General features: G+C 44.9%; 2 protein-coding genes and 1 pseudogene across 2 annotated transcripts; 2 read left to right on the top strand and 1 right to left on the bottom strand.

The window, feature by feature from the left end:
* The first annotated feature begins 48411 nt into the window (after positions 1 to 48411).
* On the top strand, positions 48412 to 141827 carry VAT1L (vesicle amine transport 1 like). The gene is made up of 9 exons (XM_038771241.1): positions 48412 to 48749; positions 68472 to 68601; positions 76490 to 76705; positions 87854 to 87996; positions 91989 to 92092; positions 93419 to 93474; positions 97466 to 97660; positions 135463 to 135546; positions 139458 to 141827. The coding sequence occupies exons 1-9, from the start codon at positions 48496 to 48498 to the stop codon at positions 139554 to 139556; spliced, it is 1281 nt and encodes a 426-aa protein (XP_038627169.1). The 5' UTR covers positions 48412 to 48495; the 3' UTR covers positions 139557 to 141827.
* A 25571-nt stretch (positions 141828 to 167398) lies between these two features.
* On the top strand, positions 167399 to 188949 carry CLEC3A (C-type lectin domain family 3 member A). The gene is made up of 3 exons (XM_038771370.1): positions 167399 to 167513; positions 185256 to 185339; positions 187848 to 188949. The coding sequence occupies exons 1-3, from the start codon at positions 167399 to 167401 to the stop codon at positions 188237 to 188239; spliced, it is 591 nt and encodes a 196-aa protein (XP_038627298.1). The 3' UTR covers positions 188240 to 188949.
* Positions 188950 to 188970: 21 nt separating this feature from the next.
* LOC119949173 lies at positions 188971 to 189554 on the bottom strand (annotated as a pseudogene).
* Positions 189555 to 288358: the final 98804 nt, after the last annotated feature.

The raw sequence follows: 288358 nt of genomic DNA, 5'->3' as shown, positions 1-288358 counted from the left end.
CATCTTGGAGCTATGCAGCTTGGTGGTGGAGGGCAGGGGGCATCCCCAAAATACCAAGGCATTGGGGAAACTTGGGGCACTAGGGTCAATCCCAAGCTGTGATAGAGCAGAGAAGCAGCATGGCACAGTGGATAGAGCATGGGCCTGGGAAGGTCGTGGGTTCTAATCCTGGCTCTGCCACTTGTCTGCTGTGTGGCCTTGGGTAAGTCACTTCACTTCTCTGGGCATCAGTTACCTCGTCTGTAAAATGGAGATTGAGACTGTGAGCCCCACGTGGGCCTGGGACTGTGTCCAACCTGATTTGCTTATATCCACCCCAGCGCTTAATACAGTACCTCACACATAGGAAGCACTTAGCAAATACCATAATTATTATAGGCGGGGCTTGGAGGTGTCCTGCAGTGGCTTCAGGAGACACTGTGAGCTGCACCCTGGGGCTGGGGCATGTGCCACGACACCTTTGGTGTTGTGGGGTGTGTGTGGGGAAGGGGCAGCAGTCTTGGGCTGCTGGAGCCCGTCAGACAGTAGAGCTGGACCCCAGAACTGGTAGCGGGTGGGTGGCATTGAGTACGGGCACAGAGACACCTACCGAACCCCACAGAGGCACTCCAAAGCAGTGTTGGCTTGGGCCCTTGGCAGGTGCCACGGGTAAAAAGGGACAGAGGAGGGGAGGGGTGGCACCAGCAGGTCAGAGCCCCCTCTGTGTACTGCGGGGCCAACTTGGGCCACAGGGGCAACAACACGGCTTGAATCTCCCTCTCCATACCTTAGAGCTCAACCCGATGGCAGTGTGGAGCCAGGAAGGGGAAGGAGCACGAGGGAAATGCTGCCATGGCAACTCAGGGATGCCCCGTGGCAGCAGAGGCTCTAGGCCTGGGGCTCTATAGTAGAAGCAGCCCGAGGCTGAGGAGGGCAAGGGGAACGATATGTACTTTTGGCTTTTCCAAATTTCTAGTCCTTGATTTAATTTTCTTTCCCTTCTCATCCTCCTATTTCCACGGTCCCCAGAGACCCTTTGGCTTGGCTGTGTGTTGCTCCCTTCACCAAGATCACACACAGCTGTGTCAAGCTCATATTATAAAAGTGAACTGCAAAGCTAGCCAGGAGAGCCTCTCCCATACTCTACTCTAGCCCTTGCTCCCTCTATTGAGTCCCTTCCTGCCAGTGCCAGCACCTCTAGTGTCCATCTGATTATAGAGTTTTTTAGAACCTCCTTTACCCGGGGTCCATTTCGGGACAAATCCTTACCTTGTTTGGGGGCCAATGAAGTTCTTTGACCCTGACTGTTACCTGGTATGGGCTGCTATGCAAATCCGAAGGTTGGGTTTGTGAGTCAAATTTAATGTGAAATCCCAGTGAGGACCCAGTATAGTCACTGGGGGACAGTCAGAATCACCGTGTGATCCAGTTTAGTCTCTTCGGGGCAGCAAAATGCACTTTGTTCTCACACTTGTTATCAATTAATCAGTGGTATTTATTGAGTGCTTACTGTGTGCAGAGCACTGGACTAACCACTTTGCTAGAGTTCAAAACAATGGAGTTGGAAGACACGCTCCCTGTCCCCAAGATGCTACAGAAGTCAGGGGAAAATGGGTTACTTTGACTCTGGCTCTTCTTTCACACATGGACCGACACCAACAACACGTCACAGAACTTCAAGGCGCCTCCATCATCACCGTGCCCAAGAAGGAAGGGGAGAGAGCCGGCTGTGGAAACCATTGTGGGGCCTCGCTGCTGTACATCAGCTACAGGAGACAAGCAGAGAACATCATGATCTTTCTACAATGTACTCATGAATCAAACAAAAACATCTGGCAGTTATTAGATAGGGTAGGTAGTTTAGGACAAGCTTTAGAAGAGCCGCTAGCAGTTGGCCGAGATCACCATGGTATCAGACTTCAGATCAGTCTTTGGGGCTCCTGTGCGGTGTTCCTAATCCATCTGGCATATGGCTGGGAGATTTGCGTCCAGCTTTATTTGTTAGCAGCTTCATCAGGACTTTCTACTTGTCATATTGGATAATTGATGGGGAGATTAAGTCCCTGCCAGTGCCACAGCATCCAACTGGTTTTGTTTTTCATTTTGCATATTTGTCTGTTGTGTTTTAATGTGGCTAGAGGATTTCCCAAAAGAAAATGTCTTTTTGTTTTGAAATTTGTGCAGGGTGAGGTCTATTGCTAGCATTTAGCGGCTCCGGAGACCTGCTGACAAAACCTGGCATTTTGGGAGCTGCATACCATGAGCCCGCCAACTGAGCCAGCCCAGTAAAGTTGGAGGTGTCCCCCCAGACACCCCCACTGACAGAGAGTGTCTCAACATCAGCCCATCACCAGCAGCTGTTGTTTGAGGGTGGTCACAGGCCAGGCAACAGGCTGATACCAAGAAACAGTCCAAGTCTGGCGGAGGGAACGCTAGACTGGGAACCAGAAGATCTGCGTTCTAATCCCAGCTCCACTACCTGTGTGCTACGTGACATTGGGCAGTTCATTTAACTTCTCTGGGCCTCAGTTTTCTCATCCGTAAAGTGGGGAGAAGATTGTTGGCTTCCAGAGGGACCGGGACTGTGTCCAATCTGATAATCTTGTATCTACCTCAGCACTTAGCACAGAGCTTGGCATGTAGTAACACTTACTAAATGTCATCATCCTTATTATTCCTTGTCAATCTGCCTTATCTAGTCAAGCCCAAACTAAGGCTCTCCAACCCTGCAGGGCCACATTTAAATAAAAGGTTGAAGCTCTCTTTCAGTGATTATGTATCACATCCCAAATCAGGAGAGATCTGCCCAGTGTCTTGTCAACACATTCCCCTGGGGCAGAGCGCGTATTGGGCCAATACCCTCTAGACCGTAAGCTCCTTGTATATTGTGCTCTTCCAAGCGCTTAGTACATTCTCTGCACACAGTAAGCGCTCAATAAATAAAGCACCCATCCACCTCTGTACCAAACAGAAACTCCTTACCATAGGTTTAAAAGCACTAAATCACCTTGCCCCACTTCTATCTTACCACCCTGATTTCCTACTACAGCCTAACCCACGCACTTTGCTCCTCTGCCCACCTATTCACTGTACATACCTTGATCTCATCTAGTTGGTCACCGGCCTCCCATCCATGTCCCGCTTCTGGCCTGAAACTTCCTTCCCCTTCATATCTGATAGACAATCACTTTCCCCACCTTCAAAGCCTTATTAAAATCACATCTCCTTCAAGAAGTCTTTCCCAACTAAGCCCTCATTTCCCCTTCTCCCTCTCCCTTCTGTGCCACCCTTGCATTTGAATTTGTATCCTTTATTCATCCCTCCCTCAGCCCCACAACACTTATGTACAGATCTGTACTTTATGTACCTATCCGTCTCCCCCTGTAGACTATAAACTCTTTGTGGGCAGGGAACATGCCTACCAACTCTGTTGAACTGTACTCTCCCAAGCACTTAGTACAGTGCTCCTACACACAGTAAGTACTCAAGAAATGTAATTGATTTATTTTACCATTACTATTATTAGCAATAATAATAATAATAATAATAATAATAATAATAATAATAATGAGGTATTTGTTAAGCACTTACTATTTGTCAAACACTGTTCTAAGTGTTGGGAAAGATACAAGATAATCAGGTCATTCCCTGGGCCACAGAGGACTCACAGTCTAAGTGGGAGGAAGAACAGGTATTGAATCCCCATTTACAGATGAGGTAACTGAGGCACAGAGAAGTTAGGTGACTTGCCCAAGGTCACACAGCAGGCACATTGCAGAGCTGGAATTATTACCCAAATCCTCTGATTCCCAGGCCCATGCTCTTTCCACTAGGGCACATTGCTCCATTATTTTAATGTTTCATCATTCTTGATGTGTCTTTCTCTAGTCCTGTCTCTCCACTTATACTCTTAGATTGTGAGCCCAGCGAGGAGCAGGGAATGAGTCTAATTGCCACCTGGGTATTCTCTCTCAGAGCTTAGTCCAGTGCTCTGCATACTGTAAGCACTTAATAAATACTATTACTACTGCAATGCTTCCCTGTGACACAGACTGGCCATCTGAATGGGAGCCATGTCAACTGCAGCCTAGATCTGCTCAACTGCCCGGAACAGAGGGGGATGGATGGAGAGGAAGACCTGAACACTGGGGTAAAGTGAGACAACCTCAGGCAGGGAAGGAGAAAAACTATTCTCAAGACTGACTAAAAAATCATTTGAAGCAGCAGTCTGGATGTCATTTACGGACCAGAAACAGCAGCAGACATCTTTATCAGATGAGCCATTGGGCAGACTGAGAGGTGAAGGGGCAAAGCCTCAAATAGGCCTTGCAAAGTTGAGATTATCCCTGGGCCCACAGGACCTGATCACCTTGTAACCTCTCGGGTGCTTATAACAGTGCTCGGCACATAGTAACCGCTTAATACATGCCATTCTTATTCTTATTATTATAAATACCACTCATTAATTGATTGATTTGGGGCAACTACTGCTCCGAAAAAAGGAAAGTCCCCATGCTTAGATACCTAGCATATACATATCCAGAAAACTGGGTTACCAAATTTTTGGTTGTGATGAATATTTAGAGGGGTGTGCTATTTATATTCAAGTCACTATGTATATATGTTTGTACATATTTATTACTCTATTTATTTATTTTACTTGTACATATTTATTCTATTTATTTTATTTTGTTAATATGTTTTGTTTTGTTGTCTGTCTCCCCCTTCTAGACTGTGAGCCCGCTGTTGGGTAGGGACCGTCTCTATATGTTGCCAACTTGTACTTCCCAAGCACTTAGTACAGTGCTCTGCACACAGTAAGCGCTCAATAAATACGATTGAATGAATGAATGAAAAGGGCAGCAGGACGTTCCGGGTCCACGGACAGTAACAGCATCTAAAACATCAGCATCAAATACAAAGCCCAGTGATCGATATTAATAATAATTGTGGTATTTCTTAAGTGCTTACTATGTACCAAGCACTGTATTAAGCACTGAGAGAAACACAAGATAATCAGGTCCCAAATGGGGCCCACAGTACAAGAACAAAGGAGAGCAGGTATTGAAGCCCCATTTTACATTTGAGAAAACAGAGGCACAGAGAAGTGAAGTGACTTGCCCAAGGTCACCCAGCAGACTAGTGGCAGGGTTAGGATTAGAACCCAGGTTCTATGACTCCAGGCCTGAGCTCTTTCCACTAAGCTAAGCTTTTGAATGTGCAATCATGGAAGGTCCGGAAACATGAAAACACATACTCTAATGTAGTGAAAGCCCTTCATAGCAAGTGAGGGCAGAATTTGCTTTCTTTTAGTCATCATAACAATTTCTCCCTAATCTGTCCTTCTCTTACCCTTCTTTTCACTGGTGTTGCTCAGTCTTCCAGGGGATATGCTGACAGCCACCCATCAACACAATTAATTTCATTGCCCTGGGAATGCCAGAATTTATCCACACAGCCTCTTCTCTATGGTGATATGATCGTCTAGCCCCACCTTCTCGAGGTATTCATTCAATCATATTTATTGAGTGCTTACTGTGTGCCAAGCGCCGTACTGAGCACTTGGGAAGGTACTGGGCTTCCTCGGGAATCTCACTGCCTCTACTATCCACCTTGTCACCTACCGCTTCTGCTGCCTCGGTAATTTCCACGGCTGGTGGTGCCACCTTCCAGGGCTGTAAGACTGGGCAGCCAGGGCCAGACCAGGGTGGGAGTGGAGGGGGAGGACCGCAGCTAGAGAAGAGCATGAGGAGGAAGAGAAAGAAGAGGAGGAGGAAGAGGTGTCAGGAGAAGGTCCAGGTACACTGCCTTGGTATTCCCCTCCTATCTCTCTGCCTCAGACATTATCTCCGTCCCCACTCACCTTGTTCCTTTGCTGCCAACCATTTCCCTTCCTCCATCTCACCCTGCAAGTTGGGGCCTTCCAGCTGGAGCTGCAGGGTTGACAGGGGAGGCAATGGCAGGGGCAAGAACAGCAAGAACCCAGTAGCATTGGAGCTGTTATAAAATGAATCAGTTAAAAGACTAGATATAGTCTACACAGGGGGCAAGTGTGTGGAGACCAGGGAGATAGGAGGGCGAGTTTAAGGTGTGGAGAGGGAGGGACAATCAATCAATCAGTTGTATTTATTGAGTGCTTACTGGGTTCAGAGCACTGTACTAAGCACCTGGGAGAGTACAATATAACAGATTTGGTAAACATGTTCCCTGCCCACAAGGAGCTTACAGTTGAGACAAGACAGATAAGGGTCAAGAACTGGAGCAGACCGGGTGAGACCAGGGAAAGATTAGGGTTGCTTCCCTGGCAAATTTGCAAAAATGGAAGTCCAAATAGCAATTACTTGGAGAGGAAAGTGATTTCAGCCAGGCGAACCTGTCTTTCACCTATGCATCATTCTTCCCCTCTACCTTATTTTCTTCTTTTCTACAGTTCCCCCTTTATTTACTCTTCTAGAATTCAAAACCTTTCATCCTCTCTCCTAAAACAGAATATTCTGTTGATCCTAGAGCATAAAGGTGTTCTCCACTGCCCTAGATTCCGCTCTGCAGGTGGGAGTTAGCCACTGTAATGAGAGAAGCCAACCCACCTAGGCCACAGCCCTCCAAGCAGTGGGCGTGACAGTACTGGACTGTTGCATGGGCTTGAAATTTACACTAGATCAGTGACTTCCAGCCAGCTCCTTCTTCCCAGATATGAATGACATGCTACTGAAGTTCTACTGTCCTCAGAATTACCTCAAGTAATGCCTCTCTGGAGAATTTAAAACTAAGGAGACCAGGTGTCCCAATTTAAGTGAAGCAGTTCCTAACTTTAAGGGTCTGTCTCATCACCTGCTTGAAGTTCTTTGGAACATGTTTATGTTCTAAAAAACTAAAGCTTATTGGAGGCTATAACCCTTTAAAACAAAATAGCCAGTTGAGATGCAGTGTGGCTTAGTGGAAAGAGCCCAGGCTGGGGAGTTAGAGGACGTGGGTTCTGATCCTGGCTCCACTACTTGTCTGTGCCTCAGTTCCCTCATCTGTAAAATGGGGATGAAGACTGTGAGCCCCACGTTGGACAACCTGATTACCTTATATTTACTCCAGTGCTTAGAACAGTGCTTGGCACAGTGTAAGCGCTTAACAAATACCATAATTATTTATAATTATTATTATGTGTGATGGGCAGAGGGAGATACATGGGGTGTGTGTGTGTGTATGTGTGTGTGTGTAAGAGAGAGAAAGTTAATGTCAGTGAAAGCGTGTGTAAATGTATAGGTGAGAGGGAGAATGTGTGAGAGAGGAAGAATTAGTGTATATGTGTGAATGTATATGAGAGTGGGATAGATGAGTGTTTGAATGAGTGTATACATAAGAATGGGAGTACGTTAGGGTGAGTGGTGTATTTGTGTGTAAGAGTATGAATTACTGAGTGAGAATGTGCATATGTGAGTTTGAATGACAGCACTCCAGTCTGTGTGTCAGTCTGTCTCAGACATCTTGTCTCTTTCCGTTTGTCTCCGCCTCTTACTAGATGAGTACATGTGCCTTTCTTTCTGTCCCTGTCTCCATTCTGCTTGCAGTCCAGCCTTTTTCTCCATCCTAATCTCAGGCCCCCGTCTCAGGGTCACACCTGGAGAGTTTCCAGTACTCTACCAGTCTCGGCTACGGGAGGGAGAGAGAAGCAGAGCCGTATCCATTCCATCATCATCATCATCATCATCAATCGTATTTATTGAGCGCTTACTGTGTGCAGAGCACTGTACTAAGCACTTGAGAAGGACAAGTTGGCAACATATAGAGACAGTCCCTACCCAACAGTGGGCTCACAGTCTAAAAGGGGGAGACAGAGAACAAAACCAAACATACTAACAAAATAAAATAAATAGAATAGATATGTACAAGTAAAATAAATAAATAAATAAATAGGGTAACAAATATGTACAAACATATATACATCAATCAATCAATCAATCAATCAATCGTATTTATTGAGCGCTTACTATGTGCAGAGCACTGTACTAAGCGCTTGGGAAGTACAAATTGGCATCACATAGAGACAGTCCCTACCCGATAGTGGGCTCACAGTCTAAAAGGGGGAGACAGAGAACAGAACCAAACATACCAACAAAATAAAATAAGTAGGATAGAAATGTACAAGTAAAATAAATAAATAAATAAATAAACAGAGTAATAAATATGTACAACCATATATACATATATACAGGTGCTGTGGGGAGGGGAAGGCGGTAAGGCGGGGGGATGGAGAGGGGGACGAGGGGGAGAGGAAAGAAGGGGCTCAATCTGGGAAGGCCTCCTGGAGGAGGTGAGCTCTCAGCAGGGCCTTGAAGGGAGGAAGAGAGCTAGCTTGGCAGATGGGCAGAGGGAGGGCATTCCAGGCCCGGGGGATGACGTGGGCCGGGGGTCGATGGCGGGACAGGCGAGAGCGAGGTACAGTGAGGAGATTAGTGGTGGAGGAGCGGAGGGTGCGGGCTGGGCAGTAGAAGGAGAGAAGGGAGGTGAGGTAGGAGGGGGCGAGGTGATGGAGAGCCTTGAAGCCCAGGGTGAGGAGTTTCTGCCTGATGCACAGATTGATCGGTAGCCATTGGAGGTTTTTGAGGAGGGGAGTGATATGTCCAGAGCGTTTCTGGACAAAGATAATCCGGGCAGCAGCATGAAGTATGGATTGAAGTGGAGAGAGACACGAGGATGGGAGATCAGAGAGAAGGCTAGTGCAGTAGTCCAGACGGGATAGGATGAGAGCTTGAATTAGCAGGGTAGCGTTTTGGATGGAGAGGAAAGGGCGGATCTTGGCAATGTTGCGGAGCTGAGACCGGCAGGTTTTGGTGACGGCTTGGATGTGAGGGGTGAATGAGAGAGCGGAGTCGAGGATGACACCAAGGTTGCGGGCTTGTGAGACGGGAAGGATGGTAGTGCCGTCAACAGAGATGGGAAAGTCAGGGAGAGGACAAGGTTTGGGAGGGAAGACAAGGAGCTCAGTCTTCGACATGTTGAGCTTTAGGTGGCGGGCGGACATCCAGATGGAGATGTCCTGAAGGCAGGAGGAGATGCGAGCCTGGAGGGAGGGGGAGAGAGCAGGGGCAGAGATGTAGATCTGGGTGTCATCAGCGTAGAGGTGATAGTTGAAGCCGTGGGAGCGAATGAGGTCACCAAGGGAGTGAGTGTAGATTGAGAACAGAAGGGGACCAAGCACTGAACCTTGGGGAACTCCCACAGTAAGAGGATGGGAGGGGGAGGAGGAGCCTGCAAAAGAGACTGAGAAAGAACGACCGGAGAGATAAGAGGAGAACCAGGAGAGGACGGAGTCTGTGAAGCCAAGGTCAGATAACGTGTTGAGGAGAAGGGGGTGGTCCACAGTGTCAAAGGCAGCTGAGAGGTCGAGGAGGATTAGGACAGAGTATGAGCCGTTGGATTTGGCAAGCAGGAGGTCATTGGTGACCTTTGAGAGCGCAGTTTCCGTGGAATGAAGGGGACGGAAGCCAGACTGGAGGGGGTCGAGGAGAGAGTTGTTGTTGAGGAATTCTAGGCAGCGCGTGTAGACAACTCGTTCAAGGAGTTTGGAAAGGAATGGTAGGAGGGATATGGGACGATAACTAGAAGGTGAGGTGGGGTCAAGAGAGGGTTTTTTTAGGATGGGAGAGACATGGGCATGTTTGAAGGCAGAGGGGAAGGAACCAGTGGAGAGTGAGCGGTTGAAGATGGAAGTTAAGGAGGGGAGAAGGGATGGAGCGAGAGATTTCATAAGATGAGAGGGAATGGGGTCAGAAGCACAGGTGGCCGGAGTAGCACTTGAGAGGAGGGAGGAGAGTTCCTCTGAGGATACCACTGGGAAGGATGGGAGAGTAGCAGAGAATGTTGAGAGCCGGGGGGTTGGAGAAAGGGGGGAAGAGACTTTGGGGAGGTCGGACCTGATGGATTTAATTTTGTTAATGAAGTAGGAGGCCAGATCGTTGGGGGTGAGGGAAGGAGGAGGGGGAGGAACCGGGGGCCTGAGAAGGGAGTTGAATGTACGGAAGAGCTGGCGGGGGTGATGGGCATGGATGTCAATAAGGGAGGAGAAATAGTTTTGTCTGGCAGAAGAGAGGGCTGAGTTAAGGCAGGAAAGGATAAACTTGAAGTGAACGAGGTTGGCATGGTGTTTAGACTTTCGCCAGCAGCGTTCGGCAGCTCGAGCATAAGAGCGAAGGAGGCGGACAGTGGCAGTGATCCAGGGCTGTGGGTTAGTGGTGCGAGAGCGGCGAAGGGAAAGGGGAGCGAGCGAGTCTAGCTGAGTAGAAAGGGTAGAGTTGAGAGCAGTAATCTGATCATCAAGACTGGGTAGAGAGGAGAGGGCGGCGAGGTGGGGTGTGAGGCGTTCCGAAAGATGGGTGGGGTCCAGAGAGCGGAGATCTCTGTGAGGGAGTAATACGGATTTACAGGGGAAAGGAGTGTGAGTGAGGAGGCAGGTGAGAAGATTATGATCAGAGAGAGGGATCACAGAGTTGGTGAGGGTGGACACAGTGCAGCGGTAGGAGATGATGAGGTCGAGGGTATGACCAAGTTGGTGAGTGGGTGAGGTGGGGTGGAGGAAGAGGTTGGCAGCGTCAAGGAGAGATAGAAGGCGGGCGGCAGAGGAGTCGTTAGGGATATCCATGTGGATATTGAAGTCTCCAAGGATCAGAGTGGGCATGGAGAAGGAGAGAAGGAATGTGAGGAAGGGGTCAAAGTCGTTAAAGAAGTTGGAAGTGGGGCCCGGAGGGCGGTAGATGACGGCTACAAGAATCTGGAGGGGGTGGTAGAGGCGAATAATGTGGGCTTCAAAGGAGGGGAAGGAAAGGGAAGGGGGAGGAGGGATAGTGCGAAAGCGACATTGGGGGGCGAGAAGGAAACCGACACCTCCTCCTTTTCCAGTGAGTCTGGGGGAGTGGGAGAAGAAGAGGCCTGCACTGCAGAGAGCAGCAGAAGAGACCGTGTCGTCCGACGACAGCCATGTTTCAGTTAGGGCGAGGAGGAGTAGAGAACTGGAAAGGAAAAGGTCCAGGATGAAAGGAATCTTACTTAAAACGGAGCGGGGGTTCCAGAGGCCACACTTGGCATCAGCTGTCGAGGGTGGGGAGGGAGGGGGAAGGGTGCGAGGGGTGGGGAGGGTTTGGATTGGGATGAGTTGGCGGGGGCCTGGGCGGGGAGAGTGGGAAGGGGGGTGGCGATGGGAAAGGAGAACTGGGATGGGGTGGGGGCGGGGAGAAGGGGAGGAGGGGGGTCGGGAGGGAGAAGCAGAGGACCTGCGCTGGTACAGAGGAATCCTTGGTAGGGGTTGAGGGGGAGTGGTCTTGGTGGGTGAGAGGGAGGGAAACAGCTGGGTGGGAGAGGGGAAGGGGAAGGTGAGGAATGGGAATACAGGTGCTGTGGGGAAGGGAAGGAGGTAAGATGGGGGGATGGAGAGGGGGACGAGGGGGAGAGGAAGGAAGGGGCTCAGTCTGGGAAGGCCTCCTGGAGGAGGTGAGGTTTCAGTAGGGCCTTGAATGGAGGAAGAAAGCTAGCTTGGTGGATGGGCAGAGGGAGGGCATTCCAGGCCCAGGGGATGACGTGGGCCAGGGGTCGATGGCGGGACAGGCGAGAACGAGGTACGGTGAGGAGATTAGCAGCAGAGGAGCGGAGGGCTTAGCTTGGCCAGTGGCTACCTAGTGGAAGGTATTCATTCATTGATTCAATCATATTTATTGAGCACTTACTGTGTGCAGAGCACTGTACTAAGCACTTGGGAAGTTGGCAACATATAGAGACGGTCCCTACCCAACAGCGGGCTCACAGTCTAGAATGGGGAGACAGACAACAAAACAAAACATATTAACAAAATAAAATAAATAGAATAGTAAATATGTACAAGTAAAATAGTGTAATGAATCTGTACAAACATATATACAGGTGCTGTGGGGAGGGGAAGGAGGTAGGGCAAGGGGGATGGTGAGGGGGAGGAGGGGGAGACGAAGGAGGGGGCTCAGTCTGGGAAAGCCTTCTGGAGGAGGTGAGCTCTCAGTAGGGCTTTGAAGGGAGGAAGAGAGCTAGCTTGGCGGATGTGCGGAGGGAGGGCATTCCAGGCCAGGGGGATGACGTGGGCCGGGGTTCGACAGTGGGACAGGTGAGAATAAGGCACAGTGAGGAGATTAGCGGCAGAGGAGCGGAGGGTGCAGGCTGGGCTGTAGAAGGAAAGAAGGGAGGTGAGGTAGGAGGGGGCAAGGTGATGGAGAGCCTTGAAGCCGAGAGTGAGGAGTTTTTGCCTGATCCGTAGGTTGATTGGTAGCCACTGGAGATTTTTGAGGAGGGGAGTAACATGCCCAGAGCGTTTCTGCACAAAGATGATCTGGGCAGCAGCGTGAAGTATAGATTGAAGTGGGGAGAGACAGCTACAAGTCAAAATTCACCTGTGCTGGGCAGCAGCAACATGGGAGAGAGTCATTCATTCATTCATTCATTCAATCATATTTATTGAGCGCTTACTGTGTGCAGAGCACTGTACTAAGCTCTTGGGAAGTACAAATGGCAACATAGAGAGATGGTCCCTACCCAACAACGGGCTCACAGTCTAGAAGAGTAGAGGGCATAGACTCAAGTTTACTGCATGCAAGGAGTCGATGGTAAACCAATTCTGTATTTTTACCAAGAAAACCGTATGGGTACGCTACCAGAACGATTGCAGATGGAGGTGGGCTGAGAGAGATGTGTCCTTGACGTTGCTTTGGGTTGGAGACGACTCGACAGCATAAGACAAATCTCAGACCATTGGCCCTAACCCCATGGTAGCTCTGCTCTCTGTTCCACTTTGAGTTTTAGAAAATATGGTCACTTCCAACCAGACCTTTAGCTCTGTATCTACCCCAGCACTTAGCACAATGATTGGCACATAGCATATGCATAATAAGTACCAAAATAATTATTATCATTATTTAGCAGGGCATGGTTGGGGCCACTGAAATGGGCAAGCAGACACAGTTCCCAGTCTTGCCCAGTAGTATCTGACCCAGATGACACCCAGCTCTGAAATTTGAGCTTTGAATGGGCTAGTGATAATACAGCAGTTACCCCATACATAGTTAAATTGAAGATCAATTCCCAGAGACAAAGGACTATAATTCATGGGTGAAATTGATGTTTTAATTATAAATAGTTTACCAGGTGTGAGAAGTCTTTGGCTAGCTTTAAAGAAGATTTGTTGGTAGGACTGTTAAAAAATCACCCAAAAGGGCTTTTAGCAAAACATGGAATTCCAAATGGGAGCCAGACTTCTTCCAATTTTTTTCAGCATTTTTCCTTCTCCAGTGCTAGGAACAGACAGCCTGCAAGACATGTGCAAGTCTCTTTGTGGAGATGTTCCGAATGGTGTCTGCAGCTGCACACAGTACAGTTGCGTAAATTAATGGAGTTGTCATGACAACGGCCTCACCTACACTGACACAGGGATTGTTATTGGTGAAGCCGAGCAAATCTTGGTGTTTTCCATTGCTAGCAACCACCAAATTATAAAAATAGGCCAATGACAGGCTTTAGGGTACATTGCCATTTAAAGACCCAGCATAATCAGGATCCTACCTTGAAGAAAACTGATACCCACAATGAAATTTACAGAATTGAAAAGATGTGAAAATTGCCTACTGCTGAGGAAAACGTAGATACAGCATTTAGCTAAATCACCTTGTGATGAGAGGATTCAACAAGACCAATATAATGAAAACTCCATCATGCCTTGACAACCAAAATGATTTCAGTGGCCAACTGAAGTCTAGGCCCCTACCCTACATTTTGGCCATAGCATACTGAGGAAGAAAACCCAGATACTACATTTAGCTACATCACCTAATAATGAGAAAATGCCACTACAACTGCCACTTTCAGATCCCTGGGGCTACAGATGCTGTTCTGGAAATTCATTCTGCCTTCCCAAGCCCCTAATCAATCAATCATATTTATTGAGTGCTTACTGTGTGCAGAGCACTGTACTAAGCGCTTGGGAAGTACAAGTTGGCAACATATAGAGACAGTCCCTACCCAACAGTGGGCTCACAGTCTAGAAGGGGGAGACAGAGAACAAAACCAAACATATTAACAAAATAAAATAAATAGAATAAATATGTGCAAGTAAAATAAATCAATAAATCAATAGAGTAATAAATATGTACATATACATATATACAGGTGCTGTGGGGAAGGGAAGGGGGTAAGACGGGGGGATAGAGAAGGGGACGAGGGGGAGAGGAAGGAGGGGGCTCAGTCTGGGAAGGCCTCCTGGAGGAGGTGAGCTCTCTGTAGGGCCTTGAAGGGAGGAAGAGAGCTAGCTTGGCGGATGGGCAGAGGGAGGGCATTCCAGGCCAGGGGAATGACGTGGGCCGGGGGTCGATGGCGGGACAGGCGAGAATGAGGCACGGTGAGGAGATTAGCGGCAGAGAAGCGGAGGGTGCGGGCTGGGCTGTAGAAGGAGAGAAGGGAGGCGAGGTAGGAGGGGGCGAGGTGATGGAGAGCTTTGAAGCCAAGGGTGAGGAGTTTCTGCCTGTTGCACAGATTAATTGGTAGCCACTGAAGATTTTTGAGGAGGGGAGTAACATGCCCAGAGCGTTTCTGGACAAAGACAATCCGGGCAGCGGCGTGAAGTATGGATTGAAGTGGCGAGAGACACGAGGATGGGAGATCAGAGAGGAGGCTGATGCAGTAGTCCATATGGGATAGGATGAGAGCTTGAACGAGCAGGGTAGCAGTTTGGATGGAGAGGAAAGGGTGGATCTTGGCAATGTTGCGGAGCTGAGACTGGCTGGTTTTGGTGACGGCTTGGATGTGAGGGGTGAATGAGAGAGCGGAGTCGAGGATGACACCAAGTTTGCAGGCTTGTGAGACAGGAAGGATGGTAGTGCCATCAACAGTGATGGGAAAGTCAGGGAGAGGGCAGGGTTTGGGAGGGAAGACAAGGAGTTCAGTCTTGGACATGTTGAGTTTTAGGTGGCAGGCAGACATCCAGATGGAGATGTCCTGAAGGCAGGAGGAGATGCGAGCCTGGAGGGAGGGGGAGAGAGCAGGGGCAGAGATGTGGATTTGGGTGTCATCAGCGTAGAGATGATAGTTGAAGCCGTGGGAGTGAATGAGGTCACCAAGGCAGAGAGTGTAGATCGAGAACAGAAGGGGACCAAGAACTGAACCTTGGGGAACCCCCACAGTAGGGGGATGGGAGGGGGAGGAGGAGCCCGCAAAAGAGACTGAGAATGAATGACCGGAGAGAAAAGAGGAGAACCAGGAGAGGACGGAGTCTGTGAAGCCAAGGTTGGATAGTGTGTTGAGGAGAAGGGGGTGGTCCACAGTGTTGAAGGCAGCTGAGAGGTCTAGGAGGATGAGGATAGAGTATGAGCCGTTGGATTTGGCAAGCCGGAGGTCATTGGTGACCTTTGAGAGGGCAGTTTCCATGGAATGTAGGGGACAGAAGCCAGACTGGAGGGGGTCGAGGAGAGAGTTGGTGTTGAGGAATTCGAGGCAGCGCGTGTACACAACTCGTTCAAGGAGTTTGGAAAGGAATGGTAGGAGGGATATGGGGCGATAACTAGAAGGTGAGGTGGGGTCAAGAGAGGGTTTTTTTAGGTTGGGAGAGACATGGGCATGTTTGAAGGCAGAGGGGAAGGAACCAGTGGATAGTGAGCAGTTGAAGATGGAAGTTAAGGAGGGGAGAAGGGATGGAGCGAGAGATTTCATCAGAAGCACAGCACACCTGTGTGTAGGCTGTAGCACACCCTACATCACACCTGCCCCACACAGGGACAGAGAGGATGGAAGAGAGCCTCAAGGTGATGCGTGTTGGGTGATGCGTGATGCGTGTTTCTGGCATAAACCTTTCCAAACCAGAAATGGTTCTGTTGCCCAGAAGTGCCTCCACCCCCTCGAAAATGGGTAGGGTGTTCACTATGAGCCTGAGACTGGGGTGCCAACCAAAATGATCTAGTCTGCCACTTTCTGACATATTCATTCATTCATTCGATCATATTTATTGAGCGCTTACTGTGTGCAGAGCACTGTAATAAGCGCTTGGAAAGTACAACAATTCAGCAATAGAGACAATCCCTGCCCATTACGAGTTAACAGTCTAGAGGGGGAGAGACAGACATCAAAACAAGTAAACAGGCATCAATAGCATCACTATAAATACCTAGATTTATAGATATATACACATCAAAACAAGTAAACAAGCATTAATTTGAATAAATAGAATTATAGATATGTACATCTATACACAAGTGCTGTGGGGCAGGAAGCGGGGGTAGAGCAACGGGAGCGACTTGGGGTGACAGGGAGGGGGAGCTGAGAAAAAGGGGTGCTTAGTCTGGGAAGGCCTGTGCCACTTGTTGCCAGTGCCGATCTGTACACTTGAATAAAATTTCCAGATAATGGTATAGCAGTTCCCTCTCATTTTATTCGCACACACATACACATCTTTGATTTCTGAAGGGAATTTGGCATCCCTATCATTAATGTCAGTTAACGCATTATTTCAGGTGATGTTTCCCAAGCTATTTCACTAAAGCAAGCATATCGGCTCAAAATTCAAACTATATTGTTTCATTTTCTCTCATCTTTTCCCCCTTTTCCCCACATTTTCCATCATCTCCTCACAGTTCCTGTTGTTCCAGAAGAGTTAATATTTAGCCTTTTTGCTCAGAAGACACCAAATGAAAATCAAGGTAATAAACCAGTAATAATCATTAAAAGATTGACTTCTGCAGTCACTGAAATATCTAAAATGTCTCTGGGCTTACTGGATTTCAAATACAAAATGGGCTTTCAACTCTCGTAGACGAACAAGGAGTGCAAGTTAAGCGGTTACTGTTGCTTTTCCAAAGGTGTTAGTAATGAGGTGTGCTACCACTCTCAGAGAGGTGTAGCATAAAAGAACAGCAGCTCACTACAAGTCAAGCAACTTTTATTCCCACTCCCTCCTGGGTAGTCTTAGTACATGTCCACAGGCCCAGTGCTAAACACAGGTTGCCCACCAACCTGGTCTTTTAACCCATTTGCATAGTTACATATTCCTGATTCCAAACCTTCCCCCAGTTGACGCAGTCCGTTTCCCTTCCCCTCTCTTGGATGATTCCATTGGTGAGAATCCTTTGTTATTATTATCAAGGTGTTCATTAAGCAGTTATTTTGTGTCAATATGCGCCAATCAGATTGGACACAGTTCCTGATCCAGATGAGGTAACTGAGGCCCAGAGAGGTTAGGTGCCTTGCCCAGGGTTGCACAGCAGACAGGTGGTGGAGCTGGGAACAGAACCCAGGTCCTTCTGACTCCCAGGCTCATGCTCTTTGTGAATTTGATGTATATAAATGGATGACTGTCATATGATTTAAAATACATTTATCTATCTAACTATGGATAGATATCTATAGGTAGATATATAAGACTGTAAGTTCATTGTGGGCAGAGAATGTGGCTGTTCACTGTTATATTGTACGCTCCCTTAGTATAAGTACAAGCACTTAGTACAGTGCTCTGCACGATTGAATGAATGAATGAGTGTGTAAAGCACTGTTCTAAGCCCTGGAGTAGATACAAGTTAATCAGGTTGGACACAGTCCCTGTCCTACATGGGGCTCAAAGTCTAAGTTTTTAATCCCCACTTTACAGATGGGGAAACTGAGGCACAAGGAAGTTAAGTGATTTGCCCAAGGACACACAACAAGTAATTGGCAGAGCCAGAATTAGAACTCAGGTTCTCCACCTCCCAGACCTGTGCCCTTTCCACTAGGCCACACTGCTTCTCATTGGCAGTCATTCCTTTCTGAGCTGTGAGTCTACATAGGCACTTTGTCACTGGGGGTCAGACAGGAAGTCGCTTCCCCCAGTCTCCAGCAATACACATGTCTCACTCTTACTCCTTCCTCAAATGTCCCTGCCAGAGCAAAAAATCCTGCCAATCTTTCTAGTGACCACCAAGCCAGCTTCTTGATCTCCACCTCATGGTCAGATCCGTCATCTTGGAGTCAGTGCCATCTCCCCGGGGTGGCAAAGGGGAGGGAGAGTGGGCTGGAGGTGCACCAGGATGGCAGTGGCTCTATAGTAATAATAATAATAGTGGCATTTTATTAAGCACTTACTATGTGCAAAGCACTGTTCTAAGCGCTGGGGAAGTTACAGGGTGATCAGGTTGTCCCACGGAGGGCTCACGGTCTTAATCCCCATTTTACAGATGAGGTAACTGAGGCACAGAAAAGTTAAGTGACTTGCCCAAAGTCACACAGCTGACAATTGGTGGAGCCGGAATTTGAACCCATGACCTCTGACTCCAAAGCCCGTACTCTTTCCACTGAGCCACGCTGCTCTCTATGTGTTGCTATAGAGCTCAATTCTGGGGCTGGGGGGTCGAGGGCACATTATAGCACCTTCGGAGGGAGGTGGGGTGGGATATGGGCTGCTGGAACTGCTATTTCAGTGGAACCCGACCCTGGGACTGGAGGGAGGTGGTAAGGATGGACATGGAGGCGTATTGCAGCCCCAGAACTGTCCCGCTGTGCTCTCCACAGTGCCCAGCTTGGGGAAAAGGTCGGGGGTTGGCCCCAAGATGGAGGGGCTCCCTTGCTGTGCCGCAGAGCTCAATCCCAAGACTGTGGGAGGGGGGCCCAGAGTCGGGGGGTGGGGGGCAAGGAGAGAGAGTATTCGCTGCAGGTGGCTGGGCAGAGCCTGACTGTGATTACCCCTCTTACCACACAACCTGTCATGAATCATGATATCTTTGGCCTCCATGTGGATCTCCTGCTGAAGCCTTGCCTGTCCTACAAAGCTGAGATTCTCTGTTGAATCCAGATAATTTGAAAAAAAAAAATTGATGCTACTCCTGCAAACTCCTGGGACATCTTTTTGCCATCAGCAACGGCAACAGCAATGGTAGCTGCAACATCATTTCTTGAGTGCCTACTGTTTGCAGAATGTGTTCACACAGTGGCTGTGTGGGTGTGTGTCTCTTTTTATAAATATATGTACATATGCAGAGAACTGCACTAGGCGCTTGTGGGAATGTACAGCAGTAGAAATGGAAGACAAAGGGCTTGGCCTCAAGGAGCTCACCATTTAATGGGGGAGACAAATGTACAATTCCTACCAATTCCTTATTGGGTGGGCACTCCCAGTTCAGCTTTAAGGGGAAAAAGAGGAGGAAATCTTTTTTCCCCTGGACCCGAGGAGAGGAGTGTAAAAATCCCTATTTGACTCTCTAAATATCAACCCTAAGTATGTAGGTGCAATAATCTAAATACGTAGGTCCAAAGGATTTCCCATCTTCCTTAGATTTCCTTAAAATTTCAGGCGAAGGGGGCTAGAAAACTGCTGGAGTGATTTTGCTATCATTTCAATTAAGCAAACTCAAGCAGGAAGGGGTTCAAAATGTGATTGAGAAATGAAACGGTCCAAAGGTGACACCTGTCTAAAAGGATTATGTTACTGTGTGTTATCTTGACACCAAGATGCCCACGATAGGTTTAGCATATGGAGAAGAGACTATAGTTACAGGATTAAGTATGGAAATGAAAAACAGGAACTGGACACTTGCCAAATGTTTTTATTTAAGAGCAGAAAGGGTACTGCAGATAGATTGGGCAGATACAAGTGTGCTCGTTGTAATAGTAATAGTATTTGTTATGGCCCTACTGTGAACAAAGCACTGTCCTAAGCACTGGGAAGAGACACATGGATGAGAATTGAGAAGCAGCATGGCTTAGTAGAACGGGCTTGGGAGACACAGGACCTGGTTTCTAATCCCGGCTCTGCCATTTGTCTGCTGCATGACCTTGGGCAAGTCACTTAACTTCTCTATGCCTTGGGTTCCTCATCTATAAAACGGAGATTCAGACTGTGAGCCCCACACGGGACATGGATTGTGTCCAACCTGATTATCCTGTATCTACCCTAGCACTTAGCATGGTGCCTGGCATATAGTAAGTGCTAAACCAATACCATTAAAAAAATTTAAAAATGGATATGGTCCCTGGCCTTCAAGGAATTTAACAAATTAAGACTAAGAAGGGGGGAGATCGGCACTGGATGCATAAGAAAACAGAAGATAAAGTAAAATGATAGGGTTAAGAATACATATTTTAGGAGCTACAGAACTTTATGACTAAAGGATAAAGGAGCAATTCCTGCTCCTCACCACCAGACAGGGGTGTTATGGGTTCAACAGTAATAGCAACCACAGCCACAACCACCCGAAGTTGGCGTTGGGGTTTCCAAGTTTCCAAGGCCTCAGGCTGCTACTCTGTCTTCATCCTGCCAGAGTGGAGGGAGCAGTCCCAATGCCACAGGAAAATGGAGGCTGTAGAACATGTTCCGGGCAGAGGGTCTTTCACTCTGAACTTGCGGAAGTAACCAGGCCTCGTGCTGCCCCATGTCTTCTCAGCCCGTTGTTGGGTAGGGACCGTCTCTGTATGTTGCCGACTTGTACTTCCCAAGCGCTTAGTACAGTGCTCTGCACACAGTAAGTGCTCAATAAATACAATTGAATGAATGAATGAGAGAGCAGAATGGGGTTTAACGATGCAGGGAAATGGTGGCAGCGAGGTGTCTTCAGGATGACGGGCCTTTCGCTCCAACGTTGGGGGAGCAGCCGGGCCTCAAGCTGCCAAACGTGTCCTCACCCTGCTCTCGCCACACGGCACCCTGAAGTGACAGCTCATGCAGCTTGCCATCTGAAGCTGGCCTTGCACACAAGTTGCTTTAGGGTTTCACAACAAGAATATGTTAGTTAAAGGATCCAATTATTTACAAATGAGCCTGTGTTCAGCCTGTTCTGCTGCTTCTAGCCATGCTCTGCTCGAGTTTTAGAACTTCCTGATTCTCCTAGAAAATCTCATGCCCTGAACAAGGCAACAGCAATGTAGTGGAGAGAGTGAGGGGTGAAGTCAAAGCCACCCCTTCCCTCCCTCCACGTCTACCAACAGCCCTGCTCTGGTTTTACCCTATTAAGCCCTCTTTTCCCCAATTCCCTCTCCCTTCTGTGTCTACGCACTTGGATCTGTAACCTTTGAGCACTTGATATTCATCCTACCCTCAGCCCCACAGCACTTATGGACAGATCTGTAATTAATTTTAATGTCTCTCTTCCCCTCTAAACTGTAAGCTTATAGTGGGCAGGGAACACATCCACTGACTCTGTTGTATTTCGCTCTCCCAAGCAGTTAGTACAGTGCTCTGCACACAGTAAGCGCTCAATAAATATGATTGAATGAATGAATGAACTCTATTTATTTTACTTGTACATATTTATTCTGTTTATTTCATTTTGTTAACATGTTTTGTTCTGTTGTCTGTCTCCCCCTTCTAGACTGTGAGCCCGCTGTTGGGTAGGGATCATCTCTGTATGTTGCCAACTTGTACTTCCCAAGCGCTTAGTACAGTGCCCTGCACACAGTAAGCACTCAATAAATACGATTGAATGAATGAATGTATGTATGTTTGTACATATTTATTACTCTGTTTTACTTGCACATATTTATTCTATTTATTTTATTTTGTTAATATGTTTTGTTCTGTTGTCTGTCTCCCACTTCTAGCCTGTGAGCAGGCTGTTGGGTAGGGACCGTCTCTATATGTAGCCAACTTGTACTTCCCAAGCGCTTAGTACAGTGCTCTGCACACAGTAAGCGCTCAATAAATATGATTGAATGAATGAATGTATATATATATATATATATATATATATATATATGTACATATTTATTACTCTTCTACACTGTGAGCCCACTGTTGGGTAGGGACCGTCTCTATATGTTGCCAACTTGTACTTCCCAAGCGCTTAGTACAGTGCTCTGCACACAGTAAGCGCTCAATAAATACGATTGAATGAATGAATTAACTCCATTTATTTATTTTACTTGTACAAATTTATTCTATTTATTTTATTTTGTTAACATGTTTTGTTTTGTTGTCTGTCTCCCCGTTCTAGCTCGTGAGCCCGCTATAGGGTAGGGACCGTCTCTATCTGTTGCCAACTTGTACTTCCCAAGTGCTTAGTACAGTGCTCAGCACACAGTAAGTGCTCAATCAATACGATTGAATGAATGAACTCTATTTATTTTACTTGTACATATTTATTCCATTTATTTTATTTTGTTAATATGTTTTGTTCTGTTTGTCTCCCCCTTCTAGGCTCTGAGCCCGTTGTTGGATAGGGACCGTCTGTATATGTTGCCAACTAGTACTTCCCAAGCGCTTAGTACAGTGCTCTCCACACAGTAAGCGCTCAATAAATACGATTGAATGAATGAATGTATATATGTTTGTACATATTTATTACTCTGTTTATTTATTTTACTTGTACATATTTATTCTGTTTATTTCATTTTGTTAATATGTTTTGTTTTGTTGTCTGTCTCCCTCTTCTAGCCCGTGAGCCCGCTGTTGGGTAGGGGCCGTCTCTATCTGTTGCCAGCTTGTACTTCCCAAGTGCTTAGTACAGTGCTCTGCACACAGTAAGCGCTCAATAAATACGATTGAATGAATGAATGTATATATGTTTGTACATATTTATTACTCTTCTAGACTGTGAGCCCACTGTTGGGTAGGGACCATCTCTATATGTTGCCAACTTGTACTTCCCAAGCGCTTAGTACAGTGCTCTGCACACAGTAAGCGCTCAATAAATACGATTGAATGAATGAATGAATGCTCTGCACCCAGTAAGCACTCAATAAATGCCATTGATTGTTTGATTGACTGACTTAAGGGGCATTGAGTTACCGTTGCTGCAGATGACTGCTCTCTTGGATTTCCAAGGTCACCCCTCCCTGACCCCTGCCCGACTACTGCTGCTGCCACCGAAAAGGTGATTTCTGCGGTTTCTGATGCACGGCAACGTCATACATGACCTTGGATGCGATTCTTACCTTCCTCCTGCTGCCAGCTGGTTATCCCAAGAGTAATATCATTTAGGGGTAGGCAGCATGGCTTAATGAAAAGGGCATGGGCCTGGGGGGCAAAGGGGGTGGTCAGACAACTGGGATTTTAGACTCAGCTCTGCCACTTGCCTGCTGTGTGACCTTGGGTAACTCACTTAACTTCTCTGTGCTTGTCACCTCATCTGTAAAATGGGGATTCAATACCTGTTCTCCCTCCTACTTAGACTGTGAGCCCCACGAGGGACAGGGGCTGTGCCTGGCTTGATAAATTTGCATCTCCCCCAGCTTAACAAAGTAAGCGCTTAACAAACATAGGCCACAGTTAGGTGTGTGTGGGGGTATTGCTATATATGTGTATAGGAGTCCTGCTGTTGGTCCAGTGAGAAGAGTGTTGTTCTGGGCATCAACAAACCTCACCAACTCTAAAATCCCACTGAGAAGCAGTGTGGTCCTGTGAAAGGAGCACAGGTCTGGGAATCAGAGGACCTGGGTTCTAATTCCTGTTCTAACTGCCCATGCTGTGACCTTGGGTAAATCATTTAACTTCAGTTCAGAATTGCTTCAGAAACTCACTCTGGTTTCTCTTTTCTCCGAACCTAAGGAGGAAAATATGCCTTAAAACACTTGCAACCTCTCTTATTCCCTCCCTCTCTGCCATCTTTGACTTAGACGGTTCCTTCCCCTTCGCCTTCAGATGGTCTCTGAAGGAAGTGTGTCTTTATGGACAGTGATACTATGGTTTGATGAATCCCTCCAAGATAATCAGACTAGATGCCCCATTGTTTTACTGGCCCAGTGTTTCTCCAAGCTGGTTATGCTCTGGTTCGGCAGGGGTTTCAAATAGGGGGTGGGGTGGGGAAGAGGCAGGGCTTGGCTTCCGCTTACCTGCCATGAGCCGAGAGCCACGAGCTACTCAAGTGTGGTGATGGCAGTGGTGGTGGCCAGGGATTACGGCTTTTGAAGTCAGTGGGGAGGGGATGGTGGGAGCTGGGTACTGTGGTAGCTGTGGAAGGCCTAATGGCTGGAGTGGCCCCAGATTCACTCTCCATACCGGGCCAAGAGGAGGAGATGACTGAGGCAGGGTGGTGGAGATGGGGAAGGATACCGATTTTGACTTTTCAGAAACATTTTCTCTGTCTCTCTCTGTTGGTCTCTGCAGGTCCTGCTATGATCCCATTATTACCTGAAAGTCAACTGGTCTTCAAAACAAAGTCCTGTGCTCTTTTAACTTCTTTTATGTGGATTATAATAAAGCTTCAGCAAATGTAAACTGCAAAGCACTGAGTGAAAATATCTTGCCTTGTCCCCTCCGTGCACTCCGTATACGCCCAGATCATACTCTATCCTAATTCATACTCTATCCTAATCCTCCTCGACCTCTCAGCTGCCTTCGACACTGTGGACCACCCCCTTCTCCTCAACACGCTATCCAACCTTGGCTTCACAGACTCCGTCCTCTCCTGGTTCTCCTCTTATCTCTCCGGTCCTTCATTCTCAGTCTCTTTTGCAGGCTCCTCCTCCCCCTCCCATCCCCTTACTGTGGGGGTTCCCCAAGATTCAGTTCTCGGTCCCCTTCTGTTCTCGATCTACACTCACTCCCTTGGTGACCTCATTCGCTCCCACGGCGTCAACTATTATCCCTACGGTGATGACACCCAAATCTACATCTCTGCCCCTGCTCTCTCCCCCTCCCTCCAGGCTTGCATCTCCTCCTGCCTTCAGGACATCTCCATTTGGATGTCTGCCCACCACCTAAAGCTCAACATGTCCAAGACTGAACTCCTTGTCTTCCCTCCCAAACCCTGCCCTCTCCCTGACTTTCCCATCACTGTTGACAGCACTGCCATCCTTCCTGTCTCACAAGCCCGCAACCTTGGTGTCATCCTCGACTCCGCTCTCACATTCACCCTTCACATCCAAGCCATCACCAACACCAGCCAGTCTCAGCTCTGCAACATTGCCAAGATCGCCCTTTCCTCTCCATCCAAACCACTACCCAGCTCGTTCAAGCTCTCATCCTATCTCGTCTGGACTACTGCATCAGTCTCCTCTCTGATCTCCCATCCTCGTGTCTCTCCCCACTTCAATCCATACTTCACACCGCTGCCCGGATTGTCTTTGTCCAGAAACGCTCTGGGCATGTTACTCCCCTCCTCAAAAATCTCCAGTGGCTACCAATCAATCTGCGCATCAGGCAGAAACTCCTCACCCTCGGCTTCAAGGCTCTCCATCACCTCGCCCCCTCCTACCTCACCTCCCTTCTCTCCTTCTACAGCCCAGCCTGCACTCTCCGCTCCTCTGCCGCTAATCTCCTCACCGTGCCTCGTTCTCGCCTGGCCCGCCATCAACCCCCGGCCCACGTCCTCCCCCGGGCCTGGAATGCCCTCCCTCTGCCCATCCGCCAAGCTAGCTCTCTTCCTCCCTTCAAGGCCCTACTGAGAGCTCACCTCCTCCAGGAGGCCTTCCCAGACTGAGCCCCCTTCTTCCTCTCCTCCTCGTCCCCCTGTCCATTCTCCCCGTCTTACCTCCTTCCCTTCCCCACAGCACCTGTATGTATGTATATATGTTTGTACATATTTATTACTCTATTTATTTATTTATTTATTTTACTTGTACATATCTATTCTATTTATTTTATTTTGTTAATATGTTTGGTTTTGTTCTCTGTCTCCCCCGTCTAGACTGTGAGCCCACTGTTGGGTAGGGACTGTCTCTATATGTTGCCAACTTGTACTTCCCAAGCGCTTAGTACAGTGCTCTGCACACAGTAAGCACTCAATAAATACGATTGATTGATTGATTGATTGATCCACCTGAGATCTGGGGCGGCCAATCTGGCTGTGGCCATCCCACTCCCTCAGGCCTATTTTGGGGTGAGGGGTGCTCATCAAGCTGGTTGGACTGACACTCAGCACTAGCGCCAGGGTTTCAGGCAAGAGAGACCCTAGGTCTCCTTGGGAGGTGGCACATCAGGCACTAGTCCCTTTCTGGTGGTTGGTGTGAAGGAGCTCATAGGGGATCAATCTGAATCTCAAGCTGACCTCATGGAACTCCAGCCCAGCCTCGGCCAGCAGTCCATCAATCAGAACACTGTTCTAAGCACTTGGGAGAGTATGATACAAGAGAATTAAGCAGACACATTCCCTGCCCAGAATGAGTTTACTGTCTAGAGGAGATCTCAGCTCAGAGGGGATTTCAGACTTCCTTGGAGGTCTCCAGCACAGAAGGCTATGCTCGGCCCTCCCGCCATGGTCCCACTGGGCAAACCACTAGCACTAGAATCAATTCCTTTATCCAGGTTCTCCATCCTGGAAGGTCAGAGCCAAGGTTTACTTGTCTTTCTCAAAAGTTTCATATAGTTGACCTTTTGAGGCAGGGAAAAACCAGCTGCCCCCTCATTACATATGACCTCATTATTGCATCCTTTACAACATACAACCCTGCGGCTGCCATTTGATAGAGGCCTCACTGCCTCCATCTTCATGAGAGTTTCATTCATTCATTCATTCATTCATTCAATCATATTTAATAAATAAATTACAGATATTCATTCAGTTGTATTTATCGAGCACTTACTCTGTGCAGAGCACTGTACTAAGTGCATGGGAGAGTACAATACAGCAATAGACAGATACATTCTCTTTCCACAATGACCTTACAGTCAAGATATATACATAAATGCTGTGGACCTGGGAGGGGGATGAATAAAGGGAGCAAGGCAGGATGGTGCAGAAGGGAGTGGGAGAAGAAGAAATGAGGGCTTAGTCAGGGAAGCCCTCTTGGAGGTGATGAGCCTTTAATAAGGCCTTGAAGGGGAGAAGAGTAATTGTCTGTCAGAGTGATTTGGGCACAGCCGCCATCTTTGTAAGGGGCCACATTACTATCTCCACCATGCCATGACCTGAACCAGTTGCTTACCTAGCTTATTGTCTGAAGCTGGCTCTCTCTCTCTCTCTCTCCCTCTCCTCCTCTCTCCTTTGCTCATTCTCTCTCTTTTCTCTCTCCCTGTTCTGCATTTTCTCTCCTTAATCTTGGAACACGAGCAAATTGACTGCAGAGCAAGTGTGATGCTTGAATTATTCATGTATGGCCTGAATGGGAGCCATGACAAACTGTTGCTTGGGTGGCAACAAACTCAGTGGAAAAGGAGTCACAGTTCTCCTTTCCATTTTTTTTAAAGGAGTATTTCTTGTATTGTCTTTTCCCTATTCAGGTCCTTGCCCTGGAGATAGAGCAGTCCTGGTTCAGCCTACAATGTCAGGCCCAGGAGAACATTAAGGGGCAGAAGGAAGAGGTGGTAGGCTGTTCTGGAGTTCAGGGGATTCGTAGTGGGGTAGGCAGGGGAATTCTGGGCTCCAGCCTCAGGGGTACACTGTGTTGGAAGTCCCTAGTCTTGAGTAGGGCCATGTTACCCAGGGTTCAAATGAGGGGGAATTAGTAGTGGGTATGGAGATTTTCAAGCAACACCTGAGGGCTGTATTAGACCACTGTACTAAGTGCTTGGGAGAGTACAATATAACAATAATCAGACACATTCCCCACCCACAGCGAGCTTACAGTCCAGATGTGATGGGCAGGGGACACCTGGAGTCACACTTTCAGGAGGGGTGTCGTGCAAGATCCTCAGAGGTTGGATGACCACCTTGCCTGCCACCGCAACCTTAGGGCTATGGGGATGAATATAAGAGGTTGTCCCCTAGAGTCAGTCCCATGGGTGGAGGAGACCTTTAAGATGAATTCTGGATCTGAGCCCGCCGAGGCTTTGTTCTGACCATAAAAAATCCCCAATCCCCAATGGCTCACACTGCAAGCTAGGAAATGCCTACTATTAACAGCTAGACGCAAATCTGCTCTATAATTTCAGAGCTGAGATGGACCTGAAATGTCAAGTGGTATTACTGCTTTAGGTCTCTGGAGACGGGCAGCAGGTCTGGTGGAAAGGGGAATAAACCTGGCATTCTATTTAGAAAACTCCTGCAATACGGTGTCTCTTGCCATTTTGCCTGAGTTTATTGATGGATTAAATGTGGGTTTTAGAGCCTGATATTTGAGTAAAAAGAAAATCTTGAAAATTGGAAAATTGTCCATTCATTTTCTGGAGGTTGGTCTTTGGTTTTTTTTTTTTTTTTTTAGTAGAAACTCTTTGGGAATATTGATCAACGCGGCTCTGCAACTCAAATTTCAAATACATCCATCACCAGTAAATAATCGATCTTGTAGTCCTAGTTGTGTTTTTAGACCCTAGGATCCTCAAAGAGAAGCCAGGCAGGATGACAACATGATTCAGTTCAGTATTCAAGACTGGAAAACAACTTTATTCAGAATGCTTGCCTGGATAAAAATGTACATTCTTAGAGAGATATGTTCAATGGCAAGAAAATTCAATATGATTCAGCAGAACTTCAATTTTCTGATTTCTAAAATATGTCAATATATTAAATCAAAGTCTCCCTCTCATTCTGTAGAAAAAATGTATAAATAAATGGTCTCTAGAAGAACAAACTGTCTGGGATAAATTATTACAATTCACCAGCTCTCCCCAGGCAGCCTCAAATATATTCAAGATTACAGACAAACAAGATGAACCAGTTCTATGTTAAAGAGCACTTGTTCCAAAAACACACCATAAAGATGGTGGATAACAGTGTTTCATTGGGGAGAATATTCTCAACATTTGTTTTCTTGACATTTATTGTCATATCAGATCAATTCAGGCCCATTTGAGAGAGTACATGCACCTGCCAGCATCTGAAAAATATAGATTAAGCATCAGAGGCAAAGAGAGGTCTAGGATCTCCTTATGCTCTGGTTGTGTCAGAGGATTAGGGAGAGCTGGGCAGGAGCCATGAGGTTTTATCCAGCATTACAGAATATAAATTGTACAAGATGAATGCTGCTTTTAGTCTGCTTTTATGTGATATTGGATAAGTGCTTACAGTGTACCAGGCACTGCAGTAAGTGCGGGGGTAGATACAAGCTGATCAGGGTGGACACAGTCCATGTTCCATGTGGGGCTCACAGTCTTAGTCCCCATTTTACAAATGGGGTCACTGAGGCATAGAGAAGTTTAGTGAATTGCCCAAGGTCACACAGCAGACAAGTGACAGAGCTGGAATTAGAACCCAGGCCCTCTGACGCTCAGGCCCATGCTCTTTCCACTAGGCCACACTGCTTCTTATTGAAATGGGCAACTCCTTAGGGGAAACTTGGTATCTTGACACTGATGTTTGACAAGGGAAATTCCAGCTCTTGGAATTATCAACAAGGAATATTTCTGATTCCTACACTGATATAGGAGCCTGTGCAATGATTTAGCCCCTTTCTTTGAACTATCTGCTTAATAACATAGTTTCAGCAAGCTAGCGAAATGGATTTCAAATATTGACACTAAATGATAGGAATGACTTCTCATCTTGTTCATTCGGTCAATCAACCAATGGTATTTATTGAACATTTACTATGTGCGGAGCACTGTTGCCTTGTCTTGCCTTACCCATCCCCGTTCCAGATTCTTCCTTTTCTGTAAATTCATCTCCTCCCTATTAGATGTTCAGAGTTGCACCTGAGACAAGGTTGACTCTCTTGCTGCCAAGGAGAAGAACTGGTTTCAACAATGTTTTGTTTTGTTTTGTTTTGTTGTCTGTCTCCCCCTTCTAGACTGTGAGCCCATTGTTGAGTAGGGACTGTCTCTATATGTTGCCAACTTGTACTTCCCAAGCGCTTAGTACAGTGCTCTGCACGCAGTAAGCACTCAATAAATGTGATTGAATGAATGAATGAACAGTATTGTATGGGAAAACATGGATTCATCATCATCATCATCATCGTCAATGGTATTTATTAAGCTCCTATTGTTTGCAGAACACTGTATAAGTGCTTGGGAGAGTACAATACAACAGAGTTGGCAGACCTGTTCCCTGCCCTCAATGAGCCTCTAGTTTAGCGGGATTGATGCTGGAAACCACATCTACCAACTGTATTATATCGTACTCTTTCAAGTGCTTAGTACAGTATGCTACGTATTACTAAATATTGAGCAGCACATAGTAATTCCTCATGGCCTAGTGGCAAGACCACGGGCTTGGGAGTCAGAGGGCGTGGGTTCTAATTCCAGCTACACCACTTGTCTGCTGTGTGACCTGGGGCAAGTCGCTTAATTTCTCTATGCCTCAGTTACCTCATCTGTAAAAGGGGGATTAAGACTGTGAGCCCCACCTGGGACAACCTGATCACCTTGTATCTACCCCAGCGCTTAGAACTGTGCTTGGCACTTAGTAAGTGCTTAACAAATGAGGAAGCAGTGTGGCTTAGTGAAAAGAGCACGGGCTTGGGAGTCAGAGGTCATGGGTTCTAATCCCAGCTCCGCCACTTGTCAGCTGTGTGACTTTGGGCCAGTCATGTAACTTCTCTGTGCCTCAGTTACCTTATCTGTAAAATGGGGATTAAGACTGTGAGTCCCACATGGGACAACCTGATCACCTTGTATTTACCCCAGTGCTTAGAACAGTGCTTGGCACATAGTAAGTGCTTAAAAATACCATCATTATTAATATTATCATTATTATTTGTCCCCCATGAGCAGAACAACTTTGACTACAGCCCTTTGCCATGGCTGGCTTGAGCTAGGTGACTTCCCCTGAGTTGGGGAAAAATTTGTCGCACCCTGCTCTCTCAGCCATACAGAAGTCTGTCCAAACCCCAAAATCTGGAGTGTTTTTCCTGGGGGTCTCCTGACCCTCCCCCTCTTGCTCTAGAACCGTTGTATTTCCCTCCCAGGTTCCTGTTCACATAGGTGACAGGCCTGACTTGGGTCCCATTAAGGTAAAATGACTGGAAATCCCAAATATGGTGGAAAAATTCCTGGAAATCTGGTCCCCTGGCCTGCCATCTGAAAAACAGCCATTGGACACCCTAAAGTCTTCTTTCTGTGCAAGATGTCGAAAGCAACCGCATCTGGAGCAGTAAGCTCATTCATTTAATTCATTCAATTGTATTTATGAGTGCTCACTGCATGCAGAGCACTGTACTAAAGCCCTACTGAGAGCTCACTTCCTCCAGGAGGCCTTCCCAGACTGAGCCCTCTTTTTCCTCTCCTCCTCCGCATCCCCCCTGCCCTACCTCCTTCCCCTCCCCACAGCACTTGTATATATTTGTACAGATTTATTAGTCTATTTTACTTGTACATATTTACTATTCTATTTATTTTGTTAATGATGTGCATCTAGCTTTATTTCTATTTGTTCTGACGATTTTGACACCTGTCTACGTGTTTTGTTTTGTTGTCTGTCTCCCACTTCTAGACTGTGAGTCCGTTGTGGGTAGGGACCGTCTCTTTATGTTGCTGACTTGTACTTCCCAAATATTTAGTACAGTGCTCTGCACACAGTAAGCACTCAATAAATATGATTGGATGAATGAAAATGAATAATAATAATAATAATGTTGGTATTTGTTAAGCGCTTACTATGTGCCAAGCACTGTTCTAAGCACTGGGGTAGATACAAGGTAATCAGGTTGTCCCACGTGAGGCTCACAGTCTTAATCCCCATTTTACAGATGAGGGAACTGAGGCCCAGAGCCATTAAGTGACTTGCCCAAAGTCACACAGCTGACAAGTGGCGGAGCCGGGATTTGAACCCCTGACCTCTGACTCCAAAGCCCGTGCTCTTTCCACTGAGCCATGCTGCTTCCCTAAGTATGAATGAATACTAAGCTCTTGGGAGAGTACAATATAACAGTGAACACACATTCCCTGCCCACAACGAGCTTACAGTCTAGAGGGGGAGATGGACAGTAATATAAATAAATAAATAACTGATGTGTACATGAGTGCTGTGGGACTGGGAGGGGTGGGGAATAAAGGGAGCAAGTCAGGGTGATGCAGACGAGAGTGGGAGAAGAGGAAAGGGTGGCTTAGTCAGGGAAGGCTGCTTGGATCAAATGTGCCTTCGATAAGGCTTTGAAGGAGAGAGAGTAATTCTCTGTCAGGTTTGAGGAGGGAGGGTGTTCCAGGCCAGAGGAGGACAAGGGCGAGTGGTCGGTGATGAGCTCGATGAGATCGGGGTACAGCGAGATGGCTAGAATCAGAGGAGCAAAGCGTGCGGGCTGGGTTGTAATAGGGGAGTAGTGAAGTGAGTTAGTAGGGGCCAAGGTGATTGAGTGCTTTGAAGTCAATGGTGATTAGTTTTTGTTTGATGCAGCGGTGGATGGGCAACCACTGGACTTTCTTGAGAAGTGGGAAAACATGTCCTGAGCGTTGTTGTAGAAAAATGATCTGGGCAGCAGAGCAAACTATGGACTGGAGTGGAGCAAGACAGGAGGCTGGGTGATCAGCAAGGAGGCTGACACGGTAATCAAGGTGGGATAGGGTAAGTTATTGTATTAACGTGTATTAAAGCTCATTGTGGGACTATATCTGCCTGCTCTTTTGTATTGTACTCTCCCAAGCGCTTAGTACAGTGTTCTGCACCCAGTAAGTGCTCAATAAACACCTCTGATTGATTGGTTGACGCTCAACGCATGGCGGCAGGCCACAGAAAGAGCAGGTAGAAGGAGGAGGCAGGTAGATAAACGCTTCCCACCCTCTCCTGTTGCCACAGCTACCCTATTCATTCATTCACTCATTCATTCAATCATATTTATTGAGTGCTTACTCTGTGCAGAACACTGTACTAAGCGCTTGGGAAGTACAAGTTGGCAACATATAGAGACGGTCCCTACCCAACAGTGGGCTCACAGTCTAGAAGGGGGAGACAGAGAACAAAACAAAACATATTAACAAAATAAAATAAATAGAATAGATATGTACAAATAAAATAAATAAATAAATAAATAGAGTAATAAATACGTACCAACATATATACATATATACAGGTGCTGTGGGGAGGGGAAGGAGGTAAGGCGAGGGTGATGGGGAGGGGGAGGAGGGGGAGAGGAAGGAGGGGGCTCAGTCTGGGAAGGCCTCCTGGAGGAGGTGAGCTCTCAGTAGGGCCTTGAAGGGAGGAAGGGAGCTAGCTTGGCGGATGTGCAGAGGGAGGACATTCCAGGCTAGGCTAGGGGGATGACGTGGGCCGGGGGTCGACGGTGGGACAGGCGAGAATGAGGCACGGTGAGGAGATTAGCAGCAGAGGAGTGAAGGGTGCGGACTGGGCTGTAGAAGGAGAGAAGGGAGGTGAGGTAGGAGAGGGCGAGGTGATGGAGAGCCTCACTTCTGCAGTCCGCTTACCATGTGCAGGTTGGCCAGGGAGCAACTGCAACACCCGAGGTAGCCATGGTTGTCTCAGAAGCAGCAGCAGCAGAAGATGGGGAAACTGCTGCTTCTGTAGCCTGCTGCCCCCAAGATATAGAATATTGGTTGAATGTTAATGTGTTTGCGTATCTATGTTAGCGTGTAAGGATTATTTTGTGTGTGTCTATTGCCCCTGAACCTTTTGTTTTCTCTTAACTACAGTCCCTCTCCCTGTCTCTTCTCTTCTTCTCCTCTGCCTGTCTCTGTCCCTCCCTCTGCCCCTCTGTCTTTCTGTGATTTTCTGCTTCTGTTTCTCTCTCTCTCTCTCTCTCTCTCTTTGCCTCTATTCAGTCTCTTTTCCTCCCTATGATTCACTCTTGGATTTCTGATCCTTTCCCCAGAAATCCCATTCCCTGTTCCCCCATTGATCCTCAGAAGAAAAAAAAACCCAAAACAGGTACTCTACATTTGGGGCTCATCTCTGGATGGGAAGGAGCAGAATTAGGGTGAGCAAAATGCTAGTGATTCTGCCTTAGAGTTCTCGACCAGCCAAGCTCCCTTTCCCTACCTCACAGGGATATTATGAGAACAAAAATAACTTAACTAAGGAGAAAGAACCACTTTTGAAGCTTCCATTCCCATTTCCTGAATTTCAGCACAGAGAAGAGGCCTTTCTCAGCAATTGCTTGTCTGTCTGATCTTCACAGATTGATCGCATTATCTTCAGAGAAGTTTGTACTGCTGAAAACTTTTCTTTTCCCTTTCCAAATTTTCTGAGGTAAATACATGTTTCCCTTGGGTTGTGAGTTGCAATCAAATTAATGGAAGAGGTGCTGATTTCCCCAGTGACATCTGTCGTGTAGGCGTGTTTGCCTGTGCTAAACTGTGTGCCATAAGGGCGCCATTGAAGAGCCATTTAAGTATCTGCTGATTGTCATCTCATTCCCGGAAGGCAGTGAGGAGCAAAGGGAAAGGGTTTATCCCAAACAAAGAACAAGATGACAAGACTGTTGGGCAAAGGCTGAAGTGACAGCAAATGGAGGTGAAATTCCCTGTAATCGCCCTTTTGGCCATGTAATCGGGTGTGCCCGAGTTTTGCTAGGCTCCACGTACAGAGCTAAGGTTCAGGATCCCTGGGGAGCTGGGGACACCTTGCAACCATTCAGGGTTGAGGTTGCAACCTACCAAGCACGATCTCATGGTCTCTAGTGGAGAACACAAGCTGTCCTGTGTTAAGACTGGGTAAGTGTATATATTTAAAGCCTTTACCATTCCCTTGCTGAACACTATTTAGTGCCCTGTCACTGTTCCTTTCCGCAACAGAAACCAGCAACATTCTCCAAGGAAATCAAACACAACCCTGCTAAGGAAAATTAGACCCCTCTGAAAACTCAGGAACAACATCAAAATGTGTCTGGTCTGTCGGAGGCTTACTCTTGTCATGACAGATGAGAGAATTGACAAGACAGATGAGGAAATGATGGGGGAAGTCAGGAGGCTGTTTTTCAGCCAGACCCTAGCTTCTCACTCCCCTGTGCAATCCATCTCCACAGAGCCAATGCTTTCCTTTCTTTTTCACCTTAATTTGAAATCCAGCACATTTCCATTTCTCAAAATGCTCCACATTGAACTACTTTTTTTCTACTTTTTTCCTGCATAAAGCTCTCTGCAGTACTTGTAAACAGAAAATTGCTTCATTGCAGCTATGATTCATACAAGGAGTCATGACTTTTTCACTAGGGAAGAAGACCTAGATGAAATTGAAAAGAGCAGCTAGCAATTATCTTCTAGTGCTAATGATCTTTACGAAACACAAAGTATCTTGATACAAAAATCATGCGCTTTATTATTACAGTTGTGATATTTCAACATAATAATTTCATCCAATTGACGAAACTCTCTTCTAATAATAAGCAGAATTATGAATCTTGTCCCCGGCCCTACCCACTACGAGTGCTGCCGATGCAGAATTTTCCAGCTGATGCATTGTGGTGGGGATATATGAATGCTAGGAGGGAGGAGAACTGAGCTGGGAATAGTTGGCAGGTGTAGCAGTAAGATAGAGGAAAAAAAAGAGTTTTCTTTACTCCTCAAAATTTGCAAACATTTGGCTAGTCAGAGAATGTGGTGGCATGGCTGGATGGTCACAGTAATAATTGTCTGCCTTTTCGCTATAAAATACTAAAGTATTGAAAATATCCAGCAGATCCAGCAAGGTGATGGCCATTATTAATAGTTGCAATGGTAAGCTTTCTATTAAAATATGCTGAATATTAGGATGTGAAGAGGATTGAACTGTAAGATTTCATACTGAAACTTGGACTGATGTCTGTCTCCCCTTCTAGACTCTAAGCTCATTATGGGCAGGGATCATGTCTACCAACTCTGTTGTATTGTAGTCTCTCAAGTGCTTGACACAGTAAGTGCTCAATAAACACAGTTGATTGATTGATTGAATCTCAATGCATGGCAGCAGGCAATAGGAGGAGCAGCTAGGAGGAAGAGACAGGTAGATAAATGTCCCCCATCCTCTTCTGCTGCCACAGGTGACAGAGAACTTATTACTATTTTCAATTTTTTATGGTACCTGTTAAGCACTTACTACTTGCCAGGCATGGTACTAAGCTCTGGATAGAAGTAAGTTTATCGGGTTGGACACAGTCCCTGTCCCAGATGAAGCTCCCAGTCTTAATCCCCATTTTACAAGGTAAGGTAACTGAGGCACAGAGAAGTCACACACCTGATTACGTGGCCAAAAGGGCGATTACGGGGAATTTCACCTCCACTTGCTGTCATTTCAGCCTTTGCCCAACAGTCTTGTCATCTGGCTCTTTGTTTGGGATGAACCCTTTCCCTTTGCTCCTCACTGCCTTCCGGGAATGAGATGGCTCATTGCAACCCTGATTTAGTGGATGGGACATGTGAGAAGATGCTACCAGGATAATAATATCAATACACCCCAGACTCTATCCTTGACCCAGAGCAACTACATTCCTATTGCATTCCATAGATAGTATTTATTGAGCACTCATTCTGTGTAGAGCACAGTACTAAACATTTTGGAAGGTGTAATAGATTTAGTAGATATGATCCCTGCCCTCAAGGAGCTTGCAATATAGCAGGGGAGACAGACATTAAATTAGAAGTAAGGGGAAGCAATAGAGTATAAAGGTAAGCACATAAGCTCTAGGGTATAGGATACTCTAGACTGTAAGTTCCCCTCTAGCTCCTTGGCAGAGAACGTGTCTACCAACTCTGTTGTTCATAGTAAGTACTCAATAAATACTACTGATCGGTTGATAAGTGCAATGTGCGAGTGGCGAGTGCCCAAATGCTAAGCGAAGCAACATGGCCTAGAGCACAGGCGTGGGAGTCCGAAGGACCTGGGTTCTAATCACAATTCCATTTGTCTGCTACATGACCTTGGGCAAGTCACTTAACTCCACTGTGCCTCAGTTTCCTCATCTGTAAAATGAGGATTAAGACTGTGAACCGGATGTGGGACGGGGACTGTGTCCAACCAGATTATCTTGTATTTACCCCAGCGCTTAGTACATTACCTGGCACATGGTAAACATTTAACAAATGCCATTAAAAATGTGGCAATAGAAGGGGAAATAGGGCACAGAGGTGAGAGATTAGTCAGGGAAGACTTCCTGAAAGAGATGTGATTTCAGAAAAGGCTTGAAAATGGTGAGAGTAGTGGTCTGCCAGATTCTAAGAGAGAGGGAGTTCTAGTAAGAACAGAAGCTGTGAGCAAGAGGTCAGCAGTGAGTAGGTTGTCTTGAGAGGAGTGAAATGTGTGTGCTGTGGTGTAGTGGTGTACTTACCCCAGGGTAAGTATTGGGAGAGAGAGCTATTTGGATGCCTTAAAGCCAATGGTCAGGAGTTTCTACTTGATGCAGAGAGGAATGGGCAACCAATACAGTTTTTTGAGGAGTGGGGAGATGTGTATAAAATGATGTTTTAGGAAAATGATCTGGGCAGCAAAGTGAAGTGTGGACTGGAGAGGGAAGAGGCTGGAGGTAGGGGAGTCTGCCAGGAGGCTGATGTAGTAGTTGAGGTGGGATATGACACCACAAATACACACCCTCAACCCCACCTTCTCAACTGAACTCAATTGCATCATTCCCCTGTCCCTTTGTCGATCTTGTACCAACCCACAGCCATGTATCACCTCCACAGTATGGTTCCTCTGTTCTTGCACACGAGCTGCAGAGCACTGCTGAAAGAAATCTAGACACAGGCTGACTTCGTCCATCTCAAATTCATCCATCCATCTACTAAGTCCTCATCCTCCTCAACCTTTCTGCTGTTTTCGACACTGTGAACCACCCCCTTCTCCTGGAAACATGATCTTACTTGGCTTCAGCGACATTGACCTCTCCTGGTTCTCCTCCTATCTTTGACTGATTTCTCAGGTGCTTTAGCAGGCTTCTCCTTGGTCTTCCACCCTCTAACTAAGGGGGATGCTTCAAGGTTTAGTTCTGGGTCCTCGTCCATTCTCCACCTGTACCTACTCTCTTGAAGAACTCCATCGTTCCCACTGCTTCATCTACCATCTCCACAAAGATGATTTCCAAATCAACCTCCCTTCTTCTCTTCAATCTTGCATTTCTTCCTGCCTTCAGGACATCTCTACTTTGCTGTCCCACTGACACCTCAAACTTAACATGCCTGAAGTGGAAATCCTCATTGTCCCACCCAAACCCTGTTCTTCCCGTGACTTTCCTATCACTGTAGACAGCACCACCATCCTCCTTGTCTCACAGACTTGTAACCTTGGTATTATCCTCGACTAATTCAACCCACACATTCAATATGTCACCAAATTTGGTCAGTTCTACCTTCACAACATTTCTAGAATCCACCCTTTCCTCTCTATCCCAAATGCTACCATGATAAGCAGCCTGGTGTAGTGGATAGAGCCCGGGCCTGGGAGCCGGATGGTCATGGGTTCTAATCCCGGCTCTGCCACTTGTCTTCTGAGTGACCTTGGTCAAGTCACTTCGCTTCTCTGTGCTTCAGTTAGCTCATCTGTAAAATGGAGATTGAGACTGTGAGCCCCACGTGGGACAGGGAACCCAATTTGCTTGTGTCTACCCCAGCAAATGTACAGTTCCTTGTACATAGTAAGCGCTTAATGAATACCATAATTATTATTAATTATTATCCAAGCACTCATCATATCTTGCCTTGAATACTGCATCAGCCTCTCTGCTGACCTCTCTCCCTCCTGTCTTTCCTTTCTCCAGTCCATGCGTCACTCTGCTTCCTGATTCATTTTTCTGAAAAACTGTTCAGTACAAATCTTCCCACTCTTCAAAAACCTCCACCGCTTGCCGATCCAGCTCCACATCAAACAGAAACTCCTTACCATCGGTTTTAAGGTGCTCCATCAGCTATCTCCCTCCTACCTTACCTCGTTGACCTCCTACTACAACCCAACTCGCACATTCCACTCCTCTTATGCCATCCTACTCCCTGTACCTTGATCTCATCTATCCCACCTCTGACCCCTTGCCCACATTCTCCCTAAGGCCTGGAACTCCCTCCCCCTTTAAATCCGACAGTCCACCACTCTTCCCACCTTCAAAACCCTCCTAAAGTTACATCTCCTTCAAGAGGCTTTCTCAGACTAAGCTCTTTGTTTCCCTTATTCTTTCTGCCCTCTGCCTCGACTACACACTTGGCTGTCAACCCCTTAAGCACCTTGATACTCACCCCTCCCCCAGCCACATAGCACTTTTGTACATATCCATTCACTCGATACCTGTAATTTATTTTAATATCTGTATCCTCCTCCCAGTAGTCAGTGCCTCAGTTTCTCCCTATGTAAAATGGGGATATAATACTTGATCTCCTTCCCATAGACTGTGAGCCCATTGTGGGGTAGGGCCTGTGTCCAATCTGATCATCTTTTGTTTGTTTTTTGATGGTATTTGTTAAGTGTTTACTATGTGCCAGGCCCTGTACTAAGCACTGGGATAGGTACAAGAGTTGGACACAGTCTCTGTCCCACATTGGGCTCACAGTCTTAATCAGATGAGATAACTGAGGCACAGAGAAGTGAAGTGACTTGCCTAAGATCACACAGCAAACAAGTGGTGAAGTTGGGGTTAGAATCCGGGTCCTTCTGATTTCCAGGCCTGGGCTCTTTCCATCAGGCCACACTACTTCTTGTGTCTACCCCAGTGCTTAGCATAGTATTTGACACATAGTGAAAACTTAACAAATACCATAATTATTATTATCATTACTACTACTAATAATAATAATAAGAAGAATTAAGGATAATGCCAGGGTTAACGACTTGAGAGACAGGAAGGATGGTAGTGATATTAACAGTGGTGGGAAAATTAGTTGGAGTAGAGGATTTGGGAGGGAAGTTGAGTGCTGTTTAGACATGTTGAGCTTGAGGTATCGGTGGGACATCCACATAGAGATCTGCTGGAGGCAGGAGTAAATACAAGATTGCAGGGAAGGAAAGAGGTCAAGGCAACTGAGGTAGATCTGGGAGTCATCCACATAGAGATGCTAGTTCATTCATTCATTCAATCGTATTTATTGAGCGCTTACTGTGTGCAGAGCACTGTATTAAGCACTTGGGAAGTACAAGTTGGCATTCATTCATTCATTCATTCAATTGTATTTATTGAGCGCCTACTGTGTGCAGAGCACTGTACTAAGCTCTTGGGAAGTACAAGTTGGCAACATATAGAGACGGTCCCTACCCAACAATGGGCTCACAGTCTAGAAGGGGGAGACAGACAACAAAACAAAACATATTAACAAAATAAAATAAATAGAATAGTAAATATGTACAAGTAAAATGAATAAATAAATAGAGTAATAAATACATACAAACATATATACATATATACAGGTGCTGTGGGGAGGGGAAGGAGGTAAGGTGAGGCTGATGGGGAGGGGGAGGAGGGGGAGAGAAAGGAGGAGGCTCAGTTTGGGAAGGCCACCTGGAGGAGGTGAGCTCTCAGTAGGGCCTTGAAGGGAGGAAGAGAGCTAGCTTGTCGGATGTGCGGAGGGAGGACATTCCAGGCCAGGGGGATGATGTGGGCCGGAGGTTGACGGCGGGACAGGTGAGAATGAGGCACAGTGAGGAGATTAGCAGCAGAGGAGTGGAGGGTGTGAGCTGGGCTTTAGAAGGAGAGAAGGGAGGTGAGGTAGGAGGGGGCTAGGTGGTGGAGAGCCTTGAAGTCGAGTGTGAGGAGTTTTTGCCTAATGCGTAGGTTGATTGGAGAGTGTATGAGCTCTCCAAAAGAGTGAATGTATAGTAAGAAGAGTAGGGGACCTAGAACAGAGCCTTGAGTGATTCCTTCAGTTAGTCAGGTGGAGATAGAGGAAAAACTGGTGAAAGAGACTGAGAATGAGTGGTCGGAAATGGAAGAGGAGAACTAGGAGAGGGCAGTGTGAGGGAAACCAAGACTGGTTTCAATCAGTAGTACTTATTGAGCACTCACCGTGTGCAGAGCACTGTACTAAGCGTTTGGGAGAGTACAGTACAACAAAGTTGGTTGATGCATTCTCTGCCCACAAGGAGTTTACAGTCTGGAGGGGGAGACAGACATTATCTCTGTCTCCCTAGCAGACTAGGGGTAGGGGAAATAGTTTCCAGGATAAGGGTGGGTAGTTCAGTGTCAAAACCTGTTGAGATTTCAAGGAGGATTAGGACACCATAGTGTCTGTTAGATTTGGCAAGAAGGAGGTCATTGGTGACTTTGGAGAGAGCAGTTTCAGTGGAGTGAGTGGGTTTTTAGCTGGAGTTTAGAGGATCAGTGAGGCAGTTGGAGGATGGTGCAGGGGGACTAAGAGGGTTTTTTTAGGAAAGGAGAAGGTGAGTGTATTTTAAAGTGGAAGGGAAGGAACCATGAGAGTTAGTAGTTGAAGATGGTGGTCATGGAGGAAAGAAGAGTGGGCAGAAACATTTTTAGAAGGTATGAGGGGATGGAATCAGAGGTGCAGGTGAAAGGAGTAGATTTTGAAAGTAGGCAGGAATCCCCTTGAGAGAAAGCTGAGAAGAATGAGAGCATGGATGGGGAGTAAGAAGGAGCTGATTTCCAACTTCAACCCAACCCACAGACTCTGCTCCTCTAACACCAGCCTACTCTCTGTACCTCCATCTTGTCTATCCTGCCAATGACCCCTTGTCCACATTCTCCCTCGGGCCTGGAGCTCCCTCCCACTTCGTGTCCAACACTCCACCACTCTCCCCTTCCTCAAAACCCTCCCAAAATCACATCTCCAGGAGGCCTTCCCAGGGTAAGCCCTTATATTTCCTCTGTCCTCCCCTCTGTGCTGCCTACGAACTTGGATGTGTTAAGCACCTCAGCATTTATGTAATCTACTTTATTGTCGGTCTCCCCGTGTAGACTGTAAGCTTGTTGTGGGCTGGAAATGTCTCTAGCAACTCTGTACTGAAACTTTCCCAAGTGCTTAGTACAATGTTTTGCACATTCATTGATTGATGAAGTCCAAATGGGGCATGATGGACTGGGATAAGTGGAGGGGACCAATAAGTAATCGAAGAGTGTGGTAGAGGTGGATAACATGGTCTACAGAGGAAGAGAAAGAGAAGTGATAGATTGAGGGTACAGGATGGTAGTAAAGCAGTCTTGGGGGGCAAGAAGCAAGCCACCTCCTCCTCTTTCCCAGTGAGGAAGAACAAGTGGGAGAATCCTTGGGAGAGAACAGCAAGGGAGACAGTGTCGTCTGAAGTGATCCAGCTTTCCTTCCCAAGTCCCTGTTCACACTGGTACCATTTGTGACTTCTGATTTGAACTGGGTTCTCTCCACTCCTCACCATGCTTGTTCTGCTTCCACTTCTGCGCCACCACCCCTACTGTGCCCCGGCTCTGCCCCTACGAGGTTGCACTCTAAAGCAGTTGAATTTGGAAGCCAGCCCTGCTATGGGGCCCTTTGTGAGGAATTGGTAGCATTTAGAGAAGCAACATGGCACAGTGGATAGAGCACAGGCCTGGGAGCCAGCAGGTCATTGGTTCTAATCCCGGCTCTGCCACTTGTCTGCTGTGTGATCTTGGGCAGGTCACTTCACTTCTCTGGGCCTCAGTTACCTCATCTGCAAAAATGGGGTTTGAGACTCTGAGCCCCATGTCGGACAGGGACTGTATCCAACCCAATTTGCTTGTACCCATCCCAGTGCTTAGTACAGTGCCTGGCACAGAGTAAGTGCTTAACAAAATACTGTAATTATTATTTCAGAAAACATTAATGTGACGGTACTAATAATTGAGGTATTTGTTAAGCACTTATTATGTGTCGTGCCCTGTACTAAGAGCTGGGATAGATTGTGGATAATCAGGTTGGAAGCAGTCCTCTTCCCATATGTGGCTCACCATCTAAGAGAGAAGGAGAATAGGTTTCGAATCCCCATTTTATAGATGAGAAAGATGAGAAAGTTGAGGCACAAAGATGTTAAGTGACTGACCAAAGGTCACACAGCAGGCAAGTGGTGGAGCCAGGATTAGAACCCAGGCCCTCTGACTCCCAGGCCCATGCTCTTTCCACTAGTCCACAGTGCTTCTCTTATATTTCAGGATCCTATTTCAGGCTAATTGTTTTTAATGGCACTTGTTAAGCATGTATTATGTGCCAAGCACTCTACTAAATGTTGGGGTCGATACCAGATAATCAGGTTGGACAGAGTCCCGTCCCATATGGGGTTCACAGTCTAAGTAGGAGGGAGTAGGATTGAATCCCCATTTCATAGATGAGGAAGCTGAGGCCTCCGAGAAGTGAAGTGACTTGTCCAAGGTCACACAGCAGACAAGTGGTGGAGCTGGGATGAGACCCCAGGTCCTCTGACTCCCAGGACCCATGTTCTTTCTGCTAGGCCACATTATTTCCAGGGCCTCCTTAGTTCCTTATGTCATTGGGGCCAATATGTGTCACTACCACGGGTTCCTCCTCCACCCCCTAAAGCACTATATCTACACATCTGGTGAGGCCTGCATCACTTCTTTGTATCCTTCAGGCAAGTTACCTGTGATACTCGCTAATGGATGTCACTAACCTAATAATGATCAAATCTCCCACTACCACCACCTGCTTCTATCTACCCTGAGGGCTCTCCCCTCAGAACACTGTCTTCAATGCAAGAGGACACTGGGGCATCAAGTACCGACTTAAGGGCTTGTTCCCCCTCTGCTTTAGTGGATATTCTTCTCCCTAGGGGCTTTCTTTGTACTCGGCAACCTGAGGGCTGCCTTGGAGAAGATTCTACTGTGTCCCTGAAAGCCTCATCATTGTATCTCTCTGTCCTCAAACCCCTCCAGTTCAGCCACCCTTTCTTGCAGAGAACATTCTGTAACTGATCTCCAAGGTCCAGGAACTCCTCGCATGAGCAAACACATGTGAAACCTGCCCCAGAGGCAGACATTTGTAAATGTTGCATTTGACTCAATACCCTGGACAGTGCCCTTTCTGCTTCTGTATTTCTAATTGCCTTTTCTCATTTAATAATCTGGTTCAGTAGTCTAGATTAGGAAACCAGGCCACCTAGGAGAGTAAAAGCAAAGTGTCTGCAGGTAAAAAAAATTGGGTTCATCTTTGAGAACCCCATGGAAGGAAGGTGAAGTTCTTGGGCAAAATTACAAGCAAGAATTGGGTTAGCAGCCTAGTTCTGCTGTTTGCCTCAGCCCAGTTTAGACACAATCAGGTCAGGCAGTGTAAAATCCCCAAATGGTGGCATTTGGAGCTTCTCACCCTGACAGAGTTCCTGGACCACCTGGGAAAAGTCACAGTGGTGGCATTGGCAGTGGGCACAGTTGAATTCACAGGAAAGGATGGACAGTGAAGGTTTGGCCTTTTCTTCACCTTTCCTCATCCCCCCAGCTTCAGCTGTAGAGCAGGATGAAGAGGGCAGCCCTGTTCTAATAATAATAATAATTGTGGTATTTGTTAAGTGCTTACTCTGTGCCAGGCACTGTCATAAGTGTTGGAGTAGATACAAGGTAATTGGGTTGGCCATAGTCCCTGTCCCACACAGGGCCCGCAGTCTTAATCTCCATTTTACAGAAGTGGTAACTGAGGCACACAGAAGCAAAGCGACTTGCCCAAGGTCACGCAGCAGACAAGTGACAGAGCTGGGATTAGATTCCAGATCCTTCTGACTCCTAGGCCCATGGATCCAACTGTCACTTGTCTGCTGTGTGACCTTGGGCAACTCTCTTTGCTTCTCTGTGCCTCAGTTACCTCATGTCTGCACATAGGGTGAATCTCCTGCAAGGTGAAAAGTTTTCAAAGAATTCTACCGTTGCTGAGGGTCACCTTCACCGGATAATGAAACCTCAATAAAGCCTCATTCATTGTTCAAACTCCACTGGTCCAGAATTCCCCATCATCTGTTTCGATCTATGAATGCTGCTTATTTATTCGCCCCTTTATTCATCTGTTTCATCTTTCCATGTTCTTGGTATTTCCAGTTGTATCCTTCTTCCTCCTGCTCCCACTAGTTATAAATAATGTATGTCTGCCTGATTCCCCCGTAAGTACAATAATAAGATCCTTGTGGGCAAGACCATGTCTTTTGCTCTCTCAAGTACTTAATACAGTGCTCTGCATGCAGTCTTGTTTTATGCCGTTGAGTCATCTGGGACCCATTAGCGATGCCGTGGACACATTCATTCAGTTGTATTTATTGAGCGCTTACTGTGTGCAGAGCATCTCTCCCAGAATGCCCCATCTCCAACTGCAATTGTTCTGGTAGTGTATCTGTAGAGTTTTCTTGGTAAAAATATCAAAGTGATTTACCATTGCCTCCTTCTGTGCAGTAGACTTGAGTCTCTGCCCTCGAATCTCTCCCATGCCACTGCTGCCCAGTCAGGTGAGTTTTGACTAATAGCAGATTGCCTTCCACTCGCTAGCCACTGCCCAAGCCAAGAATGGAATGGATGTGCCTCTGCTTGACTCTCTTTCCCCTATTAGAGAACTGGAAACTCTCCAGGTGCGATGCTAAGAGGGGCTGCATATGGTAGGTGCTATATAAATGGCATTGATTGATTAGGGGAGGAGGAAGAGAATCACAGCATTTGTTGCCTTTGAACATTTTTTGAACTATAGGCCTACCCCTCTGACACAGCTGTAGGGTGGCTCTCAAAAATGAGGAGGTATCAAATAGTAATGGTTGTATCCCCCAAGTGGTAGGCATCATGGGGCAGCTGTAACTTGGAATAAAGAATCAAACCATATAATGGCAGTATTTCCCCCTCAAGACCGTTAGCTCACTGTGGGCAGGGAATGAGTCTGTTATACTGTACTCTCCCAAGTGCTTAGTACAGTGCTCTGTAAACAGTAAGCACTAAATAAACATGATTGACTGACTGAATGACTGATAGTATCCCTGGGTTGTATGTATCAGGGGTGTCTGTATCCTGAGGTATGCCTTGGTAGAGTATGACACAATAGAGTTGGTTAAACCCTTTTCCTGCCCTCAAGGAGCTTACAATATATCGGGGGAAGACAGACACTGGAGCCCAAAAGACAGATTTGAAGAGGAGGAAAGAGAAAATCTCAAAGCAGTGGAGACATTTAGGAAGGTTAGTACACAAGAGTCCCAAACACATTCACTGATACCTGTCCAAATACATACCCACAATATTGTATTTTTTGGAAACGTTTTTACCATTCATACTTTTTAGTAATTCAAACCCATCATCCCCACACCTTTCGTCTAAATTGGAAAAGTCTTACTGTATCACTCAAATTTCATTTTTGCACAATTCTCATGGAAGGACTGTGATAGGCATTGAGTTGGTGTCGTGCAGGCAGGGAGAGATAGCAGAGCAATCACGTTCTTGTGCATGCCTCTCAGTTGGCCCAGGAACCTCAAATGACAGTTACTGCCAAGGCACACTGGGAATTTCCTCGAGAACAGTCAGGGCTTCAGCAGAATATTGGGTTTCTGTAGTCAGAACAAAGCACAATCTCCACTGACGTTAGGTGTGTGCTTAACAGTGTGTGCACATCCTGTGAAGATTTGTTATAAAAACAGATTTTTCATCTGAAAAACAATCTTCGGAAATCATGCTTCTCCTGGACAGATACAACTGAAGTGTCAGAAGAAAGTGAAATCTTCAGCCAGGCAATGAGGATGCAGCTAAATTCTCTTGAAAACTGCCAAATGTGACTGGGAATGTGTTTCTGAAGTGTCTAGAGAACTGTTAAATGAGATCTACACAAATTTGGAATTGCCTGTATCTTTAGATGGTGTTTTCATTGAGGTTTCTGATCTTCCATTTCATGTCCATGAATTCCTGGAATCACTTCCTCTTGGAATAAATTCTATCTCAATGGTAGCTTCTACACTGAGAATGTTTTGCAACCCCCCCCCCCCCCCCCGAGAATGCAATGTTTTCTACATAAATAGAAGGATGGTTGTCTAGTTTGCCTCGGGTAGAAACAATTGCAAAGCAATTTTCTTACTAGAAAATGTATTTCTCTCAAAAATGTGAAGTGGACCCTGGGCCTCAGCAATGAGCAGCAACTGCACCTGGCAGAAACTGAGAGATTCTTTTGTGTTTAATCTCGTAACTGTGGCCAGAGTCAGTGTAGACAGATCTAGTTCCTGCTGGATTGTTTTTCTACTCATTGTCCCTTCTGGTCCTATGCCCTCCTGTTCAGGTTGAATCTCTTGGCTGATTCCACTCTCTGGTTCCTTCCACTTGTCCTCCTAATTGACATTAAAGAGAAACTCCCCAGTCATCAGGACAGGTTTGGTTATGGCAGGGGACGCTTTCAAAAAGCCAAGAGTGCTGAAATGTTACCCGGGTGCCTGAAGAGGGGCGATCTTGCTGCTAAACCCTAATTTCCCTGTGCCGCCCCTCAAAACACCCATTTCGGGACTCCCTTGGGGAGATTTTCTCCATGCGAATTGATAGAAGGTTTAGTCAAGCCCACACGAGATCTATAGAATGAGATCCAAGATGCAAGCGCTTAGTACAGTGCTCTGCACACAGTAAACACTCAAGATCCAGTGCTGAAATTCTTCTCAGAAGTCAGGATGATGATGAGGATGATGATGATGATGCTCATCGTGGACAGGGAATATGTCTTACCAACCCTGTATTAGCGTACTCTCCCGAGCGCTTAGTACAGTGCTCTGTACACAGTAAGCGCTCAATAAATATGATTGATCGATTGATGATGGGATTTGTTAAGCGCCTACTAGGTGTCAAGCACTGTTCTGAGAGCTGGGATCGACGCAAGATAACCAGCTCTTGGACACAGTGCCTTGTCTTCCAGTCTCAGCGGGAGGGAGAGCAGGTATTGAACTCCCCCCCTCCCACCTCCCCATTCTACAGGTGAGGCATTAGAGGCACAGACAAGTAGAACGACTTGCCCGCAGACACACAGCGGGCAAGTGGCGGAGCCCTGATTAGAACGACCCCTTCTAGACTGCGAGCCCGTTGTTGAGTAGGGATTACCGAATGGTACTTTCCAAGCTCTTAGTGAGGTGCTGTGCACCCAATAAGCGCTCAATAAATACGATCGACTGAATGAATGAGTGAATGAACCTAGATCCCCTGACTCCGAGGACCGTGGTGCCCCTGCTAGGCGACACTCGAGACGAAAGCGCTTAGTAGCAATAATAATAATAATGATAATGGTATTTGTTAAGCGCTCACTGTGTGCAGAGCACTGTTCTAAGCGCTGGGGAGGTTACAAGGTGATCAGGTTGTCCCTCGGGGGGCTCACAGTTCCAATCCCATCTGACAGATGAGGTAACTGAGGCCCAGAGAAGTGAAGTGACTTGCCCAAAGTCACCCAGCTGACAGCGGGGTCGGGATTTGAACCCGTGACCTCGGGCTCCAAAGCCCGTGCTCTTGCCACTGAACCACGCTGCTGCTTCTCCTTCTGCGAATTCTCCCTTAGTACAGTGCTCTGCACACAGCAAGCGCTCAGTAAATACGCCTGAAGGAATGAAAGCCCGTTGTCGGGTAGGGACCGTCTCTATCCGTTGCCGATCCGTACTTCCCAAGCGCTTCGTCCAGTGCTCTGCACATAGTAAGCGCTCGATAAATCCGGCTGACTGAATGAATGACTGACTGACTGAATGAATGAATGAACGGAAGGAAAGCCGAGGGGATGGAGCGGACAGGGGAGCCAACGGTAGAGATTGCGGCGCGGCGGGGATTTTCCTGAGTGTCCGGCCGGTGGGCCGGGGGAGGCGCGGCTACTCTGGGCGTTACGGTAGAGCCGGGCCCCCGCCCCCCGCCCGCCGGCTCAGCCAATCCCTGGCCAGCCGGGCCCCAGCATCCCGGGGAGCCCAGCCCGTCCAGTCCAGTCCGCCGAGCCCGGCTGCGGTGGCCAGCCTCGTCGCCAGCCCGGTGGCCCGCTCCGTGCCTCAACCCGACCCGATGGCGCAGGGCGGAGCGGCGGCGCGGGCCGAAGAGACCACGCTGATGATGGACGAGGGAGCGGTCGGCGGTTTGGGAGCCCGCGAAGCCACCGAAGGCGGCGGCGGCGGCGGCGGCGGGGCCCGCTCGGCGGGCGCCGGCGAGATGCGGGCCGTGCTGCTGGCCGGCTTCGGCGGGCTCAGCAAGCTGCGGGTGGCCCGGAGAGTCATGCCCGAGCCGCAGGACGGGGAACTCAAGATCCGCATCAAAGCCTGGTCCAGTATCGCCCCCCGACCCCTCTCCCCCGCGCTGGCCTTCGCCTGCCGCACCCGGGTGGTGGGCGGGAGTGGGAGGGGAGGGGGGTCCACAGCCCCCGGGCCCTCCCCATCCTTTCCCCCCTCCCAGCCCCATCCAATCCCCCTGCCCGGCCCGTCTCCCTGCCTCGAGCTCCGCCGGCATCTGGGGCGGGGGGGTAGGCTGCTGGTTGGGAGATGCCGGGCATCCTTTTAGACTGTGAGCCCACTGTTGGGTAGGGACTGTCTCTATATGTTGCCAATTTGTACTTCCCAAGCGCTTAGTACAGTGCTCTGCACATAGTAAGCGCTCAATAAATACGATTGATGATGATGATGATCAGGTCGGAACCCCAAGCCCCCCATTCAGATCCGTTTTCAAACCTGGGCCACAACGAGCAGAGGAGAAGGCTCTCCTGCCCAGGGCTGGAGCCATCGGAGGGTGGCTTCTCTGTTCTCTTGGGGAAGGGATGTGAAGGGAGAGAGGGAGGCGTGGGGCCGGGTGGCTGGGTGACGGTTTCAATTCCAGTTCTGGGTTACGGCTACTTAAGTGGAAGGACAACGGGGCCACGATGTGAAATCGCATTTTCCAATATCGTTTCCGCCTTTAGGAATTGTGCTTTTCCTCGGGCTCAGAACTTTTCCTTCGTGAAAAATGCCAAGGAGGAACTCTCCGTAGTAGTACATGATCTTATCCGAAAAAAAAAAAACCCAACCCGATGCAATCCGTTATTTCATTACGATCTCCCATCTCTGACTCACTCCAGAATGGCATACACTCCAACAGACTAGATTTCCCTCAAAGACTTGGATTTGCTGCTCGCCTTCCCATTCTAATCCAACAGAGCTCTGCTGGAATGCCATGGCTTTCTTTCTACTCTGTATTCCTACTAGGGAAGTAAGGGGTGAACCTCTTCTGCGTATCCTTTACAAAACTCGGTTTGTTAGAATTAGGCTTAGGCAAAAGCAAAGTCACTGCCATTGAAAACCCCATCATGCTTCCCCAAATAACATAAACTCCGATGGATTTTCTGACTTCCCCTTTGGAGTGCAGGCAAAAAGCAGTTCAGGTTTATTTTATTTTGCTAATGCCATGTGTGGTGTTTGAAGTGTTTTTTGTTTGTTTTTAAATAAAGGGACTGCTTTTGGGAAGACGACTATTTGGCTGAGATAGACAACAGATAGAGAAGTCTGTGTGTGTGTGTGATGTGTGTGTGTGTGTGTGTGTGTGTGTTTGCATCCCTAGTTAGGAACCCACCTTTCCTCTTTTAAATGGAATTGCATCGATAGTCATATCCATACCCCTAGTGTGGGATAATATGATATGGTTGCTGCTCCCCTGGCAGCTTCTAGAGGACAGGCAGAATGTAGGAATTTGAAATATGACAAACAATAAACGACAAAAGAACACTGTTTTAGCCTAATTATCCTACTTTAGTTATGCTTTAGTTCTGTTTGTAAGGGTTGGGAGTTAGCCACTTAATCCAGGAACCTTAGCTCAGGGAAGGACTGAAATTCAATGGTTGAGCTCTGGTTGGCTGGCAGGATATGCCGGGTGATTGTAGATATCAACCAATTGGAGCCAAGATGACTCATCCTATATTTTTATGAATCAGCTGATTTCATACTGGATGAAAGTTTGATTTCTCATTTTGGTAAGAGACCTTTTAGCAGCAAAAACTGATCAGCTAAATCGTATTCTGGTCGGGGACGAGGCAGATTCCTTTTCCAGTAGGGTTGTGTATGCTGGTCTATGTCGGCTTCTCGGTACAACCTGGTAGGACAAATAGATTTAATGAAGTGCATGTCAAACTGGATTTTCTCAAGATGCTAGCTACTCTGGGATGCTTACTGTAATTTTGAAAGCACCATTAACTTTCAGATTTTAGTCAGGCTTCTGAGTATTAAATATTACCCTGAGCACCTGACAGAGTTCATGTAGAATCTCAAAATGCCCAGTGTACTCCCAATGAGAAGATGTGGCACAGACAAGATCTACATTTTCTAGATCAGGCTCCACCCACAAAAACATTATACTCACAATTATTTGTGTCATGAAAACCAAGTAAAAATTTCACAGTTTGAGTAAACAAAAATACCTATGTACAACATGAGCCATTTATATGCTCAGTGTCCCACCCACCCGATCCCCCCAAAAAGATTTAATTTCTCAGTGCTCTCGGTACCGTGTGGATGACTTAAAGGTAAGGTATGGACTTTGGGTTTTTTTTTTTATTTTGGCAGTAAAATGCTATGAAAAACATAATGCCAAATGATGTAACCACTCTAATCCACAGTTCAATTCAATTTGAGGAATTGTCAAGATCGCTACTGTCAACACACATTTTGGACTGTGATATCTGGAAGATTGGGTCATTTTTAAATGCAATCTAAACAATTTTCTCTGGGTGATTTCCCTTTGCCTCCCCCAGCCTCTCCCTCTGTAAAGAGTCTGGAGTTTCCTTGGGTAACTGGTACAGTATCCAGATTTTCCTTTATCTCTTGGGTGAGTCATTATTCTTCTCACTCCAGTATGCAGCCCTCACCAGAAAACCGAGATTTGGATATTAATAAATTTTGGGGCTAATACTGAAATTCATGGCTATCGATTTAGGATGATTGTTTTAACATTGCCGTGAGGCAACAGTGAGCTGTGATAATGGCTGTTCATTTAGCCATTTTCATCAATTTGCAAATGCCAGAAAGCTGTAATATTGCAGCTGAAACAGTTGCAAACAGATATTACTGTGTGTGAATCATAAAATCAAAGCTAAAATAAACCCAGAAATATAAAAGCTTAAAGCAGTTTTTTTTAGAAAAATGATTATTACCACATATTATTTCTATATATGCTTAAATATATCTTTTGTAATCTGAAAAATCCATCCCCTATTTATTCGGCAAACTTCTTCACTTCAATTCTCATCCATTTTAGCTAACAGGAGCTTGACCTGAACAAAGCATAGATATAAGTGTAAGAATTTCCCGGTTTGGATCCTGAATTGGACTTTAAATAGCTATCGATGACCATTTTTGAATCTCTCTGGCTTTATCTTGCAGATATCATGGAGACACTGATTTAGGAAGTAAAGTAATTTTCTCCAGGTCGCTGTGACATCAGCGATTCCTCTCCTTGGTTAGGGCTGTTCATTTGCCCATCTAGATTTTAAGCTATAGCACCTGTAAAAGTTGATCAAAATAAAGCTGGGCAGCGAAAGACCACTCCGAACAATGATCATTTTAAGGATGAGCTGGAATCAGGATTGGGTGGGAGTCACTGAGCCTTTTGCTTCAGTAAAGTTAAAATGAGACATGAAATTGCTGAGGGTTGAACAGGAGAGGGTGGAAGATGACAGCAACAAAAACACACAGTACGTGTGATTGTACATGCCCATCATTACCGGATATCTGATGTTTATCATTTTCTTACCCAAGGTGTCATCTGCCTCTAAAATATCTGAGGCTCTCGGCTGTGCATGTCCACACTGATAACAAATCATTTAAATCAGTAAGCTTTCTAAAGGGGCATTGCACCTGAAACCAAATGAAAAGGAAGGAGGTCAAAATCAGCACCAAATAATCATCAAAGAAGACTCACCAATGGATAATGAAGACAGATAGTATATTCACTTATTTTGTGGAAAAACGCAAGGGTTTATGTAGCTTAATGACATGGACGTGCTTTGGGGATCTCAAAAGCTTTCACCATTCCCAGTAGGAAGACAGTCCCCATGAGGTGTTGCATTAAGTGTGACGGTCATTTTCTGATGGATGAATGGATGCACCTGGGAGGGGTAGTTTGGGAATGATTCACATTTTAGATTTACTATTGAGAGGGTGGTGGCCAGATTCACAGGATTTGCAGATTCTCTTTAATCAGTACTCACTTTGGGGGCGTGGGGGTGAAGCATCTTGGCCCCTCCAGGTCAAATTATTTCCCCCAATCCCAGGTCTCAAATAACCAGATTTGCCCCTTTTGGAAGAATAAACTGGAAGAGGCAATCAATTGGTAGCATAAGCAAATGCAGCTAGACACAAAGGTCGATGGAATCAAAGTAATTACCTCAGTTAAAACTTTTGCCACCTGTCCCTTAGACCGGAAGTTGTCTACAGTTTGGAAACCCCTAGGAGTACCTCAAAGCACTGCTGGGGGGACAGCCATTGTGGCAGACAGTGGGAACAGGCAATGGGAATCAATCATCAGCTGCCAGAGCAGGTGATAAGAGATTGCCTTGCTTAGTATCCCAGGCTTTCTGCTGCTACTCTCTGCCCCCCCAGGACTGTTGATTCTGGTGAGTATTTTTCACTGGGGGATGGGGAACGGGTTGAGGGTATGTGTGTTTGGGGAGGTGGGGGAGTAGGGGGGGGACTGAGCAGTAGGAAAGGAAAATATGAAAGAGAGGTATATGCTTGAGGGACGGCACACCAAAATAGCACACCTTCACTGGGCAGGACCAGTGAGGAGAATAGAGGATAGCAGGACACCCAAATAGCTGCTACATGGTGGACTGAAAAGTGGTAACCTTGAATGGGTAAGCGGAAGAAATGCTTCAAAGACTTAATGAAGCCAAACATCAAACCATGTGGCATAGAAGTGAACAATTGGGAGACAGCAAACGAAGACAGGTCACTCTGGCAGGGTGCATAACTCCTCAAGTGCAGAGGCTCTGTAAAGATTACAACACGAAGAAGAAGCGGTGAAAGCAACACCAGGCATTGTAGGAAACCAATGCAGTGGTGCAGCAGGAGAACAATCATTACGCACACAAGATGCAGAGAGGATGGCCCATCAAACTTGGGTCTTGCCAGTTACACTTTTCACACACTGACAAAAATCTTATCAAAGCATCATCTTGAACCTGAAGGACAGCTAGATAGGCTTTTGAGTGTGTGTGTGTGTGTGTGTGTGTGTGTGTGTGTGTGTGTGATGCTTCAGGATAGGAGAGTAGAGACAAATTTCTAATCCTGAATATAGGAGGCAAGGTTTACCCCAGGGCTCCAAGCAGCTCCTTGATATTGTATCTCTATTTCTAGGTTGAGGCCATTTTTGGCCTGGTTGAAACCTACAGAGGTTTCCCAGCAGAAATGGCACGTTCTGTGAAGGGAGACTACTGTTTTTAGCATGTTTTCTTTGTTTCTTGTTTTGTTCCCTTCTCTCTTTGCCCTCTCCTGAACTCCTTAATTGCTCAGTTAACCATCTTAACATCCATTTTTAACCTAATTTGCTTCTGATGACTTCCATGGCCACCTAAATAGTCTGGATAGTGACTTCCCCCCTGGTAAGTAGCAAAGACCCCAATTCCTACAGCGGAAGGGAGTGGTACATTCCATGATGCCGTACGAAGTGAACAAGGGCACAGAGGCGTCTGCTACGGAGGAAGACGCACAGAGATCTTCTCTTCCATGGACACAGACCCCAACCAGACATCTCATAATTTGTTGTGTGGTTCACTGGGGGATTCGGCGAGGGAGTGTGGATGGCTCATCGCAACCCATCACCATTTCTGGAAAAACAACTCAAGTTACTTGTTCTGCTAATGGTAGGATACCGCTTTCCAATCCTAAAAAAGAGTCCTATTCATTTAGGTGGTCCAGGATCTTGATTGTTTGATCTGTGATGAGGTAGCAGTGGCATTTGGTGACACCCAAGGTATTGGAGCAGAAGCATCATCTTCAAAAACAAAGAGCAGCTACACAGTGGGGGTTGAAAGTAAAAGATTCATTTGGGCAGAACAGCAAAAGGAAATTAGGGGGTGAGGGAAGCTATGCTGGCCCACCATGCCAACCCTAAGTCTGGAAGCAGGAAATTTCCTCCTCACTCCCTGTCTCCCTTTCCTTTAGTAGTTGTACTACTAAACTCAACTTCAGGAAAGCTCTGGGGGCTGGTCTCTTTGCCTTTCTATCTCTACTCCCAGACCCAGCAATCACTGCCCAGGAACTATGAGGAGTTGCATTATAAAGGGAAAGTTGTTAAACTGGCCTCAAGCCATAGTAGCTGAAGCCCCTCCTCTCCCTTCTCCCTTCCATTTTTTTAATGATATTTGTTAAGTGCTTACTATGTGCCAGGTACTGTACTAAGCTCTGGGGTAGATACAGGATAATCGGATTGGACACAGTCCCTGTCCCACATTCATTCATTCATTCAATCGTATTTATTGAGCGCTTACTGTGTGCAGAGCACTATACTAAGCGCTTGGGAAGTACAAGTTGGCAACATATAGAGACGGTCCCTACCCAACAACAGGCTCACAGTCTAGAAGGGGGAGACAGACAACAAAACAAAACATGTGGACAGGTGTCAAGCTGTCAAAACAAATAGAGAACACATGAGGCTCACAGTCTTAATTCCCATTTTACAGATGAGTTAACTGGGGCACAGAGAAGTTAAGCGATTTGCCCGAGGTCACCCAGCAGACAAGTGGCAGAGCCGGGATTAGAACAGGCCCTTTGATTCCCAGGCCCGTGCTCTTTCCACTAAGCCACGCTGGTTCTCCAGTCTCCCTCTTCCACCCTCTCCCTCTCTCCTAACTGCCCTGTCCTCACCACCTCCCTCCCTCCTTTGCTGTACTCAGCCTTCCTGTTCTCCCAGACTGTGCCCTAAGTACAACAGAACCCCCACCAGGTGAGTGGGCATTACAGGGCTGGTGGAGGGGCCTTAAGAGAAAATTGAAGAGCCAGCTTTCTCCTGTCTCCACCCCGAGTGGCACCCCTTGCTCCACCAGGAGCCATGCAGGCTCGTTGCGGAAGCAGATAGTTCTGCTGGTGGTCAAGTCGCTGCTTGGCACATCTGCGGTTTGGGCCCCATGCTGTAGCCTCGGGTGAGGCTGGCACTGCCTTGGGACTAAATCTGCTCTTTGGAACCCATGCTAATTAGGGACAGCCCAACCCTGGCATCACTATAGAATCTCTGGTCCAGGTGGCTTGACTCAGTGTCCAAAAGAATAGCATGGGCTTTGAAATCATTTGAACCGCTATACTTGTTCTTTTTCCAGAGCTCCATTCTTGCCTCACCCTCGCTAGGGAAAGGACTAGAAAAAACACCCCATAACTTTCTTGTCTCACTAAACAAGTAGCCTGCTCACCAAGAGACCGAGCCTAGTGAATCTTAGCCTTATAGTGAAATAACAAATAGAAGAAAGCTAGGTAAGTAGAAAGAAAATCATCATAGTGTCATGGAACATCAGAATGCTATATAATAATGACAGCAGCTGTCTACAAAGAAGTGGCTGGTTGTGGAGTCAACATTGTGGCACTGAGACAAACTGCTCTGCTTGATAAAGGACAGCTCACAGAGGGAGGGGCTGGATTCACCTTTTTCTGAAGAGCAAAATCAGATTTTCAGAGCAAAATCACACAGGTGTGGATTTGCAATCAGGTAGTCCTTAGACTCTGGCCTCCCAAATCTGTTCAGAGATATAAGAGGACCCTATTCGTGCCTCGAATTGAAGGCCTTTGCTACCAACATCATTGCATATGCCCTAGCAATGACTGATTGCAATGAAGAGAAAGAAACTTTCTTTAAAGATCTAGATAGGTTCATTATAGTGGCTCCACAGTTGGACAAAGATGATCATCACAGGAGGTCTTGATGCACAGATGTGTACACACTTATGCCAAATATGGTGGCAAAATCAGTGGACCGCATGGGACTGGAAACTCCACGGGTATGCCAAATATCAACTCGTAATCACCCCAAACCATCTTCCAGTTCCCAAATGAGAGAAAGACATGGATGCAACCAGGGTCTAAGCAATGACAACTCATAACTTAGGCCATCATTCATTGGAGGAATTTGAATGATATACAGGTCACTATAGCCATATGAGGTCCTGAGTACTAGATGGCTCATCAGCTCACACTGACTCAAACTGAGCTAGCAATACAGTCAGCGCATCAAAAAGCAGCATCCAAACCATCAAAATGACTCACTATCAAGCTTCTGGAGAACGAAGAAAACTGCAAGACATTCTGAGACAACATAGTAGCCCTATTGGAACAAAGAAGCCCAGTTACAAGTACTATGTGAAAAGTGTAGTAAGTGTAGTAGAAAGGTAGCATAGTACTGATATTATTTATTAAGTGCTTACTCTTAACAAGTACCAAGTCCTGGGGGAGAATACACATGTGGGAATTAGACATGGTCCTTGTCCCTTCCAGTGGGACTTCAAGGATATTGTCTACCAGGTAGCCATCAAGACCACCAATAAGGGTCAACGAAAATGACTCAAATTAAAAACCTACTTGCAGCCAAGTGAGAAATACTATTGAATGAATGAAGAAATGCATGAATACCATTTTGCTGCTCCTCATGATTAAAGCAGAAGGGACAACCTATGATGCAACATGCAGAGCCAGTGTGAAGAAATGTGTGAACAATGATGGAATGGCAAGTCTGAAGAAATACAAGCTTATGTTGACTTTTACCCATAGCTCACCTGAAGAGTACGGATGAATTGATTCACCCTCATCAAAAAGAAGGGAGTCTTCCTGAGGTGCTACCGAGCTTCAGAAAATGCCTTCCACTGTTGAGAATGAAGCCCTTTTAATCATAAAAAGGCAGTCAAAGTGTGAAGGTATGGCCTTGATTCCATTTCTGGAGAATTCACTTACTCCAGTCAAATCCATAAAAATGGTAGCACACCTGGGCGTGATGGCATGGTGCAGAAATCTACAAGTAAGGACAGAACAAAATGCTTGGACATCTGCACAGACTATTCCTCAACATCAGAGATATTGAAGAAATGTATCAGGTATTCAAAGACATCACAATAATCACCATCTTCTGGAAGAAAGGTGACAGAATTGACTTTGAAAATTCCGAGAGAATTCACTGCTTTCTACTGCCAGAATGGTTCTAGTCAGAACCCTTTTGAGTAAGATACGGAAGGACATTTATTGGTTGAGACCAGTGGTCTAGCTAACCCAGTATTTTGTCTCCAACAATGGTGACAAGATGCATGGAGGAATCCTGTGATGATTGACCTCCTGGACATCAATCCTAAAGTTGGAGGTGTATCCTATACCATCCCTAACTTTTCCCTCCTCACCCCTGACTTTCCCTGTAAGCAACCCACTATGGACCAATTGTCCATGACTTTATATAAATCTTCTTAAATTAACTGGTATTTTGGGCTGCACAGTTTCCCGTGGGAACAACTTCCCTATACTTACTACCTGTCGGGTGAGGAACTGTTTCCTTTTGTTTATTTGGAACCTGCCCTCTTCAAGCTTGAGAGGTTCTCTTCTGGTGTTGTGGGATTTGGTGAACAACAATTCTGTGTTTGCCCTGCGCACCCTTCATGATTTCATAAAGGTCAATCACGTCCCCTCTTAGTCCTCGTCTTTCCAGACTGAAGAGTCCTAATCTCTTCAGTGTTACTGAAGCTGCTCAATCCCAGTAATGATCTTGGTTGCCTTTGTCTGCACTTCTCCATCTCATCATGTCCTTCGTATGATGTGGTGACCAGAATGCCCACTGAATTCCAAGTGTCGATGCAGCATGGTTTTATAAAGGAGCAAAGTTGTGCCTTTTAGTTTGTGGTCCAACCCTATCCAGATGGTGCCCAGCACTGCAAGGCCTTTTTAGCTGCCACCACACAATGAACCAATGATTTAAAAGAACCTTCAGCCATGATTCCAATATGCCCACCTGGGTCTTTCTTTTTTTAAAAAAAAATGGTATTTGTTAAGTGCTTACTATGTGCCAGGCACTGTACTAAGTGCTGGGGTAGATACAAGTTAATCAGGTTGAACACAATCCCCGTCCCATAAAGGGCTCACAATCTTAATCCCAGTTTTACAGATGAGGTACCTGAGGCACGGAGAAGTTGAGTGACTTGCCCAGGGTCATGTGGCAGACGTGGCCGAGTCAGGATTAGAACCCAGGTCATTCTGACTCCCAGGACCATGCTCTATTCACTAGGCCATGCTGCTTCTCAAGAAAAGTGAATGACTCTTTGGCTTTTAAAGTCTCTGGACTAGTTTCTATCACACTAGCATAAAACCAAAATCACAGAAAGCTGATGCTTATTGAATTTGGAGAATTCTTCTCCAAGTAAGATCTAGCAGGGAAGAGTGGGTGTGAGCCAGCCCTTCTCTAAGCACCCTGGAGGGCACTCAACACATGATTTCTGATCTATTAATTTCTTCATTCTTACAAAATCAAGTTGCTCTATAAACTGCTTCTGTTTACTAATTTGGAAAATAGAGATTTGGCTGTCAAATTCAGGATGGAAAAAATGACCTTTTGAGAAAGAAATGCTTTCTATACTTCCAGGAGAATCTATGAGTTAATTCCAGCCTGAGAATTTCGTGCATATGTGTAATAATCATACACATATATCTAGATATACACTTAAGGTTTGATGCTCCTGCTGGTGAAAGTATGATTTACCCATATCAAAACATAAGCACTTTTTTAAATTTACAGTAATGAAAAGGCTTTCTCTTTGCCACTGATGTACCTCATTTGAATTCTTTTCATTTTTTTAATGGTATTTGTTAAGCGGTTACTCTGTGCCAGGCACTGCACTAAGTACTAGGGTACATACAAGCTAATCAGGTTGGACACAGTCCATGCCCTACACGGGGCTCACAGTCTTAATCCCCATTGAGGTAACTGAAGCACAAAGAAGTTAAATGGCTCACCCACGGTCACACAGTAAAGTGGTGCAGCTGGGATAAGAAACTAGGTCCTTCTGACTCCCAGGCTAGTGCTCTATTCACTAGGCCACACTGCCTCTTTAAATCCTGTATATACATTCTGCTATATAGTGGACCTTCGGGTTTGAAGATGGTGTGATTTTTACCAGTGTGTGAGTGAGTGTGCCTGGTAAGACTGATTTTTCTCAAGGGCAGGAACCAGCTCATTTTGTGAACTCCTGAAGATCAGGGAATGTTTGTCTTGTTTCTGTTATACTCTCCCCAATGCTTAGTCAGTGTTTTGCATTCAGGGGACACTTAATAAATATCCCCAATTGATTGATTCTCCTTTTATTTTCTTCTCCCAAGGGCCTAGTTCAGCGCACGTAGCAGCAGGTGCTCAATATGTACTGATAATGATGATTCATGACTGGCAATCCCTTCTTTGTATTGTGTGCATGCCAAAATCATGCAAATGTTGCATTTGCTGCTTATGATACTTTTCATCATAGAAGCCAAATTCTCATTTTGCGTGTAGGAGCAAGAGAGGGGTATTGATTTTTTGGGGGGATATGGGGACTGGGAGAGGAGGGTTCAAAGAGTTCACAGGCCAGAAACCCACCATTCTGAGTCTTTTCAGCCCTGACTGGAAACTCTAAGTTCTAAGCTCAGAAAACTGTGGGGATAATTGCCCCCAATCACCTCCATGGAGTTGGCACCGTGCTTGACACCATTTTAGTTTTTCCCTTTTTTTGTGTCACAGTCTTACTGAAGACAGTCTCCTGTTTCTAATTGTTCTGTTTCAGGCTGCTCTGCTCTGTTTTGTGTTGCTGTCTCCCAATTGTCTGCAACCATGACTCATAATTTGAGGCTTTGCCTCATTGTGTCCTTAAAGTGTTCCGCTCACCTTGTTACCGTTTCACCATTTCTCCTCACCACAAAGCAGCTATTTAATATCCTGCTATCCTCTATTCTCCTCAACTGTGCTGCTCCATGAAGGGGAGATGCGATGAGCTTTCCTTCGATGCTGCTGAACTGACTGCATTCCAAAACCTCATTTTTTGTGACCTTGACTAGCCATTTGATATTAAGTAAGGCCTGGAGTTGGCATTGATGGAAATGCTCTAGAAGTTGGTTGTGGCACCAGTGGCAAATCCAAGTCTCATAAAGCACGTAGAAGTTTGGACACTACAATTACCCTGTAATAATAATAATAATAATAGCATTTATTAAGTGCTGACTTTGTGCAAAGCACTGTTCTAAGCACTGGGGAAGTTACAAGGAGATCAGATTGTCCCACAGGGGGCTCACAGTCTTAATCCCCATTTTACAGATGAGGTAACTGAGGCACAGAGAAGTTAAGTGACTTGCCCAAAGTCACACAGCTGACAATTGGCAGAGCTGGGATTTGAACCCATGACCTCTGACTCCAAAGCCCGTGCTCTTTCCACTGAGCCACGCTGCTTCAGTTTGTCACGAATCTTGTTGAGTCAGCTTTCTATCCCATTGGCTCTCCTTGCATCACTGACAATGTCATGATTATGGAGTCTCCTGTGAAGAACAAAGGATAAACCTCAGTCTTGAGGCCGTGTGAAGGAATTGATTATAGTGACAGTGATTTGGACAGTGCCGCTCACACTCTCTCTTCCCTGCTAGTCAGGTTCCCTCTGGGACACAGAGTGCAAGGACCAAGTAAGCAGGAAGGCAGGGGTGAAGCACACCGCAAAGTACATGCAAAGAATTTTTTTAAACTATTTGCAGCCAGAGTGACAACACAGGGTGCTGATGCTCTTCCATAGTATCAGGAATTAACAGACAGTTGCCTTGGTGGCCACCGTGGTCTTGGCTGCCCAAGTCAGCCAGCTACTTTTCAGGATTCCTGTTGGGCCTTGCAGTATGTCTTAAGTCATTCGTCAGAAATTTCCACCACTTGATGCCATAGTCCCAGCAGGTATTCCCCTATTTGCAAAGTCACGACTAGAACCCAGGCCTTGGGATTCCCAGAGCTGTGCTCTTCCCAAAATGGGGTCACACTGGCCTAGAGAACAAATATGTGAGAGCATTCACCTCGATGTTGTGGATGGTGACCACTGGCCATATGTAAAATTTGCCAGGTGATATTCTTCAGAATAGCCATAACACTGCTGTTTCTGAAAATAAGTTCTTGTGCGAGTTTTTCTAGAGCACGATAATCAGTAAATAGGAGCTCCAGCACGAGGAATTCAAATGATTTTTAATGTTGCTCTTGAGTTTCCCAGAGGACCAGAATTGTATTATGGTAACACCTGGCTGTGAAGAATAGGTCAAATCAGATTGAACCTAGTACACAGCCCCAATTTACCCTATTGTTGATATAGTAAAGGATCAAGCAAGACCCCCTCAATTTCTGACATGGTTAGCCTTGTCATCATGGAGTAATCCTCTTATCTTGACAAACATTTTGGGGCAGTTAAGCCTTTTTGTAGATGTTGGGGCCTAGGTCCATTGAAAATGTCAAATTGTTTTTTAAGATCTAGGAATACGTGGCCATGTACTCCTCCTTTTCCCTGATGTGCAGCAAAGATCATGTCTGCTGTGCTCCTAATGTGATCTGAAACCACTTTGAGATTCTGGGAAACCATGTTCTCTAGTTGTCAGCTCAGTAGGACTCTGACTGAGATCTCTGGCAATAGAGAGCCATGAGATCCCGATACTTTCCACAGCCAGCTCTTTCCCCTTCCTCCTTGAAGATGGTGATTCTGTTGACATCTTTGAAATCCTGCGGCATTTCCTCAGCGTTCCATATATTTGGGAAGAGATTTCATAAGTGAGCGAGCCGATTATCCCCTTCCTGCTTAGATTTCAGCTGTAGCCCATTAGATCCAAGAATTTTAACATTCATTCTTCATGGCTATGACTGCAATAATGGCTTCATTAATTGTTGGAGCAAAAGCCAAATTTTCACATGTTAGCAGGTTAACTATTCTTGGTTAAAGCACATTCCCAAGTGGTGGACAGTACCGCCATCTCTTTAAGATTCCCATCTTGTCTGTGATGAGGATGGGCCAATCTCTACTCTTCAGTGGTGCAGAGGCCATATACTTGGCTCCATAGACACTCCTCAGGGATGCTGAGATCCCCTCGGTTTGGTTTTGATCTGTCTAGCCTTGATCCTCTTCAGCCTTGGGATTCCCCCATTTATTTTATGTTTCTTAGCTTGTTTGGTATTCCACAAAGCAGGTTTCAATAAACACCCCTCCTGTCATGGTCTTGAGGATCTGCAAAGTGATGATGTTTTGCTTGCTTTGCTGCACACGGTTCTTTGATCTTGGAGCCATTCTCATCGAGCAAGTCCCAGTGTTTTCTGTTGGCAGGGTCCAGCATCTTAATGCCTGCCAGGTAGACAGGATCCTGAGGTCATAGTCCTTCACTGATTATTTTTTCAGAGACAGATGGAGTTGATGACACCCACAGGGTTACTCTGCTATTGTCATGAAGTTCCTTGCAGATGTCTTCATCTTCCAAGAGATTGACATTCAGCTGACTGGGTTGTTCAGATGCCACTTTGTGATACATTGGATTTATTGTTCATGAAAGTTTTTAATAGATCATGCAATGGCTGGTCTAATAAATTGTATTTATTGAGCACTTACTGTGTGCAGAGCACTGTATTAAGTGCTTGGGAGAGTACCATAGAGTTGCTAGGCATGATCCCCGCCCACAAGGAGTTTACAATCTAGTGGGGGAGTCAGGCAATACAATAAAATAAATTACAGCTAGGGGAAGTAATAGAGTATAAGGATATGCTCATAAGTGCTCTGGGGGGTTGGATGAGCATCACAGTCATAGGGGGCGTGAACACAAATGTGTAGACGATGCAGAAGAGAGGGAGAGTAGGGTGGGGAGAGGAGAGGTCAGTAAGGGAAGATTTTCTGGAGGAAAGATGATTTTAGTAGGTTCAGCACCTGGTACCATGGAGAGTGGCAACAAGATGAACATAGTTCAGGTCTCACTGTTGGCTTATGATACAAGAGAAGCAGCGTGGCTCAGTGGAAAGAGCATGGGCTTGGGAGTCAGAGGTCATGGGTTCTAATCCCGGCTCTGCCGCTTGTCAGCTGTGTGACTTTGGGCAAGTCACTTCACTTCTCTGTGCCTCAGTTACCTCATCTGTAAAATAGGGATTAAGACTGTGAGCCACACGTGGGACAACCTGATCACCTTGTAACGTCCCCAGCGCTTAGAACAGTGCTTTGTACATAGTAAGTGCTTAACAAATGCCATTATTATTATTATTATACAATCAATTAGGTGCCACTGCATAGATCTTGAGTGCATACAGGAGGCAGTTTCTTACTCTCCCAAGCACTTAGTGCAGTACTGGGCTCAGAGTAAGTGCTCAATAAATACCATTGATTGGTTGATTGGCTTAGCTTTCCATTCCCTTGTAGCCAAGTGGTTTCAGTATTATATTTTTGTTGAAATCTCCCAAGAGAATCAGCTTATCAGTTATTGGTAATGCTGCGATGAATCTGTTCAGATCCTTGCAAAATCTGTCCTTCTCATTGCTACTGTTTTAATCGAAGCATAGTACTTCTCTTTAGAGACAGGCACTCATAAAAGCCTCTGAATATATTAGTAAAATTTAAGATAAGTGATTAATCAATCAATCATATCAATCAATCAATCAATTGTATTTATTGAGCGCTTACTGTGTGCAGAGCACTGTACTAAGCGCTTGGGAAGTACAAGTTGGCAACATATAGAGACATTCCCTACCCAACAGTGGGCTCACAGTCTAGAATTTACTGAGCACTTACTGTGTGCAGAGCACTGTACTAAGTGCTTGGGAGAGTACAACCCAACAATATAACAGACACATCCCCTGCCTACAGTGTCTGATTCTGAAGCCCACACCTGAGACTTTCCAATGTGGAGAGGGAAGACCTTTCCAGAAAAAAAAAAGATCTGGCACCTCTTTCTATGAGCTATCCTTCGTCAGGAAGTTTTGTTTTTCAGTGATGAGATATTGACTTTTCATCTGGCTAGCCCACATGCAATCAGGTCCATTCTCCTTATTATATGATTACTGTCGTAACAGTCTCTTGGCATCCTGATGTTCCATGATAGAATTGTTACTTTCTTTGAGTTTGGTAGGTTCCTTTTTTTTTTTTTAAACACCGTCAGGGTAAGATCCATTAGCCGTCCTCTGCTGAACCTAGTTTGGGTGAAGCAGGAATTTTTTAGGGTGACTTTTTTCATCTCCCTTCCCATTTGGAGTGAGCAATGTGTTCCTTAATGAGGCTGCTCAGATGCCCTACATGCCTCCTCTGCAACTGAGTAACTTTGAATACCGGCAAGATGACATAGACATGAGACATAAAGGTCACTCATTTTCCCGTCTGCATAACAAAAAGGAATTGGATTCTTTTGACTTTAAAAAGGATCTCTATCTTCACCAAAGGCACTTAATTACAAGGGACCTGTAAACTGGCCTGAGAGGCGAGGAGGAAAGGGGGACAGAGAGGAGTGAAGGAAGTAGGAGGAGGCTAGATATGAGTTAGCCTGCTGGTCATCTGGTTATCCCATGTAGCAGTAACAAAAGGGATGGCACATTCAAAGAGGTGGGTGAAGAAGAAACTATTCTATTGGAGATTGAGGCTCAGGGATACTCAATGGGACATTTCCCAAGCCAGTTTACCAAATCAATCAATCAATCAATCAATCATATTTATTGAGCGCTTACTGTGTGAAGAGCACTGTACTAAGCACTTGGGAAGTACAAGTTGGCAACATATAGAGACAGTCCCTACCCAACAGTGGGCTCACAGTCTAGAAGGGGGAGACAGAGAACAAAACCAAACATACTAACAAAATAAAATAAATAGAATAGATATGTACAAGTAAAATAAATAAATAAATAGAGTAATAAATATGTACAAACATATATACATATATACAGGTGCTGTGGGGAAGGGAAGGAGGTCAGTGGGTCTTGTTCTCTGCACATTGGGAGGCTATTTGAGAAGCACCTTTTCCAGAAGGTGCTGCACTTTTTTTTATGGTATTCATTAACCATTTACTATGTGCCAAGCACTGTACTAAGCATTGGCATAGATACAAGTTAATCAGGTTGGACACGGTCAATGTCCCACATGGGGCTCACAGTCTTAATCCCTATTTTACAGATGAGGTAACTGGGGTCCAGAGAAGTTAAGTGATGTGCCCAAGGTCACACAGCAGATGAGTGGCCAAGTCAGGATTAGAACCCAAGTCCATCTGACTTCCAAGCTGGTACTCTAGCCACTAGACTACTCTCTTATTATATGTCATTTCTGTGGGAGGCCTCCAGCCTTTTAACAGAACTCTGTTCAAGTATTCTGTCTGTAAAACACCAGAGAAGATTTGCACCAATTTAATTACCATTCGAAGTATTCAATTGACAAAGTGTCTGCTTTTTCAATATCCGAGTCTTTTGTCAATTGAAACTCAAAACCCCCAAACCCAAATTTCAATTGAAAAAGCTAGCGGATGCTTTTATGAGTCATATTTCTGACATGCCTGTTTTCAGCACATCTCCTCCGTTCACTTTGTATAAAATAGGACCTAGTAAAAAGTATCAAACCTTAAATTCCATTTTTCCTCAGCTGCCACATTTGTAACCTAAAAGTCTGAAAAGAAGTGAAAATAGGTCTCTAACGGGGATAGAAAAAGATATTCTAAATCCTATAATAACAACTGTCAGTTGTGTAGAGAGTTTGAAATTTGAAAGACAGCTAACTGTTCAGAAATACACATTTGAGGACATGTAGTGAGTGTCCTGACAACTGCTGTGATCAGCAAGCCATTTGGCTTCCTAGTCCCCTGAGACCAATAATATTTCTCAGGGCCTGGAAGCTCAGAACCCCTTTCTGTTTAGGGTTTAGGTGGAATTTTCCCCCATCTCCTCCCATCCCGCCCCCCCCCCCCCCCGCCCCCCATCTCCCGTGGTAGAGAATGGGATTATCTAGTAAACGTGCTGAGCTTGTAAGAGACCCATTCCTCTTTTCCACATTCTCTAGTACCTGCAGTTCCAACAGGGCATGAACATAGTGGAGATGCAGATTGGTGGGGTGGGGCCAGGGCTGAAGAGTTCAAGAATTTGGTTTTCCTTGGAGTACGTAAGCGATCATAATATTTGTTAAGCGCTTACTATGTGCCATGCATCATGCTAAGTGCTTGGGTAAATACAAGAAAATCCTAACAGTTCAATTCTCCTTTCGGATTCTTCAAAGCTGCTCTTCCCCATTCTCCAAAATTTGGTTTTGGTAACAAAGAACTGGCAGAGTCCCATAGAACGAGATCTCTTCCCAGAGGCCTCCCCCATTTAATTTTTCTCTACCTACTCCCAGGTTTTATTGCCCCAATTCCCAGTTTAGTGCTTCTGCATTAACCACAAACTTATGTCCCATTAGCCCCCCATAGAACTTCAGTACTATCAACTTAGAGACCCTACTATTTAAGCACTAATTCCATGCATATCCACTTCTTCTTCCTTTCTATAATTTATTTCAGTGTCCATCTCCCCTTGCTAGGTTATATACTCCTTAGGGGCAGGGATCATGTCTACTTAATGCTATTGTTCAATGTTTTACAAACAGGTGCTCAAAAAATATTGTTGATTGGTAGGTTGAATTTGGCCTCACACCCGCTTATTGTTATTATTATTATTCTGCCTGCATGTAGTGTCTGAATATTTGTCTGTTTCCTCCAACCCATTCAGTATGTACTCTGAACTAATCTGGTTGTAGATCAGATTCCTCTTCGACATTCTATGATATTACCACTCTCTGAGGTAGATAGAAATTTTGAGGAGAATATCATATCAACTACCTCTCAGCTTTTCTCTTCGTGTATGAATCTAAACATGAAGTATACTGAATATAATTTGATGGCAGTCAAGATATCTGAAAATTGCCCCTGATTTGAGATTATGCAGCAAAACTATGATTACCTAAGAGTCCCCAAAAGACTCCATGTCTAAAATCTAAATTTCATTAAGATTATCCAAGAGGGAAGTTTACATATGTGACTGAGCCCAAAAAGGGACAGTGTAGAGAGGGGGACAAGGATGGAGAGAGGAGGTACTAGGCTCAGTTCTGCCAGTGTGAATCCACATCCTCCTGGGATCCCTGGCCTCCTTTCAGGCTCAACCCTCCTGGTGTTTTCTATGCTCTTATTCTGGATCTTTGTTCCCTCCAGTCACTGTTGCCTAATAGCCCTCCCTCACCTACAGAAAGTCCTTGACATTTGAATGTTGAAGTTACTGACAATGCTGGATGTTAAAGGACCCAGTACTTGCTGTTAAGCCAGGACTAATCATTTGAGCAGAAGATAAGGACACCTGCATGAACAGCATATGCTGACAGTCAAAGCAATGGGGAGAAAGATAGAAGTTGGGGAATATTAGTGTCCTTGTACCTTGTTGCCTGTGGACATAGCCATCTTTTCTTTTCTCTCCCTCCTCCCTCCCTCCCTCTCTCTCTCTCTCTCTCTCTCTCTCTCTCTCTCTCTCTCTCTCACTCACTCACTCACACACACACACACACACACACATACACACACACACACAGTTGATGGAAATAACCATTCCTAGAAGGCAACTAGCATTCTCCTGTGTTGAGAAGGAAATCTGCCTTCTTCCGAGAACTCTGAAGTTTGTCCGCAGATCTCTAGGCCTTTCATAGGGTTTGCTCACTCTAAATCCAGTTCATAGAAGTGATGGTGAAGTTCTTTCTGACAATTACTTGAGAAAACTATGCCTTGTACTCTAATTTAACTTAGGTCAGATCTGTTAGTGGCATACATTCAAAGAGCTGAGGTTTCTCTATGCTTTGTAAATTTACATCCGTTCTGTTTTGGGGTTTCTCTGCCTGTCATGAGAAGGAGAAAAGGAAAGGTTGTGTGCTGTAATACATAGGAAACTGAAAGCCAAATAATATTTGGCTTTAGCCAAAACATGAGGCCATCTTCTCTTTATTTTAATCAAATGAGCTAAGAAGAATGCACTCCTTCTTCACTTTGAATTCTTTTGTCTTCCATTTTCAGTGGTTTAAACTTCATTGATCTGATGGTACGACAAGGGAATATTGACAGCCCACCGAAGACACCCCTGGTGCCTGGATTTGAATGCTCTGGGATTGTCGAGGCTCTAGGCATCGGTGTCAAAGGATTTGAGGTAACCTTTCATGTTGTGATGGAAATAGGAGTAATAAACCATGACATGGGGAGGGTAAGGAATGTTAGCAGGGCATCTCGAGTCATTGAGTCCTCGAGTCTTTCAGACTTGTTCAAAATATCCAGGTTAATGACAAGAAATTCATGGTCTCAGCTCCTCCTTTCCTGGTCTAAGATGATAATGCTAAACTCCCCTTTCCAAGTGGTTATCTTGTAGTAAACTCTCATCTTGAACTAACTTCAAACATGATTTTTCAAAAAAATTTATTTCCCCAGAGAATTTTACAGCTGGCAAGGGGCATTTGAGGGGGCACCTGACAATTTGCCTGAATCTGGGTAGAACTGTGGTAATTAAGTAGCCTCAACAAGTTATCACGATACTCTATATTTCACTCATACTTCCTACCCTGTTCATTTTACACATTTTTCTATGGCTAATATTAAATATGTCTTCTTAAAATGAGGAAAAAGTAAAAGTCCCTTATTTTATTTTACCTGCATGTCAGTCCTGCAGAACTGATACAAACTTGGAGCATGGGTGCCTGTAAGTGGGGTTAGGGAAGACTAACCCCATTTTCTCCAAACCAAAAAGACCCTGGAAATGCCAACTCTCAGGATTAAGTTCTAAAGTGGGCTGGGGAGGAGGAATGTTCTGGAGAGGGTTTGCTGGAACTAGGGCTGGAAAAGCTCTGAACAAAGTCTGAAAAGAGCTGTTGAGCCGGTCAATCAGTCAATCAGTCAATTGTATTTATTGAGTGCTTATTGTGTGCAAAGCACTGTATTAAGCACTCGGGGGAGTACAATATAACAATAAACAGACACATTCCCTGCCCTCAATGAGCTTGCAGTCTAGAGTTGAGCAATCCACTGTGTTGAAACAAGAATGCCATCTCATCGTTCCACTGTCTCAGTCTTCATTTTTCAGTAAGGCATTGAATGAAGATCCCATTTTAATAGAGTGCATACCCAAAACAGGAAGTTGCTATTGATCAGATACATCTTTCAAGAGCCTGTTATACTTGATCTCTTCCTCTAAATCCAATTTGCCTTTATGTAATTACCATAGGAAAGCTAATGATCAAAAACATTCTTTCCGCACAATACTCTCTCAGGAGTATAAACAAATAAAATATCTGTCTGCAGTTTTTCACTAGGACTATTACTCTGAAGAGAAACAAATAGGTATGGCCCTGGATTGGATTTTCTATATAAATGTGATCTTTTCCAAAATGGAAGTTCCATTCAGCTGTATGGATGCATCATAGCTGAATGCTATTTTGACTGACTGACTGATCACATTGGAAGTTCTGTAAAAGTTGCAACCAGAAGATGATGTATACATTATTTTAATGCCACCACGATGGATGCATCCTGGAGTATTTTGAGGACTCATTTATAAAGGGGAAGAGATTGCTTTCTCTAGGGCTTTCCCTGCCATGCCATTATATCATGCCCCCAGAGCTTAGAACAGTGCTTGGCACATAGTAAGTGCTTAACAAATACCATTATTATTATTATTATTATTATTATTATTATTATTATTATGTTACCTCCCCTGGGAGTAGTGGTGACTGTTGAAGAGTAGACTCTGCAGCAGTCAGCAGAGAGGTCTCCTCTAATTGCAACCACAGGTCTATAATAATAATGACTAATTATAATGATAATGATAACAATAGATTGATTTTATATAGTGTTTTTCTTCCCCAAGAGTTCTCACATTATTTATTTCACTTTTATCCCTCTAAAGTGGGGAAGTTAACAGGGGAATTATATATAAACTGCCCTGAAACATAACAAAATGCCAAATGCTGCTTCCCCCGCAACAAAAACTTAGAAGGTTGGATTTTGATTATTATTCTATTTCTTCAGTCCTTACTATGTGCTTAATAAGCAGCAGCAAGTAGTCCTTAGAAGCAGCGTGGCTTAGTGGATAGAGCATGGGCCTGAGAGTCAGAAGGACCTGGGTTCTAAACCCAGCTCTGCCACATATCTGCTGTGTGACCTTGAGCAAGTCAATTGACTTCTCTGTGCCTGAGTTACCTCATCTGTAAAGTGGGGATTAGGAGTGTGAGCCCTATGTAGGACAGGGACTATGTCCAAACTGATTACCTTGTATCCACCCCAGTGCTTAGAACCATGCTTGGCACATAGTAAGCACTTAATGAGTACCATAATCATTGTTACTATTATTATTATGTGCTAAGCTCTGGGTTAGATATAAGGAAATCATCGGTAAATCAGGGTTCCTGGCCCACAAGGGGAGCATAATCTAAGTGAAGGAGGACATGAACACTAAACAATGAGAATAAATAACAAACAATAATAAGAACAATTTAGAGAAGTAGTTAATCAGTATTTGAAGGGGGCAGTCTTCAGGCTACTCTCGGCTCCAATCTACAGTTGCCAACTTGTACTTCCCAAGCGCTTAGTACACTGCTCTGCACACAGTAAGCACTCAATAAATATGATTGATTGATTGATTGATTGATTTCCCAAATGTCAAGCCTCCCTAGCTTTCCAAAGGTTGTTACAGATTTCATTCCCTTGGTGTTCTATGGGAGGGGACAGGCAGGTTGATGCAGAAGACAATCCTGTGCACTTCTAGGGAACCAGATGGTAAGAGCCATCCAGCCACATTACTCTGGCCTTCATTTAGAGGAGGAAGAACCTCCTCATCACAGACGGAGGAAGATAGTTAAATATTTAGAAATAGAACCAACATCTCTCAATCTAGTGGTTTGGTTTCCACCTGCCTGAAGTCTCTTTGTTTATGGTATTTATTAAGCACTTACTGTGTGCCAGCCACTTTACTAAGTGCTGGGGTAGATATGAGGTAATTGGATTGGACACAATCCCTGTCCCACATAGGGTTCACCTTCTCCCCATTTTACAGATGAGGTAACTGAGACAAGAGAAGTAAGTGACTTGCCCTTGGTCCCGAAGCAGACAAGTGTTGGAGATGGGATTAGAACCCAGGTCCTCTGGCTCCCAGGCCCGCTCTTTCCACTAAGCCACATAGCTTCTTACAGTACCTTCCTACTGTTCCTATTTGCTTGTTCAGCCCTTAGGAGGAGAAAAGTATTTAGTGATGGGGAGACCAAAAGAAATAAGCAATTCCCTCTTTCCACAGATCACACAGGCCATAGGACCCAACTTTTCCCTTTAAGCATACATGGCATCATGAGCCTAGTTATGTGTTGGTTTGGTGGGTGGGGAGGGATTGGGTGATAAAGCCTTCTGTTGGAATTGACATTTGAGAACATGGTTGGCAGTCAGGGTGCAGAAAACATCACCACTGAAGACACAATTACAGCTGAAAGAACTGGGACTAGAACCCAGGGCTCCTAACTCTCAAGAGAAGTGCTCTTTCCACTGGATCATCAGCAGAGATGGGGTAAGAGCTATGCACACCTGTCAGTTCTATCCAGTATGTTAGTTCCCATCTGGCCTCGCTGAGCAACCAGGAAGCCATTGGTGTCCAACATGTGATTCTCCTGGGAAAGTAGGCATGAATCTGACTCAAGTGGAGAACAGGCAGAGCAGAGGGCAAATCATCACCCATCTGAGGGCACGTAGGAGCCTTCTGTAGAGTGAAATGGGGAGAATCTGGTTCAATGTGCACACCAGTTACTGCCCATAATAAACCCAGGGAATCCCCATGCAGGAATTATATCTGTAATTTAATCTTCTTTGAGTTTGATTTTTTCCTTTTCTCTGGATTCCAAGTGTCCCCGGGCAAGAGGGAAAAGAGCCTAGATTCTTCCTAGTGACAGGGGGAAATTGTGCCCCTGAATCCAGAGAACTATTCTGCCCCAGTAACCTAGCTCCCTGTGAGTTTTCAACAGGTGGAGGGATGCTGGCAGTCAGAGAACAGTGATTCCAGTGCCTCAACTAAGTGATTATCCAGCTTTATTGGAGCTGGGTGTGGGGGAGGGCCAATTTCTAGCCCTTCTCCAGCAACATCCCCTAATGGAGCCATGGGGCTCAGTTGTCACCCCAGCCCAGGAGAAGGGAAAGATTGTCCCCTGTATATACATCCACTAAAAGATTCCCATCAGAAGTCCAGTCCAGCCCAGAGGAGTTGTGGACTTCCCTCTTCCATTGACTTCGTTGTATCATCCACAAATTGTTGCCAGCAGGTTTCTGCCTTTGTTTGAACACACACACAGGAAATTTGCAATGAAAAGATCCAGTCCGATGTAATTAAGTAACCAGGTAAAGTAGTGCCTCAACCCAGGCACTAATCAGACCACTTGTGACCAGATGTTCTCAGAGTGGAGATTTGAGGCAGTCTATTCGCTGCACTCTCCTCTACTTTGTCTATTATTTTATGGACCCTCTCTGGCATCACATCCCTCTCTATGAGACCACAGACTCGTGTTTCATCCAGGAATATCTGGGAGCAAGAAATGGATTAATTTTTTTAAAATGAAAGCTCAATTTCTCTTTTGGCTTGATGGTATATCCTTCGGCTAAGTGCCTTGGAGAGATGAGGCAATTATCTGGCTTGTACACCATCAGGTCCTCGGGCACATTCTGATTAGGAGAGTGGATGGTTCTGGGCCTTCTCCCATCCTCAGGTCAGAGCTGTTGTGGGTTGCCTGGGGCAACCTAAAGATAGGTTTTAAAAGCATGATCAGGGTTGAAGGAACATCACCCAAGCTGACCGAACAGCTTTAAAAATCTCAATAAATCCTCACTTCAGATGGTAATGTTATCTCAGACCAACTCCCTGGACATTTGTGAAAATTAGGTTAGATGGTGCTGTTTATGATACATTTGTTTTTTTTCATGTCACCATTGTATGGTCACAAAAGCTCCACATTAGTCTTGTCAAGCCATCTGAATCTCTAATGCCACTGATATAATGATATTAATAATAGTGGTATTTTTAAGCACCTACTATGTGCCAAGTACGGTATTAAGTGCTGGAGTAGATACAAGATAATCAGATCCCACATGGGGCTCACAGTCTCAGAAGGAGGGAGAACAGGTAGGTATTGAATCCCCATTTTGCAGATGAGGGAACTGAGGCCCAGAGAAGTTAAGCAACTTGCTCAAAGCCACACAGCAGGTAAATGGTGGAGCTGGGATTAGAACCCAGGTCCTTTGACTCCCAGGCCTGTGCTCTTTCCACTATGGCCACACTGCTTCCCTAAAGACTGTCATTAATGACTTAATTAATCACAAAAGCACGAATAACTTAGAAGAAATCAAATGATTTTCTAACATTAAAACAAACTCGTAAGGTCTGTATCACATTGCTATTGTTGGCAGAAAGTTATTTGGTGGCCCAAGACATGTCCATTCTTTAAAAGGTATCTTTAAAGGGTTAGGACTGTATTATGAAGAAGAGAAGAGGAAGAGCGAGTGAGAGAGAGAGAGAGAAAGAGAGAAAGAGGAAGTATTTATTGAACAAGCTCTTGGGAGAGTTCAGGAGTGTTAGAAAACATTATTTTGCCCTCAAGGATCTTACAGTTCTCTGGGGGAGACAGATGCAAAATAATTTACAAATAGAAGAAGAGAGAAGAGAAATGGATATGTAGCTAAGTGCTTAAACAATGGATTATGTAATTTGAGAATACTGTTAAGTCAAATCTTTTCAAGATCAAGAAGGAATCTTAGCAGAAAAGTCTTAGTCACTTGTTAAAAGAAATCTTTTCCCAACATGATACCGCCCCTCCCCCCGACCCCTTTTAAGGGCTTTCTCCAAAAGCAGGGGTAGTGTGGCCTAGCCAGGGGCATCATGATCTAGTGGAAGAAGCACAGGACTGAGAGTCAGGAGATCTGGGTTCTAGTCCCTGTGTTCTGCCACTGACCTACTGTGTGACCCTGGGCTAGCCACCAAACTTTTTGGGCCTCAGTTTCTTTATCTGTAAAATGAGATTAAAATACCTGCTCTTGCTCCCTCTTAGATTGGGAACCCCATGTGGAACAAGGATTGTGTCTGATATGATAATCTTGTATCTACCCCAGCACTTAGCACACTGCTTGGCACATAATAATAATAAATAATAATAATTATGGTATTTGTTAAGCGCTTAACTATGTGCCGAGCACTGTTCTAAGCGCTGCGGTAGATACAAGGTAATCAGGTTGTCCCACTTGGGGCTCACAGTCTTAATCCCCATTTTACAGATGAGGTAACTGAGGCACAGAGAAGTGAAGTGGCTTGCCCAAGGTCACACAACAGACACGTGGTGGAGCCACGATTAGAACCCCTGTCCTCTGACATGGAAGACCCTTAAAACTACCATAAGCAACTAACTCTTCTCTGTCGGTTTAAATTCTCATAACCTCCACAAAACTAACAGCAACGAGGCTCTGATGCCTAGGAGCATAAAAGGGGAGTCTCCCCACATTTACCCCAGTAAGTAGGAGTGGAGTTTGTTGGTAGGCTCAGAGGTCTTATTTACTTGGGCTTTCTTTGATTATTAAGTGGGGCAAAGAGGCAACCATGTATCACTTCACTTCTCTGTGCCTCGGTTACCTCATCTGTAAAATGGGGATGAAGACTGTGAGCCCCCCGTGGGATAACCTGAACACCTTGTAACCTCCCCAGAATTTAGAACAGTGCTTTGCACATAGTAAGTGCTTAATAAATGCCATCATTATTATTATTATAGGGTTGTACTGCAAGGGTACAGTTTCTAAAATAGGTTAAAAACCTCTAAAGTAGCAGTGTGGCCTAATGGGAAGAGCAGGGCTCTGGGACTAAGAGGATATGCTTTCTAATCTCAACTCTGCCACTTTTTTATGGTATTTGTTAAGGGCTTACTATGTGCCAGGCACTGTACTAAGTGCTGGGGTAGATACAAACTAATCAGGTTTGACAGAGTCCCTGATTATGACCTCTGACTCCAAAGCCCAGGCTCTTTCCACTGAGCCACGCTGCTTCTCGGAACTTCCCATCACATACTGCCCCTTTACATAATCCCACATCCAATTTCCTTTCAATACACGGGCATCTTCTAGACTGTAAACCCGGCGTGGACAGGGATTGTCTCTACTGCTGAATTGTACTTTCCAAGCACTTAGTGCAGTGCTCCCCACACAATAAGCACTCAATAAATATGATTGAATGAATGAATCACAGTCTTTATCTTTCAGTCTCTCTGTCTCTATCTCTCACACACACATAAACACGTACAGAAACAGAGAGCTTCAGCTCTCTCAGTCTCTCTCTGTCTCACACACATACACATACATGTATACACATACAGACACAGAAACAGCTGTAACTGTGGTGAGAATCAATCAATGGTATTTATTGAGCACTTACTATATGCAGAACACTGTACTAAGCACTTGGGAGAGTACACTACAACAGAAGTAGACATGTGAAAAATATGACAAAGACTAACAACAAAAGAATACAGATCCTGAAGTATTTGTTAAGCACTTATTATGTGGCAGGTACTGTTCTCAGTGCTGGGGTAGATACAAAGTAATCAGGTTGGACACAGTCTCTGTCCCATACAGGGCTCACAGTCTTAATCCCCATTTTACAGATGAGGTAACTGAGGCAGGTAAGTGGTGGAGGCAGGATTAGAACCCAGGTCCTTCTGACTCCCACAATGCTGATTGTTCCCATTATGTGTCCCCTTTGGAAATTTTCTGAAATGAGGCTAGATTAGATAACCTCCCCAACCCCTGGCCCCTAAAAGCAAGAATAACCATAAAGTATCAGACCCGTGTCTGTCCCAGACAGGAGAACCAAGACCGTTATTGTTTTATTCTCTGAACTTTTGATTATCTGAATTTCACTCTGTCTTGAATAGTTTATGTTACCTCACCTTCTCCTACAGTTCTTATGAAACAGTTCCCTGGACAACATGGCTGAATTGGCTAACCACCTTAACACGATCATTCTTTGTTTGGTGCTACAGATCGGAGACAGAGTCATGGCTTTTGTGAACTACAATGCATGGGCTGAGGTCGTTTGCACACCAGCGGACTTTGTCTACAGGATTCCCGATGACATGAGTTTTTCAGAAGCTGCTGCTTTTCCCATGAATTTTGTAACTGCCTATATGATGCTGTTTGAGGTTGCCAACCTGAGGAGTGGGATGTCCGTGCTGGTTCACTCTGCAGGCGGGGGTGTGGTAAGTCCCTAACATTTATCTCCCTCTTTATGGAGCCCCTTGCAACAGATATCTGGTGACTGAATTGAGGGAAAGCAGACATTCAATTTGACTGTTAGGTGTTTTAGTGGGAAGCTCACCAACACATACAAAGAATGATAAAGGGCATTTGGGAGGTCACTGGGGAGATGAACCTCTAAGCAACTTATGAATGTCCTTTCACCACAATTTTAACAATAATAATGATGGCATTTATTAAGCACTTACTATGTGCAAAGCACTGTTCTAAATACTGGGGCTGTTACAAGGTGATCAGGTTGTCCCACGGGGGGGCTCACAGTCTTCATCCCCATTTTACAGATGAGGTAACTGAGGCACAGAGAAGTGAAGTGACTTGCCCAAAGTCACACAGCTGACAATTGGCAGAGCTGGGATTTGAACCCATGACCTCTGACTCAAAAGCCCGTGCTCTTTCCACTGAGCCACGCTGCTTCTCAATACTTTCTCAACAATAAAATACTCAAGAATACTTTCTCCTACGATAAAAGCTAAATAACTTTAAAACAAAATATTATTAGCCAAAGGTAATTCTGTTCTATGCAGAAGACTAGAATTATAATCCTATTATAGTTGCCAACATAACAAACTATTGTAGCATTGTTACTTTATCAATTTTTCTATAAAGGTTCCAGCAGTAGTACAAGCTTCAGTATTTAAAAGTGTTTAAAACTTAGTTTTGCACAGTGGCCAAAAGCTTCACCTCAGTAACTAGGGCTTTTTAAAGTTTTCAAGTCTCCAGAAACATGCATAAGAATTATAACAATATTGATGATAATAATAATAATTAAGCACTTACTATGTGCCAAGAACTGCACTAAGCACTGGGGTCTTCTCTTTTCTTATGCCGTCGAGTCGTCTCCAACCCATAGAGACACCGTGGATACATTTCTCCCAGAACACCCCACCTCCATCTACAATTGTTCTGGTAGTGTATCCATAGAGTTTTCTTGGTAAAAATACAGAAGTGGTTTACCATTGCCTCCTTCTGCACAGTAAACTTGAGTCTCCCCGCTCGACTCTCTCCCATGCCGCTGCTGCCCAGCCTAGGTGAGATTTGACTTGTAAGGAGATTGCCTTCCACTCGCTAGCCACCGCCCAAGCTAGGAATGGAATGGATATGGCCCTGCTTGACTCTCCCTCCTGTAGTCGAGACCGATAGACTACTGGAAACTCTCCAGGTGTGACCCTGAGAGGAGGAGTGCTGGGGTAGATACAAGATAATTAAGTCCCACATAGGGCTCACAGTCTAGGAGGGAGAACAGGTAAAGAATCCCTATTTTGCAGATGAGGGAATTGAGGCACAGAGAAGTTAAGTGACTTGTCCAAGGTCTGAAAAAATAAGACAAAATAAAGCGGTCCTGAAAAGTTCTTCATTAATAATCCAGAGAAATAGCATTAAAATCACTCTCAGTAGGAAGTTCATATAAATGGGATTCTCATTGAAAAAGATTATGTGACATGTACATCTTCTGATGAAGGGGAAAAAGCCTCTTTCTAAATGTTTATTATTTATTAAGTTGGGTTTTAGGGTCACATCACGAACACATGTGAAGGATAAATATGACCTTTAAGCATCACCTTTGCCGCATTAGATGATTCCACTAATGATGAGATTCTAGGTACAGCTAGAAGGATGGCATGGGAGGAGCTAAGAAAGCCAACTGGGGAATAGATGGTGAATGGAGCAGAAAGGCAAAGGAGGGGTGAAGTGGTGGAGGGCTTTAAATCTGACTGTGAGATTTTTTTTTGTTTTAGAGGCGGAAGGACTAAGGAAGCCAGTGCAGGGTTATTAGAGGAGAGGAGAGATGTAGAAGAGAAGCAGCATGGCTCAGTGGAAAGAGCCTGGGCTTTGGAGTCAGAGGTCATGTGTTCAAATCCTGACTCTGCCAATTGTCAGCTGTGTGACTTTGGGCAAGTCACTTCACTTCTCTGGGCCTCAGTTACCTCATCTCTAAAATGAGGGTTAAGACTGTGAGCCCCCCGTGGGACAACCTGATCACCTTGTAACCTCCCCAGCGCTTAGAACAGTGTTTTGCACATAGTAAGTGCTTATAAATGCCATTATTATTATTATTATTATGTAGGTCCAATAGCACTTCAAGAAGATAATCTGGGCAGCAATGTGTAGTAGAGATTGGAGGAGGGAAAGATTGGAGGCAAAAAGACCAGCAAGAAGCTTGATGCAATAGTCTAACAGATATGACCAGATCTTGTACCAGAGTGGTAGCTGTTTGGGTGAAAAGAAAGGGGTCGGGAAATGTTGGTGTAGGAAGAAACAGCAGGATCTGGCATAAGATGAGTTGAAAGACAGTGGAGAATAGAGGATGACACTGAGGTAGATGTCTTTTGAGACAGTGAGAATGGTGATATTATTATCTGAGAAGAGAAAGTTAGGAGGAGGAGTGGGTTTAGGGAGAAGGGCAAGTACTTTGTGCTTTAGACATTCTGAGTTGTGGGAGGGACTTCCAACTGTGGGAGTCCCTCAAGGCTCAGTTCTGGGTCCCCTTCTATTCTCCAATCGTCACCCAACTCCTTTGGAGAACTCATTCACTCCCATGGCTTCAACTACCATCTCTATGCAGTGATTACCGACTCTACATCTCCAGTTCTGCTCTCTCTCCCTCTCTGCTGTCTTACATTTCCTCTTGCCTTCAAGACATCTCTGAGTAGATTTTCCACTGACACCTCAGTCTTAACGTGTCCAAAATAGAACTCCTTATCTTCCCACCCAAACCCTGCGCTTCTCCTTATTTTCTCATCACTGTAGACAGCACCACCATCCTTCCTGTCTTACAAGCCCTTAATCTTGGTGTTATCCTTGACTCATCTCTCTCACTCAACCCACATATTCAATCAGTCACTAAATCCTGTTGGTTCAACCTTGACAACATCACTAAAATCAGCTCATTCCTCTCCATTAAAACTGCTACCACATTAATGCAAGCATTTATCCTATCCCGCCTTAATTATTATATCGGCCTCCTTGCTGACCTCCCTGCCTCCTGTCTCTCCCCACTCCAGGCCATACTTCACTCTGCTGCACAGATCATTTTTTGAAGATTCTTTCAAATGTCCTGGACTAGGCACAGAGCACATTAGGCTGAGACATAGGTGTCACCACCATAATTGCACCCATTCTACCCTTTTCCATCTTTGCTTCAAAAGATAACAAAGATGGCTTTTTTTTTGCTGCTTTTGGGGGCAAGTGTTCAACCAGCCGGGGAGTGCAGATGGTTTAGCATAACCCATCACTGCTACTAGAAAAACAACTACGTGTCCCACTGATGAAGGAATACTCCCTACAGTACCCTCAATAAACTCCATTGGAGAGGTATCTGGGTTGAATCTGCCATCAGGTTCACAGTCATCTAGTGGGTGTGCCGGTAGACTTGGAAGAGTTCCCTGGGGTTTTGGAAGTTTGTCCAACACCAGCAACTAAATCTCTTCCAGAATATATTGAACAGAAACATATTGACAGTACAACCCTCTTTGACCCCATTGGGGAATGGGAAAATGTCAGATAGAGCATTCTGAGTTCTGCTAATACTGGCCATTCAATCAGTCGGTCAATCAATGATATTTATTAAGCATTGATTAATGCCTTGTACATGTGAATCCCGGTAATAAGCACTTGGAAGACTTCAACAGAATCACTATGCTCATTTTCTGCCTTCCAGGAGTTTTTGATCTAATGGGGAATTCCATCATTTAGTACTAAATTTCATTATCTTGATGAATTTCTCAAGACAGCCAAATTTACTTTAGCAGCCAGAGCCCAGATCAAATGCTTTTGCAAGGTCTGATGAAAACAGTTTAGAGAGCTTGCTCTCTGGATTTTTCCTGTATCTGATTATCTGGGAAGATCATATCCAATATGTCATACTGGGGTCTAAAGCCAAATTGAAGTTCTGGATGTATTTAGTTAATGATGTTTTTGAAGTAAGAATGATACTTTGAGGACTTGATTTAGAATATAATCACTCATTCCACTGAAGTAGTTGATCATTTTGTCTGTGGCTGTCAACATCTATTAAAGGTTCAATAAATTTAGATTAGCTGGGATTCTTTCTTTTGCTTTTTCCAAGGTCGAGAAGCTAGCCTTCTGGGGTAACTAGGTAGAGCTCTGGTTCCAGAAATGAGGAGGAAATTTGGAAAGAAATGTTCACAACTCTAACCCACTCATGTGTACTGAGTTTGCTGACTATGCCAGGGCCATACAACAGTTACTGACATTTTGGCAAAAACTACACAAGCACATATCACACAAATGAGATTTCTATCAAACACGCTTTGGAAAATGTGCAGATGATTGTACTGCTTGTGCATTTTGTAGTTCTTTCCCCTGGGAAACCACTAGCAGCTGCCTGACAAAAGTGCTGTTTCACTGGCGTTTTTGAAAAAAGCATGTTTGAAGGTGTTCTGTCGCTGTGAAGTTTCCCTCGCCCTCCTGAAAAGGACAGCGATTGCCCCTTCAGGCCTGGATCCCGTTTGGTTAAAGATTGATTCTGTCTGACCCTGCTGTCTCAGGGTGGCAGGGGAAATCCAAAGATCACCAAGAAAGCTTAGAACGCTATCTGTCTGGGTGTTCCTCAGCAACATCAGCCTTTGAGCTGCAGAAGTCTTGGCTGGGGAAAGGAGACCTGGTTAAAGTATTTAGGTTCAGAGTGCGAAGACTTGAGTTGGAGGCAGATGCATAATCTGCAGTGCAGTATGTCTGTCAGGCAGACATGCCACTGTCAGTTTCCTGGGTGGGCTTTGAGGAGGGGCTAGTAGTATGTGGCTGCCAAAGCAGTTCTATAGCCATACAGTTTTTGGTTAGGCATTTGTTTTGTCTTTCAAAGATCTAGGTGAAAAATGAATATTTCCAGTAAAAATATCCATTCAAAAACTACTTTTGCCCAGGGCAAAGGTGGTATGGGTATTTGGGTGTAGCCATAGGCTGAGAGTGTGTTTTCATTCAATATACTTAATCATTATGTCGTGGTACCTCTAGATTGCATTCTCTGGTAAGTATTTTAGGTTGTATTCTCTGTAAAATATTCATCATCCTCAGTGGTATTTGTTGAGCCACCTCTACTGTGTGCAGAGCAATCACTGTACCAGGTACATACTGTGTGCAGAGCCCTGTATAGGCACTTAATATGTGCAGAGCACTTTAGGAATTCTATGAGACACTTGAGAACATACACTAGATATATCAGATATGTTTCTAGTCCCCAGGAGCTTGAAATTCAATGGGAAAGACAGAAAGGCATAAATTACTGAACTTGCAATGGATAAACAGTAAAGCATGGATACAATTGATACAAATCAAAGTAAGAAAGTCAATAAATAGCATACAGATGCACAAGGGCTACACGTGTGCATGAGCACTGCATTCGTGCATCACAGCGTGGCTGAGTGGAAAGAGCATGGGCTTGGGAGTCAGAGGTTGTGGGTTCAAATCCCGGCTCTGCCACTTGTCAGCTGTGTGACTTTGGGCAAGTCACTTAACTTCTCTGGGCCTCAATTACCTCATCTGTAAAAGGGGGATTAAGAATGTGAGCCCCACGTGGGACAACCTGATAGCCTTGTATCTATCCCAGCACTTAGAACAGTGCTCGGCACATAGTAAGCGCTTAACAAATACCATTATTATTATTATTATTATTGTCCATTCACTTATATCAAATGAATTCACAGCATATCCTCAGTGAAGTCTGCAAATGTCCAGAGTCTTGAGTTATCTCTGACCTGCTAAATGCTCTTCTCATCCCTTGTGTGCCACAGGGTCATTCACCACTGGTGATAAATGAACATTTAATGGCATTTTACTCTTTTAATCCAGCTCTCTTCTTACACTTCTAATTCAGTAAATCCATGGTCTTGCCCAATTTATTCCACCTTCACATGTCAAAGAATCCTTTTAGCTTAATTGGGCCAAAGTTATCTTTATGCTTTTGACTAAAATTTGTCATAGCTGAATCAGGCAGAATTTTTTTTTGTATTCTTGCTGTCACCAGTTGTGACATCACTCAAACTTTCATATCAAAAATTGAATCTGAATAATCAAAAGCCACAGTAATTACATTGCACTATCCAGAATAACTAGCAGGGTCAACAAATTTCAAATTTCTTACTCTTTACAATTGACCCATTTAGAAGGAAATGAATAAATCTAAATGGGATGGATCAGTATCTAAAACAGTTTGCACAATAATCTGGAAAATGGTCAAATGAAATATGTGCATTTAGAAAAGACTTTTAGAATTTTTCCAATGTATTTAACCATTCTCATAATTAAAGGGCACAGTAGAGTTTCATGGTTTATGTTCTGGGTTTTTTTGGGGTTCAAATCCATACGCCATTGATGCTGTTTTGTCGAGTTAAGAAGATAGGCAAAAAAAAACAATTCGTAAGAGAAAATCCTAAAGCATCTTCATCTTCAGAGGAATGGGCCTATCACATTATCCTCTTGTGCTCTTTTCCCATATTATTCTCTTTGGGTGTCTGAAAGGGATGAAAGCCACATGCACACAATGTAATTCTTCCACTGAGTAAGCCTTGAGTAAGCCATGTTATTATTTCCTTTTCTTTATTCACTCCATCCTCACCCACCAATGCTCTCTAATTCCCACCCACACTAGCCTGCCCTCCTTTAATCCTTTAAACCTCCAGTCCCCAAGCTCCTCTGCGCTTCACCCCCATCCTTTCCCCCTTCATACTGCATCCCAGACTCACCGCCCTCTCCCCTGCCCCAATCTCTGTGTCTCCCTGTACCCTCCCTGCCACCAGGCCAGCCCCAAATCCCCAGGAATTGTGAACTCACCCCACGTGGCTTTGTTTTTTTAACACTTGTCCCCCAGCAGCTGCCTAAGCCCCTTAGCTATAGCCCAGATACTCCATAGACATGGGGCAGCTGGGAGAGGACAGACTGGAGCAGAGGAGATAGGGGGTAATGGAGTAGCAGCCACTTCTCAGGCCTCTCCCCACCCTTCAAATCATCTCCTCACTGTCATGGAGCCTGTGGAAGTCCAGGACAGTATGGGCTGCATGGGCCCCGTGTAGCAGGGAAGTGTCAGGTACCGCTAGAGCAGGATGAAGTTAAAAAAAATACCCCAGGGTGGGTTTGGAATTTGGGGATCCAGTTTAGGGGAGTGCACAAGGAAAACCATAGGGACAGAAGTTTAAAAGATTAAAAGAGGGCCAACGTAAATTTTAATTATGAGAAGCAGCGTGGCTCAGCAGAAAGAGCATGGGCTTGGGAGTCAGAGGTCTTGGGTTCTAATACTGGCTCCAACACTTGTCAGCTGTGTGACTTTGGGCAAGTCACTTTACTTCTCTGTGCCTCAGTTACCTCATCTGTAAAATGGGGATTAAGACTGTGAGCCCCATGTGGGACAACCTGATTACCTTGTATCCCCCCAGTGCTTAGAACAGTGCTTAGCACATAGTAAGTGATTAACAAATGCCATCATTATTATTATTATTATCATTATTATTAATTTAAAATTGGGAAAGAGGAACAATCAACTAAAATGGACTTGTAATAAGCATTGAAAAACAGCTAACCTGGTAAAGAATAAAATTACCTAGAGGAGGCAGTTGTCTATTCTGTCCCTAATGATCTCTAAGGATGGAGACATCACAGCCTCCCTTGGTAGCCTGTTACAATGTGTTATCATCCTGACAAACAAGATATCCTTCCTCCTTTCCGTCCAGTGTCTCTCCTGTGTTAATTCCAGCCCATGAGGTCTTGTTCGATGTTTAGTGGAACTGGAGCACAGCTGGTCACCATCCTCCCCATGAAACCCTTCGCAGACATAAAGGCAGTTAAATCACCCTTCAGCCCTCTCTTCTCCAGGATAAACAACTCCAGTTAACTGAACTTTCTCCCCCATTTTAAAATCATTTTTGTCTCTCTTCTCTGGGTACTCTCCAGTTTCTCCACAGGCTTGTTTGAAAGGTTACTGATGAAAACTGCGTCCAGAAGGTTTAATGAATTCTCAGCTCTTGCACATCATAGTCCTGTTGATGCACCTCAGTACCATCTTGTCTTCTTTATTAATAGAACTACATTGCTCATTCATATTCAGCTTCTGCTCATCTGTGACCCTTAAGGTCTTTTTCTGCTAATCTTTCCCCATCCTGTTTTTACCTTCATCCCTATTCATTTTCATCCCACCTTGGTAGGTCCATTTATCAATTTGTCTCGGTCATATTGAATTTGATTGCTGCTTTCAAGCAATCCTGCCCAATTTAGGATTCTCCGTAAATTGGATGACGTGGCTCTCAATTCCTTCATCCAGGTCACCAGTGAAAGCTTTGAATAGGATCTGTCTTCCTCTTTGACACATTTCAACAAATTAGAAAAATGTTCAGCATTTTCATCCAAACCCAGAAAATCCCAATCCTTGGCTTTACCATCAGCCCCTTCTACTTCCCCTAGAACTTTTCTTTCTAAATTATACTGGCAGCTAAACTTTAGATGGGTCATTTTCTTTTCACTTTTACTCTTTCACTACTTGCAACTAAGGGCATGCATGATGTCAACTTCTTCCTGTCCATTTTGCCAAATCATGTTGTAAAATGACTCTTTTCAGTTATGTCCCACTCCATATTCTGTCAACTAGTACGTATGCAGTACCCACAGATGCAGTAGCAAAGTCTTAGGGTCTTCAGATACACGATTGGTCATGGTCTCTGCCACTGAAAATAGCACGGCCTAGTGGATAGAGCATGGGCCTGGGTATCAGAAGGACCTGAGTTCTAATCCTGACTCTGTCACTTTGCTGTGTGACCTTGGGCAAGTCCCTTCACTTCTCTGTGCCTCAGTTACCTCATCTGTAAAATGGCAATTAAGACTGTGAGCCCCTTGTGGGATATGATTAGCTTGTATCTACCCCAGCACTTAGAACAGTGTTTGACACATAGCAAGCACTTAACAAATATCATTATTATTATTATTGTTATTATTAGAGTATCCAGAATATGCTCATCTCCAGAAGGTTAGCGTACCCAGCACCAAGGTGCAGGTCTACAGAGCTTCATTAATTACTTGGGTAATTTAGCACCAGAAAGTCTCATTTAAACAAATGAGAAATAATGAATGCAGTTTTCACTGAGTAGAAAGAGATCAGCTTGGTGGAAATCTGCAGAAGCTGCAGTAGAACACCTTCAGCTTGGAGCAGTCCTCTGGATTCCCCCCTCCCCCCCCCAAAAAAAAAAAACCTTGGTGGAGGGCGATGCCTGGGGACCAGCGCTGAGAGATGCATACTTAAGAAGAACCCAGAGAGAACTGAGGGCTCCTCGCCAGCCTGGCTTCAAATGGAAGTTCAGGAAGGGGGCTGGGTCGGCCTCCCCGCCCCCTCCTCCTCAGGAAAGCTATCCCCTGGGGGCACTTGAATGAGAGTTGGGCTAAACCAGGAGACATTAGGTCAGCAATTGGATATTTGCCCAAACATGCACCTCCTGGCTTCCTCCTTTGGAGTCAATTCCCTATGTCTTCATGTTCAGTTTATTTCTAAGAACCCAAGGCTCTGAAGCACAGAGCCTTCTTTCCCTGGGGACAGAGGGTACTAGAGCTGAATGTGGTGTCTTCATTGTGAGAAACCTAACTAGTTCAATAAACTGCATTTGCATTCCTTGATTAGATGATCAGAGTCATTTAACTTTTGGCAAACACTGCAAAGGCTTCTTCCTTGATCTGATTTTGAGCTTTCATTATTATTCTGACTGTTAGCTTGAAAATAATACTGTCAATAATCATGTTCTCCATTGGATTTTTCCGCCATCACCCAGGAAAAGACTTGGCTTTTGTTCCCAGGTGATAGTCCTCATGACACTATCCTCACTTGCTCATCTGGGGTCTCGTGACCCATGAATAAACAGAGGGAGATGAATCTGTGGGACCAGACACAGTTTGCCCATAGATCCTGATGTACTTTCTGTCTGGTGTGGAAAGGCGAAGGGTCAAACATTGGCAGGAAGAGGGAAAAAGAAAGCAAAGACTTGTCCATGAGCCTTACACATATCCAGGGTCCAAGTAGCAGGCAGCAGGAGGTCAAAACCTCAGGTAAGGGACTCTGAAATGGGGTGGTGGGGTGGGAGAGAAGTTGGAAGGTTCACAAGACCCACTCAACAAAGCCCCGATTTCTTGGACATGCAAATAACTACCACCATTTTATGATGTCAAGGAGCTTTTCTGCTTGAATAGACTCAAATGGTTTCTATGGGTCTGTCCTCCCTCACTTAGACCATTGAGCTTCTTATGGGACAGGGACTAAGTCAGAACTGTCCATCGCAAATCTATCTACCCCAGGCCTTGGCCCACTGCTTGGCACATAGTAGGTGTTCACTAAATAGAGTAGCATAATAAATACAGTGACATGATCAATCGAATACCATGGTCAGTTAATGAGTGCCCTATCAAGTTTGAGAAAGAGAGACAATCCACAAATTTAAAAATTAAAGTCTGTTGGTAAACAGACAGCTAGCCAAAAGTTTATATCAAAACTTAGGTCTTATTTGATATCTCAATTCCAAAAGATATTGTTAGAAGTGTCTATTTCATGTAGTAATGTAAAAATCCACATACAGTAACTCACCGTGGTAGGTTAAATAGACTTTTCTCCTACCTGCCTTTAATTGCAATAAGGGAAAGTGAAAAGAAAATTACATTTTCTGAAATTAGATTTCCAGCCTAATTTAGCCTAATCATATTAACACACATATAAATACCGCAATTAGCAAAGAGGAGTTTTCTCATATGCCCTTGGGAGCCAAGTGTTCCTCCTCAACTGTGATAAAACCAAACTAGCAGGAAAGAGATACTGGCAGGTTTTAGCTTTTAAATCTTCATGAAAAAGTTCCAATTGTTTGTGATAAAAAAATGTATCTTCACTGTGTAACTCTTAAATGTTGAACTTATTGATAAAATTTAAAAATTGTGTACTACTATGGCACATTCATTTTAAAGGGGAATGTTTGTCATTGTCAAGTTTTATTTATAAACTAGGAAACAGAATTTTAAACAGTGTGCTCAGATTCCCATTTTGGAAACCCAGTAGCAGATCGGTTTGGGGAGGGAATTCTGTACACAAGTGGCTGATTCAATTATTTCATTTTCAGGGTCAAGCTGTCGCACAGCTCTGCTCAACAGTCCCCAATGTCACTGTCTTTGGGACTGCATCTTCTTTCAAGCATGAAGCAATCAAAGATTCAGTGACCCACCTTTTTGACAGGAATGTAGACTATGTGCAAGAAGTAAAAAGGTAAGATTTTTTGTCTCCAAGATCAACTGGCAGCACATTGCTTTCTGTCCTCTGGCCCAACAGAGGCCAGACCTCTGAGGTTTGATGCCCAAACATTTAATTCAGTGATTTGCACAAAGTAGACATTCAAGAAATACCGTTGATCGTTTGCTGCACCAAGAAATACCTGTTGTCTGCTCTTCGATTGTGATATCAATTTCTTCAACCTCCTTGTTTCATCCACGCTTGCTCATAGTTCCAGATGCTGCCTGGTCAAGAAGGGTCTGTAAAAATGTAGTTTCCTAGCTGGGAGGTGTGTCTCTGTTGCTCATATTTCTCAATTTCATTTTCTTCTCACAGAAGTTAGAAACCAAGATATTATCACCTCCCAGCATTTCTCTTTTTAACGCCACTGACTGCAGACTCTGCTTCTTCCCACATTATCCTCAGAGTGTAACAAAATTTGTTGCAAATACTAGAAATTTCTGCCTGACTAGCCATTCCCTTTCTGTTCCAGTATGTGAAACATGGCTAAAATCTTCCCTTTCCTCTCCATCCAAACTAGTACCACGTTAATACGATCACATATCCTTTCCCACCTGGATTACTGCATCAGCCTCCTTGCTGACCTCCCAGGTTCCTGCCTTTCCCCACCCCGGTCCATACTTCACTCTGCTGCCCGGAACATTTTTCTACAGAAACGTTCAGGATATGTCACCCCACTCCTCAAAAAGCTCCAATGGTTGCCTATTCACCTCCGCATCATACAAAAACTTTTCACTATTCACTTTTCACTTTAAAGCAATCCATCACCTTGCCCCCTCCTACTTCACCTCGCTACTCTCCTATTACAACCCAGCCCACACACTTCGCTCCTCTAATGCTGACCTTCTCACGAAGCCTCCATCTCACCTATCTCACGGCCAACGCCTCACCCACGTCCTGCCTCTGACCTGGAACACCCTCACTCCTCAAATCTGTCACACTGTTACTCTCCCTGCCTTCAAAGCCTTATTGAAGGCACATCTCCTCCAAGAGACCTTCCCTAAGCACCCCCTTTCCTCTTCTTCCACTTTTTTCTGTGTCGCCTGACTTGCTCCCTCTGTTCTTCCTCCCTTCCAGCCCCAGAGCACTTTTGTACATATCTGTCATTTATTTTTTATAATAATGTCTGTCTCACTGTGGGCAGGGAATGCATCTGTTTATTGTTGCATTGTACTCTCCCTAGGACTTAGTACAGTGCTCTGCACACAGTAAGCACTCAATAAATACGATTGAGTGAATGAATTGAATGAATACAATTGGGATAATAGTAAACATGGCACTTGTTAAGCACTTAATATGTGCAAAGTACTGTACTAAGCAGTGGGTAGATATGAGATAATTAGGTCCCACATGGGGCTCACTAAGTAGGAGGGAGAACAGGTATTGAATCCTCATTTTACTGATGAGGAAACTGAGGCAAAGAGAAGTTAAGTGACTTGCCCAAGATCACACAGCAGTAAGTGGTGGAGCCAGGATTAGAACCCAGGTCCCCTGACTCTTAGATCCATTCTGTTTCCACTAGACCATGCTGCTTCTCTAATGTAGGGTCTCAACCCAGTGACACATTCTGCCTTTTTCTTACTCTTTTCATCTGAAGCTTCTGATTCCTCCTGTATTCCTCATAGTCTTCATGTTCTTTTATCCTTATTTCCCTGTAGAGCATTTTGTATTCATCACCCATTTGTCCTGCCTCATTTTGCTTTTCTTCCCAAGAGCCAAATCATTTCCTGACTGAGCCAGTGCCTTCCATTTCCCTTTCTTATCTTCATCCACTCTTGCTGCCTCCATTAGAGTCGATAAGCATATCGTGATCTCCGTCTACTCCCTACTCCCGGTTTGGCATTGTGTTTCAGATCTCTTCTCATCAGCTCATCTGGAAAGGCATTCTTGTCAAAGCAGCATCTCAGCAGTCATCTTTGTGCTTTCTTTATGAGGTTTTCACATTAATATTAATTTTCACACATTGTAGTCTGATTTGACCCAATGAAGATGAAATTCTCACCAATGACTGACATGTCAAAGATTTCTTGGTGTTTCAGGCTACAGTCGGCTTGGGGTCATGGTGTTTCTTTCGGGGTTTCTCCACATCCTCTGCCTTTCCCTTCAGATAATTTTGTATTTAGTCTGACTTAGTGGAAGGAGTCAGGAGACCTGAGTTCTAGTTCCAAGTCCACCACTTGCCTACTTGGCAACCTTAGGCAAGTCACTTAACTTTTCTGTGCCTCAGGTTCCTCATCTGGAAAATGGGGCTAAATACCCATGCTCCCTACCTCTTAATAATAATGGCATTTATTAAGCACTTACTATGTGCAAAGCACTGTTCTAAGCACTGGGGAGGTTACAAGGTTATCAGGTTGTCCCACATGGGGTTCACAGTCTTCATCCCCATTTTACAGATGAGGTAACTGAGGCACAGAGAAGTTAAGCGACTTGCCCAAAGTCACACAGCTGACAATTGACGGAGCTGGGATTTGAACCCATGACCTCTGACTCCAAAGCCCATGCTCTTTCCACTGAGCCATGCTGCTTCTTTTAGACTGTGAGCTCCATGTGGGTCAGGTATGGTCTCTGATCTGATTATCTTGTATCTACCCCAGTGCTTAGCACACAGAAAGTGCTTAATAAATACCATCCTTATTATGCAAGTTGACTTGGTTCTCTAAAGCAGCGTGGCTCAGTGGAAAGAGCACAGGCTTGGGAGTCAGAGGTCATGGGTTCTAATCCTGGCTCCGCCACATGAAATCATGTGTGATGGCCAAGCTGACAGTATGCAATTCCCTCCTCTTCTGTCAGTTGGTGTCCATTCTGTTGTTAGGCTGTAAACTTGGACAAGTTTTACAGTTTGCTGTTGATCAATCCACAGTTGGAATGATCCCAAAGTGGAGAGGGAATGCTCCAGCTCTCAACAAGGATCATGGCCTTCTGCTTACCAACATAGCCATTTTGACCTCTGAGGTTTGATGCCCAAACATTTAATTCAGTGATTTGCATAAAGTAGACATTCAAGAAATACCGTTGATCATTTGCTGCACCAAGAAATACCTGTTGTCCGCTCTTCGATCGTGATATCAATTTCTTAAACCTCCTTGTTTCATATATACCAATGGTGTTGGCATACGCCTTCTCTATTTCTTGCAGGTTAACATCAGCAGGTGCTTCAGCTGTTAGAGTTCTCATGTTTCGCATAGCAATGTAAATAATGATGCTCCTGTTCAATCACTGTCAGTAGTATTTATTGAATGCCTACTATGTGAGCTGAGCACTCTTCAGAGCACTTTGATCTCAGATCCTGGCCTTCAACGGGTTTACAGTCTAACAGACTGAATTTTGAATTACATCCTGTGGAATGTCAGGTTGTGGATGGTAATCAGACTGATGCAAGAATCCTTGTTTTTTTTGTTCCTGCATGTAACGTTTTGCAAGAAAATGTGGCAGGAATGCATTCGGCCTGCTTACTTCCATGGGATATGGCTACTTACCACCCAAATTTGGCCAGGTTGCTCTCAAGAGTAGAGGTGGCACAGTTAGGGACCTCTGCTCTCCCAGTAATAGTTCAATGCCTTCCCAGCCAACGTGACCTGCCAAGAGTATTATGATCAGCTGTGTGTTCCTGTTGACACCACCACCCTCCCCCACTCATGTGGAGGTAGGAGAAAGATTTTCTGGTTATCTCACAATCTGAAGAAGTAGATTAAACTGCATGTGATTTCTTCCAACAAATATTCTGTTTCTAGTTTCAGTGACAATAACCTCTTACAAGGGCATGTATAGTCAGGTTGCAGGATACAGTACTTGCCAGATTCTTTGATGTCACCACTAAATTCTACATTTAATCTAGAATTTTTATTGAATCCTCAACTCTTTCAACAAGTTCCAGTTTTAATCTTCAGATAATCCTGCCGAAAGTGATAAAGAGGAATTAAGTTGAAGCTCGATATACTATAATCTCTGCCGTTCTTGTCTTTCAGAATCTCTGTAGAGGGTGTAGACATTGTTTTGGATTGTCTCTGTGGAGAAAATACCGGAAAAGGCCTCAGTCTCCTCAAACCTCTTGGGACGTATATTTTATATGGTGAGTCCTGAAAAGTAGTGGTAGTTGTACTTATTCATCACCTACTTTGTGCAGTGCAGAATACTCAGCACTGAGAAGAATTACAAGAGAAGTATGAGACAAGGTCCTGGCCCTCAAGGTACTTAGAGTCTCTTAGGGACTCAAACATGCAACAAATATAAACGTATAGATTTTCATGAAAGCTAAGAAAACACTGGAGGGTGATTTACTGAGTGCTTAGAGTCTCATGGCAGGTGGTGGGGGGACTTAAACACGCAAAACAATGCAGACACATGGATTTTCCTGAAAGCTAATGAAACCCAGAGGATGGTTTACCGAGAGCCCGGGGAGTTAGTCAGGGAAGGCTTCCTGAATGAGGTAGATGTTAAAGACAAGGAGGGATGTGATTTGGTAAAGCAGCATAGGGGAGGCGTTCCTGGTGGTGTGGAGGGGTGGGATGATGATATGAGTGGTGGCTCAAAACCAGGAGAATCAAGAGTGGGAATGAAAGAAGGTTAGCGTAGATGGGATGGACAGCATTAGCTGGAGTATAGCCCAAGAAGTTGACTAGGTTTGGGGAGGCAGTACAAAATCCAATGGATCTTGGAGCTACAAATCCTGCACAGACTACCCCAGCAGCTGGTAACACTGGTAACACCTCTGGAGGAGTTAAGGAGCAGGAATGGGGAGGGAGGGAAGAGAGTTGGGAATGAAAATACCTTGAAAGCCACTGGGATATAGCCTCCACATTGACTTTCTGAAAGATTTATAACCCTGATATATTTTTCTTTTTGTGTGGTCTGAAACAAAAAACCGCTCTATTGAAGCGCTCTATGGAGGTTCATTGGGGAAAAGGTTTGGGGATGTCTTTTTCTACAAACAATTAAAAGGCCACCATATGAAATGCTGCTACTCTTTGCTCTGGTGATAGCTGTAGAATTCAGCTGATTTGGAGTCTTTCATGTGTCGCCAATCTGCCAAAGGCCCAAACACTATCAAAGTGCCTTCTATGGGCAGAACACTGCTCCGGACACTTGAGGAAACATTCAAAAGCAGTAAAATGCATGACCCCTGCCCTTGAGGAGTCTTCAGTCTAATGGAGGGAAGGCAGTAGACATAAGTTGACAAATATATAATGAGTAAGAGAATATTTGTAATTAATAGACACAACTGATTAGCAAGTAAATAAACAGATAAGTGCACATGAGTTTAGGATGTGAGTTTTCAAGTGTCTATTCATACGATAGCAAATCTTCCTAGTTGGGGAAAATGTTGGTGCTTAAAGCTCATTATTTGATTTATCAAGATCTGTAGCAAGATCATGATTCAAGCATTTTCCATTTTCAGGCTCATCAAACATGGTTACTGGGGAAACCAAAAGCTTCTTTAGCTTTGCTAAATCAGTAAGTACTTATGCTTCTACTGGATCACAATCATTTATGCTTAGCCAGTTCTTTCTTCTTATTTAAGATGTTATTTGATTTATATTAGCCTCATTTTTGATATTCAATCTTTACTGTCTTCATCATGTTCCACTTCATATTAGCAGAACAAGACCACTGAGTTTGATTTGTTATTCCTGTTTTCTTTTCAGGTAGCAGTTAGATGGACGCAAAAGGTATATATGGCAGACATTTAGTTTGTAGTCACTTTACAGAAAGATGGTACAGAGAACCTTGTCATCTAATCAGAATTATTTTAGAAATTGTATGCTCTGTCTACATGTGAAAAATATCCTTTGCATCATTCCACTAAAATGATCCTTTTTCTCATGAGGAAACCATCATTATGAAAGGGGGAATAGCAAGGTGTTCCTCCTTCAAGGATTTCCCCTGTTGTCCACAAGAATCCCAGAATTGAAAGCATTCAATCAATAATCAATCAGTAGTAATGCTTATTAAGCACTTGCAATTAGCTAAGTACTTTTCTAATCGCTGAGGAGAGTAGATGTTTGTATTAATTAAGACCAGATCCCTGGACCATAAGGGGCTCACAATCTAAAGAGGTAAGGACAGGCACAGAGAAAAATCCACAAGAAATACAAGGTGGCAGGTAAGGCCTTCTGTGGGAAACTGCCAGAACCATCTCAACACTGAATGCCTGGGAGGGGTATACTCAAAGCTAGTTCCAGACAGAGTAAATGAATCTTTGAAGAAACCAAGCTGATATCTGTTACCGGCCTAGGCCCCAGATGTTGTCAATGGGCTAATTGCAAAACAATTGGTTGTTGAACTGAAACGTACTTGGACTTTCAGAGGGACGCAGTATGGCCTAGTGGAGAGAACATGGACCTGGGAATCAGAGGACCTGAGTTCTAATCCCAGCTCTGCCACTTGTCAGCTGTGTGACCTTGGGCAACTCAATCAGTCAATCATATTTACTGAGTGCTTAGTGTGTGCAGAGCACTGTATTAAGCACTTGGAAGAGTGCAATATAATGGAGTTGCTAGACATGTTCCCTACCTATAAAGAGCTTACAATATAGAGGTCTCTCGATTTACAGTCTAGATGTCACTTGACTTCTCTGTGCCTCAGTTATCTCATCGGAAAATAGGGATTAAGACTGTAAAATCCATGTGGGACATGAACTGTGCCCAGTCTGATTAGCTTGTATCTACCCCAGTGCTTAGTAGAGTGCCTGGCACATAGTAAGTGCTTAACAAATACTGCCCCCCCTCAGGAATTCCCCTTCTTTATTCAATCTGTATTTTTCTTGCCTCTTGAGTCCTTGCTCCCTCTTTTAACCTTTTATTTCCTATTTTGACTGCCCACCATTTCTCCCCTCATAACCATGTCATAACCTCATAACTTCTTCCCTAGAAATCACTTTCATTCTGCCAAAAGTAGGTTTCCAGTTCTTGATTTCTTCACCTTCCCCATCGCAAATCCCAGCAGATCAACTGCACCCGAGACTTACCTTTGCACCCAGAACAGGTCCCCTATTCAGAACCAAATTTTATCAAGCCCATCAACTTCTTTCCTGGATTTGAGCCAAATGATAACCTCAAAATCTCAGGCCATGTTCAGTTGGACAAATTGAGTTAAACTGCTTCACTTGCACAATGGGTGGGGAAGGATCATTAAGAAGCAAAGTGACAGAATAACAGGTGGCAGATACTGATGCACATTCGCTTAAAAACATGGTTACTAAGGGGAATAGCTCTCCAGAATTCAATGCACAATCAACAGCTGAGTGCCACAACCCATCCGGAGCTGTCATCAGAACCTCCAACTGCCCAAGAAGCCCACCAGCATAGTGAGACTTTGCCTCCTCTCTGCCATACAAGATTAGGGCTGGGAGAGAGATAGTGCAAACCAAGACTGAACTAATAAGAAGAGTCTTTAGCACAAACCCACTGCACTGCAATCAGGCACTAACTCCTCCATGCAGAGGATTGGAAGCTCACAAGATTTCCCATCTCATCTGACACATTGTTATAGTATCCCCAAAATTAATGATTCTCTCAAAGATTTTGAATTGGAGGTGGCCCACATGCTTAATCTTTCCCTCTCTCTGGGAGTCTTATGTCCTGGCAAAAGACACATGGGAGATGGGTGTGAACTGCTGTTTTCCAGAAGGGTCTCTTCTTTGGAATGGTTTCTCCTCCCTGCTTGAGGAATGGCTTCACAGGAAAAACCTGGTTGTTTTAGGCAGCAGGCCAGGCCTGCCCCATTTTTTTCAGCCAAATTCTTCAGGTGAAAATTGTTTTAATCACCTGTACAACCCGGGCCACTCCTTGTGGCCTGATATCACCACCTATAATGTTCAGTCACTGGACTCCCCTAGGTCGAGTAAGTAATAATAATAATAATGATGGTATTTGTTAAGCACTTACTATGTGCAAAGCACTGTTAATAATAATGATGGCATTTATTAAGCACTTACTATGTGCAAAACACTGTTCTAAGCCCTGGGAAGGTTACAAGGTGTTCAGGTTGTCCCATGGGGGACTCACAGTCCTAATCACCATTTTACAGAGGAGGGAACTGAGGCACAGAGAAGTTAAGTGACTTGCCCAAAGTCACACAGCTGACAGTTGGCGGAGTGGGGCTTTGAACACATGACCTCTGACTCCAAAGCCCATGCTCTTTCCACTGAGCCACACTGCTTCTCTATAGCAAGTAACAAGGAGCCTAACAGTTTCTGGAGCAAAAGCAAGCACTACACTCAACAACGACCTATGAAGTAGATTAGGGCACAGCAGTGTTCACTGCTGAGGAAGGCATATAGGGATATTTTAGTAAATAGCCACAGACTTTTAATTAGTCAATCAATCATATTTATTGAGTGCTTACTGTGTGCAGAGCACTATACTAAGCACTTAGGAGAGTACAATATAATATAATAACTCTGACCCTCTTCTTCAATCCAATGAAAGAATGCACACCTGATTATTAATCAGTTGGTAGCCATAAGGTATGGTGGTCAGGAAGGGTGGAGGGGTAAAGTTTCAATCCTGTGGGTGAGCTAAATTCAAGGATGTAGGGAAGGCCCATAGGCAGAATTAGTGGTGTGTGTTTTTGTAATAGCTTGTTGAAGGACTGGGACCCGGATTTCAGTATATGTTGAAAAACTGAGAAGGGAAAATGAACAGGTCCTGGTGATATTTGAGTACTGTATTTTTGATCAGTGCACAATGATGATGTTTTCTCTGCGAATGTTCTCCCCTGACTTCCAGGAGAGGCAGACCACCCCTTTCCAATTCTTCCAAGCCCTTCTGAAATCATCTCCCCTCCAGGAGGCCTTCTCTGATAAATCTGTCATCTGCCAACCCTATTTTCCTCACTATTGCCACCCCAGCACTGTTGTTTCACCTAAGCATTTGTGTATGCACTCCTCCTCCACACCTAGCACTTATGTACAGATCTTTAAACTCTGTTGTTTCCCTCTACCTGAAATGTATTTCAGTGTTCATTCCCCCTCCTAGATAGTCAATTCTTTGTGGGCAGGGGTCATGTCTATCAACTCTATTGTACTCGCCCAAGCATTCAGTACAGTGTTCTGCAAAGAGTAAGGGTTCATTAAATACTATTGATTGAGAGTAATGAGAGGGATAACAGCTGGAATGAAAGATGAAAGTCCTTGACTAGCCCCCTTTGCTTTTAAATCCTCTCTTCCTCCCTTAATTTTGTAAGGATAATGAAATAGCGCTATCCTTCCTTAACATAGTGCTCAGCTTGCAGCAATAAATTTTCCTAAGAAGAGGCAATTGCTGTATTTTCTACCAACGCAATTATTCTTGTCCAGTTTTCCAATATTGTAATAGGGCTTTAGTTGGCAATTGAATATCATCAGTCCTCAGAAATTCACATAAATCTTTGCCATATTCCCCTTTGGCTTCTGTAAACGTAGTAGTTCATTTTGCTAACCTTGATGTCATTTGTCTCCCTCTAGTGGTGGCAGGTTGAGAAGGTGAACCCTATCAAACTCTACGAGGAGAATAAAGTTATCGCTGGATTTTCGCTACTAAATCTACTTTTCAAACAGGGCCGAAGTGGCCTCGTTAAAGATGCCATGGATAAACTCATAACACTGTACAATGAGAAGAAGATCAAGCCCATGGTTGACTCACTGTGGGCCCTGGAAGAGGTAAGAATGTTGCTTTTTCCCTTTGAAGAATACTTACAGTAAAAGGAGAGGGGTTAGAGGGGATCAGCTTGGGCTTCTCTCTCAGTTCCATCTTGCTGGTTTTTAAAATAGAATCACGAATATAACTGACGTATAGTGGCAGCATGTCTTCATGGATAGAGCACAGGCCTGGGAGTCAGAAGGACCTGGGTTCTAATTCTGACTCCACCACATGTCTGCTCTGTGACCTTGGGCAAGTCACTTCACTTCTCTGGGCCTCAGTTACCTCATCTGTAAAATGGGGATTAAGACGGTCAATCCCATGTGGGACAGGGACTGTGTCCAATCCAATTTGCTTGTACCCCCGTGCCCCCAGCGCTTAGTACAGTCCTTGACTCATAGTAAGCACTTAAATACCACAATTATTGTTATTATTAAGCACCATAATTACTCATTATGGAACTTGTTTACTATGTGCTAAATGCTGGGATAGACCAAGGTTATGAGACCAGCCATATTTCCTGTCTCACACAGGGCTCACAACCTAGTTTATCCTCATTTTATCGTATTTTAATAGACGAGGAAACTGAGCTAAAGGGACTTGCCTGAGATCATAAAATGGGCCAGTGGCAGAGCTGGGAATCGAACCCAGGTCAGTGCTCTTTCCACTAGCACTTATCATGTACCAAGCACTGTACTAAGGGCAGGGGTGGATACAAGATGTATCTTTTTTGATTGAGAAAATGTCTCAGTTTACCCAAAGTGAAGTTTAAAGATCAGGACTGGTCGTATGGACTTCAGTAGGACTTGTTAACAAGAAACATGATCATAAGAACCATTGCAGATAAAACCTGGACCTAAAGATCATCAGATTTCTAGACTATCCTTGATATATTTTGGGTGGGTACACAACTAAAAAGAGAAGTAGGCACCTCACTGGAGCTCATTTTCCAATGGAAGGAATTCTGATTCCCATAAATTCTAATGTTTTTTGTTTAAAAGTTTCTGGAGTTGCATTTTAACCCAGATCGAGCCTAATTCTCCAAGGCTTGGAAGAATCATGCAGAAAGCTATTTAAAGGTCAGGTAAACAACATGATCTCATTTGTGCAACTAAGTTCATTAGTTGTCCCTGCATTCAGTGGTCCAGTGATGGATCTGCACTTATCTTTCGGGTCCTTACTAGGATGGCTGGAGTTATTTTTTTTGTCTTGAAAGTAATTTCCATAAAAATGTTGACCTCTGTAATTAATTAAATCCCCTAGCAGTCGTTGTGTGTGTTTTATACCATTTGTACCATTTCACCCGAAATCTCCAACTGCTCTATTGATTTTCAGTTTGTCTCCATCTTGATGTTGGCGCCATGCTCTGTCAGTATTCCAGAGGTCAGGCTAGCTTCCTCGTTTTTCTGTCCTGATATCTTTGAACAGTTTGTCATCTGGGGAGCAGAATACAGTTACAGCATTCAGCTCTGTGACCCTGCTGGCAATCCTTGATTCTGGGTAGGGCCCGGCAGATGTCGGTTGGTATGTAACCTTCAATTTCTTCAGGCTAATCGTCAGTCCATAGTGCTAGTCTGAGTCTGAAAAGCAGTTCATAATCACCTGAATGGCTTTTTGGGTGAATTGCATTCTTGAGCAAGGTTGCATAGAATAGGACAAAGAAGATTAAATGTAGCACACACAGATCGGTTTTATTCTTTTGGTGATGTGGAAAGGATTAAACTAGGTCACTCCAATTCTGATATGGCAAGTCACTTTATTGTGAAGTGATCTTAGGCTCTTGGTAAAACTATAGGCGCAGCTAAGTTTTAGGAGTTGCCAAAACTGGGATTGACTGATTGTATCAGATGGCGAGGTCTATAATGATTATGGTATTTGTTAAGTACTTACTATGTCCCAATCACGGTTCTAAGTGCTGGGGGAGATACAAGGTAATCAGATTGTCCCTTATGGGGCTCACAGTCTTAATCCCCATTTTACAGATGAGGTAACTGAGGCACAGAGAAGTTAAGTGGTTTGCCCAAGGTCACACAGCAGACAAGTGGCAGAGCTGGGATTAGAACCCACGTCCTTTCACTCCCAAGCCTGTGCTCTTTCCACTAAGCCATGCTGCTTCTCTAATTATGGTATTTGTTAAGCGCTTATTATGTATCAAGCACTGTTCTAAGCGCTGGGGTAAATACAAAGTGATCAAGTTGTCCCACGTGGGGCTCACAGTCTCAATCCCCATTTTGCAGATGAGGTAACTGAGGCACAGAGAAGTTAAGTGGCTTGCCCAAGGTCACACAGCAGAAAAATAACGGAGCTGGGATTAGAACCCATGTCCTCTGACTCCCGAGCCCAGGCTCTTTCCACTAAGCCATGCTGAACTGAACATGATGAAGAGATCTCGATGTTATTCCTTATACATCCTCCATAACTGATGTGCATTTAAGACCGGAGCCATCATGACTTACTGTGATCTAAAGCCTCAGGGCTATTCACTATTCTAACAGTCCATGGTTAAAAAACATTCTTCGGTAGTCAGTCCAGAAGAATTCCTGGTAGACTCTTGTCAGCAGATACAGAGCAGTGAGATTCCCATAACTTATCACAGCTGTTGAACCTTAGATTCAAAAGTAAAAGTCAGATCAGTTCAGTGGACAGCAACCAGAAATAGGGTGGCTGCCCTGGAGCAGAAATGAAAACAGCATCGGCCACTGTAAGTAACAACTGTAACACTGCAGCAAGAATACTTTAGATGCCCACAATGTGAAAGGGATTGGAGGTTTCACATTGGTTTTTATCTACCACACCTGCCCGCATCAATATATCTCTCACCCTCAGTAGTATTAGTAGCCACCTGCCTGCTGAATGACCTTGGGCAAGTCACTTAGCTTCTCTGTGCCTCATTTCCCTCACCTCTACAAATGGGGATGATATATCTGTTCTGCCTTTAGACTATGAGCCCTACGTGGGACAAAGACTCTGTCTGATCTGCTTACATTGTATCTACCCTAGTACTTAATACAGGGCTTGGCACATAGTGAGCACTTAGAAAATACCACTAATAATATTATTGTTTTCATCCCGGCCCCCAAAATAGGTTCAGAAATACACACACCCTAGTTAGTAACAATGGTCTTTGCATGCGAAAGAACCAAATAATATGAAGCATTTGAGCAGTTGGCGAGCAAAAAGCTAATCATACAATTTAAACAGAAGTGGGGAGGAGAGGAGAAAAGAGAAATGGGAGAGGAGAGAAAGAGAGAATGAACTTATTGCTGGGGAGGGTGGGTGCCAGAGTGGCAAAACACTGTTATTGTTATTATTTATCAATCAATCAATCGTATTTATTGAGTGCTTACTGTGTGCAAAGCACTGTATTAAGCGCTTGGGAAGTACAAGTTGGCAACACATAGAGACAGTCCCTACCCAACAGTGGGCTCACAGTCTCGAAGAGGGAGACAGAGAACAAAACCAAACATATTAACAAAATAAAATAAATAGAATAGATATGTACAAGTAAAATAGAGTAATAAATATGTACAAACATATATACATATATACAGGTGCTGTGGGGAAGGGAAGGAGGTAAGACGGGGGGATCGAGAGGGGGATGAGGGAGAGAGGAAGGAAGGGGCTCAGTCTGGGAAGGCCTCCTGGAGGAGGTGAGCTCTCAGTAGGGCCTTAATTTATCATTATTATTATTGTTAAGTGCTTACTCTCTGTCAAGCACTTTTCTAAGTAGTGGGGTAAATGCAACTTAGGATACACACAGTCCCTGTCTCATATGGGGCTCACAGTCTAAGTATTGGAGAACCCCAATTTTACAGATGAGCAAACATCTGAGAAGTTGAGTGATTTGCCCAAGGTCACACACAATAGGCAACTGTCAGAGCCAGGATTAGAACCCAGGTTGTTTAACTCCCAAACCCATGTTCTTTCCACTAGGCCTTGCTGTTCCTACTACAAATGTGTTGTCCCATTTCACTCTCCTCCCTCCCTTTCCCTCACCTCCTGTGCCACCAGTGCTGCTAAGGACCTGGTTTATTTTCAGGGTGATTCTTCTTGCAGGGTATATGTGGTGTGTGGTCCCTAGTGCAAGGGCTCTTCTTGTCCACTGCCCAGCCTGGCAATTTTTGGGGTGTTGAGCCTGGCCTCAGGACCATTGTTGCTTGCACCAGCCCTGCTGTTCAGTCCAGTTAGGCCTTGTCTTGCGAGTGGAGACCAAAGTGTTGGTGCTTCCATCTTGATTTTCTCTTGCCTTCTTTCCAACTCAAAGGGGTAGGGCAGGCAAGCTACTCCGTGCCCAGAAAATTGCAAGAGAGAAGGCAATGGCATCACCCTCTATTCATTCATTGTCATTCAATTGTATTTATTGAGTGCTTACTGTGTGCAAAGCACTGTATTAAGCACTTGGGAGGGGACAGTACAACAACAGACACATTCTCCGCCCACAACGAGCTCACAGCCTAGTTCAGAAGCCATAGATCTCCAACCCCTGTCTAGACATTACCACAGTCTTGCGCCAAATCCCAAAACCTTGTGGAAAGTATACCACTGCTGATCTAGTCCATAATAGCATTTGCTTTTACAAAGGAATTGGCTTTTTTCACTGATTTTGCTTGTGACTCAATGGCACGAACAATAACACGTCAGAACATGTTAGCCAGCTAGTTTACGGGGGAGCTGTTAGAAAATTTTTCCCCACTCAGCTAAAGGGCTAAAATTAGGTTAAGCATTAAGTTGAGATCATGCAAGACAGGGTGTTCTCACTGTTCCCCTTCATCATTAGCCAGGGTCTCTGTCCAGTTAGACACTTTTGTCCAGGCTGTCTGCAACCTCTTCCCTTCCCATTCTTCACACATACATCCCTGGTATTAACCTGAACCCCAGGTTAGCAGTGGAGTGGGGAATTGAAAAGTGTGAAATGCCTAGCCAGTTAAATAGATGTGTGGCAGCCTCACTGTTGGAACTCACGGCATATAACCCCCAAAACACTCCTCCTATCTGCAAATATAGGGTCCCTGAACATTTTGCTGATGCTCGTTACTAACTTCTCCCTGTACAGAATTAGGACAAAAATCAATCAGCCAAGCGTATTTATTGCTGTACTGTACTAAGCGCTTGGGAGAGTACAGTATAAAAGAGTTGGTAGACAAAATCCCTGCCCTCAAGGAGCTTACATGGAATTTCTTCAGAAATTCTCTTCAAAATATATACATTTGGCCCTGACAGCCATTGTTGCATGCATTCTTGAGATTCATGTACTAAACGTTTTTGCAGAGTACAGATGGGGTTTGCAAGATAAATGATTCTTAATGAGGTTGCATCCACAAAAATGAAAGAAATGGAGGCACCTAACAGGATAATCTTCTAGTAAGTCCACTGGAAACTTCCAGCAGCATCCTTTAATTTGTTTGGTAACACTTCATATAGCATTTGGCAGTAATACGCACTAACTTTATGGCATTTGTTTTCTGAATTATGTAAATACATCTGTTCAGGACTGCAGTCTGGCAAAAGACAGCTCGTTTATCAAGCCTACTCACTTTTCATGAGGAAAGAAACAGAGTTTATAAAACTTATTACATGCTAACTTCAGAAGTAAGAACATATTGATATTTTTCTTTTGGGGTCCAGGTTTAAAATTTCAGAAAGGACATATAACCCCCTTAGGAATACAGTAAGCAAGCTCTGTGTCAATATTCAGCATTTCAAATGGTGTGAAATACATGGCAAAAATAGCATTAGAGCCAGTTGTCATTATTGTTTATCAGTGATGGTATTTGAGTGTTTATTTTGTGCAGAGCACTGGTTTAAGAGCTTGGGAGAGTACAGTACAACAGAGTTGGTAGATGCATTCCATAATGAACTTAGTTTTTGTTCATCATTCTTTATGATTTTTGGTCTTCTAGACTGTTGGGTAGGGACCGTCTCTATATGTTGCCAACTTGTACTTCCCAAGCGCTTAGTACAGTGCTCTGCACATAGTAAGTGCTCAATAAATACGATTGAATGAATGAATGAATTACTATCATGCAAAACAAGTGTCCTCTACACTATATTTTCTTAGCATTTCAGACTGTACGAACTGGTGTGAATTTCTTCTCTGAAAGTGATTCCAGCAGACAAGGACTAAACAAGACATATCATTCTTCCAAATAGGCTGTGACAGTGTTTATAAACATACCTCAAAGTTCAGTGGGAAACAGTCACTGAAAATGAGACCAAATTGAGTCCCACTTCTACCAAGGGCTTGCTACTCTAATCATGACGACTCCTCATTCGTTTATTCAATTGTATTTATTGAGTGCTTACTGTGTGCAGAGCACTGTACTAAGCGCTTCAGTAGCTCCATTGCTAACATCTCCACTGGCACATTCACAGTGCTATTTTTGAACAGAACTGGACTTACTATTCATTCCTGCTTCACCAGGCAGTGATGGGCAAAGGCTCCAACTCTACCGACCATAGCCTAAGGATCTTTATGATCTACTCAAGGCAGCCACGTTTGCTTATTAGTTGTCAGAGCCCTAGTCTGTTGATCATCAATAAATCACTCCATCAGTGAATCAGTTGCACTTATTGAGCATTACCAAGTGCAGAGCACAATACTAAGTGCTCGGGAGAGTACAGTATGTCCTAGTTGGCAGACACATTCCCTGCCCACAACGAGCTTCCAGTCTAGAGGGGAATTAATATAAATCAATAAATTACAGATACGTAAGTGCGTGCTGTGGGACCAAGGGAGAGGTGAAATAAAGGGTGTAACTCCAAGTGCAAGGGAAACAGAGAAGGAAGTGGGAGAAGAGGAAATCAGGGAGGTAAGGTAAGAGGGAGCAAGGTGACTGAGTGCTTTAAAGCTTATCACCACCATCATTGTCACCAATAATATTTAGAGTTTGCAGAGCACTGTAGTAAGCACTTGAAAGAGTACAATAGCAGAGTTGGTAGACATGTTCCCTGCCCATAATGAGCTTATATTAATATAAATAAAGAATTTAGAATATGCAACTCATAGATATGTACATAAGTTGATGGTGTTAAATGTTTTTGAAAGATTTTTGAATCTAGTATAGAAGTCTCAGTGTTGCTCTCTGAACTTCTCCCATATTTAGTGAGATGCAATGATCATATCTGCTTTGTTGAATTTTGGTCTGAAGCCACACTGTGATTTAGGTAGTGCACAGTGGACTATATTCTTCAGTAGCCTGTTCAGAGGGATTCTAGCTAGAATCTTGCTGATCATGGAAAGTTTTGAGATGTCCAAATAGTTTCCATCGTCAGCTCTCAACTCATTCTTCTTGAGGATGGTGATTATGATGGCATCTTTAAAATTCTGTAGCATTTCTTTAGTGTTCTGCATATTGAAGGACATAGCATGTAGACTGTAAGCTCTTTTGTGGACAGGAAATATAGCTACCAACTCTGTTCTATTGTACTTTCCCAACCAGCCAGTCAGTTTATTAAGCCCTTACTGTGTGCAGAGCACTGTACTGCATGCTTGAGAGTACAATATAACGGACACATTCCCTGACTACAATGAGTTTAGTCTAGAAACCCCCGAGTGCTTAGTATACAGTAAGCACTCAATAAATACTACTGATTGCTTGTTATGTAGTCATCTAAGAATCAGGTCCTCTCCTTGCTTGTAGATTTCTGCAGGATCAGAATCAGATCCTAGTACACTACCAGTTTTCATGGCTTTCACTGAGTAATAACTCCCTCAAAAATTGGTGTCAAAGCCATGCCTTTACATGTTGACATGTTGTCTATGTGTCAAAATGATTACTCCTCAAAGGTAGAAGGCATGTTTAGAAGTACCCTGTCAGGACCAATTTTGTGTGATTTCTGTCCAATTGTTCCCTTCTTTGTTTGAACTCTGTGAGGTCCTTAATAACACAATCATCCACAAACAGGTTTCCTATGAATAGAACTTCCAGAGCCTGCAAAAGCATCTTTGGGAAAATTGCATTACCTTGCCATACACCATTTTGTATGCTAATGAGACAAAGCTCAATGAACAGCATTATCTCTGCCTCATACTCCTTATTTATTTTAGCCAGAAATCCAGTGTAAGATGCAAGATGTTTTGATTCCAGTATTGTTCAAGACAATGAGAATGGTATTGAATGTAAAGAAGTTGAAAGGTTTCTTGAAATCAATAAGTACCTAGCAGAGACTGTCTGTATTCTCGGCATTTCTGTATCACTTGATAAATTGCCTATGATTCATCGGCCAGAATCCAGAGCAGAGGCAATTTGTTTTCTGCTCATCAGCATTTCCAAGTCATTTTCATGTGATTGAAAAGGACGTATTGAGACCTAGTATTCTCATGACAGGAAGGTTACTGGCCAGTAATTGAAGAGGTCTTGTACATGACCTTTCTTTACGAACACTATTGTCTTGGATTTTTTCCATGCTTTTGGAAGTCTGTTGCTCTTATAGTCACTGAACTAAAGAGCAATGTTTTGTTTAGAAGCATTCCACTTGTTCAGACCCATTCTGGCCTGAATATTGTCACTTTCTGGGCATTTTCCTTTCGAACACAACTGAATGAAGACTTTGCCTCCTCCTACATTTTACCCACCCTGGATAACCATGACTGTGGAGGCTTCAGATTGTTGCAAAATTGAGTGCAAAACTCCCTCTTCATTTCAGACTTTGAGTACAAATAGTGGATGGGGTTTCAGCCTAATGGAGATTCTTCTGGGCTGATGACATTCAACTCAAGTAGTTACTTTATTATTGAGAATATGGCATCTGTCAGGAAATTATCCTTCTACATTACTGTGCACTGATCAGATCCTTAGTAATGTTCTAAATCTGGCTCTGGAAACTGGCCCTTCTGTGTTGCCTACACACCTGGATTGGTACCTTTCAAATACTTGAGATTCACCCCACTCTCAGCCCCACAGCACTTATGTACATATCCATAATTTATTTATTTATTTTATTGTCTTTCTCCCCCTCAAAGTGTACCTCTTCTAATAGCCTTTCAGAACTGGGAGCTCATTTGTGTTGCTGCTTTTAAGATTTGTAAGTGATTTTGATAGATTTTGCAATGTTTCCAACTTCGAAGCCTAATCTTCCTTTCTGGAAAGGCAAAATGAGCTGTGATCTGGTCCCTCCACACATTTCCACCATCTTCTAGGGGAACCACGTACCCTTGATGCTGCTTCTGCCGACATGTTTCCTGCTGCCGTCTCCCCTTCTGTTTGCTCCTGGGAGCAGGATCTTTGCAGTAACGTTATGGCTGGGTAGCACCCTGTAGCAATTCTCTGCTTGCAAATACCCTGAGTCTGACTCCAACAGAGAATACAGAGACTCAAGCGAATAGATGACTTGAGTTCAGCCCTAAATACCCGTTTTGGTTATAAGCAACATGTACAAAAGTGGACATGTTAGCTCTTTACAAACTTTGTCCACGAGTTGGGCATTTTTCTGGGCCCAAGGGGAAATGCTCTCCTATATTAGTTCCTTTGGTGCTTGGTTGCAGTTCTGAAAGTGCAAGAACCTTAATGCAGTAAAGTGAAATTTCTTCAGAATAGTCACTGCAGCTTCGACCGCCATTTTGTAGCTCACCTAATAATGCCGACTTACAAAGATTAATCATTTCTGACAAACACGCACCTGCAAGTGGTTTAGATTTGTAGTCTTTCAGGGCTCAAATGCACAGGTTTTAGCTAAAGGAGAAGGGATAATTTTCAACCAGGGTTGCTCTAAAATGGGTTTGACCTGGAATTTGATTTTTCGATCACAAAGAAGGAATCGCTCCTCTGCTGTAGATATGGTCTAATTATTCTCGTGCTGTGTGAGGTATTTAAAAGAGCAAGCCGTTTATTTCTGCTTCAGGCTTAAAATGCTGTTTTAGTACCAAAACAGTGAAGGCATAAAATGGAGCTCTGGAGGAAACTGAAGGGATTACTGTTGAGTCTGTTGCTTAGGCTGTCTCACAGCTGTTTGAGCCTTGTCCGATAATTGTCGTTTCATTTCCTTAGTGTCTTTTCAGATTTTTGAATCATCAGGGATAAACATTTAGAGACTGGTTTGCTTTGTCTTGCTCTCTAATGCAATAAATGTGGTACTCAGACCACCTAGAGTACTGAATGCTTACTGAAAAGCCAGGACCCACATTTTTCCTCAGCTGCAACTGCAAGTGATATTTGCAGGGAGTGATGCTGTCTAAAGGGAATTGAATCAGAAAAGACTGGTGTCATGTATTTTCAAAGTCTACCTTGTCTAGCCCTTAGCTCCTTCACTAAATCATAACCTCCTTCAGGACATGGATCGTGTCTACCAACTCTATTGTACTGTACTCTCTCAAGCACACAGTACAGCACTCTGCACACCCTAAGCTTGCAATAAATACCATTGATTGCATTAAGCAGCATGGCGCAGTCAGAAGGTTATGAGTTCTAATCCTGACTCCGCCACTTGCCTGCTGTGTGACCTTGGGCAAGTCATTTCACTTCTCTGTGCCTCAGTTTCCTCATCTGCAAAATGGGGATTGAAACCGTGAGGCCCACATGGGACAGGAACTGTGTCCAACCCAATTTACTTGTATCCACCCTACCACTTAGTACAGTGCCCGGCACCTAGTAAACACTTAACAAATGCCATTATTATTATTATTATAAGCATTTGATAATTACCACTGATTGATAGATTGAAAGTGTTCCTTGAACTGGAATTGTCCCCAAGAAAGTGATTCTGGTTAGCTCATCTTGATCATCCCAAACAGTGTCACCCCCATTCTTTCTACCCATGGATTTTGTTGTGATATAGGGATGGGGATGTAATAATGAACCAGATGCCCCTACTTCATGAGCTTCCCCATACTTGGTCTTGTTGCCCTTTGAAGCTGACGCTGTGGCTGTTCCTTGGTGGTGAGGTGAGGACCTTAATGAAAGCTGCCTGCTACATTTACTCTGACCTCAGTTCATCCCAATCTTCTTTCCGAACCTCAATTAATATGGCTGTTCTCTTGGGCCCTAAGGGTGCAGGAGTGGACAGTTTCATTTACCTGGGCCTCTGAGAGAGACTGGATTTTGTTTACTTCTGATTATGTCAGGGGCTATGATTCAGCCCTAGATACAAGTTTCTTTATACAAGGAACAGGTACACACATTTGCCTTCCAGCTTTTGGGAACCAAAAAAAAAAGGGCAGTATTCCTAAGTATAACTTGCTTCAGTGGGAGAAAGTTCAAGTTTTTCTCCATTTTTTTTCCCATTTAATGTATATTGGTCCAAGTTTATTTGAAATTCTACATGTGGAGCTGAATGCTTCGCACCCTGCTGGAAAAATTAATTCAATCCAAGCTAGACGAGAGACAGTGAAGTTATCGGGATATGACCATCCGACAGTATGTTTAACTTATAGGTTATTGATGATAATAATGATAATTATAATAACTGTGGTATTTGTTAAGCCCTGTACTAAGCACTGGGGTAGATACAATATAAACAGATCAGACACAGTCCCTGTCTCTGTATTGTTTTGTACTAGTGTTTAGTACAGTGCTCTGCACTCAGTAAGTGCTCAATAAATACCATTGATCGACTGATTGACTTTAGGTTTTATACTACGTGGTTTCCCCCCACCAGTATCTGTCCTCTAGTAAATCTAATTTGGATGAGGAAGAAAAGTTTTAGAGACAACTTTTGTAATCCCCTTTCCTTTGGGAAATAATAGGCTATTTGTAATTACACGGAACAAAATTTCTACTAGGAGTTCCTCAACTTCCACTCAGAGATTCTTCAAACCTTTCAGTGCCATCTTTCCTGTTCCTGGTGATTTGTTTACATCTCATCAGTGGTGTTTATTGAGCACTTACTGTGTTGCAGAGCCCTGTACTAAGCACTTGGGAGATTACAATACAACAGAATTGGTAGATAAGTTCCCCGCCCACATTGAGCTTACAGTCTAGAGGATTCCGTGATCAGCGGGTTTAAAATCAGGGTGCCAATTTTCATTTTGAGTGCGGTGGTGAATTTGGGCTGGTGTTGAGGTGGCAGGGTTTGAGAGTACATGGCAGAAAGGGGGAGAGGGAGGAAGAGAGAGGGAAACGTAGCAAAGAAGGGAGGAAGAAGAAGAAAATAGGTGGGAAAGGGGAGTAAGGAGAAGAAGCAAAGTGTTCCTCACCCTCTGCTGTCATGCAGTCTCCTCCTCTTCTTCCTCTCCTCCTCCTCCACCATTCATTCATTCAATCGTATTTATTGAGCATTTACTGTGTGCAGGGTACTGTACTAAGTGCTTGGGAAGAACAAGTTGGCAACATATAGAGACGGTCCCGACCCAACACCGGGCTCACAGTCTAGAAGGGGGAGACAGACAACAAAACAAAACAGATTAACAAAATAAAATGAATAGAATAATAAATATGTACAAGTAAAATAGAGTAATAAATCTGTACAAACATATACACAGGTGCTGTGGGGAGGGGAAGGAGGTAGGCCAGCACCACTGCCACATTTGCCAGCCTAAGACAGGCTAGCTAAGTTGGAGCCAGTGCAGCTCAGTTGGTGGCTTTGGGCTGGGAAGCTGTGCCACAGTTGTGCAGCTTGCAGTGTCTTACACAGTTCCTGCAGTTACCCTGTAGCCCAGGCACCTGCCTCATCCCTGAGGAAGCCCTCCAGCTGTTGGGGCTGGGGCTAAGACAGGCTTTGGCTCCAGACTCTGAACTCCAGGGTCAAATACAAGAGGTGGAGGAGGCTCTGACCTGGCCCCAGTGTCCAGTGAGAGTGAGAGGAACCTCACTAGGGCTGAGTCAGAGGCTGTAGCTGTATCCTGCTGACATAAAACAAAAAGTACAACTGATACCTTGGCTCAAATTCTGACCACTTTCTAACCAATTGTGATTATTAAGCACCTACTATCTGTAGAGCACTGTACTAAGTGCTTGGGAGAGTACACTATAACTCCACTTTCAAGTGAGGAGGGCTGGCTATAACTGCTCACTCTGCCAAAACTTTGTTGGGTCAAATCTAATGACCACTTTGGTGCCTCCTATCTAAAACACTGGCCTACTGACCGGCCTCCAAACTCTTCCCCTCATCAGTTTAAACTCCATTCTGCTGCCTAGATCTTCTTTCTACTAAAACATCTTTTGCCACCCATCACTCCATTAATAACTATACACTTAATAACTTTAATAGCTCCGCACTTAATAATAATAATAATAATGATGGCATTTATTAAGCGCTTACTATGTGCAAAGCACTATTCTAAGCACTGGGGGAGGTTACAAGGTGATCAGGTTCTCCCACAGGGGGCTCACAGTCTTAATCCTCATTTTACAGATGAGGGAACTGAGGCACAGAGAAGTGAAGTGACTTGCCCAAAGTCACACAGCTGACAATTGGCAGAGCTGGGTTTGAACCCATGACCTCTGACTCCAAAGCTCGTGCTCTTTCCATTGAGCCACGCTGCAATTCCCTCCACATTATAGGCAAGGCTAGTAGAACTGTTCCAGGATCTGGCCGTATCTTCTGTAGTATGTCAAAACTAAAGAGAAGCTGGAAACTGCAATAGATTTTTAGACCTATAGCTTGGTATGGAACTCAGTACCCTATTGTTCACCACACCCTATCTGCCAATTTGTCCAAAGCTACACTTGTTTTTTTGATTCTGCTTTCTTCCTTTGCCTATCTCTTTGTCTATTGGGCTCATTGTGGGTGAGTGCACTGCCTAGATAGCAGAGTTCAGGGACAATTTTTAAGTTCTGTGTTGTCGGTAATGATCTTTGGTCGTGTGTAGGGGCGCCTGGGTGTAGCCCCACACCTCATTACAGTTTTCTTCACATGTATTGTTAGTTCATAGTGCCTTGTTGGCATGCAAAGTGATTCATCTTTATTTGCATATTGTCTTAGGTATGTGCACAAGTCATCTACCTATAACCGTTCCTGACCTACCTTCTCAAAGACTATTAATTAAGCACTTACTCTGTGCCAAACCTCTTGAGGTGGAAGAGTTCCTCCATGAATCAAAATGATACTGATGATGATGCTTGTGGTATTTGTTAAGCGCTTAATATGTGCCAGGCAATGTTCTAAACGTAATCAGGTTGGACACAATCCATGTCCCATATGGGGCCCCCGGTCAATCAGTCAGTCAATCATATTTATTGAGCAATTAGTGTGTAGAGCACTGTACTAAGCACTTTGGAGAGTACAGTATAATAATGTAGCAGACATATTCCTTTTACAGATGAGGTAGCTGAGGCACAGAGAAGTGAAGTCACTTGCCCGAGATTACACAGCAGACATGTGGCAGAGCAGGGATTGTCACTCTAGCTTTCAGATCCCTCATTTTTTCCTCTAGCATCGTGTCAATAATACTGCTGTTGGATGCATATGCCATCACTGTGGAAGAACAGTGCCTGCTGAAAGAATGTAGACGATTTGCTCCTGTCTACAGGGAATTTACAATCTAAGGCAATTTATAATGATTGGTTTTCTTTCCTGGCACAGGTAACATCAGAGCCTCTAGAGGAAGAGAAACAAGAGAAATAAAAAGAGAAATAGCAGACACATGTAGAACAGGGGAGGTAGATCAAAATAAAGCTTGAACAGTTTTAAGGAAAGAATGTAGCATTTCTTTACTGTTTGGTCCTCAGATATCTCATTGCTCCAGACAAATGGTCTTTAGGGAGAAATTGCCCAATGTTCCACACGAAGGGGCAACCTGAGGATCTGGGGCGATCGCCTCCCTCCAGGCTGTCATGTCCAACATCAGTCATCACCATCATCATCAGTGGCATTTATTGAGCACTTCGTGTAGAGCACTGTACTAACCACTTGAGAAGCAGCATGGCATAGTGGATAGAGTATGAGCCTAGGAGTCAGAAGGCCATGGGTTCTAATCGCGGCTCTGCCGCTTCTCTGCTGTGTGGCCTTGGACAAGTCATTTCACTTCTCTGTGCCTCAGTTACCTCATCTGGAAAATGGGGATTGAGACTGTGAGGCCCATGCGGGCCAGGGGCTATGTCCAACCTATTTGCTTGTATCCACCCCAGTGCTTAGTACAGTGCCTGGCGCATAATAAGCACTTAACAAATACCACAATTATTATTACTTGGGAGAGAACAATACAACAGTGTTGGTAAATACGTTCCCTGCCCATAATGAGCCCATAACTACAAGGAGGACTGATTGTTTGTAGACTTCTGCTTATCCTGTGCTCCTGGCTCCCTAGAAGCCAGTAGTGGGGAGATAGGGGACCTGGGAAGTCCATGAAGACTTCAGAGTTCCACTGTCCAATGCAAACTTTTGTTCTATTCTGTTCAGCCTGTCATCGTATTTGATTGTCCTCTATTTGCCAAGATCCAGGGTTAAATGCCTGGGATCGATCTTATCCAGTTCCTAAAAAGATCATTTAAAAGGACAAGCCTGCATTTTAGCATCTTTGTGGTTTTTGCACCTAAATTGCAGTTTCAGGAGCAAGCTATTATCAGAAAAAAAACATTTTGAAAATATTCATTCTGAACAACTTGTCTCACATCACCTGCCATAATAAGTCATAAAGCCATGCTATAAAAATGAGTTAATTGGCTCCTCGGAATCAGAGAAAATAATAAATGTGTTCTTAACAGTAGTGTTTCAAGTTTGCAGAGGCACATTAGGATTCTATGTGATTTGGTACACTGTGCAGTATATATGTATTTTAAATGAGCTTGTTTCAAGCCACTAATTCTCTAGATGAATGGAAGGCAGGGGTGTTCTTTGCATTCAGAAATTCCACTCACGCATCTTGGTTAATTAGGTGACTGACTTTGAAAGAGAGCCTTTAATTGTGTAGCCTGGGCAAACCACTTTTTAGTTGTTTCACATAGTAATGGAAGGCCCATGAGAGTATTATTACAAACCGTCACTGGATTCCATGGCACCATCAAGCTATTGCCCCATTTCCCTTCTCCCATTCTCATCCTAACTCTCCAACTGGGTTATATTCAGCCGCTGCTGTAACTTCCTCTCCTCCAACTCCAAAGTTGGGGATTGGAGGTGCAAAATTGACAGAGGGGCAGGGGTGCAAGGGAGTTCAGCAAAGAGGGTGGAGTTGAGGGTGCATGGAGAGATGGGAGATTGCATAGAGTCCAGATGGGACGTAGCTGGCCTGGGAGAAGTGGAGGGAGTTAATTAATTAGCCAGTCAGTGGTATTTGTTGAGTGCTTACTGAGTGCAGAGCACTGTACTAAACACTTGAGAGACTACAATTCAATAATGGTGGTAGGCACGTCTCCTGCACTCAAGATAAAATGAGGACAATCCTAGATCCTTTCACGCCAGCCGTGAAAAGGTTGGAAATGAGTAACAGTTTGAGCAATATTTTGGTCTAGTCACGGTTTCAGTTAAGAGAAAGTGGGATCGATTACTGCTATACCTATAGCCAGGAAGAGTTCCAATCATTCTAAGAGTCCCAGTTTGTTTTGGCACTTAGACCTGGGCTGAAGGCCCACAGTGACTGTGTCATGTTACTTCTTCTGGCTCTGCTCTGAATCTCAGGAAGTGGTTTCTGTCCTAGGAACTCCCTGAGGACTAGAAACTCTCACCCCTCCAGCCATTTGCAACCCTTTCTGTTCCTGCTTTATTTAGTCCAAGGTGTCCTTGGTTTAGGTGCAGAAACAGCCACGGTGGCTATATCTAGAACTGTCCTTTGTATTTGAAGATGATGCTATTGATGATGACCTTCTACCTAAATGTGTGAATATGGCAGAAAAGACCTATGAGGGATCAACAGATCCTCCCGCATTGTTTATAAGTCAAGATTGAGCCTTGTTGTGTTGGTGGGTTTGGTCCACATCGGGCTGTCTCTTTTTTCGACTCAGCCTCCTTGTGTCCCGATCTTCATGAAGCCTTTGCGTTAGGAGAGAAGCTCCTCTCCCGATTTCTGCCTGCCAGGCTCTCTGTCTGTGGCATCGGTATCCCAACAGTTAGCCTCTACAGAGGCTGTGCTATACTGTGTCTTTGAAATGCTTTTCTGCCTTCTGGGACTTCCTGTGCCCCCTTTCTGTTCCCCATAAAGCAACTTCTTGTGTTGCCTGCCATCCTTCATTCTCCACACATGTCCCACTCAGCAGAGCTGTATTTTTGCGAGCATTACTTGGATGCCGATGAGCTGAGTGCATTTCAGGGCCTCCTTACTGGTGGTTCTCTTGTTCCTCCATTTGATAAAGAGTATGGTTTGTAGATTCATTCATTCAGTTGTATTTATTGAGTGCTTATTGGGTGCAAAGCACTGTACTAAGCACTTGGGAGAGTACGATATAACAACAAGCAGACATAGTCCCTGTTCACAATGAGCTCACAGTCTTGGAGCTGATGAAACTGCTCCAAGACCCAGATGTGGCTTATGTAGTAGCCTTGCAGTAATAAAGAAGGTTGGACTCCACAACAGCCTGACAGACTTTCCATCTGGCAGTCTTCCTTAGTCAATGGGCCTTTTTCTATCTCTTTATCTCTCCATGCACTGTGGGACAGTGACTTGCCTAGGTAGCAGAATTCAGTGATTACTTTGAGTTCTACATTACCAATGAAAACCTTTGGCCTCATGTGTGAGCTAGTACATAATTTCCATTTTCTTTGGATTTATTGTCCATCCACAGTTCTTTGCTGCATCTTTAAAGTGATTCATAATTATTTACATGTCTTCTTGAGAAGGGGCCTGTAGAACACAGCCATCTTTGCATAACGGTACCTGGACCATTATCTCAAAGACTTTTTGATAATGGTCTTAACCTGCTGCGCTTGAAGGGTTTCCCAGTGTGCACCTCCTTTTTTGGACCCACCAACAAAGCAGCAGAGAAAAAATTCAATAGAACTAGACCTGTGACAAAGTCCTGCTTCACTTCTACAAAGATTAGGAAAGGGTCAGACCGGGTTCTTCAACTCTACCTCAACCAACCATTATTAGAGGAGTTTACTGAAGGCGTCCCACATGAAAGGAATAATAATAATAATAATAATCGTATTTGTTAAGTGCTTACTATGTGCTGAGCACTGTTCTAGTGCTTGGGTAGATACAAGGTAATCAGGTTGTCCCACAGGGGGCTCATAGTTTTAATCCCCATTTTACAGATGAGGTAACTGAGGCACAGAGAAGTTAAGCAGCTTGCCCAAGGACACACAGCAGGCAAGTGGCAGAGCCGGGATTAGAACTCATGTTCTACTGAATTGTTTGTTTTTTTGTCACAGTTTTCGTGCTGAAAGTGCAAGTGATGGGTTTGTGGCAATAAGATAGTAGATTCATTCATTCAATTGTATTTTTTGCGTGCTTACTGTGTGCAGAGCACTGTGCTAAGCACTTGGGAAAATACAATACAGTAATAAACAGAGACATCCCCTGCCCACAACGAGCTTAAAGTCTAGAGGTGGGGGAGACAGACATCAATGCAAATAAATAAAATTACAGATATGCACATAAGCGCTATGGAAAGAGCAAAGGGAGCAAGTCAGGGCAACGCAGGAGGGAATGGGAGATGAAGAAAAGTGGGGCTTAGTCTGGGAAGGCCTCTTGGAGGAGATGTTCCTTCAACAAAGCATCGAAGAGGGGGAGAGTAATTGTCTGTCGGATTTGAGGAGGGAGGGCGTCCCAGGCCAGAAGCAGGATGTGGGCTAGAGGTCAGTGGCAAGACAGGCGAGATCAAAGCATGGCGAGAAGGTTAGCACTAGAGGAACGAAGTGTGTGGGCTGGGTAGTACAAGGAGAGAAGCGAGGAGAGGTAGGAGGCGGCAAGGTGATGGAGTGCTTTAAAGCCAATGGTGAGGAGTTTTCTAGTACAGTTTCCTGGGAGAACACCCAGGTGACATCTGATGCTCAGAGAGGCTGGCATCCCCACTTGCAACCCCCCAGATCATACTGCCAGCCTGCCTAGACTCTAAAGTTTGATGCACTGAGCTTCCTTCCCCTCCCCCTGCCCCTTCGTCCCTTAATGGAGCAATGGACAAGAGAATGGGAAGGAGGTTAGGACTAAGGTAGAAATCTGAATGGTGTCTGTCATTCAGGGTGCCAGGGTGGCATCAAGCATTCTGGGGGCAAGCTCAAAATGGGGCTAGTGATGTATCCTTCCTGATGAACTGTTACATCTGCACTGCTCAACGCATTGAATGTTTGTCAGCTGAGTGTCAGGCTGCTACAAATGAAATGGTGCCTGAAATATTAAGCTGGAAATTATATCAGTCCCTGCATACTGTGCCTAGGGCAGAGTTGAGAGAACAGAACAAAATTACCGGGTGACCTTTGAGGAATGCCAGATTCCATGAGAAGAAGAATCTCTGGGACAAAACCTACATTTAATGCCACCTGCCTTCTGCCATTATTCTCTGTTTGACCCTCAGCCAAGCTTGCAAACTTGATTTTCTGAGCAGGTTTACAAAAAAACAAAGGCTCCTTTACAGGGAAGCCCGAGCAGAGATTTTGGAGTAGGGTGTGTACTTTTGTTTGGGTCTAGTTATGAGTTTAATGGCCAAAGCAACACAGCCCGGTGCCAGGAGTCTTGACCCAGGCCCGGACAGTCCCTTCCCATGCCCTCACAGAGGAGGGGAGTAAGTGGGGGCAAACTGTGCCAGGTGCCAGGAAGATTTCCTTGGGCAAGGGTGACAGGACTCCATATGAGCAGAGAAGCTTTGCATGGGGGCACTGTCCCAAAACGCAGCCCCATTGGTAAGACCTCAGAGGTGGTCACCTCACTGTTGCCATTGCTGGGGCCCTCTCCTGCACAGATAGATTATCCTAGCACTTTCAAATGGGGCCCAGAGAAGCTCAGTGTCCCCTAACTGGGGAGAGTTTCCCCTCCAAATAGGAATCAGTCTGGTTAGGGAGGAGAATCAGTGGGAGGCTGGGGAGAGAAGAGAGAAGCTGCCCTTCTTTCTTTCTTCTGGAGCACCGCACATTCCCCTGCAGATGAGGAACGCGTAAGCTCACTAATGAGTGGGCAGGGAATGTGTCTGTTTATTGTTGTATTGTATTCTCCCAAATGCTTAGTACAGTGCTCTGCACACAGTAAGTGCTCAATAAATATGATTGAATGAATAACAAGCCAGGATCCAGACATCAGGTCTAATATTGAAGCGGTCTCTTTAGCATTAGGATGGGAAGGTTCATTTGACCTAAAAAATTCTCACCATGAGGAATCAAGTTGGACCTGCAGTGGGAGAGGTCCAGTGAGAGCGGTCTCGGGAAGCCAGCAAAGAAACAGACCAGCCCTGTAATATTTCATCAGGTGACCCAACCGGGAAAGAGGTGTGTAATCTTGGCCACCTGCTTAAGTTAGAGGAGGATTAAGAGGGAGAGAAAATTAGGGAGGCATGGAGGCTCCCAGGAGTTAGAATGCTTTTTTCCTGAATCCTAGCCAGGCAGGTCTAAGGCCGTGACATGTGCCAGTCAGGGCTGCCATGGACACAGGCTTATTTTTGAACAGCCCCAGCTTGAAGTTTTTGTTTTGTTTCATTTTCACAAAATCCCTCAGCCTCAAGGTGGTAGTGCCCAATCAGAAGTGACCTCTTGGGGCAAACCCAGGTCCCTCACTATTGAAGACCCAGGTGGGCATCTTGCTCAGTCAATCAATCATTTTTTGAGTGCTTACTATGTGCAGAGCACTGGACTAAGCTTTGGGAGAGGAAAATAACAGAATTGTTAACGTGTTCCCTAGTCATAAGGAGCATCCAACTCCCCCCGCAACTCCCCAATGAAGATCAGTTAGAGGCATTGGAGGGTGACCAAGGTAACTGCAGTCAGCCCATCACATTTGGGCTACTAAAGACTAGTAGCAGTGACATCCCAGATGGGGAGAAAAGAGCAACGGCCAACATTGCAGTGAGACCATACAGAGCAGCCTAGCACTCCATGGGGAGTGGCCAAACCAGAGCTACCTGGCCAGAAAATGAGTCAGTGGCTCAGATCTCCAACCTGACCCTTCTCCCTGCCACATCCAGCCTGGCTCCAGGAATGTCAGGGTCTCAGGGGGTCTGCAGCCAGTACTGTTGCGCTGATTTGGGTAGCTCTCAAATATCACCTGGTCGAAAGCTTTCTTCTTAGACTACTAGTCAAATACCAGTTGGGACACACAACTGAGTTACATTTCCATGATACACTTGCTGCTGCCAGATCCAGGGCAGTTGCCCTTAATTATTTCCATCTCAGAGGAATGCAGTTCATGACGCTTCAGACTGGCTGTTAATTGAAATGAATAGATTAACATGTTCTCCTGAAGACATTTCTGGAAATACTCATTTGAAAAGTGAAATTACTGCTTAGTCTGCTCTGCTAATATAATGCAACTCTAATGTGACAACTGAGATTTTTATATAGTGCAATCTAAGAAGGACATTAGAGTTCATTTTGGATAATGCTCTAAATTGGCCTGGAGGTAACAAAGCTGATCTTTCACCAGGAGATGCCTTTTATTCAAAATGAGAGATCAAATTTGCTTTCATGAGAGTATAAGAATATGGAATCTAAGGGGGAAGACGTGACCCACTGCATCCCAAGAGGCTTCATTTAGGAGTTCCTTGTTCCAGTACAGGAGGGAAATGAGACTGTTGTCAGCCAGAAGGAAATCAATCAATCAATCATATTTATTGAGCGCTTACTGTGTGCAGAGCACTGTACTAAGTGCTTAGCACTGTAAATTGTCCTAACAGACTGGGAGATCAGGGACGGTTGTGCTCACTCAGCGGCCTTCCTCTGATCGGAACCCTGTTGTCAATTTTCTTGAGATAGTGCAGCTCAAGCCATTTTGGGGCCCTAGGAAAAAGGAAGGGAACACAGAAAGCATGGGACTGTGAGGTGAGATATCAAAGTTAGAAAGAGAGAAGAGGAGTCCCTGGCCCAGAGCACCCTAGGTGATTGCCCAGTTTTCCTATATGGTATGGAGCAAGGTGCTCTAACCAGAGAGGGGGAAAGGTAAAACCTGTGACCCTGCCTATCCATCAGATTTGTGTGCTGGTATCAGGATCATAGAGCTCCACAGATTATCCTTGTCTGCAGCACTCCATGCAAAAATGTGTTTGGCAGTGAATGTTAGAATTGTCCTATGCAGATATAGGTCAAAAGAATCGCCACTAGCCAAAACCTCCTTTCCATGAATATCAACTCAGGCAGCAGTTTGGCTGTACTAAGCAGAACAGAGCAGTGAAGCTGAGTGACCAAGAGAGAAGCTAGAAGAAGGGGCTGATTTACTAAAGAGAGCCTACTACAATGAGTTAGAAAAGCAAATAGTACAAATTGGACCTGAAATTAAGAGTACCACACCAATCCACTGCCAGCTTGCTTTACAGAATGTGCCATAAAGAAGACATCTGCAGAGTTCCTCAGGGACAGACATCTTTTCTTGGTAGAATGCGATTTGTGCCTTTAGTAGATTAGCAATTTAGAGATGAAGCAGTTGCAGGAATTGGGTTTGAACAGGATTCCTGTGGACGTTGTGGGGAGGGAATGTTCCTGTTGACTGAGGCATTGTACTCTCCCATGTGCTTAGTTTGGTGTTCTGCACATAGTAAGTGCTCATTAAATGTCATTGATAATGGTGATGAAGAAAAGATCTTAATGCATTTTCAGCCTGCTCCTCCCCAGCTGCTCTCAAAGGAGAAAGCTGAGTTTCTATAGCTTTATAAAACATGATATTGCTGGGCCAGACCAGTGACCCATCCAACTCAGTCTATAAAGTTGTCCTTCATACTCATTCACAGCAAAATGCACCTATGTGTATCGTGACCAAAAAGGCCAATGTTGGAACCACATTGTACATCCCAAAAGATTGCCCCTTATTGCGTTGTCATGTTTAATCCAGTCGGTATTCTAACAGTAGCACCAGGGTAATCGGAGGAATCATAGGATGGATGACTTCCTGAACATTAGTCTTCACACCCTTCATTCATTCATTCAATCGTATTTATTGAGCGCTTACTGTGTGCAGAGCACTGTACTAAGCCCTTGGGAAGTACAAATCGGCAACATATAGATGACTTAGTAGACTTCAATCATGCCCCCTCTCAAGCCTGAAGTTTTCCAGATTAGAGTCTTTTTTTTTTCCAGTTTAGCCTCCTCAGGAAGCTTCACTGTTCCCCTAAACATCTTGCTCACCCTTCTCCAGCTCCGTTTTGCCCTTCTTAAAATACAGTGATCAGAACTGCACATGTTACTCAGATGAGAATGCAGTGGTTTTATGTAGACGCAGCAAGGCCTTAGTGGCAAGAGCATGGTCGTGGGAGTCAGAGGTCATGGGTTCTAATCCCACCTCTGCCACTTGTCTGTTGTGCGACTTTGGGCTAGTCATTTAACTTCTCTGTGCCAGTTACCTCACCTGTAAAATGGGGATTGAGACTGTGAACCCCACATGGGACAACCTGATCACCTTGTACCTACCCCAGTGCATAGAACAGTGCTTAGCACATAGTAAGCGCTTAACGAATATCATAATTATTAATTATTATTATTATTATTAAGTAAAACTGTGCCTTTTGCTTCCTCTAGCCCCATCCCGGTGATGCTCAGCATTTGCTTGGCCTTTTTGGCTGCTGCTGCTGCACACTGGACTGATGATCGATAAGAACAGTCAACATTGAATCCGAGATCCCTTTCCTGTGTCGAAACTGATAGCACCGAGTCCAACATGGCATAGTGGATAGAGCACGGGCCTGGGAGTCAGAAGGTCATGGGTTCTAATCCTGGCTCTGCCACATGTCTGCTGTGTGACCTTGGGAAAGTCACTTCACTTCTCTGTACCTCAGTTACCTCATCTGTTAAAAAATGGGGATTATTAGTGTGAGCCCAATGTGGGACAGGGACTGGGTCCAACCTGATTACCTTGTACTACCCCAGTGCTTAGAATGGTGGTGCTTAACAAGTGCTATAATAATTATTATTATCATTATGCAGTTGTAACGTGTATTATTTTCTCTAAGTGCATTACCTAGAACGTACAGTGAAGTTCATCTGCTATTTTTTGTTCCACTCAGCTTATCCTCATCTCCAGCCAGATGAGCACAGTGTCATGGGCAAACTTGGGTATTTCACTCACTTATGAGAGGAATATTTCCTCTCTGCATGAGGGAGGCCATGTTGCTGGTACTCTGGCTGTGAGTTTGAAAGGCCAGTCTGTGACTGAATGCATTCAGTTAACAGAAAACTGATTGAAGGAATCGTCCTTTATGAACCTCCGATTTTAAAATGCAATTATCCTATTTTGATATGTGGAGAAAATGTAATGATTTTGGCTATGCACTTTGATAAAACTTGGGACTCTTGGAACACTAAGCATTTATTACAGACTGACCCATTACCTATAATCAGACTGAAATAACAAAAAAGGTGGTTTGACAGAGAGCTGCAGTTCAATCACTGATTTGCCTCACATCTGGGTTCTAATGCCAGCTCTGCCACTTGTCTGCTGTCTGACCTTGGGCAAATCACTGAACTTCCCTAGGCCTCAGTTACCTCATCTGTAGAATGGGGATTAAGACTGTGAGCACCATGTGGGATATGGACTTTGTCCAACCTGATTAGCTTGTATCTGCCCCCATGTATAGTATACGGCCTATCACAAAGTAAGCACTTAACAAATACCATAAAACTAATCTTGCTCTCATCTTAAGGACAAGAAAAATCTTATCACCATCCTCTCTTGGAATTGTTATGTGTTCTTTCTCTCTCTCGCTCTCTCTCCCTATTTCACTAAGTACAATATAAAAGGCTACCATGATTTATACCCAAAGCCAAACTAGAAGCAAAATAATTTTTAAGTTATTGCAGAGATGCAGAGAGTTTGTAAACTGTTAAGCTACCAATTTACTCATCCAGTCATTAAACTGCAAGAAGTACAGCTGTTCAAACAGAATATTCAGCAAGATACTAAGTTGAAGAAAATAAGAGCTCGAAGGACAAAGAATAGTCACTTTCATTCAATCTTATTTATTGAGTACTTACTGTGTGCAGAGCACTGTAATGAGCACTTGGGAGAGTACAGCAGTAAACACACCTGTTCCCTGCTCACACGAGCTTAGTCTAGAGTGGGGAAACAGACGTTGATATAAAATAAATTACTGATATGTACATAAGTGCTGGCAGGGGGAATGAACAAAGGGAGCAAGTCAGAGTGACACAGAAGGGAATGGGAGAAGAGGAAAGGGGGGCTTACTCATGGAAGGCCTTTTGGAGGAGATTTGCCCTCAATAAGGCTTCGAAGCAGGGGAGAGTAATTGTCTGTCGGATTTGAGGAGGGAGAGCGTTCCAGGTCAGAGGCAGGACGTGGGCGAGGGCGAGAGGTCGGCGGTGAGATAGATGAGATTGAGGCACAGTGAATCATGCGTCTATATACAATAATGAAATCTAAAGCATATTTTGAGCATTTTCTCCTCCTTTTAAGAATGAAATAATGGGATGGGACTCTGATTGAAATCCGAGAAAAGAGTTCAGGGACAGAGGATTAATGTGATTGTACTTTTTATACAGATCTTCCCAAAGAAGAGGGTAGGTAAGTGGAGTCAGTGAATGTGGACTGTTCAGAAAGATTATTCCATTCACCCCTTTTGGTTAGTGGTCTCAATTGGCTATTCACACTGCCCGACTTAACGAGCTTATTGCCAACCACGTATTTTTCTATGTTGCAGACCAGGTTTTATATATATGTTGCATCATTTATTGATAATACTTGATGACAAAGTGCTGCCTCCTCACTCCTTCAACCACTCTCAGAGGATAGCTCAGCTTCAGATTCCTCAGTATTTGGGGAATACATAGTTTCTGGCCACCACTTCTAAAACATCAGAGAAAAGCAGCATGGTGGCATCCGGTGCCTTTCTGAAGTATATTAGCGAATATGACAACAAACGTGCTCAGTGACCACCTGAGGGAATGCGCAGTGTGCAGTGAAATGCCATGCAGATGAGGAAAGTTAGCTGGAGGAACTCAGAAAGCTGATTGAGAGGGACAAAATAATGGCAGGTGAGGCACAGTGTTAGCAAGTGCAAGGGAGTGAAGCTAGGAAAAAATAATCCGAATTACAACTCAATGATAATAGGCTTGGAGTGGCCAGGTACAGCTCAGGAAAGCGATCTTGGAGACTTAGTTAACTCTTCTTTTTAAACATTTGTCTAATATTTAACAAGCAAGAAGGCCAGCCTAATGCTTGACATTGTCAGAAAGGGGATAGGAAAAAAAGAAAAAAGCAAGGTATATTTCTGCCACTGTTTAGAGCCACCTGAAATCACCACATTTTAGGAAGGACAAAATAGAACTGGTGAAGGGTCAGAGACGGGCAACCAAAATGATGGGGTGGCTAGAGAATCTTCCTTAGGTGTCGATTGAAAGGATTAGGATTATTTTGTCTAAAAAGCCACAGGCTGAGATGTGATGTGATTGAAATCTACAAAATCATGAAGGCTTTAGACATCACAAAACAGAATTATTGTTCATCACCTTTCATATCACCAAGATGAAGGGCTAGGAGGAAGTCTGGAGGTACTAGGTTCTAAACAAAAGGAAACTTTTTTCATCTAGTGGGTGATAAACATATGGAAATCACTACCAAAGGGTGTTGTTCAAGCAGAAAATGTCAGTAGATTAAAAAAAGGGTTTGGGTAAATCCACAGGTGAGCAATCTATAATAGAGTCCTACTTAGGATTTTAGAGGGAAGAAGTAGAGATGTTAGATGGCACATCTTTAGCCATAAAGATGGATGTCTGTGAGGGAGGGTACTTAAGTATCCTAGAGCTTCTGTCTGAGAGAGAATACTGGCCTGAATAGGCCATGGGTCTGCCCCAACGTGGCATTGCTTAGGCTATTACGCTCTTATGGTCTCTAGTGGGTGGAGTGGGTTAGCACCACTGACCCCCCATTATTGGATGAATTAACTGCAAGGAACTGATATAAGGTATACTTGTCAACTAAATGCTATTTGGTAGAGCTTTGTTGAAATCAAGTTGGCATTCATGGGCAGATCTGAACTTTCTTTTAGGCCAAATAAAGCAGAATCTAATTTTAAATTGCTGTAATCTGTAACAATTATAGGAAAATACCACTCCACTGCCCTTGGGGAATCTCCAAGTTCCATTCTGTTCGACCCCTGACATAATCCCAGGGACCTCCCAAGCAGGGAGAACAGGAATCCTTACTGGTCTGAGCCCTTCTGATGAATAATTGTGATACTTGTTAAGGGCTTACTATATGCTGGGCATAATCATAACTCAGGCCCTGTCCCGGCAGGGGCTCACTGTCTAGAGGATCTAGAGCATAAGTCCCTGGCTAGCTGGAGGAAAGACCCAGGACTCTCTATTTGGCTACAAGCCCAAGTCATTTAGAGGCAAAAAGTGTCTATCTGAATAACTCTCAGAAGAGCCACCCTGTAATAGGTATCACTGAACTAATGCAAGAAATCAATTCAGCTGTGAGGTATATTTTTTCATTTTTTATGGGTTCACAAAAACTCTCAGGTCCTAATGAAATATCACTTACCTTGTAGGGACTTTAAAATGATTCTGCCTTTTTGTTCTTTAGCCTTTGATATTATCCGTTTTGCTGGTGCTGTGAGTTTGTGTCTGTGACAGTTATCCATAAAATTAATTCTCCCTTCAGGCTCACATTACAGATTTCAGTGTTCTAGAAATTCTTTACAGGGGTCACTGCGTCGGGCACTTTCAGCAGTGGCCCACTGAAGACATAATTGTGAGGTAATAAAAATTACAGGAATGACTGAAAAATCTTGGGAAATAAATGGGCAAAGTTCATCGTCAGTTGCAATCAGGAAATCCAGAGCCATTTTGACTCTGGCAGAATAAGCGTGTTGTTTATTTGTCAGATCCCAAATTCTGGGGATGTTCAATAGCCAGAAGGTTCGACAAAGCAAATTGGTTTATGAAATAACCAGTCTCCAACTGGGCCTCACTGCATCTTGATCTGTTGTTCTACCCAGTGAGGCCAAATTGAAGCTTCCTACAAGTGCAGAACACTGTACTAAGCACTTGGGAGAGTACAATGTAACAGAATTGATAGACATGTTCAAAGCCCCCTTCAAAGCCTTATTGAAGGCACATCTCCTCCAAGAGGCCTACTCTGGCTGAGCCCCCTTTTCTTGTCTCCCACTCCTTTCTGCATAGCCCTTATTTGTTCCCTTTGTTCTCCCTCACCCACACCCCCTAAGGCCCACAGCACTTATGTACATATCTGTAATTTATTTATTTATATTAATATCTGTCTCTCCGGCTCCAGACTGTAAGCTCGTCGGCAGAGAATGTGTCTATATTGTTGTATTATACTCTCCCAGGCCCTCTGCATACAGTAAGTGCTCAAGAAATACGATTGAATGAATGAATGAATGAACATGTTCCCTGCCCAGAAGTACCTTACTGTCTATAGAGAGGGAGACATTAAAGTAAATTATGGATATATACATAAGTGCTGTGGGGCTGAAGGTGGGACGAATAAAGTGTACAAAGCTTTATAAGAGGGAGTGTAAACTGAGAAGGAAACAAATTAGAGTCATATGATAATAATGATGATGGCATTTATTAAGCGCTTACTATGTGCAAAGCACTGTTCTAAGTGCTGGGGAGGTATATGATAAAATACATGACTACCTCCTCAGTTAATGTTGGAATCCGTATTCTTTCTTTTTTTCATAAATGGCTGGTAAGAACTGGAAGTTGCTTGCTTGAAGAATAAGCTTTTAGTCCTCTGGCATTTTTGCTCTCCTGAGTCTCTTAATCTGGCTGCTATGGTAACGCAACACCAAGGTTAACAGACACTCCTTGGAGTTTAGAAACAGGGTCTTCACCAGACAAGAAGGAGACTAGGAGGAGGTAAAGGTCAGACCTTCATTTCAGTGAGGAATCTCAAGGAACATGGGGAGATGATTCAAAACCAGACTTTTGTGTCACACACAGAGACAGAGGTAGTGTGATGACAGTTCAAATGGGAGCAGTCATCTATTTTAAATGCTAATTAAATAGAGTGGAAGGAAAGAAAAATAAAATGAGCTCTGATACACTACCTTCTCAGTGGGGAATATAAATGTTACCTTTCGAGCCCAAACAAGTTTGGGGAATTTTCCAATTTCTGGGAAATATTTTTTTGTATTAAAGTCTCATTATAGTACTGTATTTGTATTGAACCATTAGAATTCCTGTACATATCCCTTATGTATTTTAATGTTCGACTCTCCCTCTAGACTGAAAGGTACTTGTGGGTTGGGAACATGCCTACCATTTCTGTTGCATTCTCCCAAGTGTTTAGTACAGTGTTCTGCCTACACTAAATGCTCAATAAATACCATTAATTGATTTCCTAATTTGGGCCTTGGGTTCACCATAAGCTTTAGGGCTCTGGACTCAGTTTTAGTTACTGGTTTCTTTCTGCCAAAGGTTCTTGTTTACACAATAGCAAGATGAGGCTGTGACAGGGATGCAACCTTTTCTTTTTAAAGGGTGCACTAGAAGTCACTAGAGAGTGAGCTCCCTGAGGGAAGGATTCGTGTCCACCAACTCTTTTGTATTGGACTCTCTAAACCGCTTAGTACAGTGCTCTGTGCACAGATAGTGCTCAATAAATACCACTGATTGAAGCTTTGAGGAGCATAGTTTTGAGAGGGTATGGCTTCCCAGGCTAGAAGTCTCTCCTCTCCCCCATCTCCTGCTGGTTCTGGGACTGGCTGGTAGTGGGGAGGAGAAGGAAGCCAAAATAATTCTAGCCAGAGCTGGAATTCAGAGAGACCATGGGGAACAAGGGGACAATCATCATCCACTCCACAGCATCACTTTTATTTTGTGACAGTAGGCACAAATGTGGCAGCTTCTATAATTCTGCTTAGAACAGTGCTTTGCACATAGTAAGTGCTTAATAAATGCCATTATTATTATTATTATTACTAAGCAATAAAGTATTTCCCTGAATTTTGTCTCATGATTAGCAAAACAAAAGTAAATTATAAATACAAAGTAATTAGCTGCATAATTCATTTTAAGTTCTTTTTCTCACAAGTGCCAGTTTCCTAAGAAAATATAATATTGATTCTACTTGGCAAAACAGATCTCTTTATGCAAATCTTCATCAGGTTTTACTTTGCATTTGCAGCAACCAGAACACTCAAATGGATACTGAGGCATAAATTGTATCCAAGCTAAATATAGACACTGCCCTCCACTCTTACAGTAGGCAAATGTGAAATGGTTCATTCCTTAGCACCAATGCTACAATTCTACTGTCCTACTTATCCTAGTCAATGCTTGCCATCAGCTTAGTCCATATTAACAATATTCCAATGGTTAACTTTCATTACAATTATATTTCCCTAAATTTCAACAAGATCTAAATCATTGCTTGAGTTTCTAGGGTTGCCAAAGTAAACTTCAATTTTCTAGTTCAGAGATGCATCCTATGTGACCCCTGTCTCCACAGAGATCAGGTGATAGGGTGATATGATTCAACTACCGGCTTCTCTGAAGCATCATGCTGAGACAGTGAGGAGAATGAATTAAGGGTAAAAACTGCCCTTAGGGTTCTTCTCTGCCCCGAGTAGAAATCAAAATACATAATGCTTGGGCAAGATACCAATTTGAATGCAGTTTCCTATTCAGTCCCTCAGGAAGGGAAGGTTTGATAACTGAACCCGGCTTGGGCTTACTGAGAAGATGCCTGATGGTCAGAATCGCAAACAGGTTTAGGGTATTATTTAGTCTGCCAAAATAGACACTTCCAGTGGGCTCCATTCCAACCTGCAGTGTTGGCCACCATGTTCCACAGCTTGGGATGGACGTGAATCAGCCCCGCTAGATTGTGGGATCTGGAGGGGCTCCAAACCATTTGGTGGTCTAGGGGGTGGGGCACGAATCCAGTCTAAAGCTCCCTGGCTCTTATTTGTGCATGCAGCTGGCTTGCATTCCAGACAGTACTTTCCGTTCTGAGCATAAAAGGCTGTTTGTCTGGGCAGAAGCACATTTGCTTTCTGCTAAATCAGTAATTCATCCTCAGGTGAGAGAGTCTGGAGTCACTCCATCAATACTAGCCATGAGGCCAATTAGGTGGCAAATAAACCTTCCGGAACCTGTCTGTGAGAACTATGTAAGTCTGAATGTTGGGGACCACTCCCGGTTGGGGAGACCTTGCTTTCTCTCTCCTTCCAATCCCCTCTCTTGCATCTTCCACAAACTCTCTTTTTCTTTTTTCCTCTCCCTCTCCCTTTCATTTTCCCACTCCCTCTCCTTTTCCTTCTCTCTCTCTCTCTGTCCCCTGCCTTCCCTCCTGTTTTAGTCAGGGTTTTGCCTCAGTTGCCCATCACTATTCGCTGATGCTTGCTGCCACTGCTGCCGCTACTACTCAGACCACTGCTCCTTCTCCTGAGTTTTCCCCCTCAGTCCTCATGAGACAGTATCTGTCTGGCAGTGTAGCCTGCTTTATGTATAGCAACAATACCTACCTTTTTGAAGACACGTGAAGCTAGACCCCAGAGATGCCCCAAGATCTCTGATAATCTTCCAGGTCCCTGAACCTGGAAGAGGAGGTCACAAAAGCTAAAGGGATGAAAATAATGCTATCACACCCAAAGTCTGAAGCTTGTGGAGGCTGTCACCTCCACATCCCCCTTCCACAGAGTGGGTCCCTATGTTACCATAGACTATTACAGTCCCTTGTTTTGAATGGGAAGTTTGAAGATGTTGAATCCAACTGTCTTTGGGGCATGTATAGCTGAAGCCTTTTAACTTAGTCTCCTTTAATGTCACCAATGACCTCTTTCTTGCCACATCCAATGACCACTACACTATCTTAATCCTCCTTGTCTTTTCTTCTGTTTTCGACACTGAGGACCACCCCCTTCTCCTGGAAACATTATCCAACCTTGGCTTCACTGACATTGTCCTCTCCTGCTTCTCTTCCTATCTCTATGGCTCCTCCTCTACCTCCCTCCCTCTAACTGTGGGGGTGCCTCAAGGCGTACTCTGGGTGCCCTTCTATTCTCCATTTACACCCACTCCCTTGGAGAACTCATTCACTTTCACAACATCAATGACCATCACTACACAGATGATATGCAAAACTAACTCTCCAGCCCAGATCTCTTTCCTTCTCTGCAGTTTCACATTTCCTCCTGCCTTCATGACATCTTTACTTGGATTTCCCAGCTACAGCTCAAACATAACATGCCCAAACCCAAACTTCTCATCTTCCCACCAAAACCCTGTCCTCCCCAACTTTTCCATCACTGAAGACAGCACTATCATTCTCCCTGCCTCCCAAGCCCAAAACCCTAGCACTATCCTCTATTCATCTCTCTCTCCATTCATATCTGATGGCCCACCACTCTCCCCTCCTTAAATCACAATTTGAAGAGGCCTTCCCAGACCAGGCCCTTTATTTCTCCTATCCAGCCTTCCATGGGCTTCAACTATGCACTTGGTTGTGTACCCTTTAAGCACTTTGATACTCAACCCTGCCCCTCAATACTTATGCAAATATCCTTAAGCTCTAATATGCCCCCTGTCCCTAATCTATTTCACTAACCGTCTCCCCCAGTAGACAGTAAGCTCCTTGTGGACGGGGATTGTGTCTACCAATGCTGTTGCATTATACTTTCCCAAGCACTTAGTACAGTGCTCAGTAAATACCAGTGACTGATTGATTAGTTGATAATCTGTGTACAGAGCTCCACTTTTTCTGGAGATGAAACAGAGTGTCCCTAGTTCTGAGTTGGAGAAGTTACCACCTGACTTCCAAAGTCCACATCTTTGAAGTCCTCTTTTTGAAGCTGTCTTACCAGAAAACCAGACTCCTGAATTCCATGGAATCATGCTAAAACCTCTACACAGCACCTGTTTATGACAAGAAAAGATCTTTGTAACCATTAATTTGAAAGCAGAGAAGCAAAACAAATGTCCCTGTCTTTGAGGAGCTTAAAATCTAATGGGGGATCTCCTTAAGGATAGCTGCCACATGGCTTCTCTCAAGGATAGCTGCATCACTGCCCTAATCAAAGATGGCAGCAGGCTAGCAGGGATCTGTTGGTAAGGCATAAATCAGGATCTCAGAGTTGAGCTACCAAGGACACTTGGTCAAAGGATAGCTGTGGGTACAGCAGCGGTGAAGAAACACTATCCCACAAAATGTTGTGTATGAAATTGTGTTATGTTGCATGTGCACACAGTCTGATGTGATGACATCATGAGACACAGTGGGTGTGACCTTTAGGCTCCACCTCAGGGTGGAAATGAAGAGAAGGAACTGGAAAATGCTGTGGGGGAAAAACAGGCAGGATTTAGCATTCATTCATTCAATCGGATATATTGAGCACTTACTGTGTGTAAAGCACTATACTAAGCACTTGGGAGAGTACAATGTAACAACAAATAGCCACATTCCTAGAGAAGTAGCTTGGCTTAGTGGAAAGAGCACGGGCTTGGGAGTCAGAGGTTGTGGGTTCTAATCCGTACTCTACCACTTAGCTGTGTGATTTTGGGCAACTTCTCTGTGCCTCAGTTATCTCATCTGTAAAATGGGGTGACCTGATTATCTTGTACTACCCCAGTGCTTAGAACAGAGCTTGGCCCGCGGTAAGTGCTTCATAAACACCACAGTTACTAGTATTATTATTTTCAAACCTCAACTATATTAAGATTCATTAGCCACCACCCGTGTTCAGCTCCAGAAATGTTTCTGAATCATAGCTCCACAACCAAGTTGAATGTTGGATGAGCTGCTTCAGTCTGATGACGTTATTCGAGTCTTCTGAGACTAACCCTGAATTTCTCGTCTACACAAAGTGATACATGAGGCAATTAGTGCTTTTTAGCGTATGTGATATATCTTTTACTATTTTTAACTCACACAAATTGCTTTGGTTATTATTAAGTGGTATAATTTGAATGCTAATGGCTGTGTACTAAAGGAAATCGAACACAGTACGATGAAACATTAATGAGAACCTAGCATTGTCTCATTTGCAAAGCAGAGACTGACTAGGCTAGGGCAATACATTATCTTCTACTACTACTACCACCATGGATTGAGACAACTTGAAGCAAACATCCAGTTTAAGAAATCTTACCCCAACCCAAACAATTCAGGGGAAAGAGGGCCAATTTACTTTGTTACTCTGGTTTTGCCTTTTAAATCTGGCTGGCTCCAATTCTTCAGTAATAATTGTGGTATTGGTTAAGTGCTTACTATGTGCCAAGCAGTGTTCTAAGCACTGGGGGTATGGATTCAAGTGCATGGGTGACTCAAGAGGGAGGGAAAATTGAACGGGGAGATTAGAGATTAGTCAGGGAATGTGATTTGCTTGTGTATTACTAATTCAAATGCTCAACAAACCAAACTAATCACTGGGACAGCCACCCCTCCCCCAGCCCCACAGCACTCAGATGCATATCCATAACTAATCAATTACAGCATTTATTAAGCACTACTAATACTAATTATGACATTTGTTAAGTACTTACTATGTGATAGGCACTGTTCTAAGCGCTGGGGTAGATAAAAGGTAATCAGGTTGTCCCACCTGGGGCTCACAGTCTTACTCCCCATTTTATGGATGAAGTAACTGAGGCACAGGGAAGTTAAGTGCCTTGCCCAAGGTTGCACAGTAGACAGGTGGCAGAGCCGGGATTAGAACCCATGTCTTCTGACTCCCAAACCCGTGATCTTGCCACTGCCAAGCAATGTTCTAAACACTGGGTAGATACTAAAGTGGCTTTCGGGTTAACCCGCCGGTGGAAATCAGGGGCAGAATGCCCCCTGGAGGAGGAGGAGGATTTTTGACAGGACTTTGAAGGTGAGAACTGTAGTCTGGCAGATTTGAAGCAGGAGGAAGTTCCAGTGAGGGAAAGGTTATAAGGAGGACTTGGAGTCAGGAGATTCAAGAGCATGGTGTCGTGAGAAAGGCGAGGTAGGACAAGTGAAGAGAGTTGGCCTGGGTAGTAGCAGGTGAAGAGAGTAGGTATGTATGAGGGAGAGAGCTGGTGGAGTGAACTGAAGCCATTGGTCAGGAGTTGCCATCCGATGCAGAGAGAAATAGGTAGCCTTTAGGGTATTCTGAGGAATTGAGCAAAATGTTCAGAATGGCATTATAGGGAGATGATCCAGTACAGGCTAAAGAGAGGAATGATGGAGGCAAGGAGACGAGTGAAGAGGCTGATGCAGTAGTCTAGTTGAGCTTGCACTAGAATAGTGACCATAAAGATGGAGAGGAAGAGATTAATCCAGGAAATAAATCAATTCATTGATCGATCAGAGCCAGATAGTGCAGGGATGGCAACCCATAAAGTTTGCCACATCTGCATCTAACTGGCATTCCTAACACGGTCTATGTCTTCTAGACAACTGCATTTAGAAATTATATTGCTCCCCCTGCCCCTCAACTGTTGTTTCAGGTTTGCTAGGAACGCAACAAATAATTACGGCATTTATTAAGTGTTTAGAAGCAGCGTCACTTAGTGGATAGAACATGGGCCTCGGAGTCAGAAGGTTATGGGTTCTAATACCGGCTCTGCCACGTGTCTGCTGTGTGACCTTGGGCAAGTCACTTCACTTCTCTGGGCCTCAGTTACCTCATCTGTAAAATAGGGATCAAGAGTGTGAGCCCTATGTGGGACAGGGACTGTGTCCAACCTGACTACTTTGTATCTACCCCAGCACTTAGAACAGTGCTTGGTACATAGCAAGCACTTCACACTTCACAAGTACCATTAGGAAGCACTTCACAAGTACCATTATTATTATTATTATTTTCTATGTGCTCAGTATTGGGGTAGTATAAGGTTATCAGATCGGACTCAGTCTCTGTCCCACATGGAACTCACAATCTATCTTATCCCCTATTTTACAGATGAGGAAATTGAGACTCAGAGAGGTTAAGTGACTTGTCCAAGGTTGGTCACACCAAGAGAAAGCTGGGGCTTGCATCTAAGTCTCTTGTTTCCCAGTCCCGTGCTCTTTCCATAAAGTCACACTGCCTCCCCATGCTGCCACACCTGAATCCTTCTCCAGAGTCAAACCACATCCTCCACATGAAAAAAATCCAGACACCGACACAATTAAACATAAATGTTAAGCAAACTGTCCGGATTATTATTAATGCTCTGGCTGCTTTGTGCAATCAGATAATCAGCTACAATTGGGAAAATGTTTCGGATTCCCTAGATTCTGGGCATAAAAAAAAATTATATAACCATTCTAATCCCAGCTCTGCCATTTGTCTGCTGCATGACCTTGGTCAAGTCACTTCGCTTTTCTGTGCCTCATTTATCTCATCTTTAAAATGGAGATTAAGACTGGGAGTCCCATGTGGGACATGGACTGTGTCTAACTTGATTAACCCCAGGGCTTAGTACAGTGCCTGGTACCTAGTAAGTGCTTAAACACCATAAGAAAAAAAGTGTCAGGCACCTGTCGGCAGCAGTGAAGGCAATCTGATACAGTTAGGACCAGACCCGCCAGCTTCTAAGACTATGGAGTGGGGCCTTCCAACCTTCTCCCCTTGGGCTCAAAGGGAGAATGTTAGAAAGTATTCCTATAGCATCTGACTGGCCCAGTTAACTGGACAGGACAGAGTAACTACCTCACTGTTTTGGAGGCGCAATAACTGACCCAGGCCCAGAGAAACAGCGTGACCTAATGGATGGAGCTCAAGCCTGGGAGTCAGAAGGACCTGGGTTCTAATCCCTGCTCTGCCACTTGTCTGCTGTGTGACCTTGAACAAATCGCTTAACTTCTCTGTGACTCAATTACCTCATCTGTAAAATGGGGATTTTTATGTGGGTTAGGAACTGCGTCCAACTTGATTAACTTGCATCTACCGCAGTGCTTAGTACAGTACCTGGCACATAGTAAGTGCTCAACAAATACCATATAAAAACCCCCCCAAAAGGTCCCCACTGAGAGTTGTGAACCTGCCCAGGAAAAATACAGCCCCAGGAAAGTGAGCCATCTGCTCTCCATGGTGGGACTAAGCTGGATATTTGGTGTCTACGAGTTTGGAGCATCCCAATTTACATTTACCAGTCCTGCTAGGTGGCTGAAGACATTTGTAGTTAGGAGGACTTTACTATCTATTACTCATTCCACAATCTTTAGTCATATTCAATCTTATTCTTAAACATGGAACAGTAATTTTTAATTTAAGATGTCACTCCAGGTTCCCCAAACCAATTTTCCTTGAAATTCCAAGCTATCCTGCTCCCTGTTAAACAATGTATTCAAACTAAAACCCGGAAAATTTGAAAAGTTAATTGTGTGGATGTTGGTAAAAGTACAGCAGCCTAATGGAAATGCTGTAAATGAAGGGATGGTGTGAAAATACCTTTGAGTTCTCCTGTTATGGCAAAATCTTCAGCAATTAAATAACATCTAGAAATTTTCCCTGCAAATCCACACACCCAACGGATGATATTTTCCTAGAAGGTCTGTCACAAGGGCTCTGGGAAATCATACATCAGAATGGTCTCTCAGTTGATGGTTTCTTGATTGAAGGAGATTTTTTTCTTTCTCTCAATTTTCTAAGACATTCATAAACTTTCCCTTATTGGCTTACAGTGTTTAATAACACAAGATCATCTTTTGCCACCACTCCCAAACGAAGCATAAGGCAGGAAGTGGTGACTAGGTTGAAGCTTTGATCTTTGATTATCGTTTCATTTCTCCTTGCTCTTTCTTGAATGCTTGCTTCCAAAGGGCTCAAGAAGGTAGTTGGAAGCTCCCAGCCTCGGTCAGGCATGGGTTCAAGTGGTGAGTCCAGAGCAAACCTGGAATTGTAAGGGAAAGGGGTCCTGAAGCCCCCTGGGGAAGACCCCACAATCTGTTCTCCTGGCAAGTTCCCTGTAGAATCTTATCGCTGTTTCTGTCTGCCCCTTTTTTCCCCAGGTGAAGGAGGCCATGCAGAGAATCCATGACAGAGGCAACATAGGAAAATTAATCCTGGATGTAGAAAAAGCTCCAACTCCTCTGGTAAGTGCAAAGCCTGTCTTTGCCAACCTGGGTGGGCTGCCGTGTATAGTGTTCCATGAAAGTCCTTACCGATAAAAAGGTAGAATCAACAACCATGATTTTTTATTCTGATTCCTTCCGTGAATCCTACGTGACTTTCTCGCTCGCTGACAACTGGCTGGAAACAAGGTGTTCATTTACATTCAGTTACAGAGCTGCATAGCCATCTGTCCCTCTACAAGGAAGCCCCTGTGCTTCCCAAAGATTTCAATGGATTTTTTGGATCAGGATAAAACCCATATTAGTGCCCTAAAATGCAGGAGGCAGAACAAACATAGCCTTGCCACCAAAGTCTGGAAAACTCTCAGCCCAAATAAAATCAGACCCAGTGCCCTAAGTCTTCTGGCCATGTGAGTTCCTGACCAGATCAGCTGTTGAAAATTGCACAGAACATTTATTCAGAGCCACACAATGCTTTAAATGCTCCTTGTGTAATTTTTCTTAGTCTTAGGCTCGTGGAGAAGTTCGTCCTTGTTTGGGAAAGGCTACAAAACTGTCAGGTGGCACAATGAGATCATTCAATCTAAACTTGCTCTGTAGGAATGGTCTGGGCAATTTTTTTTCTAATGAGGGAGACGTCAGACTCAAATCTAGATGTGTTGCCAACTTGTACTTCCCAAGTGCTTAGTACAGTGCTCTGCACACAGTAAGTGCTCAATAAATGTGATTGATTGATTGATTGATTAGATGGATGACTTATAAAAGAAAAGGGATGGGTAATTAAGTTCCATTTTCCAACCTTCAGAAACCAGGAATCAACACAATTTCAGGACTCCTTTGCTCCAACAGGTAGACATTCAATATAGGACTTGAATTCTAACAGCCTAATAAACCAGACAATCATGGGACAAATGTAACTCCAGTTATAAACGATAATTGCTGATGGCTTTGGGGCCAAAATTCCCTGATGCTAATTTTCTCCTCTGTCCCTGATACTGTCTCTCAGGAGAGGCTAATTTTATAGTCAGTTGCAGTTTCAGAATAAAAGCTGAGGAAGCATCAACTAGTGCTATCAAGGACAGCCAAGGAACAGTGAACTCTCTCTCCAGACTCAGAAAATTACTGATCTCTTCCACAGCCTTGAGGCCTTATGTCTTGGCTGTCTCTTCTGGAGAGCCAAGCTGGGGCCAAAACAGGTGTCGAGGCCCTGGCTTCACCCATCTTTCAATCAGTATATAGATATTGAAAGCCTACTGTACTGTGTCTAAAGTGTTCCAAAAATTGTACAAAGTGCTTGGGGGTGTACCAAAGAGTTAGTGGACAAGGTCTCACAGCCAGTAACTTCAAGACATGATGGAGAAAGAAGGTAAGGTTTGGGGAGCAGCTGTTGCAGAAGGTCCCCCACATAATTCTCTTCCCTCTCCCTATTCCTCATCTTTTACCTCTTTTTTTCTGTCCTTCCCCAAAACTCTTTTCTGAGTCCCCTTCCACTTCTCAATTTGAACTCAGTCCCTCTGAGAACTCATTCATCCCCTATGTGGATGACCCCCAAATCTACCTCACAGGCCCTGACCGTCCAGGGCATTTTACGTGGATAAGCCACCAGCATCTCAAGTTCAATATGTCCAAAACTGAACTCTTCCCTTCCAAATCTTCTCCATTTAATTTTCCTATCACAATTGACAGAACCACCATCCTCCCCATCTCTGAAGCCTGTTACCTTGGCCTCATACTTGACTCCTCTCTCTCTTTCAACTTTTATATTCAGTCTGTTAATAAATCCTGTCTGTCTTTCCTCAACAACATTTTGTGAATCTGCTCCTTCCTCTCCAAACAGCCACTACTTTGGGTCAGGCACCTGTCATAGCACAGCTTCACTACTGCATCATCAGCCTCCTCACTGGTCTCCCAGCCTCTAGCCTCTCCCCTCTCCAGTCTATACTTCCCTCTGCTGCCTGGATCGTTTTTCTGAACCAGAAACCTCCATTCCTCTGTGACTCAAACAGAAACTCCTGATTATTGGCTCCGGTTAATTTAAAGGCAAGGGAATAGGTAATTGAATCAAGAAGATCAGGACGTCCTTTGTGAGACTTTCAAACAGAATGTGACAACAACATAATATTAGGCTTCAGACCAAACTAAAGGTCTATTCAGCCGTAATGTTGTCCAAACTTTTCTACAGCTGAGACTTGAACTACACACAAACGCCTCACATGATTCTTTGAACAGTTCTTTCGGTGCCATTTATTAACTCCATTAAATGGTAAGGCAGGATCACAGACACTGAACTTCTTGGATGAAGTCAATCTTCTAGCATTGACCTCAACACAGCTATGCTGGGTGGAACACATGAGAAGAACGAATGAGAGCAGAATAACCAAATATCTGCTCTACAGAGAACAGAAATTAGGAAACCAAAAACCAAAATCAAGGAGGACCCAGGAAATGTTGTAAGGATTCAGTAAAACCTCAAACAATGTTGCAGTCCAACTGGAAATTGGGAGTCAATTGCCAATGTTAGGCCAATGTGGCAATATTGCAATCATAAAAGACATGGCCCTTTTTGAGCAGAAGCTTGGTAGGAATGAGAGAGGAGTCAAACTCAAAAATAGTGCCAGGCGCTGTAAACATCGAAAGTGACAGCACACCATAAAGCCTTTTTGTGAGCACAATGTGGTCAGTACTGTGGATCCCATATTGACCTTTTCAAGCACACACAAAATAGGTGAATTTCACTATCCGGGGCTCCTTCCAGCATGAAGGACAACTCTCTTTCTACGTTTATATATATATATATATATCCCAAGCAGGTCTCCCACTTTTACTTATCCACTCCTTTCCCCTACTACACACTCATACTCTCCACTTCTGCTGCTGACCTCTTGCTCACACCCTTTCTTCTTCCTGGAACTCCCTTTTCAAAACCAGTGGAGCACAGTTCTCCCCATCTTCAAAGCTCTTATGAAATTACATCTCTGAAATCACAGGATGACCTTCCCTGATTAATTTCCAATCTCCCGCAATTATATGTCCCTGCCAACCCTTCCCTTTCAGCCCTTCTGCTCCACTTTATGCACTCGAGTACCAACCACCTCTCATAGCACTTACGTACACAGCTTACATATCCTATTACTTGAGCATTAAGCCTTAAATATATCCCCTTTTTTCTCATTCCTACTTAGATATTATTTTAGTGTCTGTCTCCCCTACTCGTAAGATCCTGAAGGGCAGTGATCATGTCTACTAATTCTGTTGTACTCTCCCAAGGGCTCAGTACAGGGCTCTTAACAGTATATGTTCAATAAATATTATTGATTAATTGACATTATTACTATTAGCACAGATCTCTGGGAGACTCCACTAATTGCACTCTCCAGCCTGAAAAATGGCCATTTAGACCTCTCAGCCGGTTTTTAAATCAATAACTAATTTTTTTACAGGCATATAGTGTGGAAACTTGTCACAGACTTTATGAAAATCTAAGTACATTCCACCCACTGTGTCCTCTATATCCCAGCTTTTACTGACCACTTTGGAAAACTCTCTCAGATTAATGTGGCTTCATTTTCTTTCACCCCAGTGCTTAGTACAGTGCCTGGCACATAGTTAAGTGCTTAACAAATACCATCATTATTATTATTAATTCTGAAGAGCCATTCGGTGCAGCATTATGAAGATCCCTTTGTGTGATGTTTTCCCTCAACCCCCAACTTTCATTCATTTTCCTTCCCACTCCAAAAAGGTCTGAGGCCACCTCACCTCTCAGAATTGTCTCAACCCAACTTTTTGTTACCGTGTACTTCTAAAACAAATGCAGCTTCAGGAACAGTGGGTCAAGTCTTCCACCGGACCTTGGGTCTGGCTTTGGATGTGGTGAGGGAGGGGAGCATTTGAGCCCAGAAGGACTCCCCATTTCCTCTGTTTGCCTACAGATGGCCAATGACAGCACCGAGACCAGCGAAGCAGGAGAAGAGGAGGAGGATCACGAGGGGGATGGAGAGAACAAGGAGCGCATGCCGTTTATCCAGTGATGACTCCAGGCCGCAAAGGTGAACCTGCAGGCGCATTTGGAAGAAGGGAATCAGGCTGGGAAATCTATTCTGTGCACCAGTGAACAAATGCTGTAGTACAGTGTGTGTTGTATTTGTCTGCCGTCAGCCGAGCTATAAGCTGTTGATCATTGTTGTTTTGGAACTTCAGTGCCATCTCCATTCAGTGCAGCATTATGGTGTCCCTTTCATATGACGTTTCCCCTAGCCCCCATCCCCTTCATAATTGTTCCCTCTCCCAAAGGGTCTGATGCCACCCCAGCCTTTGAAGTCTTTTCAGCATCTCTGTCATGAGAAGGCAGGGGTTCAGCTGGAAACACTTTTGCCTGTCAGGGGAATTGCCAAACCCCCAAAATTTTCTGAACCACTCATCACTCTGGGTAACTTTAGACAGATATCTTTCCTCCCATTGAATCTGTCATTTCCCCCTAATGAGCAGTACCCTTCTGCTAGCACATTCAGTCATTGAAGGCATGGTTTTCAACTGGTGAGTCTGTGGGGAGAGAAGGCTAGAAAAAATATCTGGTTGGATACCACGGGCTGGGATGACATCAGATATAACCCTCCTTTCTGGCCACTGTATTTCATCTCGTACTTCAAAGGTGCCTCATTTTGAATACAAGGGTATGCATTAGAGCGCTTCAAAGAGAATGTCAAAAGTTTTAACTGAGGGACTGTGATTATGTCCATATTTCCACATTAACCTGACAAATGAAGTGGAATTTTATTAATGGCTTGACCTGCCAAGTTTAGTGCTGGTTCCCTAGCTATCAGCCATGCATTTTTCCTTGTTCCTTCATTAACCCAAATAGTGTAGTATTTGGATGGGATAATTACACCTTCCTCATCAACCTTAATGCCAAACACTCTTACAGCTACATGAATCCCAGTGAACAGTGCAGAGTGAGCAGCATACAGCTTCTGGAAAGCCATATCTGAACTGCTGTAGTCCACCTAAATCAGCAACAGACTGATCAACTTTGGTTCTGGGAGGGCTCACTCATTTAAGAAAAGTTCAATCTTTGGTACTCAATCAAAAACACATCTTACACACCTACCTCTCTATGGCAGGAACAGTCATCTGGAAATGATCTAATCTTTTTAAGCAGAATTTTTTCCAAGGAGGTGGTTTCCCCTGTTTGGTCCAGGTCATAGTCCCCTAAATGGATGGCTCTGGCCCCTTACAAGCACAGCATTAGTTGTGCAAGTGATGGTGACCAGTTCCCCCCTGACCCCACACCAAAAAAAAAAAAAAAGAATCCACCAAGCCCTACTTTCTCTGTTAAACTCAATATAGGGTCCCAGGAATGCATGGGACAAAAATCACACCTGCAGAAAACCTTGCCTTCTTTTCCTTACTCTGACTTTGAGTTTGTAGTGGTGGTGAATATCTCTTGTAACAAATGTTGATCTGACATGATGGAATAGGTATTGTGAGCAGATATATACAGTTGTAGTCAAGTTAGGCTGATTTCATTTGCCAAACACGGTCACCTCTCTGAATCAAGTTGGAGGGGTTGAATCAAATCCAAACTGACCAGAGTCCTTCTTAGGCCAGGCTATTCTCTTAGACAACTGAGGAAGTAAAGTAACAAGCTGATTAGATTGTTTAGCTGATTAGCTACTACCCAGGACAATCACTTCCTGAGTTTGGACTTAGCTACCATTCAGTCAGGACAAAATGTTCCTTGACATGTCAGGAAAGTGGGGAGAGAGTGATAATGAAAAATAGACACTTTGTAGTTCTTTCCGATCATTTCAAGTAGGCCCACTCGCGAGCCAGAAAATAATAGCAAATGAAAAAAATAAAAAGTGTTCCTACCCTCCAAGTACTTACTGAAACTTCACAGAAGGTAAAGTCATTGACCACGAACATGCTTCATCAGCATGCTGCTGTACATCACTCCTTTGCAGAATGCTGAGTCTCTTTGAAGGTGGAATTTGCCAAACCCAAAATCTGACCATGGTATTAGAAAAAAGCAAAGAAAAACAATAACTTGTGGAACATTTACTTCGATTCTCATTTCAGACATCGTTTTTCAATCCAAGCAGTTGTTTTTCCTGAATCAAAAGAAAGGATAATCTCAATTTGCCTTAAGGAACTAGGAAGGCCTCTTTGTAATTTGAGCCTGATTGAAGTGAACTGAAACATTGTTTAGTTGTATTTGTTGCTTTAGAGCTTTGGTTATATTGTGCCTACAGAGCATATTATGTTTACAGAAAGAAAAAAAAAATAAAATATTAAGCATAGCATTACGTCGAGTAGTGTCTTTTGTCCAAACTAGCTAATGGTCAAAACTGATTACAAAAAAAGTTGTATCAGAGCTTTGATTTCCACAAAGCCAAACAAATACTGTATCGAACAACATACTCGTAAGATCACCTGGAAGTGCTACATTGGGGAACATTAAAGATACTGGGTTATTCTACTATGAAAAATAGGGGTGAGTAAAAACAGTGACATGCCCAGCTAATTTTTTTTCTGAAAGATTTCAGTAATGTCCAATGATCAGGGACTGGGCCTTCAGTAGCAAATTATCCAAATAAGTCAGGCCCCAAAACACATTTTGACCTTAATAATCCAGTTTTTCACAGCAAGTTTATTGGCTTTTCCCTGAAGTGAAGGGTTAAACTCTGAGCATTTGCAACTTCTGCTCACCCGAATAATTTTAAATCATTTTCAAGCATTTCACCAGTCCCCAAACTCCACAGAGGGTGAAAATGTTTTGGTTCAAACACTCACCTAGTTTAAACAACCCAACCGACACTATTTTTTCTAGTCTACATACATGAACCTAATTATTTCTACAGTGGAAGAATCCTCATGACTTTGTCATAAAACAAAGAGCAAATGCCAATGCTGGATCAGACCCCAAGTCCACCCAGGCCAGGATTAGGCCTCAGACAGTGGCAAGAAACAGGACACTTGAAGGAACCATGTGAAGTTTGCTTTCTTCGATATCCACCCTTTTGGTTAAGGACAGACCATCTACTATCTCTAATGTCTCCCTTCTACATCCCTAACTTTCCTTATCATAACCCATTATGGATTTGTGAGCCATGAATTTATCCAAACTCATCTTGAACCTAATGCTATTTTCTGTCTGAGCAACTCCATGCCAGACCAAAAAATCCATAAACTTCCCTCTCACTGAATGAGAAAGGATTTCCTCTTGTTTGTTCTGAACCCAGCCCCTTTGCCTAGGTTATTGGGAAAAAATCCAATAATTTTTGAATCCACATTTAGCAACTACACCTGGGACACGTCTGTGCATTAAAGCATATCGTCTTCTCTTTTTGCTAAAATCTTTGAGGTGTGAACAGGCCGGAGGAAGAGGGGCAGGCCCTGGCTGCTTCTGTGCTCGAGACAGGTTGGCTGCTACAGCTCCCCGTGCTAGGTCAGAATGCCCTCAGTCATTCACCGTCAGGTCAAACTGCTGCAGTCATTGCCGATCTCTCTCCTCCTTGGTGGCTGAGAAGTCAGGAAGCAGTCAGGAGGCTTCAGCAACTGTTCACATGCCAGGGCAGAGGTGGGATTGGGAGCTGAAATACCGACTATTGTTCCCTTACTTTGAAGGACTGCTGGCGGGTTAGAGGAGAAATACAATGACCCAATCTGCTCTTTTTCTTCCCAAATTTTGAAGATTTTTATCTTGTAACATGGTCTGGGGACAAAGGGACCAAATCCAAACTTTGTTTTAGGCCTCTTTGGTTAATAGATATTTTCTTGCATGGCGAGTCACTGAATAAATTTTTCTGCTCAATAAGATCCGGCCTCTCCGGGTTAGGTCAGTGAAACCCAAAGCGGAAAGAACCATTGATACCAGTTGTGCGAACAGTTTGTGCAGTGTGCTCATAAAGAACAGCAAAGCCAGTCTGGCATGTAGTGGGGGAGAGAATAGCTCTCTCGGCTAAAGGAAGCTAAATGTACAAACTATCCCCTAATGAAATATAAGAGATCTTCAAGTTATCTTTCTCTCTGTTTTGACCTACTTCAGCGAGCAAGAGCAGCCACTTCAGGATATGAATGAATATGCATGCATTGTCGGTATGTGGGTGCATGTAGTGGTAATAGTATATTAATTTATTATAGTATTTATTAACAGAAGCAGCGTGGCTCAGTGGAAAGAGCACAGGCTTTGGAGTCAGAGGTCATGGGTTTGAATCCCGGCTCCGCCACTTGTCAGCTGTGTGACTTGGGGCAAGTCACAACTTCTCTGTGCCTCAGTTCCCTCATCTGTAAAATGAGGATTAAGACTGTGAGCCCCCCGTGGGACAACCTGATCACCTTGTATATCCCCAGTGCTTAGAACAGTGCTTTGCACATAGTAAGTGCTTAATAAATGCCATCATTATTAAGTGCTTACTGTGTGCAAAGCATGGAACTAAGAGCTGGGAAAGAACACCCAGGTGAGAATTAGGGGCCCTGCTCCTCAAGGGGCTTACAGTATATGAATAAAGAGGGAAAAGGAACTGATGACAGACACCTAAAGAGAAATGAAACAATAAAAAACTAAGACATTATAAAAGACAAAGACAAATGCGGCCTATGACAAAACAGTAAGGAACTATGGCTAAAGAGCAGAACTTTGGGCTCCTCATGGCTCAGAGTCCAACGGTCACAGCTGATGTAGCTGCCATGGCCTTCCCAACATCCTGCATTTTTTGGAGGCCTCATCCTGCTGTTGCTCATATCCTTCTTACCATGATGGAGCAAGGCAAGATGGGAACAAGGTCCTGTGATGACACTCTGGTGCCCAGGATTGGGTGGCCAGCGAGGTAGCACAGCTGATCAATGGGTAGGAAGCCACTGTGGCTATGGGTGGGTGTATTTGTATGGCTTTGTGCAAAGGCCTACCCCACAATGCAACAGAGGGACCTACAAGATGAATCAATCAATAATCGTGGGTACCATCTATTGAACCAATCAAATAATAATAATAATTGTACTTCTTAAGCACTTACTATGTGCCAGGCACTGTACTAAGCGCTGGGGTAGATACAAGCAAATAGGGTTGGACACAGTCCCTGTCCCGCATAGGGATCACAGTCTCTTCTTCCCCATTTTACAGATGAAAGAACTGAGGCCCAGAGAAGTAAAGTGACTTGCCTAAGGTCACACAGCAGAGAAGCAGCGGAGCCGGGATTAGAACCCACGACCTTCTGATTCCCAGGCCCAGGCTCTATCCACTATGCCATGCTGCTTCCCAAATTCCGGGCAGGGGGTGGAAGGGGCAGACAGGGCCGTGGGGGGCGGGGCTGGGCTGGGGCCTAGCTTAGTAATAGATGAGGCTGGGTGGGGAGAGGCTGGCTGGTTTTGTGAAAGTGCCCAGTGAAGGAGTCAGGACCTCAGGGGCCGGGAAGGGAATTGGTGTGGCAGCCTCGGGCAAGAGCAGGCAGTCCCTATCAGCATTTCTGCTCCCAATATGGGTGGTTATTATGGTGATGAAACAATCTGGTTAAGCACTTAGTACAGTGCTTTGCACATAGTAAGCACTCAAAAAATACGATTGAATGATTGAATGAATGGTATCGGGGAACTGAGAATGAGCAGTTGTAACTCAGCCAGGGAGTGCTCAGTTCCCGCTCCCCAGTGCTTAGAATGGTGACTGATACATAGTAAGTGCTTAACAAACTAAAAAACAAACAAACACCTCGGCCTCAGACACCACCAACCCCAGGTGCCGACTTCCCAGAAGGGATAGATTCCCCGAAGGTCCACCGGGGAGCCTCATCGTCTCCAGCAGCTCAGAAGTCCTTGTGGAATGATTAAAAAGCACAAACGACAATGAGGCATTCCCAGACTTGACATGCCATGTAGGGGAAAAAAAAATAAGGCCAAGGAGTTCAACTAAAAAGAGTTCAATTCTCCGGGCCTCTGGCCAACAGCCCCGGGAAGACAGGGGTCTGGCGGGAAGTCCTGTAGGGAGCGAGTGGGGTTAAGGGAAATGGGGTCGAGGAGGGGGCAGTTTGGAAAAGCCTCACTTGGAAAATTCCTGCCTATCCCAACCCCAGAGCTCCAAGGAGGCAGCAGTGATGTTTGTGGAAATAAACCCGAGTTCTGGGGCCTTATCAGCAGAGGCAACAGGAAATGACCCCCTCTTTTATTTTGCTAAGAAGAAAACGCTAAATTCTCAGAGGAAGAGAAAATGATCTCGCAAAAGGTCTGATCTTCTGGGAAATCAATCGGTCCATCCCCCGACTGTTTGGAAAACTGCACCGACCTCACAGAAGCCTATAGGGGTGCTCAGACGGATGAAAGTCATGCCCTAAGTAGAAGCTGCTGTCCCTAAAGTCCATAGCCAGGACCTTCCTCATTAAGCTCTGCCACCTTCCTCCTCCGGCACCAAAATACAATCAAATACCATTGATTGATTACTTATTGAGTACTTACCCAGTACAGAGCACTGTACCAAGCATTTGGGAGAGTACAATACAGTTAGTAGATCTGATCCCTGCCCTCAAAGAATTTACAATCCAGCAAGAGAGAAGCAGCGTGGCTCAGTGGAAAGAGCACGGGCTTCGGAGTCGGAGGACATGGGCTCAAACCCCGGCTCTGCCAATTGTCAGCTGTGTGACTTTGGGCAAGTCACTTAACTTCTCCGTGCCTCAGTACCTCATCTGTAAAATGGGGATTAACAGCACTTAGAACAGTGCTTTGCACATAGTAAGCGCTTAATAAATGCCATTATTATTATTATTATTATTATTATGCTAAAGTAACAGGTAGGAGGAAGCAATAGAGTATAAAGATATGCACATAAGTGCAAGGTAGGAGTTATGCTTTGAGTACTCAAGTGTTAGGTGATGTACAAGAGCTGAAGTGGCAGTTTGGAGGGAATGATGTGGAAATTAGAGATTAATCATAGAAAGCCTCAATCAATCACTGATATTTACTGAGTGCTTTCTGTGTGCAAAGCACTGTACCAAACACTTGGGAGAGTACAATATAACAGATTGGGTAGACATGTTTCCTTCTCACAAGGAGCTTACACACACCCCACCTTGATTACTGCATCAGTCTCCTTGCTGACCTCCCTGTCACCTGTTTCTCCCCACTCCAGTTCATACTTTGCTGCCTGGATCATTTTTCTCCAAAACCATTCAGTCCATATTTCCCTACTCACCATTCCTCAAGCACATCCATCAGTTGCCCATCCACCTCCTCATCAAACAGAAACTCCTTACCATTGGCTCTAAAAAACAATCACTTTGCCCCCCTCCTATCTTACCTCACTGATTTCCTACTACAACCCAGCACGCTCACTTAGCTCCTTTAACACCAACTTATTCACCATACCTCAGTCTCGTCTATCCTGCCACTGACCCCTCACCTATGTCCTGCCTCTGGCCTGTAACGCCCTCCATCTTCATACGACAGGCTATCGTGGCTCAGTGGAAAGAGCCCAGGCTTTGGAGTCAGAGGTCATGGGTTCAAATCCCTGCTCCGCCAGCTGTCTGCTGTGTGACTTTGGGCAAGTCACTTAACTTCTCTGTGCCCCAGTTACCTCATCTGTAAAATGGGGATGAAAACTGTGAGCCCCCCGTGGGACAACCTGATCACCTTGTAACCTCCCCAGTGCTTAGAACAGTGCTTTGCACATAGTAAGCCTCATGTTGCCAACTTGTACTTCCCAAGCGCTTAGTACAGTGCTCTGCACACAGTAAGCGCTCAATAAATACGATTGATGATGATGATGATTCAAAGCCTTATTATAATCACATCTCCTTCCAAGAGGCCTTCTGCGACTAAGCCCTCATTTCTTCTTCCACTCCCTTCAGCATTGCCCTTGCATTTGGATTTGCACCCTTTATTCACCCTACCCTTCTAAACACTAAGCGCCTTATGGGCAGTGAATGTGTCTCCCAACTCTGTTACACTGTACTCTCCCAAGCGCTTAGTACAATGCTCTGCACACAGTAAGCACTCGATAAATACCAATGACAGATAAGGAAAGGAGAGTTTATAAGGACTTCGAAGATGGGGACCACAGCAGTCTGGTGTTTTTTGGTTGGTTGGTTGGTTTTCTGGTATCTGTTAAGCTCTTAGTACGTGCCAGGCACTGTACTAAATGACGGGATAGGTACAAGCTAATCAGGTTGGACACAATCCACGTCCCACATGGGGCTCAGAGATTTAATCCCCATTTTACAGATGAGGTAACTGAGGCACAGAGAAGTTAAGTGATTGGCCCAAGGTCACACAGCCGACAAGTGGCAGAGCGAGGATTAGAACCCAGTTCCTTCTGACCCCCAGGCCCGTGCTCTATCCACTAGACCATGCTGCTTCTCTGTTGGATATGAAGTGGGAGGGAGTTCCAGGCAGTGGTATGGAGTGAACGAAAGGTCGGCAGTGGGAGAGGTGAGAGAGAGGTACAATGAGTAGGTCGGCTTCAGAGGAACAAAGTGTTCTAGCTGGGGTGCAGTGGGAGAAGAGTGAGAAAAAGTAGGGGAGAGAGAGCGATAAATGCCTTAAGCCACATGTCTCCTTTGTCCTGCTCACACCATCCTTGGAATCATCACATCCAAAAGCGGCCTCCAAACAGCTGGAGTCTAAGCTCCTGGAGAACCAAAATGTCCCCAGGGAGCTCTACAGCAACAACACCAAAACCCTGTCCAAACAAGAAAATCAAGCCCCCTTTCCCAACATACACACGACAAATGGGCATTCTCTGTGATTCTGTATTCCAGGCAGCTGTCAAGACTTTAGGCCCAACCAAAGGGATTCATCAAGATTGATTCGATGCAAATGATATAGAGATTAAAGGCCTACTTCCAAATACCTATTGCACCAGCAGCATCTTAAGGCACCCAAGAATTGAGACAGAAGTGTGGTTTTCAATCAATTGTATTTGAGTGCTATTTGCAGAGCACTGTACTAAACGCTTGGAACAGTACAACGGAATTAGCAGACATGTTCCCTGCCCAAGAAGAGCTTACAGTCTAGAGAGGGAGACAGACATTAATATGAATAAGTAATTTATGATATAATTTAAATTTCAATTTAAAGATTTAAAGATATGTATATATCTTTAAACATGCGTTGCATTGAATTGTAACATGAGAAGCAATGTGGTCTAGTGGGTAAAGCATGGCCCTGGGAGTCAGAGGACCTGGGTTCTAATCACAACTCCACCACCTGTCTGCTGTGTGACCTGGGCTAGTCGCTTAACTTCTCTGTGCCTCAGTTACCTCATCTGTAAAATGGGGTTTAAGAATGTGTCATTCATTCATTCATTCAACCGTATTTATTGAGCGCTTACTGTTTGCTGAGCACTGTGGTAAGCACTTGGAAAGTACAATTCAGAGTCCCATGTGGAACATGGACTGTGTCTGATCTGATTAGCTTGTGCCTCATACATAGTAAGCGCTTAACGAATACCATTAAAAAAAGAAATGTCTTATCTTTTTTGTGTTTTCATAATGGTATTTAATAATAATAATAATAATGACATTTATTAAGCACTTACTATGTGCAAAGCATTAAGTACTTACTAGGTCTTCTAGACTGTAAGCCTGTTGTGGGCAAGGAATGTGTCTGTTTATTGTTATACTGTACTCTCCCAAGTGCTTAGTATGGTGCATTGCACACAGTAAGCACTCAAGAAATATGACTGAAGGAATGCATGAATATGTTCCAGGCACCGTACTAAGCGCTGGGCTAGATACAAGCTAATCAGGTTGAACACAGTCCACGTCCAACATGAGGCTCACAGTCTTAATCCCCATGTTACAGATGAAGTAACGAAGCCCAGAGCAGTGAAGTGACTTGCCCAAGGTCACACAGCAGACAAGTGGCAGAGCTGGGATTAGAATTCAGATCCTTCTGACTCCCAGGCCCGTGCTCTAGACCACACTGCTTCTCCCAAAGCACCTAGTACAGTGCTCTACACACAGCAGATATTCGATAAATGCTAATATAGGAATCCAGACAAGGATGGTTGCTGGTTTGAGTATCCCCACTTAATAATAACAATAATGTTGGTATTTGTTTAGTGCTTACTACGTGCAAAGCACTGTACTAAGCGCTGGGGTAGATACAAGGTGATCAGGTTGTCCCACGTGGGGCTCACAGTCTTAATCCCCATTTTACAGATGGGGTAACTGAGGCACAGAGAAGTTAAGTGACTTGCCCAAAGTCACACAGCTGACAATTGGCAGAGCAGGGGTTTGAACCCATGACCTCTGACTCCAAAGCCCGGGCTCTTTCCACTGAGCCACGCTGCTTCTCTAGTCAAGCTGCTTCTCTAGCCACGCTGCTTCTCTGGGGTGGTTCTCCTGGACCGTTCTAACCCAGGGATGATTGGAGCCATCCTAGCATCCTACCTCCCCCAGACCCGATTTTCCTCGGGGCAAGGCAGCTAAAAGCAGCACCCCTCAACCGTTCCAAATCCCTGGCACACCTTGAGACTCCAGATGCTAAGCATAATCTCCCCCTTTTAGACTGTAAGCCCACTGTTGGGTAGGGACTGTCTCTATATGTTGCCAACTTGGACTTCCCAAGCGCTTAGTACAGTGCTCTGCACACAGTAAGCGCTCAATAAATACGATTGATTGATTGATTGATTGATATTCCAAACACTAAGTACTTCTTAAACACATTAAGGGGGTTTTACTGCCACCTAGTGACTGAACCGAGTCCTCACCTGGATTGCATGTTTGTCGAAAACCCTCTGAATTGTAGACCAGCTTTTTGCTCAGACCTCGGGTTAACAAATTCAGGGTCAGTGAAATTCACTGGATGAACAAACAAGATGACGGTGGTGGTCCTGGGAAAAAGGGGGCTAAGAGAACTTTGTAAAGGAGAAGGGGGAGGAGGTCACCCCAAATGAATCGGGACTGGAGAGCGCTTAGTACAGTGCTCTGCACACAGTAAGTGCTCGATAAATGAATGAATGGATGGAGAAAAGGGATCCATTACCACGAACCAAGAGCTCTGCTGACTGTGAGTGCCGTAACACTGGTGGTGTCACCCCTGTGAGGGTGGCAAGAGTCAGCCCAGACCGACAGTCGTGTGGCTCAGAGGAAAGAGCACGGGCTTTGAAGTCAGAGGTCATGGGTTCAAATCCCGGCTCCACCACTTGTCAGCTGTGTGACTTTGGGCAAGTCACTTCACTTCTCTGGGCCTCAGTTACCTCATCTGTAAAATGGGGATTATGACTGTAAGCCCCACGTAGTACAACCTGATCACCTTGTAATCTCCCCAGCGCTTAGAACAGTGCTTTGCACATAGTAAGCGCTTAATAAATGCTATTATTATTATTATTATTATTTTGCCTAGGGAGACAGAGCCCTGTTATCTAGCTTGGGTACCTGGGATCTGTGTCTGCAACATTGGAACAACACCACTTGAAGATGCCCATATGATGCAAAGCCAATGTCATCTGCTGGAGCACTTAAAGAAGTCTTGTTGCTGCCATGGAGATCTCTGAGGAGATCAGCATCTATGCCTCTAGTACAAGGTGACAGTGTTTCCAGGACTATCAGCAGCCTCAGGGATTTGGGAGGGAAATGGCATGTCAGTGTTGGGCGTGTTGAGCTTGAGGTTCTGGCAAGCCAAAGTAGAGAGATCTGTTGGAGGCAGGAGAAGGAAAATTGCAGAGAAGGAGAGAGGTCAGGACTGGAGAGGTCGATTTGGGAATCATCCACATAGAAGTGGTACTTGGAGCCAGGAGAGCGGATGAGTTCTCCAAGAGAGTGAGTGTATTCGTTCACTCAGTAGTACTTATTGAGCCCTTACTGTGTGCAAAGCAGTAGGTGGAGGATACAAGGGGACCTTGAGATGCGCCCACAGTCAGAGACTGGGAGGCACAGGAAGAGTTGGTGAAAGAGAGGGAGGATTGGCCAGAGAGGTAGAGGGAGAAACAGGAGAGGATAGTGTTAGAGAAACCGAGGTTAGCGGTATTTCCAGGAGAAGGGCATGGTCCACCGTGTCAAAAACAGCCGAGAAGTCAAGGAGGATTAAGACAGAGTAAAGTTCACTAGATCTGGCAAGGAGGAGGTCATTGGTAAACCTTGGACAGAACTGGATCAGTGGAGTGGAGGGGACAGAAGATGGACTGGAGACAGAGTTGGAGGAGAGGAAGTGTAAACAACCTGTTTCTGGAAGAAGAGAGAGAGATAAGAAACAGTAAAAGGCAAAGAGCTAAGAAAAACACTCCCAGCCAAATTAGTAGTGGCAGTACTGAAAAGCAGCATGGTCTAGTGGAGTCTAGGCATGAGTTTGGGAGTCAGAGGGCCTGGGTTCTAATCCCAATTCTGCCACTTGTCTGCTGTATGACCCTAGGCAAGTCACCTAACTTCTCTTTACCTCAGCTTCTTCATCTGTAAAATGAGGATTCAATATCTGTTCTCCCCTCTTAGACCATGAGCCCCATGTAGGGCAGGGACTGTATCTGATCTGATCATCTTGTAATCATCTTGCAATGATAATTGTGGTATTTGTCAAGCACTTACTACGTGCCAAGCACTGTACTAAGCATTGGGGTAGATATTAGATTGTCAGCTTCCACATGGGGCTCGCATTATAAATAGGAGCGAGCACAGGTATTGAATCCCCATTTTGCAGATGAGGGAACTGAGCCAGATAGAAGTTAAATGACTTACCCAAGGTCACACAGCAGATGAGTGGCAGTGCCGGGATTACAAACCAGGTCCTCTGTCTTCCAGGCCCATGCTCTTTCCACTAGGCCACACTGCTTCTTGTAGATACCACAGTGCTTAGTACACTTCTTGGAACATAGTAATGATAATGATGATAATAATAATAATAATAATAATAATTATGGTATTTGTTGAGTACTTACTATGTGCCAAGCACTGTTCTAAGCACTGGGGTAGATACAAGGTAATCAGGTTATCCCACGTGGGACTCACAGTCAATCCCCATTTTACTGATGGAGTAACTGAGGCACAGAGAAGTTAAGTGGCTTGCCTAAGGTCACACAGCAGACAAGTTGGCAGAGCCGGGATTAGAACACTTGCCCTCTGACTCCCAAGCCCATGTTCTTGTCTCTAGGCTATGATGTGAAATGTGTAAACACTTAATACATGCCCCAGTTAATATTATTAGGACTGGACCCCAGAAGAATGCCAGAGGCTTAGATGGCCATAGGTCAATCTCCCTTTTAAACCTTAGCCATTTGGCATATGTGACAGGTAAAGGTATAGGGTAAGAAGATGGAAAGGCCCGAGATACTTTGTCCATTAGGCCAGTTGTACACTCTTCTGGCTGGGTTTGGGTAGCCTCAAAGAGAACTCTGAATCCGTTATCCAGCTCCGACAGTATTCCCTTTGTCCAGGACAATCTCTCCAGCCATTTGTCTTGGAAGGAAGGTCTACAATCCTAGGTAACATGAGAGTAATTATAGTGGTATTTGTAAAGCACTTACTATGTGCCAAGCACTGTGATAGATGTAATGCAGTCAGATCAGAGAGAGTCTGCTGTCCCACATGGTACTCTAAGACGGAGGAAGAACAGTTATTTCATCTTCATTTCACAGAGAAGGAAACTGAGGCACAGAGAAGTTAATTGACTTGCCCAAGATGCAGCAGCCAGGAAATGGCAGAGCTGGAATTGGAATCCAAGTCTCCCAAGTCCCAGTCCTGTTCTTTCCACTAGACCATGCTGTTCCTCAGAGTGCTCACGAAGTGAGACAAGTAAGTCTAGCAGAGACCATGATGCCCGTAGTCAGGAAATATTGTAAACCCAACATTGCCCGCCACAAAGAGGCCAAGAGATACCAAGCCACTATCTCCTCAAGTCTCCCTTTTACTCCTTTCAATGTCCCTGCCCTGTATGGGCTTTACACACCTCTGATGTCACTCTGGGTGGTGGGGGTCTGGAGCATTCTTCAGATGGATGTGCAATCTGGAAAGGTGAGGGGAGTCATCTTAACACTCTATGATTGCTGTTCTTTCTTTCCCGGCACTTCCTTTGTTCTTTCCAGTGACTGTCATATCACTGTCCCTCTGGGCTTCCTTCACCCTTGTGTCACTGCCCGAAATTGCCCCATCCCATCCTTTTGCTAATAACAACAATGATGGTATTTGTTAGCATTTGCTATGTTCCAAGCACTGTACTAAGCGCTGAGGTGGATACCAGAAAATCGAATTGGAACGTCCCTGTCCCATGTAGGGCTCACAGGCTCAATCCCCATTTTACAGATGAGGCAACTGAGGCACAGAGAAGTGAAGTGACTTGCCCAAGGTCACACCGCAGACAAATGGTGAAGCTGGCATTAGAACCCATGACCTTCCGCCTCCCAAGCCTGTGCTCTATCCACGATGCCATACTGCTCCTGCTAATATTCCCAAAACAGTTTGAGTACCCCAAACTTTATATATGGGGCTGATAAAAAAAATTAACAGCCCCATACCCCCAACTTAAATATCAACCACACTTAACGCTGTTCAGATTTTTAGGTACTTCTGTGAGATTAACAACAGAGAAGGACCAGATATTGATTCCTAAGGATCTGAAGACATCTACTGGAAAAGAATGGATACTACAATGGAGAAGGGTTATTAGGAGAATTTCTACTGCAAAACGTGTCAGATTTTCCACCTCATCATGAAGATACACCATTTGGCAGCTATGAATTGAATACTGCCCTGACACAAAGGCTGGGTCTCCTAGGAGAAAATTCAACATCACTTCCAAAAAAATTAGGAACTCAGGCTAACTTCAACCCAAAAGGGGACATAGAAATAGCAGAATACGCTGCTGTTATAATTGGCAGAAATCATTTGGTCCTATGCACCATGATGTCATTTGACCACATGATTAGGTTCTGCATGCTTCTCATGGCCATGCAAAGGCCACATACAGCTGCTGTCTTTTAACTTGTCCTTTAAACTGTAAGCTCCTTCTGGACAAGGATTGTGTCTACCAGCTCTATTGTATTGTACTTTCCCAAGCACTTAGTACAGTGATCCGCCCACAGTAAGCACTCAATAAATACCACGGATCGATTGACAGATAACTGCGTTTCCCTGCAGCCCTCCAGAATTGAAAGCCCCTCCAGCCCCAGGACAAGTAACTTAGTTCAGAATCATGAAGAGTGTGTTTGGACAGCAGGAATTGGCCCATCATTACCATCAGGGAGAGCCAGGCTGGGCCCCAGCACCTCCAGTCGGAATTTCTCAGGTCAGTTACTATCCGACTAGCAATTTCCAGAGCCTAAGTCTGCTTTTGATAGGTGGCATGGCATGGAAGTCTTGGTGTTACTTTTTGCACTTTTCCTGTGACTGTCATGTTGCAAAGATCATCTCTTCTTGTATTATTTCCCCTAACTTTCAGAGATTTGTCCCAGATTTAATATCCAGGTTAAATATAGATGGTATTTCGCAACCATTGCAGGGATCAATTTGGGGGCAGAGACACTCCTTCCCTGCTCCAAGAGGAGTCGATAGGACATAGCAAGGATGCTACAACCTGTGTAATCAACTCCATGGCAGACTGCCAATGTCTGCACAGCTATAGTACACCAAGTGCAACCATTCCAGTTAGAAGGATGACACTCAGAATGCTTCTCTGTCACTATCCCATCCAAGTAATTTGTTAGAATTTATTTGTCAGAAATCTGTACTAGTTGGTGCCCGATTTAATAGGAGAGGTTTTATAGTGACCATTCTTCCACCTCAATTCTGAGCTCTATTCCAACATTCCCAGCCAGTTCTGAGAGTGTCACACCCCTGCCTCGCCCACACACATACTCCCAATTCTGTCTCTCCTCCCTGGGAGGCAACTTTTCACCCTCTTTTCAGTTGAAGCCTCGTCTCCTATTGCTCAGGGGAAGCAGTTTGGCCTTGTGGAAGGAGCACGGGCTTGGGAGTCAGAGAACCTGGGTTCTAATCCCGGCTCTGTCACTTTTCCGTGCCTCAGTTACCTCATCTATAAAATGGAGATTAAAACTGTGAGTCCCGTGAGGGACAGGGAATGTGTCCAACCTGATCATCTTGTATCTACTTTGGTGCTTAGTAGAGTGCCTGGCACATATTAAATGCTTAATAAATAGCATGGGGGCCAGCGGTGGGGTGGGGGAGAGGGAGGTTGTCCTGCTTTATCCTGGGGCCTCTTTTGCCAGCTTCCATCCCCTCCATTCCACTGAAACTGCTCCAAAGCCACCAATGACCTCTTAGCCAAATCTAACAGACTGTAGCCTAATTCTCCTTGACTTTTTATTAAAACACATCTTTTTCGTGATTTGCATCACCTCATCCCACTAACTGGGTGCATAGGCCATGTCAGAGAAGCAGCATGGTGTAGTGGATAGATCATGGGCCTGGGAATCAGAAGGTAATGGGTTCTATACCTGGCTCCACCACTTGGCTGCTGTGTGACTTCATCTCTCTGTGCCTCAGTTACTTTATCTGTAAAACAAGAACAGGGCCTGTGTCCAACTCTATTTACCTGTGTCCAACTCTGTTTGCTGGTATCCTCCCTAGCACTTAGTACAGTGCCTGGCGCCTAGTAAGCGCTTAACAAACACCATCATTATTAATCAATCAATCAATCACATTTATTGAGCACTTACTGTGTGCAGAGCACTGTACTAAGCGCTTGGGAAGTACAAATTGGCAACATATAGAGACAGTCCCTACCCAACAGTGGGCTCACAGTCTAGAAGGGGGAGACAGAGAACAAAACCAAACATATTAACAAAATAAAATAAATAGAATAGATATGTATAAGTAAAATAAATTGAGTAATAAATATGTACAAACATATATACATATATACAGGTGCTGTGGGGAAGAGAAGGAGGTAAGACGGGGGAGATGGAGAGGGGGACGAGGGGGAGAGGGAGGAGGGGGCTCAGTCTGGGAAGGACTCCTGGAGGAGGTGAACTCTCAGTAGGGCCTTGCAGGGAGGAAGAGAGCTAGCTTGGTGGATGGGCAGAGGGAGGGCATTCCAGGCCAGGGGGATGACGTGGGCTGGGGGTCAATGGCGGGACAGGCGAGAACGAGGCACAGTGAGGAGATTAGCGGCAGAGGAGCAGAGGGTGCAGGCTGGGCTGTAGAAGGAGAGAAGGGAGGTGAGGTAGGAGGGGGCGAGGTGATGGAGAGCCTTGAAGCCGAGGGTGAGGAGTTTCTGCCTGATGCGCAGATTGATTGGTAGCCACTGGAGATTTTTGAGGAGGGGAGTAATATGCCCAGAGCGTTTCTGGACAAAGACAATCCGGGCAGCAGCATGAAGTATGGATGGAAGTGGGGAGAGACACGAGGATGAGAGATCAGAGAGAAGGCTGATGCAGTAGTCCAGACGGGATAGGATGAGAGCTTGAACGAGCAGGGTAGTGGTTTGGATGGAGAGGAAAGGGCGGATCTTGGCAATGTTGCGGAGCTGAGACCGGCAGGTTTTGGTGACGGCTTGGATGTGAGGGGTGAATGAGAGAGCGGAGTCGAGGATGACACCAAGGTTGCGGGCTTGTGAGATGGGAAGGATGGTAGTGCTGTCAACAGTGATGGGAAAGTCAGGGAGAGGGCAGGGTTTGGGAGGGAAGACAAGGAGTTCAGTCTTGGACATGTGAGTTTTAGGTGGCAGGCAGACATCCAGATGGAGATGTCCTGAAGGCAGGAGGAGATGCGAGCCTGGATATGTCCCTATCAGACATTCTTGTGAGCCCCAGGCCTAGCAACCCTTTCCTTCCAGCTCAGCCAGGAGTATTTCAACTCACTGGGTCCATGGCAGGGATGGAAGGGTATATGGGGAGTCTTTCTCTGCCTTGGACTGTAGAAATCCTGACCCAGCTGGTAAGCCCCTAACTCCTGATCTTATTTTCCATCACAGTTCACTCCAGGTGTTGCCCCACCACTCACACCCACAACCCTCCCTCCCCAGCACTACTTGTGACCCCACATCTAGGTTCAACTCTGACCCATCCAGCTCAGCTCATCTTCCCATATATCCAACCCCTCATTCAGCACCCCCTTGCTTCTGATTCTCCTGTCCATGACTCAATTTTAAAATTCCAGCTCACCCTTACTCCAGGTCAAACCCCACCCTCCAGTTTATCGCTATCCCTCTCCCCTCCAGAAATTCCAATATGGCCTTCCCTCCTGAAGCTAACCCTGATGTCGGCCTAGTGGAAAACACACTGCTTTAGGGCTTGGACTCAGGAAACCTGAGTACTAGTTGCGGCTCTGGGTGTCCTACAAAGTGAACAATCCCAGCAGGAAACCTGAAAGAGAGCTGGCCAACATGGGAAGCTACCAGGGCCACTGTCTTCCAGTTCGTTGTGCTTCTGCACTGCTTCAGCACTCCACTGAGGTCGCTTTGGTTGAAAATGGACAGTGCATACAAAAAACCTTTCCATGCCTATCTCAATGTGCCACACCCCTCCCCACCTACTCATTCATTGCCCCCTGTGCCCCAGCGGGCATACGACTGGTAGAGATGAGAGAGTGTGACTGGGGCTGCAACAAGTGCTAGCACTAAAATTAATTCTCCGCACAGGTTGCTTAAGACGGAGACTCATCCATCATTACCAACAGGAGACTCCATCACCTCCTGAAGCATAACCTGGCCAAGATTGACCCAAAGTTCTCTCTCTATTTCTTGGCCTCCACTAGCTTTGGATTTTAATTTCCAATATCATCTTTACTTCAGAGGATGCCAAGCTCTCTTTTCTTGCTTGCATCATGTTCCATTTGAGCTTTCATCAATCAATAATAAATGGCACCATTCCTCTGGTGCTAATCTTCTCACTGTGCCTCCTTCTCACCTGTCTCGCTGTAGACCTCTGGCCCGTGTCCTACCACTGGTCTGGAATGCCCTCCCTCCTCAAATCCTCCAAACAATCACACTTCCCCTCCTTTCAAAGCCCTACTGAAGGCTAACCTCCTTCAGGAGGCCTTCCCAAACTAAGCCTCTCTTTTCCCCTGCTCCCCCTCCCCTTTGCCCCATCTTGCTCCCTTTGCTCTACCCCCCCTGCCCCACAGCACTTTTGAATATATATGTGTACATATTTATAATTCTATTTATTTATATTAATGATGTGTATATATCTATAATTCTATTTATATTCATGCTATTGATATCTGTTTACTTGTTTTGATGTCTGTCTTCCCCCTTCTAGATTGTGAGCTAACTGTGGGCAGAGATTATCTCTATTTGTTGCTGAATTGTTCTTTCCAAGTGCTTAGTAGAGTTCTCTGTACTTTTTTTGGAGAAATTATTTGTACATCAGAGTGACGTTTCCCTCCAGCTCTCTCCCTTCCTACTGTCTTGGGGCCTGGAGTGGTTTGGAACCGCTTAATTCAGAGAACCTGAAGCTTGCCTTTTTCCAGGGCAGGACTGTTGGATGGCCCAGGGTGGTCGCTGGGGTACAAAAGGTGGCAGATAAACCTTTACAAAACAGGGACCAGGGATTGGAAGAAGGAGGGGTTAGAGGGGTGAATAGGTGGCTGAGAGGCTGCCTTACCCAGGTCTGGCCAGGGACACTGAGGCCCTGGAAAGGATGGGATCTTCTTGGTAGGGAACTGAGGGAAGAAGTGGAGTGGTGCACACAGAAAGCTGCAGAAGGGGATGTGCAGCGGTGAGTGGGGGGGTGGGGGGAAAGGGCAGACCCGGGAATGATGGCACCAAAACTAGGAGCTACTGTTTCAGGAGAGACCCGAGGGAATCTGCAGCTGGCTTTGCAGCCCAGGGCAGGAGTAAAGTTGGCCGGGAGAGGATTGTCTGAATATCGTCATTTCACTCAATGGCAAAATGGCACAACTTGATGATGACCTAGATGATGAGAAGCAGTGTAATTTGATGAGCCTGAATGGGATGTCCTGTGCTGTCATCACGTTGCATGCAACATTTCATCTGTCATGTGAGGGGAGACACTTGGAGCTTCTGCCTCACAGCACACAGCTAGTTGAAATCGGCTCTACCTTCACTCCACATTCCACATCATCTTCCTGAAACGTTGTTCAGTATATGTCTCTCTACTCCTCAAGAACCTTCAGAGGCTGCTCAACTCCCTCTGTACAAAAAAACAAAAACCCCTACATTTGACTGTTAGCTTCCAACCTCTCCACCAGCTTTCTCCATCACATGGCTCTACCACTTCCCAGTCACATTTTTTGTGCTCCTAAACACGCCTTCTAACTGCATCCACTCTCTTGATGATTGACATCTGCCAGTCATATGATGCATTCTGATGCCGGCCTGGTGCCCACACCCTAGTCTGTTCCCCGGTCCACTCCCCCGTCAGCTCCAGAGGAACCACGTGTGCATCATCCTCCACCCACACAACCCGTCCCAGAGTTCCTTACTGTTCCTAGAGGGGTGGTGGCTGTGGGGGCCAGGAGGATATGGAGCGGAATGCATAATTCCTCCCAAGGAGCTGAAACAGAGCTGCTTCAGTTTTACCTGATTTGGGTGGCGGCAGCTCCTCTAGCCTGGCAGGGAAAGCCCTAGCTACTACCCTTCCTCAGAGGCCTCTCTGTTCTCCTTAGAGGCTCCATTCCCCAAGGAACCAGGATGGTTGTGGCTTTGGTTTCTCATCCTACTCCTCCTCTCTGTCTGAGGCCGCTGCAGTGGCCCCGACAGGGGTCAGCTCCAGGGGAAACTGCTCACCAGACACTGGGCCCCCCTGCCCCTGCTTTGGGGGTCTGCTCCAGAGAGGAGTTCTCGTAGACAGGCTCCCACCCCCAGGTCCACTCTCCAACCCCACAATCATTCATTCATTCATTCAATCGTATTTATTGAGCGCTTACGGTGTGCAGAGCACTGTACTAAGCGCTTGGGAAGTACAAGTTGGCAACATATAGAGACGGTCCCTACCCAACAGCGGGCTCACAGTCTAGAAGGGGGAGACAGACAACAAAACATATTAACAAAATAAAATAAATAGAATTATTTTACAAGTAAAATAGAGTAATAAATATGTACAAACATATATACATATATACAGGTGCTGTGGGGAGGGGAAGGAGGTAAGGCGGGGGGGATGGGGAGGGGGAAGAGGGAGAAAGGAAGGAGGGGGCTCAGTCTGGGAAGACCTCCTGGTGGAGGTGAGCTCTCAGTAGGGCTTTGAAGGGAGGAAGAGAGCTAGCTTGGCGGATGTGCGGAGGGACCACATGCCATGGGACAGACTCCTTTCCCCTGGCCTCTGCTGTGGAGGTCAGCTCCAGAGGAAAGTCCTGCCTCCCTCTTCCCCAGCGCTGCCCCCTGGAAGCAAGATCTACAAGCTGATTTAGCTAATTTAAATTATGAAGACAGTTGATCAGGAAAATATAAACAGCTTGTTTATCAGATCATTTTGCAGGACTTCACCTGATTAATGTGACATAGCGCAAAATGCGTTAATCAGTTGTGGAACCAAATCAGGATCAGCTTACCCCCAGGACATTCAGGAATTGTCTGATAACCTGTGGGGTAAGATATGCATTTGAAACATTTCTCCACTGAGGTGAGGAGAGTAGCATGATCATCTGACTTGTGCTATCCTTTATCTCAGTAACAGCCCACAGAATGTCATAAATACCCAGAAGTTAAGGTAGTTCAGGGGAAACAACCCAAAGTCTGAGAATAAGGAGGACCAGGCCCTAGTCTCAGATCTGCCACTGGCTGGCTACGTGACCTTGGGTAAATCACCAACTCTCTAGGCCACGATTTCCTCATCTGCAAAATGGGGATAATAATAATCACATCCCCTACTTCACAGGGATGTCATGAGAACAGAATGAGGTAACAAATGTGAAAGAGATTTGGGAAATGAAAGAATTAATCAAATCCAGGGGATTATTGCGGGAGTGGGGGGGTGGGGAACAGAATCCCAAAGCCTCTTCCCAGAGTTCTAGTATGCAGGAACTTCCCCAGCATGCTCAGGGGAAACAGAATAGTCTGACTCTGGATGGAACAGATCATGAGACTCTCACCTTAAGTCAGTTTAACTGAGAGTCAGAAATTTCATTAACAGGGAGTCACCATTCTATAACCTGTAAACTCTTGAAAGAAGCAGCGTGGCTCAGTGGAAAGAGCATGGGCTTTGGAGTCAAAGGTCTTGGGTTTGAATCCCAGCTCCACCACATGTCTGCTGTGTGACTTTGGGCAATTCACTTAACTTCTCTGAGCCTCAGTTACCTGATCTGTAAAATAGGGATTAGGACGGTGAGCCCCACGTGGGACAACTTGATCACCTTGTTTCCTCCCCAGTGCTTAGAACAGTGCTTTGCACATAGTAAGCACTTAACAAATGCCATCATCATTATTATTATTATTATTGAAAGTTGACATGCTGTGACAGCACATATTTTCCCTGAATTCTGTGCTTCCTCTGGCAGGCTAGTGCTTAGGGACAGGCCTGGGGTGGAGATCAGGATCCAGGATTCTCTGGCCCCAGTGGTTTGGGGACTAGACTCCTGGCCCTCTGGCCTTAAGCTTTGCCACCGTTTTAGGCTGGAGCCTTCCACGAGCTATAACAGAGGTTCAGTGGACTTGATTTTGCCAATCTGAGGGAATGCAGCCTAGATTAAAGGGTCTCTCACACAGACTCTTTGAGCTCTACATTTCTGGTTAATGACTAAACCGTGTTTAAGAGGAAAAATTAATTTGGCCTCTGGGAAACTATTCCACTGTCCTATTTGATTCTTTGAGGAAAAAGAAGATATTTGTCTGCCTCTTCTTGTTACTCTCTCTGACTTAAGAAGAGAAAGATAGTATAGGAAAGGAGCAGTGATGTTTAAATAAAATGGGAGCCAGAGAAATGAAACTTACTGGATTGGGGAAGATACAGGATCCTGAAGGAGACATCGATGTGTGGGCCATTTCCTGTAAGGTGAAATAAAAAGTTACTGTGAAGAAGGATTATGTCATTCACTTTGCCTGTGCTCCAAATCAAGACTTGTGAATGAGCCTTTTAAAAATGTGACCACTCTGATCCAGCGGATGGTAAGCTGCACAAATATTGCTTTCAGTCTAAATGTGTTTTCAAAGCTTTTGGCGTTCCAACAGGGTTTTTCATTAATGGATTGCTGTTGGTGTCACGTTATCCTTGGCCAGAAGAGGAAACCAGTGTGTTATTCCATTAAACATTATTAACCTCTTTGTATGTTGTTTTTCAGAGCCTTGAACTTCAACGAACAAGCCTTTCCAGATATATGTGGAAAAGCTGACAACCCGTTGCTGTTTGTCTGATTCACTCATGATGGAAAATGTCTGCCCAGTCCCTGTTTCTGAGACTCTACCAATACCCCCAAGGTCATGTTTAAAATGCAGACTGAGTAGACAAGATAGCTAAGACTGCAAGCTCATCTGGGGAAACATGTCTACAAACTCTGTTGTACTGTACTCTCCCAAGTGCTTAGAACAGTGCTCTGCACACAGTAAGCCCTCAATAAATTCATTCAATCATATTTATTGAGCGCTGTGTGCAGTCCATGTCTCCCCACTCCTCAAAACCTCCAATGGCTGCCCATCCACCTCCACATCAACCAGAGATCTTTACCTTCGGCTTTAAAGCACTCAATCAGCTTGCCCCATTTTACCTCACCTCACTGATCTCCTACTACAGCTCAGCCCGCACACTTTGCTCCTCTAGTGCCAGCTTACTCACTGTGCCCCGAACTTGTCTAGCTCACCATGTACCCCTTTCCCCTGTTCTCTCCCTAGCCTGGAACTCCCTCCCCCTCCATATATTCCAGACCACCACTCTCTCCACCTTCAAAGCAGTAAGGTCACATCTCCTCTAAGAGACCTTCCCTGATTCCTCTTTTCCCTGTCTCCCTCTCCCTTCTGTGTCTTCAGTGCACTTGGGCCTGTGCACTTTGGGAATATGATATTCACCCCACCATCAACCCCAGAGCACTTATGTACATATCTTTAAATTGTATGTTAAAAATTACTTAGTTACAATAATGTAAATTAATTGAGAGGCAGCATGGTTCAGTGGAAAGAGCACGGACTTTGGAGTCAGAGGTCATGGGTTCAAATCCCGGCTCTGCCAGTTGTCAGCTGTGTGACTTTAGGCAAGTCACTTTGTTTCTCTGTGCCTCAGTTCCCTCATCTGTAAAATGGGGATTAAGACTGGGAGCCCCCCGTGGGACAAACTGATCACCTTGTAACCTCCTCAGCGCTTAAAACAGTGCTTTGCACTTAGTAAGTGCTTAATAAATGCCATTAAAAAAATGTCGGTCTCCCCCTCTATACTGTAAACTCACTATGGCCAGGGAATGTATCTGCTAACTCTGTTACATTGTGCTCTCGTGGGGATGAAGACAGTGAGCCCCACGTGGGACAACGTGATTACCTTGTATCTCCGCTAGCACTCAGAACAGTGTTTGGCACATAGTAAGCACTTAAATACCAACATCATCATCAGTACTCTCCCAAGTGCTTAGTACAGTGCTCTGCACATAATAAGCACTCAAAATTAAAACCGTTGATTTATTGATTGATGAAAGAAATGCTCCCTGCCTTTTGAAGAAATAAAAGAAGGCATGAAATAAATAAAAATACTCCTTTATTTCTGAGGATGGGGTAGCAGAAGATCACGTAAAAATAAGTCTAAAGATGGCTGTCATCCATGCATAGAGGAAGGGGGCAGGGTTGATCTCTAGACTGTAAGCTTGTTGTGGGCAGGGAACGTGTCTATCAACTCTGTTGTATTGATCTTTCCCAAGCGCTTAGTATAGTACTCTGCACACATAGTAAGTACTCAATAAATATGATGTATTGATTGATTGCACAGGAGTGGCAGCCATCTTGATAAAGAGGTTTGGTACAGGTGGCACCTTGAATGTCCCAAGTGGTGGCCATCTTGGGAGGGACAGAAGCATTATGCCACCCCTTCCTTCCTCATGCTGGCCTGAATGGACCCCTTAAATTGCTTCCCATTGGAAGCTAACCTCGACGGAAGGGAGTAGAGGTTGGAAGCAGGGAGACAAGTGAACAGCCTGCTTCAGGAATCTAATAGAGGTTGAATGAATTAAATGACCTTCCATGATATTTTTCCAATTTACATGAATATTCATTTTCTAACTTTTGCAAACTGGTGTCAAATAAAAGTTCATTGCCAACTTGTACTTCCCAAGCGCTTAGTACAGTGCTCTGCACACAGTAAGCGCTCAATAAATACGATTGATGATGATGATGATGATTTACCAAATTTATCTGCGGCTCTGTCACTTGAACCAACATTTCCTGAGTACACGCTACTTATGAAGAGGGTCAGATTTCTGGGTTTAAGGAAGAGAAACCAAGTAGTTAAAGATATTTATAAATTTAATTACTTGACCTGTTCAGTAGCGTATTTCTTCTAAAGAATATTTTCCATAAATATTCGTTCTGAAATATTTCATTAAGATTCATTGACAATACTCATCAGATAGGAAGAAATTTTTTCCATCAACGTTATTTATAAAGGCCCACTGTGTGTACAGGACATTGTACTGGGACCTTAGGGACAGACAGAAGAAGTGAAATATAAATGATGCCTGCCCTCAAGAAGCTCCCAGGAAGAACGGGGCCACATAAATCCTTGCAGGCTATCCCCTGACTCTTAGTGGTAGGGTAGGGGAAGACGCAGGGTCAGCAAGTCAATCAATCAATCAATGGTATTTATTGAACGCTTACTGTATGCAGACCACTGTACTAAGTGCTTGCGCTAGTACAATATTAATAGAGTCAGTAGACACAATCCCTGCCCAAAAGGAGCTTACAGTCTAGAGGGGGAGACAGACATTAAAATAAATTACAGATATGTAACTAAGTACTCTGGGGCTGAGGGTGAGATAAATAAAGGATACAGATCCAAGTGCAAGAATGACACAGAAGGGGAATGGGGAAATGAGGGCTTAGTCAGAGAAGGCCTCTTGGAGAAGATGTGATTTTTAATAAGGCTTTGAAGGTAGGGTGAGTGATTGTCAGATATGAATAATTCAGATCTAAGAATTCAGCCACCTCCATGCCCTACTAAGAAATACTAAGCCAAAGTCTCTGTGCAAGGTGTCCCCATATTCCCCGAGGCCTACAGTCGCATTTAAGGATACGGCCAGGGTGAACTGATGAAATGGCCCTGCTGTCAACGCAGCAGCATCTAGGAGATGCCCCTAGGTGGGCCCAACCCCCAGCCACTAAGGGACACCAGAGAACACAGTGGGTGGAGTACCAGAGGATGTTATCAAACTCTGATATTCTAATGAATTATTGCAAAAGGCCAAAATGGATGACTGAATTGTGGTACCTCCACCACCAGCTAGGATTTGGGAATTTAAAAATCCTGCATGTGTTTTCAAGAAAGCAAATGAGCTTTTATAAAAATGATTGAAGATGATCCTGATGGAAAGAGTAGGCCAAAGGAGCACTGAGGAATTTGCGAAGTTAGGTAGCTTCAAAGTACTTTATGAAGAAAAATACCCTAAACTGCATAACTGACGTTGAAAAAGCACTACCCTGGTCAGCAGAATAAACTTCTGCTTCTCCAAACTCCTGCAAAGAGTCAATCTCACTACAGCTTCTCATTTCATTAATGTGGTGGTGGTATGCTTTGAAATTCTTTAACAAACAGAAGCAGTGTGGACTAGTGGAAAGAGCACAGGCCTGGGACTCAGAAGACCTGGGTTCGAATATTAGCTCCACCACTTGTCTGCTGGGTGACCTTGGGAAACTCACTTCACTTCTCTGTGCCGCAGTTACCTGATCTGTTTAAAAAAAGGGGGATTAAGACTGTGAGCCCCATGTGGGACGTGTACTGTGTCCAATTCGATTAACTTGTATCTGTCCCACAGTGCTTAGTACAGTGCCTGGCACATAGTAAGCACTTAAATACCATTCAAAGATAGGATGATGATTTTGTCATGATTAACAATATAACCTACAGAACGTAAAGGAACTTCATATTATTTTTCCAGAGGCTCTGGAACAAATAGCAGGTAAGGCTGTGGGTAAGTATATGCCACAAAACAGCCATTCCCAGTACAATGACATATTCAAGGAAACTAATTCAGCCATATACTATGGTATGCCTGAAGTTTCTTTCAGTTCAGAAATCCAAATGAACCCAAAATCCACTTTAGCCTGAATTTTCTACTAGAACAGTCTCCATGGAGAAAAGCAATCAGTTAGTATATGCCACAAAACAGCCATTCCCAGTACAATGACATATTCAAGGAAACTAATTCAGCCGTATACTATGGTATGCCTGAAGTTTCTTTCAGTTCAGAAATCCAAATGAACCCAAAATCCACTTTAGCCTGAATTTTCTACTAGAACAGTCTCCATGGAGAAAAGCAATCAGTTAGTATATGCCACAAAACAGCCATTCCCAGTACAATGACATATTCAAGGAAACTAATTCAGCCGTATATTATGGTATGCCTGAAGTTTCTTTCAGTTCAGAAATCCAAATGAACCCAAAATCCACTTTAGCCTGAATTTTCTACTGGAACAGTCTCCATGGAGAAAAGCAGTCAGTTAGTTGTTCCAGCCTCCGCTGACCTAGGCTGTGTTAGACTGTGACCCCCATGTGGGGCAGGGACTGTGTCCAACCTGATTATCTTGTATCGTACCCCAGCACTTACTACAGTGCTTCGCACATCATTTAGTAGAGTCAAATGCAGAGAGGATAAACCTAAACTGACCAGAATGCACATCAGCCAGGAAATTTCACAAAATGATGGCTCAAATATGAGGAATGAGAACAAGGAGCCACCTTATCCTTCAGCCAACAGGAGTATTTCACACATTCCGTAAGCACAGAGAACAGTCACCTCCCTCAGCTCACTACTATAAAGCTGGCTTCAGGCAGCTCAAAGGAAGCTGTGACGCTGGGATTTTCCCTATAGCTACTAAAGACTCTTATAAAGCAGATTAGTTTCTGACAAGAGTCATGGCTCAGAATGGACTTGTGATCTTTGTCCTGGTTATCCTACTGCTACTGGATCAGACTCCTATCCAGGCTTCCAAATCAAAAGCCAGAAAGCACAGCAAACGTAGAGTGAAAGGTAATGAGTTTCCTTGGTATAATTACCCAATTCTGTCTTATTTCCAGGGAAAATTTGCAGTAGTGGTAAATTTAAAAGTTTATACTCCCCAAGGGGCATCAAGCGCCTTTTATTTGCTAGAAAGAAATGGATTTTTATAAACTTTTGGGGTAGCATATTTTTCTTCAACTATTCATGTTCCTAGATTTTAGACTGTTCTTTGAGTGACTCTTTATTACGATTAATTATTTCTAGGAATAATTATTCTTTGAAGTAGCTGTTAGAAAATAATTCAAATGTACTAACCTTTTGGCAGATATTTCTGTCTGTATTTAATTTCCAGAAATGTATGCATAGCTGTTAGACTGAAACAATGATCTTCATTTCTAACTGGTGAATGTTAAGAAATTCTTAAAATCAGCAGGTGGAGGAGAATATTTTTTAACATAAAATCTTGGAGTAAATACAAGAATGCAGATTTTTCAAAGAAACAAACTATAATGCACATACAAAATATGATGCTTGTCCAGTAGTAAAAGTTATAAAGACAGCAGATATTCCGGTGATTTTTTAAAGGTACAGAAATGTTTGCCAAACAAAACCAGTGTTTTCCTAATTCATGCCAATAGTTATTCTTTCAGTCTCTGGGTAATTATTAGCTAAAGAATTATCACGGCACTGTTGCTTTAACTTTTTTAAATATTTCAACAGGCATAGTAATAGGCATAAAATGGACTTTTATTAGTTAAAATTACATAACTGTGAAAGTCTTCTAAAAATAAAGCTATCCATTTGTCTTTTCCATGATTACAAAGACCCTTGAGAGGAACCTCACTTTTTAGTTGTCCCTTGGATTTGGAAGTAATTGGGATTTACTATTCATTCAATTGTATTTACTGAGCACTTACTGTGTGCAGAGCACTGTACTAAGCACTTACTAGAATTTACCAGAATGCTTAATATAAGATTCCACACTTACAATTACATTTTTGGAATCTTGCACAAATTTTCCTATTAATGGGGCAAAGTAGATGGCAAGACATGGAGGGAGGGTGAAGGCAATTTGATGTTGGGGAGCCACTCTTTAAAAGGATCTGTGTATGATGTAGCATGCAACCATTTTCTTGGTGCTGGGGAAATGCTACAAAATGGTGGCCACACATTGTATCACAAGCTAAGAGCACAGATACAGAAAATAAATCGATGAATCATAATTCACACAGTCACACTCACATGAAAAATCTAGCCCACGTAAGAATAAGGAAGCTCACATGCAGGCACCAACTCACTCATTTGTGTATCGGTAGCCAGAATTTACTGAGCATCTACTGAGAACAGAGTGCTCATTAGTAACTTGGAGACACACTGAAGAAGAAAATACAGGATCCTTGCCCTAAAGAAGCTTAATGAATACTGGGGAAAACAGTAAACAAATATATATAAATATACAATGATTTATAGATACAATATTATACCGGAATAATATTGTATCTATAAACTATTTTTATATTTTATTATTTAGATATAACTAACACAGTGAATAATACCACTCGTGGTCCAAGAGGCCTTCCCAGACTTTTTCCTCTCCCCTTCCCCATTCCCCCGCCCTACCTCCTTCCCTTCCCCACAGCACCTGTATATATGTTTGTACAGATTTATTACTCTATTTTACTTGTGCATATTTACTATTCCATTTATTTTGTTAACGATGTGCATTTAGCTTTAATTCTATTTGTTCTGACGACTTGACACCTGTCCACAAGTTTTGTTTTGTTGTCTGTCTCCCGCTTCTAAACCGTGAGCCCGTCGTTCGGTAGGGACCGTCTCTATATGTTGCCAACTTGTACTTCCCAAGCGCTTAGTACAGTGCTCGGCACACAGAAAGCACTCAGTAAATTCGACTGAATGAATGAATAAATGATCAGGTACATATATAAGTACTGAGGTGGCCAGGAAGAAGAGAATTAATCAAGCAATGCTTCCTGGAGTCAGAGACATTTTGAGGAGGGCTTTGAAGGCGGAGAAGGACATGGTTAGACTAGACGTGAGAAAGCAGGACATTCTAGGGAGGGGAAAAGGCATAAGCAGTTGGTCAGAAGTGGGAGAATGGAGAAAGGGGAACTGAGAAGAGGTTTGCTTAGTTGAAATGAGGAGCACGAGCTGAAGTGTAGCAACAGAAGCTGGGAAGTAGTGGGAGACATGCTCATGCGCAGACAGTCACCAGGATTCTAATGTTCACACATACTCACACACACAGACATGCTTATAGCCATATACACTTATATACTTGGGTGGGTATGACTTCCTTTCATTTTTGAAGACTACGCTACCATTGGTGAAATCCTATCCATACATGCAAATGTACCTGAAAAGATCACGTGTGAATACCACTCTTTTTAGTAGTGTGTGCATGTTTAAAGATTGATCTTTGCTGCCCTAAGGGATTTGTCTTGTATAGAGCCTGTTTCTGGTTTTGAGGCTGCCTTTTGGTTCTGATTTTCACAAAGCCTTTGCTCCTCTAGACTTCAAGCTCTTTGTGGGCAGGGCAGCTAGCTCACGGTCTAGAGGGGGAGGCAGACATTAATATAAATAAGTTACAGATATATAAACAAGTGCTGTGGGGCTGAGGGAGGGGTGGTTAAAGGGAGCAAAACAGTGTGACACAGAGGAGAGTAGGAAAAGAGGAAATCAGGAATTAGTCAGGGAAGGCCTCTGGGAGGAGATGTGCCTTCAGTAAGGCTTTGAAGGTGGGGAGAGTAATTATCTGTTAGATACAAAGAGGGAGGATGTTCCAGGCAAGAGGCAAGCCATGGGTAAGAGGTCGGTGGTAAGATAGATGAGATCAAGGTACAGTGAGTAGGTTGGCATTAGAGGCGCAAAGTGTGAGGGCTGGGTTGGAGTAGGAGAGTAGCAAGATGAGGTAGGAGAGGGCAAGGTGATTGTGTGCTTTTAAAGCCAATGGTAAGGAGTTTGTTTGATATGGAGGTGGATGGGCAACCACTGGAGGTTTTTAAGGAGTGGAGAAATATAGACTAAACGTTTCTGTAGAAAAAATGATCCGGGCAGCAGAGTGAAGTATGGACTGTAGTGGGTAGAGACAGGAGGCTGGGAGGTCAGCAAGGAGGCTGATACAGTAAATCAAGGTGGAATAGGATAAGTACTTGGACTAATGTGGTAGCTGTTAGGATGGTGAAGAAAGGGCAGGCTGTAGTGATGTTGTGAAGGCCAAAATGATAGGACTTAGTAATGGGTTGAATACGTGGGTGGGGCGGGGGGAAGGGAGAGAGAGAGAGACAGAGAGAGACAGAGAGAGACAGAGAGAGACAGAGAGAGTGAACTCTGGTCAAATATGAAGAGGGAAGGCCATCCGGGCCAGAGGCAGGACATAGGTGAGTGGTTGGCTAAGAGTAGAAGAAAACAGGTAGAGTGAGTAGGCTGGCATTAGAAGAGTGAAGTGCATGGGCTGGGTTGTAGTAGAAAAGCAGTAAGGCAAGGTAGGAGGAGCCAAGGTGATCAAGTGTTTCAAAACCAATGGTATGGTTTTTCTGTTTGATCCGGATTGGATGAGCACAGCCATCCTTCCTGTCTCACAAGCCTCTAACCTTGGTGTTAACCTCGACTCATCTCTCTCTTTCAAGTGGCATATTCAGTCTGTCACTAAATCCTGTCAGTTCCAACTTCACAACACTGCTAAAATTCACCCTTTCCCCGCCATCCAAAATTGCTGCCACTGTAATCCAAGTACTGACAGTGATGGTTGGCAAGTATTATCTTCACGTTGCCTCATGAAGCAGCGTGACTTAGTGGAAAGAGCATGGATTTGGGAGTCAGAGGTCATGGATTCTAATCCCAGCTCTGCCACTTATCAGCTGGGTGACTTTGAGCACATCACTTAACTTCTCTGTGCCTCAGAAACCTCATCTGTAAAATGGGGATTAAGATTGTAATACGTGGGTTGTAATAAGTGTAATTACACTTATTATAAGTGTATAATAAGTGTAATAAGTACTTATAAGTGTAATAAGTGGGTTGTCCCCACATGGGACAACCAGATTATCTTGTATCTACCCCAGTGCTTGAACAGTGCTTTGCACATAGTAAGGGCTTAAATACCATCATTATCTTATACTGCTTTGACTACAGTAACAGCCTCCTGCTGACCTCCCTGCCTCCTGTTTCTCCCCACTCCAATCCATACTTCATTCTGCTGCTTGGATCATTTTCCTACAAAAACATTCAGCCCATATTTCCCCCCTCCTCAAGAACCTCCAGTGGGTGCCCATTGTCTCTCTTTATTGCTGTGTTGTACTTTCCAAGCACTTAGTACAGTGCTCTGCACACAGCAAGTGCTCATTAAATATGATTGAATGAATCAACCTCATCAAAAAGAAATTCATTACCATCAACTTTAAAGAACTCAATCAACTTGATCCCTCCTCCCTTACCTCACTGCTCTGCTACTACAACCCTGCCCACACACTTTGCTCCTCTAATGCCAAACTACTCACTGCACCTCGATCTCATCTATCTCGCCACTGACCTCTCACCCAAATCCTGCCTCTGGCCTGGAACTCCCTCTCTGGTCGTATCTTACAATCATTCCTCCCACCTTCAAAGCCTTACTGAAGGCACGCCTCCCCCAAGAGGCCTTCCCTGATTAAGCCCTCATTTCCTCTTCTCCCATCCCTTTCTGTGTAGCCTTTGCACTTGAACTTGCTCCTTTTATTCACCCTCCCTCCACACCACAGCACTTTTGTACAGATCTGTAATTCGTTTATTTCTGTTAATGTCTGTCTCCCACTCTAGAGAAGTGGAAGCTCATTGTGGGCAGGTTCTGTGTCTACCAACTCTGTCATACTGTACCCTCCCAAGCACTTATTACAGTGCTCTGTGTACAGTAAGTGCTCAAATACAATTGATTGATTGGTTCTTGAGGAGTGGGGAAATATGGACTGAATGGTTTTGTAGAAAAATGATCCAGGCGGCAGAGAGACAGGAGGCAGGGAGGTCAGCAAGAAGGCTGATATAGTCATCGAGACAGGATAGGAGAAGTGCTTGGATTAACACTGGTAGCTGTTTGGATGGAGAGGAAAGGGCAGCGATGTTGTGAATGTCGAACCAGTCCTCAAATTTTCAGGATTGGACACCACAACAGCCTTCAACTTGATGCCACGCTATTGCCACACTCTTGTCTATTAATTTACCAAAATCCATATTGGCCTCTTTGCTCCTGTTTTCTACTTCTTTGTCTATCTGTCAATTGGAAAGTGCACTGCTTAAACAGGACCATTCAGTAGCAGCATTAAGTTCTGTGCTCCCAAAGGAAAGTTTTGGCTGTATGTAGGGTTTCTCAGTTGTAGGGTGGGACATAGCTTTGGTTGTCCTCAAACTGTAGCTGAGTCTGCAAAGTGATTCACAATCATTTGCATGTCTTCTTGTACATATATCTCTAGAGCACAGTCATCTGCATATATAGCAGTTCCTGAATTACTGCCCTAAAGACTTTTGATGATGCTCATAGCTTATAGAGCTGGGAGAGTTTTCCAGTGAGTCAGAAGCATATTCCGACTCCAGCTTCTAGAGTCCTCATTGCATCCTCGAGTATGGCGGCAGAGAATAGAATTGAACAGGCCTGGACTGATCATGCAGTTTACCCACATCGTTTTCCTCCTCCCAAATAAGAGGTAGATATTGTGAATGCACTAAAGGGCTAAACGGTGGTATCTTATAGATTATATTATCATCCATCAGAGAGACTTGAAAAATGTATCTATCACAGCAGCCATACAAAGGGACTCACTATCAGCTCACAGGCTCCAAATTGGAGTTATCAGTGCAACCAGTGTGTAGAAAGCAGCAGCCAAACTGTCAAGAGGGTGAAATATCCAGCTGCTGGAGAACAAAAGTGAACATGCAAAGTGTTCTGTGATAATAGCACAGCAGTTCATTTGGACCAAAGAATCACACCTACAAGTAACCCCGAGAACATCTTCTCCAAGATGGTGTTTATCAGACAGCTGTCAAGACTGTGGGTCTTTCAGGGCGACATCATAAAATCTAGCCAGATGAAAACAACTCAGGGATTTAAAAACTACTTGCAGAAAAGCAAGGAATGCATCAACACCTTATATCTCCTCTTGATTATAACAAAAAATGTATACACCTAAGCTCAAACGTTCATAAGTGATACTACTGGAATGTGACCAGCTAGCCTGCATTAGCATGCACACAAGGTTTTGGATCCTATCCTGCCACTGGAAAATGGCTTATCAGAGTCTTTTAAGCCCTATTTTAAGTCAAGCTGTGGGGAGGTCTATGATGGGGGTGGCAGTGAAGAAACAGGTAAGTTAAGCAGGAGATGAGAAGCAGCCTATGCTTCCCACCTTCCTCTTCCTTGACAGCCCTGGTTCTATTTAAATTATTCTATACCACCATGTCTGCAGATACAATGGAGAATCTGGAAGCTTGTATCAGAATACACTTTCTCAACAAAGGGAACCACTTTCAACTCAACAACCTACAAGCATCACTGAGTGTCTTTGATACAATCATCCAGGAACTTCTTGTTAACCGATGGCGCATATAAAAGACTTGCAAACGATTATGATTATGCTTTGCAAAGATAGCCAGTGCTCTATATTGATAAAAAGAAGGCCAAAATTATGACCAACCTGCACCAAGGAAATCATTCGTGCAACTCAAGATTTTCATTTGCAACACACAACTTAATGCTGTCATGATATTTTGCTACCTAGGTGGAGGGTCCTCACTGTTCAACAAAGCACAGGTAGAAGTGGAAAACTTATTCAGGAAAGTTAAAGACTTTGGGATATTGACAGACAGAATTTGGAGACAACGGGACATCAAGCTTCATTCCAAATGAAAGGGCTATAAAGCTGAAATTGTGTCCAACCTTCATTACCCCTGTGAAAACTGGACCATCAACAGAACGGCCAACCAGCAATTTATCAAGCAATCTCATGGATGACACCGGCGATCCATACTCAGCATCAAATAGCAGGACAGCATCACCTTATATGGAGGTGGAATGCAGTTACCTCGCAAGTGATGCACAATGCAACACTGCTTCACTGAGCAGGGCACAAAATGAAGAATGGACACTAGCAAGATTTGATGAGCAACTGCCACAAAGGCATACCCTGGGACGCTTCCTAACTGCCCTTGGGATACTGTCTATATTGTTTAATGATTACCCCACCTGTATACATAAACGGGTCCTGGCACTTCAACCAAGCACCACAGGTAAGTAAATCTCTCCCCAGCCCCAACCCACCCCACTGTGGTTGCGATTAAGCAATTGATAATGAATGGGTCATGCTCTGTCCCCTCAGTTTGTTTCAGATTTTCAAGGTGTTGGAGCAACCCTTGAGCCATTCATTCATTAGTATTTATTGAATGCCTACTGTGTGCAAAACACTATAATAAGCCCTGGGGAGGAGTCCCTGGCCCTCAGCAGGTTCAAAATATAAAAAGGGAACAGGGAGGTTGGCATTGGGTGCATGAGGAAAAATTGAAATGATGAAATACGATTGACTGAAGAGTATTTATTGAGCACCTGTTGTGTGCAGAGCACTGTACCAAGCATTTTGGTGAATACAATGGATTTAGTAGACATGATCACTGCCCTCAAGGAGCTTACAGTTTAACAGATAGGAAGTGGTAATGTACATAAGGCTTGTGGGTGGGGTGGATGTGAGTACCCCAGTGTTGGGAGTGCAAAAGTCCTGAAGTGGTAGTTGGGGGAATATAGGGAGGGGAGGAGAGAGATTAGACCAAATAACGTAAGTGCATAAGGACAACAATAAATACTAAAAGAGATGATGAGCTATTTTCAGTCTCCTAACTGCTTGGGCAGGGCTGTCCAGAATTCAACAGTCCCAACAGCCCCATCCTTCCAAATGTTATAAAAATAATAGTCACACCTGGAGAGTTTCCAGTACTTTACTGGTCTCAACTATGGGAGGGAGGGTCAAACAGAGGCCTACCTATTCCATTCCTACCTTGGGCAGTGGCTAATGAGGGGAAGGCAATCTGTCCTGGGCAGCAGCAGCAGCAGGGGAGAGAGTCAAGGGTGAATACTCAAGTTTACTGCATGGAAGGAGGCAATGGTAAACCACTTCTGTATTTTTAACCAAGAAAACTCTACGGATACACTACCAGAACAAATGCAGAGGGAGCTGGGGCACTTCCGGAGAGATGTGTCCATGGCAGTGCTATTGGTCAGAGATGACTCGAAGTGGCAAGTTCTGCGTTCATACCAACCAGGACCTTCCTGGACCGGGGGAGTCTCAGTGACACATAGTAGAAGTCAAACCACCCCTCTGATCATCAAGGTTACTCTGAAAAGTTTTTACTTGGTTTTACCAACGTGCAAGAGAGTGACAGATACACACATTCACTCCACCACCCAAGGGCCCAGTCCCAGTCTGCGGTCAAAGAAGCCCATTTTGTCACTGCTTCTCCATTCTGCATCCAAGTGCTTCTCTGCTAGCTTCTCTCTGCCTCCAGCTGCCCCCTGATTAGAGAGTGGATGCTTCAAAGCAACCGCCTTTTATCTGCCTTAGGCATCACAGCTGTGGCTCTACCTAGCAGTTATTAATTGGTCCAGGCCTGTTACCAGTTAGAATAGGGAAAGAAAGCCCCGCTTCCCTCATGCTCCAACCCCAAAGGCCAGCAATCACCTGTCTCAGGTAAAGCCCATCAGTGGCTTTGCAAAGTTGTGTCCTTGTTGTTGTTCACAGGATCATAAACAGTCATTAATAAGGCAGCTTGTTGTGGGTTCACTATTCACCACACTCCACAGACGAGTAGTAATAGTATTTATTAAGCGCGTACCATGTGCAAAGCATTGTACTATGCACAGGAAAGAATACAATGATGAGAATTAGGCACGGACCCTAGCCAGCAAGGGGCTTACAATCTAAGAATACAGGGGAAAAGGGAGCTGCAACAGAAACATAAGGAAAATAATAATAATAATGATGGCATTTGTTAAGCACTTACTATGTGCAAAGCACTGTTCTGAGCACTGGGGGGATACAAGGTGATCAGGTTGTCCCATGTGGGGCCTACAGTCTTAATCCCCATTTTACAGATGAGGTAACTGAGGCTCAGAGAAGTTAAGTGACTTGCCCAAAGTCACACAGCTGACAAGTGGCGGGGCGGGGATTAGAACCCATGACCTCTGACTCCCAAGCCCATGCTCTTTCCACTGAGCCACGCTGCTTCCCTAAACACTAAAGAAGACAGGGATCGATTCAAAAATAAAATAAAAGCTGCAAGGTACCACGATTAGAAGAGCAGAGTTTTAGCATTTTTGCAGCTCAGATATTGAGAGTTACAACCCCCAGAGACGGCCACAGCTGTGGCCTTCCAAAGGTCTACATTCTGGGGAGGTGGCACAACGCCACTGCTTCTGTCCTTTCCGCTGGGAAGGAGCAAGGCAGGTCAGGATTGAAGCCCAGGATGACATGGTGGAGGGAGGGAGAGGGGTTGTGGATTATCAGCAAAGCAGCTCAGTTATACAGTGGATTGGGAAGCCAAGGCGTGTATTGCTGCTGCTGCTTCCCTTTCCACCAAGGAGCAAAAGGCATCCTGCTGCCACTTCAGTCTTTCCCTATATTGCTCCAACAAAATAGGTTGAGACCATCCCCTAGATGGCTTGGGGGTTGGTCAGCATCAGGTCCTGTACTTCGGCAAACTGATGGTGAAAGGGCAGGTCAGGACCTCCCAGATAACAAAAAAAGTTATTGAACTGGAGAGAAATTCAATTTAGAAATGGAGGAGGCAGATGGAGATGAGCTAGTTGCACGCCAATCCGAGGAGTTGTCCAACGACAACCTCACGGAATTTTGATAATTTAATGCATCATTGTGAGGTGCTGGAACAGATGAAGAAGTTATGTCTCTCCACCTCCACCTAAGATCTTGGAATTAAAAAGTCTTGCATTGATGTTTAAGAATGCCGATGAACATATAAACATGTTTGAAGAAGACTGATGGAGAGAGGAGTTCAAAGGTGACAGAGGGGCTCAGAAGGAGTAATCCTATTGAAGGTTGCCTTATGAAGTAAAAAAGAAGGTTCAAGCTAAGTTGGGCAAATTCTTCACTAAAGTTGGAAAAACACTACCGCAGTCAACAGAACACGCTTCTTCTTCTGAAAGCTCCTGCAAAGCTATGTAATCCAAGTACAACTTCTCGTTTATTTAAAATTGTGATGCTATGCTTTGAATTATTTCAATAAAGATGAAACAATATTTTAGTGACAATTATTGTTACAGTATAAAGCCTGTAAAGGAATCTGTAAAGCATCCTAATTTATAAAATGTAAGTCTTTTGAAAAAGATGCCCCACAACACAGTCTGAATGACTGAATGATACAACTACATTTTCAGTATTCATTCGTTCGTTCATTCAGTCGTATTTACTGAGCACTTACTCTGTGCAGAGCACTGCAATAAGCGCTTGGGAGAGTGCAATGCAACAATAAACAGTCACATTCCCCGCCCATAACCAGCTTACAGTCTGGAGTGGGAGGAGGCAGACATCGATACAAATAAGTAAATTACAGATATGTACATAAGTGCTGTGGGACTGGGAGAAGGGAAGAGCAAAGGGGGCAAGTCAGGGCGATTCAGAAGGGAGTGGGAGATGAGGAAAGGTGGGGCTTAGTCTGGGAAGGCCTCTTGGAGGAGATGTGCCTTCAATAAGGCTTTGAAGGGGGAGAGAGTAATTGTCTGTCAAGTTGAAGGAGGAAGAGTATTCCAGGCCAGAGGCAGGATGTGCGTGAGGGGTTGGTGGTGAGACAGGCGAGATGGAGGCACAGTGAGAAGGTTAGCACTGGAGAAGCGAAGTGTGGGGTTTGGGTTGTAGAAGGAGAGAAGCGAGGTGAGGTAGGAGGGGGCAAAGTGATGGAGTGCTTTAAAGCCAATGGTGAGGAGTTTTTGTTGGATGTGGAGATGGATGGGCAACAACTAGAGTTTTCTGAGGAGCGGGGTGACAAGTCCTGAACCTTTTCTAGTAAAATGATCTGGGCAGCAGAGTGATGTATGGACTGGAGTGGGGAGAGACATGAGGCTGGGAGGTCAGCAAGGAGGCTGATGCAGTAATCCAGGCACGACAGGATGAGTGATTGTATTAACATGGCAGCAGTTTGGATGGAGAGGAAAGGGCTGATTTTTGTGATGTTGTGAAGGTGGAACCCACAGGAGTTAGTATTGAATTGAATATGTGGGTTGAATGAGAGAGAGAGAGGAGTCAAGGATTGTGCCAAGGTTATAGGTTTGTGAGACAGGAAGGGTGGTGATGCCTTATACAGGTGATGGGAAAGTCAGGGGAGGACAGGGTTTGGGTGGGAAGATAAAGAGCTCTGTTTTGGACATGTTAAATTTGAGGTGATGGAGGACATCCACGTAGACATGTCTTGAAGGCAGGAGAAGATGCGAGACTGGAGAGAGGGAGAGAGATCGGGGCTGGAGATGTAGTTTTGGGTATCATCCACACAGAGATGGCAGTTGAAGCCATGGGAGCGAATGAGTTCTCCAAGGGAGTGGGTGTAGATGGAGAATAGAAGGGGACCCAGGACTGAACCTTGAGGGACCCCCACAGTTAGAGGGTGGAAGGCAGAGGGGAAGCCCATTTTGGAGACTGAGAATGAACGGCCAGAGAGGTATCTGTTACGCTCTTGCCAAGTGCCAAGTGCTGGGATAGATCTGATGCAATCGGACCAGATAAAGTCCCTGCCCAACATGGGACTCACAGTTTGTGAGGGTGGGTAATCTAAAGTTTATCCAAACAGATTCCTAACTAGGATTTTGCTGTCAGTAGAGTACAGGGAGATATATTGGTAGTTTCCATGGTCAGTCTCATCAATTTTCTTCTTGAGACGCAGCATGGCCTGCGAAAGAGCCTGAGAGTCAGAGGACCTGGTTTCTAATCCTAGCTCTGACATTTGTCTCCTATGTGACCTTGGGAAAATCACTTAGCTTCTCTGTGCCTCAGTTTGCTCATTTGTAAAATGGAGATTAAATCCTACTCCTTCCTAGTTAGACTGTGAGCCCCATGTGGGACAGGGACTGTGTCCAACCTCTTTATCTCATATCTACCTTACCATTTAGTACAGTCCTTGGCACGTAGTAAGCGCTTTAACAAATACCAAAACAAACAAACAGATCAAGATGGTGATTATAAGTAATTATGGTGGCATCTTTGAAGTCCTGAGGAAAAACCAGTGTAGTCAAAGGAGCAGCGTGGCTTAGTGCTTAGATCACGGGCCTGGGAAGCAGAAGGACCTGGGTTCTGATCCCGGCTCTACTATATGTCTGCTGTGTGATTTTGGGCAACTCGCTTAACTTTTCTGGGCCTCAGGTACCTCACCTGTAAAATGGGGATTAAGAATGTGAGCCCCATGTGGGACAAGGACTGTGTCCAACCTGCTTAACTTGTATCTATCCCAGTGCTTAAAACAGTGCTTGATACATAGTAAGCGCTTAAGAAGTACCATTATTGTTATTATTATTTAGTGCTTAGTATGAGTCAAGTACTGTTCCAAGCACTGAGATACAAATTAATCAGGTTGGACGCAGCCTCTGTTCCACATGGGGTTCACAGCCTAAGTAGGAGGGAGAATGGGTATTGAATCCCCATTTTACAGTTGAGGAGAAGAACCTGCCCAAGAACACACAGCAGGCAAGTGGCAGACCGAGATTACAACTCAGGTCCTCTGACTCCCAAGCCCGTGCTCTACCCACTAGACCATGCTACTTATAATAATGGTATTTTTAAGTACTTACTATGTGCCAGCACTGTTCTAAGTGCTGAGGTAAATATAAGGTAATCTGGTTGTCCCACGTGGGGCTCACAATCTTAATCCCCATTTTACTGATGAGGTAACTGAGGCCCAGAGAATTTAAGTGACTTGCCCAAAGTCACACAGCTGATAAGTGGCAGAGATGGGATTAGAACCCATGACCTCTGACTCCCAAGCCTGGGGTCTTTCCACAAAGCCACGCTGCTTCTCTGCTTATCAATCCTCTGTTCCTGAGAAGCTCATTCTGAATGGTGGAAGGCATATTTGTGAAGCAGCATGGCTTAGTGGAAAGAGCACGTGCTTGGGAGTCAGAGGTCATGGGTTCTAATCCTAGTTTTGCCACTTGTCAGTTGTGTGACTTTGGGCAAGTCAGTTAGCTTCTCTGTGCCTCAGTTACCTCATCTGTAAAGTGGGGACTAAGGCTGTGAGTCCCACATGGGACAACCTGCTTACTTTGTATCTACCCCAGCGCTTAGAACAGTGCTTGGCACATAGTGAGCGCTTAACAAATACCATAATAATTATTATTATTATATTCAGAAGATAATTGTAGTGTCCCTGTCAATGCAGCAAGACTCCCTCTTCATGTGAGATTAAGATAGTTCTATCTGGACTCTTTTTTAAAAAAAAGTATTTTATGGTATTCGTTAAATGCTTACTATGTGCCAGGCACTGTATTAAGCACTAGGTTAGATACAAGTTAATCAGGTTGGACAAGACCATATCCCACATAGGGCTCAAAGTCTTAATTCCCATTTTACAGACGAGGTAACTGAGGCACAGAGAAGTAAAGTGACTTGTCCAAGGTCATACAGCAGACAAGTGGCAGACAAGTGGCGGAGGAAGGATTAGAACTCGGGTTCTTCTGACTTCCAGGACCGTGCTCTATCCAGTAGGCCACACAACTTCTTGTGCAAGTGTTTTCTGTTAATGCCAAATCATTTCTTTATCAATGACAAAAAGCCCTTAGTTTTTCAATCAGTCAATCGTATTTATTGAGTGCTTACAGAGTACGGCATTAAGCACTTGGGAGAATATAACAGACACATTCCCCGCCCACAGTGAGCTTACAGTCTAGTTTGGTGGTGGTCAGTCAGCATAGCCTCAGATCTCTTCAGTCCACCACTGGCCGTGCATATTTCTTCACATCACAAGCTTTTGTGGGCCTCCCTTTGATGAAGATACAGATCTTCAAGTTGTCGATGAGGTACTTCTCATTTTACAGTAACTCATTCTTTCATCTCAGAGTTATTTCCCTCCAATCAATCTTAGAGTCATCACTTTGCCAAACCCATCTTGATTCCTGCCTGGGAAACAGCATCTTAAAGAAGTCTCCATGCATGCTGGTACTTGTAGCCGGGGTTTCTTACATCAATATGGTTGCTGGGGTGCTGTCACAGAGTTCTTTGTAGACGTCTTCATTCTCCGGGAGCTTGGCGATCCTCTCGATGGTTTGGATGCTGCTTTTCAGTATGTTTTTAATGCCACCGTGAGTTTGGAGTTGTATCAGATGAGAGTCAGGCTAGCACACAGCACCTTGCACAGCAGTGGTGATATTTACATTTTCCAGATGTGCTGTTGGTAGCTTCTATGATCAATGAGATCCTATTTTTTAGCCATTGGGAACATCTCTATTTGAGAAGTGGAATATACTGTTATCAATCAATCGTATTCATTGAGCTCTTACTGTGTGCAGAGCACTGTACTAAGCGCTTGGGAAGTACAAGTTGGCAACATATAGAGACAGTCCCTACCCAACAGTGGGCTCACAGTCTAAAAATACTGTTGTGATTACAAACTGACCTTTGGCACACTCGCTGAGTTCAGTGGTAGCCATATTCATTCATTCATTCAATCGTATTTATTGAATGCTTACTGTGTGCAGAGCACTGTATTAAGCGCTTGGGAAGTACAAGTTGGCAACATACAGAGACGGCCCCAACCCAACAATGTGCTCACAGTCTGGAAGGGGGGGACAGACAACAAAACAAAACATATAGACAGGTGTCAAAATTGTCAGAACAAATAGAATTACGGATATATGCACATCATTAACAAAATAAATAGAATAGTAAATATGTAGAAGTAAAATAAATAGAGTAATAAATCTGCACAAATATATACAAGTGCTGTGGGGAGGAGAAGGAGGTAGGGCTGGGGGGATGGGGAGGAGGAGAGGAAAAAGGGGGCTAAGTCTGGGAGAGGGCTCAGTCTATTTATTGAGCACTTACTCTGGGCAAAGCACTGTACTAAGTGCTTGGGAGAGTACAATGCAACAGAGTTGGTTATATTGTAATAATAATAATAATAATGATACTTATGGCATTTGTTAAGCACTTAATATGTGCCTGGCACTGTACAAAGCACTGGGGTGGACTCAAGGAAATCCGGTTGGACACAGTCCCTATTCATTCATTCATTCATTCAATCGTATTTATTGAGCGCTTACTGTGTGCAGAGCACTGTACTAAGCGCTTGGGAAGTCCAAGTCAGCAACATATAGAGACGGTCCCTACCCAACAACGGGCTCACAATCTAGAAGGGGGAGACAGACAACAAAACAAAACATGTGGACTTTTAGACTGTGAGCCCACTGTTGGGTAGGGACTGTCTCTATATGTTGCCAACTTGTACTTCCTAAGCGCTTAGTACAGTGCTCTGCACACAGTAAGCGCTCAATAAATATGATTGATTGATAGATTGATTGATGTGGACAGGTGTCAATTCGTCAGAACATAGCTTCATATCATTGCTAGCTAGCTTTCTAATCCCAGGGAATAATTATGGTATATCAATCGACCATCTATCAGTGGAATTTATTAAATGCTTATTGTGTGCAGGGCACTGTACCAAGCACTTGGGAGAGTACAATTCAATAGAGTTGGCAATCACATTCCCTGCCCGCAAGGAAGTCACAGTCTAGGGGGGCCAGGTAATAGCACATTATTGAAAATCGTGCTTCACTGAAAACATATTTGGTCCAGTGCCTTTTTATTTTACTGCTTCTGATTTCATTCTTTGTAAATTTCTTTTTATCTTTCTCCCCCACTAGACTGTAAGCTTCCTGTGGGCAGGAAATATGTCTTGTGGATCTGTTGTATTTTCCCAAGTATCTAAGTGCACTCAAAATATACCAATTTATCTACTATGATGACCACTATTATATATTATATTAATGGCATTTGTTAAGCACTTACTATGTGCCAAGCACTGTTCTAAGCTCTGGGTAAATACAAGGTAATCAGGTTGTCCCATGTGGGGCTCACAGGCTTCACCCCCATTTTACAGATGAGGTAACTGAAGCACAGAGAAGTTAAGTGACTTGCCCAAAGTCACCCAGCTGACAAATGACAGAGGTGGGATTAGAACCCACAACCTCTGACTCCCAAGCCCATGTTCTTGCCACTAAGCCACACTGCTTCTCATAGCCATGCTGCTTTATTACTATTTCTATTATCACTACTACTACTCGATACTTCAACATTTCTGTTCACCCTTATGTTGCAATTGCCCATGATGATGACCAGCTTGTTATATTTTGGTACTATTGCCATGCCTCTGACCAGATCCTTATAAAATCTTTCTTTGTTAGTATTTGTCAGTCTTGGGGACTATGCACTAATAATGATGGCAAACCAGACATGCACGCACACAGAAATGTTCCCACTCACACACATACACTCCCACTCACACCCATACACTCCCACACACAATGCAAGCTCATACACAAACACCCTAACCCTCTCATTTATAGCTCTCCTTTAGGGTTTGAAGATAGCTCGTGGTGAGATTTTATTCCATATGCACAAGCGTGATGGATAAACCTGATGTGTGATCAACTGCATGCACACAGAAACGTGGATAGTTAAACGTTCACAAAAACAGCGTATTCACACACAGAATGAGACATACACAGAATGCCATCCACTCACACCCACCCAGATGGATTCTTACAAAAACGAACACATACACCCACATTCACACACACACACACTACTGCGCCCATCTGCCTCATCAAGATGTAATGGGTCTGGGATCAGAGAGAATTAAAGTAGATGGAGTCCGGAGGAAGCGGAGACCAGAGGGATAGAGAGCCTGGGGAGAGAGCGCCTAGGTGAAGAGGAGAAGCAGTGAGACCTAGAGTGGAACTGCCAGCCAGTTGGAGCCAGAGGACACGCATTTTACATGCAATGCATGTGCTCTCTATATTCAACTAGAGCCCTCTCCTCCGCAGGTCTTGAAGCTACTGAGGCCTTAAGTCCCTGTGAAATACCAAACACACTCAAATAGAGTAGGAGGTCAGCTCAAAAGCAACCGGGAAAAGGACAGGGGTTTGGAGTCTGGCTCTAGAAATGGAGCAAAGAGAGGTCACCTTGGCTCTTTCCATGGGCACCCTGCCTTTGGCGATTTCAGCTGGCAAGGAGATTTCTGTGAAGCTTTTGAGGCAATGAGCCCCTGTGCCTCCAGAGCACACTCCTTTGGACCCAGTGGCTTACCCAAGCTGCCCCCATTCTTGTTAGCAGCATGGTGTAGTGGATAGCACACAGGCTTGGAAGTCAGAAGGCTATGGGTTCTAATCCCGGCTCCACCACTTGTCTGCTGTGTGACCTTGGGCAAGTCACTTCACTTCTCTGTGCCTCAGTTACCTCATCTGCAAAATGGATATTAAGATTGTGAGACTCATGTGGGACAAGGACTGTGTCCAACCCAATTTGCTTGAATCCACCCCAGCACTTAGTACAGCACCTGGCACATAGTAAGTGCTTAATAAATGCCATAATTATTATTATTATTCTTACTTCAGCATAACTGCTTACTTGACTTTGCCCATTACACCCAGTATGCCTTCCAAGCTTCTCAGATAGGATTGAGAGCAGAAGCCCACACTTGCATAACAACTTACTTCATTTTGCCTTTCTCTACCCCCATGTCAAGAGAAGAATGGTGACCTAAAGACTCAGATCGAGAAGCTTTGGCGAGAAGTAAATGCTCTGAAAGAAATGCAAGCGCTTCAGACAGGTAAAAACACACTTCCCTGATTCCTTATTTCAGAGAGCTATTGAAGGATAAGAATAAAAGACCGGAGAGGGGAATCGGGCATTCAACTATCCCCAAAGCCTGACCATGATCCCATGTGTATTGGCCTATGGACAGGGCTTGGGAGCAGGGGATGGGGTGAAAAGGGAGGGCAGGTTAAACACCCCGAGAAGACCACAGCAGGGTCTAGTCTCCCCCAGCCCCTAAGAAGTGTGGCCATCAGCTCTTCCCTTCTACTGCAGCTACCTCTGGCCACTCTAGGCTTCCCACGTGGAGGCAGAACAGGTCTGGGGGCTGGAGAAGGAGAACAGCAACAGGAGCAGGAGCAGAAGACATCCCCAGAACCAGGGCAGTGTTGCTTCCCAGTGGAATCCCCAGCCACAGGCTAAAGCTTTCTGAGGGGGTAGTAGTGGTATGTGATACAGTGCTAAGAGGCTAAATGCCTTATTATGATGATGATGATGATCATATTTGTTTTATTCATAGTAACCTCTATCTTCCCCTCTAGACTTTTTTCAAATAAATGCCTGTCTTCCTCTCTAGACTATAAGCTCATTCTAGACAGGGTGCATGTCTGCTAATTCTGTTGTTTTGTGCTCTCCCAAGCATTTGGTACAGTGCTCTGCACATAGTAAGCCCTAAATGAATACAATTGATTGATTTGTTCAGCTCTCATTCTGTGTCAAGCCCTGCCCTAAGTGCTGGCGTAGATACAAGTTAATCAGGTCAGACATAGTCCCTTGCCCATATGAGCCTCAGAGTCGAAGTAGAGGAGAGAATAGGCACTGAATCTCCATTTTACAAGTGAGGAAACTGAGGCACAGAGGAGTTAGGTGACTTGCCCAAGAACATAAAGCAGGCCACAAGCAGAGCCAGGATTAGAGCCCAGGTCCTGATGCCTAGGCCCAGGCTTGTTCCATTAGGCCACTTGTGGGGGTCACCCACCCTCCTGAACTTCTGTGGTGGTCTCTCCCTCCCTCTCTGCCTCCCCTCTTCCCTTAGCCCTTTCCTCCCCCCCCTCATCCCTATCTGTATAGGAGTTCCCAATCAGCTAGTCCCTCTGGTAGCCAAATAAACTCATGTGGATAAAGATTCCAATGGCTTGGACTTTGCAACTGTCTATGCCCTAGGGACTGGAGCCAAACTTTATCATAATTATAATTTATTTATTTATATTAATGCCTGTCTCCCCATCTAGACAGTAAGCTCACTGTGAGCAGGGAATATGTCTGTTATACTGTTGAGCTGTACTCTTCCAAGCACTTAGTACTGTGCCCTGAACGCAGTAAGCTCTCAATAAATATGATTGATTGATTGATTGCTTTGGTTCTTTCTCAAGTAGTCAGAAGAAAGTTCAGGCTATCCTTCCTGATGAGAAATCCTTTTTAGCAACAATTCAAAGGTCCATTTCTACTCCAAGGAAATTAGAAAACTGGAGAATGAAGTAAATGGTGGAATGAAAACAGTGGTAAATTACTCTGTGGACCCCTCAGAAGAACTTCTTTGTCCCTTATTTATAAGAATATTTCTACTGGTAGAGACTCAAAAAGCAAGATAAACCACTAAAGAAAAAAAACTTCTCCAATGATCTTTCCACTTCACATGGAATTATTTCATTTGCTGACTAGGCTTTCTTGTCTTTTTTATATATCATCTCCTTGTTAAATACAGCAGGGAGCAGGTCACTAAGCCTACCAGACTATCAGGGGTCCAGAAGGTTGAGGTGGTCTAATTTTCTAAAGGTCTTTGGGTAATCCAGCTTGATGGTTCAATAAGAATCACAGTCAATCAATGGTATTTATTGAGGGCTTACTGCATGCAGAGCACTGTACTAAGCACTCAGGAGAGTACAGTATAAAGGAGTTGGTAGACACATTCCCTGCCCTGCAGGAGCTTACAGTCTAGAGGGGGAGATGGGCATTAAAATAAATTCCGGAGATGTACGTGAGTGCTGTGTATTTGAGGGTGAATAAAGGGTACAAATCAAGCAGTGAGAAGCAAAGAAGTCAAATCGGTTTGCCTCATTGGCTGTTGCTTCTGGGGAGCAGCAGTTCAGGAAAACCTCCTGATTCTTCTGAACCGAAGCAAACCAACAACCAGTTTAGTCCCTTAAAAGGAGGCAAATGCAAGATGTGTGCTGAGCCTGCTACAATAACCTCTAACCACTCCCTTGTCAGTGAAAGGTCTTTGCCAGTCATCACCTCTATCGCTTAGTAATCCAGAGGGCAGAATCAATTGATCAATTAATCAATAGCATTTATGGAGCGCCTACTGTGTGTCAAGCGCTGTACTAGTTGGTAGACGCTATCCCTGCCCCCAAGGAGCTTATTCTCTAGAGGGCGAGACAGACGTTAAAACAGGAAGCCTCGGAAAGACTATGAGAGTTAATCCTATATCATGGCAAGCAAACTCTCAGAGCAAACATATGCAGACTTGCTTCCACGTAAACTAAGCCGGTATCTTAATGTATAAAACATTATCTTTTCACAGTCTGCCTTCGTGGCACAAAGATACATAAAAAATGTTACTTCGCACCCGATGGCTCCAAGAATTTCCATGAAGCCAATGAAGACTGCATAGCAAAAGGCGGAACCCTAGCAATCCCCAGAAACAGCGATGAAACCAACGCCCTTCGTGACTATGGCAAAAAGAGCATGCCAGGCATCAATGACCTTTGGCTGGGTATCAATGACATGATCAATGAGGGAAAATTCGTAGATGTTAATGGAGTTTCTATTCATTTCTTCAACTGGGATCGCGGTCAACCAAATGGAGGGAAGCGTGAAAATTGTGCCCTGCTATCCCAGTCGGCACAAGGAAAGTGGAGTGATGAAGTCTGCCGGAGTGTGAAGAGATACATTTGTGAATTTGTTATTCCATAAACATGTCCTGTGAGCACGAGTCTGGTATCTGCCCTACCCAATTCTACAGGCTGTTAGTCTCTAAGGTTTAGGAAATCAAAATTCAAAAGACATCTTGAAATACACTTCCTTATTCTGGAAAGCTAGGTGAAGACATTATCTATGAAATAACTTTCCCTCAAGCTGACAAGAAAGCTACGTTTACTGAATTATGATAGTCTTTATTAAACGCTATTCCTACTATTACTACTACTACTTCTAGAGATTGCCGGCTGTCATTCTATTAACTGTTTTGGCAAAACTCTCCTAGATATCGACACACTTGTGAAGGTTATCTGTCAGTGACTTTGCACTCCAGGGTACTTAGGGGTCGTAGGGTTGTAAGTGCTGCCCAGCCACCACGCTGCCTGTCTGCCAGATTCAGAGCTATCAGGAAAGCACCATGCTTACCTGCACGATGCAATGCCCAGTGAACTGTTGGTTCCCATCAAGTGATAAATAATCTCCCAAACAAAAACAATATAGAGGTTAGAAGGCAGTTTCTATACTTGGTGGTCCCTGGAGGCTCTTGCTTCTAAAGCAATGGCAGAGATTTTGATGAAGATCCCCAGGGAAGACCAAAGACAGGAGAAGGGAATACTGCTGATATTTCATCATCATCATCATCATCATCAATGGTATTTATTGAGAGCTTACCATGTGCAGAGCACTGTACTAAGCAGTGGGGAGAGTACAATACAGGCAGAAAAGAAATTTAATTCTGGGCTCATTAGTTACAAGTAAACATAGTAGTGGTTATACAATTTCCATTTTTGCCAACCGGATGCTGTGAAGGGTTCACTCCCACCTTCTTCATCTGTAGCACAACATCAAACAAGTAGTCATAGCATTCACACATGGATTTGGCCCTGTCCCAGGTCTCTCCCCATTCACATGCTCCATGACACCTGGCTAATAGAGCACAGGGATCCAGGTACTGATTCATTGCATGGGCCACTCATTCTTTCAGTTCTTCCTCTTTGGGTGAGTTCTCAACAATGGAGACTACTATGCTATCATCGAACCCATAACACCTTCCTGAGATACATTTTCTGATTAATTTTATCATCTCTTGATGCATAAGTCTAAACTCACTACCTGGAAAGGGAAGGGTAGCCATGATAGCAGCCTTAGAATGACTGTGGATCACTACCCTGGCTCCTTCTATGGTATTAGCATTCATAAAGAGAGGATTACATTAGTTTTCCCTTAGATTCTTACATGGTGAAGGTCCTCTGATATCCTGCTCATTTATGTCACAAACAATCTTCAGGCTGAAATCTGGAACTGAATACATCATTCATGAAGCATGGGTCTTTTTCTGTCTCTTTAAATCTGTCAGTAGGGAAGCGGGGTTTACAGAGGTGCTCTGCTCTCTGCCCTGTTTCAGTCCCCTACTTCTGTCAAGGGGATGTTCTGTTAAACACAGAGTAAAGCAGAGTAAACTTTACCCCCAAACCTGCTATCCCTTGGGAAGAAAAAAAATGGGGGGGGGGGGGGGAATAGGGGCTTAGAATCATGCCTGAGTTGTCAGGAATGTCAGATTCATGAGGACTGAAGTAATGAGATTGTTCTCCCTCCAGACTCATTAGGAAAAATGAAAAAGGAAGGATTGAAAACCTGGAATACAAGAATGCCAAGCTGCTATAGTAGCAGCACTTCTATTCATTCATTCAAACATATTTACAGAGCACTTATCATGTGCACAGCACTGTACTAAGCACTTAGAAAAGTACAATGCAACAATAAACAGACACATTCCCTGCCCACAACAAGCTTACAGTCTAAAGGGCGGGGGAGACAGACATATTCTGTGAAATATCCTTTTTGGTAGAAAGGTTGTTTCTACTGAGCTGTTTATACATTCATTTAAATATTGTTTAAATCCAAATGAGCATAAATTATCATGGGTTTGCTTTGCAATTAGATTTTCCCTTTTGAAAATGAAGAATTTTTTCTTTTTCTCCTCTTTTTATTAAAACACCTTGAAAGCAAGAATTCCCCAAATATCTTCCATTGCTTCGGTGCTGCTTAGACTTACTTAATCACATTTTGTAGATGTTGGCTAGTCCCAAAATCTGCTTTAACTATTTAAATGTGCCATGGCTCAGAAACGAGTTCTTGGTGTTTATTTCTTTGCACTATCCAATAAAATCTGAACACAAATCAATTAAATGTTTGAAGTTTCCTTTGTTTTTCCAATCATTTCCACAGCCAATGAGAAAACCAATAAGAATAATAATTAAGGTATTTGTTAAGCACTTACTATGTACTAAGTGCTCAGGCCTGATGCTGGCATTTCCCCCCATACTGACTATCTGCCGCTCCTCAGACTGTACTGGCAGCACAGGGTCCCAGCTGACTGCAAATCACCATGTGCTTGCTCAATCAATTAATGACATTATTGAGCACTTACTGCACTGTGCTAAGCACTTGGGAAAGCAAAATACAACAGAGTTGGTGGAAAGGCTCTCTGTCCATTTGATGACCCCACAGGATGCTTGTGAGCTCCCCAGGACCACCACGGAACTTCAGGAGGGTTGGTGACCCCTAGGGTCCTGAGACAGACCATTCCCCCGGCAAACTGCCTCAGGCTTTCTCTTTTCAAACTGGCCCTGTGGCTGCCAGAGTAAGTTTTTGAGGGTTAGTCAGGGGAGGATATTTCTACAGGGTAAATTCTGGAAGGACACAAGGAGGGGCCTGCAGATTTATCCAAGTGTGGGCCAGCACATTCATGTCCCCAGCCAGACTTCCAAGAGATGAACAAAATGGTCATCTCAAGAGATTTTTGGAGAAGCAGCATGGCTCAGTGGAAAGAGCACGGACTTTGGAGTCAGAGGTCATGGGTTCAAATCCCAGCTCCGCCAATTGTCAGCTGTGTGACTTTGGGCAAGTCACTTAGCTTCTCTGTGCCTCAGTTCCATCATCTGTAAAATGGGGATTAAGACTGTGAGCCCCCCGTGGGACAACCTGATCGCCTTGGAACTTCCCCAGTGCTTAGAACAGTGCTTTGCACATAGTAAGCGCTTAATAAATGCCATTATTATTATTATTATTATTATTATTATTATTATTATTATTATTATTTTACCAAACTGGAGTTACTGGAGCCAGCCTTCTGGAAGAAAACCTAATTCTCTTCTCTGACAATCCAGGACTCTCCTTGGAACTCTGAAAATTCCATTATTCCTGCCAGAGTAACTTAGTATCCTCTAGTTTTCCAATACCTTTGTAGTCCCAGAGAACAGCTAACTGATAAATGCTCATTTTGGTGATCCCACAAATGTCCTGGCTGATGGGCTATATCCTTGATTCTAGGGAGAACTTCAGTGGAGTGGGAAGTTGTCGGATTTTTCAAGTCTCACTTTGGAGAGGGCGAGCAGGGCTCCAAGAGGTGGATCTTCCAGGGGCTCTGGGGATAAGGGTCCAAGCATCGCAAAAAGGAGAGGGAAGGAGTATTAGCAATGTCACAATGTCTGTACAAATGCCTGTTCTGTCCTCCTCTAAGGGCACTGTGACTCACAACCATCGTTTCATCTTTCAGGTGAGTGAAAAGGACCAAGCCCACTGTTCCTCACAGTGGCCGTAAGATATGGTCTGCTGTTGCTTATCACCACAAATTCTATAGGGTTTTGCTCCCTCTCCCCACCTTGTTTACCCATAATCCGCAATGGAGCAATTGACTCATCCTCTCTCTCCAGATAGGAAAAATCTGGAAGAGTTCCAGCTCAAATAGCTAAAGGAGGAGCGGGGAAAGTCCTAAACTGGGCCTTGCTGGCCACTGCTGGACTTGAGTGCCTTTCTTATGGTATTTGTTAAATGCTTAATATGTGCCTGCACTGTTCTAAGTGCTGGAGGAGGTATGTGATAATCAGGTTGGATACAGTCCCTGTCCCACGTGGGGGCTCACAATCTTAATACCCATATTTCAGATGAGGTTACGGAGGCAAAAAGAAGTGAAGGAACTTGCCCAAGGTCACACAGCAGACAAGTGGCAGAGCCGGCAGGTCTCTGGCTCTCAAGCCCGTTCTTTATCCACTAGGCCACGCTGCTTCCTTATCTAACTAAATGTTGGTTTGCTGCTCTTGACCAAAGTGGGGCCTGTGAAATCTCTACTCTGGTTGGGAGACTTAGAATCACAGTGGGCACAAGAGAAGTCCCAGTAGAGGAAGTGCATGTTTCACATTTCTCCTGACTTTGTGCTGATCTCCAGACAGGAAGGAAGGTGAGCTAGAGATCACCAGCAAGAGAGGTGAAAGTGACACCACTGATGGTATGTGGCTGTGAATTGGTGTGTGACTAAAAAGGCCAGTGCGGGATCCATACTCCTGGCCACACTGGACACACAAAAAGATTTCCCCTTGTTGTGTTGCTGTGCTTAATTTTTGCATCACCTGGTGCCGTTTTCTCTTTTGTCTCCTAGGGTCTCTCTGGGCCCAGCAGAATAAATGCAGAATTACATTCAGGAAAGCAGGTTTCACATATTCATTTTTATTATGTTAAACATTGAACATGGCAACTCACATCAGATTTTTACACATGCATTATACCTTGCTAAAGCACAGTACGAGAATATGAGAAACAAAAGCTAAGAAGCTATGCTAGAAAGTTTTGGTGACGACACATCTCAATATGTGGGTAAATTCAGGAAGAAAGAATGAAAAATAGAGCATTTTTATGAATGAAACCATTCATGCAAGATCTAATGCTGCAGAAGGTCTATTCATTTGGATCCTGAAAAACAACTATAAGATTTCCCCTATCTGTAGAAAGATAAGAAAGAAACACTTGTCCAACTAAAATCAAAAATCTAACCTTAAAAATAAAATGACCTCATTCTTGCTGCTTTTTACACAGCCAGTAACTGTGTAGGGGAGCGTGAGTTGCCATAAAAGATCAGAAGTAATAGTATTTAAGTGCCTACAGTGTACTAAGCGCTTACTACATGACTGACAGATATACAGGCCCAGGCCCCCAAGAGGCACACTAAGAAGGTCAAAACAAGCAGATCAATGTAAGAGTCCCTGGGGATTGTCACAGCATCCTACCACCCGCATACTACTCACCTGCTCTGCTGCAGCCTGTTTAATTTGTTCTTAGTTATCACCCCCAGAAGGCGGCATGAGGTGGGACAGGAAAGGAGTAGGGAAGGGCTGAGCCAAAGAACGCCTCATTTTGTGATTCGGCTGGAGTCCTCTCTCCCCAGCTCCACACAATGAGCTGCTCAGATTAGCCTGGCTCCCAGGCCAAACAAGCGATTCTTTGAGCAGAGCCAAGACAGTGCAGGGGGCAGCCAGGTAGGGAGAGAGATGTATTAAGTGCTGACTGTAGGCAAAGCCCTGGGAAAAAGTACAGCATGGATAAGAAATAGGCATGGTCGCAAGTCCTTAAGGTGCGATGGGCACTTCTCTCTGTCATTTAGGAGAGTTTTGTGTTTTTCCCAAGCCAAAAAGGGAGAATGAAGTTTGTTGAATACTAAAACTGCATGCGCTTAATCATGTCATTCTTCACAATGACAGTAAAGCAGTCAAAGTAAATTCCACTGATAAGGAATGAAAGGTCACTGAAAATGTGTACCTTTCCCACATTTGAAGCAAAATATCAGGTTTGTTAATCATGACTGACTCCTCTTAGTGGGAAAATACAAGACACCTATTTATTTAGGTTTCTTTAGAAACACATTTGTGTGGGCAGGGATTACATCTTCCAACTCTATTGTACTGTACATTCCCAAGCACTTAATACAGTGCTCGGTAAGCACTCAGTAAATGCCATTCATTGGTGGATTAAAAGGTTTTTTTTTGCCAAATAGACATTCTGATTAATCAAAGCAAAACATGACTGTTCCAAAGCAATTTTATTTTGTTTACATAAAAAACGGAATTATAAAAAGATCAATTAAGGTGCGTTTTACTTACCAATCTTGGAAACATAAAATGTGATGCATCAAAGGAAAGCAAACTGCAATTGTGTGAGGGCAGGTTACACTCAGCAAAGACAATTGGGATTTAAGCCACATCTATGTAAGGCAAATGCTAAAACACTTGACACTTATGTCCTATGTGCTGGTTATTTACTTCTCCAATCATCTGCTGACTCTTGGAGAAACATGATTTTAGATTGTACCTCCTAATTCTACTGGCCTGATCTTTCAGTCATTCAAGGGTACTTATGGAGTGTCTACAGTGGGCAAAACACTGTACTAAGCCCTGGGGAAGGGAACAATGGGGGATTTAATTAGACAGTGTCCTTGGCCCTCAGGGGGCTCCCAATTTAAAACAGAGGAAGGAAGATTGGGGATGGAGACAGGAGGAAAGATTAAAATGATTAAGGCAAAACACCACAAGGACACAAATAACAAAATTGTTTCCCTCTTACTTGTACTGTGAGTCCCAGGCTAGACAGGGACTGTGTCCAACTTAATTCACTTGTATCTACCCCAGCGCTTAGAACAGTGTTTGACACATAGTTAGCACTGAACAAATACCATAAAAATGTGTTATTAAATGATAGACTCCTGAGATGTCATTTTGTGAATCAGAATACAATCTAAAGAAACTCTCAAAGGGAAGAAATTTACTTTCCTCTCATGGATAATAATAATAATAGTAATGATGGCATTTGTCAAGCGCTTACTATGTGCAAAGCACTGTTCTAAGCGCTGGGGGGATACAAGGTTATCAGATTGTCCCCCGTGGGGCTCACAGTCTTCATCCCCATTTACCAGATGAGGTAACTGAGGCACAGAGAAGTTAAGTGGCTTGCCCAAGGTTACACAGCAGACAAGTGGCTGAGCCGGGATTCTAACTCTTGACCTTTGACTCCCAAGCCCGTGCTCTTTCCACTGAGCCATGCTGCTTCCCTAGGATAGGATCAACATCACTACTGAATATAGCCTGGTGCAGCCACAGAGCTCCAGATGCATACGGCCTGCTGAATCACCATGGGGAGTGGTCAACGAGGTCCAAAATTGATTCCTGGAGCACATAAGCATCGGCTGCCTTCCATGGCATGGGGAAATATGTACTTGCTGCCTTCCATGGCATGGGGGAAGTAAGAGGGAGCTGTCCTCCATCTCTCTTCCAGCCCCACCTCTGCCTTCTGAACCAATTTTGTCACCTTTTTCCTCCTTCTTACACACCTCTTTCTTACACCCAGAAGTAGAGTGCTCATCCTACTGGTTTTTGAGGAGAAAGAAGACAAGTGCCAAACTGAAAAGTAAATGACATCCCTGCCTTTTTTTTCCTCTAGACACTAGTCACTTGAAGAGTATTAACTTTCCAAAAGTATTCATATTTGCCAAAGGGTGGCACCTGGGAGTGGACTGCCTTAGGTGCACAAAGGCTACAGAATCAGGCGCCGGCATCATCTGCTCACTGACCGGAGCAGGAGGTTTCTTTGGGTTTTCTTCTTTTAATGGTATTTGTTAGGTGCTCACTGTGCTCCAAGCACTGTACTAAGCACTGGAGTGGATACAAACTAATCAGGTCAGAGAGTCCATATCTCTCACATGGGGCTCACAGTCTTAATCCCCATTTTAAAGATGAAGTAACTGAGGCACAGGCAAATGAAGTGACTTGCCTGAAGTCACACAAGGGGTAAGTTGCAGAGGCTGGGTTAGAAGCCAGGTCCTTCTGACCCCCAGGCCCATGCTCTATCCACTAGGCCACTCTGTTACTGGTTCCACCCCCAGGTTCAGCAGTTTGTGTTTGCCAAGTGGACCAGGCTTTCACTGGTTAGAATAGGGACCGTCTCTATATGTTGCCAACTTGTACTTCCCAAGCGCTTAGTACAGTGCTCTGCACACAGTAAGCGCTCAATAAATATGATTGAATGAATGAATTTCCCCAAATCCGGATCCCCGGGCTGTGGACCCTTTGATAATACCTGGAGAACTTCTCCACTCAAGCTGAAGTGTGGGTTTTTTGGAGAAATGACTGTAATTTCTTTGCAGGGGACACTTTTTTCTCCAATTAGAGAAAAGGGAATGAGTATTCACTAAAAATAAACAAGTCGTTTAGATGGATTAACTATCATCGTTCGATGTTTCATTTATTATAGGATGAGACTGATGAAATCTTAAGGAGGATTCGTGGCCAAAGAGGGGTTATTGGAATTATAGTTATGGATGCCCACGGTAAATATATTTCGACTTCCTCTGAAGAACTAAAATGTAACTCTCTCTACGTTGTGCCAAACCTCAAGAAAAACATTCAACTTGGAAAATGCCTTGATACTTAGGGACTGCTGTATATATTTTGTGACTGTAACGGGGTTACACTCTGCATTGTGGCAGAATGAAGTGTTACCACACCACAACCTAAATATGATAAATTCCTGATCCCCAAATACTAATGTTCTGCATTTTTGGGAAAGGAGAAAAGGGTTTGTGTTACAATAGTTCTTTCCTCCAGCAGTTGGTTTTGCCCCTGAATTTGAAGAGAGACTGCAGCATGGCTTAGTGGGAAGAGCCCGCGCTTGGGAGTCGGAGGATGTGGGTTCTAATCCCGGCTCCACCATCTGTTTGCTGTGTGACCTTGGGGAAGTTACTTCACTTCTCTGGGCCTCAGTTACCTCATCTGTAAAATGGGAACTAAGACTGTGAGCCCCACGTGGGACAACCTGATTACCCTATATCTACCCCAGCGCTTAGAACAGTGTTTGGCACAATAGTAAGTGCTTAACTCAAAAATCTCCAGTGGCTACCAATCAATCTGCACACCAGGCAGAAACTCCTCACCCTCAGCTTCAAGGCTGTCCATCCCCTCGCCCCCTCCTACCTCACCTCCCTTCTCTCCTTCTACAGCCCAGCCCACACCCTCCGCTCCTCTGCCGCTAATCTCCTCACTGGGCCTCGTTCTCACCTGTCCCGCCATCGACCCCCAGCCCACGTCCTCCCCCTGGCCTGGAATGCCCTCCCTCTGCCCATCCACCAAGCTAGCTCTCTTCCTCCCTTCAAGGCCCTACTGAGAGCTCATCTCCTCCAGGAGGCCTTCCCAGATTGAGCCCCTTCCTTCCTCTCCCCCTCGTCCCCCTCTCCATCCCCCCGTCTTACCTCCTTCCCTTCCCCACAGCACCTGTATATATGAATATATGTTTGCACATATTTATTACTCTATTTATTTATTTATTTATTTTACTTGTACATATCTATTCTATTTATTTTATTTTGTTAATATGTTTGGTTTTATTCTCTGTCTCCCCCTTCTAGACTGTGAGCCCACTGTTAGGTAGGGACTGTCTCTATATGTTGCCAACTTGTACTTCCCAAGCGCTCAGTACAGTGCTCTGCACACAGTAAGCGCTCAATAAATACGATTGATTGATTTGATTGATTAACAAATACCATTATTATTATTGCATAAGAATCTCTAAATCTTGGAAAGATGTGTATGACCTACTAATTTTGGGGAAAGGTAATGGACTGAGAACAAAACTTGTTTTGTTTTGTTTTGTTGTCTGTCTCCCCCTTCTAGACTGTGAGCCCTTTGTTGGGAAGGAACTGTCTCTATCTGTTACCAAATTGTACTTTCCAAGCACTTAGTACAGTGCTCTGCACACAGTAAGCGCTCAATGAATACGATTGAATGAATTAATGAGAGATAGTAACTGACTTCTTCACCCCGAGTTCTGATCCTAGTGTAAAAACTTGTGAACCTAAAAGAATCCCTGAATCACTGTATTAATTGCTTGTCGGTGTCACCCCCTCGGTGTCAGAGCAGCCTTATTTTTGAACCCATTGCTCAACACAGTTAAGCAGGGGACTTTAAAAGGTGCTCCCCCCGCCCCCGTCATCCCCTTCCCACACACAGAGAAAAACTCACCGTCAGTGGCTGTATCTTTGAATATGAAGTAATATGACCAAAATCATCCCAATTAATGTCCATTCAAATAGACCACTTAATGTCATTTTGAACAGATGACTGATCCAAGTGGCTTATGGGTGTCTTAGTCAATTTCCAGGTATTTTCTCTCATGCTGAGCACCGTGCCTCCCACAGTGTAAGAGCTTAATAAATATCTGTGTTCATGACTGATGAAAGCCAACTAGTCGATAAGCTAGAAGATGGTACAATCTAGCTTTAGCTCTTGCCAAACATTTTCAAAGAAATCTGAATATGACAGTAATTCCTTGAGAGAAGCGACTAATGAATTTAGAATATTCACTTGGGGGGGGAAGGTTGTTATTGTTTGAGTGATGTACAAATGACCTCAGTCCACTGTATTTCATATTTTCATAATCTCTCTTATTTTTATAGGCATTCCATTGAAAACAACCCTAAGTAGCTGTTCATCAGCTCAGTATGCAGGGTACCTTCAGCCGCTCACACAGATAGCGCACAACACAGTGAGAGAGATCGATCCCAAGGATGCCCTGACTTTTCTTAGACTAAGAACCCAGCAATACGAAATCATAGTGACCTCAGGTAACCGAATATTCAAGCCGTCTTTTTCTTACTTTTAGAAACTGTATTCTTCTATATTCAGTAAGAGTTAACTGGTGTTTCCCAGCATATCGAACAGCCATTTAGATGTACGTTGATGAAAACCAAAAATGCTAGGTGAGATCTCACTAAAATGACACCATCCATCTGCCCTGTTGCCCAGGTCATCTTTCTAAAACCTCGCTTGGCACGTGTCATCGTTCCTCCTCAAAACCAGTGGGGCCTAGTGGGATGAGCACAGGACTGGGAGCCAGGGGACACGGGTTCTAGTTCCGGCTCTGTCATTTGCCTGCTGTGTGTCCCTGGGCAAGTCACTCTCCTACTCTGGGCCTCAGTGTCCTCATGTGTATAATGTGGATGAAATACCTAACCTGGGTCCCTCTTGAACTGTGATACCTGTGTGTGGGACAGGGTCTGTGTCTCATCTGATTATCTTGTATCTCAGCCAGGGCTTGGCACATACTCAGAGCTTGACAAATACCACTGTGATTACGTATTGTTATTTATCAACCCTCCTTTATCTCCCTGCACATCCAAGCAAACCTCCCTGCCATTGGCTTTAAGGCTCACCCCCAGCTCTCTCCAGTTGGTGTAACAGTCCTCCTCACCCACACATTCCTGCTTGACCTCTTTGCTCCACCCAAACCCACCTCTAACCTGTGCTCTCATCTCACTCCTGCTCTCCCCCCAACCCAGAGCTCCCTTCTCCCCCGGCCCCCTAGAAATCTGCCAAGCCGTAGTCCTTCTCATCTTCAAAGCCCTCCTAAAATCCACCCCCTTCCAACAATGCCTACCCAGCTAATAATCCATACCTCAGATGTAACAATCCATAGGCTGTCTCTAGGGTTCTGTGTTAATTTTAATCATCCTCTGTCCTTGTGATCGAGGTATAATCCCTGGAAAATACAGTTTATTTACTACTAATATTATTATTGAACATTCTATTTATTCTGATTCTTGTGCTTGCAAATATTTTCATGGCTGTCTCCCCTACGAGAGTGTAAGCTCCTTGTGCACAGGGGTTGCCACCTGGAAAGGAGGAAGAGGAAGTAGTAGAGCTGTGAGAAAGTGAAGGAGAAATTATGTATAGTTCACGCCTGGTGGTTTCTATTTTACCATGAAAGTAGTTGGTGAGATCATCAGGGCTTAGGGGAGAGCGGGAACACTGGAGGCTTCAAGAGGGAGTTGACGGTTTGCAATAGTTGATGAGGCTACAGGTGTGGGAGTCTATGAGTGAGGGAAAGAATAGTTGCCGTTCAAGGAGAGAGAGCTGAAATAGAGCAGTCAGAGAGAATGCTGAATGGCAGAAGTTAGCCTGGTGCCTGAATTTTCACCAGCTGGCATTAGCTGCGAAAGCCCAGAAATTGAGAAAGTGAAATATGCGGGTGATTTAACCAATTCATGGTATTTATTGAAGGTATACTGTGTGCAGAGTACTGTACTAAATGCTTGGAAGAGTACAGTAGAACAGAGTTGGTAGACACATTCCCTACCAACAAGCTTAGTCTAGACGGGAAGACAGAGATTTGTAGAAATAAAAAATGTGTAACATATAATTGAATAGATATGTAAATAACCACAGTGGGGCTGAGGGTAGGGAGACTATCAAATGCCCATGGTCACAGATTCAAGTGACTATCCAGACACTGACTTCTAACCTGTCACCTTGCCCACAACCCCTCACCCTTGACCTCTACACTCTGGGCCACCCATCCTGTCCCAAGTGAAGTGCTCAATAAATACCTTTGGTGATGTTGATAATGATGATGGTCAGTTAGAGTTGGTGAGGTCAGAGGTGGGGCGTTGTCTAGAGATGCTGTTGGACCTGTGTCTGGCTGAGGTCTGGCTTAAGTGGGGTTATGTCAGTGGTCAGCAAAATTGAATAGAGTGAGGAACGGGGTCACCAGGGAGTCCAGAGAACAGCCAACATGGAGATTAAAAGTTCCTGAACGCAACACAGGAGAAGGGAGTGAGAGTAAAAAGGAGGCAGCATGGCCTAGAGGAAAGAACCTTGGCCTGGGAGTCAGAGGACCTGTGTTCTAATCCCAGCTCTGACATCATCTGCTGTGTGACCCTGGGCAAATCACTTGACTTCTCTGTGCTTCAGTTACTCATCTGTAAAATGCGGATTAAGACTGTGAACCCTGTGTGGGACAGAGACTTGTCCAACCTGATTTTCTTGCATCTACCCCAGTGTTTAGGACAGTGCCTGGCACATAGTAAGCACTTAACAAATACCATTTGTTTTTTAAAAAAGAAGGTAACAAAACTGGTCGAGAAGGTAGAGGTGGGGCCAGTAGGGAGGTGGAGAACAAGTCCCTCTTACTTCCCCCGTGCTGTGGACGGCAGACCTTGCATATGTGCTCCAGGAATCAATTTTGGACCTGATCTGCTCTGCCAGGAACCTGGTGAGAAGTAGAGAGGATTCATGGACACCCCACCCACCCACCCCCGCCCCCCGCCACCACACACACAAACACACACACGAGTGATCCAACAACCTGTATGCGATCCAGGGCTCTGCAGTTGCACCAGGCTGTGTTAAAGTAGTGAGGTTGAGCCTGTCGGTGAAAGGAAAGTAAACCTATTCCCTTTCAGAGTTTCTTTAAATTGTATTCCGATTCATAAAACACCATCTCGAGAACCTATTGTTTAATAATGAATTTTGTATTTGTGTCTTTGTGGCGTTTTGTCTTAATCATTTCAATCTCTCTTCATATCCTCATCCCCAACCTCCCTGCCCCTCTTTTAGATTGGAAGCCCCCTGAGGGCCAGGGACACTAATTAAATTCTCCATTGTATGCTTTCCTGGGGCTTAGTACAGTGCTTTGCCCACTAGAGGTGCTCCCTAAGTACCCTTGAATGACTGATAGATCAGCCCAATGGAATTACGAGGTGCAATCCAATATCATGTTACCCCAAGAGCCAGCAGATGTTTGAAGAAGTGAATAACCAGAGCATAGGGCATGAGTGTGAAGTATTTTAACATCTGCCTTGCACATAAATATATGTATGTCTACATGTAGATATATCGATATACATATATGTATATATATATATGTATATATATGTAAATGTATATATATACATTTCCTGAATCTCCGTTCTCTTTGCTTAGTGTAACCTGCCTTCACAAAGGAACTTTTTGCTCTCCTTTGATGCATCAGATTCCTTATTTCCAAGATTGAAAAATAAAATCACCCTTAATTGATCCTTGTAGAATTCCATTTTGCATGTAAATTAAGCTAAATTGCTTCAGAACATTCATCTTTTGTTATGAGTAATCACAGAAAGTCAAATTGGTGAAAGATTGATAAAGACCATGAGCCCTATATGTGTCCAACCTGATCATTTTGTATCCACCCCAGTGCTCAGTACAGTGCCTGGCACATAGTAAGTGCTTAACAAATACCATAATTATTATTATTAATACAGTGCCTGGCACATAGTACGTGCTTAGAAAATGTCTTTTAAAAATATATACTTTTTAATCAATTATTGAGTACTGTAGGAAGGCCACTGTACTAAGCACTTGAGAAAGTCCCGTCCAAGAGAGTCTGTAGACGTGATCCCTGCCAACATAAATGTGTGTTTTTAAAGAACCCTAAATAAATAGGTGTTGTATTTTCCCACTGAAAGGCATCCGTCACCATTAATGAGCCTGGTATTTTGCTTCAAATATGGGCAAGGTACAAATTTTTGGTGACCTTTCAGTCTTCATCTGTGGAATCTGGTTCAACCGCTTTAATGCCATCATGAAGAATGGCCCCTTGAGGACCAAGGACTGTGCCTGATTCTTAATATGTGTCTTACTTTTCCCCAGGACTTTGCCCACAGTTGGAGCTTAATACACGCTTACTACTACCATCTCTCTCCCTTCCTGGCTGCCCCCAGTGCTGCCTGGCTCTGCTCAAAGAATGACTCGTTTGGCCTGGGAGGCCGGCTCCTCTGAGCAGCCCATGGTGGGGAACTCGGGAGAGAGAACTCCAGCCGAATCACCAAGCGAGCCCCACCCTACTCCTTTCTTTCCTGTCCCATCTCGTGCCCCCTTTGGGGTTGCTCATGAAGTACAAATTATCCATGCTGCAGCAGCCCAGGTGGGTAAGGGTCTCGGGGAGATGGTAGGATGCTGTGAACATCCCCAGGGGCTCTTTAGATTGATCTGCTAGTTCTTGTCTTCTTAGCCGGCCAGCCCTATTGAGGCCCGGGACCACATCTCTGTCAGTCAGGTACTAAGTGCTTAGTACACAGTAGGTGCTTAATGAATAACTATTACAGCTGACCCTTTATGGCAACTCAGAATCAGGCCTACTAAGATCTGCCAGCATTGTTGGGTGGGTTAAAAGCAGCACGAATGGGGTCATTTTATTTTTAAGGTTAGAGTTTTGGTTGAAGATGAACGAGTGTTTTCTTATTTTTTCCACAGATAGGGGAAACCTAGTTGTTTTGCAGGATCCAAATGAATAGACCTTCTGCTGAATTAGATCTTGCATGAATGAAACCTTACTTAAAAAATGTTCAATCTTTCATTGTTCCTTCCTGAATTTACCAATATATTCAGCTTGTCTTAACCAAAACTGTTTCTAGCACAGTTTCTTAGTTTTTGTTTCCCATTGTATTTCCAAAGTGCGCTCTGGCAAGGTATAATGTGTACGTCAAGATCCGATGTGAGTCGCCGTGCTCAATGTTTAACATAATAAAAATGAATTTGTGAAACCTGCTTCCTGAAGGTACTTCTGCTTTTCTCTGACTGGGCCCTGATAGACAAAAGGAGGCAAAAGAGAGAACAGCACCAGGCGCTACAAACATTACACGTGACACAACACACTTCTTTTTTGTGTCCAATATGACTGGCACTGTGGGTTCCATAGACAGGGAATGTGTCCATTAGATTGTTATATTGCCCCTCCCAAGCTCTTAGTACAGTGCTCTGCACACAGTAAGCACTCAATAAATACGAGTGACTGACTGATTGAAAGCAGGACGACGAAAATCCTCCCTCCATGGATGCCTCCTCCTCTCCCGCCCAGGGTGCCGCTGACAACTCAAACTTAACGCGTCCCAAATGGAATGCCTTATTCATTCATTCATTCAATCATATTTAGTGAGCGCTTACTGTGTGCAGAGCACTGTACTGAGCGCTTGGGAAGTACAAGTTGGCTACATATAGAGACAGTCCCTACCCAACAATGGGCTCACAGTCTAGAATGCTAGATAGAATATGTGAATCTTCCCTTGAACACACCCAAACCCTGTCTCCCCGACTTTACCATCACTGCATTCATTCATTCAATCATATTTATTGAGCGCTTACTGTGTGCAGAGCACTGTACTAAGCGCTTGGGAAGTACAAGTTGGCTACATATAGAGACAGTCCCTACCCAACAATGGGCTCACAGTCTAGAATGCTAGATAGAATATGTGAATCTTCCCTTGAACACACCCAAACCCTGTCTCCCCGACTTTACCATCACTGCATTCATTCATTCAATCGTATTTATTGAGCGCTTACTGTGTGCAGAGCACTGTACTAAGCGCTTGGGAAGTACAAGTTGGCAACATATAGAGACGGTCCCTACCCAACAGTGGGCTCACAGTCTAGAAGGGGGAGACAGAGAACAAAACAAAACATATTAACAAAATAAAATAAATAGAATAAATATGTACAAATAAAATAGAGTAATAAATATGTACAAACATATATACATATATACAGGTGCTGTGGGGAGGGGAAGGAGGCAAGGGGGGATGGAGAGGGGGCAGAGGGGAAGAGAAAGTTTTCAATAAGGCTCAGTCTGGGAAGGCCTCCTGGAGGAGGTGAGCTCTCAGGAGGGCCTTGAAGGGAGGAAGAGAGCTAGCTTGGCGGATGTGGGAAGGGAGGGCATTCCAGGCCAGGGGGATGATGTGGGCCGGGGGTCGACGGCGGGACAGGCAAGAACGAGGTATGATGAGGAGATTAGCGGCAGAGGAGCGGAGGGTGCGGGCTGGGCTGTAGAAGGAGAGAAGGGAGGTGAGGTAGGAGGGGGCGAGGTGATGGAGAGCCTTGAAGCCGAGGGTGAGGAGTTTCTGCCTGATGCGTAGGTTGATTGGTAGCCAACACCACCATCCTCCCTGTCACCACAAGCCATAATCTTGGTGTTATCCTCGACTCACCTCTCTTATTCAACCCACATATTCAATCTGTCAGTTCAACCTTTACAGTATCATTAAAATCCACCCTTTCCTCTCCATCCACACTGATAACACTAAACCAAGCACTCATCCCATCCCACCTTGATTACTGCATCAGCCTCCTTGCTGACCTTCCTGTCTCCTGTCTCTCCCCACTCCAGTCCATATTTCCCTCTGCTGCCTGGATCAATTTTCTCCAAAAACGTTCAGTTCATGTTTCCCCACTCCTCAAGAACCTCCAGTGGTTGTCCATCCACCTCCACATTAAACTGAAACTCCATACTATCTTCTTTAAAGCCCCAATCACCTTGCCCCTTCCTACCTTACCTCTCTGCTTTCCTACTACAACCCAACCCGCACACTTCACTCCTCTAATGAGAACCTCACTGTACCTCCATCTCGTCTATCTCGCTGCTGACCTCTCACCCACATCCTACCTCTAAACCGGGACGTCCTCCCTCTTCATATCCGACAGACAATCACTCTTCCCATCCTCAAAGCCTCTATAACAGCATATCTCCTCCCAGAGCCCTTCTCTGGCTAAGCCCTCATTTCCTCTTCTCCCACTCCCTTCTGCGTTACCCTGATTTGCTCCCTTCATTCACTCCCCTCCCCCTCAGCCCCACAGCACTTATTTACAGATCTATAATTCATTGATTTATATTACTGTCTGTCTCCCTCTTTAGGCTGTAAACTAATTATGGGCATGGAATGTGTCTATCATCTCTGTTGTAGTATACTCTCCCAAGCACTTAATACAATGCTCTGCACACAGAAAAGCACTTAAAATATACAACTGATTGAATGACAGCTATACAAGTATATAATACCCTACTAAGCAGAAGAATTCCCTCAATACCTCACCTAAGTTTCCACAAGGTTTTTTTAGTTATCATATTTCTGGAGAAATCAGGCAAGATGTATACTGAGTGTGACGATAACTTTACTCCCAGCTTATTGCTTCCCCATCTCCTAGACAATCAATCATATTTATTTCACTCTTATTGTGTGCAGAGCTCTGTACAGAGTGCTTAGGAGAATGCAGTATAACAATATAACGGACACATTCCCCGTCCACAACAAGCTTACAATCTAGAGGGGGAGACAGACATTAATATAAATAAATTACTGATATGTACATAAGTGATGTGGGGCTGGGAGGGGGGAAGAAGAAAGAGAGCAAGTCAGGGCAATGCAAAAGGGAGAGGGACAAGAGGAAAGGAGGGCTTAGTCAGGGAAGGCCTCTAGGAGATTTGTTTTCAATAAGGCTTTGAAAGGGAGGAGAGTAATTGTCGGATATGAGGAGGTAGGGCATTCCAGGCCCGACGCAGGACATGGGCAAGACGTCGACAGTGAGATAGACAAGACTGTGGTACAGTGAGAAGGTTAGTATTAGAGGAGCAAAGTCTGTGGGCTGGGGTTATAGTAGGAGAGCAGTGAGGGGAGGTAAGAGGGGGCAAGGTGATGAGTGCTTTAAAGCCAATCATGAAGAGTTTACATCTAATGCGCAGGTGGATGGGCAACCACTAGAGGTTCTTGAGGAGTGGGGAAATGTGGACTGAATGTTTTTGCAGAAAAATGATCCAGGCAGCAGAGTGAAGCATGGGCTGGAGTGAGGAGAGACAGGAGGTTGGGCGGTCAGCAGGGAGGCTGATGCAGCAGTCCAGGAAGGGTAGGATAATTCACTGGATTTATGTGGCAGCAGTTTGGATGGAGAGGGGAAAGCGTGGATTGTAGCAATGTTGTGAAGGTCCAACCAACAGGATCTAGTGACGGATTGACTGTGATGGTTGAATGAGAGAAAGGAGTCAAGGATAAAGTTACAAGCTTGTGAGACAGAAAGGATGGTGTTGCCATCTATAGTGATGGGACAGTCAGGAGGAGGACAGGGTTTGGGTGGGAAGATAGGGAGCTCTGTTTTGGATATGTTAAGTTTTAGTGACGGGAGGACATCCAGATAGAGATGTATCGAAGGCAAGAGGAAATGTGAGACTGCAGAGAGGGAGAGAGAACAGGGTTGGAGATGTAGATTTGGGTACCATCTGCATCGAGGTACTAGTTAAAGCCATGGGAGCAAATGAGTACTCCAAGGGAGTCGGGGTAGATGGAGAATAGAGGGGACACAGAACTGAACCTTGAGGGACCGCCACAGTTAGGGAGTGAGAGGCAGAGGAGGAGCCCATGATAGAGACTGAGAATGAGCAGCGAGAGAGATAGGAAGAGAACCAGGAGAGGACAGTGTCAGTGAAGCTGAGGTTGGATGTTTCCAGGAGAAAGGGGTGGTCGACAGTGTCCAGGACAGCTGAGTGGTTGAGGAGGATTAGGTTTGAATAGAGGCTGTTGGATTTGGCAAGAAGGAGATCATTAGTGACCTTTGAGAGGGCAGTTTCTGTGGAGTGAAGGGGACGGGAGCCAGATTGGAGGGGGTCAAGGAGAGAATTGGAGGACAAGAACTTGAGACAGGGATGTAGGCAATTCGCTCAAGGAGTTCGGTGAGGATTGGTAGGCGGGTGATAGGGCGATAACTGGAGGGATCCGTGCGGTCCAGGGAGGGTTTTTTTTAGGATGAGCGAGACATGGGCACACTTGAAAGAGGTAGGGAAGAAGCTATTGGAGAGCAAACAGTAGAAGATGGCTGTAGGAAAGGAGGGGGAAAGTATTTTAATAAGGTGCGAAGAAAAGGGGTCAGATGTGCAGGTGGAGGGGGTTGATTTTGAGAGAAGGCAGGAGCTCTAGAGATATTTCTGGGAAATATGGGAGAGTTGAGGAAAGGAGAGGGATTGGGGAGAGGCAAGGGAGATTTTAGAGCGATCACACCTCATAGTGTCAATTTTCCCAAAAAAGTGGGTGGCTATGTTATCAGTGGAAAGGGATGGGAGATTCAGGGGGGAATGGGTCTGGAACAAAGGGCGAGGGGGATGGGCGCAGGTGTCAATAAGGATGGAGAAATCATTCTGCTGAGCAGAGTTAAACCTGAAGTGGATGAAGTCGGCCTGATACCTAGATTTCCACCTGCAGTGCTCTGCAGCTCATGCCCAAGAGCGAAGGAGGCAGACTGTGGAGGTGATCCAGGCATGTAGACTCTGCTGTGGACTTCCGTGGTACTTTCACCATCACCCCGTTTGTCGTTCCCAGTAACCATGTTCAAATTGGATGTTGAAGTATTTGTACCAACTTGGTTTAGAATGAGTTTCTTCATCTTTGAAGTAATATTTAGTTACAAGTGGTCCAGGAGGTCACTGAGCAGAATAATAGCCCACTGCAGAATAACAGCAGAATAATATCAGCCAGATATCCACACTGAATCCGCATCAATCCGGGGAGGACCATCTGGTCATCTCTGGAACTTTTCAAGGGAAGAGTCACGTATTCTAGCATCAAAACAAAAATCTCTCAGAGAAAGGATTCCTGCATACCATCAACGAAAGGTGGAGGTATCAGTACTGTTTAAATCATCAGATGAGGAATTTCATTGGGAAAAGGTTCCCACATGTTCCCGCATGCGATCATCATCATAATAATGATGGTATTTGTTAAGAGCCTACTATGTGCCAAGCACTGTTCTAAGCGCCGTGGTAGACACAAGGTAGTCAGGCTGTCCCATGTGGGGCTCACAGTCTTAATCCCCATTTTACAGATGGGGTAACTGAGGCACAGAAAAGTTAAGTGACTTACCCAAAGTCACACAGCTGAAAAGTGGTGGGGCTGGGATTAGAACCCATGACCTCTGACTCCCAAGCCCGTGCTCTTTCTACTAAGCCATGCTGCTTCTCTTCTTCTTGCTGCTCATCAAAAGAAAGGAGGAATTTGCTTAAAATGGCATCTTGATTGAGCGTACACAATCCAGAACGAGCAAAGTACTGTCACCAGAGCAAAGTGGGAGCCCCGCAGCATGACCTGGACCCTTCTTTCCAGTCAAAGCTGCTGCTTGGTCATGGGACAGGTTGGGAGAGTACAGTATAAGAGTGGTAGACACGTTTCTTGCTCACAACTAGCTTACAGTCTAGAGGGGAATAGAGGCATGAGTATCAGAGAAGAGCGTACAGAGCTCCCACTTCGGTCAAAAGCAGCTGGACGGCATGTAGTTGGATAAGGCACGCCCAAGAGAACAGTGGAGAGTCACAGAAAATCAGGTGACTGACATCCTAGTCCAGCAAGGACCCGTTTAGGACTTTCGCTGTCCCTCTAACCATCTGAGCCAGAATAGTTCCAGATTTTCCCTATCTGGAGAGGTCCAGTCACTAGCTCCAGTTTTTGTTTTTTTTTTAAAAAAAACGTATCTGTTAAGTGCTTACTATGTCCCAGGCACTGTGCTAAGCACTGGGGTAGGTGCAAGCTTTTCAGGTTGGACACAGTCCATGGCCCAAATGGGGCTCACAGTCTTAATCCCCTTTTCAGAGATTAGCTAACTGAAGCCCAGAGAAGTGAAGTGACTTGCCCAAGGTCACACAGCAGACAGGTGGCAGAGCTGGGATTAGAATCCAGGTCCTTCTGATTTCCAGGCCCATGCTCTAGCCACTAGGTCATGTTAGCTCCTTTTTGGGTGATGGGTGCCCAAAGTGGGAAGCAGGAGCCAAACGTTAAGAATCCGTGGCGATAAGCAACAGTGCGGCACCTTCTCCAGCCCACCCTCAGGAACACTGACTTGGGTCATTTTCACTGACCTACAAAATGAAACCATGTCTGGGTGTCACGATGCCCGTCCAGGAGGACAAAAGAGGCCCTAGAACAAACCTAGTGACATTGCTAATTCTCCCTCCATCTCTCCTTGTCCCTCGGGTCCCTGAGCCCCAGGAAGACCCACCTCTTGGAACCCGCCCGCCCACTCCGGTTTTGGCCTTGAAATACCCCATCACCTCCATCCTTCTGAAATCCTCCCTAAAGTCAAGGCTGTGGCCCACCAGTCAGGAAGCGTGTGGGATCAACCCAATGAGCACTGACCAGTGAGCTTTTCCCTGGGATCAGGAAGTTGTTAGAAATCTAATAATGATAATTAGTATAATCGTTATTTTTATGGTACCTGTTAAGTGCTTACTATATGCTAAGCACTGTTCTAAGTGCTAGAGTAGATACAAGTTAATCAGGTTGGACACAGGCCCTGTCCCACATGGGGCTCACAATCTTAACCTCCATTTTACAGATGAGGTAGCTGAGGCCCAGAAGGTGAAGTGACTTGTCCAGCAGATGTGGCGGAGCAGAGATTAGTACCCAGGTCCTTCTGACTCCAAGGCCCATGCTCTATCAACTAGGCCACGTTGCTTCTCAAGGCTATCTAGAGGCTGTCACGGTAGCCTGGCATAAATTGTGGAATTGCCAGAGTTCCAAGGAAAACCCCAGATTTCCAGAGGAGAGAGGTAGGCTTCTCCAGGGTAGGGAGCTAAGGGCTGTTTCCAGAAAGCTGGCTCCAGTGACTCCATTTGGATCCATTTTTTCAGGTTCCATCTCATGGAAATCAGGCTGGGGACATGACTAATGGGCTGCACCAACCTTGGAGAAATATGCCTACCCATCCAGGGGCCCCTCCAGGATTTCTCTTTTGGAAGGACCTTCCTCTGACTGACCCTCAGGCACTCACCTGAGCAAAAACAGGTCCTATTTGGAAAGGACCAGCCTGGACCAATTCTCTCGTGACAAACATCCACGAGGAGAGCAACCACGCTGGACACCCCAGGGTCCCTAGGCCCCATCTCAAGCCCTGGGCTCATAGTTTCCAGGGAGCCCCTGAAGCTCAAGGCAGCTTGGTGTGCAATTGGAGCTGTCCCAGGACAGAGCTGTCCCTTAGGGGTTTGGTTCGGCTTGGGTGGGGGGGAAGGGGGGCTTGGAGGGACCCACTAGGGGATTCCTGGCACTCCTGAATTTCCACACCAGGCCAGGGGAGCTCTCAAGCCACTAGTGGGGTCGGAGGGTCCTTTGGGCTCATCGAGGACATGGATCAGACTCAGCCAGATGGGACCCCGTGCAGCTGCTGTAGCCTGAAGAGAAGCAGACAGGCGGCATGGGGCTGGGGAAAGGCCACCTTCGGGCCTGTTGGGCTTCTCAATGGATGCGGAAATTATCAGAAAAACAAAGGAAACACTAGCAATCACCATGACGGAGCATTCAGCTGATTCATGTTCAGATTTATTGGAGTGCAAAGAAATAAACATTAAGAACTCATTTCTGAAGGATGGCACACTGAAACAGCATAAGCAGGTCTGTGGGGTGAGCCAACTATGCCTTTCTCCAAGGACCCAGTCAATTTCTCAGCAGCAGCAGGGCTGGCACCAACGAATCCGGTACCGCCCTCAATAATAATGATGGTATTTGTTAAGCACGGACTATGTGTCAAGCACTGTTCTAAGCGCTGGGGTAGGTTGGACACAGTCCCTATCCCACAAGGGCTCACAGCCTTAATCCCCGTTTTACAGATGAGGTAACTGAGGCACAGAGAAGTGAGGTGACTTGCCCAAGGTCACACAACAGACAAGTGACAGAGCTGGGATTAGAACCCAGGTCCTTCGGACTCCCAGGCCTGTGCTCTATCCACTAGGCCATACTGCTTCCCATCCAGCCACGGAGCCCTGCAGGAAGAGCACCGACTTCAGCCCCCACAGGATCCTCTCCAACGCGGCCGGCCCCGGCCCCAGGAGCAGGGACAGCGACCGGGACGACCCCCACCCTCCCATGTCCGCACAGCAGGCAGGGCTGCACCTGGCTGGGGCTCACCCGGGGCTGAAGTGGTTCCCTTCCAGCCCTGGGGCACTGAGCTGGGCAGAGAACTCGGAACAGGCTAAAAAATAAAAATCAAAGAAGCCCATGGCCTCAGCAGATGTGGGCCATGGTACTCGAGTTGGGGCCTGTGTCACCGGGGAGCCAGGTGCTCCCACAGGGTCCGCCCCATCTGCGACGGGACATCAGGGTGGACATCTGCCTTCTGCCCCCCCCTCCCCGCAGAGGGCTGGTCGTGCGGGGGACTCTCTGTGGCCAACAGGACGAGGCTCACCAGACCCACCACGATCATTTCTCTCCACTCTGGGACCGTTTCCTCTTTGTCTTGTCGGTTCCACAAAGCACAGGACGGCGCGTTTTTCACTACGGCAAGTTATTCGGGCGAAAATCTTCAAGATACTATCAGGCGGCCTTTCTACGTGACTTCGGGGTGACCCATCTCTCACTCTGCATTACTAAGTTGCCTGATCTGACGAGCAGGAGGAGCCAGGGAAGATGGAGGAGGGGACTTTTGGCGAAACCAGAGAGGAAGGAACCCGGGATCACCATGGGATCGCCTCCACATCGGAAATGGGTAAACCTGGAGCCGAGCCCCGTGGCAGGGAGGACTCCGGTCTGGGCCGCCACCGGGGCGTTCCCGGCTGGTCACAGAGAGCCGCTGTTCCTGCCGCTCTTGGGGCCGTGGGAGGGGAAGAGCCAGAACTGCCTTCCCGCTGCCCTAAATTTAAAATACACGCCCTGGCACTGGGGTTCCCGTCCCTGTGGAGATGACCGGCCGTGGGGAGACAGTGGCAGGCATTCTTTAGTAACAAAACAAATAAAAAAATAAATTCCCCCAGGTTGGGGAGCCCGCTTGATCTGCGCCCCAAGGAGCTGGGGTGGCTGCAAGCACGGAAAAGGGTATTCATTTGCATTTTTCAGAAACATTCTCTCCTTCTCTAATACATTTTTGATAAAGTTTAGGATCCTGACGGCAGAAAGGGCCCAGCTGCAAACCCATCCAACAGCAGGGAAAACAGGGCTGGAGAACCAAAGAAAATACACAGTTCACACTGGCAGTAACCAAATGAGGCATCTTATCACTGAGCCCTAAATTGATCCCCTTCAACTGAGTTGCCTTCCCACTGCCCTAAATTTAAAATAAATGCCCTGGCACCGGGGCTCCCATCCCTGTGGAGATGACCGGCCGTGGGGAGACAGTGGCAGGCATTCTTTAGTTACAAAACAAATAAAAAATAAATTCCCCCAGGTTGGGGAGCCCGCTTGATCTGCGCCCCAAGGAGCCGGGGTGGCTGCAAGCACGGAAAAGGGGACTGATTTGTATTTTTCAGAAACATTCTCTCCTTCTCTAATACATTTTTGATAAAGTTTAGGATCCTGACGCCAGAAAGGGCCTAGCTGCAAACCCATCCAACAGCAGGGAAAACAGGGCTGGAGAACCAAAGAAAATACACAGTTCACACTGGCAGTAACCAAATGAGGCATCTTATCACTGAGCCCTAAATTGATCCCCTTCAACTGAGTTGCCTTCCTGCTGCCCTAAATTTAAAATAAACGCCCTGGCACCGGGGCTCCCGTCCCTGTGGAGATGACCGGCCGTGGGGAGACAGTGGCAGGCATTCTTTAGTTACAAAACAGATAAAAAATAAATTCCCCCAGGTTGGGGAGCCCGCTTGATCTGCACCCCAAGGAGCCGGGGTGGCTGCAAGCACGGAAAAGGGGACTGATTTGTATTTTTCAGAAACATTCTCTCCTTCTCTAATACATTTTTGATAATGTTTAGGATCCCGACGGCAGAAAGGGCCTAGCTGCAAACCCATCCAACAGCAGGGAAAACAGGGCTGGAGAACCAAATAAAATACACAGTTCACATTGGCAGTAACCAAATGAGGCATCTTATCACTGAGCCCTAAATTGATCCCCTTCAACTGAGTTGCCTTCCTGCTGCCCTAAATTTAAAATAAACGCCCTGGCACTGGGGCTCCCGTTCCTGTGGAGATGACCGGCCGTGGGGAGACAGTGGCAGGCATTCTTTAGTTACAAAACAAATAAAAAATAAATTCCCCCAGGTTGGGGAGCCCGCTTGATCTGTGCCCCAAGGAGCTGGGGTGGCTGCAAGCAAGGAAAAGGGTATTCATTGATAAAGTTTTGGATCCTGATGGCAGAAAGGGCCCAGTTGCAAACCCATCCAACAGCAGGGAAAACAGGGCTGGAGAACCAAAGAAAATACACAGTTCACACTGGCAGTAACCAAATGAGGCATCTTATCACTGAGCCCTAAATTGATCCCTTCAACTGAGTTGCCTTCCCACTGCCCTAAGTTTAAAATAAACGCCCTGGCACTGGGGCTCCCGTCCCTGTGGAGATGACCGGCCGTGGGGAGACAGTGGCAGGCATTCTTTAGTTACAAAACAAATAAAAAATAAATTCCCCAAGGTTGGGGAGCCCGCTTGATCTGCGCCCCAAGGAGCTGGGGTGGCTGCAAGCACGGAAAAGGGTACTGATTTGTATTTTTCAGAAACATTCTCTCCTTCTCTAATACATTTTTGATAAAGTTTAGGATCCTGACAGCAGAAAGGGCCCAGCTGCAAACCCATCCAACAGCAGGGAAAACAGGGCTGGAGAACCAAAGAAAATACACAGTTCACACTGGCAGTAACCAAATGAGGCATCTTATCACTGAGCCCTAAATTGATCCCTTTCAACTGAGTTGCCTTCCCGCTGCCCTAAATTTAAAATAAACGCCCTGGCACTGGGGCTCCCGTTCCTGTGGAGATGACCGGCCGTGGGGAGACAGTGGCAGGCATTCTTTAGTTACAAAACAAATAAAAAATAAATTCCCCCAGGTTGGGGAGCCCGCTTGATCTGTGCCCCAAGGAGCTGGGGTGGCTGCAAGCAAGGAAAAGGGTATTCATTGATAAAGTTTTGGATCCTGATGGCAGAAAGGGCCCAGTTGCAAACCCATCCAACAGCAGGGAAAACAGGGCTGGAGAACCAAAGAAAATACACAGTTCACACTGGCAGTAACCAAATGAGGCATCTTATCACTGAGCCCTAAATTGATCCCTTCAACTGAGTTGCCTTCCCACTGCCCTAAGTTTAAAATAAACGCCCTGGCACTGGGGCTCCCGTCCCTGTGGAGATGACCGGCCGTGGGGAGACAGTGGCAGGCATTCTTTAGTTACAAAACAAATAAAAAATAAATTCCCCAAGGTTGGGGAGCCCGCTTGATCTGCGCCCCAAGGAGCTGGGGTGGCTGCAAGCACGGAAAAGGGTACTGATTTGTATTTTTCAGAAACATTCTCTCCTTCTCTAATACATTTTTGATAAAGTTTAGGATCCTGACAGCAGAAAGGGCCCAGCTGCAAACCCATCCAACAGCAGGGAAAACAGGGCTGGAGAACCAAAGAAAATACACAGTTCACACTGGCAGTAACCAAATGAGGCATCTTATCACTGAGCCCTAAATTGATCCCTTTCAACTGAGTTGCCTTCCCGCTGCCCTAAATTTAAAATAAACGCCCTGGCACTGGGGTTCCCGTCCCTGTGGAGATGACCGGCCGTGGGGAGATAGTGGCAGGCATTCTTTAGTTACAAAACAAATAAAAAATAAATTCCCCCAGGTTGGGGAGGCCGCTTGATCTGCGCCCCAAGGAGCCGGGGTGGCTGCAAGCACGGAAAAGGGTACTGATTTGTATTTTTCAGAAACATTCTCTCCTTCTCTAATACATTTTTGATAAAGTTTAGGATCCTGACGGCAGAAAGGGCCCAGCTGCAAACCCATCCAACAGCAGGGAAAACAGGGCTGGAGAAACAAAGAAAATACACAGTTCACACTGGCAGTAACCAAATGAGGCATCTTATCACTGAGCCCTAAATTGATCCCCTTCAACTGAGTTGCCTTCCCGCTGCCCTAAATATAAAATAAACGCCCTGGCACCGGGGCTCCCGTCCCTGTGGAGATGACCGGCCGTGGGGAGACAGTGGCAGGCATTCTTTAGTTACAAAACAAATAAAAAATAAATTCCCCCAGGTTGGGGAGCCCGCTTGATCTGCGCCCCAAGGAGCTGGGGTGGCTGCAAGCACGGAAAAGGGGACCGATTTGTATTTTTCAGAAACATTCTCTCCTTCTCTAATACATTTTTGATAAAGTTTAGGATCCTGACGGCAGAAAGGGCCTAGCTGCAAACCCATCCAACAGCAGGGAAAACAGGGCTGGAGAACCAAATAAAATACACAGTTCACATTGGCAGTAACCAAATGAGGCATCTTATCACTGAGCCCTAAATTGATCCCCTTCAACTGAGTTGCCTTCCTGCTGCCCTAAATTTAAAATAAACGCCCTGGCACCGGGGCTCCCGTCCCTGTGGAGATGACCGGCCGTGGGGAGACAGTGGCAGGCATTCTTTAGTTACAAAACAAATAAAAAATAAATTCCCCCAGGTTGGGGAGCCCGCTTGATCTGCGCCCCAAGGAGCCGGGGTGGCTGCAAGCACGGAAAAGGGGACTGATTTGTATTTTTCAGAAACATTCTCTCCTTCTCTAATACATTTTTGATAAAGTTTAGGATCCTGACAGCAGAAAGGGCCCAGCTGCAAACCCATCCAACAGCAGGGAAAACAGGGCTGGAGAACCAAAGAAAATACACAGTTCACACTGGCAGTAACCAAATGAGGCATCTTATCACTGAGCCCTAAATTGATCCCTTTCAACTGAGTTGCCTTCCCGCTGCCCTAAATTTAAAATAAACGCCCTGGCACTGGGGTTCCCGTCCCTGTGGAGATGACCGGCCGTGGGGAGATAGTGGCAGGCATTCTTTAGTTACAAAACAAATAAAAAATTCCCCCAGGTTGGGGAGGCCGCTTGATCTGCGCCCCAAGGAGCCGGGGTGGCTGCAAGCACGGAAAAGGGTACTGATTTGTATTTTTCAGAAACATTCTCTCCTTCTCTAATACATTTTTGATAAAGTTTAGGATCCTGACGGCAGAAAGGGCCCAGCTGCAAACCCATCCAACAGCAGGGAAAACAGGGCTGGAGAAACAAAGAAAATACACAGTTCACACTGGCAGTAACCAAATGAGGCATCTTATCACTGAGCCCTAAATTGATCCCCTTCAACTGAGTTGCCTTCCCGCTGCCCTAAATATAAAATAAACGCCCTGGCACCGGGGCTCCCGTCCCTGTGGAGATGACCGGCCGTGGGGAGACAGTGGCAGGCATTCTTTAGTTACAAAACAAATAAAAAATAAATTCCCCCAGGTTGGGGAGCCCGCTTGATCTGCGCCCCAAGGAGCTGGGGTGGCTGCAAGCACGGAAAAGGGGACCGATTTGTATTTTTCAGAAACATTCTCTCCTTCTCTAATACATTTTTGATAAAGTTTAGGATCCTGACGGCAGAAAGGGCCTAGCTGCAAACCCATCCAACAGCAGGGAAAACAGGGCTGGAGAACCAAATAAAATACACAGTTCACATTGGCAGTAACCAAATGAGGCATCTTATCACTGAGCCCTAAATTGATCCCCTTCAACTGAGTTGCCTTCCTGCTGCCCTAAATTTAAAATAAACGCCCTGGCACCGGGGCTCCCGTCCCTGTGGAGATGACCGGCCGTGGGGAGACAGTGGCAGGCATTCTTTAGTTACAAAACAAATAAAAAATAAATTCCCCCAGGTTGGGGAGCCCGCTTGATCTGCGCCCCAAGGAGCCGGGGTGGCTGCAAGCACGGAAAAGGGGACTGATTTGTATTTTTCAGAAACATTCTCTCCTTCTCTAATACATTTTTGATAAAGTTTAGGATCCTGACGGCAGAAAGGGCCCAGCTGCAAACCCATCCAACAGCAGGGAAAACAGGGCTGGAGAACCAAAGAAAATACACAGTTCACACTGGCAGTAACCAAATGAGGCATCTTATCACTGAGCCCTAAATTGATCCCCTTCAACTGAGTTGCCTTCCTGCTCCCTAAATTTAAAATAAACGCCCTGGCACTGGGGCTCCCGTCCCTGTGGAGATGACCGGCCGTGGGGAGACAGTGGCAGGCATTCTTTAGTTACAAAACAAATAAAAAATAAATTCCCCCAGGTTGGGGAGCCCACTTGATCTGCGCCCCAAGGAGCTGGGGTGGCTGCAAGCACGGAAAAGGGGACTGATTTGTATTTTTCAGAAACATTCCCTCCTTCTCTAATACATTTTTGATAAAGTTTAGGATCCTGACGGCAGAAAGGGCCCAGCTGCAAACCCATCCAACAGCAGGGAAAACAGGGCTGGAGAACCAAAGAAAATACACAGTTCACACTGGCAGTAACCAAATGAGGCATCTTATCACTGAGCCCTAAATTGATCCCCTTCAACTGAGCTACCTTCCCACTGCCCTAAATTTAAAATAAACGCCCTGGCACTGGGGCTCCCTTCCCTGTGGAGATGACCGGCCGTGGGGAGACAGTGGCAGGCATTCTTTAGTTACAAAACAAATAAAAAATAAATTCCCCCAGGTTGGGGAGCCCGCTTGATCTGTGCCCCAAGGAGCTGGGGTGGCTGAAAGCACGGAAAATTGTACTGATTTGTATTTTTCAGAAACATTCTCTCCTTCTCTAATACATTTTTGATAAAGTTTAGGATCCTGACGGCAGAAAGGGCCCAGCTGCAAACCCATCCAACAGCAGGGAAAACAGGGCTGGAGAACCAAAGAAAATACACAGTTCACACTGGCAGTAACCAAATGAGGCATCTTATCACTGAGCCCTAAATTGATCCCCTTCAACTGAGCTGCCTTCCCACTGCCCTAAATTTAAAATAAACGCCCTGGCACTGGGGCTCCCATCCAAGTGGAGATGACCGGCCATGGGGAGACAGTGGCAGGCATTCTTTAGTTACAAAACAAATAAAAAAATAAATTCCCCCAGGTTGGGGAGCTCGCTTGATCTGCGCCCCAAGGAGCTGGGGTGGCTGCAAGCATGGAAAAGGGTATTGATTTGTATTTTTCAGAAACATTCTCTCCTTCTCTAGTACATTTTTGATAAAGTTTTGGATCCTGATGGCAGAAAGGGCCCAGCTGCAAACCCATCCAACAGCAGGGACAACAGGGCAGGAGAACCAAATAAAATACACAGTTCACACTGGCAGTAACCAAATGAGGCATCTTATCACTGAGCCCTAAATTGATCCCCTTCAACTGAGCTGCCTTCCCACTGCCCTAAATTTAAAATAAATGCCCTGGCACCGGGGCTCCCATCCCTGTGGAGATTACCGGCCGTGGGGAGACAGTGGCAGGCATTCTTTAGTTACAAAACAAATAAAAAATAAATTCCCCCAGGTTGGGGAGCCCACTTGATCTGCGCCCCAAGGAGCTGGGGTGGCTGCAAGCACGGAAAAGGGGACTGATTTGTATTTTTCAGAAACATTCCCTCCTTCTCTAATACATTTTTGATAAAGTTTAGGATCCTGACGGCAGAAAGGGCCCAGCTGCAAACCCATCCAACAGCAGGGAAAACAGGGCTGGAGAACCAAAGAAAATACACAGTTCACACTGGCAGTAACCAAATGAGGCATCTTATCACTGAGCCCTAAATTGATCCCCTTCAACTGAGCTACCTTCCCACTGCCCTAAATTTAAAATAAACGCCCTGGCACTGGGGCTCCCTTCCCTGTGGAGATGACCGGCCGTGGGGAGACAGTGGCAGGCATTCTTTAGTTACAAAACAAATAAAAAATAAATTCCCCCAGGTTGGGGAGCCCGCTTGATCTGTGCCCCAAGGAGCTGGGGTGGCTGAAAGCACGGAAAATTGTACTGATTTGTATTTTTCAGAAACATTCTCTCCTTCTCTAATACATTTTTGATAAAGTTTAGGATCCTGACGGCAGAAAGGGCCCAGCTGCAAACCCATCCAACAGCAGGGAAAACAGGGCTGGAGAACCAAAGAAAATACACAGTTCACACTGGCAGTAACCAAATGAGGCATCTTATCACTGAGCCCTAAATTGATCCCCTTCAACTGAGCTGCCTTCCCACTGCCCTAAATTTAAAATAAACGCCCTGGCACTGGGGCTCCCATCCAAGTGGAGATGACCGGCCATGGGGAGACAGTGGCAGGCATTCTTTAGTTACAAAACAAATAAAAAAATAAATTCCCCCAGGTTGGGGAGCTCGCTTGATCTGCGCCCCAAGGAGCTGGGGTGGCTGCAAGCATGGAAAAGGGTATTGATTTGTATTTTTCAGAAACATTCTCTCCTTCTCTAGTACATTTTTGATAAAGTTTTGGATCCTGATGGCAGAAAGGGCCCAGCTGCAAACCCATCCAACAGCAGGGACAACAGGGCAGGAGAACCAAATAAAATACACAGTTCACACTGGCAGTAACCAAATGAGGCATCTTATCACTGAGCCCTAAATTGATCCCCTTCAACTGAGCTGCCTTCCCACTGCCCTAAATTTAAAATAAATGCCCTGGCACCGGGGCTCCCATCCCTGTGGAGATTACCGGCCGTGGGGAGACAGTGGCAGGCATTCTTTAGTTACAAAACAAATAAAAAATAAATTCCCCCAGGTTGGGGAGCCCGCTTGATCTGCGCCCCAAGGAGCTGGGATGGCTGCAAGCACGGAAAAGGGTACTGATTTGTATTTTTCAGAAACATTCTCTCCTTCTCTAATACATTTTTGATAAAGTTTAGGATCCTGACAGCAGAAAGGGCCCAGCTGCAAACCCATCCAACAGCAGGGAAAACAGGGCTGGAGAACCAAAGAAAATACACAGTTCACACTGGCAGTAACCAAATGAGGCATCTTATCACTGAGCCCTAAATTGATCCCTTTCAACTGAGTTGCCTTCCCGCTGCCCTAAATTTAAAATAAACGCCCTGGCACTGGGGCTCCCGTCCCTGTGGAGATGACCGGCCAAGGGGAGACAGTGGCAGGCATTCTTTAGTTACAAAATAAAAAATAAATTCCCCCAGGTTGGGGAGCCCGCTTGATCTGTGCCCCAAGGAGCTGGGGTGGCTGCAAGCAAGGAAAAGGGTATTCATTTGAATTTTTCAGAAACATTCTCTCCTTCTCTAATACATTTTCGATAAAGTTTTGGATCCCGATGGCAGAAAGGGCCCAGCTGCAAACCCATCCAACAGCAGGGACAACAGGGCAGGAGAACCAAATAAAATACACAGTTCACGCTGGCAGTAACCAAATGAGGCATCTTATCACTAAGCCCTAAATTGATCCCCTTCAACTGAGAGAAGGAAGATCTAAGGAGTCGTCTACACTCGCTGCCTCAAATTCCTCTCCTTCATCTCTCTCCCAGACCCCCTCCAATCTGGCTTCGGTCCCCTCAACTCCACCCAAACCACCCTCTCATAGGTCACCAATGACCTCCTTCTTGCCAAATCCAATGGCTCCCACTCTATCCTATCCTAAACCTCACAGTTGCCTTTGACACTGTCAACCAACCCCTTCTCCTCAACACGTTATCCAACCTGGCTTCATGGTCTCCGTCCTCTCCTGGTTCTCCTCAGCTCTCTGGCCATAAATTCTCAGTCTCCTTCGTGGGCTCCTCCTCCCCCTCCCAACCCCTAACCGCAGGGGTTCCTCAAGGGTCAGTTCTTGGTCCCCTTCAGTCCTCCATCTATACTCACTCCCTTGGTGAAGCCATTCGCTCCCACGGCTTCAACTATCATTTCTACGCTGATGATGCCCAAATCTACATCTCCTCCCCTGTTCTCTCTCCCTCCGTCCAGGCTCATATCACCTCCTGCCTTTAGGACATCTCTACCTGTATGTCCGCTCGCCACCTAAAACTCAACATGTCTAAGACTGAGCTCCTTATCTTCCCTCCCAAACCCTGCCCTCTCCCTGACTTTGCCATTACCGTGGTTGGCACTAGTAACCTTCCCGTCTCGCAAGCCCGCAACCTTGGTGTCATCCTTGACTCCACCCTCTCATTCACCCCACACATCCAGTCTGTCACCAAACCCTGCCGGTCTCACCTTCACATCGCCAAGATCCATTTCCTCTCCATCCAAACCGCTACCTTGGTACAATCACTCATCGTACTCCAACTGGATTACTGCATCAGCATCCTATCTGATCTCCCAACCTCCTGTCTCTCCCCACCTCAGTCTATATATACTTCACTCTGCTGTCCAGATTATCTTTCTACAGAAATGCTCTGGGCACGTCACCTGCCTTCTCAAAAGTCTCCAGTGGTTGCCTATCAACCTTCGTATCAAGCAAAAACTCCTCACTATTGGCTTCAAAGCTCTCCATCACCTTGCCCCCTCCTACCTCACCTCCCGTCTCTCCTTTTACAGCCCAGCCCGCACCCTCCGCTGCTAACCTCCTTATTGTGCCTCGTTCTCGCCTGTCCCACCGCCGACCTCTAGCTCTGGCCTGGAATGCCCTCCCTCCTCACATCTGCCAAACTAGCTCACTTCCCCCCTTCAAAGCCCTACTGAAAGCTCACCTCCTCCAGGAGGCCTTCCCAGACTGAGCCCCCCTTTTCCTCTGCTCCTTCTCCCCATCACCCCTACTCCCCCCTTCTGCTCTACCACCCTCCCCGCCCCACAGCACTTGTGTATATATGTTTATTATTCTACTTATTTTACTAAAGATGTGTATGTATCTATAGTTCTATTTATTTATGCCTGTCTATTCGTTTCGTTCTGTTGTCTGTCTCCCCCCTTCTAGACGGTGAGCCCATCGTTGGGTAGGGATTATCTCTACCTGTTGCTGAATTGTACTTTCTGAATGGTACGTACCATGTGCTCTGCACACAGTAAGCGCTCAATAAATACGACTGAATGAATGAATAACGGGGTGCTCGGGATGGTCGTACCTTCGGCAGTACGCACCTCTGGCATGCACCCACCCCGTCCTCCTTTCCTCTCACTGTGTCTTCCATTTTAATCGCCTGTCCTCTTCTCCTGGGCAGGCCGTACATCCTGTCCTCCCACCCCATCCCTCGACATATTTCTCTAGGAACGCTGTTAAGTTTCTCTCCTCTCTTCAGTCTCCCCGATTCTTTCATTTATCATCGCGTGGCCCGTTCTCTTTGGAGGACGCCATTCTTCTCCCTCTTCTCCCTTCATCACTTTTCGGGGCAGATGTCTTTCTTCAGTGACATTTCCTTTCCCTCCTCGCTCCTGAGACTTTTATCTCCCTTCTGTCCCGATCTTTTCTTTCCAGCTCCTCCAAGTTGAGATGGTAGATGGTCTTCATCAAGGGCAACGCTTAAATCATCTGCCAGGAAGAGAAAAGAAGCTGGTGCGACAATGGTATTTAGCAAGTACCTTCCTTGTGAAGACCACCATGGCATGCCCATGGGATAATATAATACAGTTAGAAAATAGGATTCCTCCCTTTGAGAAAACCACAGCCCAGCAGGGGAGCCCAACACAAAATACCTTACAGCTAGAAGAAAAAGGGAAATTGGATATGCAGATAAGAAAATGCTTAGAGAAGCAGTATGGCATAGTGGATAGAGCACAGGCCTGGGAGTCAGACGGTCATGGGTTCTAATCCCTGCTCTGCCCCTTGTCTGCTGTGTGACCTTATGCAACTCACTTCACTTCTCTGGGCCTCAGTTCCCCCATCTTGTTAATTGGGGACTGAGACTGAGCCCCACATGGGACAGGAACTGTGTCCAACCCCATGTGCTTGTACTCACCCCAGCGCTTAGCACAGTGCCTGGCACATAGTAAGCGCTTAACAAATACCATTATTATTATTAATGAAAAGCCAAGCATGTAAGTTGGTGTGTATAAACGTGTTACAGGTAGGTAAGTGTGGGTGCGCAGTTGGCCGTGAAGGGCTCATGTTGTAGTTAGGGGGAGTATGGATCACCTGGACAAAAGAAAAATGAATCAAAGAAGAGCTCCTGGAGGCCACATGGCCGCGGAAGGGCTGCGGAGCTGGGGAGAGGTGTGGTGGACATGGAAGGGGGCAGGGGGTGGAAGATGTTCTAGGCCGGAGGGAGTGTGTGAGCCAGGAGGCGGAGATGCACGAGGTGAGCATGAGGCACAGTGAATAGGTCGGTCTGAGAGGGGACTGAAGGTGCGGTTCTTCCTCTTTAAGCTGGGCGAGAGTCGTCTGATGAGATGTACTCCCACAGCAGGATGTCCATTCAGTCATTCAATCCTATTTATTGAGTGCTTAGGGTGTGCAAAGCAGTGTACTAAGCGCTTGGGAGAGTACAAGTTATGTGAACGGCCGGCTGCCCGCCCGCTGTGCCCAAAGCAGCCTTCGATTCAGGGGCGTCCTTTAGCGCCGGCACTAGGGGGTCAGCATACTCCAACCGTGCCACTTTGGGGTCAGATCTGACACACATTCCTTAGGAATTTACCCGTCCTTACCTTACCTCGGAGTCTGTCCTCAGGGAAGCGGGGCTTCGGGATCTCGGCCGCAGGGATCTCCCACAGAGAAACCTGGTCCTGGAATTTCTGCACCTGCTTGCAAGCCGTCCATCAGGGGCCATCTACAACCACACAGGGCAGAGAAAGAGAAACCCAACAGAATCTTTGACAGTGCTCGGCACACAGTAAGCACTCAGTAGATACGACTGATCGATCAATTCTGGCCCAGCTCTCAACTGTCCTTGCTAATAGGACCCTGACAGGAAATCCACCGATGCTGATCATTCTTCCCATTCATTTCCACTAAAACTTTTATTAAAGCTGCTAAGCAAAGGCACCACAGACCACTTTGGGCTTCCATCTTTTCTCCATCGCTGGTACCCCTCCTGGTTGGCACGGAACATGCCCGCCAACTCTGTGGCATTGGACTCTCTTAAGAGTTTAGTGCAGTACTCTGCTTACACCAAGCACTCAATCGGTACCATTGATTGATCTCAAGTTCAGAACAATGCCTGGCACGTCATAAGCACTTAAATAGTAATAATAATGATGGCATTTATTAAGCGCTTACTATGTGCAAAGCACCGTTCTAAGTGCTGGGGAGGTTACAAGGTGATCAGGTTGTCCCACGGGGGGCTCACAGTCTTAATCCCTATTTTACAGATGAGGTAACTGAGGCAAAGAGAAGTTAAGTGACTTGCCCAAAGTCACACAGCTGACAACTGGCGGAGCTGGCACTAGAACCCATGACCTCTGACTCCAAAGCCCGTGCTCTAATACCATCTAATACAAATCCCATCATTAATCAATCGTATTTATTGAGCACTTACTGTGTGCAGAGCACTGTACTAAGCGCTTGGGAAGTCCAAGTTGGCAACATATAGAGACAGTCCCTACCCAACAGTGGGCTCACAGTCTAAAAAGGGGAGACAGAGAACAAAACCAAACGTACTAACAAAATAAAATAAATAGAATACATATGTACAAGTAAAATAGAGTAACAAATATGTACAAACGTATATACATATATACAGGTGCTGTGGGGAAGGGAAGGAGGTAAGGCGGGGGGGTGGGGGGGAGGAGGGGGAGAGGAAGGAAGGGGCTCAGTCTGGGAAGGCCTCCTGGAGGAGGTGGGCTCTCAGTAGGGCCTTGACTACTATTATTACTATTATTATTGACTGATTCCCAGTGAAATACAATCCGCTGCTCTAAGGTTGATCCTTTACCGCCAATCCCGGCCCCTCCTTATGTGGCCACTGGTCACGCAATGTTTTTCCCTTCAGCGTGGGCCCAGAACCGGCCGAGCAAAAGTCTGACGGTGGTTTTCCGCCGCCGTTCGGCGCGGCCTAGTGGCTAGACCACAGGCCTGGGAGTCGGAGGACCTGGGTTCTAATCCCTACTCCACCACCTGTCTGCCGCGTGCCCTCGGGCAGGTCACTTCACTTCTCGGGGCCTCAGTTTCCTCATCTGTAAAACGGGGATCGAGGCTGTGGGCCCCAGGTGAGGGCGGGGACTGTCTCCACCCCGGAGTTTAGTGCAGTGCCCGGCACTTTGTTAAGGACTCAACAAATACCACAGTCGTTATCAGTGCCCCCTTCAAGTTATCCTGAAGGGTAAACTCCCCAGGAACCAGTCAGGGGTGTCCAGCCCATGGCCAGAGCCCCCCCCCCCCGACCCCACCGCTCCCGCACCGCGGCCTACCTCCGCCCTCCGTCTGTGAGCTGGGCTCCTCCGGGGCCCTGGGCAGCGGGCACGAACGGGACCCGACTGCAGGACTGAACAGGGAGGGAGTGAGGGAAGGATGGCGGAGGGAAGGGGCCGGACTTTCGCCACACAGACCCCGCCGCTCAGCGGCCCTTCGCCCGTCCGAACCGTCTCCTCAGGAGCCTTCTGCCGCGGGGCACGACGGGACTGGTAGTTCGGTGGCCCGAGACGGACGCCCGCCAGAGCGAGCGCCGGACTACGACACCCAGAAGCCTTTGCTCCCTCCTTCCGCGGCAGGGTCTGATTGGCTGAGTCGGTGCCCGGGGGTGGAGCTAGATTAGGACTCGCGTTAGTACGCTGGTGTTTGGTTTAGATTAGGTTTTGCCAGTCAGTGGTGTGGGGTTAATCCATTCATCAATCAATCAATCAATCAATCGTATTCATTGAGCGTCTACTGTGTGCAGAGCACTGTACTAAGCTCTTGGGACAATACAATATAGCAATATAACAGGCACATTCCCTTGCCCCAACGAGTTTACAGTGTAGAGAAGACAGACATCAGTATAAATAAATAAATTACCGATATGGACCGTACGAACAGAGCAGACACAGCCTGTGTCCCATACGGGGCTCCCAGCCTGAGGAAGAGTGAGATCAGGGACTTCATCCCAGTTTTACAGCTGAGGAAACTGAGGCACAGAGAAGTCATTCATTCATTCAGTTGTATTTCTAGAGTGCTTACTATTCATTCATTCATTCAATCAATCGTATTTATTGAGCGCTTACTGTGTGCAGAGCACTGTACTAAGCGCTTGGGAAGTATGTTTGTACATATTTATTACCCTATTTATTTTACTTGTACATATCTATTCCATTTATTTTATTTTGTTAATATGTTTGGTTTTGTTCTCTGTCTCCCCCTTCTAGACTGTGAGCCCACTGTTGGGTAGGGACTGTCTCTATATGTTGCCAACTTGTACTTCCCAAGTGCTTAGTACAGTGCTCTGCACACAGTAAGCACTCAATAAATACGATTGATTGATTGATTGATTGATAAGTACTATTCATTCATTCATTCAATCATATTTATTGAGCGCTTAATGTGTGCAGAGCACTGTACTAAACGCTTGGGAAGTACAAGTGCTATTCATTCATTCAATTGTATTTATTGAGCACTTACTGTGTGCAGAGCACTGTACTAAGCGCTTGGGAAGTACAAGTAATATTCATTCATTCATTCAATCGTATTTATTGAGCACTTACTGTGTGCAGAGCACTGTACTAAGCGCTTGGGAAGTACAAGTTGGTAACATATAGAGACAGTCCCTACCCAACAACAGGCTCACAGTCTAGAAGGAGGAGACAGACAACAAAACAAAACATGTGGACAGGTGTCAAGTCATCAAAATAAATAGAAATAAAACTAGATGCACATCATTAACAAAATAAATAGAATAGTAAATATGTACAAGTAAAATAAAAAGAGTAATAAATCTGTACAAACATATATGTAGGTGCTGTAGGGAGGGGAAGGAAGTGGGGGGGGATGGGGAGGAGGAGAGGAAAAAGAGGGCCCAGTCTGGGAAGGCCTCCTGGAGGAGGTACTATGTGCAAAGCACTGTACTAAGCGATTGGGAGATGGCAGTTAGGGAGGGAAGAAGGGAGTGGGCAAGTGTTCGGATGAGGTGTGAAGGAATGGGGTCAGATGTACAGGTGGAGGGGGTGGATTTTGAGAGAAGGCAGGAGATTTCCTCTGGAGATAGTGCTGGAAAAGATGGGAGAGTTGAAGAAGGGGCACGAGATGGGAAGGACTGGAGAGGGGCAGGGGAAATTTTCAGGAGATCACGCCTTATGGTGTCAATTTTGTTGATGAAGTAAGTGGCCAGGTCACTGGGGGCAAGGGATGGGGGAAGTGGGGAGACAGAGGGCCTGAGGAGGGAGTTAAATGTCTGAGATGACTGGCGAGGGCGATGGGCAAGGGCGCCAATAAGGGTGGAGAAATAGTTTTGCCGGGGAGAGGAGAGGGGAGAGTTAATGTATGCAAGGATAAACTTGAAGTGGACAAAATCGGCCCAGTATCTAGATTTCCACCAGCAATGGTCTGCGGCTCATGCACAAGAGCTAAGGAGGTGGACTGTAGAGATGATCCAGGACTGTGGATTAGTGGTACAAGAGTAACAAAGGTATAGGGGAGTGCGTGAGTTGAGTAGGATGGCTTTGAAGGGGGGGGACAATGGTGGTCTGTTGGATATGAAGGAGAAGGGAGTTCCGGGACAGAGGCAGGATATGGGCAAGGAGTCGGCGGTAAGATAGAGGAAAGCCAGGTACAGTGAGTAGGTTGAAGTTAGAGGAGTGAAGTGTGCAGACTGGGTTGTAGTTGGAGATTAGTAAGGTAAGGTAGGAGGGGGAGAGCTCCTAGTATTAGTAGTTATTATAATAATAATAGTTATTATTTTTATTTTGGTATTTGTACCAAGCACTGTTCTAAGCACTGGGATAGATTCAAAGTAATAAGATTGGACACAGTCCCTATCCCACATGGGGCTTAGAGTTTTAATCCCCATTTTACAGATGAGGTAATTGAGGCCCAGAAAAGTTAAGCGATTTGCCCAAAGTAACACAGCAGACAAGTGGCGGGGAGCTGGGATTGGAACCCACATCCTCTGACTCCCAAACCCGTGCTCTTGCCACTAGGCCATGCTGCTTCCCATATTTATTAAGCACCCAGCAACCTAAACCCTTGGTAAGTACAAAATACACAAGGGGTATAGCTCCTGCTCACAGTGACTTTATACTACATTGGTGAGAACAGACATAAAAAATTTACAAATACAGTAAAAGTCTAAGAGGGAAGAAGAACCACCATAGTATCTTCATTTTACGGATGAGGAAACTGGACACGGAGAGGTTAAATGGCAAGTTCCAGGTTACATGGCAGTCAAGTGACAGCAGGATTAGAACCCAGATCTTCTGACTCCTTGTCCCACACTCTTTCCACTAAGCTAACCATCAAAGCAATTAAAGTAACTGACCGTACAATTGAATAACACGTATATTAAAGTGCTCAAGAAGGATATAAATAAGGGCAGGAGTTTTTTTCATAATAATAATAACAATGGTATTTGTTAAGCGCTTGCTATGCACTGTTCTAAGCGCTGGGGTAGATACAAGGTAATGAGGTTGTCCCATATGGGGCTCACAGTCTTAGTTCCCATTTTACAGATGAGGTAACTGAGGCCTAGAGAAGTGAAGTGACTCACCCAAAGTCACACAGCTGATAAATGGCGGTGGGATTAGAACCCACGACGCCTGGATCCCAAGCGCGGGCTCATGCCACTAAGCCATGCTGCTTCTTTATACAATTCAGGATGCTAGACTTCTTGGTTCTGGAAACTAACTGGGGAAGGTTTTTCAGAGGAGGTGGGACTTTAGGAGCTCACTAAATGTGAGAATCAATCAATCAATCAATCAATCGTATTTATTGAGCGCTTACTATGTGCAGAGCACTGTACTAAGCGCTTGGGAAGTACAAATTGGCATCACATAGAGACAGTCCCTGCCCAACAGTGGGCTCACAGTCTAAAAGGGGGAGACAGAGAACAGAACCAAACATACCAACAAAATAAAATAAGTAGGATAGAAATGTACAAGTAAAATAAATAAATAAATAAATAAATAGAGTAATGAATATGTACAACCATATATACATATATACAGGTGCTGTGGGGAAGGGAAGGAGGTAAGATGGGGGGATGGAGAGGGAGACGAGGGGGAGAGGAAAGAAGGGGCTCAGTCTGGGAAGGCCTCCTGGAGGAGGTGAGCTCTCAGCAGGGCCTTGAAGGGAGGAAGAGAGCTAGCTTGGCGGATGGGCAGAGGGAGGGCATTCCAGGCCCGGGGGATGACGTGGGCCGGGGGTCGATGGCGGGACAGGCGAGAGCGAGGTACAGTGAGGAGATTAGCGGTGGAGGAGCGGAGGGTGCGGGCTGGGCAGTAGAAGGAGAGAAGGGAGGTGAGGTAGGAGGGGGCGAGGTGATGGAGAGCCTTGAAGCCCAGGGTGAGGAGTTTCTGCCTGATGTGCAGATTGATCGGTAGCCATTGGAGGTTTTTGAGGAGGGGAGTAATATGTCCAGAGCGTTTCTGGACAAAGATAATCCGGGCAGCAGCATGAAGTATGGATTGAAGTGGAGAGAGACACGAGGATGGGAGATCAGAGAGAAGGCTAGTGCAGTAGTCCAGACGGGATAGGATGAGAGCTTGAATTAGCAGGGTAGCGGTTTGGATGGAGAGGAAAGGGCGGATCTTGGCAATGTTGCGGAGCTGAGACCGGCAGGTTTTGGTGACGGCTTGGATGTGAGGGGTGAATGAGAGAGCGGAGTCAAGGATGACACCAAGGTTGCGGGCTTGTGAGACGGGAAGGATGGTAGTGCCGTCAACAGAGATGGGAAAGTCAGGGAGAGGACAAGGTTTGGGAGGGAAGACAAGGAGCTCAGTCTTCGACATGTTGAGCTTTAGGTGGCGGGCGGACATCCAGATGGAGATGTCCTGAAGGCAGGAGGAGATGCGAGCCTGGAGGGAGGGGGAGAGAGCAGGGGCAGAGATGTAGATCTGGGTGTCATCAGCGTAGAGATGATAGTTGAAGCCGTGGGAGCGAATGAGGTCACCAAGGGAGTGAGTGTATATTGAGAACAGAAGGGGACCAAGCACTGAACCTTGGGGAACCCCCACAGTAAGAGGATGGGAGGGGGAGGAGGAGCCTGCAAAAGAGACTGAGAAAGAACGACCGGAGAGATAAGAGGAGAACCAGGAGAGGACGGAGTCTGTGAAGCCAAGGTCAGATAACGTGTTGAGGGGAAGGGGGTGGGCCACAGTGTCAAAGGCAGCTGAGAGGTCGAGGAGGATTAGGACAGAGTATGAGCCGTTGGATTTGGCAAGCAGGAGGTCATTGGTGACCTTTGAGAGCGCAGTTTCCGTGGAATGAAGGGGACGGAAGCCAGACTGGAGGGGGTCGAGGAGAGAGTTGTTGTTGAGGAATTCTAGGCAGCGCGTGTAGACAACTCGTTCAAGGAGTTTGGAAAGGAATGGTAGGAGGGATATGGGACGATAACTAGAAGGTGAGGTGGGGTCAAGAGAGGGTTTTTTTAGGATGGGAGAGACATGGGCATGTTTGAAGGCAGAGGGGAAGGAACCAGTGGAGAGTGAGCGGTTGAAGATGGAAGTTAAGGAGGGGAGAAGGGATGGAGCGAGAGATTTCATAAGATGAGAGGGAATGGGGTCAGAAGCACAGGTGGCCGGAGTAGCACTTGAGAGGAGGGAGGAGAGTTCCTCTGAGGATACCGCTGGGAAGGATGGGAGAGTAGCAGAGAGTGTTGAGAGCCGGGGGGTTGGAGAAAGGGGGGAAGAGACTTTGGGGAGGTCGGACCTGATGGATTTAATTTTGTTAATGAAGTAGGAGGCCAGATCGTTGGGGGTGAGGGAAGGAGGAGGGGGAGGAACCAGGGGCCTGAGAAGGGAGTTGAATGTACGGAAGAGCTGGCGGGGGTGATGGGCATGGGTGTCAATAAGGGAGGAGAAATAGTTTTGTCTGGCAGAAGAGAGGGCTGAGTTAAGGCAGGAAAGGATAAACTTGAAGTGAACGAGGTTGGCATGGTGTTTAGACTTTCGCCAGCAGCGTTCGGCAGCTTGAGCATAAGAGCGAAGGAGGCGGACAGTGGCAGTGATCCAGGGCTGTGGGTTAGTGGTGCGAGAACGGCGAAGGGAAAGGGGAGTGAGCGAGTCTAGCTGAGTAGAAAGGGTAGAGTTGAGAGCAGTAATCTGATCATCAAGACTGGGTAGAGAGGAGAGGGCAGCGAGGTGGGGTGTGAGGCGCTCCGAAAGATGGGTGGGGTCCAGAGAGCGGAGAAGCACTGTGCTCTGCCATATTTAGGGAGGAATTGTATTCCAGGACAGAGGAACAGTGTGGATGAGGGGATGGAGGTGGGAGAGTAGAGTGTGAGGTACAGCTAGAACTTGGGAGGCACAAAGACAGCAAGTTGGGGAGTATTAGGTGAAGAGAGGCAGCATGGCAAAATGGAAAGACAACAGGACTGAGAGTTCAGAGATTCAGGTTCTAGTCCCGACTTTACCACTGGTCTGTGCGTGACTTTGGGCAAGTCTCTTAACCTCTCTGTGCCTTAGTTTCCACATCTGTAAAATAAGGAAACGTATGTAAATATCTGGAATTTATTTAAATGTCTTTCTCCCCCTCTAAACTTTAAGCTCCTTGAGGGCAGGGAACATTGCACTCTCCCGAGTGTTTGGTACAGTGATCTGCACACAGTAAGCACTCATTAAATACAACTGATGGATTGATTGATAGATTGCGAACCCTGGCGGAGGCAGTTCTGAGTTTGATAACCTTCTATCTAAGCCAGTGCTTAATAAATACCATAATTATTATGGGGGAAGTTGGTTGAGAGCCTTGAAGCTGGGGGCTAGGGGTTGGTAGTGTGGGAGAGACGAAGGGCTAGTGGGGCAAGAGAGTTGAGATTGGTGAAGAAAGCAGAGCTGAGGGTGTATGCTCTTGCACCTAGGGCTAGCATGACTGGCAGAGAGTTCAAGAGCATCCCCAAACATGGTTGGAACATTCTGTTAGGAGGTTGGTCCCTCTGTCAATAGTAGGGGAGCTCCACGGCACCTTTGCATACAGTAAGCGCTCAATAAATACGATTAAATGAAACCCAAGGGAAATGAGAGCGTTGGGAACTTCTGGTTGGCTGCAAAGTATGCTGCCTTCCTTGCCTGTTGCCCTGAGAACGAGCCACTAAAGATCTTCACTGGAGAAATTTATTTCTCTATACTTTAACTATGCCTGGGTAAAAAGGAATATACAGTGGATTAATTTGGTCATTACCAACCCCCTTTTCCCAGACTTTTCCCCAAGTGAAGCTTTCAGGTTAACATACGGCATCTAACTTCTTTTAATCAAATCCGAAGCTTGGCCCTGATAGCCTTAAACCTAAGTGGCTTTAAATATTACCTTACAAACCATGACCATAATTTTGTCTGTGTTTGTTTTTTTTAATGACATTTGTTCAGTGCTTACTATGTGCCTGCCACATAGTAGATACAAGCTAATCAGATTGGATACAGTCCATATCCTAAATGGGCTCACAGTCTAAGTAATATTATATTAGCATTATTAGTATTACTATTATTATTATTACTTAGACTATGAGCCCCATTTTTAGAACACAGACTGTACCTAATCTGACATTTTTTATAATAATTATTATTATGGTATTTGTTAAGCTCTTAAAAGAAGCAGGAGGGAGAGCAGATATTGAATCCTCATTTTGCAGATGAGGGAACTGAGGCCCAGAGAAGTTAAATGACTTGCCCGAGGTTACCCAGCAGGTAAGTGGCAGAGCTGGGATTAGAAGCCAGGTCTTCTGTCTCCCGGGCCCATGCTCTTTCCATGAGGCCAAATGGAATTGTTGTTCACAAAATTTTACCATAAACAAGATGAGGGGGCACCCCTAGAAGTTTGAAGGGGGTGGGTTTAAAACAAACAAAAGGAAACATTGATTTACACAGAACAGAATTCATCATCAGATGGTTTGAATGCCAGAAATATCCATAGAGTCAAAAAAGAGGTTTAGATAGATTCACGGTTGTTTATTAAAGGGGAGTGTTAAGGATGTTAGATGCCCTGTCAATCAATTTGTACTCCCCAAGCGCTTAGTACAGTGCTCTGCACACAGTAAGTGCTCAATAAATATGATTGAATGAATTAATTAATAAATAAATGAATCAATGAATCAATGAGCAGTATGGCCTAGTGAATAGAGCATGGTCCTGGGAGTCAGAAGGACCTGGGTTCTAATTCTGACTCCACCACATGTCTGCTGTGTGACCTTGGGCAAGTTACTTAACTTCTCTGGGCCTCAAAGACCTCATCTGTAAAATGGGGATTAAGACTGTGAGCCCCATGTGGGACCTGGACTGTGTCCAACCTGATTAGCTTGTAGCTACCTCAGAACAGCGTTTGACGCATAGTAAGTGCTTAACAAATACCATTATTATTATTATTATTATTATTATTAATAATAATAATAATAAGCCCATGCTCGGTGCACAGCACTGAGCTAAGCCCTTGAGAGATTCCAATAGAGTTGGTAAAAACATTTCCTGCCCACAAGGAATTTATAATCTAGCGGGAGAGACAGAGAGTAAAACAAATTACATTGTATGGAGACTCCCGTACTGTGGGGGTGGGGGGGGAGTGAGTATCAAAGTGCTCAGGGGGCGTGGAAACAAATGCATAGGTGATCGTTGTGGACAGGAAACGTGCCAGCCAACCCTGTTGTATTGTACTCTCCCAAGTGCTTAGTACAGTGCTCTGCACATAGGGCTCAATAAATAAGATTGATTGATTGATGCACGATGGAGGAAGAATAGGAGATGAGTCGAGATCAAGGTACAGTAAGTAGGTTGACATTAGAAGAGTTAAGCGTGTGGGCTAGGTTGTAGTAGGAGAGCAGCGAGGTTAGGTAGGTGGGCCTTGAAGCGGTTGGTAAGGAATTTTTGTTTGGTGTGGAGGTGGATAGGGGACCTTTGGCCGTTTATGAGGAATGAATGTGGACTGAACAGTTGTTGTTTTTTAATAAAAATGATCTGGACAGCAGAGTGAAGCATTGAGTGGAGAGGGGAGAGGCTGGAAGTGTGGAGGTCAGTGAGGAGGCCGATGAAGTAGTAGAGTTGGGATATGACAAGTGTCTGGACCAGCAAGGTAACATTTTGGATGGAGAAGAAGGGGTGAATTGTAGAGATGTTGTGAAGGTAGAACTGTTAGGATTTGGTGACAGACTGAATAGGTGGATTGAAGGAGAGAGATGAGTTGAGGAACATGGCAAATTTGCAAGCTTGTGAGATTTTGTGAAATTCAATCTTATTAAAGTAAGATTTTCTATTAAATGAATCTGTGGCTTTAAATGCAAATTAAGGACCTTTGACTTGCCCAAACTATGAGAATTTGCACTTATGGCAGCTGTCGATCATCCTCTAGTTAAAACCTAAATCTTTTCATTGTGTATGGGTCATCATGCAAATAAGTAGTGGCCAATGAGTGCCGGGCCTAAGAGCAATTAGGGTGGGCCTAATAAGTTCATCTTGGGCCTATGCTCTTGACTGTCACAGATTGGGCCTTGAGGGATTTAAGCAGCAGCAGCAGCATGAGCCCTCCACTGGGCACTCTGCTGGGAAGGTGTTGGTTCTGACTGTCAGATTCTGGATAATAATAATAATGATGGCATTTATTAAGCGCTAGCTATGTGCAAAGCACGGTTCTAAGCACTAGGGTGGTTACAAGGTGGTCACGTTGTCCATGGGGGGCTCATAGTCTTAATCCCCATTTTACAGATGAGGTAACTGAGGCCCAGAGTAGTGAAGTGACTTGCCCAAGGTCACACAGCTGACAATTGGTGGAGCCAGGATTTGAACCCATGACCTCTGACTCCAAAGCCTGTGCTCTTTCCACTGAGCCATGCTGCTTCTCTGATCACATGGGCAGTAAGAAGCCAGTGCTGTTCTGTGTTCTTCTCCTGTTGTTTTGCTTTTGTGGATGAGTAATTTCCCAGCACCCTTAGCCATATGATTCTATCAGCTAACTCTAACACTTATCTATTTATGTATAACCACCCTCAGCATCCATGTATCTAGGTTTATTCATGCATTTATTTTAACCATTCTAGTAATAAATATTTTTATGTTTGTCTCCTCATTAGAATATTAGCTCCCCATGAGCACGGAGCATATAACTTCTTTATTCTGTTTTTCCCAAGCAGCATAGTGCAGAAGTCCTCTCTTCCATCCAGGGGAGGGTCAATATAGATGTCCTCATCATAGGAGGTAAGGGGAAGAGACTGCCAGAGGGGACGGTGATGAGGTGGTGAGAACCATTCAACTCTTGGCCAATCTATCTATTTATCTCTCTATATATTATATATATATAATAATATTATAATATAATAATATATATTGTATAATATATATTATTTGTTAAAGCACTTACTAGGTGCCAAACAGTGTTCTAGGCACTAGGGAATCAGGCTGGACACAGTCCCTGTCTTATTTGGGCTCACAGTCTAAATTAGAAGGAGGAGAATTTAGTCCAGATGTTTCAGATGAGGCAACTGAGGCACAGAGAAGTTAAAGTGATTTGCTCAAGGTCACATAGCAGACCCGGTCCTCTGACTCTCAGGCCTGTGCTCTTCACCTAGGCCATGCTCCTCCTTAGCACTGCCTGGAACAGGCCAGAGGTGGACTTAACCAGGGAACTAGAGTCAATCAATCAATCAGTCAGCGGTATTTACTGAGCACTTACTGTGTGCAGAGCTCACACAGTTGGGAGAATACGATATAACAGAGTTGGTGGAATCTTTACTTCCTCTGACTCCTGATCCTCCTCCTCCTCATTATTACACGGTCAGTGGACATCCAGGAAAACCCTTGTTGGAAATACTCAAGGTTTGACAGTCAGCCAGCTGATTGGCCAAAACCTCAGAAACTCCACAGTCTGTGTGGACACTGCACCAAGTGTCCAGTCAATAAATGCTATTAGTACTACTACTACTCCCCATAAACCCACTGCCAATCTGCCAGCTCCCCTTTTCGACTGTAAACCCCTTAAGCCTGGGACTGAACCTTGTTTATTTTTTATTGTATTCTTCCTCAGCAACTAGCATATAGTAAGTACTCAAAAATGACTACTGAATGAAAGAACGAACAGATTTCATTCCAAAAAATTGTTTTCGCTCCTCTCAGCTCATAGATGTATGCGTGTCACAGAAAACCTAGTAATTCAAAAGCTGAGAGGACCAATGAGATTGTAGGTGGGAAAGGAAGTGTTTAGAAAAACTGAAGCTCTGCATCCGTTCAAAATATTATTTTGCTTTTGTTTGAGAGTAAAATTTGAATTCCTGTGCATTTCCTCTATCGCGTGTTCAGACTTTCTTTTTGCAAAAGGAAATTGTTTATTTAAGGTAAAATAATATTTGGGGATGGGCCACCAGATGGTGGTGTTTACTCTCTAATTGTGCAGCTGTAAATTTTGAAAACCAAGAGTTATACTTTGAATCAGGGCACATAGGTAAACCCACCTCTTCCTGCTGTCACAGGGGACCTTAAAGAGAACTTTACAAGTCCTAATGTGTGTGTGGGGAGGGAGGGGGGAGAGGAGGTGGGAAGGGGCTTCTCTGAAAGTGGCACTGTGGCATTCGGTATAGTTTGATTGGGAACCACTCTTTATGAGGAATGGATACGCTTTTTAGGGTTCCATCCCGCCACTGAAACCCCGCTTTTGGCTGGATGGGCAGAAGGAGACTTAACAGCTGAAGCGCCATGTCATCCAGGAGGAAGAGGAGTGGAGGAGAGACCAGGCAAGGGGGTCGCCAAGCCTCTTGACCCAAAGAGCCATAAACCCAAAGCGCAATATGGCCAATCAAATCATACTCCTATAACCAGAATGATCTGTAGGCACCATTGCTCTCCTTTATTTGCGTTGATCATTTAGGATCAGACATCCACCCATTCCACTTTATTTATCGTTTTCCTTTTGGATGGTGGTGGAGGGGACAAATAACTCAACAACGGCACCTTTAAACTGTGAAAACAGATGGTGCTCCAGGAAGGATTTTTAAGGCATAAATTTGAAGGAGAAAAAGTATGGCCATCATTTTTATACGAGAACAATAAAATCTCAGTTTTCTTTTATTTAACAGGTTTCTCTCGGATAGGGTTATTGGGCACTCCTGAGAAAGCACCCACCCAATGCTACAAAAATGAAATATCCAGTTCTATATTAAATACCAATACCCAGGGAAGGGAAGGCTGGTCAGATCATCCAGAGGTCAACTAGGGCCATACCTCTACATCAGGGTGCGTCTGGAATAAAATGTATAGATTAGAATTAACTCAGAATTGAAGCTGGATATAGCAGCTATAGATGCTTCCTCTGTTGAGCACTGTAATGAAACTGAGGAAAAGCTCAGTCATGGAAACAAGGCACAATCTGGGAAACAGATACAAAAGTTGTGAATTCTTTTGTCAGGCAACTGCTGCCTTCTCTTTGCTAAGCAAATGTTGTAGTTACTGTGAGGAGACCAGAATGAGGATCAGAAGATTGTACCTATAAATACATGGTAAACGAAATATATATCTGGAAATCTCTGGGAAAAACCTGACGTGGAAGCAGGTAGAAAAAGCATGGGCCAAGAATCAGGCAACATAGGTTCTCATCCCAACTTTGCCACTGGTCTACTGTGTGACTTTGAGCAAGTCACATAGCTTTGTTTGGCCTTAGTTTTCTCAGTTGTAAAATAGGGATTAAAATGCCAGCCTCTCCCTGTCTCACTGGAATGTTGTTAGGGTAAAAGGAATGTGAAAGTGCTTTTGATCAGAGAAGCAGCATGGCTCAATGGAAAGAGCATGGGCTTGGGAGTCAGATGTCATGGGTTCAAATCCCAGCTCTGCCAATTGTCAGCTATGTGACTTTGGGCAAGTCACTTAACTTCTCTGGGCCTCAGTTACCTCATCTGTAAAATGGGGATTAAGACTGTGAGTCCACGTGGGACAACCTGATCACCTTGTATCCTTCCCCAGCACTTAGAACAGTGCTTTGCACATAGTAAGCACTTAACAAATGCCATCATTATCATTATTATTTTGAAATATAAGAACTATACAGATACAAGGTACTACTGTGATGGTATCTGCAAGTAGCAGTAATGTTATGGAGATGGTTTTATTTATGCTCAAATCTATATAAGTGGACTGATCATTTCAATAAATGAGGTTTCTTTTCTGTTCAACTTCACAACTTCTGGACTGATATTCACTTGGGCTGGTGACTTGTTGACAGACATCTTAACTAGAAAATTCCTTGTCTCCTCAATCAGCTGGTCTGTGGATTGGGGGGAGGGATGAACTTCCAAGGAAAGGGGCGCTGGGTCAGCTAAGCTCCCCTTTGTTATGGAGGCTTGAAACATTGTTGTTGAGTTCCTGATTGAGATCTGTCAGCCAGGCACTTACTTGCCTTTGTAGGAACTATCAGCCAGGGGGTTGGGGCTGTTATTAAGGTAGATCTGTCCTAGGTTGCAAAGGGGAGTCCCCTATCCCCTCAGACTCCTCAGAGTTTCTGAGTGAAGGAACTAGAGGGAGGGGTTAAGACCAGTTTCTCTTTATTGTCCTCACCCGAGGGTCTGGATTTGGTCCTGTGAGTTGAAGTCTTGATTTGGGGAAGGCAGAGGAGTCTCTCTGTTGCAGGGAATGTGTCTATTTATTTTTCTATTGTATTCTCCCAAGCACTTAGTACAGTGCTCTGCAAACAGTAAGCGCTCAGTAAATACTATTGAATGAATGAATGAATTCAAGGAAGGATGGTTAGCTCCAGATTTCTAAAGGTTTTGGCTTTTTCTGGGAGCCTGAGATAAGCAGGGCTAACATCATGGGGGAGCTAACAGGTAGGTGAGTGTTGGTCTCTGGGAACTTGAGCCAAAAGGTCAAAATTTGGTCCTGTGAGTTGAAGTCTTCATTTGGGGAAGGATTAGTTCCAATGGTTAGCTCCAAGGAAGAAAGGTTATGGCTTTCTCTGGAAACCTGAGACAAACAGAGTTAACATTAGGAGAGCGCTAACAGTGTTAACAGTGGTGATCTCAGGGAACCTGAGTCAAGCAGGTTAAATTGACAGGGGAATGAAAGGGTTAATACTCGATGCAGAGGCGATTAAGATTAAGATCGAGGGGGTGGGGTGGGCAAGTGAGTAATTCATTGAGTAATCAGGACATTCTTACCACAGGCTTTGGGGGAAGACTTGCTAATGTTGTGTGCAAGGGTTAGAATATTGTATTCCTTTCTCCTAGAACACCTATCCTTTAGGAAGTTACACTATAGTGGAAAAGATTTTTGTCCCCTTCCTTGGTAATGTGGAGCCAATATGGTACCCAGAAAGCAAGAAACACAGGTTCTGTTTCATATAGAACTGTGCTTTGCACATGGTAAGGGCTTAACAAATGCCATCATTATTATATAAGGAAAAAAATGAAAGGTATTTTACTAAAGCTTAAGATAGGTTCAAAGAGGAAGTCAAATCATTAACAGAAATTAGCATTGAATAAACTTTAGATTGCTCTAGCATGTGGTCAAAAAAGCATAAAATAAAATTCAGATCCAAAATGCCAATCTAGTCATTGTTCTTGACATGCCCCTAAATTAGAATCTAGGGTTGTAAATGTTTTAAAAGTTACTGATTGGTCCATGGACTCACCTGGTCCTCTCTCCCTTTATAGCCATGTGCTTCCTCCCAGCACAGCTTTCTCCTCAGAGCCTCTGAAGTGAATGACTTTAGCGTTTTCCCTTGTGGAAAGTGATCTGACAATTATTAATCATGGTATTTATTAAGTTCTTACTATATGTCAAGCACTGTTCTAAGACACAGCCCCTGTTTCACATGGGGCTCACAGTCAAAGTAGGAGGGAGAGCAGGTGTTGAACTCCCATTTTACAATTGAGAAAACTGAGGCACAGAGGAGTTAAGTCACACAGCAGGCAAAAGGCAGAGCTGAGGTTAGAACCCAGGTCCTCTGATTCCCAGGCCTGTGCTTTCTCCACCAGGCTATGCTGCCTTCTGTCTTCCGGGTTTTCTAAGTATTCCTCTAGTTCCAATTCCCAAATTGGCATTGGCTCGTCTGGTGCAATGTTCTAAGGATCCCAATTTTTCTACTCCTCTAATTAGAAACTCCTTGCAACTGCTTGGAGACTTGAGAAAATGTAAATGACTCTGAGGACCTGTCTTGGAATTGGCTAGACCATAATAATAATTGTGATATTTGTTCAATGCTTACTATGTGCCAAGCACAAGACTATCAAATCAGACAGTCCTTGTTCCCTAGGACTCTCAGTCTAAGGCGGAGGCGAGGGGCAGGGGGTGGTGGGGAGCGGGCGTTGGTGGAAGAGCAGGTATATAATCTCCATTTTAAAGATGAGGAAACTGAGGTATAGAGAAGTTAAGTGAATTGTCCAATATCACACAGCAGACAGGTGGCGGAATAGGATTAGAACCCAGGTCTCCTGATCCCAGTCCTGTGCCCATTCCACTAGGCCATGCTGCTTCTCATTCCATATGAGAAATGCCTCATACAGATTAGATTTTACGGAACACCAATTATAGAGATAATATTATACAGATAAACCAAATATCAGCCCCCCCAAACTTGGCCAGCCTGCCACAGAGCCCAACATTAAAAGTTTTGGCCTCAGTGCAGAGAACAACATGGGAAAGCCATTCACCATGTTTGCACAGCAAGAAGTGGGGAAGGGGTAGGATGCCTAGGGGGTGGGAATTATCGGATTAAAGAATCAAAAAAGAGAGAAGGGGACAGAATGCAAAAGAGAGAGAGATGGGGAAAAATGCAGAAAGAAGCATAAAAGATGATGAGAGGGGAAAGACAGAGAGGGAGAGAGATGGCAGGGTTACCCACCCAATCTCACACACCCTCACACGACCATAGATAAAAGCACTCTGCCCCTTTCTTGCTGCTGTTTCTGCTCTTTCCATCTTCTTTTCCTTGGTCTGCTGTTTCTTCTGCAACTCTTGTTTTTTGGTGCAGGTATCTTGCATGCATTTCCCCCACCTCCCTGCCTCCCCGTCCACTCCACCAAGAGCTAGACTTCGATGGGAAATAGCACGCAACAGGTTGCATCAACAACGTAGCAGTTTGGAAGGAGATGAAAGGGTGGATTTTAGCAATGATGTGAAAGTAGAACTGACAGGGTTTGGTGACAGATTGAATATGTGGGTGGAATGAGAGAGATGAGTCGAAGACAATGCCAAGGTTACAGGCTTGTAAGATAGAGAGGATGGTGTGTTGTCTACAGTGATGGGAAAGTCAGGAGGAGGACAGTGTTTTGGTGGGAAGATAAGGAGTTCAGTTTGGGATGTATTTAGTTTGAGGTGTGTCCCCCATCGCATGGGGATGGATTTGAGGATCGGTGCGGAGAGAGTGAGAGGCCGGAGTCAGAAAGGCTGAGCCACGCAAAATTCATTCCACGTGGTGAACTGAACTTCCCTATTGGAAGGAATACATTTATTTTTAGTTATTCACGTGTGGAGAATTGAACTTCCCCACACCCCCACACACCTCCTCCTCCCACAGCAACGCTTAGCCCTTTGGAAGGTCAAGGCAGTTTCTCATCCAGGATGGTTTGGGCCTGGTGTCATGCCCAAAGATTGCCCCCTGATTAACTTACACATTTTTACTGTTCATCTTTTTGATTTGTTGAGTTTTAACTAGTTTTCTTGTTAATTCTGATTACATTTCCCTTCTTCTTTGTGTCTGTCCTATCCCATTTAGATTGTGACTCCTTCGTGGGCCAGGGATTGTATCTTAATTGAGTTTCATGTAATCACCCCAGCCCTCAGTACAGTGCTTTGCAAAGCAAAATGTAAGCCTTTAACAAATGTTAGTAATAATGATGTAATTGAAGTGCAGTTTCAGAACACAGCAGGGCATGGCAGACATGATTTTTGCTGCATATCAGATATGGGAAAAGTAAAAGGAACAACATCAAAATATTGGACTTAAGCATCTGGCCACCCTCAATAGGCCTGGACTCTGGAAACTACTATAAAGGTTTGGTTACCTTGAAAGGTTTGCCCAGATCCTGAGATTGGTCTGAAGTGATAGGACTGGCTATGCCAGAATTAGAGAGACCTTTCCTGATGAACAGAGTGAAGCAGGACTTTGTAATAGACCCAATCCTGCATCAGGGTCTAGTGGAAAGAGCATGGGACTTCAGTCAGGAGACCTAGTTTTTCGTCTTGAGTCCACCACTCGACTGCTGTGTGACCTACCCACTGTACCTCGATCTTATCTATCTCGCCACCGAAATCTTTACCCATGTCCTGCCTCTGGCCTGGAACTCCCTCCCTCTTCATATCTGACAGAACATCACTCTTCCCACCTTTAAAGCCTTTCTGAAGGCACATCTCCTCCAAGAGGCCTTTTTCAATGAAGCCTTCATTTCCTGTAGTCTCACTCCCTTCTGCGTCACCCTTATGCTGGGATTGGCACCCTTTTTTCATTCATTCAGTCATATTTATTGAGCACTTACTGTGTGCAGAGCTCTGTATTAAGTGCTTGGGAGAGTACAGTGCAACAATACAGACACATTCCCTAACCTCAACGAGCTTACAGTCTAGATGGTGAGAGACAGACATTAATACAATAAATTAATTACAGATATGTACATAAGTGCTGTGGGGCTGGGAGGGGGAAGAGCAAAGTGAACAAGTCAGGGTGATGCAGAAGGAAGTGGGAGATGAGAAAAAGTGGGGCTTAGCCTGGGAAGGCTTCCTGGAGGAGATGTGACTTTAATAATGCTTTGAAGGAGGTGAGAGTAATTGTCTGTTGTATTTGAGGAAGGAGGGTATTTCAGGCCAGAGGCAGGACATGGGTAAGGGGTCGGGGTGAGATAGATGATATCAAGGCATATTGAGTAGGTTAGCATTAGAAGAACAAAATATGCGGTCTGGGTTGTAGTCGGAGAGTAGCGAGGTGAGGTGGGAGGGGGCAAGGTGATGGAGTACTTTAAAGCCAATTATGAGGAGCTTTTGTTTGATGTGGAAGTGGATGGGTAACCTCTGGAGTTTTTTGAGGAGTGGGGTGATGTGTCCTCAACGTTTTCATAGAAAAATGATCTGGGCAGCAGATTGAAGTATGGACTGGAATGGGGAGAGGCAGAAGGTTGAGGTAAACAAGGAGGCTGATGCAGTAATCCAGGTGGGATAGGGTGAGTGGTTGTATTGACGTGGTAGCAGTTTGGATGGAGAGGAACACATGGATTTTAGCAATGTTGTGAAGGTGGGGCTGACAGGATTTAGTGATGGATTGAAATGTGGGTTGAATGAGAGAGAGAAATCAAGGCTAACACCAAGGTTATGGGCTTGTAAGACAGGAAGGATGGTGGTGCCATCTGCAGTGATGAGAAAGTCAGGGGGTGGACAGGGTTTGGGTGGGAAGATAAGGAATTCTGTTTTGAACATCTTCAGCTTGAGGTGAAAGGTGGACATCCAAGTCGAGATGTCTTGAAGGCAAGAGGAAATGCAAGACTGCAGAGAGGGAGGGAGACAGGGCTGGAGATGTAGATGTGGGTATCATCTGCATAGAGGTGGTAGTTGAAGCCATGGGAGCGAAGGAGTTCTCCAAGGGAGTGGATGTAGATGGAGAATAGAAGGGGACCCAGAACTGAGCCTTGAGGGACCCCCACATTTAGGGGGCAGAAGGCAGAAGAGGAGCTTGCGAAAGAGACTGAAAATGAACGGTCAGAGAGATAAGAGGAGAACCAGGAGAGGACAGAGTCAATGAAGGCAAGGTTGGATAATGTTTCCAGGAGAAGGGGGTGGTCTACAGTGTCAAAGGCTGCTGAGAGGTCAAGGAGGATTAGGATGGAGGTCATGGGCTCTAGTCGGGGGTCAGGGGTTCTGGTCGCACCTCTGCCACTTGTCGGCTGCATGGCCTTGGGCAGGTCACTTCACTTCTCTGTGCCTCAGTTGCCTCACCTGTAAAATGGGGATTAAGTCCGTAAACCCCACGTGGGACAACCTGTTGACCTTGTATCTACCCCAGTGCTTAGAACGGTGTTTGGCACATAGTAAGCGCTTAACAAATACCATTATTATTATTATTATTGTTATTATGGAGTAGAGACCATTGGGTTTTTCAAGAAGGTAATCATTGGTGACCTCTGAGAGGGCAGTTTCTGTGGAATGAAGGGGACAGAAGCCAGATTGGAGCTTGGCACATAATAAGCACTTAATAAATACCATCATTATTTTATGAGCCGAATGCAACAAGGGATCTAGAAGCTGGTATCAGAATATGATTCGGGTCCCCTGGGAAACTTTCAATTTAGCAGACTGAATGCATGAGAGAGAGAGAGCAAGAGACTGAGAGAGAGAAAGAGAACGAGAGAGATTAAGTAAGTACTGAGAGTCAGGAGACCTCAAAAAGGTCTGAAAAAGAGCTCAGAAGACCTGATGCCCAGCTCATTCGTTTATTCATTCAATTGTATTTATAGAATGCTTACTGTGAGCAAAGCACTGTACTAAGTGCTTGGGAGAGTACAATAGAACAATAAATAGACACATTTCCTGCCCACAACAAGTTTACAGTCTAGAGGGGGGAAACACACATCAATCGAAATAAATCACTGAGCATGGTAACGTTACCTGATGAAAGGGTTTTGCTGTGATATTTGTTAAGCTCTTATTATATGCCAGGCACCATTCTAAGTGCTGGGGTAGCTACAAGATAATTGGGTTGGACACAGTGGGCTTTTGTGGCCTCAAGGACCAGGAGTCCACTTTTGGCAAACCTTCTTTCAAGGTTGTAAACCTGATCCTGGAAGCTGAGGTGGTGTGTTTGTGTGTGTGTATGTGTGTGTGTGGGGGGGTGTCTTCTTACCCTTCTGAACCCCGGAGGGGTTGAAAAACAGGGCAACTGGGCTGCCTCTTCACCGACTCAGCGAACTTAGGGTGACTGGATCAATTCAGCACTCCAAACCACTGCCCAAACCCCTGTGCCCTGTGTCTCCTTTCATTGCTGGCTCGACTGCCTGCCTCCCCTTTCCCCTCCGGGCCCCCAAACACCTTACTGACCCTGAGCTGGGAATTTCACCTCAACAGGCACACTGGCATATGTGCCCACCAATCAGATCCTGTCTGGGGAAACCAATCAGAGGAAGGTGGCCCTTGGGCAGCCCATAAAGTTACCATTTCTTGTGGTGGTTTATACTTTAGCAAGGTGCAGACTTCTTATGGACCCCCTGAATAACTCATACTGAAGCAGGAAAACATGGATTCCCCCCCCCCCCATCTTCATTTATTCATTCAATCATATTTATTGAGTGATTACTGTGTGCACGCACTGTGTTAAGTGCTTGGGAGTGTACCTAAGTGCTTCAGAGTGTACTTCTATCTCTGAGGCCCCTTGGTACTATTCTCACTTTCTCAACTGTCACTAAATCCAATCTGGCTTCCATTCCTTCACTCCACAGAAACCACCATCTCACAGGTCATAAATGATCTCCTTCTTGCCAGAGCCAATGGCCTCTACTCCATTCTAATCCTCCTCACCCATCCCCTTCTCCTGGGCTTCACAGTGGCTTCACTGGCACTATCCTTTCTTGGTTTTCCTCCTATCTCTCTTGCTGCTCATTCTCAGTCTCACAGGCTCCTCCTCTGCAGGAGGAGTGACCCTAACTGTGGGGGGTCACTCAAAGTTCAGTTCTTGGTCCCCTTCTATTCTCCATCTTCACCCATTCCCATGGAAAACTCATTTGCTCACCTGGCTTCTACTACCACCTCTAAGTGGATGGTTCCCGAATCTACATCTCCAGCCCTGAACTCTCTCCCTTTCTGCAATCTCACATTTCCTCCTGCCTTCAAGGCATCTCCACTTGGATGCCACCTCAGATTTAATATGTCTAAAACAGAACTCCTTATCTTTGTACCCAAACTCTGTCCTTCCCTGACTCTCCCATCATTGTAGACGGCACCACCATCCTTCCTGTCTCAGAAGCCCGTAACCATGGGGTTCTCCTTGACTCCTCTCTCTCATTCAACCTACATATTCAATCCATCACTAAATCCAGTCGGTTTGACATTCACAGCATCGCTGAAATCCTCCCTTTCCTCTCCTTCCAAACTGCAACCATGTTAATCCAACCACTTATCCTACCCCGCTTTGATTACTGATCAGCCTCCTTGCTGACCTCCCTGACTCCTGTTTCTCCTCACTCCAGTCCACACTTCTTTCTTTTCTATAAAAACGCTCAGGACATGTTTCCCCACTCCTCAAGAACCTCCAGTGGTTGCCCATCCACCTCCACATGAAACAGAAATTCCTTACTATTGGCTTTAAAGCACTCAATCACCTTGCCCCCTCCTACCTCACCTTACTACTCTCCTACTACAACCCAGCCAGCACGCTTCACTCCTCCGATGCCAACCTTCTCATTGTACCTTGATCTCATCTATCTCGCCACTGACCTCTTGCCAACATCCTGCCTCTGGCCTGGAACGCCCTCCCTCTTCATAGCCGACAGTTGATCACTTTCCCCCCTTATTGAACACATCTTCTCCAAGAGCCCTTCCCTAAGCCCTCATTTCCTTTTCTTCCACTCCCTTCTGCATCTCCCTGACTTGCTCCCTTTATTCATCCCCCCTCCCAGCCCCACAACACTATTTATTTATATCAATGACTGCTTCTCCCTCTAGACTATAAGCTCACTGTGGACAGGGAATGTTTTTGTTATACCATTATATTGTACTCTTCCAAGCACTTAATACAATGCTCTGCACACAGTAAGTGCTCAATAAATAAGATTAACTGACTGACTGTTAGTTTCCTAAAATTCCTGGATCCACTCCTTCCTTTCCATTCAAAAGGCCATCATCTGGTTCAGTGTTGGCCGTATCCCAATCAAATTACTGCTCTCAGCTGCCCCCTCTTTAATGCTTTTCTGAAATCCTACTACCTCCAGAAGGCCTTTACTGGTTCATTCATTCATTCATTCAATCGTATTTATTGAGCACTTACTGTGTGCAGAGCACTGTACTAAGCACTTGGGAAGTACAAGTTGGTCAATTTTTCTTCTCTCTAGGTCATATCCTTCCAACCTGGGTACTTTCACACCCAGGACCACAAATATATTCACAAACACTCAGGGGCATTTTTTTATATATTGACTTACCCTGTTTAAGTCTTATTTCTCCCCTCTCCAGTCCTTACTTCATTCTATTGCCTACATTATTTTTCTAAGACAGTATTCTGAAATGTCTCTCCACTTCTTAAAAAACCGTCAATTGTTATCCATTTCTTGCCTCATCATATAGAAACTTCTGACCATTGGCTTGAAGGCAGTCTATCAGTTTTTTCCCTCTTATCCACTCTCTTCTCCATCTCTCCCTCTTTGTTCTGCTCAAGCTCACCTACTCATTAGGCCTCTTTCTCATCTCTACTAACCTTGGACCCCATGCTCAGACCCTTCCTTCTTCCAGGAACTCTTTCTCCTTTCACATCCCCCAGGGCACGTATCTCTATCTTTCCATTCTTCTCTTCCTCCCAGGCATAATTTATTTTGTGTCTGTCTCTTTCACTCTTTGAAGGTAGTTATCATGTCTTCTAAATGTACTGTACTGTAAGTACTTAGGATAGTGCTCTGTACACAGTAGGCATTCAATAAATACTATTGATTGATTGATCAATTAATTAATGGCAATTTAGTCCAAGTTTGTGAAAATCTGCCTCTGCAAAACATGACAGTCAAGAGACAAAGCATAACAAATGATTATTTGTTGCCCCTGCTGTTTGAGAGGAAAATTGTACCATGCTATTGCGTTGCCATATTCTAGCTGGGGACAATTTTAAGTGGAAGAATAATAATAATTGTATGTCCATGGAATACTGCAATACCCAGAAACCCTTGCTCCGTTATGATATCCATCATCCCTCGCTTTGTTATGATACCTAGAATTCCTTGCTCTGCTTTCTGCTCATGCGCCGTATATTTGTAACTGCGCCACACTTATGTAGGCCTTAGATAAGCCTTTGGCAAGCGGCCACCTCTGTCCAGTTCTGTATAAAAGCCCGCCCCACACCTGTTGCAGTGCGGATGCTCCACGGATGTCCCGTGGAAGGGGGCTGTCCTTGCACCAGGACCTCAACTGGCCACCGCGAGATTAAAAGTGATATGAACCCCATTGCAAAGGCTCCTCTCTCTTTCTTTGGTCTTGCCGAATCCAAAGTGAATCTGCTTGGAGCTAAGCTCCTGTGTTACACTTGGCGTAGTCGGCAGGATTCGCCGCAGACCGAAGGCATGGAGTCGAGCAGGGGTGCTGGGGTGGCTATCCCCGGGTGGCCACCAATGAGTACGTGGTTTTCGGTGGCCACGGTATTAGATTCCTGGTTGCCCCCCCAGGAATGGAGCCATATAGGCAGAACCCCCAAGGACATAGAAGGAGCCCTGTTGAAGCTAGGGGAGTCCTTAGAGAAAAAGTGGGAACAAGCAGCAGCAGCTACTGTGGGTTGGTTATTTTTAGCCGCCTTGCATAAGACTGCTGATAAGGCCCTCCAAACGGAGGCGCGGCTTCGTGAACTTAAGGAAGAACTGCAACGGGAACAGAACAGGCATATGGCATGGGAAAAGACCCGTGACTCATTAAAAACAGAGGTTACTGTTTGCCGGGGTCGGGGGGCGGATGGCCTTAGTGCGCCCCCGGATGAATCCTCAGAAGAAGAGGGAGGCTTTGAGGTGGTAGACGGGGAGGATCTCCCGGGTCCCTTGTTTCAAGCCAGGCCTGTGGTACTACAAAAAGTAAAAACCAGCAGCCTCAGGTGCCGCAAGGCCAGATGCAACCCCCTCCCCAGGTGGTGGAACACTCCACATTTCGCCCTTACACGCAGGCGGAATTAGTGGATTTGGGTTCAAGATTTAGGCAAAAATCCTCAGAATCCCTGGCGGCGTGGTTGTTGAGACTGTGGGATGTAGGGGTGGATGGAGTCCTGCTTTCTGGCATGGAGATGGGGCATCTAGCTTCTGTTACCACCCATCCTGCCCTCAGACAGCGCTTGCAAAATGCGTACCAAACGCAAGGGAATCACTCCCTATTAGAGTGGATTATGGCAGCAGCCCGTAATGCGTGGCCGAATCAAGGGGATTTACCATTTACTCCGAGCCACTGGCGGAGTACGCGGAGTTACAGCAAATTCTGCGGGAGTTGGGTGTGCAAAATGGCATGTACAATATCACCACTCATGGCCCAGATGATGAGCATTTTACGGCAGGGATGAGGGATCATCATCATCATCATCATCAATCGTATTTATTGAGCGCTTACTATGTGCAGAGCACTGTACTAAGCGCTTGGGAAGTACAAATTGGCAACACATAGAGACAGTCCCTACCCAACAGTGGGCTCACAGTCTAAAAGGGGGAGACAGAGAACAAAACCAAACATACCAACAAAATAAAATAAATAGGATAGATATGTACAAGTAAAATAAATAAATAAATAGAGTAATAAATATGTACAACCATATATACATATATACGTATATATATATACATATATCCTGTAGTCTGACCCGGACCAGTATTTTGGCCCTTTGGTAGCTATATTGGCCCTGTATGAAGGGCAACCGATAAATACTGTAATGTGGATGATAGCTGATTTGGGTACGTAAAAGGAAGGGAGTGTGCGCCACGGTCAAATGGCAATCCCTTAAAGGCCCCGTAAAGGTCTCCTGTGCACAGATGTGGGTGGATCTCATTGAGGCTGGGGCGGATAAGGAAAAGTTAAATGGGAAGTCCAACAGAATTCTTTTAGAATTATGGAAGCAACTGAAACCAGAGCAATGTTTTCGACCATTGCGATTGAGACGACAGGGCAAAGAAGCCCCTAGGAAACTGACGTGCATCCGTACAGTCACTCTGCAAGATTTTCTCCTGCCATCAGAAGAGACGGGAGCAGCAGATACTGATGCATGGCAACTCCGGTTTGACTGAGGGGAGGGCCGAGGAACCCGCCTTGCAGACTCGGGCGGGGACCGGAGGCCTCATGTTGAGTTGGCAATATATTGGTTCTCTAATAATATACAACGTGCTTTAGCCTTAGTAGATACAGGAGCAGAGTGCTCTTTAATGCACGGTAACCCAGAGCAGTTTCCAGGGCCCCCAGCCGTGATAGATGGGTATGGCAGTAAAGCAATAAGGGTCAAACGTGTACGATTGCTCCTGGGAATAGGATGGTTACCCAGAAAGGAGTATATCCTATGTATATCCCCTATTTCCGAACATATATATTGGGAACTGATATACTACAAGGTCTGTTTTTGCATACCACAGCCGGGGAGTTCCGACTCCGAGTGTGTGTGGTGAAAGCAATTGAACATGGGCATGCCCTGCACCCCCCAGTGGAGCTTCCAGTGCCCAGACGGGTGGTAACAACTAAACAGTATCGTTTGCCTGGGAGACAACAGGAGAAAACAGATACTATCGGGGAATTAGAAAAGGTGGGCATTGTACGAACTGCCCGAAGTCCCTATAACTCCCCGGTCTGGCCAATACGAAAACCGGATGGTACTTGGCGTATGACGGTTGATTACCGTGAATTGAATAAGGTGACTCCTCCTTTGCATGCTGTGGTACCATCTATCTCGGATTTGATGGACAAACTGAGCCATGAATTGGGCACATACCATTATGATTTGGATTTGGCGAATGCGTTTTTCTCTGTTGACATTGCCGCCGATTGTCAGGATCAGTTTGCATTTATGTGGGAGGGGCGGCAATGGACATTTACCGTCCTCCCGCAGGGATATATTCACAGCCCAACGATCTGTCACGAGTTGGTAGCGCAAGACCTTACCTTATGGTCCGTCCCCCAGAATGTTCGGTTATATCATTATATCGATGATATGTTGTTAACTTCTGACTCTCTTTCAGATCTGGAAGCTGCTGCTCCGGCTCTGTTAGAGCATTTGAGGGGGAGAGGATGGGCGGTAAACATGGATAAGGTCCAAGGACCTGGCCTCTCAGTCAAATTCTTGGGGGTTGTTTGGTCGGGTAAGACAAAGATAATACCGGAGGCCGTGATAGATAAGGTGCAGGCTTTCCCCACTCCCACGCTTGTGAGCCATCTGCAGGAATTCCTAGGGCTCTTGGGGTATTGGAGAGTATTTATTTCTCATTTAGCCCAGATGCTAAAACCCCTATATCATCTAGTGAGGAAAGGAAGTCCTTGGGATTGGGGTGAAACCCAGTAGTCTGCCTTCGCTGCAGCGAAACAGGCGGTAAAAAATGGTTCAGGCTGTCAATGTTTTGGACACAGCACAGCCGTGTGAGCTGGATGTCCACGTAACCAAAGATGGATTCGGGTGGGGGCTATGGCAACGCGCCCAACCGTTTCGCCACCCGATTGGATTTTGGTCACAATTGTGGAAGGGAGCTGAACGTCTTTGTGGATTGGTCCCACATTACTGCAGAGGTTACTAATAGGTCAGCATGTTAGGTTTGTTCTGACCTCCCAACCAGAGCTTCGGATGGTCTACCATGGAGAATCGATGCTGCCAACTACACAGCATGGGAGTGGCTAAGAAGCTGGACCTCTCAGGATGAGACGCCACTGTGGAACCAAACTCGGCAAGCGATAGGTGATCTTCTCTACCGATGGTTGAACCGGTCGCGTGAACGATGGCATGGACCCCTGAACTGTTGTGTGAGACTATCCTTAATGATGAGGTAGCCCAGATGCGCAAAGTGGTCCTGCAGAACCGTATGGCTCTGTACCTTCTTACAGCTGCACAGGGCGGGGTGTGTGCTCTTCTCCACACCGAATGTTGTGTATATATTCCTGATGCCCATCATAATGTGTCCCTTGCTTTAACTGCTTTAAGGCAAGAAACACAGCGAATCACTGCACTATCCTATGACCCTGCAGGTAATTGGTGGCAGTCGCTAACTTTCGGGTGGCATACTGCCATCCTTATGGTACTTGGCTTAGCGCTGGGACTCCTGGTATGTTGTTGTAGCCTTTATTGATGCTGTGGTATCTAGATGCAATGTTCCAGTTTCCTCGCCAAGGGATCTACGAGGAAGATAATCATGTAGATTGTAAGGCGAGGAGACTGGAGAGGTGGAGTGTATGTCCACGGAATACTGCAATACCCAGAATCCCTCACTCTATGATATCCATCATCCCTTGCTTTGTTATGATACCTAGAATTACTTGCTCTGCTTTCTGCTCATGCGCCGTATATTTCTAACTGTGCCACACTTATGAAGGCCTTAGATAAGCCTTTGGCAAGTGGCCACCTCTGTCCGGTTCTGTATAAAAGCCCACCCCACACCTGTTGTGGTGCGGATGCTCCACGGATGTCCCGTGGAAGGGGGCTGTCCTTGCACCAGGACCTCGACCAGCCTCCGCGAGATTAAAGGTGATATGAACCCCATTGCAAAGGCTCCTCTCTCTTTCTTCGGTCTCACCGAATCCAGAATGAATCTGCTTCGAGCTAAGCTCCTGCGTTACAATAATATTGATATTTGTTAATCTCTATGTGATTGTAATAATAATAATTGTGGTATTAAGCACTTACTATGTGCCAGGCACTTTACTAAGCGCTGGGGTGGATACGAGCAAATCAGGTTGGACACAGTACCTGTCCTACATGGGGCTCACAGTTTCAATCCCCATTTTACAGATGAGGTAAGGCACAGAGAAGTGAAGCGACTTGCCCAAGGTCACACAGCAGAGAAGTGGTGGAGCTGGGTGGGGTTAGAACCTATAACCTTCTGATTCCCAGGCTCATACTCTAGCCATTATGCCATGCTGCTTCGGTGCCAAGCTCTATGCTAAACACTGGGGTAGGTACAAGATAATGAGATGGGACACAGTCCCTGTCCCACAGGGGGCTCACAGTCAAAAAAGTAGGGTGACACCTGTGAAGTCTACCCGGACAATACTGCTGTTCTGGCAGATTTACAGACACTAGCAGCAATTTGGAACAGCCAGCTGTGAAGCCAGCTGATTGGAGGAAAGTCAAGCTGAAGGAACAGCATGAACTTTGAATAACCTTGGGCAGCATGGGGCCTGGGTACTCCCACAAACTAGGGTACAGTGGGTCACGGAAAGGGCAGATAACTCTGCATTTGGTCCAGACTGTGGAAGGAGTTGAGAGAAGTTTTGGTCAGGCTGGAGCCTATTAATGAAGATGTTGATGTTAATGGGAAGGGGTATCTTTGATGCATGAGTATTCACCTGCCGGGGGATGTCAGAGGGCTGCTTCATTAAAAAGACTAGACCTGTAAACTGGAGTCTCTGTGGGTGGTCTCTACAGTGCTTGCTACCATCTGCAGCATATGGGCTGGCATATGAGGTGGGGGAGGGGTAACGGAGAGATAGGGGACAGGTATTTTATTCCCATTTGATGGATGAGGGAACTGAGACAGAGAGAAGTTAAGTAACTGGCCCAAGTTACACAACAGTCAAGTGATGGATCCGGACTAGAATAGGTCTCCTGACTTCCAAGAAGAATAAGCAGGCGTGCTGGGGAGAAAGAATTAGAGAAAACCAAGGTAAAATAGACTATCCTCTCTGTGGTTACCAAGGACAGAGAGGGAGTAAGTGTGATGATGGGAGGTATATTTGCTAAAGGCTAGTATTGTAACCTGACAAGTTAAATGGAATGAAGGGTTAGAAGGTAAGGGCCACTGATGCAAAATAGCCTTTCTCTGAATTGGGTCCCTTCTTTAATAATAATGATAATAATAATAATAATAATGACATTTATTAAGTGCTTACTATGTGCAAAGCACTGTTCTAAGAGCTGGGGAGGTTACAAGGCGATCAGGTTGTCCCACGGGGGCATCACAGTCTTAATCCCCATTTTACAGATGAGGTAACTGAGGCCCAGAGAAGTTATGTGACTTGCCCAAAGTCACACAGCTGACAGTTGGCAGAGCTTCTTTAGAGCAGGCTTGATCCCCTGCAGATTTGAAGATGACAGTGAGAGCCTTTTCACTTATGCAAATGTGGCTGAAAATATGGTCAAAAATCCTTTCTATTTTGAGCACAAATGAAGAGTGTCCTCTGCTGTGACTTTGTGTTTTCTTTCTGATGTGATGCTCTTCTCACTGCCTCTGATCCCTTGTTGACTCAATCCTCCTGTCTCCATTCCCGATGGAGACACATCAGGTTGGTCTGCCACTGCTATTGTCCCCCTGGATCCACATTAAAAACAAATCTTTGGACTCTAATCTTGTCCTGCTATTTGAGGTTGAATATAGCTCCTAGGTGACACTGGTGAAACTGCTTGAGAAGCTGCAGATGCCTACTGTGGTAGGTTTAGAAAAGCAGTGTGGCTCAGTGGAAAGAGCATGGGCTTGGGAGTCAGAGTTCATGGGTTCTAATCCCGGCTCTGCTGCTTGTCAGCTGAGCGACTTTGGGCAAGTCACTTAACTTCTCTGTGCCTCAGTTACCTCATCTGTAAAATGGGGATTGACTGTGAGCCTCACATGGGACAACCTGATCACTTTGTATTGCCCCCCCCCACCCCCGTGCTTAGAACAGTGCTTCACACATAGTAAGCACTTAACAAATGCCATTATTATTATTATTATTTAGGTCTTTTTTCTTAATGGCATTTATTAAGTGCTTACTATGTGTCGAGCACTGTTCTAAGAGTTGGGGTAGATACAAGTTAATCAGGTTGGACCCAATCCCTGTCCCACTTGGGGCTAACAGTCTAAGTAGAAGGGAGAACAGGTATTTAATCCCCATTTTACAGTTTAGGAAACTGAGGTATAGAGAACTGAAGTGACTTATTTAAGGTCACCTAGCAGGCAAGCGGTGGACCCAAGATTAGAACCCAGTTCCTCTGACTCCCGGGGCCTTGCTCTTTTCCCTAGGCAACATTGCTTCCCCCAAGATATCACAACTATAAAGAAGGTTGGACACCATCATCTAGTTTGGTATGGGGCTTGATGCTCCATTGTTGTCAGTGAGGAAACTTGGTGCATGAATGATGACAGGGGAATTCCTCAAATTTAAGCCCAGCTGAGGGAATTGGATCAGGCCACTACACTCCAGCTCACACTCTCTGGGCCTCTCCAGCTAACCTGTTCACTATGCCTCTTTCTCATCATTCCCTCTGCTGACCTTTTGATCACACCAACCCTCCCTCCATCCCCTGCCCAATCTAGAACTCTGTTCCCACTTCATACCTGATCAACTAATTCTCTCCCCATCTTCAAACCTTCTGAGGTGACATCTTCTCCAGGAGGTCTTTCCTGATTAATTTATCATCTCCCCATTTTATGTACCCCAATTGCCACTTCAGTCCTTTCGCACTACCTAGGCACTAAAGTACACAACACCCCACCATAGCCCTTTTGTAGTATAGTATACTACTATACTACATACTACTACTATATACTACTATATACTATACTACTACTATATACAGTAGTATATATATCTTAAAGTAGTAATAATAGTATTTATTATGCACTTACTCCCCCTCTAGACTGTAAGCTCCTTGTGGGCAGTCTACCAACTCTGTTACATTGTATACTCTCCCAGACACTCAGTACAATACTCTGCACTCGGTAAACATTCAGCAAATATGATTGATTGATTGACTTACTGTGGGCAGAGCACTGTACTAAGCTCTGGAAAAGAATACACAGATGGAAATTAGACATGGTCCTTCTCTCTTGAGGGGCTCACAGTCTAAAAATGAAAAGGGGAAGAGGTGACTTTGGTCACAGATCCATAAAGAAAGGTGAAACAAAATACTAAGACAACATAAAGACAAAAACAGAGACCAGTAGGGTGCTGTGGCAGGAGGAGCAGAATTTCAGGTTTCTCCTGGCTCAGAGTCCATAGTCACGGTGACTGCTATGACATTAGGCACCACAGTCTTCCCTTGGATGATGGGGACGGAAAAACAGAGGGAGGACGTCTAGTAGAGAGGGGCAGAGATCATGTATACTAATTTCTATTATACTCTACCAACCTTGGTCTGTCCACTTCCCAAAGAACACGTTGACCCCCAGCTCACATCCTCCCCCTGTCCTGGAATGCCCTCCCTCCGCACATCTGCCAAGCTAGCTCTCTTCCTCCCTTCAAGGCCCTACTGAGAGCTCACCTCCTCCAGGAGACCTTCCCAGACTGAGCCCCCTCCTTCCTCTCCCCCTCCTCCCCCTCCCCATCCCCCCCCGCCTTACCTCCTTCCCCTCCCCACAGCACCTGTATATATGTATATATGTTTGTACATATTTATTACTCTATTTATTTATTTTACTTGTACATATTTATTCTATTTATTTTATTTTGTTAATATGTTTTGTTTTGTTGTCGGCCTCCCCCTTCTAGACTGTGAGCCCACTGTTGGGTAGGGACCATCTCTATATGTTGCCAACTTGTACTTCCCAAGTGCTTAGTACAGTGCTCTGCACACAGTAAGTGCTTAATAAATATGATTGAATGAATGAATGAATAATGAGCGAGAAGAAGGGTGTGAACAAGGGGTTGGAGTAGGGAGAGTAAAGAACAAAGTTCACTGAGAAGTGTTACCGATGCAACCAATGGATCAGTCAATCACGTTTATTGAGCACTTACTGTGTGCAGAGCATTGTACTAAGCTCTTGGGAAAGTACAATATAACAGAGTTAGTAGATATGGTTCCTGTCCACAAGACTGAGCTCGTTGTGGGCAGGGAATGCATCTGGGTTGTTATATTGTACTCTCCCGAGCAGTCAGTACAGTGCTCTGCACACAGTAAGCGCTCAGTAAATATGATTGAATGAATGAATGACTGAGCTTACAGTCTAGAGGGGGAGACAGGCATTAAGATAAAACAATAAATTATGGATATATACATAAGTGCTGTGGGGCTGAGGGAGGGGTGAATAAAGGGTGCAAATCCAAGATTGGCAAGGAGGAGCAGTGATTGGGTCAGGAACAGGCCAAGGACAAAGAGAAGCTTTCTTATGACAGAACAGGGGTTCCCCAGGCTGCACTTGCCTGAGGCTTTGGGGGTGTGTGCAGGGGGAAGGATTGGATGGGAATGAGCTGATGGGGGGCTGATGTTTGGGGGGGGTGAGGGGCAGTGCTGTGTCAGGATAACAGGGATGGGTTGGGGGAGAGGTTGGTTAGAGGGAGATAATGGGACTCCTGGGAAAGAAAGACAGATGGGCTGATTAGAGGGAGGGGATTGAGGGGACAGGGTGGGGTCAGAGAAGTTTAAGGGTTATAGGTGAGGTTGTCAACAGCAGTAACTCCTTGATCCGAGGTTTTCGTTGATTAATTGCAGAATCAAATGTGGGTCCTTGGTTCCTTGAGAGTGAAGAGGCGATTATTTATTCATTCATTCAAGAATTTTTAGAAGTAGACAGAGAGCTGGGTTGATGTGAAGGCAGGTAGCTGTTAACCTAGTGGCCTAATGGAAAGAGCCCGGGCCTGGGAATCATAGGACCTAGGTTCTAATCCCAGCTCTGCCATTTGTCTGCTGTGTGACCTTGGGCAAGTCAGTTAACTTCTCTGTGCCTCAGTTGCCTCATCTGTAAAATGAGGATTAAGACTGGGAACCCCATGTGGAACATGGGCTGTGTACAACCTGATTATTTTGTACATAGCCCAGTGCTTAATACAGAGTCTGACACATAGTAGGCACTTAACAAATACCATAAAAAGTTACAAAAGTTGGATTGCTGTTTTGATTTCCACCAACAGCACTCTGTAGCACAAGCACAGGAATGAAAGAAGTGTATAGGGCTCTCCCTCTCCCTTCAGGCCTGGCTGGCTGAACTCCTGACTTCAAGTTTGCATGGATTATGATAATTTTCATCACAGAGCATTTTACTAGATGATTGGAAACATACAATAAAAGTAAAAGAAATAGTCCTTGCCCCCAAGGAGCTTGAAATCTAAAGTGGAAGACAATAGTATTGTATCCTCCCAAGCATTTAGTATAGTACTCAAGAAGTACCATTGATTGACAAGCAGATACAAATAGCCAAGTATACAATGCAGAACAGAGTAAGAGAAAAGATGCAAATGAAGAAAAAATAAGCAATTTAATAAGCCCTTAAATAAATGTATAAAAAACACAATAACAGATATAAATATGATTGCTAAGGTGGTTGATGGGCTGACATGAGCAAAGAAGTGAGGATCAATAGAAGTAACAATAATAATAATAATTATTATGGTATTTGTTAAGCACTTACTATGTGCCAAGCACTGTTCTAAGCTCTGGGGTAGATACAAGGTAATCAGATTGTCCATGTGGGATGCACAGTCTTAATCCCCATTTTAAAGATGAGGTAACTGAGGCATAGAGAAGTTAAATGGCTTGTCCAGGGTCACACCGGGATTAGAACCCATGTCCTCTGACTCCCAAGCCCCCACTTTTTCCACTAAGCCACACTGCTTCTCTAGTTGTAGTATTATTTATAAAGCACCTACTGGTATGCAAGACCGTACTAAGTGCTGGGAAAAATACACAAATGAAAATTAGAGCCAGACTTGGCTCCCAAGTAGCTCCCAATCTAATAAGTGGGGAGTGGGGATTGGTGACAGACACATAAGAAAAGATGAAACAAGAAAGACACAAAGTAGAACATAAAAGATTGGGATAAAGGTAAAGAAAATAGCAATAGGGCCCCTTCGTTTGAGGAGCAGGGTTTCGGAATCCAAAAGTCACAACAATCAAGCCTCAGACTTTCCTATATTCTAAAGGTTAAGAAGGCATGCTGCTGGGCTTTTCCTTTCCAGGCTGGAGTACAAACTGATGGGGTGGCCTGATGTCTTTGGGGCTAGGCAGCTTCCCTCCTAGGCTACAAGACTTTGTTAGTACAGTGGTGAAGTAGCCAGCCAGGCCCTCATGCTGTATCCACACCCTTTCCGGCCTTATGATAGAGTTTTAGGGGAAGCAGCATGGCACTGTGGATAGAGCATGGTTCTGGGAGTCAGAAGGTCATGGGTTCTAATCCCGGTTCCACCACTTGTCTGCTATGTGACCTTGGGCAAGTCACTTCACTTCTCTGGGCCTCAGTTCCCTCATCTGTAAAATGGGGATTAAGAGGGACTGTGTCTAACCTGATTTGCTTGCATCCACTCCAGTGCTTAGTACAGTGCCTGCACACAGTAAGCCCTTAACAAATACCAGAGTTATTATTATGATTATTATTATTATTATTGAGAAATACCATAAAACAAGTACATAAAAAGGTGACCTTTTAAGAAGGCTTTGAGGGTGGGGATGAATGTAGTTTGGTTAATTCAAGGGCTAAGGATTTCCATGCATCAGGAAGGGTCCAAGCAATGGGTTGGAAATAGTAGAGTTACAATTATGGTATAGTTCAATGGCTAGCATAGGACAAGGTAAGAACGGGAGGTGGAGTGTGGTGGGATAAGATTGTGGAGTGGTAGAGGGACAAGTTTGCAGCCACTGATGGTCTGGTGTTTTTGTTTTTTGTGAGAAGAAATGGAGAGCCAATGGGAATCTTGGAGGAGGGAGGTGATGTTACAACCACTATTTTAAAAAGATGTCACTTGTAGCTATGTAGAACATGTAGCTGAATAGAGTGAGAAGAAGAGGGGCTTGAGGTGGAAAGAGCAATCAGGAGCGGGTGAGGGCTTAAAACAGGATGGTGGTCCTAAGCGTAAGAGAAAGGGCATAGTCATGAAGTACTGTGGGTGGAAGAATCATCAGAGTCAGATTTTTAATGAGGGAATAAATGACCGTGGGTCCCACACTAGCCTTTTCAGCCATATGTACATTCAGAGGTGATTTCAGCTTCAGTGGTGTCTTCAAATATGAAGGACAACTATGTAACTATAATAATAATAATAATTATGGTATTTGCTAAGTGCTTACTTTGTGCCAAGCACTGTTCTAAGTGCTGGGGTAGATACAAGGCAATCAGGTTGTCCCATGTGAGGCTCACAGTCTTAATCCCCATTTTACAGATGAGGTAACTGTGGCACAGAGAAGTTAAGTGACTTGCCCAAAGTCACACAGCTGAAAAGCTGTGGGGTTGGGATTAGAACTATCAGAAAGGAGTCAAAGATAGCATCAAGATTGTAAGGTTCTGGGACAGGGAGGATGATGGCATTGTCAACCGTGATGGGAAGGGTAGGGAGAGGAGGAAGGTGAAGAGTTTCAGTTTTAGCTTGGTTGAGGTTAAGGGGCCAAGCAGGTCATCCATGTAGAGGTGTCTGGAAGGCAGAAGGCAATGTAAGACTGACAGGTTGGTGTGGGGGACGGTTGGTGGGGTGGATTTGGGTGTCATCTGTGGAAATCATATGAGTGAATGAGCTTTCCAAGAAAAGAAGTGCAGAGCTAGAAGAGCAGGGAACAGAACAGTGTGTTTTAACCCACAGTTAAAGAGTGAGGAGAAGACATTAAACACACAAAGGAAACAGAAGAAACAGACTGAGAGGTAGGAAGAGGAGCACAATAACACTATTACGGTAAAACCAAGGTTGTCTTTGCTGCAAATACTGACAAGATCCAATTTCATTTTTAAGATCCCCACAGTATCCTTTATTTTCATTTCATAAGGACGATGTTGCCTCATGGAGGACAGAAACCATGACTAATCTGACTGTTTCACATCACTACGAATTAGCCCATTGTTGGGTCGGGACCGTCTCTATATGTTGCCGATTTGTACTTCCCAAGTGCTTAGTACAGCACTCTGCACACGGTAAGAGCTCAATAAATTTGACTGAATGAATGAATTGAATTGTGGAACTCGTTAAGCACTTACTATACGCCAGGCACTCTACTAGGCGCTGGGGTAAGTACAAGATAATCGTGTTGGTTGCATAGAGCTCACCATCTTAATCCCCATTTTATAGATGAGGTAACGGAGGCACAGAGAAGTTAAGTGACTCACCCAAGGTCACACCACAGATTGGTGGTGGAGCCGGGATTAGAACCCAGGTCCTTCTGACTCCCAGGCCATCCTGCTTCTCAATCCCAGCACTTAGCATAATACTTGTTACATGGTAAGTGCTTAATGAATACTATCATTATCATCACTGTGTTTTTCTGGATGAATTAAAAATCGTGTGTACCAAGGATGCATCAATCCATTAAATTGTCCAATGGGAATAAAATATTTTTTGGTTACTTTCCAGGGTGTAAAGCTACTAGTACAGAAAACCCCACAGAGTCTGATTTTTCAGTTGTGCTACAAAATGTTTTATTCTTTCACATACACCTTCATTTGTGGGGAATAGAAATAGATATCAGATATGACAAGTGTATGTTTTTTTCAGATATCTGACTGTTCATTTTGACTTGGAAGGACCAGAGTGCCTTTCAAAAGTTTTAGCCCTCTGTTTCTGAGAATCTTATGTTTATGGCAAGTCTGTCACTTTTCACAGTACTCAAGCAATTCTTCGTAATTTTCTCATAATGGCAGTTGTTGACAGGTTGTTACGGCTGACAGTGAATATGTTTGAAAAACTGTCAAGCTGGTAAAAAAAAATTGAGAGAGAACCTCCTCCTATTTGAAACAGCAAGTTAAACTGTAACTGCATCTGCCAAATACATAGGCCTAGCCTTCTCATCCAGTTATATGCTCCAAAATGATGGAGTGAATATATGATCCCAATAAATACATGTAATTTTGTCACTTCAAAACCACTTTACCACTAAACCTTTGGCCTTATTAAAGCAATTTGACCTTTTGTGGTCAATAGTGATTATAGAAAACCAATTTACTGAAAATTCAGCTTTGGCACTGTGACTATATTTGCATAAAATAAGTACAAGCATCGAAATTCGATTTGGGGTTGCTTTATGCAGGAAATTGGGAGGAGAATTCCAAAAGTCCTCTTTGGACCCACATTCAGAATCCAGACAGCAGGAGGGCAGCAGGTAAGGTAAGCCATTTCTAGATTTGTATTTGCTTTTTTCTTCTATCTTCACATCCCTACCGTGGCTGGGCCCAGGAAAGGAGAATTTCTGGGGAATCATAGCTAAATTGGAGTAGAGTATACAACGTGATTATGTGTGTGTTTGTGTATCCCTTGTATTTTACTTTCCCATTCCTTCCTTCACTTCTATTGAACCTCTGAGAATCACAATACTTTGTGCAACAGAGCAACATTACTCAACAATGGTGTACAAACTGGGTAAAGAACGAGCAGGGTCTGCTGCTGAGAGGGCCCACAGAAATATTCTGTTAATAATAATAATGATGGTATTTCTTAAGTGCTCACTATGTGCCCAGCACTGTTCTAAGCACTTGGGTAGATACAAGGTAATCAGGTTGTCCCATGTGGGGCTCACAATGTTGATCCCCATTTTACAGATGAGGTAACTGGGGCCCAGAGAAGTGAAGTGACTTGCCCAAGGTCACACAGCAGACAAGTGGCAGAGCCGGGATTAGAACCCACGTCCTCTGACTCCTCAGCCCGTGCTCTTTCCACTAAGCCATGGTGCTTCTCATCCATCAAGCAATCAATCGTTTGTACTAAGCTCTTGGGAGAGTACAATATAACAGAATTGAGAGACTTGCTCCTGGTCTCAGATCACATCTGGTTTCCCAGTGAGGATCTCAATGGTTTGGACCCTGGATGTAAATGTCTCACTGAAAAACAGTGTAAAAACCAGGTGAAGGGCACAGCCTGGTCTGCAGCTGATAGTATTTACTTTATGCAAATATAAGGGGCTACAAGTGCCAAGATTGATGCCTCACCCCAACAAACGAATGACTTTCTATACAGGCTAACAAATACAGGGGAACTGGGCAAACGGTTGTGCAACACAACACCACTAGCGAAAAGCAACTTACCACATGTATGTCCAACACACTGTGTTCTGCCTCCTACTTTGTATCCACAAAGCTCTACCTGAGCGGGTAGTTTAGAATATTTGATGCCTGGTTGTTAATAATAATAATAATGTTGGTGTTTGTCAAGCGCTTACTATGTGCCAAGCACTGTTCTAAGTGCTGGGGTAGATACAAGGTAATCAGGTCATCCCACATGGGGCTGACAGTCTTTATCCCCATTTTACAGATGAGGTAACTGAGGCACAATGAAGTTAAGTGACTTGCCCAAAGTTACACAGCTGACAAGCGGTGGAGCCAGGATTAGAACCCATGACCTCTGACTCCCAAGCCCAGGCTCTTTCCACTAAGCCACATTGCTAATCGCTGTTTGTTGAAGAAGCAACAGTGCTATTTGGCACACTGATGAACTGTGATGAAGAAAAGGAATATCTCCACGAAGATTTAGACAAATTCAATGCAGGAGTGCCGAACAGCTGAGAAAGTACTCATAATGGCGGTTTTAATGCAATGATGGGCAAATGTGAAAGAAAGTCATAGGACCCCATGGGACTGGCAAGCTAAATGGCAGTGGGCTACCTTTGCTCAATGAATATGCCAAACACCACCCTGTGACCACCAACTCCATCTTTCATCTGCCAAACAAAAGGAGAACATGTGGATCTAAACACTGGCATCTCTTTGAATATATATCATAGAGCAGCAGAGAGAACCTTGCACACATTTGGATCACAGCTGCCATATGTGGAGCTAAGTGTAGGGCAACTGCTTGTCTCACACACCAAAAGCGCATTGACTGTAGAACTATTGCTTTGAAAAGTTGCCTCCGAATCGCCAAGGAAGCTAAATTTTAGGTTCCTGGAGAACAAAACATGTGCCCACTCTTCTTCCCTCCCAGACTGCCATCTTCAGCTGCTCACTCTCTGATGGTTTCTTCCCCAGTGCCATCAAATCTTCTCCCCTATTCTAAAATACCTTCTTTGAACCTCACTGCACCATCCAGCTAACGCCCCATCTCCCTTGTCCTTTTCCCGTCCAAACTCCTGGAATCCTCTCCCCCAATAACCTCCTTGACGCTCTACAATTCTATTTCCGCCCTCTTTACTCCAGTGAAATTGTTCTCGCCTAGGTCACCTCCTAGGACTCATTCATTCATTCAATCATATTTATTGAACGCTTACTCTGTGCAGAGCACTGTACTAAGTGCTTGGGAAGTACAAATCGGCAACTCTATATAGAGACAAATCTATATAGAGACGGTCCCTACCCAACAAGGGGCTCACAGTCTAGACTCCTTTCTTGATAAATCTAATCCTCCTCAGCCTCTTAGCTGCCTTCAACACACTGGACCACTCCTTTTTTTTTAAAACCCGCTCTAGTTTTTTTTTTCCTTACACAGTCCTTTCCTGGTTCTCCTTCTACCTCTCTGGCTAATCGTTTTCAATTTCTTTCACCAGCTCTGCCTCTTCCTTCCACTCCCTAACTGTGGGAGTCCCTCAAGACTTTGTGGTTGGCCCCCTTCTCTTCTCAATCTACACTCACTTCTTTGCGGAGTTCTTTTTCTCTAATGACTTCAACTACCACCTCCTGCCTCCAGGACATCTCTGTGTGGATGTCCTGCTGGCAACTCAGCCTCCACATGTCCGAAACTGAACTCCTCATCTTCCCTTCCCAATCTTCTCCTCCACCTAACTTTCCCATCACTGTTGATAATACATTCATCTTTTCTCTCTCTCAAATGCATAACCTTTGCATTATCCTTGACTTCTTTCTCTATTTCAATCGCCAAATCCAGTTCGTCATCAAGCCCCATTGGTTCTTCCTCTACATCATTTCCAGGATCCTCCTCTTTCTCTCCATGTGAATGGCCACAATCCTGGTCCAACCACTTATCATTTCCCGGTTTCCTGCCTCCAGTCCCTCCCTCCTCCAGGGAGCTGTGACTCTGGAAACAGAGTTACATTTGGGGATGGATCTCATCTTTCTGATTCAAATTGTCTTTAACTTTGGCCAGAGCCAAACTTCACAGTCTTTGGTATTTGAAGGTGTTGTTGTTGGTGTATCCCTGTCCTAGAAAAAAAGATCAGCTCCAGCCCCATCACACTTTCCCATGTCTGCATGTGTGTATGTATGTGTATATATATATATATATTTCTGCTTCTACATAGCATTTCCCAGATGTACCCCTCCACTTTCTCCCAAACAGCTACCAACCTGGTCCAAGCTCTGTCCGATTGTATCACAGCCAGACTGTTGCCTCAGCCTCCTCTCTCATCTCCAGCCTCTCCCAACTCAAAACCATTCTACATGCTGCTGCATGGCTCATCTCGAAGCATTGCAAAGAATACATCTCTTCACTTCCCAAAGACCTCCATTGGTTTCCTATTTCCCTCCACATCATGCAAAAGCTTCCCACAGTTGACTTCAGAGCTCTCCACCAACTTTCCCCATCTTACATAATTTGCTCTCTGCACTTTTACTGGCCCTCTTTCACCACCATCCCCTCACTCACGCTGTTCCTCAAGGTTGGAACTCTTCCAAAACCAATGGACCATAGCTCTCCCCGTATTCAAACCTTCGTAAAATTCCATTTCCACCTACAAGACTTCCCCTATTAGTTTTCCAGCACCCCAAGTTGTAGCCTTCACTAGCATGCATATTTTTATTTACACCTATCCTCAGCATTTGTTGTATATATGCTTTTTTAACTGGACATCCAATTATTTATTAAAATTTCACATTTTCCAAATATTTTTATGTCAGTCACACCTGTTACAGTGTAAGTTCCTTGTGGTCAGGGAATATGTCACTTCTTTCTATTGTACTTTTCCAAGCACAAGGTGTAGTGTATTTCACTCATTGCGCACACAATAAATGATACTGTTATTACTCTTACTAGCAAAAAAAAATTCTGGGTGTAAAAATAAGCATATAACACTGATAAGTTTTAAAAGTAAAATCAAAGAATATAAAAAATGCTGTCAAACCTCTAAGAACTTATAAAAATAAGCACTTTTTGGCCATTAACTAGTAATTTATGATCTAATATATGTCAGTATCAGCCTCATTTTACTTAAAATAATAAACATTAGACAATACCATGGATTGACATTTTCATCTTCATTTATGAGGTTGGATTTATGATTAATGTTTTATTTGATGGTAACCACAAATCATAGCTTTTAAGCCGCACCACGATAGATATGAGATCACGTGAGTGAAATTAGACCGGGCAGGTCACTGACATATGAAGACCTTCTGCTACAAAATAAAGTGAGTTCTGCCCAAAACAGATGTGTGCTTTGATGGACAGGAAGGATTTTATATTGGTTCCATATTTTCCATGGGGAAGTCACTTCTTGAAGTGATTGTATTGTGCAAATTGCATTTAGTCTCCATACCCAAATTACCTTCGCTTGATGCTCAAATTGATATCCTTAACACCACCCTCTCCTCTGAATTCAACTCACTCGCTCTCCTGTCCCTTTCCTGATCTTGGACCACTAATTTGCAGCCCTAGATCATTTCCACAGCATGCTTCTTCCACTAACACAAGCGAGCTGAGGAGCACTGCTGGAGGAAATCCAGACAGCAGGCCCACCTCATCCATCTTCATTTTATCCTTGCCTGCTTTAAACTCTGCACTCTCCTCCACCTGGCAACATTATTTCTCCATCTATATTGACTCCCATACCCATTACCCATGTCAGCTGTTTCAGGAACTTAGCTTTCTCTTCAAACACCCTGTCCCCCAATCCCCCACCCCTGTCTCTTGTCCCTAATGACATGGCCACATTTTTTTATTGACAAAAATTGAAATCATCAAGCATGTTCTTAAAATCTCCACTGCTCCGCTCCAGTTCCTCCCTCCTCGTGCCCACTCTTCAACTCTTCCATCTTTCCCAGCAATATCTCAAGAGGAGATCTCTAGCCTCCTTTCAAACTTTACCTCCTCTATATGCACCTCTGACCCCATCCTTTCATACCTTATGAAAACACTTGCCTCCTCAAGTGATTTGGGCAGATTTGGGCAGCAGATTTGGGCTGTGGATGGAGGTGTCAGGAAAAACTGAAAACTATGGAACCTGGAGAGAAGAAGAAAGGGTATGGCATGGACAGGTTGGGGTAGTATCAAGTCCAGAATGTCAGAGAGTCCTAGAGAAGTAAAATTTGGTCCTCTGATGGCCAACTGTTTTATTTGTTCCCAGACTGTTTTCCTTTGACTATGTTAAGATAGGCTTTGAGGTGAATTTGCTCTTGTGACAATCCTCTGGAATAGGTAGTACAAGTAAATATGTTGATTCTAACTTGGTGTACCTGTAACAGGAGAACAGCCTGTTGTAAACCCCTCCCCAAATGATGTTGTGAGTTTTGAGAGAGAGGTCTGCAAAAAGGGTTGGACTTTGGGAGGAGTTGCAAGCGGCATGGGACTTTGGAGTGGCAGGCTCTGAAGAGCTGGTGTTTCAGGAATGCCTCCTGATTTGGGGTCTTCTCCATCAGCTCAGGAGAGATAGGTTTTGTTGGAATCAAAGGTAAAAACAATGGCTTTGCCCCACAGCTGGAAATCCACGGGACAACAGTTCCCATCGATGGGGTAGGGTCAGTCAGGGAGTGTGGCTAGAAGGCAGCAGAAATAGTTGTGTGCCCAATCCCAGGTGTCTGGAATCTCCTTGCTTCTCCTCTCTGTGACTCCCCTGCTTGGCAGTAGCTGTTCACTAGTGGAAGGGGTGGGATCCCCTAGAGCATGGGACTGGGGGCCCCATCCTGCCATTGAGGCTGTGTTGTGTCACTGGTGACTCTCGCTACTGTACAACATTGATTGGAGGGGTTGGGGGAAGGGACTAAAGATTGGAACTTCCACCCCTCTCTTCCTTCCTTGAGCTGATGAGGTCCTGCATGTCTCGAGGAATACCCTCTCCCGATCACCCCAATGGAGTGGACACCTATGACTTGTGGACTTAAGTGTGTAGATAGGTGGGAGAGGAGGAGTGAGGATTTTGAATTTCATTCATTCATTCATTCAATAATATTTATTGAGCACTTACTGTGCACAGAGCACTGTACTCAGTGCTTGGAAAGTACAATTCAGCAATAAAGAGAGACAATCCCTGCCCACAGTGGGCTTACAGTCTAGAGACTGAGAAGCAGCGTGGCTCAGTGGAAAGAGCACGGGTTTTGGAGTCAGAGGTCATGGATTGAAATCCTGTCTCCGCCAATTGTCAGCTGTGTGACTTTGGGCAAGTCACTTAACTTCTCTGTGCCTCAGTTACCTCATCTGTAGAATGAGGATTAAGACTGTGAGCCCCCCGTGGGACAACCTGATCGCCTTGTAACCTCCCCAGTGCTTAGAACAGTGCTTCGCACATAAGAATAATAATAATAATAATGATGGCATTTATTAAGCGCTTACTATGTGCAAAGCACTGTTCTAAGTGCTGGGGAGGTTACAAGGTGATCAGGTTGTCCCACGTGGGGCTCACAATCTTAATCCCCATTTTACAGATGAGGTAACTGAGGCACAGAAAAGTTAAGTGACTTGCCCAAAGTCACACAGCTGACAAGTGGCGGAGCTGGGATAGTAAGCGCTTAACAAATGTCATTATTATTATTATTATTATTAGAGGGGGAAAGACAGCATCAAAACGAGTAAATAGGTATCAATATAAATAAATAGAAGTATTCATTTATTCAATCATATTTATTGAGCGCTTACTGTGTGCAGAGTACTATATATTAACATTTAGCCACAGTGTCAAAGTTATCAAAGCGTGCCATGCATTAAGCGCTTACTCTTTGTGACATGTTGAGGTACATTCAGAGACTCTACTACGTGATGACACCTTATTTTACCTTCTGCATCTTTTTTCTTATTTTTTTGCATCTTCTTCTTCCTCCTCCTCTTCTTCTTCTTCCACCTCCCCCTGCTCCTCCTCCTTCCCCTTCCCCCCACACCCTCCCTCCCTCCCTTTCTTCTTCTTCTTCTTCTTCTTCTTCTTCTTCTTCTCCTTCTCCTTCTCCTTCTCCTTCTTCTTCTTCTTCTTCTTATTCTTATTCTTCTTCTTCTTATTCTTATTCTCTTCTTTTTCTTCTTTTTCTTCTTCTTCTTCTTCTTCTTCTTCTTCTTCTTCTTCTTCTTCTTCTTCTTCTTCTTCTTCTTCTTCTTCTTCTCTTCTTTTTCTTCTTCCTTCTCCTTCTCCTTCTCCTTCTCCTCCTCCTGCTCCTCCTCCTCCTCCTCCTCCTCAACACACAACAAAATTACTCTTCCCACAGATTCAGTGGAAGGGCCCTAGAGTTTCTACTGAGTTCAGGGTTGCTGTTTAGAGTCCCTGTGCTCCAGGTCAAGATAGGGAGAAGCCTCCACCCCTTGGTAAATGTGTACTGGTGTATCTGAGTTAAGGGAAAAAGAGGGGAGAGGGGCTCCTGGTGGCCCCTTTCTCTTCCACACTCAGGGAAGGAACAATCAGTCTGAATTCCTCCTCTCCCTCTTCCCTACTTTGCTCACTGAGTAGGTGAAGCCATAATGTGGGTGACTGTGCAGAGCAATGCAGTTAATCAGCCCACATTAGAACTTGGGTTCATTGATTTAATCAGAGGTCAGCAACCCCTGTGTGCCGAAGATCCAAACAAAATGAAACCTTTCAACCGTTGCAGCACAAAGAACTAATCGTGCCCCATGGGACGAGTGGTTTTATTACATCATTGCACACATGGGGCAGTGTAATGACATCACTGAGCCATGTGGTGGTTTCATAGCAACAGCTGGTGTCAGCGAGGAAATATAAGGGAAGGGAAAAGAGGGTTGGAGGGGGGAAGAGGAGAAAAGGAGCGATGGGGAAAAAGAGGGGAAGGGAAGGGCAGAGAAGGGAGGGGGAGGGGAAGGAAAAGGAAGGGAATAGAAATGGAGGGGAGGGAAGGAGAGGGGGAAGAGGGAAGGGCCATTAGTTGTAGAGCCCTGGCTTTAACCTGGATGCCTGCCACTTCTTCCCTAGATTTCCTGTCTTCTGAAAGAGTAGTTGTGGTAATTCTGGTATTTGTTAAGTGATTACTATGTGCTAAGCCCTGTACTAAGCCCTGGGATAGATACAAGCTAATCAGGTTGAACACGGTCCCCGTCCAACACAGGGCTCACAATCTAAGTAGGAAGGAGAACAGCAGATACTGAGTCCCCATTTTACAGATGAGGAAACTGAGGCACAGAAGATTTAATAGACTTGCCCAAGATCACACAGCAGGCAAGCGGCAGAATCAGGATAAGAACCCATGCTCTTTCCATTCGAGCATGCTTCTCCCTGAGTAGTCAGATATTTTATAATTGTTCAGCAAAATGACTTCTATTTATTTGGTTTTGTTCTCAGTAAGTGAATCACATTTGATTGTTAGTCAAATGTTAAAGAGTGATTTTTGTGTGTATTAAGCACCTGGAAGAGTATAATAGAATTGGTAGGCAGGCATTCCCTGCCCTAAAGGAGCTTGCAATCTAATGGGAGAGACACACACTATATGGAAGAATGGGAGATATATTGGGGAAATATACTATAATGGGAGAATATAATACAACAGAGTTCGTAGGCACATTCCCTGTCCACAATGAACATAAAGTCTAGAGGGGGCGCCAGACATTAATATACATAAATAATTTATAGATCTGTGTATCAGTGCTGTGGGGCTGAGGATGGGGTGAATATCAAATGCCCAAAGAGTATTACTGGCCAGGGAACCTGAGGACCTGGGTTCTAATCCCCATTCCTCCTATTGCCCTCTGTGTGACCTTGGGGAAGTCACTTAATTTCTCTATGACTCAGTTTCCTCAACTGCAAAATGGGGATTCAGTATCTGTTCTCCCTCTTACTTAAACTGCGAGCCCCATATGGAACAGGGACTGTATCTGACCTGATTCACTTGATTCACTTAAAACAGTGCTTGACACATAATTAAGTGCTTAACAGGTACCATAATAATAATCATTATTCATTACTATGTGAAAGGGATGGGAGTTTTAGGCAGAAGAGATGGTGTGAGGAAGAGGTTGGTGGCAAGAGAGTCGAAAACCAGGTACAGTGAGGATATTAGTGTGAGAGAAATAAAGATTGAAAGCTGGGTTGTAGTGGAAGAGAAGTTAGGATAAGAAGAGGAAAGACCTGATAAAGTGCCTTAAACCTGGCATCGTAGCTGGCTGTCTATTCTAGTCTCTCTTTGCTATTACTATTAAGTATTTTCCTTTTCCTGGCTGCGGGGGGAGGTGTGTTTTTCTTCTCACCTCCTCTCTCTCCCCAGCCACCAGCCCACAAACTAAAATTGTAGCATAAAACCCTCCGTGAATTTTCAGGCTCATTAAAACTAGAGGATTGCCTTCCTAAGCTCCACTGCTACCCTCTTTCTTCATTTACCTTACAAGAGCTAGAACAAGACTGCATGCACCACTTTGCTCAGCGTGGATGATAAATATGTCATTTTTAACTGTCAGCAAAGTGCCTGGGAGGACTGGACATGGACTTTGGAATCACTCTGACAAGTAGAGATTGTCCCATATCTGGAATGGTGTACTGCAAAAGTAGAAATGATTCAAACATACCTTCAGCTCAAACTTGATAATTGGTCCCGTTAATAACAATAATAATGATAATGATAATAGTAATAGTGGTGGTATTTGTTAAGTGCTTATTATGTGTCCAGCACTGTACTAAGCTCTGGGATAGATACAAGATAATCAGGTCAGACCCAATCCCTGTCCCACATGAGGCTCACAGTCTAAGGGGGAGGGAGAACAGGTATCCTATCCTCATTTTACAGATGAGGAAACTGGAGCACAGAGAAGCTAAATGACTTGACCAAGATCACACCATATTACTCTTTTAAATTTTTGCACTGGGCATAACCTGCCCCTGTTCTGGAGCCTCTCTTTTTAGTGGGGTGCAAGAGAAGGTGAAGATTCCAATACAATGATTCTTCCACTTTCAACCCAACGCTCAGGTCCTTTCCTCCTGTGTGGAACACTTTTGTTCTTTGCCGCTTCCCCTGTTATTAATTTTAATGTCATTCTCTCCCACTAGTTCGTAAGCTCCTCGAGAGCAGGGATGACGTCTAACAACTCTATTGAATTCTCCCAAGTGCTTAGTACAATGCCTTGCCCACAGTCAGTGCTCAATAAATATGAATGATTGATTGATCTCTCTCTCAGTTTCACCAAATCCTGCTGCTTGGAACATTGTCCCTCTTTAACTTCACCCAACCATACACTCCCTCATCTCAAAGCGAAAATGACTCAAAAATACTCTTGATTGAACTTCTCTGTGCCTCAGTTTCCTCATCTGTCAAATGGAGATTCAATACTTTTTCCCTCCTACTTGGAATGTGAGTCCCAAGTGGGACAGGGACTGTGCCCAATCTACCCCAGCACTTAGTGCAGTGCTTGGCATATAGTAAGCACTTGACAAATATCACAATTATTATTATTATTGTTATAATTATCATTCCCAATGACCCCTCCCCTGAGGATTATCTTGGATTAAGAACAAGATATTTAGTGGGTGGCACTATCTGGAATATAGCCAATCACGGGGGAGGACTGGAAAAAGAGGAGGAGGCTAGTTAACTGGGGGAAGAAGCCCCTCGGCAATTTTAAGTGAGTGTTGGGAATCTATCCAAAGAGGGCTAGGGCACAGGACAAGGTGCCTCCATATTGGGGTCCAGAGGTTAGGATGGCTGAGAAACGAAGCTCTTATCCCCGAATTGAATAAGCATTAGCAGCAGTTCTTCCCTAGCATCTAAGAATCCTGAGGGAAGGATCCAGAAAGGGTGAACCTGACACTATCAATCATGGTCTCTCCTTGAAACTCTCCTTGAACTTTATTCCAAGGGAACAGTTTTATCCTGGTTCTTCTATTTCTGTCAACGCCATCTCAGTTTTCTTTGCTGGTTCCTCCTCCCTTCACCTTTTAGTTGTGGGTCATATTGCTGAATACGGACATGACTGATATCGTCGATTTGATTTTATCACTTCATACTGATGTTGTCCAGAATGTTGCAAACTTTGATGAGTATTGGGAAGGACCACCGTGATACTAATCATGTTTCTTTCGGTTCCCAATGCAGTTCCACCATAGGGCTCTTTGGGGTTCCTTCAGATACCATAACGACGAACAAGAGACCCCATCCAAGGGAATTTTCTTTTAATGTTCACTTCTAGATTCCACTCCTATTCCTATCCTAACACCCCCCTACCCCTATTTGTACATGGAACACAAAACTTCAGAATTTGTTCAACCAAAGTATTTATACAAGGTTATGTTCTGCTCTTATTAGGGCTGCATTGGTGTGTTCTGCCTTCAAACATTCTCATGTCTATTCCATACTAAAAAAGCTTTCTCTGGATCCCACCTCATCCTCCAGCTATCCCCTGCCGCCATCCCCCTGCTCCCATTTGTGTCCAAATTCCTCAAACAATTCGTTTACACCTTCTGCTTCCACCTCCTCTCCTCTATCTCTCATTTCAACCCCCTATAGACTGAATTCAACCCCCTTCACTCCATTGAGACTGCAGTCTCCTAGGTCACCAATGACCTCTTCTTCCTTGCCAAATGCACTGGACTCTAATCTACCTTAATACTCCTTGAACTCTTGGGTGCCTTTGACACTGTGGATAATAATGATGGTATTTGTTAAGCACTTACTACGTGCCAAGCACTGTTCTAAGTGCTAGGGTAGATACAAGGTAATCAGGTTGTCCCACGTGGGGCTCACAGTCTTAATCCCCATTTTACAGATGAGGTAACTGAGGCCCAGAGACGTTAAGTGACTTGCCCAAAGTCACACAGCTGATAAGTGGTGGAGCCAGGATTAGAACTCATGACCTTTGACCCCCAAGCCCGTACTCTTTCCACTAAGCCATGCTGTAACGCTTTTAGAAATTCTTGGTTCTCCTCTTACCTCCCTGGCCACTTTTTCTCAGCCTCTTTTGCTGGCTCTTCTTACAGCTCTCACCCCTTAATTGTAGGTGTCTCTCAGTGATTTGTTTTGGGTCCCCTTCTCATCTCCCGCTCTTGGAGAGCTCATCCACATCCATGGCTCCCGTGGCTCAGCTACCAACTCTAATTGGACAACTCCCAAATCTACCTTTCTAGCCGGGACTTATCATCTCCTATACAATCTCCCATTTCCTCTTGCTTCCAGGACATCACCACATGGCTAGCCTTCCGGCACCTGAAGAACAATCTATCTAAAACTGAACACTCCATCTTCCCTCTTAAATAATAATAATAATGATGGTATTTGTTAAGTGTTTACTATGTGCCAAACACTGTTCTAAGCGCTGGGATGGATACAAGGTGATCAGGTTGTCCCACGTGGGGCTCACAGTCTTCATCCCCATTTTACAGGTGAGGTAACTGAGACACAGAGAAGTTAAGTGACTTGACCAAAGTCACACAGCTGACAGGCAGCGGAGCCAGGATTAGAACTCATGACCTCTGACTCCCGAGCCCGTGCTCTTTCCACTGAGCCACGCTGCTTCTCAAATTCTCTCTTCTACCTAACTTTTCCATCACAGTCAACAGTATCACTGCCCTTCCTGTCTCTGAAGCCCACAAACCTGGGCTTATATCTAAACTGTAAGCCCGCTGTGGCAGGGAATATGTCCATTTACTGTTATATTGTGGTCTCTGAAGTGCTTAGTATGGTGCTTTGCACACAGTAAATGCTCAATAAATATGATTGACTGACAGACTGACTTACTTGGTATTATCCTCGACTCCTTGCTCTCTTTCATCTCTCACCTTGTCTGTCACTATATCTTATCAAATTTTCCATCCCAATACTTCCTGGATCCAACACTTTTTCACCTAGATGGGCACCACCCTGGTCCAGACACTCTTCATATTCTGACTTAACTGTATCAAACGCCTTGCTGGGTTTCCTGCCTCTGGCCTCTCCCCTTTCAAGTACACACTTCACTCCGTTGCTTGGATCATTTTTCTAAAATATCATTCTGCAAACATCTCTTCCAAACCCTCCCCAGTGTTTACCCAATCCTCCTTGCATCGAGCAAAACCTCCTGAACAATTGGCTTTAAGGCACTCCATCAGACTTCTCCCTCTGGCACCCTATGGGCAAGGAATGTGTCTACCAACTCTGTTAGTACTAATTATGATTACAGTCCTTGTTAAGCACTTTCCACGTATCAAGCTCTGGGGTCAATACAAGATAAATAGGTCAGACAACAGTCCCTGTCCCACACGGGGCTCACAGTCTAAGTAGGAGGGAGCAGGATTTAATCCCCATTTTACAGACGAGGTAATTTATTTATTTTACTTGTATATATCTATTCTATTTATTTTATTTTGTTAATATGTTTGGTTTTGTTCTCTGTCTCCCCCTTCTAGACTGTGAGCCCACTGTTGGGTAGGGACCGTCTCTATATGTTGCCAACATGTACTTCCCAAGTGCTTAGTACAGTGCTCTGCACACAGTAAGTGCTCAATAAATACGATTGATTGATTGATTGAGTCACAGAGAAGTCAAGTGACTTGCCCAAATTCACACAGTAGACAAGTGGCAAAGCCAGAATTAGAAGCCAGGTCCTCGGACTCTTGGGCCTGGGCTCTTTCCACTAGGCCACACTGCTTCTCTGTTGTATTCTTCCAAGTGTTTTGTATAGTTTTCTTGCATGCACAGTTGTGCTCCCTAGAAGGGCAGAACTGGATTCACTATAAGACAGCATTACTGTACTCCTTTCCCAAGCTCAGCACCAGAAAACACAGTTGTAGAGAGCACTCAGGAGCTTCTCCAGGTCTGCACAGTTGTTCTGGAGAAGCAGGAGAGCAGAGGAGAGTGGGTCTCTTTAAACTAGGTGCTACCCTTGATGCAAAGGGGAGAGGGGGCTCATATCCTTTTGCTATGAGGCAGAAAGATTTTTGTATGGACTCCTCCTTGTCTCCTTGCCTCTGGCTTCTGCCCGGTCCTATCTGTACTTCACCCTGTGGCACAGATCATCTTCTTGAAGCATTCCTCAGCACCCCTCTCTCCACACCACAAAAATCTGCATCAACTTCCCATTTCTCTTGGCATCCAGCAAGGACTCTTCATGCTAAGCCTCAAGGCTCTACACATACAAAATCTCCCCATCCTACATATCAGTTATCTTCACCCACTCACTATTACCCAGTTCACTCTTTTCATTCCCTCAAGTTCACCTTCTAAACAACATCACTCTTGACTCTCCTGCCTCCATCCCCTTATTCGCACTGTTCTGCCAATCTGGAACTCCCTCACCTGGAAATCTGACAGACCACAGTTCTCCCCATGTTCAAAGCCATGCTCAAATCCCACTTCCCCCAACAAGTCTGGGAAAGAGTGTGACCTAGTGGAAACAGTGCGGGCCTGGGGGGTCAGAGGACCTGGGTTCTAATCCCAGTTCTGCCACTTGTCTGCTGTGTGAATTTGGCCAAGTTGCTTAACTTCTCTGTGCCTCAGGTTCCTTATCTGTAAAATGGGGATTAAGACTGTGATCCCCACATGGGTCAGGGACTGTATCCAACCTGAATCTCTTGTATCTACTTTAGTGCTTAGAACAGTGCTTGGCACATAGTAAGCACTTAACATATATCATATTTTGTATTATTAAGCCTTCTCTGATGATTTCCCATCTCCCAGGTCATACCGGTGAGGCAGCATCTCTAAACACTTGTGCATATGTGAATGGCTCTGCTATTGTTCTGGTAGAAAGGGACCTGGATTCTTCTCCTAGTTCTGCCTGTAGCTGGCTAATGTGGGTGAATGCTTTAGACTGTGAGCCCACTGTTGGGTAGGGACTGTCTCTATATGTTGCCAATTTGTACTTCCCAAGTGCTTAGTACAGTGCTCTGCACATAGTAAGCACTCAATAAATACGATTGATGATGAATGCTGCAGGTCCACTTGGCCATGTGTGGCACCTCTTCCCTCCTACTTGCTTGTTGCACCCCAGGCCCCGGTGGGCACATAACTGGCAGGGGATCAATTCCCCTGGGCAGGTTTTCAGTCCTGTCTGTGGTTTCTGAAGGGAGATGCCCTCATTGCTATATGTGTATAAACTATTTGTTCAGACAAAAATGTATTCTGATGACTCTATTTTTCCCACTAGTGTCAAAATTCCTTGAGGGTGTCTTGCTTCTGTTGTAATTTTCCAAGCCCCCAGTGTGGTACCTCAAACTTAATGGGTTCTCAATAAATGTGGTTACTGTTATTACTACTACTGCTACCACCACTATTACTACTACTACTATTACTCTGGAGAAGCAGCGTGGCTCAGTGGAAAGCACACAGGCTTGGGAGTCAGAGGTCAGGGGTTCAAATCCCAGCTCTGCCAGTTGTCAGCTATGTGACTTTGGGCAAGTCACTTCACTTCTCTGAGACTCAGCTACCTCATCTGTAAAATGGGGATTAAGACTGGGAACCCCCCCATGGGACAACCTGATCACCTTGTAACCTCTCCAGCGCTTAGAACAGTGCTTTGCACATAGTAAGTGCTTAATAAATGCCATCATTATTATTATTATTATTGGTGCAGCCAAGCTGGACCTGGCTCAATGCACTTTGCATTAATTTGCATTTGAGAAGCAGCATGGCTCAGTGGAAAGAGCACGGGCTTTGGAGTCAGAGGTCATGGGCTCAAATCCCAGCTCCACCACTTGTCAGCTATGTGACTTTGGGCAAGTCACTTAACTTCTCTGTGCCTCAGTTACCTCATCTGTAAAATGGGGATTAAGACTGTGAGCCCCCTGTGGGACAACCTGATCACCTGTAACCTCCCCAGTGCTTAGAACAGTGCTTTGCACCTAGTAAGCACTTAATAAATGCCATTATTATTATTATTATTATTATTATTATTATTAATTGGCTGAGCCAGGATCCCTAAAGGGCAGCTCCACCTCCTGTCACTCCTGCGGATGTGACACAAACCTACAAGAACTTCCTGGTTCCATACTTCCAGTTACCATGAAGCTTAAATTAATCACTATGTGGGCCTCATCCAAGGCATATCAGAGACCAGCTGTGAAAGGACCTGTCACCTTCTTGTCAGGGAAAGTTTTCTGTCCAAAGAACTTTCATCAGCTCCTCTTTCTCAAGGAGCTGGATGTCACTTGAAGAGACAGCTGAAGTCACTTTCAATGACTGGTCTCAAATCAGAGCTCACTGCCCTTGTCACGGAAAGCCTCACCCCGCAGCTAAAACTGTCACTGATCATGTTTAGCTATGTATGCTGAGGGACTAGATTAGAAGAGAGGAGGCACAAGATGGGAGTGTAAAAGAGGCCAAGTTGCAAAGAAAATTCTTAATAGGAAAAATTGAGGGCTCAAAGGTGTGCCTCCTTGTCCATAACCCGACTTTATCTCCCATTAGATAAAGCACCAGTCCCATACCTATTTTCTAAAGGTGGCTGACACTCTGTTTAACACCACAGTTGAGAAAGAACTATCCAGATAGTTTGTTTATCCAGATTTTTTAAAAGAACAGATTGCTCCTGAAAGGATTTTAAGTATTGTTGGAAATTAGAAATGTACAGACAAAAATTACCTTTTCCGATCTTTCCAAACACTATTCTGATTTCAATATACTGATGTTTGGAAAAATCAGCCACATGTGAAGCAAAATGAATCGATGGGCAATTTGGATCTTTTGTCTCTTACTGAATGCTGCATTCTAGCCAGTGTAGACTTACCGTGGGTTTCAACCATTTGTATTAAAACATTTTAAAATGTTTGAATAGGAAAAAGACTAATAATATGCTTAATGGTTAGAATTTATTGCAGTTTTTTCCATGACATCAAATTCCAATGTAATCCTCAATAATTGATCTGCATGAACTCAAATGTTCAGGCTTAAATCAAATGGGATCGCACAGTGTCACTGATCTATATCCTGCTTTGGGGTGGACCTTGGAGGCAGGGCTGGAAATTTAAAGCAGAGATCCTGCCTGTTTTATCAGTCAGTTGATCCACAGTATTTATTGAATGCCTAGTGTGTGCTTGGGAGAGTAGAATAGAGTGAAAAGACTTTGTCCTTTCTCTCAAGTAGCTTACAATTTAGCAAAGGAGACAGAGACTAAAATAAATTACAGAAAGGAGGAACTAAGAGGGTATATCATTGACGTGCATAGTTGCTATGGTGGTTTTGAATATTTAAAGTGACCATGTGGAGCAGATGTGCTGAAGTGGCAGTTGGGGTGGTATAAACTGGGGTGATTAAAAATCAGTTAGGGAAGACCGGCTGGATCTGAAGATGGGCAAAGCTTTGGCTTATTGGATGTAAAAGGAGAGGGAGTTTCAGGGTGAGTGTGAACAAGAGGTTGGCAGTGGGAGAGATTAAAAACAAGGCACAGCTCGAGAGTAATGAAAAGTTTGAGCTGCGGTGTAGAGGGAGAAGCTCATAGAGTACCTTAAAATTAATGGTATTTTTTGAGGGCTTACTGTGTGCAGAACACTGTACTAAGCATTTGAAAGCCAATGGTCAGAAGTTTCTGCTTGATGCAGCGAGGAGTGGGCAAACATTAAAGGCTTCTGAGGAGTGGGGAGACATATGCAGAATGAGGTTGTAGAAAAATGATACGGGCAGCAGGATGGAGTGGGAGAGGGGAGAGACTGGGTAGAGAGATCAGTGAGGAGGTTGATGCAGTAGTCAAGTTGGGATAGTCATTCATTCATTCAATCAAATTTATTGAGTGCTCACTGTGTGTAAAACACTGTACTAAGTGCAAAGGGACATGACAAGTCCTGGGACAGGGTGCCAGTTTGGGTGGAGAGGAAAGGGCAGATTTGGAAAGTGCTGTGGAAAAAAAATCAATAGGATTGGTTGGTAGACTCAATATGAGGATTGAAAGAGGAGGTTGAGTTAAAGATACTGCAAAGCTGGCAGGCTTCAGAGATGGGGAGGATGGTGGTACTGTCGGCTGTGATGGAAAACTTAGATGGAGAGGATTTGGGAAGGGAGATGAGAAGTTTAGTTTGCAACATGTTGAGTTAGAGGTTCCTGCATGACATCTATGAAAAGATGCCCTGGGACAAGAGGGATTGTGAGATAGTAGAGATGGAGAGAGATCAGGGCTATTTAGGTATATTTGGGAGTCAAGCTCCTCAAGGGAGTGAGTATAAATTGGGAAGAGAACAGAGCCACTCCCACATCTAGGGAGTGGGAGATAGAAGAAGAGCCAGTGAAAGAGACTTCGAAGGAGTGACTAGAGAGGGAGTAGAACCAGGAGAGGACTGTGTCAGAAAAATCAAGGTTAAATAGTGTTTTCAGTTGAAGGTAGCCATTCACAATGTGGAAGAGAGCCAAGAGGGTGAAGAGGATTAGCATAGATTAGAGTCCATTAAATCTGGAAAGAAGGGGGTCATTAATGATCTTGGAGAGAGTGATCTCACTGGAATGAAGGAGGCATAAACCAGATAGTAGAGGATCAATAAAGGAGTTGGAAGAGAGGAAGTGGAGGGAGTTGGGGTGGGTGTATACAACCTTTGGCTGAGTAACTTTGGCAAGGAAGGGTTGAGGGAGATAGGGCAATAGCTGGAGAGTTCAGTGGGGTCCAGTGAAGACTTTTTTATGATGCAGACATGTGGGCATGTTTGAAGGCAGAGGAGAAGGAGCCATCAGAGAGAGAGCTGTTGTAGATGGTGGTCAGGGAGGGAAGAAGAGGGAGCTCAAGAGTTTTTGGAAAATGATGGGGTGAAAGGTATAGGGGAAGGGGGAAGATTTTTAAAACAGGTGAAAGATCTCCACTTCAGAAGGATAAGATGAATGTGCAGGTAGGAGGGAAGTGGGGAGGTGAGGAGGAGATTCGGGGGCATGCATGATTATTTTCAATTTTATCAACAAAGTAGTTGGCAAGTTCATCAGGGATGAGACAGGTGGGAAGTTTCAGGAGAAAGTGAAACATCTGGAATAGTTGGTGGGGGCAGTGGGCATGGGAGTTGATGAGGAAGGTGAAGTAGCATTGATGAGCAGAAGAGAGGGCTGAAGAATTATGAGTAAGGATGAATTTGAAAGTGGCCAAAGTCAGCCTGGTGCTTGATTTCCACCAACAGCATTCTAGCATTGTGAGCACATGAGTGGAGGAAGTGTAGTGTGAAAAGAGTGTTGAGTTTGGTTGTGAGGGCAAAGTTAGGGGCATGGATTTATGCTTCAAGAAAGGGTAGGTTAGGTAGGGAGCCCAAAAAGGGTATTATTATTATTATTGTTATTATTATTAATAATAATAATTGTATTTATTGAGCACTTACTGTGTGCAAAGCACCATACTAAGCACTTGGGAGAGGACAGTATAACAACAGACACATTCCCTACCTACAAGGAGCTCACAGTCTAGAGGGGGAGGCAGACATTAAAATAAATAAATAAATAAATAGATGATTAAATAAATTACAGATATATACAGATATATACATATGTGCTGTGGGGAAGGGAGGGAGGATGAATGACGGAACAAGTATGAGTGGTGGTGCAGAAGGGAGCAGGAGAAGAGAAGAGGAGGGCTCAGTCAGGGAAGACTTTCTGGAGGAAATGTGCCCTCAATAAGGCTCTGAAGTGGGGGAGAAAAATTATCTGTCTGATATGAGGAGGGAGGGCATTCCAGGGCAGAAGAAGGATGTGGGTGAGAGGCTGGCAGCGAGATAGACGAGATCGAGGTACAGTGAGAAAGTTAGCACCGGAGAAACGAAGTGTGCGGTGTAGTTTCCCCGATACAAACTTCACCTTCTTCATGCTTACTGTCAGTCCATAGCTAACTGCTTATTCTGTGAATTGGTCCATAATCCTCTGCAAGTCCTCTTGTGTGCCTCCAGAGAACTGTCATCAGTCATCAGCATTCAGCAATTCCTGTTTGACTATTTCAAAGACTTACACTGATGCTTATAGCCTATTAAGGTGAATGGGTTTCCCTGTGGATCAAAAGCTTATTCTGATGTCTGTCTCCTCTAAACGGGGTGGAAAACACCCTTAATGTACAGCCCATTTGAAGGTTCTGCCAAAAGCTGGTTAGTCTTTGAGTAATGCACCTGTGAGTGAGTGGGAATGCGCCCAGGTGTAAAAGAGTACATAATAATAATAATAATGATGATGGCATTTGTTAAGAGCTTACTATGTGCTAAGCACTGTTCTAGTAAAGAATCCTAAAGGAAAAGGATCTTTTACAGAAAAAGCAAGTGCCTATGGTATAAAGCAAGGACAAGGACACTTCATCCAGAGTCACAGTTTATAGCTGAAATGGGTCACCTTATATCCCAATGGGTAATTTTCAGAGCATGTAAGGATGGATGACAAGAAATCAATTCAGTGCTGAACCTTTGAGGGTTCACATTTGTAAATATGGCTTAAGTATTCTTTCCTGTTCTGGTTTTAAAGATGCCAGTTGTTTTCACCAAATGAAAAAACAAATGCTGAGGGTAAATCCAGAAGCAGCATGGCCTAATGGAAAGATCATGGACCGGGGAATCAGAGGAGCTGAGTTCTAATCCCACCTCTGCCAAATGCTTGTCGTGTGACCTTGGTTAAGGTAAGTCACTTAACTTCTCTGTGCCTCCCGTCTCCTGTCTTCCTTCCTACTTAGACTGTGAGCCCCATGCGTGACAGGGACTGTGTTCAATATAATTAACCTGTATCTACCCCAGCGCTTTACAACAGTGTTTGACACTTAATAACCACTTAACAAATACCATAAAAAACTGTTTACATTATCTTACCAAAGTAACCTCTGAAAAAAATCCATATGAAACAAAAGTCACTTTTTTGCTCACTATGAATCAGTAAAACTTCAGACTCTTGATGATTTTCATTTCTTCTTCAGCTTCTCTATATGCTGGCAGGAAAGGATGGGTTGATAAGATCTCCGGGGACAAGTAAAGGAAACTATGTTTTAAACCAACATTACTTAGTCTACTGTCTCTCCTTTAGTTGCTTGCAGATTACCAGTATGGTTGGTAAAGGATGATCAACATGGATGTATGGTCTTTATGTGACAATCAGTCAATCAAACAATGGACATTTATTGAGTGCTTACTGTGTAAAGAGCACTGTATTAAGTGTTTAGGAGAACATGGTATTATTGTAAGCTGAAACTATCCCTACCCTCAAGGATCTTAGGGGGAGGCAGACACTAAAATCAATTACAGATAGATTAGAGTCTAAATTACAGATAGGTGCTCTGTTCACTCCGGGCTGGAGGTAAAAGCCACTCCAGCTGCTGTAGTGGTTGCTGTGGCTGTGGGTGGGCCTTGGACTCTGAGCCCCAAAGAACCTGAAATTCTGCTCTGACCACAACACCTAACTGACTTTTGTTTTTATTTTGGGTATTGGGTACTTGTCCTTGCCTTTATGTTGTTTTGGTGTTTTATTGTTTCATTGCTCCTGATGTGGCTGTCTAGTTCTTTTCATAGAGTGTGCACCCCTCAAGGAACAGGGTCTGTGTCCAATTCCCACCTGGATTCTCTTTCCTGGAGCTTAATGCAGTGCTCTGCACAAAGTAAGTAATAATAAATGCTATTACTATTACTAGAGGAGTGACGTGTGCAGTCTGGGTTGTAGAAGGAGAGGAGCAAAGATAAGTAAGGGAGAGACAGCTGATTGAAAGCCCTAAAGCAGACGTTTCTGTGCGATCTTTGTGGAGATCTCTGAGGTGTGGGGAGATGTGTGCAGAATGATGTCTGAGAAAAATGATCTGGGCAGCAGAGTGAAGTATGGACTGGAGAGGAGAGAGACTGGAGGCAGGGAGGTCAGCAAGAAGGCCAGTACAGTAGTTGAGACATAACATGACCAGTGTTTGGAACAGCGTGGTAGCAATTTTCATAGAGTGGAAGGGGTAGATTCTAGAGATTTTGTGAGGGTAGAACTGACAGGATTTGGTGACTGACTGAATATGTGAGTTGAAGGAGAGAGATGAGTCGAGGATAAAGTCAGGTTTATGGGTTTGTGAGACAAAGAGGATGGTGGTTTTGTCAATGGTCATGGGAAAGTCAAGGGGAGGAGAGGGTTTTGGTGGGAAGATTAGGAGTTCAGTTTTGGACACGTTCAATTTGAGGTGTTAATGGGACATCCAAATAGAGATGTCCTGAAGGCAAGAGGAAATGTAAACGTTCAGAGGAGAGAGGTGGGGGCTGAGCAGGTCTTTTTGGAAGTAATCCGCAGTAGTTGAAGCTGTGGGAGTGGATGAGTTCTCCAATGGAGTGGGTGTAAATGGAGAATAGAAGGGAACCCAGCACTGAGTCTAAAGGAACTTCCTACTGCTGGGAATGGGAGGCAGAGGGGCCTCCCATTTCAAGAAGATCTCTTCTTGAAAGAGATCAAGAAGGAGTGGCCAGAGAGGCAGAAGGAGAACCATGAGAAGACAGCAACTCTGAAACCAAGGTTAGATAGTGTTTTCAGCATGTGGTTCACATTGTCAAAGGCTGCTGCATGGTCTAGGAGGGATTAGGATGGACTAGAGGCAGTTGGATTTGATGAGGAGATCATCGGTGACCTGGGAGAGTTTCAGCCGAGTGGAGTGGGCAAAAGAATAATAATAATAATAATGACGATGGTATTTGTTAGGCATTTACTATGTGCCAAGCACTGTTCTAAGCGCTGGGATAGATACAAGGTGATCAAGTTGTCCCACGTGGGGCTCACAGTCTTCATCCCCATTTTACAGATGAGGTGACTGAGGCCCAGAGAAGTTAAGTGACTTGCCCAAAGTCTCACAGCTGACAACTGATGGAGCCGGGATCAGAACTCACGACCTCTGACTCCCGAACCTGTGCTCTTTCCACTAAGCCACGCTGCAGGGCTTCAAGGAGAGAGGTGGAACAGAGGAAGTGGAAGCAGTTGTAAACAACTCATTAGAGGAGATTGGAAAGGAATGATAGGATGGAGATGGGCTGGTAAATAGAGGTGATAAATAGTTGAATGATCTCTGTTGTATTCTTCCAGTAACTTAGTACAGTTCTCTAAACACAGAAAGTGCTCAGTAAATACTGTTGGTTGATTTCAACCCCTCTACCTAAAATTGGAGTCAGGATTGAGCCTATTCTGCCTTGATGTGCCCAGAAAGTGCAGGATATTCATTTTTCTTCTGCTTTATTTTTAAAGTCATTCAGGCCAAGTGAGAAGATGAATTGGCGAGAAATAAAATATTCCTTGAGCTTAATGGAGAAAAATTTGAAAACTGGAAAAAGACTAAATAAATGGCAAGGACTCGTGAGTGTAGAAAATATCTGTGCTTGGTTTTACTTTTAATAAAATGTCTAATCTTCCATTTTTCATTGACTACACATCCTTAATAAAGTTCATTTTCTACCTAAAATAACTCAAATAGAACATGCCATAAGTAGGACAATGCTTTAGATTCTATTGATAATTCTTTTTTCTTGTTATGATTGACCCAGTTTGAACCGTTCCTGTTTCTGCAGAAAGTTTTAATGATCAACAATTGGAAGACCCTATGGGTATTTTCAAACTTGTCTTTCATTCAATCAAGGAGCAGCATATCAGTCTGTGGTTCAATTGCAAAACCATTGGAAAAGAGGGAACCCTTCTTGCAAGAAGCACTTTGCAAAGCTTTAAGTAGGCTTTGAAATGAAGTTGTATTAAATGGTGGACAAAAAAAAGCCCTCTGAAGAATCGGTGCTTAATTACAACTTAATTAGCATAACTATGCATGCTAATAGCATCTCAAATGAATAGCAGTTGTCAGGAGGTTGGAACCATCTGTAAGAATGTCAGTTTCATGCATCATTTTTTTTATTTCTAACAATGCTGTAACTCCTTCCCTGAAAGTGATTTTCATTAATCAAGTTCATTTTTACTGTATAGAAAATTTGGCATTTTTCATTATGAACCATTATCTGTTTTCCCGTGCAGTCCTAATACAATACTAATGAGACCCCATGTGGCAATACACCCCTGGCAATGGTGGTACAGGTGTATTATTATAATTGTTACAAATCTCACAGTGTACCTCAGCAGTTGTAGAGTTCTAAACTCAAGACATCAGAGTTTTCACTTTGTAGCTTCCCTTGGGTTTAGAACAATTTCCAGAGCTTTATGAAAAATATGTCTGTTTGTGGTTCCGAAGAAGCCGATTTAAAGAGAAAGAAGCACGTTTGTTCAGGGTTCAATTTTTCAAAGAATCCCATTTGCAAAATTAAAAAACAGAAAGGAAGCACGTTTCTCAAATGAAATTTTTGATAGAAAGGGAGGAACCAATAAAAACAGAGAAAGCATCTATGCCAACTCAGAAATTGTGGGTCTCACCTACTCAGGCATTTTATAGGTAAATTTTACCAATAGTTAATATGAAGGGAACTCTCTCTCGCTCTCTCATTCTCTCTCTTTCAGAAAATGCTCAGTGAATTTGATTACTGAAGACATTAATTAGTACCATCTTTTATGCCATCTTAGTACCATCTTTCCAGACAAGGGATTTTTCCAGCTCTTTCTTCACAAACAAATGAACTGGCTAATTTGAGCTAGGTAGCTTTGTAGTGGAGGAGCAGTGTGGGAGGGGGGAGGGGTGGGGACATTTCACCACCAAGACAGGCTTAACGTCAACTGCAAACCTAAGAGATTTCACTGCACATTCCATTTTCCAGATCATTTGAGAAAATCTTAAACAAAACCGACCTAACTCTGATCCCTGGGGGACCCACCATTTTCTCTTCTCCAACCTGAAGTGACCTTTTATCCCTACACTTTCTTCCTATCTTTTCATCAGTTTTCTAACATTCCTAACAATCCCGTGATTACTCAGTTTGTTTAAAGACTTTGGTGTGGAACCTTGTCAAAGGTCTTTGGAAAACCTAAATGTAGTCTGTCCACCGGTCCTTCTCTATCTATAAGTTTGCTGGTTCCTCCAAAGAACTCCAACCATTAGCAAGGCAAGATTTCCCATTACAGAAACCATGTGGTCATTTCCAGAACATGTTCTGCTCCCATTCATTCATTCAATCATATTTATTGAGTGCTTACTGTGTGCACAGCACTATACTAAGCGCTTGGGAAGTACAAGTTGGCAACATTCCTGTCCAAACTCCTTGAACAGTCTGAAAAGATCTGCTGGGATTGCTTCTTCTTCATCAACTAACTTCCTGTCCCACTGTAATCTGGCTTTAGGTCCCTGAACTCTCCAAAGACTTCCTTTTATCTAGGTCTAATGGGCTTTACTCTGTTCTCACCCACTTTAAACTCTTGGCCACTTTTGACACTGCTGACTGCTTCCTTCTAGAAGTGTTCTTCAACTTTGATTTCACTGACATGGTCCTCACCTGATTTTCCTCCTATATTTCATACCACTCCTTCACTGGCTCTTCTTCCATCTTTCACCAGGAGCTGTCCCTGTAGTTGCTTCACAGGGCTCTGTTCTGATTCCCCTATAAATTAATTGTGGTATTTATTAAATGCTTATTATGAGACAAGCACTGGTCTAATTGGTGGAGTAGATACAAGATAATAAGATCAGAAATAGTCCCTGTACTATCCAGAGCTCACAATCCAAGAGTAATGGGAGAGGAGGGATTTTAACCCCATTGTACAGGAAACTGAGACACAGAGGTAAAGTGACCCCCTAAAACATTTTGATATTCACCCCAGCCCCACAACACTTATGCAAATAATTATATTTTACTACATTCCCCTATCTGTAATTTATTTGAATGTCTGTCTGCCCCTGCAGAGTGTAATAATAATAATAATGATGATGGTATTTGTTAAGCACTTACTATGTGCTGAGCACTGTTCTAAGTGCTGCGGTAGGTACAAGGTAATCAGGTTGTTCCACGTGGGGCTCATAGTCTTAATCCCCATTTTCCAGATGAGGGAACTGAGGCACAGAGAAGTGAAGTGACTTGCCCAAAGTCACACAGCTGACAAATAACGGAGCCAGTATTAGAACCCATGACCTCTGACTCCCAAGCCCGGGCTCTTTCCACTGAGCCACGCTGCTTGTCTTGGGGGCAGGGACCATACCAGTCAGTCAATTGTACCACAAATACAATTAGAGAAGCAGTGTGGCTCAGTGGAAAGAGCTTGGGCTTGGGAGTCGGAGGTCATGGGTTCTAATCCCAGCTCTGCCACTTCTCAGCTGTGTGACTTTGGGCAAGTCACTTAACTTCTCTGTGCCTCAGTTCCCTCATCTGTAAAATGGAGATTAAGATTGTGAGCCCCACGTGGGACAACCTTGATTACTTTGTACCCCCCCGCCCCCCGCAGTGCTTAGAACAGTGCTTGGCACATAGTAAGTGCTTAACAAATACCAACATTATTATTATTATTATTATTATTATTATTATTATTATTATTATTATTATTATTATTATTATTATGTACCACATATTTTCTGCAAGC

The sequence above is a fragment of the Tachyglossus aculeatus genome, chromosome X2 (assembly GCF_015852505.1).
Source record: "Tachyglossus aculeatus isolate mTacAcu1 chromosome X2, mTacAcu1.pri, whole genome shotgun sequence".
In the NCBI taxonomy this organism is placed as follows: Eukaryota; Metazoa; Chordata; class Mammalia; order Monotremata; family Tachyglossidae; genus Tachyglossus; species Tachyglossus aculeatus.
This window is presented reverse-complemented; position numbering and strand designations above follow the sequence as displayed.

Coding starts and splice junctions, on each gene's coding strand:
- VAT1L (XM_038771241.1), top strand. CDS start 48,496: ATGGCGCAGGGCGGAGCGGCGGCGCGGGCCGAAGAGACCACGCTGATG. Junction 68,602..76,489: donor TCGGTGTCAAAGGATTTGAG/GTAACCTTTCAT, acceptor TTGGTGCTACAG/ATCGGAGACAGAGTCATGGC. Junction 92,093..93,418: donor TGGGACGTATATTTTATATG/GTGAGTCCTGAA, acceptor TTCCATTTTCAG/GCTCATCAAACATGGTTACT.
- CLEC3A (XM_038771370.1), top strand. CDS start 167,399: ATGGCTCAGAATGGACTTGTGATCTTTGTCCTGGTTATCCTACTGCTA. Junction 167,514..185,255: donor CAGCAAACGTAGAGTGAAAG/GTAATGAGTTTC, acceptor CCCCATGTCAAG/AGAAGAATGGTGACCTAAAG. Junction 185,340..187,847: donor AATGCAAGCGCTTCAGACAG/GTAAAAACACAC, acceptor ATCTTTTCACAG/TCTGCCTTCGTGGCACAAAG.